This window comes from Calonectris borealis, chromosome 7 (assembly GCF_964195595.1).
Source record: "Calonectris borealis chromosome 7, bCalBor7.hap1.2, whole genome shotgun sequence".
Taxonomy (NCBI): Eukaryota; Metazoa; Chordata; class Aves; order Procellariiformes; family Procellariidae; genus Calonectris; species Calonectris borealis.
In genome coordinates this window covers 7,414,753-7,703,110 of record NC_134318.1, presented here as the reverse complement: position 1 = coordinate 7,703,110, position 288,358 = coordinate 7,414,753, and the positions used below count along the sequence as shown (strand labels likewise).

The 288,358-nt window shown below is 38.8% G+C and overlaps 7 protein-coding genes and 1 long non-coding RNA gene across 32 annotated transcripts; 4 read left to right on the top strand and 4 right to left on the bottom strand.

Moving 5' to 3' along the window:
- Positions 1–14,385: 14,385 nt before the first annotated feature.
- MYPN (myopalladin) lies at positions 14,386–62,687 on the top strand. The gene is made up of 19 exons (XM_075154235.1): positions 14,386–15,323; positions 25,246–25,421; positions 26,952–27,003; positions 29,153–29,300; positions 31,142–31,213; positions 31,428–31,569; positions 32,520–32,543; positions 34,597–34,713; positions 35,452–35,821; positions 37,912–38,496; positions 40,827–40,974; positions 52,669–52,890; positions 53,432–53,581; positions 54,516–54,595; positions 55,113–55,239; positions 56,787–56,994; positions 57,704–57,869; positions 60,128–60,261; positions 62,380–62,687. Exons 1-19 carry the CDS (start codon positions 14,386–14,388, stop codon positions 62,547–62,549), a joined length of 4,029 nt encoding a protein of 1,342 aa, XP_075010336.1. The 3' UTR covers positions 62,550–62,687.
- A 28,978-nt stretch (positions 62,688–91,665) lies between these two features.
- Positions 91,666–110,460, bottom strand: PBLD (phenazine biosynthesis like protein domain containing). Of its 2 annotated transcripts, none has more exons than XM_075154233.1 (9): positions 109,706–110,460; positions 107,308–107,407; positions 103,886–103,984; positions 103,252–103,361; positions 103,070–103,099; positions 102,458–102,546; positions 101,104–101,282; positions 99,223–99,285; positions 91,666–92,396 (listed from the first exon to the last, which is right to left on the bottom strand). In XM_075154233.1, exons 1-9 carry the CDS (start codon positions 109,787–109,789, stop codon positions 92,284–92,286), a joined length of 867 nt encoding a protein of 288 aa, XP_075010334.1. In that variant the 5' UTR covers positions 109,790–110,460; the 3' UTR covers positions 91,666–92,283. The 2 variants fall into 2 exon arrangements, with proteins under 2 accessions (XP_075010334.1, XP_075010335.1); XM_075154234.1 differs by lacking the exon at positions 109,706–110,460 and adding an exon at positions 109,543–109,602 and having other exon boundaries at positions 91,777–92,396; positions 103,873–103,984.
- Positions 110,461–110,554: 94 nt separating this feature from the next.
- On the top strand, positions 110,555–117,300 carry HNRNPH3 (heterogeneous nuclear ribonucleoprotein H3). 11 transcript variants are annotated; one of them, XM_075154211.1, is made up of 10 exons: positions 110,555–110,765; positions 112,115–112,251; positions 112,780–112,918; positions 113,467–113,654; positions 114,069–114,155; positions 114,502–114,620; positions 116,017–116,152; positions 116,420–116,500; positions 116,585–116,671; positions 117,000–117,300. In XM_075154211.1, exons 2-10 carry the CDS (start codon positions 112,134–112,136, stop codon positions 117,074–117,076), a joined length of 1,032 nt encoding a protein of 343 aa, XP_075010312.1. In that variant the 5' UTR covers positions 110,555–110,765; positions 112,115–112,133; the 3' UTR covers positions 117,077–117,300. The 11 variants fall into 11 exon arrangements, with proteins under 11 accessions (XP_075010312.1, XP_075010315.1, XP_075010319.1 ...); XM_075154214.1 differs by having other exon boundaries at positions 110,573–110,765; positions 113,467–113,609; XM_075154218.1 differs by having other exon boundaries at positions 110,573–110,765; positions 113,467–113,609; positions 116,965–117,300.
- A 2,242-nt stretch (positions 117,301–119,542) lies between these two features.
- RUFY2 (RUN and FYVE domain containing 2) lies at positions 119,543–148,415 on the bottom strand. Of its 2 annotated transcripts, XM_075154209.1 has the most exons (18): positions 147,264–148,415; positions 144,329–144,502; positions 143,720–143,837; positions 142,132–142,233; positions 140,812–140,935; positions 138,609–138,670; positions 137,938–138,003; positions 136,052–136,121; positions 134,721–134,822; positions 133,829–133,945; positions 133,046–133,213; positions 131,475–131,572; positions 127,314–127,433; positions 125,377–125,506; positions 124,686–124,780; positions 123,585–123,633; positions 122,563–122,640; positions 119,543–121,775 (listed from the first exon to the last, which is right to left on the bottom strand). In XM_075154209.1, the coding sequence occupies exons 1-18, from the start codon at positions 147,265–147,267 to the stop codon at positions 121,632–121,634; spliced, it is 1,821 nt and encodes a 606-aa protein (XP_075010310.1). In that variant the 5' UTR covers positions 147,268–148,415; the 3' UTR covers positions 119,543–121,631. The 2 variants fall into 2 exon arrangements, with proteins under 2 accessions (XP_075010310.1, XP_075010311.1); XM_075154210.1 differs by lacking the exons at positions 119,543–121,775; positions 122,563–122,640; positions 123,585–123,633; ... (1 more) ...; positions 125,377–125,506; positions 127,314–127,433 and adding an exon at positions 128,561–130,595.
- Positions 148,416–149,145: 730 nt separating this feature from the next.
- Positions 149,146–171,744, bottom strand: DNA2 (DNA replication helicase/nuclease 2). Its single transcript, XM_075154208.1, has 21 exons — positions 171,677–171,744; positions 170,575–170,754; positions 169,485–169,668; positions 167,922–168,067; positions 166,237–166,362; positions 165,133–165,352; positions 164,490–164,607; positions 164,019–164,184; positions 162,547–162,741; positions 161,327–161,557; positions 160,725–160,841; positions 160,523–160,632; positions 159,083–159,192; positions 157,849–158,073; positions 156,476–156,669; positions 156,279–156,368; positions 155,994–156,186; positions 152,077–152,166; positions 151,288–151,470; positions 151,009–151,155; positions 149,146–150,376 (listed from the first exon to the last, which is right to left on the bottom strand). Exons 1-21 carry the CDS (start codon positions 171,685–171,687, stop codon positions 150,320–150,322), a joined length of 3,093 nt encoding a protein of 1,030 aa, XP_075010309.1. The 5' UTR covers positions 171,688–171,744; the 3' UTR covers positions 149,146–150,319.
- A 1,562-nt stretch (positions 171,745–173,306) lies between these two features.
- SLC25A16 (solute carrier family 25 member 16) lies at positions 173,307–192,317 on the bottom strand. 11 transcript variants are annotated; one of them, XR_012674248.1, is made up of 10 exons: positions 192,195–192,317; positions 191,101–191,193; positions 188,694–188,827; positions 186,930–186,993; positions 180,960–181,081; positions 180,358–180,424; positions 179,389–179,551; positions 178,443–178,511; positions 176,425–176,639; positions 173,307–174,116 (listed from the first exon to the last, which is right to left on the bottom strand). XR_012674248.1 is itself a non-coding variant. In XM_075154224.1 (9 exons), exons 1-9 carry the CDS (start codon positions 192,286–192,288, stop codon positions 176,483–176,485), a joined length of 963 nt encoding a protein of 320 aa, XP_075010325.1. In that variant the 5' UTR covers positions 192,289–192,317; the 3' UTR covers positions 175,036–176,482. The 11 variants fall into 11 exon arrangements, 8 of the variants coding, with proteins under 8 accessions (XP_075010325.1, XP_075010327.1, XP_075010328.1 ...); XR_012674249.1 differs by lacking the exon at positions 173,307–174,116 and having other exon boundaries at positions 175,036–176,639; positions 178,443–178,813; XM_075154224.1 differs by lacking the exon at positions 173,307–174,116 and having other exon boundaries at positions 175,036–176,639.
- A 764-nt stretch (positions 192,318–193,081) lies between these two features.
- On the top strand, positions 193,082–195,797 carry LOC142084568 (uncharacterized). Its single transcript, XR_012674393.1, has 3 exons — positions 193,082–193,229; positions 194,529–194,607; positions 195,714–195,797. It is a non-coding gene; the product is annotated as an uncharacterized LOC142084568 (long non-coding RNA).
- Positions 195,798–203,689: 7,892 nt separating this feature from the next.
- On the top strand, positions 203,690–280,971 carry TET1 (tet methylcytosine dioxygenase 1). 3 transcript variants are annotated; one of them, XR_012674247.1, is made up of 12 exons: positions 203,690–207,083; positions 209,458–211,512; positions 218,850–218,900; positions 233,044–235,579; positions 236,819–236,909; positions 237,521–237,614; positions 250,609–250,817; positions 251,784–251,934; positions 255,478–255,567; positions 256,026–256,074; positions 264,569–264,908; positions 269,927–280,971. XR_012674247.1 is itself a non-coding variant. In XM_075154206.1 (12 exons), the coding sequence occupies exons 2-12, from the start codon at positions 209,581–209,583 to the stop codon at positions 271,069–271,071; spliced, it is 6,777 nt and encodes a 2,258-aa protein (XP_075010307.1). In that variant the 5' UTR covers positions 203,690–207,083; positions 209,458–209,580; the 3' UTR covers positions 271,072–280,971. The 3 variants fall into 3 exon arrangements, 2 of the variants coding, with proteins under 2 accessions (XP_075010307.1, XP_075010308.1); XM_075154206.1 differs by having other exon boundaries at positions 256,026–256,163; XM_075154207.1 differs by lacking the exon at positions 218,850–218,900 and having other exon boundaries at positions 256,026–256,163.
- The last annotated feature ends 7,387 nt before the right edge of the window (positions 280,972–288,358 follow it).

Below are 288,358 nucleotides of genomic sequence, written 5' to 3'. Positions count from 1 at the left end.
AGAGAAATAGGGCTTGCCACTGCTGTTCAAATTACTGGACCTTTAAACGTAACACCTCAAGCAGCAACTAGTCACCAAGCTTCAACAAAAGACATCATTGCTATTGTCCAAAGCTGCACAGACAGGGAGCAATTCACTGCCCTTGGATTAAGCTAGTATAACTAGGCTAGTATAACAAAAGACTAAGTGGGTACTTTATGAGTCAACATTCACATTCGACCAGCAAAATGGTTACAGGTCTGCTAAGCCTCTCTTCTGAAGTTACTCCTTCAGCCCATTAGTGCAAACTTGTCTAACTCGCTGTCTGTTTCGCACTCCACATAAGAAAGAAATGAGTTCAGCCTTGGTATGAGCAAGACCAGTGGTTGGTGGGATGCAAACCAAAAGTGGGTAGTAACCCAATTGTCATTGGGTAGTAACCCAATTACAAAGACAATATTAATATTTTTGGCAGTAATTTGGAATTGGATTACAATCACGGGCAAAAACTTGGTCTTGTAGGAAATCTTGCTTAGACATGGTGAGATTTTTTCCTCCTTTTCCAGTTTTCCCCATCTCTCCACATTTTCTGTTTGTGACATAGCTGTATAAACACCATCTTCCTGCTCTGTATAACTGAAGGTCACATGTGGTAGTCACAAGAACACAATGATTATTGCTGCTATTGAGCATATTTATGGGCAATAACAGAGTCTGCTGTTGTATTGTATCCTGGGTGTTTCCCAATCATCGCTCAGAAAAAATCCAATAAAACTGGTATGCAAAAGGTGGGTTTTGTATCTTTACTTAAAACTTTTTCTTATACATGAAAAGTGAAGACACGAGTGTAATTATTAGTATGATATCACTGTTTCTTTTGAATGTCTTTTCTTTTGTAGACTGGCTTTAATAAAGTCCATGTGAAATCTGTAATTATCTCTTATAGGCAGTAAGTATTTGATTTTCAAAAGCATGTACTGTGTTCCTCTAAATCAAGAGTAAATTTCTATTGCGTTGTATAGCACCTTCATCACCTTAATGGCAAGGATCACATACACTTTTGCGAACCCATTTGTGACAGCATAGTAAGAAGTTATTATGACGTATCTGATACCAGCTTTTCTTGCTATCAGCTGGAGCCCTTTGGATGTGAACCCCTTTGTCAGTCTTGGAGAGACAGGGGGACATGAGTTTGCTGACAATCCAAACACTGATTTGTCATTTCTACCATTTGTGTATCAGTTCCTGGTCTCCACACAAAGCTCCTGGAGGATCTTCATTTGTACATTCCCAGCTGTAATCCTCAGAATACGCAGACCTTCTTCACAATAATATATAGACGAGTTGTACTTAGGTGTCCTTTTAGAGCAAGGAACTTGCCCACTGTTGCGTGAATTACAGTCTCCTTGCTGTTTGCGATGTAGAAGCAGTACTGGACCATCATTTTCTTTTTTCTTTGTTATTTTTTTGCCAATGTGATATATAGAATATATCAACTCTCTCTGGACCTGCCTCAGCACTCTTGCCTGTCCCTTGCAGAGGCAGACATGGCAACAGCAATCTGTATTTGCCCATCAGCCAGCACTTTTAGTACAGAATCACAACCTGCACATCGATGTCCTTATCTTTAATCGTACTGCAAACTCCTTTTATTGCTTTAAAAATTAATCCAAGAGATTGATGAGCTGTAAAACAGAAAATTCTTTCTCCTGTAGACACTGGTGGCACTTTCTAACACCCCAGAATAAACACACTGAGTGCTGTTATGTTCTTCTGAAATAATGACAGAACAAAAGCAAGAGGACTTTAGAACGAGCTTTCATTACCAGAGACACTGCCACGTGAGGAAGTATTGCAAGCTATTCCTGTAGGCAAAGATACCCGAATATATCCGACCCTTTCAGATGATAGATGCTTATCTGAAACATGGGACAGGCTGATTCACAAGCTATTCTGACAATTTTATTTCATTTTACAAAAAGAGAGAGAAGCAAAAAAAAAACTACCTCCAATGCATCAGGAAATTTTTCATAAAAGAATTGCCTTTACCTCTGATTTTTCACACTGTTATGCCTCATAAAACATCTTTCTGAAGAACAACATCCCACAGTAGAACCTCTTTTTTAGCAAAGACACTCACGATGATAACATTTTGAGAGAACTGGGAGAAGGTCAAAAGGCCAGCTAATTACATCATTAGCTGTAGAAAGGGCTATATATCAATTCCCCATAATAAATGCATACCATTTTAATAATCTTTTAAAACTGGAATTGTGATGAGCATTTTTAATAAAATAATATATCAACAATCAAGCAGCATTTTTGGTAAGCTGAACTGTTTCACATTACAGATTTTTTTCTGTTGCTGGTGTCTAGGATGAGTAGAAAAGAAAATCTAGTCTCTACATTTTCCAAGTGATGTGGTAGATTTTAGTCACTCAAGGTAGTCACAACACACAGTAGTTCAGTTTTACAAAATGAAATTCTATATAGTAACAGGGTTTCTCTGTGTACTGCTTAAAATATTTGGAAATTATTCCACCTGTTTATATCTCAGTTTTACTTACAGCTAAGTTTCACTTGCCTCTTTTAATTACTTTTACCCCAACAGTTTATTTCTGTGCATTCAATAACAAGTTTAGAAGTTCTAGTTTTTTGAGGATTTGTAGTTACAGGCCATCCTTAAGGATTTCTGCATTGTTGCACTGTGTTTATTAAATCAAACACTTCAAAGAAGTCAGAAATATTTTACTATTGAATCACACGCGTTTGCTGAGTTTGCCTCTGGAGTTGCAAAACTTTTACATTGGTACCGGCTGATGGGTTTCCCAGTGACTGTAATCTTCAAGTTCTGATCAAAACATAAAGACAATAGCAATAACTAGTAATTTTCAAAGGCTGAAGTCTAAACCAGCTGACAAGAGTAATACAATGCCACTACAGTGCCTCTTGGATGAATCAGCAAAACCCGCATAAGCATCTATAGGGGACGTTTCATGAGTGAGGAGAAGGCACTCGGTGCCCATAGGTGCTGTCAGAGCAGTGGATTCCCTGTCCAATGAGGTGGAATGCTCCGCGGGCACATGGTTTACGCTGCTCAAAATAACTTGGGACCTGCAAACTGACAAATGCTATTGCTCCGGTGGTGACAGGTTGTCCAGCTTCTTACAGCCATCCTCATAATAACGAAGGTTCACTTCCTTCACTGTATGGACTCCTAGCTGTTTCTGTTCCTGAGGACTCGAAGAATTCCCTCACTTCCTTAACTTTAATCTCACACTTCTGGATAATTGTCATCGCTACCAACTGCCAGGGTTGGGCAGCAACATCTGGAGGAATTAAAAAAGGTAATCCCTCAACTTTAGATCGGTCTACATTTTGATTTTGCAGCACAGGTGCAGAAGGGTTTGATGAGCATGTATACTTGAATGCTAATTATTGCTGATAAGACATATACAGGGAACAAATCATTTTTAAATGGACTGACTTAAATTATGCTGAGGCATGTGTATTGCAGTGAAAGAGAAACAATGTTCTGCAGCATTATAAAGGGCTTGAATAGCATTGGTGGGCTTCTCAAAATCCCTCGGAGCCAGTCTGACTCCTCCAAAGAGTCAACAGAAGATTGTAACGACCTGAAAAGCTCCTTGCTGGGACTGTATCTTCTTCCCGCTTATTCTCCCTCCACGTTCTAAAATATTTACATTCTGCTATTCACCCTTAAACCAAGATGCCATAATTTGCATTTCCTTCTTAAGCAAAATCAAACCTAATTTAACGTGACCCCATAGTTAAATACTTTCTATTTATTTATTTATTTATTTTGTCGTGTAAAATGACCCCACTGGCTATATTTAGTGCTGGGAGATCTGCCCTCTGGATTAATGTACACAACAGCTGCAGAAACAGTCCTGCTAGAAGGGCATATCTCTCCCCCTTGAGCTCTCACTATCTCCCTTGCTCTCTTTCTCTCTCTCAGAAAAGTATTTGACTGTCAGTAGCAAATGTTTGGCCCAATATATTGCAACATTAAGCAGTAATCAGAAGCCCATCTTAAATTTTACAAAATAATATGTCAACAATTGACAAGAGAACAGAGTAGCTCTTGAGTTTATGTCAATAGAACATTATACAAATCATGCTAAAGACACTGATTACTTTATCAGTAGTTTTGTTTTGGTCATGAGGTTTACATTTGTGAAGATGCTCTAGAGTTCAAGAGTGGAAACAAAATCAGCACATGTTAATGGAACAATTTAATAAAATTCAACACTGCTCTTCTCCCTCTCCTACACCTCCTGAAGGTTCCTAAGGTCAGGATATTTCTTTCTGTCTGTCTTTTTTCTTTCAGGAAGGGCTAATAAAATTAAACAGCAATAGGAACTGTGTTAGTTCCTGTAGCTGAGCAGAATGGTATTTACATATCAGATATAATTTATAGTCAATTCAGGAGTTAGCTAGCTTTTTATGTGACAGACTATCAAAGACAAAGGAGAACTGCGTGCTCTGTGCTGGTTTGCTATTCCTGTGCATTCTTTAGAGATTTTACAGCAGGTCTTGCTGTGGTACTGAAGGAATGTTTCTCAACAACAGCTGCTAAGAATTAGCAGTCTAGGTATATTTGCACATAAATACAACATTAAGATGGTTTGTTAAAAATTTCCACAATATCATAACAGCAATTGGACAATGCAATCTAAATTGTAATCTAAATCACTGGCAGGAAAAAAAAAACATCAGTTTACTTTTCTGTTTAAAACTTAACAGGTTTAGTACTTGGTTTTCATAAACAGTAATATTCTACAGGGAGAGGCAAATTAATTCTGCCTAATACAAATCTCATTTAAACATCATAGTTTGAAAATATGATTCAACTGTGAAGGTTTTTATGTTACAATGTTCTTAGGGAAGACTGATGAAAAAGCATAAAAAAGACAGAACAGCAGACAAAGAAACAAATACAGTGGGAGTGTGAAAAAAGAAAGGCACAACTGGAAAAACCTTGGGGGAAAAAATGCAAGCCAGATTTCTTTTGTGTCTAATTTAAGGCTTGAGTTCCCTTTTTCACTACGAATCAGTATTTGTAGGAAAACTGAATCTCATTTTAAAAACAAAACAGCCCATAGATTTGAAATTACCAGACAAAAAGTTGTGCAAAGGCCATCTAGTTTGCATACCGCTGCTTTTCAGGGATTTTCTTTGTCCAGTTTGTGCTTGTTCAGTCTGGCTACACAAGCAGTCGGTTGTCTGGTCTTCGGATACACGTGCACAATTCCCTTGACATTGGTGCCACTTACATACACGGGTAAAATAAAGACATTTGCTCAGCGTTTTAAGTCATGCAAATTCTCATTACAGTACCTTATGCAGTGCTGTAATTTGTCAGTCTAGACTGGGCCCATGCAATACATAAATCACTTTTTAACACTGAGAGCTAAGCTGTAGCTTCAATCCCGAACTAAAACTTTATCTCAACCACATGCATTTGTGGATTTCTACACTGCCCACACATACTGTTAGCAGGAATAATAGAAATTACCTAGTTTAAATCATTTGGGGCACAGCCCATTGAAAGTGGGTTTGCAGTTTTAGCCATGAAAGGCTTGCAGAGTGGTACGCCTCTGTTTGGACCAGGAGGAATGAATATTGTTGCCTGTTAGTTACCTTTTCCATTGAGGACTTCTGTATGTACATTCATCACCAAATGGTGGACGTCTGCTGTATTTTTTTGGGCTTTTCATATGAACTCTTGCTCTTATGGGCAATCCTTGAAGGAAACTGGACTGCATACATTATTTGAGTCAATAAAAACTTGTCCTGCATTACGAGCATTTGAAGTACTACACTCGGAGCTTGCCCTGACATCTGAGGCCCAGCCTTCACAGGTCAATGGGAGAGGAGGATGGAGAAGCATCCCAGGCAGGTCTCAAAGACAGACGATGTCTGTTTTCCTTTTTGACCTTCTAATTTAAATATCAGATTAAATTTATTTCAGTTTCAATTTGACTTAAGATGGAGTTTCTTCAAGATATTGTTTACCTTGCAGATTCACTGAGGAGGCAAAGAGAACTTGAGACATGAGTAAGAAAGGGTCTCAGTTCTCACTTTGAGAACTACTAAGGGACAACATTAATTATGAAAAAATACAGACTTTTTGTGATCAGAGTAAAAAAAAAAGGTCTTTTCATTATATGATAGTATGAAGGAAATGTTGAAAAAGTTAGAGATCTTTGAATGTGCGTCTTCCTTGAAGAAGAGATGCGTATTTTATGCCGCTTAGGGTGCCCACTGCTGTGACGCTGAGGCCAGAGGCCAGGGCATGACTCCAGGTGCACACAGGCCTCTTCAGAGCCTTCTGCAGAATGACTTGGAGAGGGGGTTTATCCCATCCCATCCCATCCCATCCCATCCCATTCCTGAGATGATGAATTTCAACTTTTTCTTCTGTGTGGGCTGTGTGATTATACTGTCAGCAGGAAAGGGAAGAGACATTAGGGATGAAATACAGTGGTAATGAAGAACGCATTTCACCTCTCACATTTCTAGCACCAGAAGGACAAATATCACTATTTGCTTGCAAAACAGGTGTTCTTAAGGCTCATTAAAAGTTTCTTAAAGCAAAGTAGGTGCTTTTAAGGCTTTAACATTTGTACACATTCGCACTCAAATGCGTGTGGGTGAAATGGCGAACACCTCCAGAGAAGAGAAAAAGAGCTGTGTTAGAGGAGACCAATATCACTACAAAAAGCAGTATAGACAGATCCTCTGCTACGGAAATCTAGACTTTTAAATATTCCCAGCTTCAAATCACTTGCTTGTGGTTTGATATTATTTACCTAATGTTCATAAAATATTCACATTAAATTATATCTCTGTAATTCAAATTATTTATTACTCCAGCATAATATTTGTAACTAAATATAGATTATATATATAAATCTATGTATATAGATAATTCAATTTTATATTCCCCTTCTAATGAAAATCCAGATAACAATTTCGGTTTAAAACAAATTTAGAATTAGTTTTACCAGTTAAGGCCCCAATCCACTATCACAAGTATTCAAAAGATGAGGCATTGTTCAACTCCCAAGCCACTGAAGATTTATTAAAAATAATGAAATTTTCCCAAAATTCTAAACACTGGATGTTCTATATTTACCTTTTTTTTCCTTTTTTCTTCCCTTTTCCTTCCCTTTCTTCCCTTCCTTTCTCTCTTTTCCCTTCCTTTTAGAAAATTGTACATAGGGAACACTTTTCAAGGTTTAAGATTCAAGTTTGTAGAGGAAAACTTTGCATTTTACCTGAAAACTACTTAAAAAACTTAACTGTGTGGCATTTACAAATAGATGGGCTGCGAGGTGGGAGTTAGTAATCCTGTTCACAGCTAATTCAAGTAAATCCTGGGCAGTCTAAGTGAAGTTGCTCCAGATCTATACAGCAATGTACCTAACAGCAGAAGTTGGACTATTAGAGGTTTTATTTACAGAATAGGGCCTGATTCTACTTATTTTTCTAAAGAGAAGCAGTAATAGCCATACACCAGTTATAACAGCAATTAAAAAATCCCTTGAACAGCAGTAATTTACATTAAAGCAAAGAGCAGCAGTATGTGAAGATACTTAAAACACCTCCGCCACCAGTCTCTTCACTATTTACAAAATTATATAACAGCGAGCAAGAAGCAGCTACCAGCCTCTTTTAAACTTGCGATCAAATGAGAGTTTTAAGGCCTAGAATTTATAAAACAGATTAGAGACAGAAGAAAATGCAAAATATGCTTAGAACATTAAAAAGATTATATTGAAAAATATACATAAAGAAGTAGGATGTTTCCTAAATGTGGACATAACCTTTAGCCTACTTGTTCTTAGAAGGATTTTGTTTCCATCAGAAGCTGTTACACTCCTGGGCTTGGAGGCTCTCTCCCTGTTTTCCATTATTTAATCCCATTACTTGGAAATACTACTGAATTTCTTGATTCGCTACAAGGAATAGAATTCAAAGCTACTAATATGTCTAAAACAGGAAAGTAAACCACCTTCTTGTACATTGCTTTCTAAACACAATTATTAAAAATATCTTACATTCACACCCCCAAACACACTCAAGACCGCTAGCCTTAGTCCTCAGCTCCAGCCTAACCTTTCCTATGCCTGGGGTCTCAAAGACTGTCTTGCAGCAGCTACAGCTTGTCAACAGCCAGTAACAGAAACGGTGACAATGGCAACTGCTAAGTGAGAATTCCTGCAAGGATGTAAGAAGGTGATTGTGATCGTTAAACGTCTGGAAGACAGATCACTTGTGTCATCTCTTAGCTTGTTTTTCATAGCTGTAATCATACACTTGAAATACCCATATAACTGATAGTGTTCAACAGTGTACGGGTAAATGCAATCTATGTGCAATTAAATTAAATGGAAAAGGATATAGCCTCTAATATCTGCTAAACTTTCCAGTTTCCAAACAGAGGTGCTGGGCATACAGGTCCAGAGCCTTGCTGTGTAAAGGCCACAAAGGTGCCACTATGCAAGAAAGAAGCAGCAGTTTGCTAGCTGTCCCGATACCGACGTTTCATACAAAAGCAGTCTCCATTAAAGTAACAGTAGCTTGAAAAGCCAGACAGGAACAACACGTACTGACTAAAATTACTCATTTTTAAGTACAACTGAGGGCCAAAGAAGATGTTCAAATGCTTCTTGCATTAAATCTGCTATTTGCAGATAGCCTCTTTATTATGATAGAGAGGAGAAGTGTTTGAAAAAAACTTCTTTAGGGCATCAAACATTCAAAGCTGTCTCTCACCAAATAAAAGAGAGGATCTGCACTCAAATATATCCGGGATTCCGTTCAGTTTTGCTGAGATTTCACTACTGCTGTTTTCTTAGGAAAAGCTCAGATTCTTTCAGTGATGACTCAGCAATGAGTCTAACAAGCCTTAAACAAGAGGAAATGAAAGGGTTTGGTGTCACACTGCGCAAGCTTCCTGCGGTGCGATTTTCCTGCCTTCCATGCAAGGATTTTCAGGTCAAGTCACTGCCAAAACAAACTGTGGAAACTAATTCTACCTTTGTGAATATTTTATCCTACAGATCTCTTGCCTAGTAAGAGAACATTGCCATAAATATAGGCTCTTGGAAACTGAGAAAGCTTGTGCAATTAGTTGGCTAGCGGAAACTGAATTAGTAGACTAAAAAAGTTCATGCAGTCGGCTTTGTTCATGACATCCTCTGATGTCTCTCAAGATAATAGGTGCCCAAGATCACTGCTGTTAGTGTCCCGGGAAAGCAAAAAATGTTGCCCTCAAGGCACTTGTTTGGTGATGTAGGTAATGAACCAGTCAAGAGTAGAGAACTGCTGACTGATGGAGTCAGGCATCCCATTTTCAATCCTGAATAACACCAGTTTAGAGCTATCATTTGTAACTAGCATTGCAATTCCTCCCCTTGATACTGGTTCATTATAAGACAGGTTTTTACAGTCTGCAGAATTACTGGTGCTTTCATTGACACCACAGACTGCTGTCTACTGTGTTTTTACTGGAGTTTGTCCTTCTTACTGCTTACTCAACAGAGTTATCTGCAAAGTTATCTGCAGTTACCTGCTCAACAGAGATTTCTGCAATTATTGTATACATTTTGCTAGCCCCATGATATGGCAGCAGTGTGCCATGCACTGCCACTCGGTGCCAGCGTTCTGTGCCGCTGCACACTGGTGGACTGTGGGATGGTTTCTGTGCAGCCACAAAGACGCTTTTGTTCCGAAGTCCCAATCAGGAAAAATTAAAGGGAAGGCTCAAGGCATATCAAGGCCAATTCCACATCTCAGTCTAAACAATCCTGAAAGTCAGGCAAAGAGAAAGACTGAATTTTAAGACCAGATCTTAATTTTGGAGCTTAAATTCTAGTTTTATTATTATTAATTATCATTAATCAAACCTGTAATCGCATAATTGTTCCTCTGGTGGTATCTTTTCGCTCACTAAAAAGATGGTTTAATAGATATTTTAGAAAATACATTGAATTCAGCCTTATTGTTATCCAGCCCAGAGACCTTGTCAGGCTGTATGCTTGGTCTCATTTGAACCAAAGCTGTTCTCCCCTGACTGTGAAATCTGAATGGCTCAGCCTACCCAGTGCTTCCCTCAATCATCAGCCCTCTGGAGTCCCTGGAGAGTATAACTCCTTGTAGGAAAAAAAAAAAAAGAAACTGGACATCTCTCAAGGCATAAGCAAGGCATAATTAATAATTGTAACTGGATTGTCTGGTAGCCTCACAGCAACATTTGCTGAAACTCAACATTTTCCATTTAATTAGAAATACCACATAATTCAAAATATCTCAAAACTTCAGTAGCCAAACACTGCCTCAAAGTGCTACATTTGACTAGTACCCAACTTCTTCCTTACTAAAAATAGAATAAAAAGTTATCTTCTACACAGGCTGAAAATAGAGAAGAGTTAGATATAATATTCTGACCCTGGGTGAGCTTTAAAGGAAAGTGACGGCTCTCTAAGGATTAAGAATTTGGCATCAGATTCATTCTCATCAATATCTTGCTTCCCAACACCACAAGGAGCACTCTGCTCCCTTCTACCCCTTCTGCTCCGATGGGCAGAAGAAAGGAAGTTGTTCCAGCTCCTTTGCTGGGGAACTGTTTGTTTTCTCCCCTTCACCTGCTCAACTGCCCTCAGAGGGGCAGAGAAAGGGCTGAACCAGCGATTTCTCCATTTGTTTCCTGCACATTCACTCAGGACTGTGACAGACAAGTGGGTTTTGCTCTTCCATGTATGGCTGTGCTCTCTAGCCTGGTCATCTGAATGGAAGATGCTTTATACAACTGCAGTACAGGTAGCCAAAATGAACCATCAGTACAAGGAAGTTTTGATTTGACTACTTTAATTTCCTCTATAATTTCATATTTTCACCAGGTGTAGGCACCCCTGCTTTTGTTATTTTGCAGTAATTTGCATGTAATTTTCCTCCTTTTGCTATCAGACAGTGGCTTCTTCATTATACTTTTTTGCAAACTAGAATTATAAAGCTATTTTGCCAATCTAAATACATCCTTGAGAGCATCTCCTCATATTGCAGTAATACTCCTTAAGGGGATTAGCAGAAATTATTTCTTTCATGTTTCAATGCATTATTCAAAAAATGAATAGAAGATACACAAGTTCCAGAACAAAGTCTCAAATAACCGTACTGGACAAACAGTTGCTTTACTATAGCTATCTGCAGGAAAGCTGCACTGTGATTAACAACCTCAGTTGAAATAGACATAGTGCTTAAATGAGAAAATTGAGCGATAGCTATACAACAGAGCAAAATGAAACCCTGAATAGTCACAGGCAGATGATTTTCATATACCCTCTCAATAAAATTATTGCAGCAGTTCCTTAACTTCATTTGACTTCGGTAGGTTTTGATCACACAGTAGTATTTCCCTACTTGCATTTCCTCCTTAGAGTGTCCAGTGTTCTCTAAAGAACTGCATTGTCTTTTCTAAGCTCTGATGACATTTACAGACATTGAGATGAAATGAAGATGTGCCACTCTGAAATGTTTCAGAAAGAGCGGCCAAGAAATGTAGCAAGCTAAATTTTGCAACCGTGTAAAATACAGTCTTCCGCTGTAGCATCTAAAACTACACAAAGATACATACAGCTGGATGTTATAATTTAGCCATAGCCACATGTAGAGAGGTTAGCATGGAGCTGCATCCCTCCAGAGATATTCTGAGAGACTGTACCTTCTATAATATCCCAGTAAAAGCACACACTGCTCTTTCTGCAGGCTAAGCCAGCTGCACGGTGCAGAGAAAAGAGCTGGCTATGGCTCTGCTTCTTCCCTTCTGTTTCTAAGTAGATACAAGGCAGCACACAGGGAGGAGGTCTAAGGCAAACTTGCCCTATGTCACAGCTATATGCTAGGTCTGCAGTTCATTCATGTGCGAGGTTTGTCTTCCAGGCTGTAAACTCCTTATGTTAGAATGTATTTAAACTCTTCAGAGTTGAAACTGTAGCTTTAGCTGTGACCTTTACAGCACATGGTATGCTATCAGCACATAAACAAGATAATATAACTCCTTAAACACGTTCAGCTTCAGCAAGGTTGCACAGCTGTTTAAGAAGTAAAAGCTGAGCAAGCAAAAGTAGCATCCATAGAGCCGGAACTTTAAGCCTCAAGGAGACCCCTTCGTTCTCTTAAGAGGTTAAATTACATACTCTGTCCAGTCATGAAACAGCTTACAACATTATCTCATGTGGGCTTCCCAAATCAGTGTTCTCTTATGTGCCACAGCTTCACTGAAACACTGTGCCAGATAATTTAACGCCAAGTGTTCAATTAGTATTGCAGACCCTGGCTCAGTACAGGGACTAGACTGGGTGCTTAGAAGCGTATGATTTATATGGTATTTTGTTTGTCATTTTTCGTACAGGCACAAACTTATCAATATTTTGGTTGGGTGCCTTTGTTGTCTTACTGATTTTGCTTGTTTCATATTACCAAAATAAAACAATAAAATCAATAAATCTAAAATGCTAAACATTTACATAAGAAAAAGATATATAAAGATAAATATAACAAATTGTGCCTCAGGCAGAGGGATTAAGTTTCAAAACGCACATCAGAATATGATAGCTTTATGTTCATTCATTGAAGAAGAATATAAACAGTTTAAATTGAAGTTTTGCTTTTTGTAAATAAGGAAGAAGGGCTGCCATAGAATCATAGAATCATTAAGATTGGAAAAGACCTCTAAGATCATCGAGTCCAACTGTCAACCCAACACCACCATGCCCACTACACCGTGTCCCTAAGTGCCACATCTACACGTCTTTTAAATACTTCCAGGGATGGTGACTCCACCACTTCCCTGGGCAGCCTGTTCCAAGGCCTGACCACTCTTTCAGTAAAGAAATTTCTCCTAATGTCCAGCCTAAACCTCCCTTGGCACAACTTGAGGCCATTTCCTCTCGCCACTCACATTCCAGGGAGAAATACTGCAGCAATATGAGATATTACCACCTCATTTGCTTTTTACCAGCCCTTTTCCAGGGACAACTGTCCCACTGAGAGCAGAAAGCCTTTCACAGCAGAGGTACCTTTTTTACTTTTCTTCTCTTTCTTTGGCAACTTAAGCTGTTACATAGGGCTATGAATGGAAATGGCTGAGGCAAGGGCACGCATGTTCCCTTCTCTTGATGCCACGACAGGAACAGAGCCTTCTGCAGTGCGACAAATCAGACACCTTGGGGTAGGAATATTTGCAGCCATCACAGCAAGACTTGCCAGGCCATAAATGAAGTAGGAGAGAGGTACTGTGCACTGCGTATTCTGAGAGACAGATCCAGTAAGTAGTCATGCACCTGTTTCAGTTTCTGTGAGGCATCAGCTCTCTGAAAGGTTGTGAAGAATATTTGTCTTATTTGTTTTCATATTTAAGCCACCTTAAGATGAGTGTGTTAATAGGATGTCTGAATCCTTCTACATTCATATGGCTCTTTTGTAAATAAAAGGGAAAATATTATGCAGAAGTACTTATTTAAGTACCAAAAGGGATACTTTAGCTTTGCTCATCAGGCATGCAGGTTAAGTATGGGCTTTCTGTTATGGGCTTTTTCTTGTTATCTGTGGTACATTTTTTCAGAATCAGAATGACCTAAGAATGATTTTGAAAGACCTGTAGTACAAATAATGTTCGTATCGAATAATGACATAATTCTCTACTTACTTTAAATAGTTTATTAGAAATAATGCTTAATTTAAGAAGGTATAGTACATTTAGCACCATTATTGTTTCCTATAATGCAATACCTTTAAGAATTTTAAATGAAAAATTGTCATTATAGAATATTTTTGTTCTTCTCCCCCCTTCTCCTTCCTCCTCTCATCCCTCAAATGCTTTTTGAGGGTTCATTTACTTACTACATCAGTGTCTTTCAGGCTAAATTTACTTAATTTAAAAGTACCGTTATTCTCTCACAACTTTCAGTTCTTGAAATATCCAGCATTTAATCTATCTGATGAGGTTGTTTCTTAGCTAAGAAACACACATCAGCAATGATAAAGATTTGACATTGAAACTCAGTTAATAGCTCTGTATTTGAAGTTTTGCCTGGAACAAAGTATAAATTACCACACTTGCAGTTGCTTTAGCTATTTAAGGCTACCAACGGTAGAAAGTGATAAAAGATGGATTTTGCTGGGTAAAGGCAATAGTATCTGGCAGTATGTACAGAAGCAGGCGTTTAAAACAAGGCTATCCTTACAAGTTAATATTCAGCACACAGACGCACTTCGAAAATGTTGTGTTCTGCTTTTCAGAAGCCTGTAATTGTGTGCAATCAAAAAATTTGCTATTGATAAGGTGTGGTCCTATTTGTCCTTTTTGTTGGCAGCATGCAAGACGACAGTTTAGAATCCTCAACTTCAATATCTCAACTTCTAAGAGAAAGTTATTTAGCTGAAACTAAACATCAAGGGAAGAGTGAAAGAAGCAGATCAGAACCAGCTTCTCATAATTTCCATTATGGCAACACTTCTGGTGATTCAGATGAGGTAGCTGCCCAAGAAGACCTTCCAGATCTCTCTGCCTTTTTGAGCCAAGAAGAGTTAGATGAAAGTGTAAACCTGGCAAGACAAGCTATTGACCAGAATCCACTGGAAACTAAACAGGATGAGCTTCAGGCACATTCACAGCATCCCCCAGATCAGCTGAAAAACACAGGAAAACACAAACAAATGGCCCAGTCTCCAGCTTTGAAAACATCAGACAATGGCCTGCACTCAAACTTTTGTCAGGACCATGTCAGAAATACAAAGGGCTCCAAAGGGAGCTCTCAAGACCTAAAGAAACAACACCTTCCTTCTGAATCAGAATCAAAAAAGGAATTCCTAAACAAGGCAGCAGATTTTATTGAAGAGCTCTCATCACTTTTCAAAGCTCACAATTCTGAAAGAATAAGACCCCGAACATGCAAAAACTACAGGAGCAAAATTGATTCTAAGAATAAGTCTGCTCAAAAAGGTAGCTCTAGCCTATCTAGCACGTCAGAAAGCAGAGAAAGGCTTTCCATTCCAGTACCTCAAGACTTGGAAAACAAAGCAGAGAAAACATTTGAACAAACAGATGATCAACAACCAGCAAACTTGGAATCTATCAATCAGTTAACAAGTGCAGAGCTAAAAACAGAGTCAGAATCTGCATCCGTATATTCTGATGAGCCTATTGGACAACCACCACGCTTTACTCAGAAACTGAAGAGCAGGGAAGTTCCTGAAGGAACCAAAGTGCAATTGGACTGCATTGTGGTAGGAATCCCAGCACCTGAAGTCAGGTAAACATATTCTGCACTTGTCATTTTGTATTTCTGTAACAGTAGGTGTATGCCTTACTCTTTCCAGATATTTTGATGCGTATGTTTCAGTAATCTGAAGGGCAGAAGTCCCTTCATCTTGGTTATTAAAATTGACTAAGAAAAAAAATTGCTTTCTTTAAGTCATACAAAAGGTTGCTTATATTTTAAGACAACATATTTTGGGACACGTTATTTCCTTTGAATTTTAGAGAACTGTTTTTAAATACTGAACTTCCATAATTAAAAGAAAGTGCTAACTCCTTAGTGAGAAATGTTAGTTATCTTTATGGAAATCAAGACTGATTGTGTAAACCGGCTAAAAACACCAATGGCTGTGAGATCTCAGGCTGATGTCTGAAGGTATTTGAGATGAGTGAACATATAGGTTCCTATAAACCAAAACCACCCATACATGAACATGAACATGAAAGGAATTCATTTAACTTATTATACAAATAACCAGGAACAGCTCGGTCTAATTCAGATTCTAACAACGATTCTGCTGTGACCTTAGAAAAAACATCCCCATTTTATCAGTATAAGACACCCTTATTAATTGATACTTATTCATGTTGTGTGACTAGCACGCTAATTCTGATGCTTCAGTTTTCATCTATGGATATCTATGAGGATTTTGAAACTTAAACAAGTAATATTTGCAAAGATCACTGGAGATGAAAGGAAATGTGAAAAAGCTACACTTCATTTGTCAACGACATCAGTGGAATGAGAAACAGATTACTGTAACATTTAAATTTATCTTGAAAATTCTTAGATCTCATCAGCATTTCTAAACCTAAATTTGTTCATGTAGAGCTCATTAGCCAAATTCACTTCTCAATTACGGTGGGACTGTACCAATCCAATAGAAAGGAAAATTCTATCCATCTTCTAGAGATGTACTATACATATTTGCATCCTAATATCTGCAGTATCATAGATACCCTTAGTCTAGATGGTTGCCTATCCTTTTATAAGCATTTTAGAAATCTGTGTTGCTTTTCTAAATACTGAAAAGAACTGTTTGCATCTTCAGCATCTAACTAAAGGACTCTGAGCTTCACAGATGGTCCACTTTTTCCAATTGTCAGCTCACTGTCTTCCTTATATACTTAGCCAATGCTGGGTACAGCACTACTACCACTTCTACTGCAGTCAACACCTTTTATCATCTTTCTCACTCAACTAATAGGCACTATCATCAAATGAAAACTCTCTCAACGTCCAAAGACAGAAGCTCCAAATATTTTTGTGTTAAGGAATCTTTGTCTTCCACTCCCTTGGATTTCTGGCACACCAGCTGCCAATTTTTCAGAAGGAAGAAGCTTTTACGACACAATATTAAGTAATTAGGAGCAAGGATCTACACATGAATCCTCTTGTTTTGGCCTGTCTGCAGTTATGGACAACCTTGTCAGGAAGACAAGAAGTTACCCAGTTACTCTGAACTGTGACTGCCAGACTATTTTGCCCCACTACTGCCTTTAGTAGTAACATGTAGGTTCTCAGTCCCTAGCAAGACCTTGATCCATGGTGCCACACAGGATCTCTTGTCCACGACAGTAACGTGAACTTCCAAAGGACTAAATGATTTCTTTACAGAAGACAATCTGTTCTAAAGCTGGGGGAAATACCCTGTTTGGGAAGAATATGCTTTCTACTATGCTTCACGTCTAAACTCACTGCTTTAATTAACAATTTTGAGATACTCCCTTGGTGGAGCTTATGCCATTGTAAATGTTGTATTGTGTTCAGCCCTTAAATTCATAGAGGAGTCTGCTCAAAAGAGAAAACAGTGCCAGAAATTTGGGGTTTTTGACAGAAAACAGACAGGAAATACCATCATCACCTAGATATTAGCACCACTCTCTGAAGACTTCTCTTGCTTATAAAGACTTTGAGACTTACTTCTCCAGGCACTTGCCTTGATAAATCTTTTTGATGTTAAAAAAGTCAGTAGGATCCCTGGACATGAGAAATAATTTTTTTCTTCTCTCATCATTCATAGTTTATAATACAAAGAAAACAACTGAAGTAGTCTTTTCTTATGTATATAGACCTGTACACAAACTGAATCTGGCTTTCTTTGTATTCAGAAAAGGTGAACACTGAATTGCTTTTTTATAGACATATGCTCCGGCGCACAATGTTAATTTTATGTATTTCTCCAGAAGGACACACCACCATCCTTATAACAGCACATCATGCCCATGCCATTGACACATACATAAAACTGACATGGTATTCATGCCATCTAAGTTTAGGTGTTTAACAACTATCTGAATTAGAAGCTGACACTATAAAGTCACTGAAGCCTCTCAAGGGCAGATCGGAGAACCTAGGAACAATGACTCATGCCGTGGAGTATCCAGGGATGGCCAGGATGCCTATGCACCCAATTCAGGGACTGCTTGATTCCACAGAATTGGATGATGGGTATCTTTGTAACTTGGGTCTATTTTTGTCCCAACAAAACTGAAGCTTTTCCATTGAAATTTCTACCTCAACATTTGATTCTGTTTACTGTAAAGAATAAAATAAGCTACTTATGTGAATGACAGTCAATATAAGAGCAGTTACACTTTTATAGAATAAGCATCCATCAGACTTTTCCAATGATAATACACTGCTCCAAACAGAAATGCACACTTGGTTTACTGACTCATGCTTGTAGCCAGATCAGAGTCTTAGGGGAGCTAACACAGAAGTCCAGAACTCACATGCTGACGCCCCAAGGCCAAGAAAAGTAGGGACGGGTAGAAAGAAGCCCCATAGGGAAAATCAGTCCCAAGCAGTCAAGCTCAAGAAAAAGATCAGGCTCAGCTTTCAGTTTCACAATTTAAACTAACAAATAAAAGGTAAATCACAAGGCGGTAAGTTTGAACGAACTCTCCCTCTGTGTTGGGGTGTGGGTGTGTGTGGTGTGTGTGTGTGTATGTATGTACATGCTGTATTAAGCTTGGAATGTTAACTGCTTGAACAGAGTTTCCTGATCATAATTGTTTGTTAAGAAAACTTTTGTCCTGTTCATCCAAGATTCTTTCAACTCCACCAATGTGTAGGAGTAACACTAAGGGTGTAAAAAAATTCACTTGCCCGAGTGATAAATTTTCATGGGCTTCCAGTGATCATGGCCTTTTTAGTCACTGCTACAGCAAGAGGAAATCAGAAAATATAATGTACTTTGGGGTATGTGTTCCATTAACCATGGGGACCATGAGAATGAAGGTTTTTTCACTAAAAATAGTGCTTGTCTTTGATTTGTGTGGAAAGCTTCCAAAATAGTGACGGAAGCATCTTGTTGGCCATAGTTGTGGAACTGTGTCCAGAACTGGGCTCAGAACTGGCAACCGTCTTGCTTTGAGGGTAACAGTTTTCCGAGGGTTGTGGTGAGTTAGTTCAGTATCTGTGGAGCTGGGCAAGGAGAGAAGAATTCTAGTAGATAAGCAAGAGAGATACAAAAATCAGTAGTTCCAGGAAAGGACTAACTGGCAAGGTGGCAACTGATAAAAGGTTAATGCTGACTGGCTTTAAGGCATGATTTCTTCTTCCTTCAACTTAGCTGAATGACCACGCTCAGTAAACAAGCATCCTTTGGACACACGTGTGCTAATGCACGCTTGCCTGCATCCTTTGACTTAAAATGGACTCCCTAACCACAGAAAAAAATCCCAAGTTACTTATAATGCTTATAATATAAACACTTACAATGTAGAAGTGGTACTATGGGAACCCAGAGCATTGTGAAACAAGAACAAGATTCAACAAGCTCTGTAATGTAGTTTCTCAGTCAACACTAGGAGCAATCAGATGGTTAAAGTGATGTAATGGAGATTATAAGAGAGAAATTAGAGACAGGAATTTAGAAAGAAGCTGATCACAGGAATGGAAAGGACTGGAAAATATGATGGACAGATACCACGTTTGAAAGCAAGAGAGTACAAAACAAAATTGATGTTGTAAAAAATGGTATAAATGACATTCATGATGGATCAGGGTCAAAATATCATTGGCAATGATAAAGCAGTATAATTTACAGGCTGGGCAGGTAAATATCCGGTGTATACGAGGGCTCACTGAGGGACTGAAAATTGTATGGTGGAGCAAGAGAAGAAACTGGGAACTGATTTGAAGTATCAGTATATGGAAAGCTAAATCCTGCTTGGCTGAATACAGATAGACCTGTCCAACCGCTTTTTGAGATAACTCAGCCTTAATGCAACAAGCCCACATGTTAGAGGAAGCTTGTTAAACCTACTTATCTAGAAAGAAGTTTCAATGAAACGTTACCCGTTTTTCAGTATCATCAGCTGAATGCAGTGACATAGAAGAGAGGAACAAAGATTGATACTATAGTATATGGGCCTCTAGCTAGCCCAAACATTTGCAATTAAAGAGCACTACTACAATTATTGATTGATTACTTTACTCTGACTATACTGCAGGTTAGAAATAAGCATTTAAGAGAAGTGTGTAGCACACTTCCAAAGAGTTAAACGTTTTGATGACCTACTTCTCATGCTTCCTTCTACAGCTCTGTTTCTGTACGAGTAATGATAGGTGTGACATTCACTCCTCTCCGTGAGGAGAGCACTCCTTATTCCCTCAAGTTCGGAGGTGCCTACATTTTTCCAAACTGTTTGGCACATCACTCCTAGGTTAATTTTACTTATGAATCACATTGCATGGTTTGGCATACACAGCTATCCTGGAAGTGTCATGAGGATTTGATGTTCTAAAAACAGGCTGTATGTCATAAGGTTTCTGTGAAAACATTCTTTAACATAGGCATACAAAGCTTAAAAAGTGCATTTTAGTGCTGCTTTGTTTAAGGACACTAGATCTGCAACTAATCACAGATTTTTGGAGACTGAAGTCACTTAAGATTGATTAAGATTTTTTTTTCCTGGCTGCCAAATGAAAACATTTATCTGTTTTAGTGCTCAAAGCCTAGAGATCCAAACTTCTCTTACATGCAACTCCAGTCAAGTCAATGGATTAAGACCTAGGATGAATTTGGCACAGCGGATGACACTGCTTGTGCTTAATGTGAACCTGCCTTGTATGATGAAGCTATCATTACAATTCATGGCAGGAATGAAATGTCAGTGACAGAGAGTATTGCTACTTCAGTCATGCCACTTATCCCAATGTCAGAACTCCCCTTGGAACTGACATTTCATTGCTACCACGTACAACGTTTTGATGGTAAGAATAAAATAAAATGTTAATAAGCATGGAGTAGATATGGCCATACCAAAGATTTACGTAAAGCTTAATTTCACGAGAGAATTGTTTTTCGTTTGTAAGCATTGTGAAGAGATAACATACATGTAGCATGCTCTTTTTCTTGGCTTAATCTCAAAATACTTTAACATTATGGTGAAAATAGTGACTAGAGAACACACTGCATAGGAGAACTAAACACAGGTTTGAAACGGAAGTTTATTCCTGAAGTTTTAAACCACTTACGTTGCAAATTTTGGACTGGTCAAAGGAAAAAATAACTGCAAAGAAAAGAATTAACTCAATCCTGCTTTATTGTCTGTTTGAGTCTACGAAAGGAGTATACTACTCACATACTATTAAAATAACTGGAAGAAATAGCTTACATGGTGTATTTAATTTTGCTTATAGGCAATTAGAATTGTGCCTTACAAAGGCATGCAATACAGACTTATCTCTACACAAATACAACAGGTTAATTGGAAAAGCTGATCAGTAGGAACACAAAGAGTTCTTATGTCTTACTGGTGATTATATCGCAGCATTTTGTGTACTGTGTTTTGCTTTGTGTGTCACATAAAGCAGTGAGAAGTCACATTTGAGTGGACACAAAAATATAGTATCACTGTACTACATAAGTTATTTTAATGTTCTGAAAAGATCCTGCTGAAAATGAGATCAAATTCTAGAACATGGGTATTCTCTTTAATAGTTTTTCATATCTGCTAAAGCTAACATGCTAAAACAAGACTACGTTGTAAGGAAGAGGCATGAGGTAGGTATATAAAAAGACATGAGTAAGTGCCATGACTCAGCTCCCAAAGTACACAGTTGCCTACATGAATTACACACGTAAAAGGCAACTTGTACATTCATATACCCAATTTGTGCTTGTAGTCATACAACTGCGCATGAACCTTAGGTCTTCTCTCCTGAAAATGTGACCGTTGTCAATTATCACCAATTGCAAATCTTGAAAACAGAAGAATAAACCATATTGTACATAGAATAAAAAAATTCCCCCTTCGGGATCACAGGAATCCTATATAATTTCCTGGTCTGGAACTTAAAAACGGCACTAACTAATTTTAAAGGACCTTTTCAATCAACCCTGTAATGCACATTACCATACTTTTCCCTTGGGACTGCTAAATGTTTCCTCTACTTACTCGTGATAGAGTTGTTCCTTTATCCCAGGCACTAGATGTTTGTGTTCTGAATATCAAGGACCCCGCTACTAGCTATGGTGTCTTTATCTACATGTTTATAAGGACATCACTGAAAATGCAAATGTAACATGCACTTCTGGGGAGCCAATCAAAAAAACCCCACTGTATCTAATTATTAGTGGGGAAAATACCAGATTTGGGCAAGTCATTATGGGCAAAGTCTAGAATAGATGTAGCTTTTCCTTCTGTTTGAAGAGGTTTGTATTAGAAGATCTGAAGTCTCCTGACTGGACTATGATGGAATATGAACACTACAGCTCAATCAGAAGAAGCTAGAAAGATCATTATTTTTAAAGGAAATGTATTTTGAATGGAAGTGTAAACCAATTCTTTCAAAATAAAGATGACACAAATAAAAAGCAGAACTAAATGTTAGTAAAGAACCATACAATTTAATCTACTAGAAAATAACGGTAATGGTACCGTGATAGTGAAATCCTTTAAAAGAAAGGTAGTTTGTAAATAATCATTTTAAGACCAGTGATTTTGCCTTTTTAAAATTATTTTTAAGCGCTGCTTCACACCTTCTAAAAAAAATAAAGAGAATAGTAGATAAAGGATAAAGATAAAAGATAAAGATAAAAAGATAAAAAAGATAAAGAGAATGGTCAGGAACTCCAGAGAAATATAAGAACATACATACATATATATGTATATACTCGCTCTGTTCTTATACTCTTCCGTGAATGTCTGCTTTTGGCTGTTATCAAGGCAGCATGCTGGGTTAGGTGGACTTGCAGTCTGAGCCAGAACACCCAGTAAGTTTTTAGTTATCTTTTTACATGTGCTAGCTCACCTGGCAACCTAGGATATGTGCTGATGTTATTACTCCCTTTTGTATGATGACTGTCTCTTAAATTTCCAAAGGTGCTGCACGTTGTATGGGTTTGATTAATATCCAGAATACTGTTTACACTGTATTGTGAAGCACCTTAAACAAGTTCCATTGAGGTTTGAGAAGTAGCATGAACGGCTGCTGAAAGCTATCCTGGAGTAAAGTGTTGTCCTAGGCAGATTGATCACTGACAGAAAGTACCTTGGAGCATCTCATTTTGCCCACCAGATCAGTAGAAAACCTAGCAAATGAACTATGTCGAACTTCAGAGGGACAGAGGAATACTCCCGTAATGTTGTGGCTCACATTGAGTTCAAGCGAACACCTGTGGCAATTTCAGATGCAGCTGTAGCCTCCTGACTGCCCAGTCCCTTCTTTTATGGTCATTAACATTTACCAAAAGCGATATATAGGAGAATCTGTATGGTTCAGTTATCCTAGATCCACAGGTCTAGTGTCCTGGCACAAACCCATTTTCATTAGACCAGAACTGGGACAGCTGGGCCTGGGAACACGTTTGAACCTGCCGTCCTTACTTCAGAGCGAGAAACCTCCAGCAAAGAAGTCGGCATCAGGATTTTAACATTTTAAAGTACTGCTGCCAGATCTGCAAGAGTTTGTCTATCAGAGCCCTAAGGCTCAAATGGAAGAGAAATCAGTAACTTTCGTTAAAGTTTTCTGCATAAAGCAGTGCCAGTTTCTCATTGGTAAAACCCTCCAAGAAGGATGTGGATGTATTTTAGTGAAGCAAAGCTGTACTTCAGCTGTGAAATGTCAGGGAAGAGAGCTGGGACATTTTACACCCTACAGGCATCCTCTTTTAACATGATATTTACTACATGACTGTCCATTGCAATCAGAGATGTTAAATTCATAAACGTAATTTTCTTAGACCCATTTTCAATTCTTGTTACAATAGAGGCTTGTAAAAGAGGATAAGCAAGCAGATGTAGGCACGAACCAAGACTTTTAAGTTCTAGCTCTCTAGCTACAAAGGTTTGCCTTTCTAAAAGGGGAAATTGTGTTAAGCAGTATGATTCATTCTACAGTGCAGGAGCTTCCCTCCATGACAGGCAGACCTGTACGCTTTCCAAGCTGTACATTCAAGTCAGTTGACTGTACAGCTACAGATTACACTAGTGGGCAACTCAAAGTGGACTGGAGAATACCCTGTCTACTTCAAGAAAGCCATGTTGGATGGCTAGGACTGATGGTGCACAAATAGCACATGGTTTACTTCTTAGCTATGTAACCAGCATTTAAGTTCCAGATCTGTACTCCTTCATACCTCATAGTCCCTTGGAGGCTCCTTTTTCAATTCCACATTATACTTGTATTAAATTCTGGTTTTCCCTTGGTATGGACTGTCTTATATTTTGTTTTTTTTTCCAAGATATTAATTGGGGTTTTCTTGATGCTTAATTTGTAGCACAATTTGTAAAAACTTGTGCTTCCAAGAAGCGAATACAATTGAATGGTTAAACAAATTTACTCATTAATGTTTTTCTAAATTATCTGAGATGGAAATGTATCAAAGTGCTTTATAGTATGAGCCAGGAAATATGAATTATTACAATTTATTACTAAAAATCTATCCTTATCCTTTCCACAACTAATCTTATGCTGTAATATACAATAGTAAATGCATTTGCCATTGCTTTGATAGCATTTGTTTGCACTCAAAAGCCAGCAGGTACTTTTACCAAGTTACCACATAAGATGGATGAAACAATTATTAATTTTTAAAAATCAATTGAATAAAAAATATTACCAGTATGACAGCCCCCACCCACACATGCACAAGACGCATTAATCAACCATACCTAGTTAAGAAAGCAGCAGTAAACAGAAAATACAAGTATTTCTGTGAAGTTTTATATCTATCTATATTTAGGAGAAAAGTTACAGTGAAGATGAATACACCTCACTTTGGCTTTTCAAATTTAGCCAGTCATCTAAAAATACACGTATTTCTGAGTATTATCCCAAACATTTAGCTCTGTATCCTATACATAGTACTACACCTTTTCTGTAAAACCTAGACTGTCTTACTAAATTTGAATCTGGTTCTGCAAACCCACCTGCTTATTTCTCTTTCTGTTCTGTCTTAAATCTATGACAAAACAAAGAGTAACATTACAGTAAATTTTAGTCACATTCTGAATCAATATGAAATTTGTAATCACAAGTTTGAGGGAAATTTGTTTACTTAGGGAGGTTTTTTTGCTACAGTTTAAGCCACGACACGGATCTGAATGTACCTCAAGAGAAATTCAGAGCTGGATTGATAGCGTTCCAAATTCAGAGCTCTTCTACTCTATTATTGAAATGTGTATATTAAGAAAAATATGTGCTCGAGTCACTTACATAAACTAGTTTGTTAGTATGTTTAAATATTGCTAAGAAAGAAGCTCTACTCTTTGCTGTAATTGAATACTATGAAAATCATAAATATTTTACTCCTATGACTGTTGATTCAACACTTGCCTGCAGTACTCTGTCAGAATCTTCAGGCTAAAACCCACCCATTTTATCATCAGAAAGACTTCCAACATTGTCATTCTAGTTGTCAAGTTGTTTGCATTGATAAACAATATTTTTTGCCTTGCAGGTGGTACTGTGAAGGGAAGGAGCTTGAAAACTCACCAGACATTCAAATTATCCAGACAGGTGATCAACACTCATTGGTTATTGTTGAAGCTTTTGAGGAGGATACAGGACGTTACTCGTGCTTTGCTTCAAACATCTATGGAACAGACTCCACTTCTGCAGAGATTTACATAGAAGGTAATGTTAGAATTGTTGCGGAAATTGGTTGTTGAAATTAAGAGGATTAAGATACAATTATGTATTTTGTATGTTAACTGTGTAATAGATTTGTCACAAAAAATACATAGCAGGAAGTCAACACTTTTTGTCATTATTAACGTATTTATTATTTCTCTGTAAAATACCCTTCAGACAAGTGAGTGCCCTTTACATAAAATTGTATTGTGTTGCTTCCCAGAGATTCTGTGTATCTCACTGCAAGATCAAAGTCTAGACTGATGCCACCTTACATTTTTTGTCTGTGGTTACTCTACAGAAATATAAGAACCTAAATTTTGTGTCTAATTCTTATTAATCCCTTTTCTCTACAGTCATTATTACAAACTGAATGTAGGATAACTTCATCCTAACCCGTTATTTGGGACCTTGTAACCAAAATAAATATGCCAGCAATTTGATATTTTACTTGCACAATAGATGTTGTAAATAAAACAGAAGATTCATCTGCAGATTTAGGTGTCTCTTTTTTCTCCTTACGCTTAAGGTCTATTAATTATATTTCTGTTTAACACTTTTTTGGGTAAGGTTTTTGATTACATCCATCATTGTGCTAGCACGATTACAAATTTAAAAGAAACACAGAGAACCTTTTTTTTTCCTTTTCTCTTTTTTCCATTTCTCAGGCAGAGAAATATACTATGAGCACCATCACTGACAACAGCGGGACCATTCATAAATTAAAGCACCTACCCTACTTAATACAAGGTTAATTTTGCTCTACTGTTATTATTCTTTCACGTCTCTAATCTGACAGTGAAAGGACGAATCCTTTTTTAGTATCTGCACTGCCCCTGACATTAATGGGAGATGTCTGTGCTTGGCAGGGATTTACCAGTTCTCGAGACTGGGGCCAAGGCCTGCTTTTTCCTAACGCAGTGAATGTTGGGTGGAAGCCATGGCTGATGGAGATGCTCACTGGCAGGAACTGCAGAGAAAATGCAAATTCCAAATGCAATGAAGGCTGAATCAGAAGTGTAAAATGTCTCAGCAAGACAGCTGTTAGTAAACTGAGCTAGTATCTTCTCCAAACTGTGCTACAAGGCACTAGTTTAAGAATAATAGCTATGATTCCAGGTCTCTCTTCCCCCCCCCCCCTTTTTTTCTTTATAAAAACTGATAGTATCAGGTGTCTGAGAAAAAAAACCTCTTACTTGATTCACAACAGCAATTACAGACTAAACCGTACTAGTGGCATTTTAAAGAGAACCTGAGGAAGACCCAGGCACACATTCACTCTTGGATGCTGTTTTCCTCATTTCAATTGCACCTCATCCCAAATCTGCCTTATGTCAATAGCAGTTCTGCATCTTACACAGTATGCAACGTTGGTTCATTTCAACTGCAATGTGATCTTTTGTTTTGGCATAGCTTTATAATATATATCCTTAGAATGCTGTAGAGGAAATTTGAATAAAGGTTTGTATCATTCATAGATAAACTTCTCCAAAAACCCCTCCGCTAAGAGATTTTTTTTTTCTTTTTTCATAGGAGTCTCTTCTTCTGACTCGGAAGGTGAAATCATCAAAGACGAAATGGATCAGTAAGTTTAAAATCGATTACGTCTTCCATATTTCTTACAGTTAAAAAAACACACAAGTGTAGATATTTCAGTTTCCTTTAATATTTTGCAACTTCCAACACATTAGGCTTTTGGTTGGGATTTGTTTGGATTGGTTGGGTTGGGTTTTGTTTGTGTGTTTGTTTGTTTGCTTTACAAATAGTATGGAACAAATACACATTTGCTTGTGTGTCTTCAACTTTAGCTTAAGAATTGAAACTTTAATATTAAATATAAACATAAGAAGAAATATGTTATCTTAAAGATTAAACTACTAAAATTAATTTACTAAAACAGGTGCCATTTGACTAGACCCAACTTAAATGCTGATTTAAGTGTCTGACTTGGAAAAAGAGTGTAGTGAAATTTCCCACATGAAAATATGGTATGTCATGAAGTTTTTGGCAGAAGATGGCTATACATGGATTATTTAGATTTAAGACAGGGAAATTAATACATATGAACTAGAGTAAACTGAAATGATGGGTATAAAAGACTACTTAATTATAAAGAGAAAGAAAAGGTGTCAGATGTAATCTAAAACCTGGGAAATAATTTTATTTTTCCTAAATGAAATCCATTCCCTGTGCATTTAGAACCTGATCCAATGCTGTTAAAATCTGTAGTCTTTCAGAATCAAAGTCTTTCTATTAACTGGAAAAGGAGTCAGACTGGTTGAAAACTAAAATAATCAATCTTTTATTTTTAACTCCTTTGTATGCATTAATTCAACCCCAAAAGCAACCAGTGCTTTATAAAGAGGAAATTTTAATCAGACAGACTTATGTACCCTAGGTTTTTTCCATTATTTATCAAGAAGGGTTATACTCATTACAAATGTCATTTTGTTTTAAAATGCAAATACAAAACACTTCAGTGTGTTTGACTGAAGACCTCAGGCTGACAGCAAATCTTATCTTAGGTGATTTTTACTTCAAAGTCATAAAATACTCCAGATTGGATTGATTTGGACTTCGATAAATGTAAGAGTTTTATATTAAACTTAAGATCAAAAAGATCTGAAAGGTTTTGGAAAAAATTGCTAAGTTTTTCATAGTTCTACCGCAGATTTTTTCAAATGTCTCAGCCATAACGTTTTTTCTTATTCACTTCATTAGGTGTTAATGTAGTGTTGACCATGATCCTGATCACTTGATGGCACCTCTAAGTTGCTTATCTCATTAAATTGTGAAGTAATGTATTGCATTCTGTATTTCCTAGAAAAAAAAAGAATGCTGCTCTGACATTATAGCGGGATGTCCTCAAACGATAGAATTATGAAAGATCAGGTTTGGGTATAATCAGAGTGTCTTTATTTTTGCTTAGCTTTCAACTGTCACCACATGAATCTGAACACCTGTAATTAAAGGAAATTAATACGAGAACAGGTGCAAAAAAAACTTCACCATTTCAAAAGAGAAATCAGTGATCGTAACAACTGTACATTCACTCTGAGTAAGGCTTCCTCTGGTTTGAAGCCTAGCTTTCCTGGGGGGACCTGTGTTATGCTCCAGAGCAGCCAGTGCATACCTCAAACTGAATAAAAAGACCACCTCTTCATTGTCTGCATTATTTTACTTAGCAATAAAAATAAATAGGGTCAACTCTTTTACTTCCGTATAGAAACAATCTAGAACAAGTGAAGAGGTGCCAACCTGTACACTACTAAAATTGCATGATATGTTGGTCAGAAAGCATACCTCTCTTTTTTCATTTTTCAGCAGTAGATTATTGAATCTGTATCCAAGCAGACCATGGTATTTTCGTTACCTTATAGGCCCAAATCTTCATGCAAGCTAAGGGAGCAGTGCAAGAGAAACTACCATTGTCCTCTGAGAAACTAGCATTGCTCTCTCGTGCTGCTCAGAGCTGGTAACAGCAGCTTTCAAGCCACAGTTGGGTTGATCCAGGCCATTTATGACATTTGGTGTAACTGAACTAAGTATGAGAGATTAGAGTGGCAAGATATGCAGCCTGATTCTTATAAAATGCAGTTTACCTAGGATCAATCAGAATTCAACCCCAGAAGTGAGGCTGGGGTTGACATGTAACAGGGACAGACATAACTACGGGACACACACATAGCTCTAGCTTCTAGTTAGACAACTTGGTTTTGGTTAATATTTCACAGCAAACCAAAGCCAGCTGACACCTCCTTGAATGCAGCATCTCCTGCTGTTAGAACTGCAACCAAGCATCAAGAAACAGCCAAGGCACCATCTGCCGCGCTTCAGCCTGTGTCTGTACCTGTCCAGCCTGTGTCAACACCAGTTAATCAGGTAGGAGAGACAATACGTTGAATTTCAAGGACCAAAAGCAAGTTCTTAAAAAGGTGTTTCTTCTACAGTTTGTGACTCAGAATCCCCAAATTTTCTAGTTTGTGCTTTGCTGTTGAACGTCAGCTTTGAACCTTACAGCTACACAGTAGTTGCATACACAGGAGAGATGTCCTCCCTACTAGATAACCTTTAGCACCTGGCAAAGGGAAGGGAACCTTTCATCCCCAGGTTACAGGCATCTCTGCGGCAGTGAGCAGAAGGAGCAGCTGCCGCTCGCTCAGCCAGTGGTGGGAATCTGTGTGCTGCACTCCAGCGGGTCAGAGACTGCATGCCATGAAGGGCACTTGGATGTGTAAGTCAACTCACTGGCCTCTTCACATTGCAGACTCGTTCACTTTCAATAGCGGCAGCCTGTAACTTCTTCCTCTGCCTTTCTACAGAACTCACTCGAAATAATTTTCTTCCAATGAACCTTATTTTAAGCCAAATCATTTCACTACTATGTTTACTTTATATATAGATATGCTTATTTACCACATAACATTTTAATATCCATATCAAAGAGTTTCTAATTAAAGTTAGCATGCATTTCGAGTCCGTTTTGTTGCAAACTATCAGAATATTCATAACTGTGAATTCTTACCTAATAGGAAAGAAGAGCCTTATTTACTTAAAAATAAAACTGAAAAGTTAATGAGAAACTCGCTTTACACTGCCTTTTCAATGTTTACAGCCTAGAATTAGGTGGTAACCAATAAATAGATACTGAATAGGTGAAGTAATGCACGTTTACTTTTGACTACAAAGAGAACAGGACTAAGCCTTTGCGACATTTTGCCATTTTGACAGAGGTTGCCAAAGTCAAGAGTGATAGTTATCTCAAAAATTACCACTTTCAATCTTGTTGGCTTATAAGACACCATCCATAAAATTTGGCTATGTTTCCTGAGATACTGAACCACTAATTCTGCTGTTATGGGGCAGCTTCTATTTCACTAAAAGGAAAAACTTTTAATCAAGTTATATAAGGAAGTTTCCAGGAGGAGAATAATTTCATTCTGATTTCACTGAGTAGGATCAATAGGGTGATATTCCACCTCTGTAAATTGTTTGGTTTTGGCAAAGGAGAAGAATTACAGTGGCAGTCATACACATGACTTGATTTAACTTTTCCTTATTAACATCCGTAAGTATTTTGTAAGTAAGAATTTTTAAAAGGAGACTACCACCAAGTAGCCTACATAGATTTGCCTTAGCGAAGTATTAATGACAGATGTTATAATACACTGCAGTGAGTTTTCCTTGCCATGATTAACTCAGTAAGGCAATAAGGCAATAACAGCATTTTTGTTACTCAGGCAGTAACCTATCCAGGAAGATCGCTACCAGTTGTCTACAATAGAGCAACTTTTATTCATTGCATTAAATATTTTGCTTTGAACTTCACCCACCAAAATCTCTTTTGTGTCATTGCAAGAGGATGTTTCTCCTCTTGGAAAAATACCCTCTGTAGACCTAAACATCATCACAGAATCATAGAATGGTTTGGGTTGGAAGGGACCTTAAAGATCATCTAGTTCCAGCCCCCCTGGCATGGGCAGGGACACCTTCCATTAGACCAGGTTACTCAAAGCCCCATCCAACCTGGCCTTGAACACTTCCAGGGATGAGGCATCCACAACTTTTCTGGGCAACCTGTTCCAGTGCCTCACCACCCTTATAGTGAAGAATTTCTTCCTTATATCTAACCTAAATCTACCCTCTTTCAGGTTAAAGCCATTACCCCTTGTCCTATCACTACATGCCCTTGTAAAAATCATGTGATGTTTTGCAATCTACAGGCTCAAAGTCCCACTAATTATTTGCAAGGACTGGATGGGAGACCTATAATTGCTGCTCCTGTATTTACAAAGGTAATTTGTTCTATGACATATTTGAAGACTAAAGAGGTCAGTTAATTGTATGGAGAGATAATTAAAATTTTCTAGCTATCAAAGATAAAAAAAGGAATTAAGCATTTCTTAAGCCATTCAAGGATTTAAGTGGCTTTATGAAATCTTACTGAAATCAGTATTACTTCCGAGCCAATAAGACATTTACTGACTGTCTATTCATTTTCTCTATTAGATGTTACAGGATATTTCAGCTTCTGAGGGGCAGCTTGTTGTCTTTGAATGTCGGGTGAAAGGAGCTCCTTCCCCAAAGGTTGAATGGTATAGAGAAGGAACACTGATAGAAGATTCTCCAGATTTTAGGATATTACAGAAAAGTATGTTTCTTGTGTGGAATATTGTGTCTAATAGAATATGGGCAAGCAACAAAATTGCTAACATAGCAACACTTCGAATTTCTTATTACAATGGTAAGAACTATATAAGCCATATTTATGGCAATAAATCTGGGTTCCAGAAGTCAAAACTGTGGATGAATAGAACAGCATATTCACAGGTAGTATTTGTCTGAGATTCCCCAAACTATTGAACTGTTTTGCCTTCTGCTTTGATACCTTTACCACTTCAGTGTCCTTTTCTAATTCAGCCTTACTTCTGCTGTTTGTTTTTGGTTTTGCACCGTTTATGTAGAGTTCCATTGCCCGCAAATCCCTCATCTTTTAGTTAAGTGCTGTTATAATAGTTCTTATGGGCAGTGGATTGCTTATTTATCCACAAAGTAACCTGATGTACACGTTAGCATGCTTACACATACATGTGTGTGCACATGATACATGATAGATTGTAAACATATACTTCTACTTATATTTTCAAATGCAGTTGAAACATCTGCAGTTTCCTCATAAGTCGCTGGAATGCTAAAATTGCTAAGACTCAACTGAAATTCCTTAAATACCACACTAAATCAAACCTAAATGAAACGATGTTTTATTATAACTTGATTTCATGTGTGTAATAGTTTCAGAAATTGTCTTCAAGACACAATAAAGTAGTACTAAGATTGCAAAAAAATACTTCTTGGAGAATTTACTTCCTATTCATAAGTTCTCAAAAGTGTTCATAAGTGTTCATATTGTTCAGTGGATTTGACATACCATTGAGTACGAGGCCTGGCTGTCTTCACCACCCCTTAAACAGAAAATTGGATCAAAAGGAGTGTTCCGTCATACTGAGAAGAGCAAGCTTCATATTTAGCGCTTAAGAACAAAAAAATTATTGGCAAAAGTAAGTATATTCAATCTACTAATTCTGCTCTTCTTCCCTTTAGAACCACGATCTATGGCTGAACCAGGTGAGGATCATCAAAAGGCTCACACTTTTTTTTTTTTGATTATACAAATGTGGTGATTTAACCTCACAAAATATTAATTATTTAAACTCCATAATTTAATTACATAATTTCTTCTTTTCCCCATGTTCTATAGCTACTAGTGAGATGCATTTCACTGTAGACTGTTCCATAAACATATAATTTGAATTAATTCTATCACTTTTGAAGAAAATAATTTTTCCATTCTGATTTGACCCAGTTCTAACTTAGGACCTAAATGCTAGCACCTTATGAGCTGAAGATTAACAAAATTAATGTCTGGGCGTCCCCCGTATATCTGAGGTTCAGAAGTACACCAGATGATGTAGGACTGAGCTATTTTTATCTAGTTCACCAGTTGGGGAACATTGCATCAGATGTTTAGCCATGTCAGCCATTCCCTCTGCTCCCTACCAGCGTAATATGAGAGTATCACATCAGGTGTTCCACCCCTGATATCAGCAAATCCTATAAAAGTGGCTGGATTTGCTAATTTCAAGGGTCAGAGCAGAACGTAGGCTACTCTGCATGATTTGAGCAAAGGAGCCTTATAGATTTTGATTACTCCTCCATAAGACAATCACTCTCCCCGTTATGCATTTCACTATTAAAAATGTAAAGCTGCCCCTCTTAAGATAGAAAATTACCACAGGAGTATTAATTCTTACAGAATATAAACTCCTGTAACTCTTCTCCTTGCCCTATTAAAAGTTTTTTACCCCAAAAAGTGTCTTGAAAAAGACTCCCTCTCTTTGCAATATCTCTCGCTGAGACTTAGAAATGAATAAATGGAGCTTCTACCAGAACCCACCGATGCCGTTCCTTTACTGTCCAGTGGCATCACTGCTGAGTAATGTGAAGCAGTTTTTAGAGGGCAATCAGTTGGGTGCAGTTGTCACTGCCTCATCACCTGCTGCTCATTCAGAAGGAATCTGGATTTCCATGCATGCAGTGGTTGGCAAATCCAAGTACTATAAACTAGATACTATAATGCCTTAAACTAGTTCTATAATCCTAGTACTATAGTAAAATATTATTCTTTTATAGTTGTTAGCAAATAATCTCTTTGTTGCTACTAGATTTTCCTCAGTGACGACACGAAACAATCAAGTTTAAGTGTGGTATGGGCTTCTACAGAAATACTCATAAAATATTAATCCTGTCGGGTTTTAGGAAAGTTTCTTGCAAAATGGCAGCAAAACAGTCCCTGACTATTTGAAGAAATGCTATCAGCCCACATTTCAATACACTTTATATGTTACTCTCCCGCTGCATCCTAGCTACCTGGCCAGACGAAAGATTTAAAATCCCATCACCATAGGTATTTATTAGCTGGTACTGCTGCCCAGACATGTCAGATACTGCTCAAACAGGAATGTCATAATCCCAGATGGACTTTTCAAGATGGAATTTAACTTTTGCTAGTACAATTTTGCTAGCACATGTTTGGTGCCCATTAGTCTTCTTCACAAAGAAGTGAAAAGGCAACTTTCTATAAGCACAATTAGCACAATCCCCTCTATCTGCAAATCTGCACTGGTAATTTTGGAAAATGCCAGCCCATATGTATGTGTTTTGTATTTCTTCACCTTACAGAGTGACTCCACTTGAATTGTTCCCAGTTAATTATAACTAATGTTTCAGTCTACAAAGAGATAAACACACATATATTTTAGTGAGTTGTGAGTGTAGAGTACACTGTATTTCTCCAAACTAAAATTTAAGTTCTTCAGAGAGAAAGTCAATACTTCATGTGTTTAGGAAAACATTTTCTAATGTTTTCCAAACACTGCTGACACCTGTTCTTCACTTTTGTTGGGCATGCTGGAGCACAGAGGGTACCAGCTGCTGCAGACAATGCCGATAACAGCTGCTGCACACAAAGGCTGCCAAAATCGATAATACTGATGAAACTAAAATCAAACGGAGCAAGGTGAAAAATCTTAAGGAAATGTCCCCGAGGGTAGTCAAGGCTTTTTGTGTTTGTTCAATGCATGTTCACTTCAAGTAATAATACTGCTCTGATGCTTTGCAGAGGAAATTTGTACTCTCGTTATTGCTGAAGTATTTTCAGAAGATTCTGGCAGTTTCACCTGTACTGCAAGCAATAAATATGGCACAGTATCTAGTATAGCTCATCTAACTGTCAAAGGTAAGTGTTTTAGTCCTTTGCTTGCTAGTAAATACAAGCAGAGCAGGCTGTTGCACTGTACAATCCAAGCTGCTTATCGAACATACAGATTGCTATGTCTGTTTAAAGTGTCCTTCCCCAATTAGAAATGTGAAGGAACAAGCAACATTAGGGAATGAATCCCACACAGCCCTTCCAAAAACACAACTCTTGCTGAACACAAGATTTGGGCAATAGCCATTTTTGGAATCTCTATGGACTGCCTCGTTTGCTGTTTCAATATAAGCCTTTGATGCAGAGCCCAAAGGAGGAAACCTCAAAACAGATTCTTTCATACTGCCTACAGCAGATGTATGCTGCCAAGGCACTAAGCAGTTAGGTGAGCAAAGTACAGTACATAAAAGCATAGTGCACTGTCGACTCCAATTCAGCTCAAGTTCTGGCAGTGTTCATAACTAAAAAGTTAGTGAATTCTCTGAAAAGAAAGTTTGTATTTCAAAGGTGCTAGTGGAATTCACGGGGGACATGACTGAAGACCACTGTTGGATCTTCCAAACTAGAACTGTGTCTCTTTTTCCCTGCCTTTACAATATTCCTTTGTTAAGGGAATTTGTTGTTAAACAAATGAGGTCAAACAACTCCGTGCAACAGCTGGAAGGACATCAGAGTGAGTTCTTCCAACTGTAACTTTTGTGATTTCATTTCACTATAATTTATGGTATTTACATATCACCAAAGGTTTGATATTTGCTATTTCAGCATCTGAAGACAGTAATAATGCTGCTACCCTTCACACAATGAGCTCAATCAACTTAATTGCTGCTGAACATCAACCTCCCCCACGTACTCCTTCCCATCGTGTAGTAAATCAAACCCCCAAACCTAAACTTGAAGGTGTTCTTGTGAACCACAATGAACCCAGATCGAGTTCCAAGATAGGTCTCCGTGTGCACTTCAAGCTGCCTGAAGATGATAAAGGAAGTGAATCATCATCAGAGGATGGACCTGGCACTACAAACCAAATCAGACCCAACTATTTCCAAGAGAGGATAAATGGACAGCCAATGAAAATGCCAGAGCCAACATCGCCATCCAAGGAACCCCCCCCAGTACTGGCTAAACCAAAGCTGTAAGTAAAAGGGATTCTATGTCTCAGGAGCATCACTGATATTATTTACTATTCATAGACCAGGACACTATTGCACTAGAGCAGAAAACTCAAACACAGAACAAAGAGACAGTCAGTGTCACATGGTGCTGGTCTAATTAACCATACTCCTAGAAAACATATTCTACAGAGCTAGATATTTTTTTCTGTATATCCCTCTTGGGAAAAGTGTTCTCCAAATTTAAAAGGAAAATGTTTTCCCTTTGAAATTTTATTTAATTCCACAATGTTTTCTGCTGCAAACAGAAGGTGAAAAACACTGCTTTTATGCAGGCAAAATAAAAGCAGGTTCTTCAAATATATCTCACTCAATTCTGATTATGCAACTTTGCCAAAACCAGACATATTCAGTCTAATACATAGTATGTGCTAGCAACTAGCTAGCAACTGTAGTCCCAAAGGCTAAGCCTCATGACTTATGTCTCACAAATGTAATCTCCACCTAAAACAGATAAAGTACTTGGAAATATTTGATGATGTGAAACCACTTGAACTAAAAAAGCACCTGCATGATTAGTGCACTGTGAGCTCCAGGGGAATTTTAAGAAGTAGTGTAGTTTTCTTAGAGGACAATTTATGGAATTCACACTCCAGTTTATTAAGAAGGATCTTTTCAGCATTTTTGAAATCTCCCAAATCTAGTTTAACAAAAGCATGCAGAGTCCTTCATTTCATTTCTTAAATAGGCAGAAGCTTTAACTTAAGGCTCAGGAAGGACTTTATAAAGCAATTAATCGGTACTCTTAAGCAGGGATGTAATTTCATAGCATAAACATTACAAGTGAGAAGACAGAACTTAGATACCATGTAGCAGAGGAAGACCTCGGAGCAGTGTTTTTTAATTTGTTAAGCCCATATTCACAGCCTTATTTACTCTCAGAGCTGTAGTGTGTTTAAAGGGGGAGCAAAAGCAGTATTTAAGTTCTCCAATGCTTGCAGCGAGCAGACTTTCCCTCAACTTCCCCCCCCCCAAAAAAAAAAAACAAACTGTAACAAAGGAGTACATTATCATGCAGATGTATATATGAAGGACACAAAATCAGGACTGCACAGCTTCTAACTCTCTAACATTCTATTTTTTGAAAGTTTGAAATTGCTATCTTTATCTACCTTTAATGTGATTTTTGTTTAATACATTATAGAACCAATAATTCTTTTAAATAAAAAGAAGTTCTATTGACTTCATGTATTTGGTTTGTCAGTACCAGTTATGGTTGGTCTCTACTTCTACATTTTTCACTTTTTAACAATAGTTATTTAATACTCAACAATTTATTACATGATCATTTTCCATATCCTCTATGTCCTTTTCGTTTTCGGAAGGGGAAAAGTTAGCCTGTTTTCCATATGCTGTATTTCCATATACATAATAACTAAATAAACCACGTGACAAGGCAAAATAATTTTCCTTAATTGTAAAGTAAAAAACCCCCGAAGACATATACGGTAGATGGCACCTAGGAAACAACAATTCCATGAAATTCAAGTCCTCTCTGAATGATGCACTCCTGCCTGTCACCGAATGTCAACACCACCTAAACTATATTGGTAATATCTCTTTTGGTGGATTAATTCAAAGCTTTATTAGCCAAAACGCTGGTTTCAGAACCCACTTTAACAGGAGCTAAATAACTGCTATCTGGCTTACAAACGCTCATTTAAAATCTGATAAACCAAATCCTACTCTTAGTTGCACAAGCAGAGTGGTACTAAGGTGACATAGAGCAGAATTTGACAATGCTATCCCTTAAATATCTTCAAGTAAGATTTATATTTCCAATGTTAAAATGTAAAAATCATCTTCAGTCAAATAATTTTCAGACAAAAAGCTTTTGTTCCTCTGGCAAAGAAGGGGAGAGGAAGGAAAAGTTTATTTTAGTAGCAAACTAATATTATGCTCTTCTCATAATGTTAGAGAATATGTCATGTGTACAGCTGTTACTGTATCACAGGACATAGAATTTTTCTCTCGCAATTCACATATAGAAATGTAGTCAGCCAGCACGTTCAGGGCTCATGACCAATTTTGCTCATCTTTGTTTTATATGCAGTGATCAGACCCAGTTAAAACAGCTCCACAACCAGGTCTTGCTTGAACAACAGCAGGTGCATCAGACACCTACAAGAGAGTTGGCATTCAACACAGCTTTGTTGAATTCTGCTCCTTCACTCCAACAGTCCACCTCAACTATGTACAAACAAAGCAAAGCCTCTGCTTCTCAAGCATTCAGCTATACCAGACCTAAGCAGTTCCTACCATCACAAACCACGCCGCCCACCAGCTCCTCTTCTAGCTCCTCAGCTACAACATTCAGCAACATCCCTCAAGGAACTCAAAAAACAAATAACAAGGAAAATTTCACAGGAAATCCTCCACCTGCACAATCAAGGTCTTCAGGAGGGTTTACAAGCAAAAGTGAACAGTCTCTACCAAGCCCTAAGGAATCCATGGTGCTTCCATTAACAATTTCTACAGCTAGTGTAAAACAGTTTCAGCCGCAGAGTGTGACTCCTGCTCCCATCTCCCCAACTGGCCGGATTCACAATCCAGCAGCTTTCCTTAGTGCTGTTCTTCCCTCACTTCCTACTGTGCCATCAACCAATGCTATGGGACTGCCCAGAAGTACACCAGCCACGTAAGTAGCATAAACCATATGTGCAGAAGCAGGGGCAAAAAATACTCATAAAGGAAACTAAGATGTATTTCTGTTCAAGGGTTCAGTAGGGAGTTTACTGAAATGCAAGTAATTCGTAAAATAGAAAAGCGAGTTATTCATATATTCTGGTCATTTCATCTAACCTTTACATTCAGTTAAGAAAGGAAGGGATAGTCGCTTCTATAGTAAGATATATCAAGGGTACGATAAATTCAACATAGAGAAATGGGAATTTATAAACAGATATATGCAAGAATTTGGGGGCTCAGAGATTCATAACACTGTATGAGTGGGAGAAAAGAGATTTCATAAGCTTGCAGGATAAGTCACTCTAAAACCATTTGCCTATATGAGCTATAAAAACATTCTTACCTATTGTAAGCAACGAGTAAAGTTTTAAAAGGTACCTCATAATGTAAGTTATTTCTTAGTCCAGGTAAATCTAAGAAATAATTTATTTAAAGGTATTTTCCTGGTTGCAATACTTTCTACATTTAAAGTCCTCCAGAAAATCTCTCAGTAGAGTTAATGTTTGCACATAAGTATTTTAATTGACAGCCAGCATGATTTCTGTGACTACCACCACACAAGCAAATAAGGATGATGATGTACTGGAGAGGTTGTGGCCTTAAGAGTTCCTTCTTTACCAGTAGAATTGAAATTAATATCTCTTTTGTGGACTACGTGAACCCTATTTTAGCACAGCTAGCACCAGTAGATTGATACAACTTTTTATCCATAGAACTCCAAATTCTGCACAAAGTAAGGAATATTTCCCCCTTTTACCAATGGTACACTTCAAGGTGGTGATAGCCATCAGTAAGTCACAATCTCCTAACTATTTTGCTGATACTACATCAACCACTCTGTACTTATAACAGAAAAAAAGTGTCCCTGTATACATAACATTCACCACTGTGGGCCAAGAAATCCTGCCTTCAAACCGTTATTGCACTCCTACTCCCAGACTTCCTAGTTCCCCAGCACAGCCACATAATCGCCATCACCCTGTGGCACATGCCTGGAGGCCTTCACGGCCCTGGCATCATGGGCAGCCATACATAATAAAGTTACAAGGTTCACCGTGAAGGTTTTAACTATCCAACTCAAGCCTTCGGCCTGCTTTCACAACATTGCAACAGCCAGCAAAAATCAACTGCAACTACTCATCCACTCCCCTTCCTCCCCTTCACAGCGGGTGCACAAGTGCTCAAGCACTATTCTCTTTGCGTTAATGAGACTTAACCCTTGCAAAGTGCTTTCCTTTTTCTTACTGTTGTACAGCCTTTTCCAAATAAACCCTTACAATATGCCTACCAGGTGGAGTAGTTAAATACTGTTTTCTTCATTTCACCTTTCCTGGGTCCCAGCTCAGAGGTGAATTCCCAGCTCATCGTGCTGAGATTCAAATCTAGATCTCTACATGGGAGAGAGTCAAAGTGAGGGCACAAAAGATCAGGAAGGAATCTGAACAATATCTGTGCTAATCTGTGAATATCTATTGAAGTTTCAGCTTCCTTTTTTGGCATTATCAATTATAATAATTCTGGTTACAAAAGCAGTGAGAGATGACCATGTCTGCAGAACAACAAAAGGAAGATACCTTGCACAGCAATCATTAGTTATGCCTTTTACCTAGACCCCATTATTAAGATGCCAACTCCTGGTAAACTACTAGAACGCTGCACACTCTCCAGTAGTGTGCGGCTGCTGTGCTTCAGCAGTGCACTCTCACAGTCTCCCAACAGTCTTATTTAAGAACTCAACTATTTTCAAACCTTACTAAAATAAAACAGACTACATCTATAAAATAAAAATAAAAAGAACTGTTGATGTTAGGTGTCATAGAAGGGTGAGAGAAATGAAGGAAGTAGAAGTTCATGGAAAGAGTAAATGATCAATGAAGATGTGAGATAAAAATCAATGAGAAATTGTATTAACTTTTAAATTACTGCCTGATACAGTAAAATGTACAAATTGTGTACCTATGGTAACACCTATACACATTTCTTCAGCATTCATTGTGACATCATTATTCCAGGATAAACATTAATGGAACTTAGATGCTTATTATAGTATTATAATGTTTATTCTCTTTAAGATGTGTGTCCTTAATTCCTACTGCATGGGAATGGGATGCATCATTGAAATAGTGGCAAAAAAATCAATCTCGTATTGTGCTTTGGCTTCCATATAAATAAATAATAGGTTCCTCCAGACAACTGAAGTGTAACATATCATATCACACAGGTGACAAAAAAAATATATACTGGCTGCTGCATGTTAGTATCAGAATTTTCTTTTAATAGCCCGACCCAGGGATTAACAAAGAAAAATCTGAAGCCTCTGCCGTTAGCAACAGATGATTCTATTCGGGAAAATAAAGCTGCACTTGTAAAGGACCTGGAAAGAAAGCTGCATTTCAGAGAGGATGTTAATCAACAAAGTAGTCAGCAGGTAAGAAAATCCAGTGTTATTAAAATAAATTTCACTCATGAGCAAGATATGTATTATGACCTGTGAAACAAAAGGTGTTTCTGTGGTTGAGCTGCTATGCTACTTTGCAGAGTAAAGTTTTGTGGTAAGTACAGGTTTGGAATAGCAAACTGGAGCTTTAAATAGGAAGTATGAGGGGATGCAGTTGTAGAGGGTTTACTATGTGGCTGAGTAGCATTTTTAATTTCCGATCATCTCTATTAGAGACTGGTAAGAATGTAGAACTTTTCTTTTCATGGAAGCTTCTGTACATTGGATTTCATTTTTTCACTTCACAAGTTGCTCAACTCATTGCACACATACACATTCACACACTATATATTTTTAACACAAATTAAGGAGTAAAGTAATTAAACTGTTTAAGAACAGTTAATGGTTTCTTTGACTGTGGTTGAACTAAAATGCGGTATTCAATTTTTAGCATTAAACCTATTTTTCCAATCTCCCGACTTATATGAATTCTTGTTAGGAACTTAAAGTTTTTGGTAGCCGTTACTGGCATACACTGAACTTCAGGCCTAGCATTATTAGAGTTTAGCAAATAAGAAGTCTTTTACACAGTTCAAGGAACTAAATATCAATTCATTCTTAACTGGAATCAATCAATTCACCGGATCTGGGCAGTGTCTACAAAATTAAAGAAGAAATGAAAAATGAAATAATATTTTGGGGTTGAAATCACTGTAAATCAGGTTCAACCACCCTCAAATAACAGTAGGACACACTAAGGACTGCTAGATAGCTTTCTGTCTGTAGGCGATTATGCTACTCTCACCTTGGCCATGAACCCTTCAATAGCTGTCCCGTCAGCTCAGGCTTAATGCAGCAAATAATGGTTTACCCTGATCTGTCGTCAACAAGGAAGTTTTCACAAGGTCTGTTAGCCCTTCTAACAGAGAACATGCAAAGATAAGCAAAAAGCCATGGAGTCTCTGGAGTAAATTACCCTCTGTGGACAACTGCAGTGTTATCCCTGTTTTTTTAATTTTGCTGTTGACCTTTCTTTCTGACAGATGACGCTGCCAAAGCACTTTGAATAAAACAACTGGCAAGCAGTATGTTTTGCAGATGAATCACAAGTGTTACAATTTGTACTTGCCATGGTAGTAAGACAAATTATTTAGAGAGCTACTGTGAAATACCAATCAGTCTTTCGAGTTAACTGCATGATAACCCCTTTAGAAACAATGATCACTACTAGTGTCAAAGTTATCTGCTGACAGCAAAAGTTATTTATACACTTATTTGCTGTTCTGTATGAGACCAAACCAAAATCTTGATTCCCAAATCCCCCAAACACTGAAAAACTTCAAAGCTAGCACTTCTCTAAATTGTTATGGTAATTAGAATGCCAATGGTAATGAACTAGAAAACAATTTTAGGATTGCTCAATAAAAGTTCCCTCATTTTCCCCCCAGTTCCCACCTTTAATCACTTCTGATTTTATTCTTCCACATCCAGGAAAACCACTGCTCAGACTGACCTCAGCAAATTCAAGTCTGAGTTTTCTCCTCAGTGAAAACAGTGGTTATTTAAAGAGATGAGAGGATGCATAGTATTCTCCAAAATTCCTATTGCTTTGCCAGTTATAGAAGAAACAACGTCGTGAGAATAGTATGCTGGAGTGCTGGATTCACACCCATAGATTTTGTCCTGTTTTTTCCCTCTTGTAGTTAACACAGAATTAAAAAGGAGACATTTTCATCCTATATATAGCATATCTGCATTAAATTATTATAATAATGGTAAGGAAGGGCTTCTTATTCACTTTCTCATAAATATGAATGCAACTCTCCTCTATAAGAGATCACTGCATAACGGATGGAGTACAGCATCCAATAAGAATCTCAAAGTGTTGGCTTCCCTGTATTTTCTACATGCTATTTTAAGAATTCCTTCTTATAAAATGTGTCCTATAGCGTGTTTTTATTTAGAGAATTGTATTGTAACCTCGTATTTCAATAGCAGCATTTGGTCTCATTTACAATATCTGCAGAGCATGTAGGGATCATCCAGAATGAAAGCTGCAGATGACAAGTCTGTGTCTTAAAGTACTGGTATTGTCTTATATTACTATATAAGGTGCAGTAATGAACATGAATGATTTACACCTGGTGCTCTATTTATTATCTATCATTGACTTCCATATGAAAAGTGTTTAGCTTACAAGTCAAGATTTTCCTAAGTGTCAGCATAACACACTCAGCATGGTATCTAATAATCCAGATGTACTCCTTCTGTTTCATCCAGTACATCATTCATCACCAACGATAAAGAAATCCAGAATCAGAACATAGCTGGTAATTTTGCTGATGTTGCATGAGACAGAACAGATTTGTCTCTGGTCTTCTATAGCTACGATAATCACGCAGTGCTGACAGAAATACAAGTATGATTTTGCTAAGATTCTAGCTGCAACTTTGATCAAGTACATGCACTAACAAGCTGTCATTTTTACCAGAAAAAAACACCATACCTGTCATTTATGCAGATGGTAGTATGCTATGTTGCCAGGTGAAATTTCATCACAATTAGGAGTGTGAAAAAAAGAGGTTTGGTTATACCAAACATCTTCAATCTGATTTGCTCAGTTCTTTCAAACAGAAGATACACTAAATGAGGATTAGCTTTAGGCAACTGCAGGAAGAGGTTAGGAAAAATCCCAGTATATGGGAGACTTAACTCAGTTTCTTCCTTGGCCAGTTGAATTCATAACTCTTTACTCCCGTAAGAACAGCCTAACTCCTTGCCAATGGGTATGTGTACTGTTGGTGCTGTCCCAGGTTGCACAAATAATTAAGCATTCTTTGTCAGCAGGACAAAAATCTGGGAATTCTACCTTTCAGAACAGCTCCCTTAACAGGAAACCTGAACCTTTCTCTCACCTTCTCCAGCTCAATGAATAAAACTTAAGACTTTCAGACAGTGTGGAACTGGCCCTTGTTTAGCAGGACATTCAGAGTGCATTTCAGCTTAATGGTTGGGGTTGTTTGAGGAAGCTGCTAGAATCCTTTCTTCCAGTTTATGTTGGGGGGGGGGGGGGGGGGGGAGAGAGAGAGAGAGAGATTCACTCTTCTGCCTAGGAGCTAGGATAAACACCTGGATTCTTGCCCTTGCTGTAGTGGATGTTTCAGTATTTCTGCAAAGTGAAAGAGGACAAGAAGGACAAAGAACTTCCCTGTCCACTCATCTCCACCCCCATAATGTTTTATTAGCATGGAGCTCAGACCTTCCTCTTAGAGACTGAGGTTGAAATCCTGTGAGACAAAGCATCCAAGTCTCACAACCTCAGTGAGCATCTGGGCTACTGCACCACTTGATGAAAGGAGAGCACAGCCAGTGTTATCTCCACTTCCCAAAATCTGTCAATCTAGTCCATTGAGCCTTTTATCTTCCTTAGAAGTGAAATATCTTGGTAATGTTCAGTTAGCATACGTCATGTAGAAACAAAAAGACGTGTGGGGAGAAAAGGGCAGACGGAGAATTTGGGGGGATTTTGGCAAATAGAAAAAAATATAAATGTGTAATGCAAAGTGATTCTTTTACTCTGGTATTTGAAAACATTTACAGGCTTCACCAATGGGACTATAAATAGAGGAAATTCAGCTTTACAGGCAAAACTTAGAAATTAATGATATCTCCTCAAAACTTTGCTATACAGATAATATAAAATAGAAAAATGAGGTAATTAAATCTCAAAATCCTGTACAGTAATAAAAATAAAGGAATTAACTGTGCAATAATAAAGGAAAGGAGAGGTAAGTACCTGGGCCTGGTTTATACCTTATGGTTATAAGAACTACAAACTGTGCTCACATATCTGTGTCACTTACTATGAAGAATACCATGTGGCAATGCTGGTTGGTTGTGTCTTATGTAAGACCCAGAGAGCAGCATGGTCACCACCTTATTTTTAGGACAAAGAGTAAAGCTACAGCTGTTTAGAAAATTAGGCACAGCCCTCACATGAGTATTCTTTACTTTTGTTAGGGAATGCTTTATAAGAAATTTCAGGGCAGAAGAGATGCAGGGTTTATCCAAAAGCTTTTAGATCATTAAAAACCACGGCCTGTAAAGCCATATGCAGAACCCAACTCATCACGCAGGCCACAGCACCACCAACACCTCAACACTGATCAAACAGAATCATCTCCTCGCAGTTCCTACAAGCAGTCAGCCTCATAATGGTCGCAAGAATCACCAACAGCTCTCTTCCCCAGAGCACAAGAATTACACTTAATTCAATCATTCCAAAAATCTTGCTCAAAAACAAGCTTCACATTATCTGCCAAAGGTCAGCAAATGTAGGCAATTTTGGACTAAGGATGGGAATTAAACCCCAAGGAGTCCTCACGGAAGCTTGTTTGCTCTGTACTAGAAATGAGAAGAGATTTAAGAACCTGACCAAGACAAATTACCAGATCTTGACATCAATTGGTATAAACTCCCAATAATCATGGGAATGAATAGTTGAACAACCACTTGCAGCTGTCTTCTCAAGATCTGGATCTAATCAGTTATAAAGTACAGACAGGTTTTCCTGGTAAGGATCCTGGCTTGCAGAACTCATCACCTCGGAAAGGGAACTTGAGCTCCTCATGCTTCCGCACACACTCCTAAGCTGCTCACTCCAGCTGATAAGTCTGTGGGAGTTAGAGATGCAAACCTCATTTGCTTTCTCTTTTGTTCTCCTCTTGCTCTATCACTTTGAGCTGAACTGTATTTTGAATATTGGCTAGCTTTGTACCACAGATGACTTGCTAGACTCTTCAAGGGTTTGTGTTTACATTTGGATAGCATGATATTCATGCCTTGTGCCATGTTAAGAGGGCCCAACTGCAAGAAATAAGTCGCTTCAGTGATACCTCTCCATGGGACATAAGTGAAGAAAAGCATGCAGATTGGATCTGTTGTTTTTTGATTCCCACTGCTGAAAGAGAGAGGGAGGAGGGGAGAGGGATAATCCAAACTAAACAGAAGATTTCAGTCAGAGTAGCCTAGATTAGACGTTGAAGCCAAGGAGTGTTACAGCTTGGAAACAGACACTGAGATACAATACATGCCAGTTTCTTACATAAACTGTTAACTGGATTTAGAGTAACTCTGCCAAAAAGCCAATCTAATGAAAGTTACAAAACTGGGATTAAATTGGGAAATTTGTCTGGAGTTGGCAATGAGTGGCAAACAGAATTACGCTTTTATACAGTATATGAGAATCAACATTCAAATAAAGTTCTTCTAGCCTTTCTATTTGTGGTAATTTCCATGGGTTACTATGCTAACGTCAGAATATTTTGATGCTACAAGCTTCTACTAACTGTAAGCATGTATTTTTACCAAGATCTGAATCTGCTAAAGTCAACAGCAAGATGGGTTTTAACTTCAACTGATCCAGGATTTTAGAACTCATATTCACACACAAAGGTGCTTAAAAACTTACAGGAATTACTGCAGTCTATGCAATTCCCCTTTTTGCCAAAAAGGTTCACAGGTAGCAGAATGGCCCAGGAGCTAGACTACTTGACTCAAGATCTAGGAGAACATGATCCAACCACCTGCTCTGTCACAGACTTTCTATGTTACCTTAACAGCTCACTTAGCTTCTTTAGGCCTCAATTTCTCATATGTAAAATGCAGATAATAGCCCTGCCCTGAAGGATGCCTTGCTGTCAGGTGCTCAAAAAATGATGGTGATGGGGCCAAATAGATCGATCACAGGAACAAAATAATGTGAATCTAGACTTCCACTGAGAGAAGATTTTGTTTGCCATGCTGGTCAAATTACAACCATCCAGCAGCACCCTACAACAATATTGCCAAGGCAGTGCAAAGGCTAACAACTCCCCAGAAGAGAAGTTGCATTTTACTTCTCCACCTGCCCCAAATTCCCACCAGCACTTGTCTGACTTACTTTTTTTTTTCCTTTTGAGTTAACTTTCTTCTAGCTCACTCCGGTAGAACAGGTCACTGTGGGATTGGATGACTGCCAGTGGTGGCAGGAGGGTCGTGTGGGAGCATATGAATATAAGCAGGGAGAGAAGCAAGGGAATGCTGCTGCTAGCACAAGCTGGCAACTAAACTGGTTCAGCTACATTGTCAAATCATATACTGAATACACTACATGTCTCTGTGGTAATAACGCTGCACAGTTCACTTATGAGGTGCTACTAACGACTAGAGAAAAATGGTACAGAACTGCTTAAGACACATATTCACCAGCGCATTTCCTGGCTTTGCTCTGGCCAGTTTTAACAGTCTTTTCCCCTTCTACTTACAACTTGCCAATATTAATGCAGCCACCACTGCCTACTCCCCTTTTGCTAATGCATGTAAGTGAAATATCCAGGTTTCAAAAGTTGCAGTCTACTCAGCATATATAGATAATTATATACATGTATATTATGTATTATATATATTCTAATTTGTACAGAACATTTACACCTCTAGATAGGAGTTTGAATTTTACAGTTTTCTAGCTGGGAGATAGCACAATTTTAAACATCTGGCTACTATATTAAACAAATGTGTGAATTCCTGTCTGTAAAAATTTCATGTTCCAGGAAAGTTGCCAAAAAAGCAGCTGGAACCCTACATTTTTGACCCAAAACCACAGTTTGAACTTTCATACTCTTTCCCTTAGTCTCCTCAGTATGCTGAACTGCAGCCTAATTTTAACATTGTACCCAGTGATCACGTTGACTTGTTCTTTGTGTGATGCTTTACGAAATACTTGTCTGAACCACAACCACAAACACTTTGCCCTACTCCACTTATGTAAAGCTATTCAGAAATAGCTTTATGGCTTATGTGATAAAAACAGTTCTTCAGAAAGCCATATTAACAACTATTTTCTGTTCTTGCTAATCCTGGAAAAAAATCTACCAAACAAGCAAAAAACTCCAAGATTATATTCTCTATATGACTGTGTATTTCCACTTATTTCAGAGATTCCTGTTCTTTAAAAGAAGTTTGGTATAACACCTTCAGTCTATGTAGGATGGCGTTAAAATTTTCACAGCAATGTTAACTTAGTCTTGTTGGTTTGTGTGTAAATTTATATAGGCGTATATATGCACACTAAACAACACATTTAGAAAGACAAAGACTGAAATATGAGCACAACACACACGCAACACCTTGGGGCTGTGGGAACCCTAACTTCAATATTTTCTAATTTAAAATGTGTTTTTGAATATAACTCCTTAAAATGACCAGTCCAAACACATGCAGTCAGCCTGCACAGTTCCTAGCCAGAGACTGTTGCGTTAGCATGGAAACACAATGACTCTTGTGGCTTCCGTGGGCAGAGAAGGAGCCATCGGTAATGATAGCTCAGTGTTGATAGTGCAGCAATATGCATTTGTTCCAGCAAACTGCTACTTTCATTTTACACCTTATTCTGTGTGTGCACGTACATCCAGAGTCATGTGCACTCAAGAAGTGTCAAAGAAAACCTGTCCATGATCAACTTCAAAGTGGCCCCATAAAATACATTGCTTCCTCTATCATATTTTCTACTGCAAGCAGACGTACACAAAAGAACTGCCCATATTTCTTAATGAAGTAAAGTTTGTAAGAAGTTAGTATCTTCAGCACATCAATCATGAAAAAAATTATACACTGTGTTCACAGAAAACTTTTTCAGATCTAAAACAAAGGCAAGAAACATTAGCTTAATTACAGTTTGAAAATAATTGCTCTAAGTTTAATTTATGTTACGTTGGTTAGACAACTTAAGACAAACCTGTACCTTTGGAGTAGAGGTAATAAAAGATGTTAACTGTCTCCAGCAGCATTGTTTGGTTTCATCTGTAGGCCATCGTGGCTACAGCAACCCTATACTATTAATTTCTTATTACATACTACAACTTCTTTTGGACAGCAATGAATCTGAAAAAGAAATCAGTATGAAAAATCGCTGACTAAACTCAACTATCTATAAACAATACTGGACTCTCCCATTAGCTTGCAGTATTTCCATTGCCTCTTAACTCCACTCTGTAGCATTTTGTTCTGGAGTCAATACCTTAGTCATTAACATCATGCCTTGGAAGTGTGATGGTAATGCCTTCCTAGCCCCATTACTTCCCTCTGCTAGAGAACACCATATGATGAAAAACTCACTTCAGGGACCAAGCAATGATTCCCCAATCTTCACCTATACAGTTGAGGATGTATTAAAAGTATAAGAGTACAGTACTGCCTTTTTAATTTGAAACATTATTCTTGTCATTAGCAATTTTCATTTCCAAAACCTGCTTTTGACACAGTCACCAGAAAACTGAACTAAAGAAAAATTTCCTCTAGGGATTAGTTACATCTTTCTGAAAAAAGTCATCCCATTCACACTTTGTAGGTCTAATGAAACATGCATGTAGCTCAATAAAGTTGAAGACTGTATACAACTAAGATAGTCCAGGGGCAGCTTTATGTACTGCCATAAAAGAGTGATGTTAACTATTGGTAAGGTTCACAGGGCGGTAAATAATTGATCTGCTGACTTTCAGACTAACAGATTGAATGGTTTTGTATGAGGGAGCAGATGCAGGCCCCGTACTTTTTCTTCCCTTTTCTTTATTACGTTGCTTTTCACAAATAAAAGGTATTGGCTCTTCCAAAAGCCCTCTTCCAATTTCTAGTCTTCTAGACTACTGCTTTCGGTTGCTATCCGACTCTGAGAAGTCTTAACACTCTTCAACCCCGCTCATTTTATTCTAATCTGAGTTCAGAGTTGCCCTCTCAGAGTAAAAATTCTTCACGGACTTACTGTGTCTAGCTTCTGAGATAACCGATCTGTGAGTCACTTTGCCTACTCCGTCCATCAGCCCTGTTGCCCTCTAAACATACATAACACTTGAAAAATGGCTTATCTTTACAAAGGGAATAATAGTGCTTAAAAGTGATAGTGCTCACACATGATAAATGAGAAACATGTATGCAAAACAGTGTAATTAGCTTTATAATTATGCTGTCATATAACCAATATCAAGAAATAATTACATAATTTTTGAGAGAGTCATTACACAATAAACAGTAACGTGTTTAAACAGGCAGAAATTAGATTCTCTGTACCATATTTGCCATATTGCCCTGGCCTTTATTCATGTGACAAATCATTAGATGATAGAAAGGAAAGGAGGGAAAGAGATTACCCCTAGCTTAATTAATCCTTAATTAGCCTCCACATTTCCAAAAGTCACACAGCATGTGAAATCCCTGAAAGCAATTTCATTCTTAGAAGTTACGCATAGTATCTTCAGGTCCTACTGGAAAATTCAGAGACTCAAGGTAATCCTTTCTCAGTAGGTGCAATTTTTTTGCCACAGATTTTGTTCTCTGCTGTCAAGAGCTAACTAAACAACATGATGGAAACTATTAAAGCTCTCAAAGAAACAGAAGAAAAACAAAACTTCAAATATGTTCTTAGTACATTGCTGGCAACAAAGTATTCAGGTCTGAATTCCTTAATTTATGGGAGACTCTAGAACCAAAATACGACTGCAGCCCATTTTGGTGACACGGCTACTGCTTAAAACACAGTAGTCGCTCCCTGATTTTTACTTGATTATTCGTTCCTAAAAACACACAGTCTTTTTGTCAGTATCAAGGGTGCAAGACTGACTGCTTAACTTTCCCTCAGAACACTATACTCTGCTCTCGCCATCTAAAGAGAAAAATTGTAGCTTTGGTTGGTCGGAAATCAGAGAATCTCCAGTTTTACACTGGCTTAACTGAGATTAGAATTTGATCTATTAAAGTGATTTGTTGAGACACGCTGTGTGAAAGAAAAAAAGCTCAACAAGATGAAACTTTATAAGGCTGGCTGCTGATCACCAGCTGTTGGCCAGCCCACCGAGCAAACAAAGCCAACCAAGAAAGTGGATGGTACCATCTAGTGGCTGACTCCCACCTTTTGGCGCATGTCTCGCACCCTTTTACAGACCTGCAAGCTCAAAAACTCTGGCTTGGCAAAGCTGTACTCGCAGTGGTACATATGAGGAAAGTATCAGAGAGCAAACTGTCCCTGTCAGAGTGGAGGGAGAGTGTTAAAGGCAAGGAAGGTATCTTGAAGGGGGGACCCGGCATTCTAAGTTCCCTGTGAACACTCCTGTTACCCTGTAATTACCGGCACTGCTCCAGAGCTGTGTGGAAGGAACAGCCCTGCAGCATCAGAGAAGAAGGGAGAACTCAGTTTCCAGTAAAGAGAGTTTATTCATCAAGGTTTTTTCCTCCCTACTCTGAGCTATCTGCCTTTTCCTACCATAGCTAATCTTTACCAGACCTGACCTTACAGCAATGCCCCCCAAAAAAGATTTTAGATGAAGAGACCGATATACAACATCTACCATTACAGTACCAAAATCAGATATTACCAGGGCATTTATTCCACCATGGCAATTTCTAGCTTTTTTCACTTCGTGGCCGCCACGCTTTCCTCCTCTCATCCCCAAGCCTCACAGACCCCTGTCTCCTCAGAACTCCCCTGTAACCTCTCAACCTTTGGCCACTTCTGTCTCCTTGGTCTCCTGAAGAAATCAGAAGACTTTGTCAGCTAAAATTTTGTGCTGCCTCTCCATCTTTGCTCCTTACTATTTGGGAACTACTGGTCAAGAGCATAATCAGTAGTATGATGGAATGGCTAAATGATCAGGGATGTAAGTCCCAGTGATTTGGGATCTTTGCTGTTCTTTAATTAACTTTCCATAAGATTTCAGACGATGCATTTCCTGAACTTTGTTTTTTCAGCAAATGGAATATATCTAAGGATAGGCTATGTTCTTATTTACTATTCACGAGTTTCTAAAATTCTATTTTGCACTTTTGAGAATTGCGCTTTTGGAATTGCTCAAGTATTTCTCTTCCAAGCCACAGATCATTTCCTTCCTGTAACAAAGCAACAAAACCCGTTGTAATAGCACTCTCTGACAGATTAAAGTGAGATTCTGAAGATCCAAGCTTGCCACAGAGACATCCTCATGCAAAACAGCTAAGTAACGAGAGGTTTCTAATTGACTTCAGGGGATTAGGAGGAGGCTCATAATCACATCAAACTATCTGGAAATGGTCATTTATGTAGGAATATACTGGTTTTCTTGCATCATCTGTTTAAGCTTCTAAGGATTTAAATGTGATATGTTTTGCTTTCTCAATTACACCAGCCAGAAATCTGGTCGGGGTTTAACCTGCAGGTAAATTACTCTGAAGATATTTCACTTTCTTCCTAGCTTTCTCTTTTACTAGGTATAGTTTTCCTTATTTAATTCTGAATTGAAATATATAGCAGTATTCATTTCCATAATTAGCAGGTGACTAATATTTGAACACAAAATCCTCAAAAATTTAGTATATTTTAATGATCTTTTTTGATCAACAATGTGCAAGAGTATAGTTTTTTCATAGGGACTTAGAGGAATTACATGTTTGATTTTTCAGCTGCCTTTGAAAAAACTCAGTTTCATTAGTTACATTCTGCAAACTTAAGATGCAGTGAGAATCTGTGTCTGCAGACCAAATTCAGACTGTTTCGATATGTCCTAGTTTACGTAGGCTTTTTTATTTTTGCTCATTTTAGAATTAGTCTAAAAGCGCAAATGACTGCAAATACCACAGGAAACAACTCGTCTTGTTCAGAAACATGCCTCTCTCACTCTGCAGGAATACAGGATTTCAAGCTTTGAGCAGAGGCTGATGAATGAAATAGAATTTCGCCTTGAACGTACCCCAGTGGATGAATCAGACGATGAAGTCCAACACGAGGAAATCCCTACAGGCAAATACATAGCACCGATCTTTGATAAGAGACTCAAGCATTTTCGGGTAATGGAAGGATCTCCCATTACATTCACTTGCAAAATAGTTGGAATACCTGTTCCCAAGGTAGGTCATTCTCACTGTTAGCGGTAAAGGAATAAAAATCAACTACCCGCTATTTTCTATATATCCCTCTGGAAAGTCTCACTCCTAAAAACATGGCTCTGTGGAGAGAGCTCTAAAACAAATTATTTCCCCCCCGCTTTCTAAAATAACAGTATCGGCTCCTGAGCATGTATCAGGCCTTGATGTACTGTATGGACTGCCTCACAACCACCTGACTCCAAGAGAAACAGACATGCATAAACCCCCAAAAAATTAACTTCTCAAAAAGATGAGAACTGATCTGAGATAACCAGTAATGTGTCTATAGCCAAGAAAAGAGAACCTGACAGGCCCAGCTATGTAAAGAAGATAAGCAGCTTTCTGAGTTCAATCTGGAATCATTCTATTTCACATTGTAACTGATCTGCAAATCTTATAATATTCTAAAATTTTTACTAGCAATTGGTCAACTTATGTCATGTTCTTATCTACATTTTTTCTAGTCACTATTCCACTATAGAGCAAGTGTTAAATCACTGGGGGGGGTGTCTGATCCCTACAGGTATACTGGTTCAAGGATGGCAAGCAGATTTCAAAGAAAAACACGCATTTCAAAATGAACAGACAAGAAGATGGAACATGTTCTTTACATATTGAAGCTTCTACTAATGATGATGATGGCAACTATACGATTATGGCTGCAAACCCACAAGTAAGGTGTTTTATCTTCCTCTACAAAAATGCTTGTTTCATCTTTTTCTAATATATGTTAAGAGGAATACAGATTGGGCCACCTAGTCTGACATCGGGTGGTGACTGTATCAAAAATCAGAAGTTTCAGAGGATAGAAGAGGAAACCATGTAATGCAGAATGATGAAACTATTCCCCCATTCTTACACATCCCAGTCACAATCATTAAGGACATTTTTTCACATTAATAACTCCTGCTCTATCTTCTGACCATCCCCACTGTTGCTGATAGATACTTTTTGAGATGTGGTGACAAGACAGACATGATATTTCAGGCAGAAAGAATACAGCAAGGGGAAACAACATCAAATTTGGAAGTATTACCAAAGACAATTATTCTTTATTTAGGATGCAAAGATGTGGATCTGCAAATAATCTCATCCCCTAATACCATTCTCCTTCACCCTATGTGCTAGCTTAGCTGTTTATTTAGCAGTACAGTCAAGTAGATCAGGCAACTTTTTCCAGTTTAAATTTTTCCTTTTTTCTGAATTATACTTAAGCCCAACAACTTTTCAGTTTCTGTGTGGCTGCGTAAACAAGTATGCTAGTACAAAGGTACTAGCAGACAGTACCCGCGGAGACACAGTGGCAGGAATCAACAAGCAGGGACAGACACTGCTTAAGCTGGTTTACATAGCACCACTGCTAAATGCATTGCCACAGCCTTGAAAAGTCTGAGAAACAAATTGCTCTAGACACACAAAAAAAACCCTGCCTCAACTGCACTCCACCGCATGCTAACAGCATTTGCTTTGAAAAAGTAATATTTACACTATAGTTCAGTTACTTTATAAAAATAAATCCTAATGCATTGTAGATGTTAAATATTTATACTTCAAAATGAAATGAGCTATTAACCAACTAATAATTCTGTTTCCATTGTGATTTGCAGGGGAGAATCAGTTGTTCAGGGCACCTGATGGTTCAGAGTATCCCTGTTCGGGGCCAAATATCAACAATTCAGCCTCACAGGTAAATGGAAAGACAAGTCCTTCAGACCCTCTTTATGCTTCCTACTGAAGGCATTCAAAATAACTAGCTACTGTACTTCAATGCACTCTGTACTTCAGTTCTCAACCACAAAATGGAAATAACAGCAGCAGTTCCCTCCCAATAGGTCACTTCTAGCATGTAATATTTTTGAAGGTCATCTTCAAATACAGGGAAGTTTAAGTGTAAAGTATTATTTCATTTACCTGTTGCAGTGGAGTTAAAGGCAAGGGATGGATTAGCAAGATGAAATTCAGCCAAAAAAGCAAAAAGACGCGAAGTACAGCTTGGGAGTCCAACGACACTACATGATATAGTTAATTTTATAATCTCTCTAAATGGAAAATATGCAAGTATTAAATACAATCAGTCCATTTCTTTCTGCCCTTTTATTTAACTCAAACTATCTGTTCATCCTTTTCCACAATTTCTTCCTTTTTTAAGCATTAGGAAAAAAAGTTTGACTTCCAAACATATACATGCAATTTTTGTGTTGCAGAACACGACCCCGGGTGCCAGAAGGAGACAAAGAGGCAGTTCAAGAACGCTTTTTCAGGCCATACTTTCTACAGGCTCCAGGTGACATGGTAGCACATGAAGGTCGACTTTGTAGGTTGGATTGTAAGGTATTAACTGTCTCCTCTGTTCATTCTCACCTTCCCTACCTCTGTAAACGTATTGCTAGGTTTTCATGTTCTTTATTGCACGCATGAACACTTTCTGTTAAAGTTTTAATGCTTCATTTTTAAAAATTATTTCTTATTGCCATTGTCTCTGAGCTGATTCAAGGGATTTCTTTTCAAATACATGCTATATGGAATGAAGAACACAGAAAACACACTCACAGAAATAGAAGGCTCACTTACAAGGTTGTTCAAATTACTAGATATGTTTACCATGTCCTTTACCAGTCCGAACTCCAGAAGTTCATCTGGGAATGACAGGTCCTTCTGCTCCATTATCAGATTCTTGAATATAATCCAGAATAGCACAAAACCATGAGAAAGAGAGGATTCAGCATGTTGTATTCTGTTCAAACAAATGTTCCCATTGTATTGGACTGAATTACTGAAGATTAATACTCCCTGAAAAGAGGGAACAGAGCCCAGTTCATTTCATGCTTCCTCAGCATGCACAGATGCAGAAACATCCCCATTTACAGATTCAAAACCCCACGAGAGAGTTCTCAGAGGTTAGAGTACACGCAGTGAACATCCCGTTATTGAACAGCTTTAAGAAACTCATCTGCTCCAACATATTTTGGTAGTCCCTCTATGTCCCTCTATGCTGTGCAGTAGCACAGCAAAGGTTGTAGTGCTGACACTGACCTCTTCCATGCTCCAGAATGTCTCCTACCCTGAAGAGGGTAGAAGCTCTGAAGCAGAAGTTAATGCCCTGAAGATGAACAAGGTTCATTACTACTTAATTTACGATGTAAAGTTTACTAGGGACCATGCCAAAGAATTTGGTTATTCTTAGCTCTGCTACCCTGGCAGAGCTTGTGAAGCCTTAAAGCATGTCTGGTATTGCACAAACCTGGAAGACAGCAGTCCTCGTTCAGGCAAGTTCCACTTCCCCCTTTCTCTGGTTTGTAGAATATTGTTTGGAAAGCAATATTTTAGATATGAGTAAGCACTTCTATCTATTGGAAAGGTCTTTAAGACTATAATACAGTCTAATAATCTTTCTAAAAAATAACCTATAGTGTTCTAAAGCCTGTAATTTTAACAGCTACAAAGAACTATATAATTCTTCATCAAATTTTACAAAATACAAAGTCATTTGTATAGAACTTTTTTTCATCTCTATAGTCGCTTAGAGCCAGGGTTTTGATTTATACTCAGCACTAAAAAAAAAGAAAACTAGCAGATTATTAGGAGTCTTTTGTGAATCTGATATATAACCAAGTTTCTTCCTTTCTGACTAAGAAAAATGTAGGCATTTCATGTAGTTCTCTTAGGATTTTGTTGCTTGTTTGTTTCCTGTTTTTCTCCCTTCTAGAACTAATCAGCAAAAAAAGAGAAACTGAGAAATAATAATAAGGAAAAAAACATCTTTCTGTTCTAGATTCTGACATCATTCAGACGATATCTGAAAAAAGGCTTACCTATGAATTTACTAATATCTGTCTGTCAGTTTGACATTTGTCTCTAGCTGTTTCACTGTCTGCTAGGTGAGTGGGTTACCAACTCCAGACCTGACGTGGCTTCTGAACGGCAAACCTGTGCTACCAGATGGCACCCACAAGATGCTGGTCAGAGAGACCGGAGTTCACTCTCTGCTTATTGATCCTCTCTCACAAAATGATGCTGGAACTTATACTTGCCTTGCCACTAATAAAACAGGACAAAATTCATTTAGTCTGGAGCTCACGGTTGTAGGTAAGAATCATTGAAAAACTAGTCACAATGATGAAGTTATTTGTACGCACTTCTTCAAACTTACCTTACTTAGTTTCCCTACAGACAAGTATAAATAAATAGTTAATCCACTGATAGTAGGAGAGTTCAACAGCAGTAAAACTCACCTGATGGAGGGAAATGGACTTGGTGCTCAGCCAATAGGTGCACTCCTGTTATTAACAGAGGGCTGTAAGAATTCTGTCTCATCATCACTTTACCTCTCTTGTCTTGGCAAAGTGACATTCTTAATTTTCTCCCCAGAAAATGCTTAGGGTTTGAATTCATAATATACGTTGAGGTCTCGTAGACGTCAGTCCCAATTTTATTAGTTCAAAAATGTTTTTAAATAGAAAAATACAAATCTCAATACTGTTCTTTAATAAAGCCTTACAAGATGTGAGATACTGAAATTCATAGATCTGGCATTAATTTCCTGCAATGGTAGTATGTTTAGACCCATTAGATATGCATACAATCTTTTTTGAACATCAGTTCTGCCTATTATTTTCTTTATGTTCCCTTACAGAGGCTATGTCATGGTATTTCACTTCCCTTCCAATATCCCATTAAAAATTCACAACCTATTTTGATATCACAAGAATAATTTTTGGTCCTGTTCTTCCATACTGTTCAAAGCGAAACAAAGAATATAATACCTGTTGTTCAGTAATTCTTTTTCTTTCTCCAGCAAAGGAAGTAAAAAAAGCCCCCATGTTTTTGGAGAAGCTTCAGAACTGCGGTGTTCCTGAAGGGTACCCCGTCAGATTAGAGTGCAGAGTTGTGGGAATGCCACCCCCCATATTTTACTGGAAGAAGGATAATGAGACCATCCCATCAAACAGAGAGAGGATGAGGTACTGTACCATTGTACCCATGTTTGGAGTTTCTTGTGGCTGGACAATTGTTTCCATAAAATAAGTAGAGGTGACGTTCATCTTAAAACAACTTCTTCACCCACATAAAGTTTTAAAAAGCTGGCTTCACTGTGAGGTGAACAATAGCTATTTCCTTGGTTCAGAATAAAGGCATGCAGCATAATATGCCACTGCTTCAGAGAGTGGTCATAGACCTTTCAGGCCATAGACCTGATGCAGCATATGCATCTTCTTATCAAGGATGCTATGATATGGTGGTTTAATGCATTTTAGCACCTTATTCTCTCTCTAAACTATTTTTTCCTCAGTTTAGTTCTGACTATGGATGAATTCAAACTCAGATCAGTTAGAACATGGTTTGGAATGCCCCAAAGCACAGGATAATAGAGAGTTTAGCATATCAGATACAGAGGCTGATAACAAAGTTTGGTCACAAACATAGGCAAAGACTTTGATCCATGCTTACAAAATACAACAATTTTCAAGTTCAGCTCTTGCATTCAAACACATCACTATTTTTTAGGTTTTGCAAAAGAAAAGCTGATGAAATAATGTGCCTGGCTGTAACTAATGAGAAATTAATTGCTTTCATTTATTTTTTAAAGATTTCTACTTCAGCATAAATCTGATTTTTAATATTTTATTTCCCTTGGCTCCAGCTAATGATTTGATCATTGGATCTCTGAGGTCAACTTCAAGAAGTACTACATTTTCACATGCATACCCTGCAGACTATCTGTAAAGAAAGCTGGCTCTGCAGCAACACTTGTTATGAACGCACACCTATCATGAGGGAAAGCTTACTTGAAAAAAATCTTTCAGTGGTCTCCCTGTCCCCACTCAGAGACTGCTGTCCCTCTCCAAAAAAGCCCACCTGACTCTGATCTTCTATAGCCTGTAGTCTTTATTCCTCTGCCTCTAGGCAGATTACTCAAGGATTTATTTCAAGTACGGGTACTTTCACAGGAGTTACGGTTATACACATGCAAACACTGTAGTTAATGTAAAATGAACAGCTGTCCTAAAATGCTTCATTTCCAGCTGTTTCACAGAAGCTTAGAAAACGAGTTTTTGCTTCAGCTCAGCAGAGGAATGACTAAGGGAAACCTCCCACACCTCACAATGTCAGGAGCTAACATCAGTCTTGTAACACCTCTGCTATTTCAGCCAGTCATGACCAGACTGCCTGCCCCCAAGGCTTCAAGTGGTTCTGCACAGATCCACAAGGCATGGGCAGCTTTGTCCTTGTTTGTCCCTATCTTGCCTCACTATTATCCTCCTGCCTGAAGCCAACAGACCTTTTTTGTATCATGATATGGACATGAGTGAGCTTCTATACTACTGCACCCCCAGCATAAGGCACATTATGTAGTGCAGGGAGCAAAGGGAGAATGTTCCCTTTTTTATTACAGCTGTCAGAAGCACAAAATGTCCTCTTGATCTGAAATTCTGTGGTTTGATGTTTCATTCCAGTTCATAAGGAAACAAAATCTCAGATTTCAGAACTTCCTGCAACTTCAAGTATTCTGATGTGCTCATCTCCCACCTCTTCCTTTATAATGAGGGAAACACTGGGGTTGATAAAAAGGACCAACCACAGCCTAGAGAACAGGGGAGCCTCAGTTCTCGGATATACTACTGAATAGTTTTTCCTGGAAGTTGCAGCCAGAAAGTCTTGGACCACTGAAGAGCAAAGGAAGAGGAGGGAATAATGAAGCAGGTTTCTTTTAGAGCGTTGGCCAAACAAATCTTTTAGATTTTGCCACTCAGGCATTTTCTTATGGAAAAGGGTGCCATAAGAAAGTTTCTCACTCACTCTGGTTAATGTTGTGAAAAATATCACAACTTTGTACAAATGTTCTTGGTATTTTGTTATGTTATTCTTCCAGCTTCTGAACTAGGGAAAAATACAATATGACCATGCAGCAGCTTTGCATGGGTTTAGTTCATTGGAATTCAATAAACAATTCCAATATTAACACTTACAGAGCAATAATTCAGCTCACGCTGTCACACCATGGCTTTGCACAGCTGAGAGCAGCAAGAACAGATTTCAGCTACTCTGATTATTGGTTGAAGCCATACTGAAAGCAAATCTATTGACCATAAATGTCTTGGACTGCTACCTCTTTGAGAATAAGTTACAACTTATCTATTTCATATTTAATGTACATATTGTAAAATCAAAGTTGATACACACTTGAGAAATACTAATTCCAAAACACTTGTTTTCCCAGCATGCATCAAGATACCACAGGATATGTCTGCCTCCTGATTCAACCTGCCAAGAAAGCAGATGCTGGCTGGTATACCTTGTCTGCAAAAAACGAAGCTGGTATTGTCTCTTGTACTGCTAGACTTGACATATACGGTAGGTATTGGCTAGCAAATAAAACGAATCAGAATTTATTTTCTTTGACTGGTCTCAGCCCTCACCTAGTTCTTAGTCCATAATTACTGGTTTTGACGTGGATTAGAAATTAGTGTCACCGCATGGCCACAGCTTCATATGGCCACCAGGAGGAGGTATAATGATATAGCTAAATGGCCAAATTAGCTCTCCTGCATCAGTTTAAAGGCAGGTAAAGAGAAAAAACAGAGGAGGAGTTTCGCACAGTATTCTTTACTCCCATTTTCCACCTTCCAAATTCCCTAGACACATAAGCATAAAATAAAATGTATTCAAGTTGAACCTTAACTCTGTTCCCTCTGACACATGCCTGTGGTACAGCCCTGACCTGAGATGGAACAACAAATTGCACACAAGAAAGTAGACCCCTCCTTCTATGGAGCATGTATGATGCAAACTATGCCGAAATAATGGAGGCTAGTTGGCATCTAATATGTTTGTCTAGGACTCGGAAAGCCCCAGCCCAGTTCAAGAACTACAGCACATCATTTAATTACTCTGTATCTATGCAAGATGTAATAGTTAAGACAAATTACCTAGAGCAAGGGAGTAGTTCGATCACTTAAGCAGCATAATAAACCAGAAAACACATTCCACAAACTATTGGATTATAGCCATACCCTCAAAAGAAAAAAAAAACAACACGTTTTCAACCTTGTATTTCTCATTTAAAAAAAAAAAAAAACAACACTTAATCATCAGGGATAACCACAAGTCACCAGTGCATCTCTGTCAGTTTTCCGCCACCTTGTGGTGATAGAGACAATAGTAATGTAACGGTCAGGAGAGGGCTGGTGAGAGTCTGATTCAAAAATGTCACATAAAATGAAAAATAATTCCTTGGGTATCTAAATGTTGCAAGACATAAATTAAATTTTCACATAAAGGATTCAAGGTACAAACAGAAAAAAGATGGAAAGTGAGAAATGTTTCCTGATTCCAGCCATATTTTCTAAAGACTTTGCAAGTCTTATACACTAAAGGGAGTGTCAGAAATAATTTCTCTTTGCGCTATTTTGAATGGATAGATTTGGGGGATTGAAAGTGTGGTCTAATATTTGCAATTCCATGTGCAAAGAAAGAAGTACAGTAAATAATGTGTGTATTGTTCAAATAGAAACAAATTGAGGGCTGCAAGAAAAAAGGAGGCTCTTTTTCAAATATTTCCAGATAGACAGGGCCAAAATTCAGCATGGAAAGATAATGAACATTTCCTATCAATGCTTAACATGTAGACTGTAGGTCTCCCATACCAAGCTATTCTCGGAGTATTGTAGCCTGAACTTCTACCCTTTCATTTTAATTTATGACAGATATGTTTGTCCAGTTTGGGTGAAGACCTGGAGGTTTTGTATAGATAAATCAGCAAAGATAACATCAATTTCCCCTTTCTAAAGTGTTTTAAGAATGACAACTGATAAGTATTAAACAATAGCTAAATATTCTTACAAAACTGTAACAGTATTTGTTCATATGGGAACGTGTTGAATGTTACTTTTAAACTCACAAATACGTGTCTTTGGATTACATTTCTTTCATATCTTTAAAAAAAATCTAGGAAATGTGTCTTACTAGTTGTAAGTAGTAGAGGGAAATAAAAATTGTAATCACGTCTTTAAAAAAATTCCCTATGTTATTACCTTGAAATTAAATACCACAAAAAAAAAAAATCGGGAAGAAAAGTCCCCCAGAGGATGGAGTAGTACAAAACCAGAGCCACGTCCAGTTTGTTCATCTCTGTTCATTCTATGGTATGTTTTCAGGTTTGATTGCAAGAGCTTTGGAGAAGGCTCCAAAGATTAAGTGATTAAATTTTGTACTTAGTGAAATCCATGTAAACGTTGCCATTGAATTGAACAGGGATGAAATTCCATCTGTAGACTTCAATAAAAATACTCAACATATAAACGACGTAAATGATAATATTTGAAGGAACAGACCCTAAAACAGGGAACAACAATGCTGTGCTCTCTTCAAGGATGTTGGAAGCAACTTTTCAGTTGTGTGCATTGATTTCTGTTGTTTCATTGCTAACTTAATTAGAGGTTTATACAGCCTATTCTGTTTCTGTTGCTTCAGCTCAGTGGCACCGTCAAATTCCACAACCAATAAAGCTTCGACCTGGTAGCAGCCGGTATGCAAACCTTACTGGTCAAGGACTCGACATTTTTTCTGCCTTCCCAACTACTGAAAGCCCTATGATGTTTTCATCCCCAACCCAAAAAATGGTGGAGAGTGAAGAACTTTGAAAAACAAACAACTGTTCCAGTTACACCTGCAGAGACACTAGAACTGTGAAAAAAAAAAAAAAGAGGTACAAGTCAAGATGCTCAAGGTTTACAAGCAATTTGTTTGTAATTAAGTGTACTGCTGCTGCAAATGTTGCAAGTAACATATCATACAAGACTTTTGCATATTATTTTACTGCAGGATAATTGTGGTATGGAGTGTTGTGCAATAAATTCAGTACTGTGTAGTTTGCTAAGAATTACATAGTAAACATAGTTTTCAGCACTTAAAAGCCAATACCACTTTTACTCCTTGAATTAAAGCTACTGTACTGTAGCAAGCCGTGTTAAGGATTGATGATGTTTAGCTGGAATACTGCCAGTGAAAACACTGACATTACAATACCAACAATCCTGAATGAGGGTAAACAACATGACTTTGAATGTAATTCTAAAAAAACATGCCAGATAATCACAAAGCACAAGTTAAAAGGAAAAGATGTAACTCATTTTTATATATTATTATGCCAGATAATCTTAGAATTTTTGAACTCAAGACTAGATAAATATAGTGTTTCATGTAGGTACAGCCTTATACCCTATATATTTATATTTGTGTGTGTGTGTACTCCATGAACTGTGTACTCATGGTGTAAGGATTAAAAAAGTAAGGTTCAGAGCACGTGCATAGGACGCTAACAAAGGAAACCAAAATTCCTGTTTTCTGAAGCATGTTCTCTAGAGCCCACAGCTGAAATTATTTTCCAGATGTGCTTCATATTTTTTTCTTTACAATGATAGTGATTCTCTGCCTTTAAATACAGATGATATCAAGCTTGTAACTTCACCATTTTTAAATATCAGTCTCTTTTTCCTAATTCTTAACGCAACTAAAAGAAAAGTGCATCTACCATCTAGCTCATTTTTTAACTAACTGAAAAGGAATTACGATCTGGTGGAATTTAAATTTTTCACCATCTGTCCTGGTTTCGGCTGGGATAGAGCCAGGACACCATCATTTAGGAAGTAAGTGTCTACTATAAAGACAGAGAAAATTCTGTTAATATATAAAAGTTATGAAGTTAAGCAACAGTTAGGTGCAAAAAGCTAAAAAACCTACTGTAACTAATAGTAGTAATAAATAAGGCAATTTAACGAAAGTGCAACAGGAGGTGTTAAATGACAATACTTAATGATTGATTTAAATATATTTAGCATCTATACAATTGTATTAATACCTCCCAGCACTCAGAATCTGTGAATATCTAAGATTATTTCCTGCATCTTTGAATTATTGCTATCCCTCTCATTTGGACATTGTTTTCAAGCAGTTCTTTCTTCCTGCTTTCAACATGGATGGAGAATGCAACAAAGTCCTGATCAAAGTCACAGAGATGAAAAGAAATATTAACAGATACTTTCATTTTAGACCTTATTTTGATTTTTTCAAAGTTAAAAAAGTAACTTAAAAAAATTACATATGCAAAGAAAACAACGAGGAGTTATCTTAAGAGCAAAAGGATACTGGATACAGCCAGAGACTGAGAAAAAGAGAGCCTTTCACTGGGTTTCCTACAAATACAGCTTATGTTGTCTCTAACTGTTGGTTCCCTAAGGGTTTAGAGGAAGTGAATTTCTTGTATTTTTCCACTTCCCACCTAAGTGAAGACCATAAAACAAAACCATCATTATAATTTTCATGCTTTTGTAAGAAATCCCAGGCAATTCACCCCTGAACAGACCTGGAAGCTAAAATACATCCTCATCCTGAGAGACAAAAGAAGGTGCAGATATTTCAGTGGGAAAGCAGAAATACCAGTTGTTGCCCATGTTGTACCTCCTCCCTGGCAAACAAAATAGAACTAATAGCTATTAAAAGTGATGCATTGATTTAGGTGACTTTAGTTATGGGGTACCCAACTTAAGACACATTGTGGGTCTGATTTTCCGGGGCAGAGCACCTACTGCTCCTCTTATCTTCACTTGTTTTCAGGATGGCTTAGGGATTCCAAAACTAAACCTAGACTGAGTCAGAGTTGGGCAACCCAAAATTTAAAGTTTCCCATATTAGTAACTGCTCTTGGGAGAATAATCGAAGGACAGTTATTGGATTTTGCTTATTTAATCCAGTGCTGTTGGGAAGTGGGAAGAGAGGAAATTAAGACACAAAAGATCAAATTCTCCCATCTACAGCCCTGGCCTTCCCATTATTTCATGCCAGAACTGAAGAGTAGATTTTGATCCAAAGTGTTCCAAGTTGTACATGGGCCATCAGGCTTTATACCTAGCACACGCTTAGTCAAGCAATTGTCTGCTTAGAATTCCCCTGTGGTCCCCTGGCCTGGCTTTCAATGGGGGATGGACCAGATGACCTCCTGAGGTTCCTTCAGACCTAAATCACTCTATACTTCCTAAATTATTTTACTTTCTGCTGCCTGTCTGAATACCCAGGATCAGCAAAATCTGTCAACTGAACTATAACATTCTCTCCTTGACAGTATTTACTAGGAAAAGGATCAAAACTTTACCCATCACATCTCCCTACACAACGCTGAAGTCAGGAATTTCAATTACTTTCAGTGCATCTGATACAAACAAAATCAGAATCTGATCCTAAATATTCTGTAGTCATTAAATTTTGCTCATTAACTGCTACAGGACATTTCTCCTCTGCATATACTGAGCCCATAAAACGAGTATGTACAGGAAGTTTAAGTGAATGGATGTAAATGCTGTTAATTAGTGGTATTGATGTGCTCATCACAAAGAAGACTTGCTAGAAAAAGACACAAAGATTATGTTTGTGTTGCTAACTGATGGAAAAGCCAAGGGAAAAAGGCTTGTGTAAGCAGCAGAGACAACACTGAGCTGTCACAAAACCTGTGATGCTGTTTGAGTTCATGTCCTGTGAAGGATGGCACTATCTAATCATACTGTGTCAAGATGCACTACAGACTATGCAACTGTGCTTCCTTCCTGAACAGCTTGGCTGTTCATTGTTTTTGTTTAATTGAATAACCACTTTGACTTCACACTAGCATGGTATTTTATTCTCTTATTCAGGGCAAGCTACTGCAACAACAAAAATCAATGTTAGAACTTCCACTGAAGTCAGTGTTAGCTATTATCTTCCAAAAGTTCATTAAATCACCACAATGTAGAGCATAACATTGTATCAGTGAGATACAGAATTGCTCAGTTTTGTAACCTCTCAATGTTTTCTGATTCAGGATCTTGTAGGTTTATTTAGTTTCCTGTTTCCTTCTAGTCCTGGTTTTGTATACAGTCAAACAGAGGCACAGTATATTTCAAAGAGCAGAAACGACAATGTTTGTATTGCAATTCTAGAAAGCAAAAGTATTATCTTTGCTTTAAAATTTTGGTCCAGCTTGGTGCAAACCCAGTCCTCAGAAGCATCACATAGCAGTTTGCGTTGATGTTGTTGGACTTCTTGCCTTAAAACAGCTGGATTGAGTTCCTTTGCCTCCATATGGAAGGTGGAGCGTACCTTCTGAATGCCTCACGTCTGCTAACGTGAGGAGATGAGAGCACGCACTTCAAACACAAAAAGCCGAGTCTGCAGTCTTTATCTTACTATGTAAACAATTGCCAATCCCAACTGTTTACAGCAATCAGAGGTACTTCAAAGCAACAAATCTGGAATAAGAATTCCTTTAAGAACGGTGTTCTTAATGCTGCCAGGTTTAAGAGCGTTAGTTTCTGGAAAATGTCTTCATATAAAGTGATTAGCAAGACCTAATGAAATATTTTAACTGTTAAATATTGGAGAAGTGATTCATTGTTAATTGCCTTACTATTTCCAACACAAAGATGTTCACTTTGAGCCTTAAAATTCTATTTTATAATTTTTTCTTGATTAAAGTTGATATTTTTTATTTTTTGATCCAAAGTCATTCTCACTGGGAAGAAAAATGTTAATGTCAGTTTTAAAGTATATTTTAAGTGCATATGCAAGGAAAAAACAAACACCTGCCTGTTCAGTAATGTATTTCCCTTCGTCTCACCTAAACTTAAATAAATGCTTCAGAGTTGCGTGTCCTGTTCAAATAATTGTGAAAGTGTGCAACAAGACCAGAGGTTTCCTCAGAACTTTGCTGTGACAGTTGATTAATGGAATCAGACCTTACATTATTTAGAAGAAAATCAAAAAATACTGCCAAGTTATATACTAGCCATGCTCCCAGCAGGTAGTTGTGAAATACAGTTGTTGCTTTTTTAAACCATTCTTAGTATCAATTTGCTTTGGTTTTAAATTATGGTTTCTTTTTCTGATAACCTCAGCCCCTTCACCAAAGTTTGAAAGAACAAGTTTTCTCAGGGGTACCAGAGCAGAAGCCAAGGACTCTTTAGCGCAATTTGCATGTTTTAAAGGTCAATGGATTTGCCAAATTCTCAGCATCTTGGAGAATTAGTCTCCAAAGCCTATGCTCAAGCATATACTTCTACCTAAGACTGTCATAGCTGAACTCCATCATGTCTCAAAAATTCATGCAGAAGCTTTCTACTACATTGGTCACCTAGCCCACATACTACCCCTGAAATACCTGTTTACTGGGTCTGTGCTCCTAGAAGTCTCTCTGTGCAGTGGGGCACTAGAGGACTTATTTTTTCAATCCTTAGCTGTGTATCCAGCACTTGAACAAGCAAAAATTGAATGAGGGCCAAACACATAAATCACACTGAATTTCACTCTTCCCTATACAAGTCTTTAACTTGAATGATTTAGCATATTCTTTGTATAAGGGTCCATTAGTAGCCTTCGGAATGAATTTTAAACGAGCAGCAGATGCAAAGCCAACACTTCAAGGAAGCTGGATCTTATAGCTCAGATACAGAAGAGAAAGGGAAAGAAAAGGATGCGCCCCATTACATTTGCCGGTACTGATCTTGCTTTCCCATGTAACCATAACCATGTTTCTCCATTTCTACCTGGCTTGATTTCCATGTACTTCTGTGCCTGCCAAGTCAGAGACAATGTTCTTAAGACCATTTTAGCTCAGCTACAGTTCCATGAGCTAAAGTAGTTCCTACACATTTTATTATTTCCTCTGAGCAACACAAGCTGCTTTTATTAATGCCTTTATACTTCAAGTTCACTATAGATATAAAGAACCATTTATTGCACAATACAAAGAAATCTTGGGCCATATGTGCTGTGAATTTAAGCGGAGTTCTCCATTTATATCAATGGGAAATTCTGTTCAGAAACTGACCATCCTTTAGGATCATACAATCCATTAGTAGCAGGCAACACGGTTTTGTAAAGAAATGGCAAGATACTGAAGACATTCTGAAATTTTGAAGAAAAAAAAAAAAAACAACTATGCACCCCAGGCTGCAGGAAGCCACTCAAAAATGAACTTCTTTTTCCTTGGAGTTACATATGCAGACATTTTAAACAAATTCTGTGTAAGATATATTTTGCATGCTAATTTCTGCACAAATGAAAACTGAATTACAAATTAGAAAAAAAATCAGTAGACAATATTAAAATATACTCTTTGGTAGAAAATATATTTAAATATTATACATGGGGTTGCTTTGGGTTTTTTAAAGCCATGTTTTCTTGAAATGTAATTAAAGTTAAAAACATAAAGCATTTTTTAAAAAGTGCCTAAGTACCAGGTGAAATTAATGTTTGTTACAAGGTATCTGTGCAGAGACAACACTGGACTGCTTCTTCAATGAATAAACATGTCTTTATGCTCAATGCATTTGTTTTTTCCCTGGATATTTTGTAGAGATAGAACAGCTGAACATATTTAGAGCAAAAAGAAGCTGTTCTGTAAATTCTTATTGAATTTTAAAAATCTAGATAAATTTCACTCCTAAATTACAGAAAACTGCATCCATATTGCTTAGCCCAAATAGCTGGAAACTATCTGGAAGTGTAAGGGTACCCATCTTAAGGCAAATGTTTATTTTGAAAAGTCAAAAATTTGACTGGAAATCATATTTTTTTAAATTTGTGCCTAGTGAATCACATCACAGTAAGGACTTCCATAAAGATTTCACCAGGCAAGTTCTACTTAACATGGTATGGGAAGCTTAGCTAAATATTAAAAAAATCTAATGATAGTCATGCTTCCCCACATGAAGAAGTTGTAATATCACTGACTTTACAAGACTGTAACTAAGGTTAGCAACATTTTTACTTTTCAGAATTTGTACTGCAGCACCATCTAGAAATTCCAGCCAAGAACTCAGCTTTGCCCTGTATGTGTGTATAGCACAAGATGGACTGTGCCCTAAATACCTTATAAATGGTGAGATGGAAAATAGAAGCCTAAAAAATTGGAATGAATTAAAGTTGTAAAACATGCTAATACATATCCACTGATGACCTCAATACTTAGACAGGAAGAAATCACTGACTTTTCCTTACTAACATATTTTGGGAACGCGCTACCCTAGTTCTGCTTTCAGCCACTGAAAAGTCACTGCAGTTAAAAATGTCACTCCAGTTCTGAGTTCAAAAATAACTCTGGTCACCTTGTCAAAACAGGGTGACATGATTCAAAGAATCATAGAAGCAGAGTATCTATAGCTACTTCAAATAGAAAACCCTGCAGTCTGAACCTTTTAGAAGAAGAAAGGTTAATTTCCCACAAATAGTTCATTGGAATTTCACACTGAATTTCAATAGTGAAACATGTATGTGTGTAGCATGCAACAAATATTTAATGAAGCAAGCATTTATCATCCCCAATGTTTTCACAATAACGTGGTTCTAGAATTACAATGTACTGATACTACAAACAGAAGTATTTCAGGTTTGCACTGCTGTTCAGTGGGACAAAAATTTATGAGCAGAGAAAACTCAGTCACTAAGAACACACCAAGCTCTGAGCATATAAGCTTTTGCTTCATTTGGAGGCCCACTGGAACCAATAATTATTTAAGGGGAGGAGGCTTCAAATGCCCATACCAGTAAAGTCCAGCACAGAAGAAGGGTCACAGCTATTATCTGAAAAGCATCAAACAGCCAGTGGGGAAACAACATTTGGGAGCAATAATCAAACCCAAGTTAAACAGTCAAGTTTATATTTCACGAAGTGTCACTAAAGCATTTGTAAAGGAAAGCTATGAAAAGAAACGAATGACTTCCTCAATAGTTGTTGAGTTTGAGAAGCCCAAACCAGCATGGATCGTATCTACTTTTCAGACTGCCTTCAGACAGAATTTTTAATGATTAAACTTCCCCCTCACCGCAATTCACTCCTCAAAAAGCTTTGACAGATCATCAATAGACAGACAGCTGTCTATACACTACAAAGAACACTCTGCTGCCTTCTGTGCTATAGTAAATTGGAAATCCCAACTTCCAGCTCAACACTGCACCCTCCCAAGAAACAAAAATACTACAGCATAATACAAAATCACAATTTTTCCACTAGTAATATTACTAATTATTATCAATAGATAAAGAGGTCAATAAAACATTCACCTCCCACTAGCACAACCAAATCTAAGAGAAGGGGATTATAATATTATCATATTGTTCAACATCAGACATTGATGCAATGACCTGATTTACAAAGTGTTCACAAGCTATGTACTGCACTAAAGGGCTTTTTAGGACTTCTGTTTCAATTCTTAATAATTTTTGGTAACATGACCACAGATATTTTATGTTTTGTGTTGGTTTGTTCCTCTTTATGTGAGCTTACTATCATTTAATCATTCACTGCATACTAATCCATTATTTTTATAATTATATCTATCATCATATGCAGTAGATAGTAAATTACAACCCTGCATGGAAGAAACAAAATCGGAAGAGAAATGGATGTTAAGTACTTTTACGTAAATTACATATAAACTGCAACGTCATGTCCCATAAAATCAAAAGATATGCCAGTAGTGCAGAAACACATCAGTACTGTTTTGCACGCTACTCTGGTATTTATAGTTTTGGATTGCATTACCCTTCCCACCTAAGGTTTAGAAGGTTACATTTCACAGTTTTCCACGTCATATAATTGCACGATTTATTTGCATCATATTCCGGTTTCAGGATGGAAAACCCACTACTGTGCTAGTAGTGCAGGTGAGACAATGTCTGCCTAAAGTTTACAGCTAATAAATTAGTGTAAGATGGCACATCATTTAATTATTTAAGGATTGTACTGATTGTTATTACATACATAAACTTGCCACTTAATGATGAGTAATATTCAAACAGTATTAACTTGGCTATATGATGGACAACAATTAATTCTATTCTCTCTATATAAACTTCTGCAAAGAAATCGGTGAGTAACATGACTTCATATTTCCAGAAGGTTGAATCCACTTTCTGTTTGCTGATAAAGATCTAATGTAATGCATAAGAAGGAAAAGCTCACATTTTAATAATTATCACTATTCATTACCTTTAGAGAGGCTAAAATATACATTAAAAAACATTCCTGAATGCCAGTGTTTAAAGGAGAGAGTTGCTCAGACTATACAGTGCCTTTTCGATGTGTTTAACCTAGCCTGAAAGTCTGTCCCAGAAGCTTTCACTCCAGGAACAGTCCAACTCCCGCCTCAGGAAACGTACTAGTCTGCACTACGATGACCAAGGGCAAAACGTCAATAAGGGTTCTGAGAGGAGACAGACATTAAGGTCAGGTCTTTGTATGTCACTGTTCCTGCAGCAGAGTCCCTCCCCCCCAAAACAGGGCTTAGTTCCTATCGATGCTTTTGTTTTTCACTGAAAGCTGCTTCATTGTTGAAAATAACTCCTATCACAGCTATTCATTTGTCATTTGAAAGAATTCTAAAATATGGCAGCAGCCAGCAGGGAACCCGTCAGCCTTCCCTGCTGGAAACCCACCAACAGCTGTTCTGGGACAGCACCTCCTTTTCTCCTTCTCCCTCATGGCTAAGACTAGCAAGGAGATTGTTTCAGGAAACAAGCACCAGCAGAAGTACCCTTCATCTTCATAGTCTGCTGCCATCACAACAGACATCGGCAGTCGAGCTTTTGCGGACTCTACATCCTGCTACAAACACAACTGCTTCTCCAGCTGTCCTGCTCCTACTCATTTTTCAACCTTCCCAACCTCCTTTCCTCTTCTGCCTTTTCTACCCAGATCCCTCTATCCTCCACAAGTGAAAGAAGTGAACAAACAAAAGTCAATTCAGGGCATCAGCAGGGTTGAAATGAACTCAACTGCTTTGCAAGAATGCTCTATAACTTTGTACCAAACTCTTATCTTTAAAGGCTGTTTTTTTCAGAGGGTACATAAAACACACTTCTTTCTTTAACTGGGAAGCAAGCAAGCATCATTTGCTAGTTGATTCTCCTGCAGACTAAACTGCCAAGACTGTGATGGAAGTAGTGTAATATTTGGGCTGGGAAAGCCATGAGTACGTGATTCCTAGAGTAGGAATTTCAGGTAGTTGGTGAGGGCATATCATAGAAAAGACTTTATTTATGATTTACAAAATCTGTTATTGTTTCCAGGTAACATAAAATTAAAGAATAAAATCCAAACATTTAAAGTCTACAAAAATCTAGAAGTTTGCTCACATGAAAATAGTCTATTCTCATTCATGGTATATAATCACATGTGCTTTTACAGCCGTTGAAAATAAAAACATTCCTTCCATGACTTGAAACTAGCTCTTTTTCGAGCATACAAGAGACACCATAAATTGGATTAAAGCGAACCTACACAACCTTGGAACCCATACGTCAAACTTACAAAGTTTAAGAAAGTTAGTTCTCTGAGGACTAGAACTCCAATACATTATAAAACTTTTTCCATGGGAGCCATTTATGTGAAAACAAACCAAAGAATAACTTTAAAGCTGACATAAAAATAAAAACACGGACTGAAGTTAATTTCTGGTGTTATTCCATTCAGTTACACCATGGATCAATTTGGCCTGTGATCTGTAGAAAATACTGTCATGATTCATCACAGAAAAAAAACCCACCAAAAACTTATTTAATAAAAGAAAGAACCAAGTAAACTAGGTGAACTAGGAAGCAATTGTCAGAAAGATTTCAAATTCCCAGTATGCTTTCCACCAGCATAAAATAAATTAAATCTTCTTAAATGCATATTGATTTAAAGTTCTCAAAGCAAATTTATTTTGTCAAATTACTATAAGATGCAAACAAGAATGAGCTATTATAATGCCAATATTACCTTATTCAAGCAGATTAACTCTTGCTAATTATTAAATTACACATCTGGCCTGCTGTATATTCTTAGTTCGTACAAAGTTCTAATTAGCTATTTGAAAGTGTTCAGGGTGATAGCTCAATAGTCGCTGTGCATAAGGATCACTGTCCGTTGCCATCTTTTGTCCCGTGTAATGGTGGTAGCTCTCCGGATGGAAGTGCTCACAGTGAAGGCTAATCCATTCTCTTTCAGTACTGTATCTTTCTGCTTCGGCAAGTATTCTAGTGAGAGCCATGATATAACTCAAAGCCATCTGAAGGGTCTCATACTTGGACAGCTTCTTATCTTGACCCCACTGTGGAACCACCTTTCTCAAACGATCAAAGGCTGTGTTCAGTCCTTGCATCCGTCTTCTCTCCCTGGCATTGGCAGCCAGTCTTCTCTTTGCAGCATTCTCCATCCTTTCTGAACTGCACTTCACAACACAGCTGGGTCCACTTCTGCACTGGATGTCTGATTCTACGCCTGAATCCAAATGACTGGATTTACAGGTTTTCATATTCGATGCAGCTTCAGTTTCACACACACAAAGATTACTTTTTAAAAATTAGGTATCTAAAAAGTGGTAGGGAAAGCACTCATGTGAGTAGCCTGTGTACCTCTTGAAACTGTTTCCAGATATCAACGATGGGATATTTTTCTTAGCATTTTTCTTTAAAAAAAAAAAAAAAAGATAAAATAAAAGGTCTTCTGGTTCTTCTGGAAATGTCTGGAAATTGCTTCTTATTGTTTAAAGACAGAATGAAGAATTTTTAATGTCTTATGCTTTCATTCTTTTAATTTCTTTAAACTCAAAGAGATAGAAAACAATGAAATCTCCATTCTCAAAATGTATGCTACTGAAGAAAATGGTCCATTTTATCCAAAAAGGATCTTAATGGATTAAAAACACATCAATTCCAAATGACCATTTCAAAAGAAAGAAGTTCTGATTCAGTTTAGGAGAGTATTTTGAAACGATGAACTGTTGCGATCTGAAGACATAACTTCGTAACAGAAATCTCTCCTTTCTTGACTCCTGCCGGCAAGCAATGTCTGTGTCTTACAGACAAGATGAGGCTTTATAGAAACTGCAAAAGCTAAACAGGTGGTAGCAGGTGGGCGGGCGGCACTCTGCTTCCATCCCAGTACCTTCCCACCCTGGGAACTACAGGGGAAAAAAAAACAAAACAGCAAAATCTGAACATTACAGCCTTCATCTGTTGAGAAGTCTTCCAAAGCCATTCTGTCCAGCCCTAACAACTTGCCATCTGGAGTACTGGCTGGCTGGCCCCACAAGACTCTGGGCAGTTAAGCAAAAGATCCTTTCAATGGGTAATCTGTTGCAACTCAGGAAAAAAAAAAATCTCTGTGCATTGTACTATTTGTACGTTAAAACGTGTGAAAATTCTGGTTAGATAGTAGTAAGGGTAGAAAAAATAACTGTTCTAATGAAACAGAGAATTCGCTTAATGGTATATGGCCGAGAATATACTGGTTTGTATTATACGTACCAAAATAAGTAGACTCAAATTATTAGAAGCCCTTCAGGACTCACAATTTTAATATTGTATAAAGTACACAACATTGCAGAGAGAGTAGTACCTTGAGAAAAATGGGGATTATGTATTCGCATGTCAGCAAATCCAATGTCATTACAGTAATTTAAAATATATTTAAACAGTTAAAATGTAGCTATGGATTTATCTAATAAAGATTGTAAAAATATTTGCATAGGTTGGGACATAGACATACACAAAAACATGTAAGTATACAAATAGTCTGAAAACTGCCCTTTTTAATACAGCATATTAAAGTATATATGTGTATTTTACATGAATTTAAAAAAAAAAAAGTGTCTTTTTAGTAATATCCCTAAATAGGTAAAGAGAATAAAAGAGGATGTGAAAAAAAGAAATCTGCTTGCTGGCAGTAAGGGATCATTTCTGCTACCAATTGTAATGATAGAGAAGCCGTCATACACACACCCATACCCCATAATCAAAATTTGTTTTACTGCACTTGTATTATTAAAACCATTATCTACATAAACCTACAAGGAAATACCGTAAGATCATTTTATGATATATACAAAAGGTAAAAAAAAAAAACCCTGCCACACAATGATTTATTATCTGTATTGATTTCAAACTTAATTAAATTGTTACCAGGATTCATAAATTAGTAAATTTTTTCATTAGAGACTGAATACTGTATATTTATTTAGAACTATAGCTCAATTGTTTTCATTATGACTCCAAAACTTGGTGTAGTTGTAAACAGCTGATTAATCCCTAGCAGAAGCAATGACAATGAAATGAGGTTGAATAATCCAAAAACAATAGGATGCAATTGAACACTAATGGACTCCAGCATGACAGATGTTGAACGTAGGCTGTTACGCCCAGTTGCTCTGCTCTTAATATTCTGAATCCTAATGGTCTTGAACAGAGATGATAGTTGGGGTAGGGAGTTTCCATTATTCCATTACCAATATGCCATATCTTCAATTTTTAAAGACGTACAATTGCATCACGTTTCATTATAAATGTTCAACATTCCTATCTGTGTGCATTGACCTATTCTCCCAAATATAAAGAACTATACCACACATTAAAATGCTACTTTCTGAACGACAATTTCTGATTATTTGTGTGTGTGAGAGAGTTGAGAACAGCACCTTTCAGAAAAACCACATAACTATATGTCTTTCACAGAAGTATCAGCAATTAGAACTTGTGAGGTATTTCTTTTTCTGAAGACACTTCATGGGAAGTATTGCATGTGCAGTAGAAAAAAAAAATATACTTCTGATCTTCATGCTCTTGCTAGAGCATATTTTAGTGCTACAGCCTTCTATGCCCAAATAAGTTTGTTAGTTAAATCCTTTGTCTCTTAAAACAAATCTCAAGGGATTTTTAATGTAAAATAACACAATAAAATTAAGATGTTTTGTAAGTTAATAAGTATTGTGCATTCTCATGAGATAGCTATTACTCAATTCCGACAATTAATCACTCTTAGTGTTAACTTCATACCAGAAATAAGCACCCCTTCAAAATATCATACAGTATAATGCCGTATTTTTTCATTTGTCAGCAGTTTTTCCTTTTTTTAACTTAGTATGTCCTGCCAGTATGAATTACAATGAAGACTTCAAATATATTGAAAATCACAGTTCTTAAAAACTTTGTATTTTACTGCACTAATGCATAGTAACATAGTATCTGACAGTGCTGTTAATTTTCCCGTTCCTAATTGATTCACCACCATTATCATGTTTTTGACTAATACATTGATATAATCTCAAGGGAGCAGCTGTGATTTATCTCTCTTACTGAACAAACTGTAACTTTACCTTAAATGATTTACTATCAAATCACAAGACAAGGGCCCAAATCCATCTGGATTAATAATGAACCCCTAAGGATTTTATAGCTTATAGGCAAGGCTAAAAATTGTTCTTTGGCAGATCAAAATGCCTGCTTTTCATCACCTACAATTTTTTTAAGTTTCTGCTTTATGAAAGAGAAATAAGAAAAGTAAGTATTAAGATCTTATCCACACCAATTAATTTAGTTCATTTGCGTAGCCCACCAGCCATATGAAAATACGTTATCTCAAGCTAGAAAATAAATTGCTTTATTGCTCAGTCAATAACAGAAAGGGGATCAGTGAAATTTTCCCACGTTTCCTTCACCTGGTTTGATTTCCTCTATATTTCAGCTTGTCTCAGTTATTACTTATATAATTCTATTCCCTCCTCCATTTATTTTTAATCATTTCTCAGAGTTCTTATTCTTTGAAATAATTTTTCAAATTATTCTCAAGATTTTTATGATATAAGTTTTCAAAAAGCTATTAATATATTCTGATGTGATACACTGCTGTGGCACTAAAAACTTTTCTAGATCCCTACTTATATTAGTCTCATCTTTATTGTACACCAATCATTTCTCAAGAATTTCCCTTTTACTGTGATTTTATTGTCATAACATAATCTCAAGCCAGAAGAAAATCAGAATCACCAGAAAGAAGTTCTGTGTCTACTCAATTACTCAGATTTCAATCTTTGAATCTCTAACTATGCAGGTACAAATTCAGTGCTACTCCATGATCCTAAATAGCATTATTCTTGATTCATATTTTAATTCTAAAACAGTATCTTTAATCAAAATATTATGTTTTTCTCAGATAAAAACAAGAGAGACAGGTAAGAATGCTATTTCAGTCATAAACCGAATTATTTTATCCTCTTTAAGTCACCACTGATATTAGTAAAACAAGGGATAGCTTCAGTCCATTAAAGAAATTAACTGGTTTCAGGATTTATGACTACATACAGAAATACATCAAAAATAGTCTGCTACATATATAAGTTAATAACTCAGATGCGATTATCACAGCACCCACTAGTAAGAGCTGCATATCTTCCACCTGTACTACTATGGAAAACACAATCTAACTACTTTTGTTGTGGAACGACTGTGGCCAAATACTAATTTTAAAAGGAAGTGAAAGTAACATTTCTAATTAAAGTCTAATTCCTCAATACTTTCTCTTCTCTAGTTGTACTAAAAATAACATATTCAAGCAATATATCAAAGCAAAAATCTTACCTCATCCTTCTAGCCAGAACTCACTATTTCATCACAGGTAGATCCTTTCTAAAAGCCTGATCAAGACTTCTTACCACTGTAGTTTATACTAAGCAAAGCTCAAAGACTGGCATGCTGTATGCTGCTTAATTAAGAGCAGGTGGGTAACTACCAAAATATGACCATCCTTAAGGGCCCAATTTCTAGTAATGTTTGACTCAGCTCACAAGACAGGCTAGAAATCCATGGTGTGCAGAATAATCTATTTTCCCTCCTTGGTTATTTACATTGTTTTCCTTATTACGGCTATAGGACAATCAGAAAACAGAACAATTCACAAGTGAATGTTGTTTCCTGAACTGAAAGGAAATTTATACACTAACTCATACTGGGAAATTGAATAGCAATCTACAGCAGTAAGATGAGCTTACAATCATTTCACCTAGTGCTTCCCAACCTCATACCAGACACCCTTTTCTACAGAGTGCTTGGAACATTTTATTTTCCTTTTAAGTCTCTCTGGGGTGAGCTTTTCTTTCTAATAGTTCGGTAAGTAAGTCTCCCAACCACACTTGAGGCTCTACTTGCCATATCACACTCCAGCTATCGCTTTTTCTCAATTTACCCATTTCTCCTTGCCAGTCATTCTTTTCTGTTCCACATTATCTTTCTTAAGTAGCTTTCCCTCAGGTAAGGCTCAAAAAGCATAGCTTTCCCCAGTGATCCTGCAGAGAACACCCTTTCAACATAACTTTGTTTTAAAGCATGCTTCTACAACAGGAGGTCTACAACCTCATAGAAAAAAACAAAAATGAGAAAGCATTCATTTTATTATGGTACCAGAGGAACATGTTTTGAACCTTTGTCTAAAATGTGTTTCACCTACATTATGTATTGAATATGATTACTATTACATGCATATATATACACACATACATATACACAAGTCAGCTCATGAAAAGAAAGAAGTTTCCACTTAGAATACTGCAACCCATTGCACCACTAAAGAAGCAAAAAAAGCTGTGACATATCATTACAAAGCTAGCAAATTTTCTGAGTACTTCACATCATATAGATTCTCATGTGCTTAAAAATATAGTCATCTATCAATGTCAATTCCACCTGTGCATGCTCAGCAATCTGCAAAAGCTAGCCTGAAGTTTTTCACAAAGGGACCTATAGGCAACACACAATAGGGGACACACAGTTACCTGGCACAATGTTCACCATTCAACCAGCATTGTGCAAAGAAGCTTGGATAATGAAGTAGTGCAGCTGTGTAAGTTCTGCTCTACAGCTGAACTAACTAGCCTGGGCAAACGCTGATCCTCTGTTCATCTTTCAACCACGAATTAACTCATTCGGCACTAGCTTCAGTAGCACTGGGCAGTACAAATATGCCCACAGCAACTACTTCAAAAAAATTAAGATGGTTTCCTACTTGTTATGTATTACAGAGGCATTCTGGCACAGGCAAGAGCAGAATCCATCTATTTAAGATGTAATTCAGTTTTTTTAACCATCTTTTCTTTTCCTATATACCCAATTCCAATGAGGCAAGAGTCTTCCAGAGAAGACCTTCCTTTACTATATAAAGGACTATATATCCTTTACTATAAGCTTGAGACTTACTAAAAGCACTATCTATGCTATCTATGCACCGAGAAACAGATGAGGGAAGGGATCTAGTTTACCCTCCTGACTCCAGACAGGAATTACTGTTTTTATGATCTCTAACAGATGTTTTTCTAACCTGTTCTGAAAAACCTCTAACAGGGTAACTAGCAGCACAAGAAATAAATTATTATCTTTTAGTGTACCAGGTACCTCAGAATTAGAAAGATGAAGTAGGTGGTTGGGACATATTTCATCAGCTGATTTGACCGTATTTGCTCACAGCAGAAGGAAGTATAAACTCAGAACTCTTGGGTCCAACTCCAGATTCTGGAGGCAGCACCACTCCAGGAGTTATTTATCTCTTGGTCCTGACTTCCCTCTGCTGTGGCCCCTACTATTTCTAACTTTTTCAGATGTCTCTCATCCAGTTGTCACCCTGCCCATTCCTGTGCATCACAAGCACCTCTAAATATAAGGGGATCTTTGAGATTACAGGGAGATAAATTCCCATGTTTCACCTCCTGTGCCCACCGCCCTCCAAATACAATGAGGCAGAATCCATTTGGAAAAAACATGGTTAAAACCTCAAACCAGAGATGTTTTTTCCAAATGGATTCTGCAGAGATAGTAACAGCCAAAGCCCAACAATTTATGAACCAGCATGTGTGAATTAGGATTCATGCGTTTATTTTTAAAAGTTTATAAATGTAACTAAATTTAATGACATCCCTGACACTGAAGCAATACCAGCACTACAAACAAAACAAAACCAAAAAATCCCAAGCTTGTTACAAAGAATGGATGAACTAAACTTCTCAATAGGAAAATCAGCTCAGTGTTCTTCCTTAATCAAAAGATATGGTTAGACAATCTCAAGCAACAAAGGTTGCAGTTTAGGATGTCATCATCTTAGCAGAGGGTGTGATTTGTGATCACATCTTATTCGCTGAAACTTCAGGCTTTTGCTGAAACAGGTGGTCTTACTCCCTTCCCACCCCAACAGGTGCTTGCTTCCCCCCAAGCACTGTCAAGTAGGCCATAATGCAGCCATAGGGTGAGTCAGTTCCCCAAGCTGACTTAGTGAAAAAAACATTTTCTTACCTTGTAGTAAGTAACTCTTAAATTATCTACTTGCTATGCCATCTGAAGCATAAGAAACAAATTAATGTTATTGCAACCAATCACTGTTTAAAAACCCCCCATCATTTTAGTTGTTCTATGTTCAAAAGAACTTTTTCTTTTTTTTTAATTAGACAAAAAATACCAAGATCATTCAGAAGCTAGCCTTTAAAATTGATTTTTAATTTGGAATTCAGAACAAAACCCACAAAAATTCCTAAACATAGAAACTGAACAGGTAATTATGCTGAGAGACAGTTCTGAATTTCATCCTGGAATGAAATTACTTCCCTAGAAGTATCTATACCTTTTTTTTCAGCGCAAGTATTACATTTACCAAAATTCCTCCTAAGAATATGTCTAATCCTATACCTGAAATGACAAATACTATAATTTCCAATTCAATTATGCCTGTATCCAACCTCCTTGCTAATCAGTAACTACATATTTTATTTGGGCTTTGTTGAGAGCAGTGGTTTCCAGCTTTCACAAGACCACAGGCAACAATGCTAACTATATGTTGCAGACATCATAGCAGGTTCTTACAGCTGTGGGGTGTTAGGGCTCTCCCCAGCTAGCTGTTGAAGATCATTAATTATCGATGTGTGAAAAGACAACTCCTTTTTATTTTCTCATAAACCTTTTTGTCTTAATATGTGGGGATTGTCTTGCTGATACACAGGAGAAAACTAAAGCTGTTCATACAGTAGTAGAGACTCCCTTGTATTGGCAATGAACTTATTTTATTACAGCTTAGGGAAGAGACAGCTGTTACAGTAGTGGAGTTTTCTGTTTACTACTGAGGGGAGAAAGAGTAGAGAAAGGGAGATATAGAAGGTGCTTCATGGTATCAAAGGAGAGGAATGTAAGAATGTGCTCCCACTGAGTTTCCCAGATACATCAGCAGAAAAAACTTATTTAAAAATGAACAAACAAACAAACAATCTGCTTGCACATGCAGATGTTGGTCAAGCAAGTAGCTTGACACATTTCAAAATCAGAACACCCCCCCCCCCAATTTGCATCATTTTACCTATTGTATTAAAACTTTTCTGTATAATTTGTAATTGTCAAAAATTTGCATTCTCTGAGTAGAAGCATCATTTCTCTCCCTGGACACCAACAGCTAGTCAACTTCACTCCTAGTGAGTTCTTTTTCCTCATACGGCAACCCTCCATAGGACAGAACCAATAACAGACTCTACGAACATTCAGGTTTCTGTTCCTTCCACCAAAGTGCTGGAACATTCATTTTCTCAATTTTTTCCTACAGTGAAAAGTCACTGTCTATAGTCTATTCTTTTCCCTATCAAGAGGCATGAAGACTGTCAGGCTGAAGCTGACATCCTCCCAGCACCACAGAAAACGAAGGAAACATGTAAGTGGGTGCTTCAAGGTAGTCAATCTATTTATGAAACACTATTACTTGTGTATAATTTCTATATCATAAAGACTTTGCAATCTGCAACCTGCAACATGTTTCACTCAAAGTACAAAAAGAATTAATGTGCAGGAAAATACAAGGTAGTTTAAGTATGAAAATGACTGTTGAAATTGTTGTAAATACAAATACTTCTTGACAAGCAGACAAAAACCAAAACCATAGAGAATGGTCCCTGTTTTGAGAAGCAGAAAAGTGCACGAGAAAGAAGCTCTGTACAGGATAAAATATGGTGTCTAACGACTTGTAAAGACTTGAGTGTGTTTAATATTAAACCCTGAGTAATCGCACTGAATTCAATGGCAGCCAGCTTACAATACTTAAGATAAACACTAGCACTTGGAATTTAAGGGAAAAGAGAAAAAGCTAAGAAAGACAATGGGGAAAAAGAAAGGCCACAAGATGAGATATAAGCAGAGATACAGGCAGGAACAGAAGGTGAGAATAAAAGGAAGATGAAAAACAAGGGAAAGTTTCAAGTGGGCTGAGCTGCAACAGTTTACAGTGGCTGGAGTCTAGAGTCTATAATATTAGGAAGTGTCTTTTTTTTTTCTTCTCAAACCCTTTGACTCATTGTTGTAACATGAAGAAGAGAATGTAACGCACTTTGGAAATGAATTACAGTTATACATCTGGTTCCTAACCAATCAGGAAGAAAACTCTCAAAACTCCTTATCTCCCAAAACACAATTAATGCTACAATTAATGTTGCTTGCCCAAAACAAAATTGTGTATAGGTTGTGCCACATAGTTTATTGACTGAAATAAAAATATATGACGCAACAATGGAGAAGCTGATGCTAAAGGATTCTGTAAGCTTTTTATAAAGTAATTTTTCAGTTCAGAAGGAGTTATTTTCTTGTGCAAACAGGCATAAAATTACTACCCACTGCCCTGCTTCTCATTGATTTCTACTTGGCACAGTTTGCCAGATGCTGTTTGGTCTAAGTGTTGCCTTGACCTCCACTGGTGACGCTGGCCCCTTTTTGCTTTGTTGCGCAGTATTTTCCCAGCAGGGAGGACCCACCCCTCTAATAGTTCAGTTGCAACTTTTGCTAAAGGCTTATAGGTTACCCATATGTTGTACTGGAGGGGCCAGCCTGACTGGAATTAACTCAGAAGTGGCGTCCAGCATTGTGGCTGGAGCTGGCCCAGAGGAGATTATAAATGCCCCAAAACTAATTAAATATTTTGTCTCCTGCTGGTAAACAAAAGCGAATGAGGGCAAAAATATGAAATGCCTGATTTAACTAGGATCTGTAAGTAGCTTGACAACGGCAACCCTGAAGTCAGTGATGCATGATTTAAAAGCCCCTAATGGGTCAAAGCTGTTACACAAATGAGACTTTTGTCGATTATCCTTCACTTTATGTACTTGCAAAACTGTTACATAAATGTACTTACTATCAGTTTTCAGAGTATTTCACAACAGTTTTTCTGGGGTAAGAGCCGTGCAGTCCAGATATTTATTTGGAAGCATTCTTAACTTTCACTTTTGCACTAAAAAATACAGAAAATAAGTATGACCACCCAAAGAAATATGGACAAATAAGAAGTGACAGTATTTTCAGTAACATTTTCAAGGATCTGAACTGTCAAATGGTGCTTCATAAAAATGAGATAGAAGGATTCTTTTATTTAATAACATATTTAGTAACATTTTTTAAAAACTGTTAGCTAAGTGCCTTTTTCAAGGCACTTCTATTTAAAGAAATATATAGAATACATATAGAAGAATATATATAAAGAAATCAATTAAATTATTTAAATACAGAATAATATATATTTAAAGAAATCAGCTGAATTATTTAAATAATGGATCAAATGCTTTTGATATATATCATTCAGATTTAATGTATTCAGTTTTGTAAATTAAAAATCCTCTCTCATGGCATTTTAAATATTGTATGTCCACAAGGGTATAGTATATTTTAAAATACACTATTGCAGACTTAACTTCTTTTCTTTTAGTAATGAATAATAGTTATCACGTAAATATTCCATGAATATGATTTAGAATGTTAAGTGAAGAAATGTCCTACAAAAATCCCATTAGTAAAGAAAATGAGAATTCTAATTAGATGTTCTATATACTAATTTTACATACATGCCTAACTTCACATGTTTATGTAATACTACTGCAGTTAATGGGACTAATCAAGTGTCCAAACTCAAAAATAGCTGTAAGTTTTGGTTGTCTAGAACCTCAGTTCATAATGCTGTTAGTGTGAACTAGAAAGTGACTTGTTTAATGAAAGCATAGCATTCACCTTTTTTGGGAGGGCCTGTGTTAAATCTTCATGTTTTCCATAAGCGCATTTTCACTTACTTTTTAAAAAAAAGTTTGCAATAAAGTTTCTTTACTTGCTGAAATTTGAAACTTACTGAAAAATGGCAAGGATCAAATATATGGGTAAAAGAAAAGGAAATCTTCAAACAAATTGATAGATACATATATATACATACATACACAAAAAATATATATACATCTCACTTCATTTTTATAGTACTTTCCCATTAGATTTTTGCTTTATAATTAAACTGTTGTGCAAATTAAGCCACACTCAGTTTAAGTTTACACTATTAACTGTAAGGGCTGATGTTGTAATTAATTCTTTCCAAATTAACTAGGAACTTTTGTAGTTATATTGGTTTGCATACTGCCATAGACAGATGAGCGCACATGCACACATGCATATAACACATCTGCTCTTTTGTCCAAATGGACAGCAGGACGCCACAGAGGTTTTCCATCAAAAGAAATGCAATTCTAAAAGATTAAGATGTTCTAGTTAGGCACATGGTAACATTCAATGTTTCAGATTTTCAAATCTCCCAAGTGCCACATTTCCAAACTATAATGAATTAGATGTGACGGGTATATTCTAAAAGCTACTAGTAAAGCTGGTTGTGAATAAAGAAACACTTAATGTAGTGATTGCTAATATATAATGCTGGATTTAGAATGCACAAAGGACAATGTTTCCCATTAGGTAAATGAGAATAAAAAGTGATAAACCATGACTAGAAGAGCAAAAAACTCACTTCATACAATGTGTATAGAAAAAGGACTGAATATTTGGTATCAAAAAGCTTGTTGTTTGTTTTTTCTCCCATGAAGCTAGTTCTTTCTTTTCATTCCTTATTATTTCAGAGATTTCAGGAATCTTGAATGACAGCATTCTATCAGATTTTAGTGGAGTTTTCTCTTGAATTATCCAAACTTGAGGATGGGGAAGTTTTCTCAGACTTAATTAATATCACAGTGGAAATTTTAAATGAAAAGCTTTTTACAGCAATGTATTCAGCCACTTCTGTTAAATAGGTTTCCTTTTAGATATACAAAATAAATGAGACAATCTTGCTTAATTAATTCCATACTTGGTGCTTTATGTCATTTACCACTCACAGACCTTAATTCCTAATGCAAAAAATGCAATAAGGCAGCTATATTTCTGTTGCAGCTGGTCTTCTTCATATACGATTGAGAAGCAAAAAGGTGTGTATTACTTTGTTTTTCCTTACAGCTTAAAAAAAAGTGTCTGAACATAGTAATAACTATATTTTTGTAATTCAGACTGACTGAAAAATGTGCATTGAATAAAAGTGCTATCAGATTAAAGAATTAGGGATGCTTTCAGAGTCAAACACCAGGAAAATTTCCCGCCCAAGTTCTACAGCATCAAAAAGTCAAGAATGCAAGCTTTACAGCAATGGCTATTTAATCTAACAGACAAACCCATAAAAAGATCCACTAGCTAGAAGACAAAGTTTGAAAACCATGAACTGGACACACAGAATATATTTTCAACAGAAAATTCCTAGATATTTTACCAAGGAATGTGATAGATTCTTCATAAGCTTACATTTTTATATTAAATTTGGTTTTTTTTCTACTATACCGAAATCACGAAGTATTGGCTTCAGTGCACAGATTGCTTTGTGGACTATTACTGTCTGCGATATGCATTCAGGTCATCAGATTAGATGACGGCCTTAGATATATGCATCTATGAAACGCAGAAAAGACTATCAAAGTTACCTAATAATCCAAGACAGCGACCCAATAAGAGTCTGAAACTACAAAGAATTCTGGCAAACTGCATGCAGATTAATTTCCCTTACTCTCTAATCTTTTTCTTTAGGGAAAGCACGTATCTTCTTTAAGGTGAGTGGAAGCCATTTAATGTATCTCAGGCATTCAGAGAAAAAAGAAGCTGTAAAATTCAAAGTGCTCAATGAAGAGGAAACAAACCCAAATATGTTACTGGTATCACTGAAGCACAAAATGTACCACGGTATCACACTGTCTTCCTCTGAATTTTGAGGAGTATGGGTGACAAAATAGGAATATGTAAGACTGGACAGGGAACACAAGCTTGCATCTATTTTTTTCAAAAGGGTTGTTTTCTAGAAAGGGTGTTAATGTATTCTTCCACAAAGAAAAAGGATGTATTGATTACACTGGTCTCAATACATTGTACAAGGCCTTTGCATAGGTACACATTGGAAGAAGCACGTGAGAAAATTTGTCCCAGTTAAGAAAAGACCAGCATAACCAGTCTCAGGTCTCAATAAGAGAAGTAAGATGCCTGAAAACAGCTGAGGAGGAAAAATGAACATACAGAACTTACTATCTCTCTTCTACTTTTTCTTGGCAGGCAGGGAAGGCTAACTGAAGTGATTAATGCAAATTGTACCATTTTAAGAATCAAGATTCCACCTTCTTTTTGTCCACCTCAAAATCCTAGGGCATAGCACAGCTTAATCCACGCTCCCAGTCAGCAGGGAAATCTAGCAAAGATTACACCTCCTGACGTACAATCCCCCTTAGAGCTCTTCCTGAAACTGTCTGACTGTATCACCTTTTAGTCAGTGCTAGTGCTTGATGAGACAATTGAATCCTTTGTTAAGAACTTCCAAAATGAAACAAAAGTACTCCTTAATTGGTATTCTGACTGGGACTAATTCAAAGGTGTCTCCTACTACCTTGGGATACGGTGTGTTCTAATTTGGAGAGAATCAATCAGTCAGAGATTGATGAAGGGGTGGTGAGGTCAGGTTTGCAAATACAGAACCATCTGCAAAGTCTCCTGGGTTGCTACCTGCAACATAGTAATTTACAGGAGCAGGTGTTTCCTTTTAATCTACATCTTTTTTCTGCTGAAATTGTAACTTTATTGAGAAAGTGCCTGCAGTTTGTTAAGAGGGTACTTTGTTTATTGTTCCTATTAACTGCAGAAAGGTTTCTGAAAGTTGTAGTAACCATATTCCTTAAAAACACAGGTAAGAACAGAGGCTTATGTAAGTTAATTAGACACATCTTCAAAAAGCGGCTATGCATAAATATATTAAAGTCCAAAAGGCTGTTTTTAAAACAGAATTATTTTGTTCAGAAAGGAGCCATTTCTTCCTGCATATGGGTGACTGAAATTGTCATAGCCGTTAAGATTATAATTTACTTCTGTTTACAGCCACAAATATTTATGGAGAAAGGTGGCTTTCTGAAACAAAAGAAAAATTCAAGCATTCCAGACAGAATTTCCCACCTGAATTGAGCTTGGTGGGATGGGCACTCTGGTAAGTCCCCTTTGGTTTGGATCCGAAGCATAGCAAAAAGTCAGCAGAGAACATATTTGAATTCAAATTCAGGTTCCTGGCTTTGCTGCACCTCATACTCTGCTCCAGCTCTACTATAATCTACATAATCTCTATCCTAAAATCTCTCAACCTGACTCCCAGATGATACAAACTGTCTTTGCATCATTAACTTCAACTAGTGGCAAAAGCTGAGGGCATGCCCTTAAGTGTTTTAACTATGCTCACATATTACAGTCTCTACACAGGCATTACACCTCCTTCGCCTCTTCCTGCTCCTCACAAACCCACTTCATCTTCTTCAAACTCCTTCCTCTTCACAATTCTAGAAACGTTCTTGAGAATTTTTCTCGGGTTTGCTTAATGTATGTTATCTACCCTGTAATTCTTAACAGGACAAAAATTACGTATGGGAAAGGGGTTTCTTGGTTTGGGTGTATCACCATCACGGAACACTGGCAAGTGGATAAAACTTAGGCTTATATGATTCATGACATTAAAAACCAGGGAATGTCCTCTTTTCCCAATCAGTGAGGCAAAAACACAAGTCAAAGTGAACCTCTCTCTAAAGAAACCAACAGAGTTAGAAATGTTTATTTTTTTCACATTCTGCTTTAGCCATTAAGTCTAAACTAAAGATCTTAGTCTAAAACTGACCTGTAGTAAAAAAAATTTCACACTTTTCGACTATCTAGTAATATATTGGGTTTTGTTATTACACTTCCCCATTCTTTTCAAAATTTTTAATTATGGTTTGTAGTAAATTTTAGGAAATAAAAGAAGGACAGTGACTCAGCAATTGAGAAAAATCCTTTGTTCTGTCTTTTTGTTTAAGTCTGGTAATTACTTTAAAGACAAATCTACTCGCAGGGGGGGATTTAGAAGTCAGAATCAAACTGTTTAATTAGCAGATTTTTCAGTTTTTAATTGAACTAATTTAATTTTTACCTGATCTGGCATCACCCTTACTTTTCATTTAGTTTTCTTTTTTTACTTCTGGGAAGGTTCCCTCTGTTCCTGCCATGTTTCCCTGTGACTGTGATGAATACTGAGACAAAGAAATCTTTCCTTTCCCAGAAAGAACTGCCTCATCTGTTGCTAATTTGCCTTCCTATCCCTTTTGGAACACATGGCTTCCTTCTATGACCTCTTGCTGTGCACGCATTCGTGAGATCTTTTATTCCCACCTTTTGCAAAATTTTCTGGTTTTGGTAACAACTTTTCAATATATGTTTTCTGTCTATCCTCATCTAGATAACACAAAAAAAAAGCAAAATATTTTCATGAATCCTTTAAGCAAATCTGTTAAATGACTTATTGAATAAAAAAATGGCTTCCCATTTTCTTTTCATCCGTTTTAGCTGTACATTAATTTCCATAGCAACAAACTTATATGGTTTCTGTTGCTCAGAACTTTTTTTTCTTATTTTGCTTTCTTCCTGGCCCCTACGATGCCTCTGCAGAGGCACACCCCAAAGAAGTAAAATGAGCAAACATGCATTTAAATTTTCAAGTTTTGGCTGTTGGATCTAGCCAGGGATTTACTCAAAACGTACAGTGCCTGTAACTTAATGACCTTCTGTTGGACACTCTCATGATAAATAACTCTCAAGCACACAGGAATTTTTGGAATTGTATTTTCCCTTTACATAATTTGCTCTTGGGTCAACACATCCCTATGCTACAGTCTTAATTAAGAGAGCAGCACAAATCAGTTCTGCAAATCCTCTGCACCAGAAACACTATACAGAGACACTGCATTTTTCCAACCTTCCACTTAGTATCTTCATTTAACTTTTGATTCAACATTTTAATTTAGTAAGAACAATGCAAGTTAACGATTTTCTTAGAGAAACATTAAATTCAAAACTTCTATGTTAATAATCGTAATATTATACAGGCAGTTCCAGCAAATTCTCCCTTAAACAAAGTTTTATTTAATTAATGAGAAGCCCTAGCAACTTGCATTAAAAAAGAGTCCATAGAAAGTCCATGATGATGAAGTCTGCATGAAATTCTATAGCACTCAAAGACTGTATTTAGCATTATAAGGACTTAAAAATTGTGCTGCATAGGTTGAAGATCACATGGCACTAATGTTCATTTAAATTATAATACTCTCTTCACAGAAATCTACCTTTAAGTACTGTTTCCTTTCTGCATTTTCCATGCTGACTTTGGCTTTTGGAAATTAACTTAGTTAAACGTCAGTGTGTTCCTCTTTTTCTTGATGTGAAACTCATGCGATTTTGAGTCTGAATTCTCATTTCAAGTGTAATCAGACACTTAATTTGGTGCTAAGGTACCTTAGCATTCAGGATCTTGCTCGAAGTTAAGATAGTTAAGTTAGATTAACTAACTATATATAGCTAATAAAACCAACAGGTAAATCCTTCGCATGAAAATGTGAAGCACAAATTCTAAATAATTTTATTGCAAGTTTGCACAACCTATTTTTTGCACTAGGAAAAATGGACAGAATTTGCCACAACAATTAATTCCCTTTACTGTTGACTGAAAATGTGCAACATATTAAAATAAGTCTTAGTGAGTAATTAGGATCAGCAGGTCAACCACACGATATTTCATGAGAATAAAGCTGCTACTCAGAAAATGAGTGCTCTTTTTCTTGCCACTCTCAGCAGCCTTGCTTGTTTTGCATATGGTTGCATGTTTAATTAGCAATCCTTCTATAAGTGTCTGCAATTAGCACAATGATGATTAATAAAATAACTCCTTTAAAGCTCCATTTAGGCACCAGAACTGCACTATCAGGTATAATTAAGTCATCATTAATAAATCATGGCTGATTAACTAATCTGTTGATTACAAACACATTACTGCATAGTCTCCCACCTGAGCTCTGGTGATTTTTCTATCCTGAACAGAAATAGAGACAAAGTAGTAGTGAACTATAAAAAAAATGCCTTAAGTAGCAAAGATATTGGTTTGGTCAGGAAATTTAGATAGCAAGTATATTTAAAATTTACTGGGCTTTGTTCATCATTAGTCCCCTGGAGGAAAAAAATTAATTGTACTGTCTATTTGTTAAATGTGGATGGGTGAACAATAATTGCTTCTTTGGTTCATTTATATTCTTAAGGAGGGTTGTTTTTTTCCAAAGCATCTCAGATTATGGGCCAGATTCACTCTTTGCGTAAGCCAGCAGGAAGTAGCAAATGCAGCAAAACAAGCTTGCAGTATTCCTCCTCAAGAAGATCCAGCTCACTAGCCAGAAAGTGATCGATTTGCTTTGTGAGAAGGTAAGGTCAAGGTGGCTGCTAAATATGATAGTTAATTTTCTTCATAATAGCTAGTATGGGGCTATGTTTTGGATTTGTGCTGAACGCAGTGTTGATAATACAGAGATGTTTTAGTTATTGAAGAGCAGAGCTTACTCAGAGTCAAGGCCTTTTCTGCCTCTCACCCCGTCCCACCAGCGAGTAGGCTGGGGGTGCACAAGAAGTTGGGAGGGGACACAGCTGGGACAGCTGACCCCAACTGACCAAATGACATCATGCTCAGCATATAAAGCTGGGGGAAGAAGAAGGAAGGGGGGGGACATTCAGAGTGATGGCGTTTGTCTTCCCAAGTAACTGTTAAGCGTGATGGAGCCCTGCTTTCCTGGAGACGGCTGAACACCTGCCTGCCGATGGGAAGCAGTGAACGAATTCTTTGTTTTGCTTTGCTTGCGTATGCGGCCTTTGCTTTACCTATTAAACTGTCTTTATCTCAACTCGTGAGTTTTCTCACTTTTACTCTTCTGATTCTCTCCCCCATCCCACCGTGGGGGAGTGAGCAAGCAGCTGTGTGGTGCTTAGTTGCCGGCTGGGGTTAAACCACAACATGCCATTACAACATTGCTGTTAAACTGCCTCTGTAGCTGTGTCTTGCATCTGATGATGAGCCCAGGTTTATAAACCACATTTTAGCTCCATGAGCTTCAGCAAGATTGAATACGGAAGAAGAACATGCATTTCCATTTGGCAATTCCTTTTGCTTGCCACCTAGTTCGAGCTTTGTAGTGTACTTAAATCATATTTTTGGTATGTTCTATTTATGGTATGTTCTAGCAGGAGCTAGAAACTTTTATTTCAAATGAATCCTAAGATTCTTATGCTGTTACTTGCCTTCAGCTACTCAGGCTTAATTAAGTTACAAGTTATGATAAAATTCAAAATAACTGGAAATAGGGGAACTTGGCACAACTAAGTTCCTCATCATTTATAAAGGGCTGACGTCCAGCTGTTCCCGCAGTATGAAAATGTCTTTGAGTTCAAAATACTTCATCCTGAAATACTGCAAAGAAAAAGAACTAAAGCAAAGCTTAGGACAAAAGTGATTTGAAAGGGAAAACAAGAGTTTTAGCTGCAGCAACTGAAACACTTCAATATTCCTAATAAATCCACTAAAGGAAAAAGTGACAAAATCTGAAGCAGTACATTTCATGAAGAAAATTACAGAAGAAACTTTTAATTTAGGAGCAAATCTTCAGTCTTTGAAAAGTAAATTATATTATTGTAACCAATAAAGTTTTCTTTCGGATTTTAACCAGTTCTATGTGCATCACTGTCAATCTCTTAAATCTTTCTGCTAAAACTTTAATTAAAAATATTGAGTAAGCAGCAGTACTACACCACTGCAGTACCACTCATCTTTGAAAAATACTGTTCATAACAGGGAACCATAAAGCACATTTGTAAACCATTTATATTTTTTTTCATATTTTAATTCAAATAAATTCATGAACATATGAGCATCATTTCAATATATGGCAGAGAAAAGATTTTTTTTTTTAAAAGAACTGTAGTCAGATTTCATGGAGAATGACTGAATATGGAAAAATTTGGATTATTTTATCAATCAGAAAAGTTTAAAATTCAATCCAGGAAGCAGGAATGGCTTTTAACATGGAACCTGGAAATAAAGAAAAGAATCATTTAAAAGCAGAAAAACAAGATAGCTGTCCTTGGACATTTTCTGAGGTCAGTGTTCATATGAAGTGGCAAGATGACAGTGAAGAAAATACCAAGGATCTTGAAGATTAGAAGTGAGCATTTTCAAGCAATTTTTAAAAATGGACAGTAAGTAATCAAAGACTTTTGAGGACAGTGGTGATTCACTGCCTAGAGCTAAGATATAATCAGCATAAGATGAATAATTTGAAGGTATGGAAGATGAAATTGTTAGTGTCAGTTTCTTCAGAAAGTCAGGTTTCCTTTTAATACAATAGCAATTTGCCCCGCAATGTCAACTCTTCCATCATTACGCAGTGAAATCTTCAACTCTCCTCCACGGCGGGAACATTGAAAAGCTAAATGGAAACAAGAATCTGTAGTTAAAAAACTAGTATCAATCACAAATTATTTAAAAATCCATGAAAACTCAGGGAAATGAGGCCTCTGCCTCCAGAAAGCAAGCGGCACCAGGGCAAGCACTGTACCAGGGTGTCCTGGTTTTGGCTGGGATGGAGTTGATTTTCTTCCTATTAACTGGTATAGTGCTGTGTTTTGGATGTAGTATGAGAATAATGTTGATGACACACTGATGTTTGGTAGTTGCTAGGTAATGTTTACGCTAGTTAAGGACTTTTCATCTTCCTATGCCCTGCCAGATGTGTAGGGGGCTGGGAGGGAGTGTGGCCAGGACAGCTGGCCCAGCTGGCCAATGAGCTATTCCATAGCATATGACGTCATGCTCAGCATATAAGGCTGGGTGAAGAAGAAGGAGGGGGGGCGTTCGGAGTGATGGCGTGTGTCTTCCCAAGTAACCGTTACGCGTGATGGAGCCCTGCTTTCCTGGCGATGGCTGAACATCTGCCTGCCGATGGGAAGTAGTGAATGAATTCCTTGTTCTGCTTTGCTTGTGTGCGCGGCTTTTGCTTTCCCTATTAAACTGTCTTTATCTCAGCCCACGAGTTTTTCTCACTTTTACCCTTCTGATTCTCTCCCCCATCCCACCTGGCGGGGGGGGAGGGGGGTGAGCGAGCGGCTGTGTGGTATTTGGCTGCTGCCAGGTTAAACCATGACACAGGGACACCCTGGATGATCTGTCTTTACGGATGAAGACTAGCTGAGGGTGTATCTCAGACTAGAACTTGTCTATTGAGTCTGACAAAGATGCTAGTTAATACAAGTAGTGAAGGATAAGTTTGCTGTGATGCAGCCAACCAAGTTTCCTTTGTATATCTAAAGAAGTCTTGAATTCTCCCATTCATGGGATAGACAGTTTCTGTAGGTAAGAAGGAAGAACAGCGAGTATTATCTGCCTAAGAATGCAGATTACCGGTATTGAACATCTGATGTAGATGCTAGGTTCAAAGAACGTGTTTACCTAATGGGTTAAGTAAAACTCAAGCAGCCAGTGGAAAAGTCTATAAAGAAACATAGATACTGCTTCAGCTGTCACAAAGTGAGACCAAATTCTTACATAGACAGGAACAGTTACTGATTTATATAATCCTGAATATATCACTTAATACAGCTGGATAAAGTTTAAGTAGAAATAGCCTTCCACTTGTAAATAATTACAAAACTAAACTTTTGCCTAAACTGTTTAGTCATATACAGGTGGGACAATAATGCTCACTTAGCATGTTGAGACTGTACACTTGTCCAATTTTAGCAGCACAACTACTTGACCAGAAAATGGTCTGGTTCAGATGGTATTTAGCAAAGGTTTGAGTTTCATATAGTGTTGTTTTTCTGAAAGGCTGTAATGGATGACAAGGCATTAACGTTCACCCTCTCCTTACTCAATGAATATCCAACTACTAGAAAAGTTGTTCAAAGCCAAAGGGCATGTTTTTCCTCACAAACTCACAATTTGTAAATTGGGTTGAGATTGTATTCAGATCCCGACATAGCATAGGATCTCTAACAGATGGCATATACTGTACGCTTTAAAACAATTTCTCAGCCACCACTGACATGAAACATTTTCCTTATAGCAGGATATTAGATTGTCACACAAAGCAAGCACTCCAAAACAGTGGAAACAGGAGCTATAGAAAGACTGATATTGATATTTCTGTTCTTTTCCATTCATAGAACTATTGGTTATTGTTTTTAACTTGTCAGAACTCTATGTATGGAGTAATGCCTTCAACTGGAATATTCTGGACACTTAAAGATCCAGACCATGCTAAATTTGATCAGTTATTACTGCCAAGTGGGGATACACAGCTAAACTCTCCCCACTCCCTCATAATAGCAGATTTAAATAAAAGAGATTAATTATTTCAAATCTTCAGAGGTTGGCTGGGGTTTTCTTTCTTTCTCTAAATGTGGAACCAGTGCTGTCTGTTTCATGGCAGGATTACTGAGACTGTTTTGATACTGATCCATTTTATTTTATTTTTAAAGAAACCTTCAAAGGAGAAGAAAAGAAGGGAAAAAAAAAACCCACAAAAGAAAATTTTACCCAAGCTTATATGAAAATAATACTTGATCTTTTCTTTCTCTCACACAAAAGCATTGGTATTTCACACTATGTCTGAAAGTAAACAGACCTGCATGGAACATTTCAATAACTAGAGGATTTCATTAAACAGCAAAGTCTCCAGAGACATTCAAGCATCTCTGATGTGCACGTGCCTTTTGGATCACAAAGTTGTTGGACGTCCATTCCATGCCTGTATTTACTAGGAGTATCTCATACTACATATACATTTTATACATGTTTTGTATAAAAACAAATATGTACATTCTGATCTGTAGAAATAATACATAACATCTGAATTCCCAGTGCCCTGAATTCCTCTGTGATTAACCTGAGACAGAGGAAAGTTTAATAGTAGGTACAAGGACTGTGAGATTGAGCATGCTGCTATCACAGAACCATAGAATCATGCACCGCTGCATTCACAAGGCAGCCAGTGGCGTTGTACTAATACTATCCTGTTGTTTTGAGGAGCTTATCAGCCTAGATGTATCTAAATAACGATTGCTTACAGAATTCAAGGAGTAATGGATTTTCTTCATGACATCATCATAATGACATCAACTCAGGAGCAAGTGCCACTCTTGTAAAAATACCTATTTTTAGAAATCACCATTATTTTGGTCGGATTTCTAAACCCTATAAAAGAACTGATAAAAGAAGTACTTGTTCCTTAACTTAAGTGAAGTTAAAATCTCCAAGACTTTTTCTTATTCTAAGAAAGAAGGTAGATAAATCTGGTGATTGACAGAGGGAAACCCCTCTCCTTTGGCAGAAACATTACACTTGTGTAAAAATCTGATGTGGTCAATCTGTATGCTAAGACTACCTGGGAAAGATGAAAGCTGCAATTCCAACTCTGCAACACTCTTCACTTCATGAGAATTCAAATTAGCAAAAACTTAAATACAGGTAGATTTATTCTACCTGAATAAAGCAATTTCTTCACAAAAAAAAAAGTGAGGAGACTGAAAAGTTAGAAGATGGGACAGACTTTGTGTTGAAATAAATCCTGGCAAATTTGTGAAAATATGATCTTACAGTTATCAAAGTAAAGTTTTTGGTTGGGTTCCCCACCACCACAGAAAAAAAAAAAAAACAACCACCAACCCTCAAATGCTATAAACCTGTTCTGTACTGGGAAGGAATCAGAGAAGTTAAAGGCATTAACAAGAACCAAAATTTCCCCACAAATTAATACAGTTTTCTGAAGTAAACAGGTACAGAAAAACTCTTCTAGCTTCACGTGAGATTAAAATTGTCCTGGATAAAGCCCCTTCTCTTCACAATAATTTGGAAAGTCCTCTATAATCTGTTTGGTTATATTGAATTCCTTATGCATGTCTATAAATGCTATCTTAGAAATGTGAAAACTATGTGAAGGGCTGAATACAGAGTTGCTAAATACTGCATTCATGCAATTACGAAAGTCTATACATCTGATATCAGAGATTGTAATTTTTTAAATATTGCAGAGACTCGTCAAATGAAAAAAAGGCAAGGACTGATACTGAACTCTGATTTAACACAGCTTAAGTTCAAGGATATGTACATAGTTTCAAGAAGGATCATAAAGTATTTCATCTTGTAAAAAAACTAGAAAATTCTTTGTAGTTGATGGGGGTGGTGGTTGTTTGACAATTTGGTCTAATAAAAGTAGGATGAGAACCCAAACACAGGAAATTATGTCTGATACTTCAGCAGAGATGCAGCTGACCTCCTCCTAGAGGTCACAATACCAAAAGATCTGACAACAGATTTAACTTTCCTCATATGTATATTATTTCATATCTGATCTATTTTTGAACTAACAGATCTTTCATTTTATGGAAGAAAATCTTCCTTTATTCTTGCAATAAAAGGTATCAGATATTACAGAAGCTACCTGTGCTGGTTTTGGCTGGGGTAGATTTTCTTCGTAGTAGCTAGTATGGGGCTATGTTTTGGATTTGTGCTGAACACAGTGTTGATAATACAGAGATGTTTTAGTTATTGAAGAGCAGAGCTTACTCAGAGTCAAGGCCTTTTCTGCCTCTCATCCCACTCCACCAGCGAGTAGGCTGGGGGTGCACAAGAAGTTGGGAGGGGACACAGCTGGGACAGCTCACCCCAGCTGACCAAAGGGATATCCCATACCATATGACCTCATGCTCAGCATATAAAGCTGGGGGAAGAAGAAAGGGGGGAACGTTTGGAGTGATGACGTTTATCTTCCCAAGTAACCACTATACATGATGGAGCCCTGCTTTTCTGGAGACGGCTGAACACCTGCCTGCTGATGGGAAGTGGTGAATGAATTCGTCGTTTTGCTTTGCTTGTGCATACGTAGCTTTTGCTTTACCTATTAAACTGTCTTTACCTCAAGCCACGAGTTTTCTCGCTTTTACTCTTCTGATTCTCTCCCCCATCCCACCGGGAGGGGAAGCGGTGTGTGGTGCTTAGTTGCTAGCTGGGGTTAAACCACGACACTACCGCAAAGATTTCTAGAAAGTCAAAAGATGCTCTTATTAATCTTCGGTGGTATGGAATCTTCTTGATTGCCAGCATCTTTTCCAAATAATCTCTTAGTAATAGAATTCGCCCCACTACTACCTGATACCCCGTCAGTCACGTGCATGTAAGGAAAAGTTATTTCTCATAAACACGCGTAGAGACCACATGTTGATCAGATGTCAAATGAACTTGTTCTCTTTAAATCTGTTTTGTATGATTGCTACCACAAAAGAAGTTTGAGGACATATATGCATGAAATATGGAAGAAAGGGAAGGGGGGGGGGCGGGGGGAAATATCTATCTTGTGGGAAGATAGGACTTTTTTTGGGCTAAACACATCAGAGAAGCTGATTATAGTATCAGTTGCCTTTGCTGCTGGAGATATTTTCTCTAAAAGAGGACATGGCACAGTACATACAAAATACATGAAAATGCAAAACAGGTATAAAGTATCATCTAAGAATACAGACAGAATTCCTGTCTGTTTGATGACTTAAAGAAGCAGTGTCTATAGATGGCATGGAAGAGTTTTAAATTCCACATTAACATCCAAAAATGTCAAAATCTTCTGAAAAACAGCCAGTCCATAAGGATGCATTACCAAAGACAGTTTCTCCTCTTCAGAAAATATGTTGGGATTTTCCCCCCAACATTATGGAAACTATCACAGACTTGTGCGATATAAATGCAAATATGAGATCTTCAGAACAGAATGTTAAACCTTTCCTTCAGTTCACAATGGAGAAGGTCTCAGTCATTGTGGATTACCATACTGAGCTATGGAGCGCAGAGATCCTTTAAAGAGCTTGTCATTCTCAAGAAAATCCATTTTGAGATTCATCTGATCAAATATAGGAAGGCTTATATTCAAGGTAGCTGTTTGTTTGGAAAACTGTTTACTTTTATGGACAAGGAACCTTATTAGATCAAAGATCCAATCTCTGTTCTAAACTAAACGTTACCAAAGACTTAATTGTTGTCAGGTGCACAAAAAAACGGTAATCCCCTGCCCCCTCTTAGGGAGCCAGATAGGGACTAGGGTATTTTGCATTGCTTCTGTTGTTGTTCTGTTCTCCGGCAAAGCACTAGAAACATGAGAAGCAGAGACACCCAATGCCTCTTTATCTAGTGTTGTCATGTATTAACAGTTTCTCTGTTTTTCCCACCAAGTTGTTCAGTTTCTTGCTTAACAAGTATGTGATCTAATAAGCATCTCTCATTGATTGAAAGAATACCAATAAATCTCTTCTTTGACTTCAGAGGTCCAGTCACCTCAGACTCCTTTAAGGCTTAATCATTTAAAAGTAAGACTGCAAATAAAATCACAAACAAATACAATCTGCCAATGCCCATGTATCTTGTCCCCACATTCTTACATATTTAAGGCCAGTCACATTCTTTCTGTTCTTGTAACATAAGTGACTATTCTTTCTTATATTCTTCCTTGCTACCATGTAAAAGATCATCATCCTGAGGAAAACTGATCTTCATATCTAAATACACAGATGTATCAGAAAACAGAAAAAAAACTATACCATAAAGCACATTCTGTAAGTAGAATTTGAATGTTAAAAATACATCTCTTCTATCTACCCGTAGTAACACTAGCTATTCTAAACCCTAAGTTTCCTAAAGAAGTCACTGAAGGGATTAATCTAGAGTAATTCTCAAGAAAATTCCAAAATTAGGCAGAAACCATATGACTTTTTTCAGTCTCATCTTAATATACCTGAGGGGAAAGGAAAACACTGTTCAAATTGTACTGAAAAGTACACATCATTAACGAAAATACTGATACCTGTTCCCAATACCCAAAAAGCAAGTCATAAAGACCAAGAAGTAAAGTGAAATTCAATCAAAACACATAAACAACATCATTTGAAGTTCACCAAGCTTCAGTTATGATGAAAGGTCATGAGAACTAAAATCCAAAAGCTAAGATAAAAATTAACTGCAGAGAGTTACGATCCAGAAACTGACACTTCAAACTCCCTGCACGCATGATGTGTCATGTTGGTGGGTAGGAAAGAAAGCAATTTTTTAAAGATTACCTCACACACAAAATATTACATAATATTCTATTCATATTGAGAAAATGGATAGGAGTTATTGCTACAGTTTGGATTGTAGTAATAATACAACTTTTTATTTTCTAGTAAGTAGCTTATACATAAATGGACAGCTTTGCAAGAAAACAGTTCTCTTACCGAGCATTTCTTTCTTCCCGAGCTGCTCTGACCAGTAGCTGCTTAAAACAGCATGGGCAGATCCTTAAGAGAAATTGGAAAAGAAAGTACAGAATTAAATTAGAATCACTACTTTATAGACCAAGCACATTCAAAATGTAAATATAAACAAATCAAGTGCCACATGAGTGTTTAGGGCAAAAACATCTAAAAGTTTGCACAGCAGACAGAACTTAAGGCTTCATCATTTCATTTGTTTACAATAAAGCAGTATTACTTCCTCATCCTCTGGCTTCAATGGAAATTTTGCCTAGTTGAGGGCTTCGTGATTAGCCACAATTGGTAGGAATAACAAATAGTACCGATTACAATACTTGAGCCAAAGTACTGATTTGTGTACCAAAAGTGAAGCTTCCTAACAACAGAATCTCAAAATATTAAATTCAAAATATTATTCATCTAAACATGATGTTACTCAATGAAACATGAACAGTTACCAATCAAAAACTTGAATAAGCTGTTGAATATTTTTTAAGAATAGGAACCGGTGGATAGAAGTCACTGTGTAAAACGAAACTATTTCCTCTCCTATCAGCCTTCACAACAAAACCTTCAGGTTTTTTTTTCAGTCTTGAATGCTGATAAGTACCAGGATGTAACTCAAGGAGATCTTTACGGTCTCACTACAGCTTCTGAAAACTAGAAGACCAATTTTTTGTTTCCTGACCGGCAGATGGCTTAAAAACTTAGGATGACTTCTCAGATTCATAGCTGAAAATGCTGCTTCAGTCTACATTAGCAGCTAGGGGCAAAGACACTCTGCCTGGAAACCCTACTGTGAAGTAACGATAATTATCAGGGCTCAAGGACACCAGGACACATAGCATTATTAAGAAATCATTACAAAAGAAATATAATACAAAACTGTTAAAAGTATACTTCAGCAATACAATAAAAAGATCTGTTTCTATAAAAGAAAGGACTCTTAAAGATGGAAGACAAGCAACAGTGAGCTATAACAAGCCTAGAAGAATCTCAAGAGATTCAGGAAACTTCTAGCTTCTCCTACATATCAATACTAGTCTTCCCAGAAATCCTAAGGAATGAGCTCTGGGAGCAGATACATCTACCAGACTCTGTCCCCGGCTTTATCAAGAATGCAGGACTGAAAGCTTAAGAAATAACTGAAATACATGGCTTATATTATATACATAAGCCATAAATACATGGCTCCTTTCTTTCTGCTAGGAGTGTTGAATAACTAGCATTATTTCAACAAAGAATGTTTTATCTTTATTTAGCAATACATTTAATGTGCATTTTTGACCAAGTTCTCAGCTGACTAATAATTAACCTGCAATTAACTGGTACCTAAGCAAATAACATCATTCTGCAGCAATCATCATCATACCTACTGAGTGCAACATCAAAGGAACACGCAGAGAACTAGCCTTCCTGACCCTAAATATACAACTAGTTCGTGTTATTCATAGGCCTGAGAATATCCACAATAAGTGTCATGAAACTAGAGGAGATCTCAGCTGAAGCACAAGCAAAAAAAAAAATACAGAACACCAACAGAAGTGGATATGAACTTATACTGCAATACTCATTCAAACCAAACTAGTCTCTTGCTTTTCTCTAATTGGAATACTTCAGGGGAAAGATCTGAAAAAGACATAGGAATATCTGGCCTGATGACAGCAAGAAGCTGATTTTTTCTGAATGAGTTGGCACCAGTCATGCAAGTTTTCAGTTTAATAAGCACACTCCTGGTATCCATATAAAACAGTAATTTATAAGAGAGACTCCAAAGAACAAAACCAGATCCATGAAGTTTAATAAGAATCTTTTAATTGAACTGAAACAAGAGTAAGAGTCACTTATCACACAAACACATACCTGTAACAGGGTCTTCCAGAATTCCATACCAAGGTGCAAAATATCTGGAGTAAAAATCATGGCCTTTATGCTTTCCATTGGAATTTCCCTTAAGAGTGAGTATGAGTCCCTTCACCTTTCCCGTCTTTTCAGCTGACAAGAAGTGTTGTGCGCTCACTTGCAGTTCTTCCAACACAGATCTTGGATATAATTATAGAATTTTAATAGCCCATATTCTTCATTTTACATTAATTTAAGTATTGAAAAGAAAAGAAAACTACAAGATCATCTTCTCTACAATCCCAAAACAGCCATGGTAAAATGTTGGAGGAGACAAGACTCCTAGCATTGTCCTCCAAATGTCATTTGACAGAACACTACCCTGAATATAACACATTCCAAGTGAGCAGAGAAAAAAGTTCAAGCCATGCATTTCCTACTTATTTCTCAAAACAGAGCATCCTGGAATATTAGCTACAAAAATGCACACTCTTGTTTCAACATTTTAATCATTGAAAGAAATCCTTCATCTTTACAGAATGGAAAGAGTAAGCACTCCACCTCCTTTCAGAGCCAGCAAACAACTAACACCATTCAGATCTTCACAGGATTCTAAAGCACTCTACAACAGTCTCAAGTCTGTGAAGTTGCAGATACCTCCCTATAAAATAAAGTCTGAAAGAGTAAAAATAATAACTACTCAGCTGAGAATATTTCTATCTCCCCATTAGCCCAATCTTTAAACATTAGTTAGGCCAAATTTCATATGAAAATAATAGTAATTTGGCCTGATTAAAGAATTTGTGTTTCAGCAATATACATCCAGATCATACTTGACTTAACAATGACATTCAGCTGTCTGAGATTAACAAATGCTTTGAGATCATTTGAATTGGAATTTCCTCTATAAAGCTACTTATGATGCTGTTAAGTATGTGTAAGCAGATTACAGTCAAATGGGAAGAAGAATCCATGGTACGCTGCCAATGTGCCCTGTCTCACTAAGCAGACCTCTATAGCTATGCAACTTTTACTTCTTCATTTGAGAAGCAAGACTTCTAATTTCCTGCTAGGTTACTGGATCTTTTTTTTTTTTTTTTTACTCAGATGGATGGGGAAAATACACTATCGTTAAAACTGTTTCCTACACCTCCTTTTCTTGGAGGATTTCAGATTGATCTTACTCAGCTTTGCAGGTTCAACAAGTTCACATGAGAAGATAAAATAACTATTTAACACAGGAATTTAAATTAGAGTTTTTAATATCCAACTTTTTAAAAACTAGATAAAAGAGCATAGTATGTAAGGAATAGAGGTTAAACAAGCAGACTCTATTTCTGAACACTTGATTATTTAAAAAAGAAATGTAAGACACCTTTCATAAGCATCACTGAGGCGGACTAAGAGTTTCTTTGTGTCAGGAGAATAACGGAGATCTTGAACAATCATGTCACCAACAGCTGCCTGGTAGAAAAGTTAAAGGAGACAAAGAAAAACATCGTCATATGAATATGAAATATTACTTCCCTAACATTTTCGTCGAACAAATTCCCTGCTAGAACAGGGCTTATGCAAGGTCTTTCACACAGCCCTCAAGTACATGCAAGCAAGAAAAGTAAATGCACTAAGTGCATGAATGGATAGGGGTAGCTGCTAAGAGCTCTGTATATGTCAACTTGGAAAGAAATTCAAGGACCTAGAAGAGGGCAAGGACACCAGATTGCCCTCATGTGCATACAATAGGCTGAAAATGCCACTGAAATAAATACCAACACTCCAGTCAAAGGTAGTGGGAGACAAAAGTTCAACTGCAGCATTTTGGAGAACTCCATTTCCTGAGCTGCATGACTCAGATCTTTAAAGTTTAGTGTTAAAAGTTCAGGAGTACATCAAGCAATGCCATATTGCCACTTTTCAGCCATTTTAATATACAAAAATAAGCTATTATAAATGTGCTTCTAAGATCACATATAGATTCTTTTTTTACCTTTATTAACTCTTCTACTTCCTGAAGTACCTGAAGCAAAAAAAAAACCCCACACTGTGAAAAATAGAAAATATATATGTATGTATCTATCCAACTATAGATAGACAGATATACATACATACACATACAAACATAAACACATACTTTCCCTGAAAGCCTTTAATGAATAAAATTTGACTGACCTGCGGGTAGGTTAAGTAAAGTGGTAAGTCCAGGACAATATGACCTTCCGCTCGTCTGGCTTTTAATTCCCCACTCAGCGTCACAAATGTGAGAACTGAATTTGTGTTCTCTAGAGAGAGAACATTGCAACATTATCAAACATAAGAATTTGAATCTAAAATATTATAGCTCAGTATATTCAGAAAAGGTTATTCAGCTAAAATATAATGACTACAGGAAACCTGTATTCTGAGACAAAATTCCCAACTGACTCAATAAATAATCTGCTGAGGCTAATAAACACAGCAATTGCCCGTGAATCTTTCCTGCACGTTCCTACAATGAATGGGAATTTCCTTTTAACAGAAAGAGCAATATTCCCTATTCATCGAATTCTACTGTACCTCTCCCAGATGACATGTGCATATTTAGCACTTTTCTTAACAGTAACAGCAAGGCATCGGAATCCCAGTGTAGGCATCAGACTACAACCTTATAATTACAGAGTAGTTGTAAAAGACAATACCTAAGGTATCTCCATATGTGTTCTCTAAATGTTCTGAATATTTAATTGCCTTTGTTGTAGAAAATTGAGATCTTAATTACAAGTAAATTTTCTAAAAAGTTATAGTAACAAATACCTTGTAAACATACTTTGTATGTGAAACAACACAGCAGCTGCTGCGAGTGTAGCATGACCACAGAGAGGAACTTCATTGGCTGGGGTGAACCATCTGAGTCCAAAGCAGGAACCTCAAAAATAAAGTTTATTTAACGTTATTAAGTGGAAGAAGTCTATTTTTTCAATTTATCTCAAAACTTTATACAGAGTGATGACATTTCCGTTAATCAAAATGCATGTTATAATCAGTCTTGGTCTTAAACACAATTTTAGGAACCTACTTTGTACTCATTTTTGGAATAGCTATTGCTTTTCAGTCAGGCCAACAAGAGGAGTCTACTACTAACAGAGGAAAGCTACTTTGCTGCAAGAGCAAAGGAGCTGCAGAGTAGAAATGCCTGCCGGCCTGGGAACTAGGCCTGTGCACCAGAAGCATCCTTGAGAGGCGCAGCTGGCACCTTTGAAGTGCTGCTCGGTAGCTAGAAACCAGAGACATGCCGAGATATCGTCGGTAAGCACAAAACCAACAAACTGTAATAGCAACTTACCACCTGAAAAGGTGAAAAATAGTCTGAAAAAAGGGGAAAACATCCTGAGGAAGTAAGAATCAGTAACTGCCACTGGCTGTTCTAACCGAAAGAACAGGAAAACAGTCTGGAAAAATAAAAACTGGTCTGGGAGAATAGAAAACATCATCATCTATTGGCTATTCCAGGTGAAAAATAGAAATTAACAGCATCTATTGGCTTCTTGAAGTGGTGGTGTCCTACGTTCTCTTATGTCTCTATGATTTAAAAATTACTTCATTTTTACTCAAAATGGAGCTTCTCTCTCCAAGAACTTTCTGTGCTGCATATATTTTTCCCTTTCCTAAACAGGTCTGCACGAACTTTCTACGAGATCACGGACCCTTGCCGGGGACACATGGCTGACTCCAAACTCTGTGACACAGATCATCTTTGAAATGAAACACTGTTATTTTACTGGTCCCACTTCTGGGCTTAGTTTGGTTTGTCCTCCCACTTCTGTGATGGCTGCGTCCCTTTCTGGGATCTGTTTGTCCTCCCCTCTGGAATCTATTTAATGTGCTTGTTAACATATATATACACATATAATCAATCTATCATAAGTAGATCTACTGTTATATTATTGATAAGTTTGATTATTGACTAACGGTAAGTTTGTAGTAACCTGTAATATTATATATACTTCCTGCTGCTATTATTGATTCCTGCTATACTACTGATCACTGATAATAATTTGTAATAGCTTGAGATATATATATATTCACTTTATTAATCATAGGTATACTTGCTACTGGTGATTTTTGTGGTATTTGTGGTAATCTGTAATAAAGTAAAGAATTTAGAAGATAAAGCCTCCATCTTCTTGTATATTATGGAATCCTACAAAGTCATGGTTGCAATCCCTATACACCTGCAGGCTGGGTTACCCTTTAGGGGTATCTTTAAAGATAGTTTTGTTGGTATAATGGAACCTGTATCGGAGCCAGGTCAGTTATGAATTATTTTGCTTAAACCACCAGTCAAGTCTGGTAAAAGCCTCTAATGTATATTAGCCCTTCATTTCACTAGAAATCATATTTCTATTTCTTGTTTAAAAAAATTGGAATCCAAGTGCACTATATTTGGTTTCCTGTAGCTTTTGCAGAGTTCTTGCACCATGGCATTTAAGGTAATGCTTATGAAAATATATTTCAAGTGAATAACTACCATACAAACACAACTAAAAGGTGCAAAAGAAACAAACGATATTTAAAAAAAAAACCCCAAACAAGTCTTGTCATTGCCCCTGTGAAAAATTAGTGCATTAAAGTCAGTCCCCTATCTCATGAAAACAGAATCCCAATAAAACCTAGTGGATGAAACTAATGGACATGGCAGAGAAGTGCTCCAAGACAGGGCGGACACAGAACCCAGCTGTGAGCCTGCCCCGTGGTGTTAATGCACTCCCCCAAGTGGAAATTGTGGCTGAAAGCAGGAGGAAATGGCGTCAGCCATGACCGACCGGAGACAGACAATTAATGTTCCAGAAGCACATGACAGTCTCGTAAATGACATTCTGATGTTCCTGGTCTCCTCTCGCTCCCACCATCCCTTAATACACGCATTCTCAGGTGTAGCTCAGTGACTAAATTCCTTCGAAAAAATTGTGCACTTCTTCAGCAGCTGTGTGGGTCTGATGTCACAAACTCTGCTCCCATTAATATCAAAAGCACTTTAATGACAAAGAAGCTGGCATTTTATATGACTTGAAAATAAATAAATGTATTAAACATATTGGCACAGTGTTAACATGAAAAATGAAAAGTATTATCCCTTCTTGATTCAAGCAATTAGTCTAACCCTAAAACAAATCCCAATTTATTAACAATAGGAGTAAGCGATGATAGTTACTACTTTAAGAAAATCCTCTTTAATTACCGAGACTGTACAAAATCTTACTCCCTGAAAAATCAATCAGGTGATAAAGAACAGTTTCTTTGCATACTGTTCTAGGGCCTCTTTCAGACAGCCGATAACCTCAAAGCTCTTCATCTCTCTCTGCCACTATGTTGTATCAAAGCGAGGGCATGCCAACATGATACCTTAACCTGGAATCTAACTCCAGACTAGTGAGGTTCCAGCCCCTTGGCTCATGCCACCACACAACTGCAAAGTGAGCAGAGTCAGCAAACTGATTCAGCTGAAAACTAATCCACAAACCGATTCTGACCAGACTCTCTATTTGTCTGATATTTTCTATCTTGTCTAGTGTCTCTCCATTTCCTCTCCCATCATACACACATGCCCTACCAAAGAACACCAGTGAAGTCCCTCCACTCAAACCAATCAGATGAGCAGCCTAATGTGCTTGATTTGGGCAACTTCAGATTTCCCAGTTTTGTTGGAAACCCGTATTTACCAGTATTGGCTCCACAGACAGCTTATGAGATCTTCTGACAACCTCAAATAATAGCTTACAGTTACCCCAGCGATGATTTCCTGAACAGCCAAGCCAGATTCTACTCACTTTGCAGTCTTGTGCATATGGAATAAGCACGTTCCATCTCTATTCTTCTGCTTGTATGATAAGAAATTATCTTAGGATATTATTAGTAGTAATGGAAGTATTAATTAAAGGATCTTTGCATAGCATTTTTAGGAGATTTTCTATATACAACTTGCTTATTTAGTAAAAGGCACTAAAACAAATGGTCTAATTTATGAATAATAAACGTTTGTATATTGTAAAATCAATTTGATATGCAGCACAAATACTTTAAAGAATCCATGTGCAATAGGTTTATTATTATTATCTTAGGTAAGATACATCACAACTCCAAGATTTTGCTTTGGCTGTCTTACAAATTAGCACCATTCCTTACGAACACACCCATGGTGTCTTCCTATTCCCTTGTAAGAGATTTTGGTGCGTAAACAGAACTACTCACTTTTGGTAAAGTCATCTCCAGGGTGCAGTTTTCTGATGAAAGCAGTTTCTGAAAGGTTCATTTCTGTTGCGATTTTTTGGTGCAAATCTTCACCCAAGTCCTAATGATGAAAGAACAAATCCAATTAAAAGCAGGCCAAAAAATGGAGAATCGAACTTTCTGTCAAATAAATACAGTCATTTCATTTTATGTTACAATAAAACACAGATTCATTTTTAGTTCAAAATACTTTCTGAGAGTAAAAAAAAACTTTAAGCATAAAATGGGATAACCAGTTCAATCATTGTGATACATGATTGTAGGGCATTTCTAATATCTGTCCTATTAGTTTACAAATTCTTGGAATACACAGAAAATAAAATCACCAAAAAAACTAAGCTCGGTCTTTCCATGAACACAAATTTTTTTTTAAAGTCATTATTAAAGTCACACTGAGAAGGCATTATTAACATAATCTAAAAATAACTACAACTCTTTTTATAACTCTGAAAAATCCATGCCACCAAGAGGTACGTAGTAATGGCTAGGGCAACGGCCAAGATGGCTGATCAGCACTTAAGGCTGTACCCTTGATACTACTCTTTGAACAATGGGAACAATATACTAAGTCAGTAGAACTGAGAGGAGATAAACCAAAAAACAAAAACACTGCAGCTCACTACATTCTGCTCTAACTGCCTGCAGATTTAAACCAGCGAACACTGATCGCAGGATACATAAGCTGCAGCGATTGTATGAAATTCTACTTCACCCTTGTTCCACTGCTCTTTCCCCACAATTATGCTGTCTGGCCAGGTTTGAGAATCTGGTCTTTAAAATATTGAAACACAAATTAAACAAAGTACCTGGTCAGGTTCAACCTCTGACAGATAAAAATTTGCCCTGCTAAGTTTACTTATTTCCCTTAATAACTTTAATCCTTTTCAGCCAATGATCCCATACTACAGATATGAAAAGATTACTGATGCGTATCACAGACCTGTATTTGCAGAGTGCATTCTTTATAATGAAACAACATTCTAACTTTTTATAGTAACAAGCGCCTCTCCTCAGGAAAATAGTTCTGACTGTCAATAAAATACTAAAAAGATACTAAACCAGAACAAAGACCAACCAAAATGTTATTAAAAATAACAGAACTTCATTGAAATACTGCCATCCTGTGGCATTTCTGAAACATAGAAAGGGCTTGCTTTGCCAACCTTGTAAAGCATCTGCTGAGCCTCCGAAGGGAATAGAGAACAGAAATATTGCTGCTAGCTGCACCATACTTTCTCAGGGCTTAGAATAAAATTATGAATTAGAATCTCAGCTTTAACTTTGTCACTGAAGCCTCTAGCCCCAGGTAGAAAAAGCTTTAAAATCTCAACACTCCAAAGGCAACATGCAAATAAGTTGCCCTCAATATATTAATGTAATAAAGTAAAATTAATATAAAAATGCAATTAGAAGCTCATAGTTTTAAAGCCAGTTCATTCTGAGAGGGAGTATTTAGATTTTAGGGGGCCAAAACCACCTCTGAAGTGAGATGTTCTCAGTCATAACTAGCTGATCTGGTAAGTAGGCTACATTGTATGAGATATAGGTAGGCTTATGAACATCTAGTAAGGATTCATATTGCCAGTACAAGTTACTGCCATTGACTGCTTTACATATACTTCCATACTTAAAATTTTCATCAAGTGTTACTATACCAATAATATAAGGTCTATAAATTTCTAATCCAGTTTAATAGTTAGTTTTTGGTAGAAATGGTCAACAGTGTAGCAATCAATACCAACTGTTCAGAACACCTTGATGAGGAGGATGACTACTGTCAATTGCATTAAAACTACCATGCAACTTTGAAGCAATAAAAACTGGCTGTTTAAACTTGGCTAAAGCTGAACCTGACACAGCAGCAGTGAAAGAGTTAGATGCAGGTCTATACTCCCCCCCTTTCCTTCCATAGAAAGAGAAAAAAAGAAAGAAAAAAAAAAAGGGGGGGAAAAACCCACAAAAAAACACACCAAAAACACTCTAACACTTCATTCAAAAACTATTGAGTACTGAGTCTATGTGATTGCATTTCCTTTCAGAGATTTCATTCTGAATCCATTGGCTTAAGAAATTAAGCCATTTCTTTTTGACTTAACTCAGTTAGAATAAAACCAGTATAGTCCTTAAAAAAAAAACAAACCCCACAAAAAAATACAAAGCATGTCTTGTATGAAATCGTTCTGAGGGAAAGAGTACCCCTGTGCTGATTTCTCTGTATTCTGGAGTGACACCAAACAACACTTGCAAGCAGAACTCCTGAGTAAAGGAAGCAAAGTCTAATGCAGTGCTGAGTGCTCAGGTCAAGAACAGAATGGAAAATGCCATTGCAGTGCCTCATAAACTAGTTTTTTTAACTTACATTTTCAAGCAGACAAACTGCCGCAGGATTTCCACAAAATGGCCGGTTTGTAAATGCATCAACCGTAAAAATAGGAATCTGCATTGCCGTTTACACCTATTTAGTCTTGAGCTGTTTTCTGCAAGGTACTTTCTAACCTCTTTTATCCCCAAATGATAGCAGAACTCTAAGTTAATATTTCCCCTAACGGCAGGAGGAGCCAGCGGCCCCCCATCCCGTCACTTCCGAGCACGCACACGGACCCAAGCCTCCTTCCACACCCCCAGCGCTCAGCACCGATTGTTTTTTAATTCTTTAAAACAGATTTTAACCTCCCTCTTGCATCGCTTGCTACCAGCTCCAGAGCGCTCTAACGGGCCCCTCCACCACAGCGCCCGGCCCAGCCCGTCCCGCGGTGAGGCATTTACGAAGGCAGGAGCTGTGCGAGGCTCCCCCTGCGTCCGGCCTGCCGCAGCTTTACCGCAGCTGCAAAGCCGAGGGGACGCGGGCAGCCATTGCGTGCGCCCATACCGGACAACCTTCCCCACCCTCCCTCCCAAGCCTACGCCGGGAGAGCCGGACACCCTGAGCGCCACACACTCGAGGGCGCGATCGGCCGCCGACGCCTGTGTGAGGCGACCCCCGGCAGCCGTTATGGGCACGCGCTGCGGCCAGCGCCCGCTGAAGCGCTCGCGCAACCCGCCCCTGCCGCGCGCGCTCACAGCTCAGAGCCCGCTTGGCGCCAAGCGAACACAGAGCCCGCGTGACCGCGGGTCTAGGGCGCATGCGCCGCGGCGCCCCTCAGCCGGAGTCGTGAAAAGAATAGGCGGGAACTGCCCGTCCGCCCCGCCGCGCATGCGCCGTCGCTGCTTCTGCCCGGAGGCGCGCATGTGCCGGTGCCGCCCAGCCGGGGCTGAGGAGCGCGGCGTGGCTATCGCGATACTTGCGCGGCTGGGACGCCATCCTGCCCATCTTCGTTGCGTAGGTTTCGAGCCCGCCGGCCGGTTGGAAGTGAGGAGGAGCTTCCCGCCCGGCAGAAGCTCCTGCCGGGGCACGTCGAGGGGTGTGCGAGGGTCTCCTGGTGAGTGGAGAGGGAGAGCGGGCTAAGCGAGCCCCGGCTGGGCCCGCCCGGGGCGCTTGCAGGCAGGGTGGCGATAGCAGCGGGAGCTCGGGCCCTGAGGCGGGCGGGCCTTTCCGCCCCTCGGCGCGGTGTCGGGGCCGGCGCCCGCCAGCGGGAGCCGTGGGCAGCGGCGCTCCTGGAGGAGGGCGTGGGGGAGGGGGCGGCGCGGCGCCTCTCCGCGGAGCCTCGTTCCCGAGCGCGGCCGCCATTTTGAGTGGTGGAGCTGAGGGCGGCGACGGCCCCAGGAGAGCGGCGTGCGGCGGCGAGGAGCTCCCGGGGGGCTGAGGTTGCACGGTCGGACGCCGGGCAACTCCTCCGAGGCGGAGAGGTGGCAGCGGGGCGCGGCGGGGAGCTGGGCGGGAGCGGGGAAGGCGGGAGGGGGGCGGCCCTGCGGAGGCGCGGTAAATGGCGCCGGGGAGCGGGCGGTGGGTCAGGGCCGCGATTTCGGCGGTAGTCGGCGTCGCGGGTGGGAAGGACGGCGGGGGGGGTGGGGCGTGGGGGTCGCTCGGCGCCTGATGAGGGCGGCGATCGTGGTTCCCTCGCTGTTGCGGCTCGTCGGCCGCGCGGCTCATTGTGGGGTGCTCCCGGTACCCTCCCCCACCCCACACACCGGCTGAGGGCGGCGCGCGCGCACCTGCCGCCGCGCGGGAGCCGAGGCGCCGGCGCGAGCCGCCCCCGCCGCGCGGGTCCGACCTCCCCTTCCCCGTCGGGATCCCGGTGCGCGGCGCCCGCCTTGCAGCCCGGGCGGGACCGACCCCGCTGCCCCTCAAGGTGATCCTGCGTTTCCTTTGCCTTGTCTCAGGCCCTTGTAATTCGAGGTAACGCATCGCCGGTGTTTCCGGAAGGGGGGGGGGGGGGGGGCAAACCAAAAACAACTGGGAGCGTGGCCCGTGGCGCTTTGTTTGCAGACAAAGGAAGGCCTTGTGTTTCCACGCAGGAACCGCTGCGTGGTTCCTACCCCTTCTTCAGCTTTAAAAAAAAAAAAAACAAAAACCAAAAATAACAAAAAAAAACCACAAAATCTTATAGGACGGATGTTGAATGTACTCTGAGTAAATGCTGAGCTTTATGTGTCGTGCCTACCCACGTGCTGCCCTCCCTGCACGCAGCGTTCTCTGTCAGAGTTTGGGGTGGTTTTAGATCTGTGTGTGCTGTAGATGTGATAAAGTACAATTTTGAACACATAACAGAAATAAAACTCGTTATTAATACTAGTTACCTGAAGAAAAACTACCAGATTTCTTTTAAGGAGAGGGACTCAGGCATATATGGAATCTCAAAATTATTCCTTTTTTTTTTTTTTTTTGTAGGGCTTGATTTAACTAAAAGATGGACTGGAGTGGAAAACATAATGGGCCAAATGATACAACTAATGATGGAACAGTGGTACGACTTCGAGGCCTGCCATTTGGTTGCAGCAAAGAAGAGATTGTTCAGTTTTTCCAAGGTACCTCTAGTATAGTCGAAGTATAGTGACTGAGTTTTCTTGTATCTTTTACACAATGTTTTGCACATTCTAATTTGTAGTAGCTGTTAATGGGGTGGATGGGAGGGATTGTGTTAAATTAGTTTATCTTAAGTAAGAATTATGCCCTGTAAATGAAATACAAATAACCATAGATGTAGTAAAACACAGTATGTATCTAATTTTGTCGAGGTGGTAAACATACTATGCATATTGGGATAACGTGAATGTTAGCATTTGGATCAGTTAAATTGCTTGATCGGTAGCTATATTTTTTTCATGTTTAGGTGGTTGTATTTTTGCATAGTTTAAACAGAAAAGAAGTATGGCTAAATCCATAAATGTTTAATGAAAGATGATTGGCTTGTATTGTTGGGTGATGGGGGAAACAAGGTGGTTTTCTTTTTCGTTGTTGTTGTTTAGATATGCTTTAAGTATTTGCTACAGATGGGAATGTTTCAGCCTTTAACACTGTTCCCCTTGATGGGGTTATTTGTCCTTGGGTTAAAGGGTTGGAAATCGTGCCAAATGGGATAACATTGACGCTGGACTACCAGGGGAGAAGCACAGGGGAGGCCTTCGTGCAGTTTGCTTCAAAGGAGATAGCAGAAAATGCTCTGGGGAAACACAAGGAAAGAATAGGGCACAGGTGGGGATGGAGAGTTTGGGATGGTGTTAAATCTTTATTTTTGGGGGTTGTGGGTCAGTAATGCTTTTGGGGGGGTTGGGGACCATTATATGGAACTGGCTGTTTTTAAGAATTTTTATAACTGATCCTAAGTTAACTTGGGAAATACAGTAGATTTGGGGGGGTGGGGGAGACAGTATTGCTCTGGGTAGTTTGCTAAACTCAGAAAATTGTTTCAATCGTTCTTGTGTAGGGTAATTTGTGATAAATGCTACTATAGCTAGACACCGTTTTTCAACAGTATGTTTCTCATACTGGAAAGACGTGTTTTATGCTTAATTTGTACAGCTAGAATTTTCACATAGTAATTTTTGCCACTGTAAAGTGTTTTGTTTTTTATACACTTAAGATTCGTATGGTTTTGAGGAGAAACTTAAGTTGTATGGTATCTCTAGTCACTTCTATTGGATTGTACATTTAGTTGTAGAAAACGTAGTATGGCCTTTTATAATATTCAGACAGCTTATGCATGTATTCTTATTGGTACCTTGAAAATCCTCTTTTATTAGATATATTGAAATCTTCAAAAGTAGTAAGAGCGAAATCAGAGGATTCTGTGACATGCCAAGAAGAATGATGGGACAACAACGACCCGGACCATATGATAGACCATTAGGAGGAAGAGGGGGTTATTATGGAGCTGGGCGTGGAAGTATGTATGACAGAATGCGTCGAGGAGGTGGTGGATATGACGGTGGTATGTTTATCTAATGAACGGAGGTTCTGTTGTCAGTTTCATGTTTCTGACATCTTTGTCAAGAAATAAAGAAATGGCAGTAGCTGCAGTACCCGTTAGGTTTGACACACTTCTCTCAAAAAAATTTTTACTTGTAATAAATCAAAAAATGTGGCTTAGTATTTAAGATTAAAGGAAATAATAGGGAAACTGTATTTTCAGCAGAATTTGATCTCTCACTTGCATGTTTGAGTCTTTTTACTATATAAAAGGAATTTTACATTTGCATTCCGTTCAGAAATCCAGGTTTAACAGTCTGTAGAGGCTGTTCGCAAACTTCTGAGTGCCCAAAGACTGAAAAATTGACTCTTGTGCATCACTTGGTGAATTTTAAGTAATAATGTAATCATTCCTTTCTTTCTTTCCATTGCGCAGGATATGGTGGCTTTGATGATTATGGTGGCTATAATAACTATGGCTATGGAAATGATGGCTATGATGACAGAATGAGAGATGGGAGAGGTAAAAAAAATATTTAATGGTTTGTTTAGAAAGATTTTTATATTATTTGAGTTGTAAGACATAGTATTTCCAAGACAGAAATAATCACTTCCTTCATTAGATTATTTTGTAATGAAAGAAGGTTGTTTAAAAAAGGGGGGGGAATTGGGGAATCTCAGGAAAATGTGAATATATTGCCTACGGTATCTTCTGGTTAAGTGTTTGGGTTGATAGACGGGAAGCGTAAACATCTTGCATTCAGTAGCATAGAGTGAGTGCTTTCAGAAAAACAGTAGCAGTGACTTTTCTGGCTTTTCGTGATGATCTTACAGGTGTGTGGTTTTGTTTGGTTTGGGTTTTTTAATAGGCATGGGAGGACATGGCTATGGTGGAGCTGGAGATGCAGGCTCGGCTTTCCATGGTGGCGGTCATTTTGTTCACATGAGAGGACTGCCTTTTCGAGCAACAGAAAATGATATTGCTAACGTAAGTACAATGGGAAATAGGGCTTTCTAATGCCAAGAGTTTGCATATTCTTGTCTTTCCTATTCCAAACCCGGTTAAAGTTCTCAAACAAGCGATTGGTAGCTCTAATACATGTGCTAACTAAAGTCACGGCCCTTTATGTGAGCTTTACAAAGCTTAATAGTAAATGAGCTTTTATAAAGGTAATTTCTGAGCTAAGATTACTGAAGAAGTCAGCCAAATTATATCTAATATTAATCTCTGTACTCTTTGGTTGTTCATTTCCATAAAAGGTGTATTGGAGAGAGAACAGTTGTTGTAATCAGTATCCTCGTTTTAAGGCTTTCAGAAGTTTGTTTAAGCTTATCTGAAGATTTGTAATTTTGTACAAGAGCGATAGCAGATGTGAAACTTTGAGTGCAGTTTGTGTATTTGTTGACCTGCGACTGACTTCAGGAGGGACAGGGCGGGAAGGCTGTAGGGAGCTGTGTTCAGCTGGAGGGGGCAGTATCCCATTACTCAGAAGAGATCGGGGTGGCAGATAAAAGCACATCTGCAAGATTTTGGGAAGACATTGTTGTGTCAGTGCAGATGTGTTGTTCATAGGGGAGAATGTTTTCCTGGGATATAAGGCCTGGTTTAAACATAGCCTCTCTACAGGGGGGCTCCATCTTTATTAGTTGCACCTATATATTATATATGCAGAGCTCCATTTTTAAGCTTGTGCTCGTTTTCTTTTTTTGTTGTTTGTTTGGTTTTTTACAATTGAGCTATATTGTCTTCTATCAGTTTAATTGTTTTCTTTAGTCTAAAGACGCTCTGAGAACAAGGGCCGAACTTCAGGCTGTGATTCAGAGCATGTTACTGCAAGTTGATGAGTAGCTCGTCAGTAGTATACCAAAGGTTTGTTGGCACGTGCTGTTTGGTAAAACGGCTGTTAGGCAGAAATACCACTGTATCTCTGAGTTCTGTAGCAAGGAGGAGCAGTCTGATTGACAGTCGGCTTTTTTGAATTCCATAACTATGTCCTTGCTTTGAGAAATTCATTTGGCTCTGCTTCTTCAAAAACAAAGTAATTATTTTCCGTTTCCAGGATGACATCATATTAGAACTTCTTGCTTAAAGCAACGTGTGTGGGCAGGAATTTTTGTTTGTATCTCTGCTTTTAAAGAAAGTTCCTCAAGCTCTGTAGCTGGAGCTCTTCAAGTTGTGTAACAATAATAGATTACAAGTGTAGGTTGACCTTATGTTGAAGGTCCACTATCACAAAGTAATACTTTGGAAATTAGTAATTAAATTGATGTGGTAGGATGAGATGAAATTAGTGCAGTGCTCCACTAACCCCTGGGAGGAAAAAAAGTACCTGACTTGAATTCTGCATTAATGTGAGCTTTTTTGTTGTTGTTTTTATTCTTAGTTTTTCTCACCATTGAATCCTATAAGAGTTCACATTGATATTGGGGCGGATGGAAGAGCCACAGGAGAGGCAGATGTGGAATTCGTAACACACGAGGATGCAGTAGCTGCCATGTCTAAGGATAAAAATCACATGCGTGAGTGTCTGTTCACCTGAAGCTTTCATTGACCAGGCTTTAGCAGGGCGTATAAGGGTAAACTGAATATAAGGGTTTAAACTGCATTTAACTTAAGTTGCTATGCAGTAAATATACAAATCATAAGACTTTTTGCCATTTATCACGTTTCAAACTCGCTTTTTGTGGGCTTCTGTTACTTGTAAGGTGGGGTTTTTTTGCTTTGTATCTCTTGTGCTTCTGGTTTCTGAAACAAATTACAAAGGCAGGCTTTTGTGTTTCCTACAGAGCATCGATATATTGAACTATTCCTGAATTCAACTGCTGGAGGTGGTTCTGGAATGGGAGGCTACGGCAGAGATGGAATGGGTACGCATCGATTCCAGATTTAGCTGACATTTTGCCAAGTCTAACGAGTCCCCAGCTTGTAACGATGCGCTTTCTGCGTTTCAGATCAAGGTTACGGCTCCGTTGGTAGAATGGGAATGGGTAGCAATTACAGTGGCGGATACGGAACTCCTGATGGCTTGGGCGGATACAGTAAGTAAACGTTCTGTTTTATATCTAGTTTGTGAAAATGGTGCTACGTCCGTCTCCCGATGGACGATGGGGAAGGGTGGGGGCTCCGTGTGCTGTGGGGTGTTTGTGCTGGGGGAGAGGGGAGGAGGGTGGTGGTTCAATGTAAACTGTAAATCACGTGGGGTTTTATGCATTTTGCTGCTGCAGCAAATGCTTGTTTAGAAAAATGGGGCTGAAGTATTGTTATTTTAGTAGAAGTTAAGTCATCTTCAACCAACTTCTGTATTACCCATCACATTTTTTCTTTTTTTAAGGTATGTATGCGTGACCTTGTGTCAATTGTTTGCAGGTCGTGGCAGTGGAAATAGTGGAGGATACTATGGGCAAGGCAGTATGGGTGGAGGAGGATGGCGTGGAATGTATTGAAGGATAGCCTTGCTTCTACAAAACATCCTGGAAGAAACAGTCTCTGGTCTACTAGACTTTCTTACAAAATTTAATTTCTTTTGTATTTTAAGAACTTTATAATGACTGAAGGAATGTGTTTTCACAATATTATTTGGTAAGCAACAGATTGTGATGGGAAAATCTGTTTTCTGTAGGTTTTATTTGTTGCATACTCTGACTTTAAATAAATTTTTATATTCAAACCACTGATGTTGATACTTTTTATACTAGTTACTCCTAAGGATGTATTACATATTCAAGACTACAGTCGGTTTAAGATGTTGTACTATGGTTCAATAAAGGTGGTTGTACTGTAACTCCTATGAACACTGATTCAGTTCTATGTAATCTTGGTGTAGTGAATGAGTTTGGAAAATTCACTTGTTTTAAGGGGAAAAAGGTAGATGAATAGATTAGTTTATTTGGTAACAATCTTTCCTAAACCCTTTTGATAAGCTGTATGTAATAATTTCTCATCACGGCGTAAAGCTGTGGAGGCTAAAAGTCATCGTTCTGGCTTTCTTGTGCTGCCGAACCCTCCATCACCTTCAGCTGCACCCGAGCCGTGCCCAGGGTTCGTGCCTCCGCAACACCAAGCAGCAGCGTTTATTTCCACGCTTTGCTGTAGCACCCTAGATCCTGCATTTCACACCTGTAACTTGCAAAGCCAGCTAAAACACTAGCACAGCTTGTAGCTAAGGTGAAATAGGTCAAATACTAGTTAATCGGAAGCTAGCTACATAGTATTTTTTTTCACAAACACTGCTTTTGGGCAGAGAGGGGGATTTGGAAGCAAGTTAGACCTTTTTTCTTTCATGAAATTGTATTTAAACACAATTCAGCCTTTTTTTGCTGCACAGAGCTGATTCGTCTGTATTTGTTCAAAACCTGACAAGCCATTATATGGATGAGCCGCTTAGAAGCAAAGTATCTCTAAACAAACGATAAGCCCCATACTTGTTAAATAGCACACCACAACCCAAACACGTCGAGAAAACTTTTTGTGCATTTGTGACATGTAAGATATGTAAGAAACTATTGTTTGAAGACACTTAACATACCTGATGTGTAATGAAAAAAGGTATTTAATCTTCTGAGCCAGTGTGATCTCCCAAATTAACTGCTTTGTCCTCAATGCCTCCCTTAAAATGTCAAATGTGATCTTGGGTATTGAAAGTCTGTCACCTGTTTTGCTAGTACTGTGTTATATATGTAATAAATGTCTTCTTGTGGGAGAGGAGAATGGAGTTTATTTCACTAGAGAGTGTGTTCTTGTGTCAAAGTGCCTGGAAATCGTAGCCGGAAGGGTAATTGGCATAGGGAGCTTTCCAAGTACTGGGGTATCTTTGGACAGGAAGGGGAGGGAAGATGAGATCTTAACACCAGCGATCTCGCAGGGCTTTGTTTTAACTCGGTGCTCTTAAAAACTAGCGGGTTCTTGGTCTGTTGCTGAAAAAGCTTGTGTGTTTCATAAAACTAAGACAGCAAAGGTCAGGACAAGAGTGAGTCCAGTTGCAGGAAAAATACCCTACGGTAAGGTAGGGGACACCTACACTTGATGGAAGCATGTTTTTTCTGTAAAATACTGTCAGGTCTGTACCATTTCCTGACTCGGGTGTACTTGGCGTTCCGTTTTACGCGAAGGAACACCTGTTTGAGAGCAGGTTGGAGGTCTGCTCTGAGCTATTGCATAACCAAGCAATTGCAAAAAGTAACCGAGCTTGAGTCTTGACAAACAAAATTCCCCCGTTGTGGACAGTGAATCCCTTCAGACGGCCCTGTCCCGTCCGCAGTGACGCTGCACCCTGTCACAAGAGCAGCACTCAGCGTTGAACCTTCCAAGTCACCTAAGCAGCGTTTACATGGCAGAGGAATTGTTTTTAGAAGAAAACCTATGAGAAAAGGTTGCAGTCAGTCAGGAAGTTCCAGTCGCTGTACACAAAGTTACGCTTTGGCCTCCGCTGTGAAGAGCGCTCGGAGCTGGAGCGCGTTTGCCTGCTGAGCACGGCCGAGGCAGGCAGCTGCGTGGGGAACGCTGGGAGTCCGCCGGGTCTCCCCTTCGCTGCCAGAGGCAGACGCAAGTACAGTAAGTGAGCCCCCTTGCAGGAGGGTGGGCGCAGCTCGCGTGAACCCCGTGTGGGGAGGAGGAGGAGCGAATGTGACTCTTGATGCCCGCAGGTCATGAAGTCAGAAGTCATGTCCCAAGCAGGATACAAGCCACGCTGCTCCGATTCTGTGCGAACCGTTACGGTTTCTTTTGATGAATGGGGTAGGCAGCCCACAGATCTTCTACGCTCAGTGTGAGGATGATTTAGAATCACAATCTGTCAAAGAACAGGGTTTTACAGAAAGACAAAGATGCAGGATTAATAATAGTGTGGTCCAAAAAACTGGTAAAAGCAGGCCAGCTACGTAGTTCGATGCTAAGGGAAATAAAACCGCATAGACCATACAGTATTCACCATTTTGTTCAAGGCAGTTTTACTTAGAATAAGTAAAAGCAATCTGAATAATTATACTCTACTTCAGTGACATTTTCCCATGCAAATAGGGCAACACAGAGGAGAGGAAAAGATTGCAGTTAAGTAATAGAAATCTGATTTATTGCATGTTACAGAAATGCACTACATTCTTATTTTAAAAGATTGCCTATTTTAAAATTAATTTTGTTTAGTTGCATATTTTTTGAAAAGTTACTTATTAAGGCAGTACAGATGAACATCATCTATATCCTAGATCAAACCCTGCTGCCTCCACACCGGCCCCACATAGAGCCCACCAGAAAACACTCTGGGAATGCTTTCAGGAGGCACGTGAGCAGCACTTGGTTTGTGGTCTCATCAGCGGGGTAGCTCCCCACTCCCCAACGTACGCAAAGGCTTCCTAAGCAACTTGAACCAGTCATCATAAAATACGCAAAATACTCTGAATTACGAATTTAAATAAAGGGACGTTATTCCCATAGTTAAGTTGCAGATCAATTAAATTTATTTTTTTCCAAAAGCTATTTACAGATTTACAGGTGTTTGGTTTGTATTTTACAAAAAGTTACATCAGGTAATTTTAAAAACATTTTTCTTTACAAAAGCTACATAAGCAACTACACTGAGGTGTTAAAAAGAACAGCTGTATTAGCTTTCAGAATATTAACTAAATACCTATCCTCAAAAGACAAAGCGAAGCTAAACAAAGTGCAAGAACAATTAAAAGACCTGTTTCAAAGCCTCCCTTTTCCTGTCAGTAAAAATATTCCAAGCCCGTGGCTGAAGGAACTACCGGACCAATAACTCTGCTGACGAATCGTCAGTGCTGACCAGAGCACGGAGGTTCCACGGCTGGACCCCATCGCGCGAGCGGCTGAAGGGAAGAGGGTAGATTGGTTCTAGTGCAGTCAGGTGGAAGTGAGGACAATTTATCAAAAAAATTTATCAGAAATTTGTGTTTGCCTATCGGAAGAATAAGGATTTACATTCCAGCAGAAGTTACCATCGGCGTGAAGAGTGGTCAGACCTAGAGGTACTCAAAAGCGCTCTGGAAAAAAATGAAGCTTAGGAACAAACTCTGAAAGTTTGAGAAAGATGATGACAAAATAAGGAAGAACCTTCCTGTCCAACACAGAAAGGACGTGGTCCCCAGTACTTAATCCTAGTCTTTCTTGGCGGCAGATTCACTCTACTTCTAGAGCTATACAGTGACTACGTGTACAAGCTGGAAAGCATGACTTGCATGAAAATAATGCAAAGATACTTGTTCCAGGTTATGATGTCAGGCAAAAATTCTGTGATGGACATCTCTTTTAATGGAAACACAGATATGTCAATTTAATAGTTAATTTTAAAAAATAATTCAGCAAAATGCACCTTCCTTCATGAACTGCCCAGAAGCACTGCTAGTTATCTGTCTGACAAAACCTCCCCTGACACCTGTGACTACAAAGAACAGAGTTGTCAGTGCAGTATTCTTGGATGTATCAAATCTTGATAATTGAGGGGAAGTAAACAAATACGGTATTTGGCAATAACTTTTTGGACCGCTACATTAATTGCATTACTTTTTAAAATGCAATTTAAAACTAGCTACCGTGCAGTTTTGCTCCACAACAGCGTATCACAGGCTCATTCTGCAGCAGAATTAGGTTGGACTTGTTGCAGCCTAGCCTGTGAAAGCAGGTAGGTATATCACCTTTTTCAAGATCATCATAACAACTAAGATACTCATCAAATACCTGTTAGCACTGAGTCTCCCCTATAAACTGCCCTGCTTCCTCCAAGAGAGCTTCTGAGCCATTTGTTACACTAACGTTGTCATCTGTATTTGTAACACATGCATTTTCTGCGATTGGGTCCCATTTCTCTATTTGTCTCAACTGGAAGCAGACAAGTAACTCCTCCATGGTACCTTGAAAATGCAACTCTAAACGGCTTACCTGAAATTCTGGAAATACTGCTGTACATTCTTTAGTTGGTACTCTTTTTTTTTTTTTTTACAGGATTAGCTAAATACCAAAGGGTAATAAATATCTTGTAAAATAATCTTATGGCACATTAGAAGAGCACCTCTGTATAAGTATTGCGTGGCAGGAATCACAGACCCGAACAGGCTTTGGTGAAGAAGGCAGAGGCAGTTCATTGTCAGAACAGGCATTACAGAAGATCTCGCCACAGTTTCTACAGTGATGCTAAATAACAGGGAGAAGATTAAAAATTAAAACTTACGATGGGATATACTTGGTAATTGGATACCAGTAAACAATATACACAGAGCAATCCGAAAAGGGATTCCTTCCGCTTCTTTGGTCTGAGCATGGAATCAGTTTCCAAAAGGCAATTCACCTAAATCCCAATCTATGATGCAATCCATAGATAGATAGATAGATAGATAGATGGTCTGTCTAGGAGACCATATGTAGTTTTTTTATATATATATATTCTCTGCAGATTTCGTTCAATCCCTGGATTAAGAACATACTCTGCTATATAAAAATATAATATAAGCAATGATATTCAAGACAGTGGATGATTCTGTCAGGTAGGTAATTGAGATTTAACATAAAAAGGTAAAATAAAAATTCCTGCACACATTAATAAAGCACGGAAATTAACATCACATTTCACTTTAAAACAACAATAAACTCATAATTTCTTAGTCTATTATATAAAAAATGCCATAAAAGACTTCCACACGTGTCAAATTGTAACAGTACCAGAGCTGACAAGCATTTGAGATGATGATTCCACAAAGTAGGTTGAATAACTTTAAGTATGCCCCTTTGTGGCACTTCACCAAAAGGCAATGTTTCTTCTGAAATTAGGGCCCGGCTGCATTGTACATATCAAAGAACTAGAAAGACATCTCAGAAATAACTATGCATTCAACTGAGCATTGACATTTCATGCCACACCTCTACGACAATTAATTTTTTTTTACATGCAAACAAGTTGGAAGAAATGTCATTAAAGTTTTACCTTTCTTTTGGAAAGAGAAAATTCCTTTTCACATAACTTGCAATGTGTGGCCTCTTTGTCCTTCAACCAAACCTGGCCCTGGAGAAAAAATGATCATAACTATATGTATCTGATGAAGTTAAACTTTGGGTTCCAGGGGAGAAGACAAATCAATAGCAGTACATTTACTGCCCCAATTGCTTAATGCCCTGAGACCAGTAGAATGTCACAAAGACACTCTAAAGCAGTACAAGACTGCTCCAAAACCTTCTGAGACAAGACAGAGCAGGAATAGGTGCAAAGAGAACATGCTCGAGGTAGTAAAGCTGCTCAATGGCTGAGCTGGGAAAAGCAGAAAGGTATCCAAGTCTCAGAGCTGAATCCTATTTCCCTCCCCATCACATAGGAACAGTCCCCAAGATGCAGGGAAGCAAAAAAAACAGGACAGTGTCACGAACTGTTAACTTCCTTCTGTCTAAACCAATTAATAAAACCAGGAATCTGCTCAACAAAACCACTTCAGACACCTTTACTTGGACTGAAATAATACGCAAGGTGACATACCACGTGATCGAACATGTGCAGATAAAAATCTCTGCTCTCAAGTGCTCCCTGCATATCTTTAAGAAAGTTCCAAACCTCTCGACATTACAGATCATATTTTATCAGCTTTGGTACTACAAGTTTACTTAATTGTTAGGATGATCAAATATTTATTGATCACTGAGAAGCAGCATATAATTTAAGCTCAGTTGGCTACATATTTTGTCCCAGATACACTCTGTAAAATATAGTAGGGCGTACCATTGCAAGAAAAGTGTCAAAATGCACAGCTGTACATCAAACAAGAAAAATCAAAAGCAACTGACTATCTTTTTCCCATGAGGCTACAGGGAGTCTGTGGTTCTCTCCCACTGGAGGAAGTCATATGATGAGTCTCTTCTGAATAGTTGCTGTCAGAGAGAAGTCTTCTCATGCTTGCAAAGTATTTCAGAGGGAACAGTCAAAAAAAAAAGTTTCTCTTTCCTCCAAATACTACTAACCTGCAATGCTTTGTTTGCTTCTTTTATATCTTCGATTTTCAGCTTTGATCTAAAGAATAAGATAAAACGATTTCAAACTTCTATATCATCAGTTATGGTCTAACAACTTTAAAAGTTGTAGGTATTTAAAAAATTATAAGCAAAGTACTCTGAACTCTTAAGTTAGTATTTTATATTACAGCAGCACCCAGGAGATGCAAGCAGTATCACGCCCTGCTGTACTAAGCACTACACAAAGACAAGCTCTCTCCAAAGAGCTCAGAATCCTTTGAATGGCTGTAGATTTGCTTGGGGTTATGTGGGTAAGAGAAATGTGTACCAGCATAGCTCTGTGCAAATACCTAAAGCTAGCACACAGCATTGGTACAAAACCAGAATTTAAACTTCGGGACTTGTACAAGACCACATTATGTCATTACGGAGAAACCAGCCTCCCCACAGCCATCCAGTGCCAACCCACACAGAACTGACTGGGTCACAGTATATATACTAAGTTATTCTATAGGGCATGAAAGTCCACACTAGTCACGGCAAAATTACTTAGAAGACAGAGATCATTAAATGAAACTTTAACACCACCTAACAATAACGAGAGCTGTGCTCAGAGCTTATTGCTCGCTATAGTCTGAAGGGGTTTGATAACAGACTTAGCAACAGCAATCATCATCTGTATGATGATTGTCCTACAGAGAATCTTCATCATGTCAACGAAAGGAATCCATGAGCATGCATCCTCACAAAAAGATAAGCACTGCCCTGCTGAAGCCAGAGCTGTTATCTTCTACTTGGGTTCCTCTTTAGGAATGCCACAACATGCAAACTAGCCAACCGTTTTCAACGCAAAACAACTCTTAATGTCCCCAGGCCCCTTTAAACTAGGATTTTCTATTCAGAGCACTATAATTACCCATGAGTTCACAGCTAGTCCACCAGCCAAAAATAAAAATAAACAGCCCTGACCTAACTAGACATATTTCTTTTTGATAATTGGCTAGGTAATATTGTCGTATACAGTCTAATTCACATGACCACCATCCTATTATTTTTCTTAATTCAAGTTTATATAACAAAAATAATCATTATCATGAATAACGAAATTACTCGCTCAGCTTGGATGCCAGTTCTTGGAGAGCAGCTTCTTGGTCTTGACATATCCTTTTCAGTTGCTTGTTCTTTTCCTGAAGTTTAAGGAACTCCTTAAAACAAAAAAGAAAACAAACAAACAAAAAACCAAAAAAAACCCCAATTATTCTCAAAATTGTATTTGCCTACTGCCTAGAAAATTGCTACTACCCAAAGCTGATCTTACTGAGAAAGCCAAGTGAATGAATGATCCATCTATTAAAGATTCCCAAATCCAACTCGAACAGCAACAACTCAGGATTAAACACTTAGACCCCAAGAGATGAAGCATTTTTGCTTCTGCAGTCCTCTCCAGGAAGAAAAAAAAAACGATTGATTGCAGAGATCAACAACACTATATAGCCATGTATACCAAGTCAGAGAGAAGCTGAAGCACTTTCTGGCCTACGATGAGAAGAGAGAGTCTTCAATACAACTGAGAAGGGAAAATGAGGATTTCATTTTTCCTTATTCAAAGCACTGAGTTCTGATCTGAGGACTAAACAGGGAGTAAAAAACCAATTTTTTCTCCTTAATTGATTTGTGAGAATACATTCATCTAATCTTTCTCATCTACTTGCAGAAATTCTTAAAGACACCATGTCTGAGTCCATAATTAACTTTGCAGTCAATATCTAAATTACTAGTCAAGTTTTACTGCACAATTTACTTTTTTAAGGTTAATTATTTCTTGGGTCTCTATTCTCAGATGAGATACAGTTTCCTTTTCCTTTTGAAGATCATCCTCTAAGGTTTGCCGCCACTCTTTTTCTATCTTCAAATCTGTTTCCAGCTGAAGCCTAGAACAAGCAAAACAAAAAAAAGATCACTGTGCACAACAGTATCATTTTTAAAAACTAAAAATGAGTTTACTTCTGGGTGCAATATACTATTATCACAATAAACAATTGATCAACTTACACGTTTTCTAAAACAGAAATAATGTATCAATATCATAATATTTTAGACATCGGTGTAATAAATACAACAAAACCCTGTCACTTAGAAAATGCTTTTAAAAAGGAATGTATTTAAAGGACCAAGAATATGGCATCATTTTGAAGAGTTAACCTTTGTAATAAATGACCAAGAGAAGATTAACCACAAAATTCTAAAGTATTTTTAAAACATGCATAAGAAAAAGCCCCCTTAACCTTACATAGCTTGTTCCTAAAATAACACCAACAAACCAACCAACCACACTGCCATTGGTGATGCAGACAATGACTGCATATCTCTCTGGTGCTCATAAGAGTTATTTAATATTACACCCTTAGATGTGAATCTTCTATTTTAGACTAAGGCTTATGGCATTTTGAACAGAATTGAAAATAAAGGAGGAAGGACTTTAAATTACTATTTTTATTGAGCTTCCTACATAGCTGAGGTTCAACATAAAGAAGGATCTAAATTCTATTAGTTTAACTGGAATCCAGTTAAAGGAACTAGGGCTACTCTGATGGAAGATCCACTCTAGCTGGAATTTCACTATCAGTTTCATGGAAGAGTTGGTGTTTAGAATATTACGGAGAAACCAAAGGATGGAAGCACACTGCTCAACCTTCTAGATCTAAATTGTGCCAACACAATAAAAGAGGAAAAAATCTGAGAGTAGTCATGCAAGGTTTTTTTGATGGAAAACCTGTATCCACATTAATTTTCCTGTTTTAATACCAAAACCATTTTTAAAGGAAAGACTTACATTTTGGGACACTACCTCAGCATCTGGCTGGAAAAGATCAGAAGTGAACATGACCTTGAGGTTTCAGAATTGCAGAATTCTAAAGCTGGGGTCTGAACTGTTCTTTTGCCAAAATCTGCAAAGATGACTGTGGTAGTAAAGTGAACATTTGTCATGACAGTTAAACAAGTTTATTAACATTCAGAGTTGTAGAAGAGGTAGGGTGGGCTAATAATTGGATTGGAAATCACTGATTTTTAAGCCCCAATCCTTGCTGTGCCACAGATTTGTACTGCCTTAAATAATTTACTTGTTATCTTTCCAAACAGGGAAAACACCTGCCCTTCCAGGGAGCTTTTTACATTACATATTTATTTAAATCAGTACTGAAGGATTTAACAGGAGAAAGAGTAGAGGGTTGGCTTTTATACTACTTTTTAATATTTATGATTCCAGTGGATTTTTATTTTTTATTTCCTGCACAGTGGTAAGTTAAATCACTTCTACCTTATCCATAAGCCTGATCAATTAAGCTATTCTTATGCCATTTCTGTTTAAGTTTATACTAGTACGTACTTGTGGGTTTTGTTAAAAGTGTGTATTACTACTACTACTACACTACGTATTTTCCCCCTACTTAGAATAATTTCCTCGTGAATTAAGCTGGCACTTTTAGACAAAAAATAATGCTGTTCTTCCCCCTCCTTTCTAGCTTCACACCATTTTAGAGGCGCCCAAAGGTAGCTTGACTTTCTTGGAATGGCATATTTTCTTCCACTTTGCCAGTACCTAACATGAAGATCTTTAGTATTTACATTCTGTTCAAAACCATTTATCAACAACCAACCTGTATTAAGACACAGGACATACTGCAATGTAGAATGGATACTGCTGCATATTTTTCCAAACAGGAAAGATATACTTACAGCTGCTTCTCCTTCTGAGAGAACTCTTTCTGCAGACTTTCAGATTTATTCACATATTCCTGTTTAAGTTTCTCATCCTCGGCCTCAGCCTCCATTTGAGCCTTCTCTGCTTGCTGTAATCTGGTGTAATTCAAATCAACTTTGGGTAAAACTGAAGCTAGAACTAGGGTGTAGAGGGTGAAGAAGACAAATAAAAGAAAAATGGGGAAATAGAAACATTTCTAAATAAAAACAAAGTTTGGGGGAAACTCACAAACTCAAACGAGAAATCCATACAATGCCTAGAGAACTAGCTCCTGTTTTTTCATACAGTAAGAGAGTAATCACTGTAAGTAATCACTGTTTTATTTTATGCTCATGAATAACAGAGGCCAAAGCATGATGATACATATTTTTAGAATTGAAGCATATACCTTAATGCTTTTTTTTTCCCTTTAACATATGTTCATTTGTTATTTTTGGAAGGTTTGTTTTTTTTGGTTTTGGTTTTTTTGGGGTTTTTTTTTGGTTTTTTTGTTTTTTTTTAAATAAATCCTGTAAAAGTACTTGGCTTGTACTAATCACCCATTAAGACAGGGCAGAGCATGTTTTGTGCAAAAGCAGCTCAAAACAATTCAGGCATAAGGCTGAATACAGAGCACTGCAATCAGACAGCAAAAAAAATTAACTAGCCTAATACAAGAAGACACACCCTGACAGGTCCCACTACATTTATAGAACTACCTCAACTACATCATATTATGAAATTAATTTAAATAATCTGTATTAAAAATAATGCATTCTTACATTGGTTAAAATAACTCCATACTAGAGACAAAATAAATTAAACCGATTAATCAAGAAGTGAGGGATTTTTTTTTTAATTTAATCTTCCTTTCTGGATTCCAGGGGTTTGTTTCTGCTTCAGCTAGCACTCCCCTTAGAATCCATTAGTTCACTGTGGTTCTTCTCTGGTTGGTCACTTCTTCAGCCCAAAAAAAGATGGATGTAATGTTACAAAAGTGAAGGTACTAAAGTGGAACTTGTGCCGTATCATGGCTACATGTGTCTTGATGAGAAGAGTAAAAGAGCCTGTAAAATACCACTGAATGTCCCCACCTGCTGCGTCTTGTTTAACAAAACTGTTTCAAGGGCCTCTCAGGTAAGTGGTAGGAGAAATCTGTGATACTCTCTGTGCTTGATTTCTCACTTCCCAGCAGCTAGCTGAATGCAGAGTAACTCACAACTCCCAATGTCAGCTAAAAAGAAATTAAGTCAGCAATATGTCTACATTTGTGCTTCTACTGATGAAATTGCACCAGCAGGAGTTTCCAAAAGCTGCCACTAAACAAGTGGAAAAAAGACTCGAATTAAACTACTTTATAAAGTGTGTACTACCTCATTCAACTATACCAGTTTTTTTAAGAATGTTCCCAGTCACATTTGCAACGGTAGTGCACAGAGGGCCAAAACATGTATGGAAAGGAGAATACTGGGAAAAAGCAGGGTCAATTCACTGGGCAAAAGCAGCTGGATGAAGCTACACAAGACAGGAACACAAAAAGCAAGTTAAAACCCTCCCTGAATCACAAATTAAACTGCAGTGTAGTTTCGACAACCAAGGTAGAAAGGGAGCTTGCTACCCAAGAAACACGCTAGGCAACCCAGGCTACAGCACCATCCTCTAGACTAGCACCAAGGCTAACTGCACCCCTGTGATTCAGACAAATGCTGAGCTGGACCCAGTTCGCAGCAGGATTTGTGATTCACATGATACTGAGGCCGATGCTTGTTTGCATAGATGACCGTGAGATGGTTAACGCTCCCATTTCTGCTATGGTCTACTCGTTGTTTTATTCAGTGTTTCTGGTTTGGGTTTTCTTTGAGGATGGGAGATACGTATTCTTCTTTTTTAGTAGCCAACCCATGTTAAAGGCTCTTTCTGATACCAAACCAAGGAATAAGGTAATATATAATCATGGAGAAGAAAACCTTTCTGTATTATTGCGTCCTGCCCCCACTTTTGCGAACACATCCCCTTCTGATTAAAGGCCCTAAGATTCTTTTCCCAGTCAACACTTTCCCCTCTTTCCCACTTTCTTTTCCCCTCCACACTTCAGAGCAGAGTGGGAAGCGCATCAAGGGCAGTCAGCAGCTAAAACTCTCTTATTTCTGCAGTGCAGGCAAGCAGCAACTCGAAGCAGAAATACAAGTTGTTAAGATTGCCTAATGATGGGAGGAGGGAGGGAAAAGGGGTCGGGCAAAACCATGGGTTATGATTACAGTGTAGACAAAGCCACAGACAGGCAAGATCCCTTGCTGACAAACAAGTTAGACAAGTTCAGGGTCTGGGCCCTGAATGTAAATCCTATTTCTACAACTTCCACTGTAGCTGCCATGGTGCAGCTGTTCTAGGCAGGAGTCACAGCTACAAAATTTGCTAGAGCGCGCTGCCCTCCCTGTCTGGAGCCCCATCAAGTCCAGGCTCCAAACACATTTTAACCCTGTGAAAATACTTTACCCCACGTCACATCAGCAAAATGGAATTGTGCTTTAGCTGTTTTATCCCCAAACCCTAATTCTTTCATTGTACATACTGAACATGTACGTTGACACCACCCTCCTTTTTTAAATATTGTTCTGATATAGAACCCCCCCTTCCCCCAAACTCCTGTCACGCTGTTTAAGAAAACAGTGCTAGTTACGACTAAAAAACCCAACAGAGAGCATGCTTTTGCGATAAATACAGCCTAAAAGTGAATGAAATAAGCAGGGGAGAAGGGAAATACTAGTCAGAAGGGCTACTTTTTAAATCTATTAGTACCGAAAAGAATAGGAAAAATCACTAGATTAGAAACAAATGTCATAAAAATGTACAGTCAAAGTAAAGATAGCTAACCTTTTAAAATAAACTTTGTTTGACAATTAAGAAGATTAAATAGCATTAGAAAACTAGCTTACATTTGCTTAATAATAGTGCAATAATTTACTTTTTTTTCTTTTTTTTTTTTTTTTTTAAGAGGGGTAAAGTGAGATCGGAGATGATGTTCTTTCAGAAAACAAAATAGAACCCAGCTACGATCAGTTACAGTGCAGGATTTCTAATACCACTTTGTATTTAAAATTGTAATTTTAAAATTCTTAAGGTGTATTTTATCAGTAATTATTTAAACACAACAGATCTGGAGGAGCTTTCAGAATGATATATCTTTGACAAGTTTATACTGGTGCTGAGCTTCATTGCTGGCACATTTGATGAATGACATTGCAATAGTCCTAGTTTGAGTTAACAGATCTTTGTCACTTCATGAATGCAGTGGACAAAAATCAAAGACAGATGAAGGCAGCAAAATAGTAAAAACAAAAATTGGGATAAAGGATAAAAAGAAAAAGAAAAAAGAGGAAAAAAGGATGTCAATAAAAGAATATTCATGTCACTATTTTTTAATACATAACTATGTTTTTCATAATCAGATTTAAATGAAAAAAAAAAAGACATGTCAAACACCAACATGACAGGGCTTATGAATATGTTATATTTTACAATTAAAAAGATCAATGTTGCACATAGGCCACTAAATTAAAACAAATGAATCACATTTTTAATATTATGTAATACATGCAGTCTAACCATAATGTAAATTCACGTACTGGAATTTTAGTCTTTCACTTTTCAACCTTTCAGTGTAAAAACTCATTACAGCATTGAAAATAATGGTACTTCCAAAGCAACGGATAACAATTTTAAGAGCTTCAGCAAATACAGCAGTAATCCATGAAGGCATTAAATGTTTATATTAAGCACATGCTTAAGTATAAGCAAGATTAATGCTCTGGCTTCTATTGCATTTCATTCAGGTGGGGAAAAAAAAAAAAAGAGGTAATAATGAATCAGAATTTTGAAACAGCTGAAAAAACAACTTTTGATATCAGTACAAAAACCTAGGACCGGAAGAAAGATGGTGAAGGAAGAAAAATGAAAGATTAAGTTTGTATTTAAAATAAGTGCGTTTGTTAAAAAGAAAAAAAAAAATCAAACAGTAAACCACTAGTTAAAGTTTCAGAAAGGTTCTTTTTAAATTTTCTAGTTGAAAGTTACGTTTCAATGGCAACTGTGTAGGAATGCAGTACAATGTAAAGGGATGGAGAAATGAATGAAGGAAAACAAAGATGGGCCTGTACCTTTGTTCTAGTTGTTTCATAGCTGCATTAATTTGATTGGTCTTATCCTCTAATCGACCAATTATTTCATTCTTTTCTTTCATAGCATCTTCAGAAACCTGTGTTACAAAAAAAGTTAAAACTGAAGTAGGTATACATTACACTGTTACCTCATGGGGGTTTTTTTTTCCGTATCTGAAGGGAAAAATGTTAAAATGGCTTCAGGTTTTGATTCTTTTTAAACATTCCCATCTAAAAAATGTAGTTAACAACACTTAAAATTTTATGCCTAGCAAATTTGTAGTTTTGTACTTTGCAAGCGTAGATGCTATTTAGTAAGTATACAGCTTTCATTTTGGTTTCCTTTCTCAGTTAATCATTTTACAAGTCAACTTAAATTCACTGATCATCTTTTTAAGTAGCCCATCAGAACCTTACCAATAAAGAACTGAGATGGTTAGTCCTAGAAAGGTTCTCCAACTCTTATCAAACTACCATATGTGCCTAAAAATCTTTTAAGAATTTTACCAACACATTTCAGAGTTTTGATTGCTTGCAGAGCTGTTACAATCGCAAGCTTGAAGATCTAAACAAAAGGTAGAGCATTATCCTTGTTATACAGACCAACACTATCAACTGGTCCCTAAACAGCAGAGATTGGGCATGACTAAACCATTTTACTCTGCCCAGGAAGTGGGTCTGAACATCATTAAGTGGAATCAGTGTTACCCACAGTTCCCAGAAGTACAGCTTTAAAAGAAAAACAAAACCCTACAGATCCTAACATACTGAAGAACATTCTCTTCTTATTTTTCTTTCCAGCTCTATTTATATTTCTCTTCCTCTGGTCCAGTTTCCTCACAGTTGCACTTGGAAAAGTAGCATCCTTTGTCCATCATCTCAATTATCTCTCTGCAGCAACCTAATTTTTTTCCCCTCATTCTGCCACAGATTTGACTGGTTTCTTGTGCTGTTTTTGATAATTTATTCCATAAATCAAATTTATGTTCTGCATAAATAATTCACTGCTAAACTTCCCTGGTGTTTGGTCATTTGTTAACTGCATGTTGAGTCTCCGAGATCCATATTCTCCCAAAGAAGCACTGCATTGCTACAGATTTTCTTAATTTGTTAACAGATTAAAAAAGACCAAACCTGTAATTAGCTTATTCCATTTAACACAACCTTGTTTTCCAAATGCCTTTCCTTACTTTGAAAGTTCAGATCTCCTCTTTAACTCCTCACTACGTGCCTACATTCTCTTGGCTTTTCATACAACGCAGGCCAAAAAGTGTCATTATCACTAGATCCGCTATTTCTCTCCCTATTCCACACAGCATGTTATTAGGCCATGATCTTATTCTCATGCTCTTTTCTTCTATAAGCGCACTAACATTAAGTGACTGCCTTAACAGCTGCTTTGTGTGAAATCATGCTTGCATCAGTAATGTTCCAAAATGACAAGCGGACCTAAGAAGCGGAAAGAAACCAAAAATTAAGGAAACAGCAGTATTTAACTAAACAAAATGGTAATGCATCTCTCACTCCAATCAAAGTCGTTTCATCAGTTTAACAGCAGACTGTTCCTTTACCTGCAGCTTTTGGTACATTTCCATGTTAATTGCTTTAACTTCATCAAGCTGCTGTCGAAGGCCTATGAGGGTATCCTGCTTCTCATGGATGTCCTTCTCCAGCAACTTCATGGCAAGTTCTATCTCATGTTTCATGCTAACTTGAACCACTAGCTCATTCTCCATATCCTATAAAACACAAACACAATGCAACACAATATTTAAATATAACTATGCAACATTTTATCTGTTTTGAAAAAAACAAAAACTAACTCTAACAGAGCTGCAGCACTACCTGTTTCACCTCTTCAGGAATTCTGCCCCTCTTTAACTTTGCAAATTATCCACGACATAAACATGACACTCTCATTTACTTAGCGACCGATGTTTTTGTTTAACTGTGGGAGAAGACAACTGACATAATAAGAAATTACCCTGCCAGTGTTGCATAGAGTTGCCCAAGTATTAATGACAAAAATAGAACTAAAGAATTTCTATTTTTACAAGAAAGATTTAGCATACATACAGAGCATACAGTATTGCTAACAACTTACCTAAAAATTTCTCAAGGAAAATGTATTTTCTTTACTATGCTTTAGCAACACTGTTACAGAAATATCGATTTACTGATTGCTCCGTTAAAAAACCCTTTTTATTACAAGCAGTTAGAGAAAAGGCAATCAAAGTCGATTAAAGCCAGCATCTAGGCTCAGCAAAAGCAAAATTAGAAATATTTATATACTGACTCTTACCAAGCATAATCTTTTCTAGAAGTGCTGTGTAATCCTAGAAAAGAACACTTACTTGTCGAAGTTGCGATTCTTCTCGAAGCTGTCTACGTGCTTCATTGTACATTTCATCTAAGCCCTGCCTGGAGTGTTTGTATGTCTGAAGTTCTGCTTCAACATCCACTTTAGTTGCCTACAAAGGCATAGAGAATCTATCTTTCTTCATCACAAGTTTAGCAGTTAATAGCACAAATTTAACACTTGTGGGGGGGAAAAAAAAGCTTAAAAATACATTCTCCAAGCACAGTACAAACGTGGAAAGAGCTGTTTCTGCTATGTGGTCATCAGTTTTATAATGAGAATTAAGTAAACCTAGCAAAATAAACATCTGTACTGCAGTACAGTCCTCCTTCAGTAAGTCACTCTAATACACAACTGTTTCAGTACTGAGCAATCCAAACATCTGCTTAACCTGTGCTTTTACCAATTATCCTGTAAAACACATACAAGAAGTTACATAAGGAGCTAAAAATCACAGCTTAAAAAAAACTTCAGCAGGTGTACACAGGATTACTCCAAATGACATTGCATATAATGAGACAGGTCAGAATAGACAGTTTGCCAACTAAAACATGCACTAATTTGATAGTATTTTCAGATAATGTTGCCTTAAATGCTCTTAGATATAGCTTACAGTCTAAGAAAGAAGGAAGAAGGGAAGAAAAATAGAAAGAATACAAGGAAAAATGCTACAAAATTTGCATATGGTTATAAAACAATTTAGCGTCCTATAATTTCGATATATTTATGCCATTATAAAGCTTCCCAGATTTAACAGGTCCTTTCCCTAATATAAGTTGTTTTAGATTTGGCCCAGCTACTGTTTACTTCAAGTTGCGATGTAAGAACATTTGAATGACAATGAACCACGCGACATTACTACATTAAATGTGGTAAAACTAACATACCTCTAGATGATGCTGTGTTTTCATTAAAATAAGAGTATTTTCACTCCTTAATTGATGGTTTTCTTCCTGAAGTTTAATTATATTGTTTTTGGCTATCGCTAACTGAAAAGAAGGGGGGGGGGGGGGGGAAGGAAAAAGCAGTGTGACAACTTTTGAGAGTAGAAATAAAGAAAAAAATGTGCTGATGAATGCAAGACCAAGACATTCTCTGCTCTATTCTCGCAGTCTACCAAACAGAGGTTTAATTGTTTTTAAAGAAAACATAAAGCTCCTGGTTTTAGTAATGAGTCACTTTCATTACACAACAGCATGTATATTCAAGATACTTAATTATTTCATGTCTGGTAAAGAATATGCTTTCTTTTCATTGCTTCTTTATGACTTAATGACCCTCAATTCCCTTTCCTCATCCTAAATTTTTTCTTTCCATTTGGATTCAAATATATCCAGTTTTGTTCTTTTTTGGACATCTTAACATATCATATGGAGCAATTTACATAAGAAAACCTCTCCCAGGTGAAAAGAGAACATATTTACAAAAGAGGAAACATTATAACTGGGCCGTACAGTATATACCTTAATGTCAGAATTATAAGCCAGCTGATCAAAATAGGCGGACAGGTGGGCTGAAGGCTTGTAAAGGAACCAGAATACTCTGAGAATTAACACACAGAAAAAATGTTTCCCCTCCATCTGGATACATTAATACTCAGAGTGAGCCAGCGATCCCTTCAACAGCTGAATATAGACATTTCAATTTTCCACTTCATTAACTATTTCTCAAGCAGCTCAGGTTGAAAAAAAATTGTGTTCTCTCTTATAAAGCTAAAAATACTGGAATCTAGTCAAGCATCAAAGATAACCGGAAATATAGGATATAAATACAAAACCAGAGTTAGACAAGTCTAAAAACTGTATATAAGCATATGGTAAATAAGCAAGAAACAATCCTTTGGCTAAAGCTGAGAACGGTAACAGAAATCGCTTGGTGAACTACTGTCTGTCTCTTTGTAGCAACTGGCGTCATCCATTACGGACTAGTCAACTGCACAAAATCAGACTGGCAGCTAGCATTAAGAAAGGCTTCTCTTCTGGTTTTGTCCGAAGTGGGAAATTGCAATGTTCTACAGAATTAATTTACTGATGCTGCAGGCTACCTAGGCAAGCTGACTTCAAATGCCTGCAGCTACTGCCTTTTCTTCAAGCCAAAATAAAGGTATCTGAACATATTATACAGAACTTACGTAGATTAAAACAACATAAGTGTATTTAGAAAAATAGTGTTTGAGAGTAAACAATATCTATTATACATTACTAAAAGAAAATAATACCTCTTCGATCAGTTTAGTGTTTGATTTCTCTAGTGAATCAACTCTTGCATGTAGACTGTTAACTGTGCTACTGAAAGAGAAAAAGAAAAAACGTTATTCAAAATTACATCAAAACTCATTCAACCAAGCTCAAAAGCTTTAATGTGAGGTACAATGATTAATGGTTAAGTGCTAAAAGGTCTGCTCCCGTTATTTGAGGTTTTCCTAAATATAAGAAAATTAGTTTCCTTTGTTGAACATTTATATATTTCTTTCTAACTCCCAATGTCATCCCTGTCACTTAAACTCCTGGTTGGGGGTGACCTTACATGTATTCTCCCTTTCCTTTACCCTAACAACTATATTGTATCCAAACATTTAATGAATTCCCTTAAAAGACAGTTTACAATCTTCTTGGGTTTTTTCCCCCCATATAACAAAACCATTCTCCAGGTTCTCTTCCTCCAAAACCCATTTTTTTTATAAAATTATTTGTTTCTCCCCATTTTTTGAGATTTATCCTCAGGCTACCTCTTTCTTGATGCTTCTTGACTTCATTTATAAGTCTCAGCAGAATTTTAATCTCTTTTATTACTCCATGTTTTTTTATCGTATCAAACTAGATCTAGGCCTTCTCCATTACCTGATTGCCTATTTCTGCAGTAAGCACATTTTTTCAGGCTGCACTTCACACACAGGAAAAAAACCCTATTCTGTAACACTGTTTACTTTTCCACATATTTCTACTGTGGTGTCCTCAGAAGTTATCAGTTCATTAAGAACGGCAAGGTAAAGGAGATTAATGCATTTTAGGATGTGTGGAAAGGAATAGCTGACCTGAAATAAAATAGGAGAGTTGTTGAACCACTGGCTTGCGAGTAATTCTATGCATAAACCAGTACAAGAATATACTCAATACACAGGGGCTCACCTGAATGATGACAGCTATCATCACACAAACACCTCTATCCTTAATTGTGATAGTTCTTTTCTCTTCCATAACTTACTTTCACTTTGCTCATATTTGACCACTCAGTTATTCTGTCCTGTTGAAGGTTTCTGCTCAGTGACCGACACAATTTCAAATTAGAATATCTTTACCCCAACAGTAGCCATATAGTAACTAATGATCAAGATTACCAGCATTAAAAATGAAAAAATATGATTACATTTCAAAGAGGGATCACGAAGATCAACTATACTACAGATTCTACAGTTCTTTAGGTGTTTATTTTTTGGTTTTGTTTTTTTTTTTTCTTTTTTAGCTCCTTGCACTGTTTAATTTTGTACAATACTCCTCAGAGAATTACAATCACTCTTTCTCTGTTTGTACAGTAACAAACACAGTGGTGGACTAGGTTTGCTCCATCCAGCAAAGTAAGGGGGAAAGGCCGCTTTCCTGAAAACTGTTTTTACAGGAACCACAATTTACAATGTATAAGTAGTTTCCAGCAAGCAATGAACCTATTCAGTTTTGGTCCTAAGCATTAAAGCTACAAACTAAAATATTATGAAAGGCAAAGAAACAAAAACATGTGAATTCACCCAGAACACTCAATAATACTTTCTGAAAACTGTTCAACAGAGTGCAGTTAAAATCCAGATCAATCTTTTCATTCCTGTGAAGTTATGAATCGTGACAACCTTGATCAGTTTTGGCCTGCTGTTTTTCATTTCTTTGAAGAATAAAGGTTCTGACTGTCAAAAACAAAGCATGAAAACTGAGACTTCCTGAGCCTCTCCAGAAGAGAGTATCCTTTCCAACTTCACTACATTCTCACTCTAAACATGACGAATTTGTACCCCTTTCTCTGAAGTTCTCTCTCACAAAGCTGCAGTACAAAAGGAATTAGAGGTGTTTTACCAGTAAACCTGGACTGAAACGCATACTTCAAAGTAATACTTACTTCAGTTGTCTGTTTAGTTCTTCAACATAATTCTTTTGGTCCAAAATTGCAGCAATCTGTACATTTCTAAAGCAAGCACATAATAAAATTGGCTTTAACAAAATGATGTAGTAAACTATGTACTGAAAATATACATATCTATCATATGCAAATGTCCATCTTAATTGTGCTTTTTAAAAAGAAAGGAAGCAACTTCATCTCACAATCATGAAGTCAATAACTTACATGTCGTGACATCAGTGAGAGGCAAAAAACCCCAATGCTTTAACTGCAAACAATTTCTCTACATGAAACATAAGAACATATACAGTCTCAAAAGAAAAAGGATGTTTATTTACTCTGACATAACTCTGGTTCTTCGAAATACAGACTAAATCCCAAGCTGAGGGCTTAAAGGTTAGCAGGTTCTTTTTCACTGCCGCCTTGCAATCCTCCAATACTGCCCAGAAGGTAAAGGAAGTAGGTGATGTTGCTGAGGCTTGCTGCAGAGTGCAAATATTCATCCAGCTAACTAGTAATACAGAACAACGTACCATACAATTTTTCTCAACACTGTGAGATCAGAAAAATTCCATCTTTAGGGAACCTGACTTATTTCTACAAAGAACAAGGCACCACTCAAGAAATCATTTGTTAACATGCAAAATCTGAGGTATTTGGTGAGGACATACCTTTCCTTACCCCCAATGTCATCATCACTCTTTAAATACATAGAGAAATCGATCACCCCAACCTAGGAGAAAGCAAATGTACACAGTTTCATATCATAAAAGTAACTGCTGTTGATATTCACCGTCTTGTATCTACACAATTACTAAAACCTCAGTTACATCAGCTTTTTCAAGATTGGTCCAGTTTCAGCCAGAGGCTCAAAAAACTGAACCGTAACATTTTAAACAAGATTCTTTTTTTTTTTAAAGTGTAGTCTCACATATTTTTTAAGAATTATGTTACCTTTGAACAAAACTAACAACATGCCAGGTACCAAATCCCAAAGAAAAGATGCTTTATTACCTCTGACTGAGGTTCTTAGCCAAGAACTTACAGGAAGACTTTCCTTTGGGGAATTATCAAATACTACTCAACTCTATCACTGATTGAGCAGACTTGTGATAATTTGTCTGTAGTGTTTCACATGATTTCCTATCACAGCGCATCTCCCAAACTGATGTTTCCCCCATGTTTAGCTTTCAATATTCCTTGCCAAATAATGCTACCTCTCCACACTTGCTGATTCCCAGGTGTGCCAACTCAACTGCATTCATTTTTTTAAAATCTGAATCCAATTAATTTCTTTTCTATTCAATTGTAATTTAATCATATATACTACAAATAACATTACCATGAGTTCTGCTTCCAACTCTATTCATGAACCTCTAACAAACGTATTTAACCACGTTTGCTTAACCAAAAGCCTTCCTTTTTGGTCTCCAGCAGCCTCTTCATGAAAGTGTTTCAATTTCTCTGATCTACTGCTTCCTTCTTGACCTCCCTTTAGCTTTGGAATATAAGTAACTTGCTAAGTCTAACATTTCCTTGGTTTGTACAATGCTCTCCTGTCAGTTTCCTATGATGGTCTTCTACTTGCTCTTTCCGTATCTTTTCTAAAAAGTCTCGCCTCCAAAAGCTTTTTAAAGTAAAAAAGCTCTCTATAAAAAAGTAAAACGTTATCTCTCTAAAAGTTACTTTGTTTTAATTCTCCCTGTGTGCATACACACATTTCACCATTGAATAGCATTCTTCTAAACGTACCAAAACTATGCCCCCGGATGCGACTTCCATCATCCTTCCGAAGTTTCTCTTTGTGCCCAATACAATTTGCTTCTTCTGGCTTCTCCGAGAAGGTGCCTTATTTATACTACTCTTCACAAACAGAATTACTGTAAAATCTCATCTGGACAGCCACTGCTACCTTCTCAAATCAAGTTTTATGTCCCCTCGTATAGCAAAGACACCAAGTGACCTAGATAACAAATGTGTAGCTAGCAATAGATTTTGTGATTTATAATACACACATGTAATTCTCAATACTAAGAAGAGCACGTTGACAAGTTTTCTGTAATTACAGGCCTTTTAATATTATGTCTTCTGGTATGCAAGATCAGTGCCTAAAACATTAAATAGTAACTAGAATGAACAATTGAAGACAAGTTAACCCTATGATTCACATTCTTTGCCATAGAAATTGCTTTTTCATCAAATATATACTGAAATACAGTAAATAATCACTTAAACTATTACAATTTTTTTCCACAAAGAAGCTGGACAAAAACAATCAGGACTGAACACAGCCTATTTATTTATAAATACTTGTGCATCTGCCTTTAAAAAGAAGCCGTCAAGGTTTTCTCGGAAAAGATCAAAGTTCAAAGTCAAAGCACTTTGCAAAGGAGGAAGAATTCTAAGTCTTGTTTTGCAGATTGAAAGCAGTCACCCTCTTATAAGGCCTTTTATTACATTATGCAAAGCAAGTTTTTGTTTCAGGTCCTTGAAACGTTCCTATTATGTTCCAGAACAACAATAAATTAACTGAATGGGATAAACTGATCATGGAACTATACTTCTTCCGCAAAGGAAAAGGATGAGTTATGCAATTAAGATGGAAAGAACTCTGCATTGCAGAGATACTATTCACCCATTTGATGACGAAGCATAAAACTTCACCTTTGCGCTCTGACAATTATCACCGTCTAAAGGTCTGACCCAACTGATACTGAGGTTAATGCAGCAGCCCCCACTGATCCAGGAGCTGGATCACACCCTAACTAGTCTCTGGTAAGATATCTAACAAGTCATAACTCCATAGCAACAAAATTCACTGTACATAAAAATCTTATGGATTGCATGTACATTACTTTACCTGCATTGACTTACTTGTGAATCTAGGTCTTCTCCCTTCACACACAGGTTAGCGTCTATCACATTTAACCCAACTAATAGCCCAACAATAACTGCTCCTTCTTCCTCCATCATTAGTGCATGATATTCATAAAATTCACTGTTAAAGAAGAAAATTGCATCTCATTGTTATATTCAGTATACTTACATGCAATAAATTCATAATAAGTGACATCTAAATCTGAATTGTTTCTCTTATTTTAGCCTTACTCCAACATCCTTAAAGATGAACTGGGTCAGCCCATACTTGCACCTCATAAATATTTAAAAACTGAAAGTGCACGGTTTGTCTCAGAGGCTATTACAAAGATACTACCTTTGGCTCCAGAAATCTGAGCCACAAGCTGCTGGAGGGCTGGGAAATCTGGAGGGCAAGACTTAGTTTGCCTTTTTTTAAAAAAAAAGGGAAAAAAAAAAGGGAAAAAAAAAAGGCTCTTCACTTGCTATTAGCCACTTTTGAATAGAATACTGCAAAAGATGGATGTTTGGCCACGTTCAGTCAGACAAATCTTATGTTGTTAAGAAACACTAGAGAATGCAAAAGAAGAATGGTAAAAAATTTACCTTGTGTGAAAAAAGGTCTGGACTTCAATGAACACATGCTTGAAATTAAAGAAGCCAAGGAAGAGATCAAATAGATACAAGAAACGGAAAGGGCTGAAATGCTAAAAAGGTTTTTAAAAGAAAAACACTCCACTAAACAACAGAATACCAACATTCTGTTCATCCTGCTTGCATTTTTTAAAGAAAGTTTTAGTCTCTATGAAACAAACTGTGCTTTCAATGGAAAAGTCCATAGCTGTTGAACACCAATGTCATCCTGACATACCAGCATTATCTAGGCATACAAGAAAAGTCTTAGAAATATGTATAGGTTATAGAACTGAAACTAATGCAATGGTAGCTCAGTAGGAAACCACGCATATCGTAAGGGGTGAATTCATCTCCTCTCCAGAGGATTCTAGTCCATATTCTGCACAGCGGAGCAATGCAGCGGGAGCCCTTTCGCTTCACCCTTATCTATGAAAAAAGAGCCAGGCATGTTGCAGAAGGCCCCCCTACATGATGGGGAGGAAACATCTCTTCACCCATCAGCTGCCCCTCAGTCTTGATGAGGCAGCAGTGTTTGGTCCCTCCAGCCTGAGGACTGGAAAAAATCAGCCCACAGGCCAGAAGCTACACATTGCTACACTAAGGATACGTTAAAAAGTAGCAAAGAGAAAATAATGATTTTTTTTTTTCAGGAGACTAAACCTCTAAAAATAAATTATAAACAAAATCTACTTAATTGTTTACCTGAGAAGATCTCTCTGAATGATTAAACAGCGAAGATAGTCGGCCATTTTCTTCTGCATTAGTGCTAACCGTAACCAGGCCCGGGCACGGCCCAGCGGTGTTCTGAAAAAAAGGGCATGAAGACAAACAGTCCCAAATCAACAATATATCAATTAATTCACTGTCTTAAACATCTTATCAGTCTATTGGTACAGCAATTGGTATTTCTGAAAGGGTATTTTAAATTATTAGTTGAGCAACACAGTCTGGGAAGCCATAATGTCTAGGCTTTGACTCCAAGCTTTGGGATAATCAGAAAAATTCTCATCAACTCAGCTGGGCTTGGGAGCAGACCCTGGAAAGAACAGGAATAGAGAAAGCACAAGAGCCTGACAGTAAAATTAACTGTTTTGCTCAGAGAGTGAAAACATGCAACTTTCTGCACTCTGTTGTATTTCAACGTGCTTTGTTCTCACACAGTGCACGGCTAGCAGCATGGAAAGAAGTTTTAAGAGTGGTGCTGTTTTCCTCTAAGTACCTTCTTCTTAACCGGACAGTGCCTGTACAGATAATCTTGGAAGTCCTGTTTCTAGCTGAAGTAAAATGTCTGCAACAATTCAGACTCCTTTCTGCAACTTGCTTATGAAGTCTTCAGCGGACTTGTGAGAAAAGTAACCGAATGTCCATTACAACTCATCACGCAAGCTTGCCTTCCCAATCCTATTCTCTGGGTCTACACAACATGTATTGAATTCTAGCTTTAACTCATACTTCTGTACAAATTCAGTGGTATCTTAGAAAGACAATTCAAGAAAGATGAAAATGTAGGTAACTGGCAAACGTTAATATCCAACAAATTAAACCTGGACCTTTAGATCCTCCTCTTCTAGTGCTTGCACACTTAGAAGCGATAAGCACATAAATGCAAAAAAAAAAAAAAAACACAAAAACCCGCATGCTATATCAGGGTAGGAAGAGTGTAACACACTTGGCAAAGGGTATTATTTCATCTGGCCTGATACAAGAGTAAATAATACTTTATATACCTATGTGCTTTAGATAAGGTCTAAAGCTATAAATCATAATCCTTATGCTGCCATATACCAATCCTTTTGGAATTTAATGTATGGCCAGTTATAAAGCTAAATACAAGAGCGGAGTGCAGAAGAATAGGAGAAGATTGTAGTTCACAGCATAAGTTTACCTTTGAGAAGGACCCTACACCCAAGAATCTGAAAAGCTGCCTAATCCTTTCCTCTTCGGTATGTTACCTTTTGTTTTTATAGAGCCTTTGCTGACTTGACTCACGTGTTTGCTGCAGCTCTAGACTGCAGACTGTTTGATACACAATCTGTTCCTTTTTGCACCATTTTTGTCCACCGATCAGAAAACTTTTCTCCCAGGAACATCAGAAAAGAACATAAAAGTACTACTTTTTCAGCTGTTTTGCGCAGAACATGAAAAGCTAGCAAGATTTACCTCTGCTGTCTCCCAATATGATGTGCTAGCTGTTCAAAAGCTTGATTAAAGCCAAATGAAATCATGAGACATCTGTAGATTCTCAATCAGATCCTTTATTTTCTTGCTGTATTTTACCAACACTACTTACTTAAGGCCAGGCAAATCTCTGACACTTGCTGCTATTTCCTCAGCTTCTGGATATAATTTCTCCACAAGTTCCAGAGGACCCCAGATGGTTTTATTGTAACTTAGAAAGGATTTTCTTACTAGGAAAAGAAAAATTAAGTAACTGAATTAATTTAAATTACTGGAGTAGCTTCCTTCGAAATAGCTGGTGTGACAAAAGGGTTAACTGCTGAGCCTAGAATTCCAGACAACAGATGACTGTGACACTGGTCAGTTCACCAGTATCCAAAGCCATCTTCCAAACTACTTCGCTGTGAACATAAAATTGCTGTGCTAGAACAAAATAATATAAAAAGGATGACTAGCTAAAAATATAAGCTACATACATACATGCAGTTGTGGTAATCCCTGGACCACTTACAACAAATGGTATACAAAAGAAAAAGTTGGTAAATGTGGAAATATATGTTGTGAAGTAATAATAATGACACTATTAATTATAAAAGGTGACAATTTATATATTTTCTTCACTTCTTAAAGCAACATAACACACTTTATCTCATTCAAGAAAGGAAGGAAAAAAAATGGCATGTTTGGGATGAGAAATATGCAGCTAGAGCAATTACCACACCTTTAAGACCATGCTTCAGGCAGTGCTCCATGACAACAAAAAACTGCTGCAAAGGTGGGTAGTCAGAATCCAGAGTGCGGCCAAAGCTCAAAGCTGATTCGATGAGTCCTTTGATACTCAATTTAGCCATGTTCAGTAAATTTGCTCTTTCTACGGCTGTAGGGTCCTTTACAGCTAAGAAAACAAAGAAAAAAAAAAGTTATGGTTCAAGTTTCAGAAGAGATGCAAAATAATAAAATGCTTCATGGCCACCTTGTTCAAAGAAAAACTTATCTTAATCTAGATAAAGGAGTAATTTAGCAAGCACTATAAACCATGTAATACAAAAGCATCGACTCCAACAAACACCCTTACATTGTTTTAATAGGTGAATGAAAAAACAGGGTGGGAAATGTCAGTTCTCAGGTACTGTGTTGTCTCAGTACATCTTGGAAGCAGTCAGTAACTGCAAATTAACACAGGCATCAATGCTGTGCTCAAAAGCTCTGCTGCATAACAGCAATCAGTGCCCTTACCATGATATCAAAGCAGCATTCCTATTAATATAAGTATCTATTTGGTGTATTATAGTCTACCTACAGAAACAGACATCATACTTTTTATATATAATCACTTTCCGCTGCAGTCTTAATTTCAGAGTGACATAAACACATGCTTGCTTTCTTAGGCTGTACACAGTCTCAGCCATTAAGCTGGGAGCAAGCTTCAAGACAATATTACATATTACATACTGAATTTCAGTTTCTCGTATAGCTAAAAATGTTTTCTACACAGGAAAGTTTAAGAACTAAAGGTTTTGCTTTAACTTAAAAATGTTTTTGGTAAACTTTACAAAACTACAAAAACACATTTGGGGATTAAATCTAGTCAGTAAAAAACCCATAGCTTTTTAAAATCATCTTAATCTGACAGAACGGTTCTCTTCTTAGAGCTCCTGCTACTGAAACCAGAGTGTTCAGGAGATTCTTAGTTTATTTTCATTTGTAATGAAGCAGTTCAAACATTCAGGCCATCCTCTATTCCGCCAAACTGAAACAGAGACAAAACAACCCTCTGTTTATTCACCATGATCAAAGTAACTTGGAAAGAAGCAAAAAAAGTTGATGAGTTACTGTTTTCTGCAATTAAATCTAACAAATGAAGTAAAAACCAAACAAATGAAGAACACAGATCATCTTTTTTAAGACACTAAGACACAGATGTCAACATATCTATACAGATTTGTGTCTGAAAAAAAAAAAGTGAGCCTCTTCCTCTGCAAATCTGAGTATTGGTATATGACCTTATCTCTTTGCACATCAGAAAGCATAAAGAACTGTATACATTAAAACCAAAAAAACCAAATTATTGTAACAGATGGATACTTTCTCAGTTCCTCAAACAGCAATAAAATTATTTGTCTCATTTCTTGCATACCACAGCTTTAGTTATTTAGACATTAGATATTAAAAACTTAGAAAATCACTTTCTAATTGTATTTCTAACTGCCTGTCAAATAGCAAATTACCATATTACTATACAACCTAATCTCTCAGTTTTCCAGAAAAAAAAAGGCCTGAGATGATGTACCTGAGATAACCTTAGAAACTACTTTTATAGTCTCTCAATTTATGAGTACGTCAACAGAAAACACTAAAAGATGTTAGAAGACACAGCAGACAATTAGCAACAGTGCCTTGACAAAAATTTACCCAGCTAGCAGCTCTCTAGTTTGTCTCTTGACTTCCTGCCCGCTCAGCTGCCAACCCTACCCTGAACCCTACCAAGAGCAGCATCAGTACCCCTCTCTGGAACAGATGGAGGCTTGCAACAACGGGAACATTTCTGCTGGTAAAGCTCATGTCAGATTTCCTGCTTTTTATTAGGTTTGCTATTAGCAGTACTAAATATGAATGTTACTGTACAAAAAGCCTTGTTCGATTCAGACTTCAGGTGGATAGCTCTCCCTTGCTACACATTCCAGTCTATTTCCCCAAAGGCATCTCACAAATTCCTATTTCAGGTGACCTCATTTTGACTTCTGGAGCTGATCCTCCCAACAGACAGACTTCCACGTCTACTGTCCTTTTTAATTGTCAGCCCTCTTGCCTGGTCTTCGTGAGACAGAAAAGCATTTTAGGTCTGTTTTAAAGCGTGGTCTACCTGCATATAGCTATTTTTCTTCACCTGCTTCTTAAAAAAAGATCAAGATTTAGAATTTCACATGGCATGTTTTCTAGTAACTGCTGGTCAGGGATTGTGCGGGGCAGACTGTACATACATGGAGCAAAATGAGCTACCAAGGGCCCTGAGGGGTTCATCTCACCCCACAGCAGCAGCCCCCGAAGGGACTATTTGCAGGTGGCACTGATGTCGCCAGCCTCACCAGTCTGACCGGCAGGTCTTGGCCCAAGAGACACTATTCCTCTCCCAGTTTGGATGGGCAGCCAAACCCCTACTGCAAACAGTATTTGTGCAAAAAACCACCCAAGCGTGTAGTCGCTACGGCTACAGGCGGAACAAGGTCTCCCTGTGTCACCCGACAGCTAGCAGAAAACAAGCATTTTCCTCCACTAACGCGTGCTCGCCGGCACGAACCCCCTCAGCCTTCCCGAAGCCCATGGGCGCCGGCCGCACCTCCCAGCGGCAGAGAGGGAGGGAAGGAGACCCGCCAGCGCCCGGGCCCCCGCACCGGCTGACAGACCGCGGGGCCGGAGGCGCCCCCCCGACGCCGGGCCGGCACCGCCACCGCCCCCCGAGGCCGCGGGCCGCCCCCAGCCCCGCTCCCGCCGCAGCGGACATTTTCTGCCTGTGCGGGCGCCGCCGCTCGCGGCCGTTACCCCCCGCGGCTGAGGGGCGGCGGCGGCCCCCGCAGGCCCCCTTCTCCCCTGCCGCTGGCCCCGGAGCCCCCCGTCCAGCCCGGCCCCGCTCCCCGGGCGCCGCAGCCGCTGCTCACCCATGGCTGGAGAGGAGGAGCCGCCGCCTCAGCCGCTCCCTGCGGGCCCTGCGGCTCCTCCCGTCCCGCCGCTGCGTGGGCCCGGCCCCTCCGCCCGCACCCAACGGCGCCCCCGGCGGCGGGAGGACCCGCCCCCGGCCCGGACCCGCCAGGGGGCTGCGGCCCTGCCAGGACCTATCGCGACAGCCCGCATCCCGACAGCCGAGGTTTACCTGTGCTACGGCACTGTTCATATATCCCTTGCCCTGAGCATGGAGGGCATCAAGCTGCCCGCCTTGGAGAGGGAGCAGCACGGCCAAGAGTGTCAGGGCGGTTCTCCTCTCTTGAAGGCTTCGTGTGCCTGATGCGAGATAAGCACAGCCGAGCAGCACAAACCCTCTCTCTTCTGCCTAAAAGCCTCAACACCGATTTTTCTTCCAAATCATAATTCTCTAAAGCTGGATAAGGTGTGTCAGAACAAACGTTATTATTCTTAAATTCAAACACCCAGAAAAAGCTCTGAACTCAGCACCTTAAAAAATAGTGTGCTGGGAATAGAAGTCGGTACTTTCAAAAAACACAGATATCTCAATTACTTACAAGTTTTTGATTTTAAATTTAAAAAAAAAAAAAAAATGGAATTTGAATCTCACCAGAAAACCAAAAACCACTGTGGCCCCAGGAGTCTGAGGCGTTTAACATCAAGCATTTTTGTCATACAGAGGTGGGATCTCCGTTTATGCTTGCTGCATCTTAAGCACTATAATTTACTTTGCTTTAGTAATTATTCTAAGTCATCCTCTTTCCTCTCCTTAAGAAAGGCTAACCAGCAAGCTGTAGAAAAAAAAACCATGTGCTTCACCTTACCCAATTTCAGAGACTACACACAAAACAGGACGGAGAGAAAGGATCTCCTTGCCTTGGCCTGCACAGAAGGACTGAAGGACAGGGGCAGCACAGGGACAGAACACAGCCCATGGCGACAGGGCTGCTTCTTATATCCATGATTCCCACCTCTTAAAAGAATAAAAGGAACCTATATATTTAAACATTGAACAGTCCTAATAGTCAGGCTCAGATCCTACTAGCCTGGCATAAAACAACTTCCTTGTTTTTCTTGGGTTTTGTTTGTTTGTTTGGGGGTTTGTTTGTTTGTTTGTTTTTTAAGAATCCCAGCAACACACAACGCAGTAAGGCAGTGCTCAACCTGTGTCTGTATGTTTTCCCGCAGTATCAATGACTGTATCTGCATTAGAAAGCCATTTTAAAGGCAGCAAACAGAAGTGATTTTTTTTTACTTTTACAAGATATTCCTTTGATATATTATATCAATATATATATTCATTAGAGTCCAAGAGTGTTTCAGGGAATCATGTCTGATTTTGTTTGAGACTACCAGATCAAAACATTGTTTATTCTGTAGATCTCTGCTCAATCCAATTTTTACCATGCAACAAGAAGAAAGGGCACATTTTAGAAGTAGATAAGGAAATATGGGATCTGTTTTTCACACAGCTTTGTGGAGGGATGGCAATATCTCCAATTTATTTATTTATTAACTTCATAATAGCATGCAGATCATTTCCTGGATAAGCATAATTTGGTGTAAGAAAATAGATAAGCTAAATCTTAAGACTTTGTACACAGAGATCCTAAACATAGAAAGAAAAACTTTTCTATACAAGGATATGTTATTATGAAATCACTACTGTAATAAGAGTATATTTTATCCTAACTTTTTATCTTTTGAAAGACCCAGAGCACATACACAGTTGATGAAGCAGCATGTATTTTCATCTGAAAAAGAGGATATCCTGTCAACTATTCAAATTATTTTTGTACTGTTCAAAATATTTGTATTATATAAAGCAAAGTATTACACAAAGCAAAGTGTAAACAACTATAACAAAACCAACATAAAATTTTTATTATTTCAAACATTACAAAAGTTAGGGAATAGTTTAAAGAAGAGTGAAAATGCCCACATTTTGTCTGCAACTATATGCACACAACTACTTGATATTGATCCAAGAGAAAACAAATAGTAATGACTTTGAAGAATCAAAAAAATTGATGTTTCCACCAGCAATCTTGGAAAGAAACTTCTCAGTAATAGCCTAGAGTATGAGGTAGTATGAAGAAACTAAAACAGATCTGTCAAGTAAAGGATATTTTATATTGTACTTATGCTATTATCTTTACAAAAAATAGAACCTGAGCATGTAAACTTCTTAGTCTGCATCTCTAGTTTTGTTTCTTGGGAATTTTTTTTGAAGAAAAGACTACAGATCAGATAAACTGAAACCAGAGTTTTACTAGGATCTTCAACTGGGCAGCATTTCACTTTGGCAAATTTATCTGCTAAATATGTTAGTTCATAAAAGGGAATGAAGTGAATCAACATCACATTTCTCAGAAGTATGCAAAAACACGGGATTAGAAAAGTCATCAAGAGCTCTTCATATGAGAGATTAATTACATTATGTATATAAATATAAAAGGCTTCAGTATTTAAAAAAGCAGAAGTACACTTTAAAGAACATGAGGCTTTGAAGGAGAGAAAGAAGTTTTTCCTAATTTTTTTCCAAACAGCACAATACAGCATCTTAATTAGGAATTCTAATAAATGGAATTACTGTATGTAAACTACATTTTAAAGTCTTTAAAACCAAATTGAGCTCAGAAAACTATGACTCAATGCAGCATTCATTTAGCCATCCCCCCCTCCCCGCCTCAAGTGTTTCCCCATTCACTTATGCAGAGAACTGCTTATCAAGATAAAAGTGAATATTGAAGTAGCTATCCAGTATCTGAAGGAACACAACACTTTGTATTTCTGGTTTGTTACAAGTACACCGGTACTAAAACGAGCAGCTTAACAATCGGCTTAAAGAAAGAAGTGTGTACTGTTATTTTACTGAAGGAAAACCTTTAAAATAATTGAATGTGATTTCTGTTTTGGCTTCATTCAGATTAACCAGCGCACATCAGGACTCGCACCTCACTAACAAGTTATTTACATTCAGCAGCACCAGAAGAAAATGCACAAATGCCTGTAAAACCCTCCATCTTCACAATCATAAAATGTTACACTTGTGGATACTTTCATGAGCCCCTGCTGGAAGATTGAAGATGTAGCAAGTTAAGGAAGTAGTTCTCAAGCACAACACACCGCTTTCACAAAAACACAAAACCTGTTTGAATATGTATTGGTGTTTGCAAAGAAAGTAGAAAACGAGGCCTTTCCTATTTAAATAGGAGATGGAAACGCCATAACTAGATCAAACTCTATACCATGCCAGAGAGAAAGAAAAAATGAACAAGTCATCTGAAAGTTACACCATTTTCTATTCTAACAACATTATTCACGAACCATTCTCTCACCAGATGTGTTTAAATGCACGGTATTTCTGAGGAAAACAATCACACTGACATCGAGATGCCAAGAAACTAGGATGATCACAGGAAAAAAAAGCAAAAGCATTAAGCATTAAAAATTCAGGCCTCAAAATTAAAAAAAAAAAGTTGACCTGCAAATCAGCATGGACTTTTTCTAGTTTTGAAGACAGTGAAGATTCTAAACCCATCTATTAGCTTAATCTCAAGTATATTTTGGCCTGTTTAATTAGGACGTTTTGCACTGTGTTGCCAATCAGTGTTAAAAGTACAACCTAAATAATTAAAGATCCTCCCATCCTTCTCTCAAATCTCAGTAAGTCAATCTTACCTTTCCCCTTTCACAAAACAGGGTGGAGAAAAAGGATATCATTGCCTCAGACTGCAAATGGCAGAGCAGTTTCTCTAAAGGAGGATAGCGGCACAGGGTTGGAACACAGCCCACCATGATCAGTTTGTGCTTGGCTCTTGTGATAGCAACATTAAGACGTCGCCAGTCCTTCAAGAGGGCGCCAAGCTGTTAAATAAACATAACTTGCTTTTATTTTTCCTCCTTAAATTTCAGAATTTAATGTAGATAGATGCATTTTGAAAATGAGTGTTTTAACTATTAGAATTGACTGAAACAAAGTTAACATGACCAACTTACATTTTCATCATTACTGTTCCTGACAAAAGATACAATTATGATACTTTTGTCTCTTCCTTGGTATTTGTCTACTGTGTTGACTTCCACTCTGTTCTCCTTCAATTTTGCCATCAAATCAGTGATTGTTTTTAATTGATGTCTGTACGGTGATATAATGCCAATGTCTGAAGGTTTACAGCCAGCCTGAATGAAGAAGAAAAAAAAGAATTGTCACTGCAGTTAGCTTGGGATACTCATCACTGTCAGAAGACCCTCAAGGATTTATTTTTTTTCTAAACAGTGCGTAAGATATTTTATCTACTCTAAGTCTTCAATGGAACTCTAGGTATAACTAGTATTAACTAAAGAAAATAGAAAATATTAGTTACTGCAGGCTCACAAGCTTTGTCTTAACCTAGCACAAAGACAGATATCCTTGAAATCCTCATTTTTCTTTCTCAAACTGTGAGGTGAACATTCAGAACTCCTAGTCTGTACTACTCCTGAAGTTGACGGGTGAAATAAGGAAGAAAGGAAAATCCTCTCCCCTCCCTCACAAGAAAGTCCTCATCTCTTAAAAGATTTGGCATCCAGCTTTTTTTGCATCCCAAATCCAATCAGGCAAAGGACAGGGAACTGAATACAGACCTCAAGCTCCTCACTATACTGACATGTAGCCAACCTTCAATTTATCCTTAAGGTTATCCCGCAAAGAATAACCCAATACATATAGTTGCCATTACTATAGCAATGTAAAAGTGATTAATTATAAAGCTGTCCTTCCGAACAAAGTAAGAAAGTAAAAGATACCTTAATAAATAAGGATGTGAGGAAGAGTACTAGTTTAGCTTCTGTCACATTACTTACACCACCTTTTTCTGCATGTTCTGGTGCTGGGACCTTTAAAAATATAAATGGAAAATAATGACTTTTGCTGTTTACAGTGGCATACTATAATATGATTCCTAACTCACTGTACTGTATGTGTTTTTATAGTAACAGTTTTAATAAAAAAAGGCTAAATGCTAAATTTTACAGAGTATAAGAGCCTATACTGTAAAGAATATTCAGAATATTGCATTTGCAAAACAAGTTGAAACCATCTGCTGAAATGAGTTTCTAGTACTAGCAAGTCACCTTAAGAAACTGCCAGAGCTTGATCATCTGACTTTACAGTTCACACAATATACATAATATGAAAAAACGGACATTTCCCAGCCTGAAAAGGTAAAAGAGCAAACTATATTTTACATGGGATTTTTGTTTTAAGGCTTTCCTTACAGTGATGTTTACAGTGAATTTTCCTTATTTCCATGGCAGAAAGGATTACTTTTTTTTTAATGTTTGAAAGCCTACATTTAAAACTACAGGAAGAACTATCCAAAATGGTAGTACTATATTTAACTTCCAAATTTTTTTTAAAAAGTATTCACTGAATTTACCATTTCTTAACTATTAACTCCCTTTCCCTGCATCATGTATGAATGAGACCAGAAAGCCAGGAACAAGCTTAGAATGGAAACTCTTGTCATTTCAGTATCACAGTTTTACAATTTATTCTCTTTGCTTAGCTCTTGCCTTCTCTAAAGTTTAAGTAGTATCATTAGCAATGAACATGTCCCTGATGTTATCCTTCCAGTAAACTGGCAGGCAGCTAAACATCTGGGGTCAAGTAACAAACCTCTTTAATCAAAAACAGTCTAAAACTGAGCATACATTAAACCGCTTTCCAGCTCTGAATTCCATGAACTACCTTACTCGTTTACTGCCATTTACTACTTCATCCATTCCACTATTTGCCTCTAATACTAGTTACATACATCAACTTTGTTTTCTTAGATGCCACTTTGTTCAGATTTCGTTCTAAATTTTTATGACAGCATTGCCACTTAAAATGGGAGGTGGTATAGTCTGACTTAAAGCAATACTCTCAGAATCCTATTACAACCAGTTTTACTTCTCTGAACAACCACCCCAATATCATCTGAATGGCTGAATCTGGAGATAACTATAATGTTTAACATGTGGGTAAAGTAATACATAGTTAATACTTGTAAGAGTATTCCAGGTAAGTGGTATCTGCTTGCTAGAGCAGTACCACTGCACATGTATAGAACCTGACAGTGTACAATATGCATCAAAAGCTTCACAAATCCAGGAATTCAACTGACTGGGTAGCTCATTAAGTGTAATCTATGTTCAATGCCTAGCACACCAATGCACTGCAAATGAAAAAAAACAAATCTAGTAGAGCTTGACAAACCCATACGCGACCTCGCTGCAACTCTATACAGCGGTCTTCTCAAGGCAGCACGTATGTATATTAAGAGTAGGCTACTGCATCCACAAGTTTATTTTCGGATTCCAGCTACATGCAAAAAAAGTAGTCTATATTGTGCTGCTTAAGTAGGGTAATACATACTTCAGCAAGAATCATATTTTTCTGCAACATGTCCTCCAAGCTTCTTTTGCACGACATAGTGTGTTTTCAGTACGTTGTGTGGATTACAGAAGCAGAAAATATTTTCCTTCATATTAGAAGATTCCATTGCCTTTTCCAAAAAAGCAGTTTCTCCATAGCTTGCGCCTCAACAGCTACACAGCTTAATACTTACTGTAAGCTAACTTGTTTTTACACTGCCATCATACACTCAATCTAACTGTTGTTATGGCCTGTCATATCACAACTGAACTAAGAGCTATACTGTTATAGCTGTGCTGTTTGGTTTTTTGTTGTTGGATTTGGGTTTGGGGGGGGGGGAGTTGGTTTTTTTGTGTTGTGGTTTTTTTTTTTTTAATTCACTATTCTGAAAACATCACACCTAAGAAGGCTCCAAACTTGCATGCACTCAAGTTTTCTTCAAGCAGAAAAGCATTGTTTTAATGAACAGTTGGTTTCTATTCACACTAGCATTAGTGCAGCCAAAAACTATACAAAAACTATTTTAGAGGAAAAAAGTTCTAAAAGCTAGGTCATGTTTATGATAACACATGCTTACATTTATATTTATTATGTTTGCATAGTATACCAAAAAAAAAAACCCAACAAAAATAACTTTAGCCTAGAATTACTTAGAAGACTAGCATTAAATTAAGGATACAGTTTTTCAACATTCAGACCCAAGCTGTCAGAGGAAGTGCAGACTGACACAGGGTTTGGCAGAAAAGGAACAAATAGATTTCCAATGACTGTCACAAACATGTCACATTATTAAACAGAAAACAATAGAGGCTTTTTTCTTTTTTTAAAAAGTGAGCATAATAAATGCAAGCTTCCTAGTGGTGTCGTATGATATTTTTTCCTCTCCTTTCTCCCCTTTTGCATCCCCCCCCAAATATGTTTCTTCAGAAGCTTTTCTTGGTTACACTACGAACAACAGTATACAGGGAAAAAACACTATAAAGTCAAAGAAAATAAAATAAATGCTGGTTTTGTTTGATTTTGTGTTTGGTGGGGGGTTTTGGGTTGGGTCCCCCCCACACTTTTCCCCCCTCCCCCTCTATGACTACCACAATACACAGAGTTTTGACAGGAAGTCCAAAAAGAGATATGACATTATTGCCTAATGTCTCAATAAAACCAAGACTATTTTGGAAAGTGAAACTTTCCTGCTGGTTCTACAAACAGAACAGCTGTCTTATACTCCAGATGGGCTTTCTAGGGAAGAAAAAAATTAAAATGGAACAGAAACTCTAGCTTTCACATTACCAATTTTGGGCTGATTAATAGATGAACAGTGTATCAGCCAGTTTCCTGTTGGAACAAACATCTTCCCTGTTGTCTGACCAGTTGTCTGCTTTTCTGTGAAAGGGACAGCAGCTATTGAGGCATGCCTGGAAAAGGTCCCCCTGTTTAGTTTATGTATTGTTAGAAGCTTCTCTAAGTCACTAAAGTAAACACTGTGTTTCTTTTTAGATCATTGAAGAGATTCTATCAGAATTGCTATAAAAAAAAAAATTAATCCTGTAGAATGTCCTGGAGAGCGCAGATTGGGGAGTTCTTTCCAGGGTCAGCATAAAAGATCATCAGTTGATACAATTATTGGCAAAACACAGTATTAATAGGAATCAACACAAAACCTGTTAGAGAGGAAGATAAACTCAAATCTTCATAATCCAGTCACTAACTACAGTGACAGCAAGTTCTACAGACCACAAATACGTACTAATTTATTAATCTTTTTCCACGTGCATTTAAACTCCTCTTCATTTTAACCTAGAAGTCAGTTCTTATCCATTCCAGAGTTTCTTTTTCCTGGCAAAAATTAGAGTCTCTATCTAAGCCAACTTACTCCTCCCTCACACTGTAAAATTCAATTGAGAATTACAATTATTCCTGCCACTGGCACACAGCTTAGACACCACTGACCCTCAGCCGCTGGAAATGAGGTCATTCTACAGTTGCAAGGGCATCCAATATGGCTACACATTGAGCTACATTCTGTACATGAGAACAAAGTTTATAGTACATTCAATATTTTTCTGAAATATTATCTGAATTAAACTTTTCAGCTGCTCTTAGATGCAATGTTTCCAGCAGTAGCTGTACCCCCCAATTGATCAGCTATACTAACAACATTTTTGCACATTTTACATGTAACTACAAAACCATTTTTTAAAGTTACATATTTTACCCTACCTAAGATATATGAAATTTTACATGTTGACTGTATTGAGAACTTGCATCAAAAATACAATTTTGAAAGGAGAAACTTAACAAATTTTACCTTCTCTGTGTTCAGAAAACACACAGGTGTGTCTGGATCAAGTACTTCTTTCAACCATGTTCTTGAAGCATCTGCAAGCTCCAGTTTCATTTTTTTTAGGTTGGGCAAGTTAACAGTAGCATTTGACACCTTCTCTGAGCCACATTCCAGTTTGCCTTCATACACTAACATGTTACTCAGTGACATAATTTTACTAAAGATTTAAAAAACAAGAAAAGGCATCAAATCTTGCAGTTTCAATCCCACATTAAAAATCTCAATGTAATAAATAAAAGTTTAAAATACCTATTCATTCTGTATTGCACAGTTAATTGGACAACAGCATTTTGGTTTTGTTCCAGCCTTTTAAATAAGCTTTCACTCATGCCAAGATCTCTGTTACAAAACAAACGAGGAAAAAAAAAAAAGTGTCAAGCAAAATATTGCAAGAGCCTTGCCAGAATTCATGTTACTAATAATTGTCCAGCAGCATTTTATCTTACCTTGCTTCTGCGTTCAGTACAAGTGGAGGCAGCTGCTGATGATCCCCTACCAGCACAAACCTTTTGGAGCAGAAGAGCGGGCCCAGACAGATGAGCTGGCTTATTTGGGAAGCTTCATCAACTATACAGAAATCAAATTGCTTCTGAACAAAGATGGGGTGATTTACTCCCATGCAAGACGTTGCTACCACTGGCTGAAAATTGAGACACACTTTAAGGATAAGATACACCTTATATCTTTTAGCACTACATTTTCAAAGTTAAGAGAAAAAATAATCTTTCCCATTAAACTAAACTAAAATGTAAGATAAAATAAATCAAATTATTAATCCTTGAAATCAGACCAGCACACCTTGCATACATATTGGCCTCACATATTCTTGCATCAATTGCAAATGACAAAGAAAAAACAGCTCTAGAACAGACTGTAGTAAATAACTCGCTCCTGCCATGTGTTCAGAGCGATATCAGGTTCTATGCATATACAATTCATGGAGTGTGCTGAAGCAACCACCTTAGAAAACTATGTGTTTTGCTTTGGTTTTTTTAATTCCAAAAAGATAAATCAACAGCAGCACAGTTCTTCCCATCTTTGTGCTTCCACTACAATCTGAAATGACTAAAATATGAAACGTTAAGTCACTTCCCTTATGACTTCAATCATTTCCCTGCAATGCCCATGAACAAAAAAGTAAATGGTGGCTTTTGCAATGTTGGCATTTACTCCAACTACCATGAAGATTCGTTCTTTCAACGAATTTAATTTGAACCTGCTACTGACTCAGTTTACCCAGCTCCCATTACAGTCCTTTGCATTTACATTCACGCAGGCAGCACTAATCTTTCAATCAGAAATTAGTGTTTGACTAGATCAGCTCCACAGCACACCACTCTTCCTCTTCCCCACCCTCTGATTGTACAAATGGCACAACTAGCACAAGTGGGAGGGGAAAAGGGACAAACAGGAACAATATGTCAATAAAGATAAAGGAGGTTGCAGCAGTTAATCACCTCCCCCTTAATGGATAAATCTGTCAAGGAACCACAGTTTAGGAGAGCATATATATGTAAACAATCCAACACAAGATCTCAGATAAAAGCACTGGAGCCTTTGGGAATTATTACTTACAATGATTAGTTATTTTATGTAGACATAAAAAATTATTTTCAACTTTCAGACTGTTAATATTGGTCATTATTGGCTATAAAGAAATTGAAGTGATGCAGAAATCGAGTATCTTTTTCAGCTCAGATTTCTCACACCAGTAACACATCCCTGGGATGAGTTCCTTCTCTGCAGCATCTGAACAACCAGAATACTAATTGTAATTATCCTTAATATTTTGCAGGGCTAGCAAAAACACTTTTCTTACCTGACTGCTATAGACCTCTTCCAAATCCGATACAGATTTAATTGATTTGGACCTGCAAATTTCTTCCTCTGTAAATTTCTGTATATCTGGATGAACTTTCTGAGCTCGCCCCAAGCGCAAGAAACCAACTTTGAATTTGGCTAGCTTTAGCAGGATATTGTCTACAGCAGTGTGTGTAAAACTAGTCAGAAGAACACTGAAGCCACAAGCAGAAAGAATTCTCACCTAATGAGTGGAAAAGGGAAAGAAAAGAGAAAAAAATATTAGTTTACACACAAGAATCAGCAATCCCATGTTTGACTGGGTAAAAAAACCCAAGAAGTTTCAGAGGAAGCCAAGAACAAGTATGACTTCATTTATATCAGTCTTGCTGGTCAGATCTGCCAGTTAGCTATTGTCAATGCAATTTGGGCAACAGACCTGATGGTTCTCAAACAGCAGGCTTACTGTGCATGCTGCAAACAGCGAGAGCTAAGAACATCCATGCACACTCACAAACTGCACTGAAAAGAAGGAACTGCACTCTAAAGATCCCCACTGTAAGAAGAAGTCATGCAGCCCATTCCCACAAACTGTTCTCCATGACAATTTAGCCACAACAAATTCCGTGGAATGAGCTGATCTGATAATAGCAGCAGCTACTTGCTCTCCAGCCTCCTCTTTCCCCACGAGTTGATGACAACTGGAAGTGAGATGACATTGCTATGTCACGAAAAACTCACTCAGCCCACCGCCTGAATCCAGTATGCTCCTGCGGCCCATTCCTGGGGAAGGAGAACCACCAACTAGAGGAGATGGCTACCAGGCTGCACATAGCTTCAGCACCGTGGGTTTATACAATTTGCAATGGACAAGTTACTGACTTCCCCAAGGAGTCCCTATTTTTGAGCTGTAACTCAGAATTTGAGGACTTGCTGACATTTGGGGTCAAAGAATTTTAACATTAAAGTGTCACAGAAGTGATTAAATATCACACTTCAATCTCCTCCCTCCCACATATATTCCTACACAAGCAAAAGAGAATCCTCCACAAACTCCACAAAATACATTTTTAGTTCTACCAAATATAAGTTCTTAAGTAAAAGGAAATGTTTTCTTCTTTGAAATTATGCAGACACCAGTAAAGTAAGTTATGACAATTAATTTTGGACAGTATGCTTTATACACAGTTTGTTTAATGCTCTCCTCCAAATCTCACCAAAAAAAATTTAAACATCAAGGTACATGATCTTACTAGAGCACATATTGTAGTAGTTTTTCCTGTTCCAGGCATACCCACAATAAGCGTGTAGTCTTTTGAAAGTAGCACTTGTTTCATTGCCTGTTTCTGAGGCTTATTCAGACCTTTAAACAAGAAAAATAAAAATTAAATGTCTATACTTCATAATCATTATAATGATTGCTAAAGTTAATAAAATGAAACTATAGTTTCCTCCTCCACTAAAGCCCTTAAAGAAAAGAATTGAGCAGAGTAAGTCTGTAGGTTCTAATGAAGTAATGATATTAAACATAATATACAGACAAGTAGTACAGGGTCTGCACTACAGTCCTAGAAATAAATCACTGAAGACATCTTTATTCTTAGATCTTTTGTGACTTTTTTCTAATACCCTAAATGACCACCTCCACATGATATCTTGTACGCACATTTCTATTTTACCGTACCCACTTCCATGTTCAAACACATGGCTCACAGCAAAGGGAAATGTACTGCACATATAGCATCATCTTGATTAGAAGAAATGTTACATCAGAGCTGTTTTTCCCTAGTCTGATGCAAATAGGCAGCACGTTCCAGCTATTTGGACTAGGCAAAGCTCAAGTAAAAAAATTAGAAACATCTAGGTTTATTGCTGCCTTTCTGTAAACAAAATATATGGCTTGCAAGTACGGGAAGACAGAGTTCTCCCTGTCTTCCACTATTTCTTAATCAATCGTTCTTGAGTTTCAGAATAACTGCCTTCCTCTCATTTTCTATCCTTTCAGCAGTTTTCCAGGAAGCTGGGCGAAATTCTTATTTGAAGTAGTCCTCAAAGCAACAAGACATCTTTCAGTCTTCAGACTGAGTTTTTATAAAAAGTTCTACTTGCTCTAAGAGAATTCCGTTAAGTTTGTGTTTTCACAGACAACTCTGACAGAGAACAATGAAGTTTTTTCATCGAATGAGACATTGCCAAATACCTAAACAAATTTTAGTTTGGTTTTTTTTTTTAATAAGGAAAAAAAAAAAAAGAGTGCCACAAAGCATCCCACGCTACAGAGTAGCCAACAGTCAGCAAGAGTGATTATACAAGTGAATGCTCACACCAAAGCCCATCTCCTTCCACTCCCTCAAAGTCTGCCTCCTCTATGCCAAGAGCCTTCCCTGCTCCCTGTTCCTTCCTTTTGTAAAGGTTAGAGAGGTAGTCATATGGCACTTTATTTGAAACTGCAAGCTGCAGCAACTAATAAAAGTAAAATAAAGTTCTAATCACATATCTGGTCATGTCTTCCAACTAGTTTATGACTAATTTAATCACAGGAAGACATGCAAGGTAAGAATTTGGTTTTAATTTTTAAGCCGAAAACTATCACTGGACCCCAAAGTAGGAAAATACCCTTATATTTACTGTCATAAATGCTTTGGCTATAGATATGTACTAAACAGAGGACTGTGGGGAAAACCACTTTGTACCCTTTAAAATATTTGCAACAGTTTCCTTTGCTTCTGGAGGAAGGACAGAGCTCAAATGCTGAATAAAACGTGGTTTGTGGAAGTCAATTATCAAGTTGCGGAGCCTTTCACTGTGGATAAAAAAAATAAGAATCAAAAGTTACCAGTTGAGAAACTTTATCTGAAAATACTGAAAGTGTGAAATTAATTTGATTTTTCATACCTGACTGGGGAATCTTTCATCAATTTAGAAAGGTTTTCAAAGGGAACTCCTATACCAAAATCTCCTTCTTCGTGATCCAACCTAAATATGGTGTTCTTGGGGAGGTTTGACAAATTCCTGAAGGATGACAGTAACATGGAAAAAATAATTCTGTTTACAAGCAGCATGTTGATGATTAAAGACTTATTACCAAGTGTTAAGTGATACCCCCTATCAGAATGAAGCAATAGCTAGAACACACACTACTAACCGATCTAAATAAAACATGATCAGAGCCCAATTTAAAGATAATATAGTCTGAATAATGAAAGTTACTATTAACATAGTAATCACAGTATCTATATAGTTCTCATGCTGGAGACATAAGTAAATGGAGTTTGCAAGCATGCTTTTACTCGAACAACCTAGTTAAATAGACAGGTATGTACACTGACCAAGTATTGACATTTTCAATCAAGATACAAGAATTTCCAAAGGGTACTTCCCCAAGCCCAGCAAGAAGAGTCAGACCATGTCAGAGCTTTTTGGACACCTAGAAGTACCCTTCCTGAAGCCAGTATCATAGTGTCTTCAAACAGATATTTTTCCTTTTGTTCTATTACCTGCCCAACAAACAGGAGACTTTCGTCACACTGACTTCTCTAACATATCCAGTAGCCAAACCAAGTAAACCATTTTCCTCTCCACTCACAACCACTCTGTCACCAACCAAGAGGTTTGTTCCAGGTATGGCACCATTTTTACGTTGGAAAAAATGTAGATACTGTCCCTCGGAAATTTCCTGCACTTGATCAATTCTGATCATGTTTCCAACACAATCTCCAGCCTTCTCTCTGTGAAGATATTAGAAAAAGAAATATATTTGAATATTAAGATCCTCTCAGTAAGAGCAATATTAAAAAAAAAACCACACAAATAAAAAAACCACACCACCCACAACCAACCACCAAAACCAAAACACAAAAACAAAACAAAAAAAATCCCCAAACCAACAAAAAAACAACAACCCAAACACACACAACAAGAACCAGGAAGATTAAACAGTCACTTTACAACAGCCACTTTGACCAGAAAGTGATTGTAAAAATACGTAGAACCCATGTACTTTTTCCAAGAACAGACTCTGATATTTAGGCTAAAGTTATCTATAATTTCCTGTTAAAAAAACAAATACTGAAATGTATGGATCCACTTCACTAAGATGTTCCATATTTGTTTATGGAGTTGCTTGTTTTACTTAAAACAACTCAGCTACATTTCACTTCTACAGATGCCTTGAAATGGGCCTACAAACCATCAACTGTTTTTTCCACAGCTGCTGGACTAGGTGATATATAATAACATGCTACTTCAGCCAACAAGAGCCTTTAGTCTGCTTTCACCCACGTTCATAGCCACACCTAGAAGTATGGTCCAAAAATGCATCTTTCTTTGTCAAGTAAACCCTCAGGAAACCAGCGCAATGAGCTGGGCTCACAGTCAGCACCCAGCCTCAGCCCCCAGAGACACAAACGAAACAGAATTATATCACTTTTGCTTCTGAAGACTGAGGCTGCAGTTTGCTACTTCCTATGTGTGACTTCACAACAACAAAAAACAAAATATCATATTGCAAACACAAAACCAATAAATCTAGTAGGCTAATGTCTCCGTTAGGTCACATGTCACAAAAAACCTACCTAGGCAAGCAGCATATTTGACTACTTGTACAAGCGCTAGAAAACACCTAGTTTTCCTTGTATTGAAAACACAAGTTGACAATGCCTCATTTGCAGTTACCGAAGGGAGCATCATTTGTACCAGGTTAGAAATTGCATCTTACCTTTCCAAAGAAGGTATCATCCATATATTTTTGTATCCCTTCTTATCCTCTCCATTTTGCAGCTCCAAGGTTAACATTAGATACCACAGCCTGAAATACTCTAAGTGGGAGGGCTTCAGGTGCTGGGTCTCTCTTTCAATAATGGGTACCATAGCAGGAGGAAAAGTCACGCTGGCCATCTTTTGTTCTACAGCTCTAAGAGTAGAACCAAATACAGTAAAGAGTCAACTTGTATCTTTTTTCCTTGCAAGTCTATATGTACATAATGCCAATCTAAATATATACTGTAACATAGCAGATAGATTAATCTATCATCACCGAAATAAAGTTAAATCTGTATCCTTTGTTCATATGAACAATCTCATATTAGTAACTTTACATCACCTCTATGATTTTGAATTAATAAGGACAGTAAGTTAGTCAAAGGCCAATTAAAGACATTTCAAGGATAGTACTGTATACATTTAGATAGTTGATTTTTTTATCCCTTTTTTGTAACATATGAATACTATATTGAGATTTAGCTAAGTGAAGGGGATTTAATAGTTAATACACAAGCAGACTTCAAGCCAATTTATCTCAAAACTAAGTATCAATAGACATTATACCTAATCACGTATACAAAATGCGACCAAAGAGAAAAGTTAGTTCAGAAGTGAATAGCTACCCAGTTAGTAATAATCCTGTTGCTGTAACAACTGAATATTAGAAGTACTATTTCACAAAAACTAGTTTACAGAAACATATCATGTATGCCCAAAAAGCTAGCTCCCTCAACATACACTTTTACCCCTACAATTTTAAAAACAATGAGGCATTATATTTACACAAGACCACCCCAAAAGCTCTCCTGTTCTAACATATCTCATGTGATCTCTTCAGCATACAATTTTGGTTCCGTTTTTTGTGCAGCATAAAGACAAGACTAAAACTTATAACAGTTTTTAAAACAATTCAATAACTTTATGTGAAAATTTATCAAATATTTTCTCATGACTTCTCTTTAACAGGAGATGCAATAACACTTCAGCAGAGTAATACCACTGTATCATTACTTGTGTGATACCCTACAGGGAAACAATCTTCTACAGAGTCAAAGTGAAAGAGATGTTATCCAGCCATAACTAAGCCTCAAAAGACTGCCCATTTCAAAGAGTTGCAAGAATATAGCTTTTTAAAATCATAATTATTATCAACTTAGATAAAACAGAAATCTGTTATCATCATCAAGTACTTTGTTGAGACTTATCTCAGATTTTGTCTCGCAGAAAGTGTATCTGAGCGAACACATTAAGTCTCTGCGAGATCAGGGACTTGCACTATAAAAGCTGCAGTGGGGTCTACGGAACATTCTTTTGGGGTGCAAGAGTCCTCAATAAAGTAAGAAACTGTCAAACACAAAAATGAAATCACAGTATCAAAAGCGACAGTTATTCAAGCTTATGTAAAAACAGGAGTCAAACTTTTTTTACCTGCTGTATAGAAAGCAATTGTGTATTTGGGAGCAATATTTACAGGCTTGACCGTCATCAATTACAGGAGGCAAAGCAGCAAGCTGTGACTGCTGTCTTCCCACGGCAGATTTATACGTACTGTGCGTTAAGTAGAAGGCCACATGGTTTCTTAACTTCATTAATTCTGTCAAGAAAAGAACAACTTAAGCTGATGTTCTTTTTGGGTTTGTTGGTAATAATTTCTAACTTAAAACTAGCCATCAACTTTTTAGTCAGCTAAGAAGTGAGTATTCATATAGCAAAGTCCTAGTGGAGTATTAATAAAACAATTAAGTTTTTAACATAAGTTTATTGGAATTAGTAACATTATAGCAAGTGATACATCTCCAAGTACAGATATGTTCCTGAGAGTAAACTTTATAACTATTACTAAAATGTTGCATTTTAATTAAAATAATTATGGTTTCTGGGGAAGGGGAACAACTTTACCTCTTCGGTCCATGCGAGCTCCAGAAACAGGGTACATAGTACCAGTTTTAAGATAAAGAAGAAATCCAGCTTCAGGATCTACTCTCCGTTCTAAATTCAACAGTGTATACAGAATAACCTGCAAACATTATATATAAACTTATTACAATGTATTAAAAACAAAATAGGTTATAAGCTGTATTTAGCTTTTCCATAATTTATATGGTTAAGCAGCCATTGCTACCACAATGCAGAATGGTGGTAGAATCTAGAAGCCGTAAGTAGTAAGCACCTAACTAATGATTTCGATTAAAATGCATCTTCCTCAACAAAAGCTTAGAACAAGGCTACTACCTCTAGATCAGGCCAGCTATCTGGAAAGATGTACGACACTAATTCCTGAAGCAGTCTGCCTCAACCTAATACTTGAATATAGTAGGAAGAGAACATAAATGTGTTTGAAAGCGGTAAATGTATATACATCTCACTCCCCAGTTCACTTTCATTTTGTATCAGCAGCTTTGGACGTGCCAGGATCTGCCATCCATAAATCTAGATTACACCACATAAAAACAAAGTGTTTCACATTAATAAGACAAAATAGGTCATCTCATAAAATAAAAAAGTATACATGATAGTGAAATTAGACATTTGGTTTTTGTACCTGACTTCTGTGCTCTATGGAGTTAGATTCCTTGCCAGACTTGAGCTCTAATGGCATTATCCTAGACTGTACTCCGGACTGGCGATGGATTTTCACCCTGGCTGTAACATCAATCTTTCCCTTCAACCCAAACCTGGGAGACCAGATATTCTCTTCAATGTCTAAGATATCTACAATCTCTACCTTAGAAGAGAAATCTTCTGGTTTTTCACCACTTGACCTAGGACGAAAATTAAATCAGAAGTTAAAAATTTCCCTTAATTCTTAATATTTAAATATTAAAATGTGTTGTAATTAAATATTTACTATTTGTGCATTATAAGCACTCTTTAGGCACTAATTTTACAAATAAAATGCATTGAGTCTCACTCAGACTATCTTCCCATTACAGAGGAGCATCATAACAGAAAGTTACCTTAAACTGCACATTGGCATGTGGTTTTGCTATTCACCTAAGTTTCAAAGTTAAAAAAGAATCTTAAACTGGTTTTAATAGTTTTTGGCCTTTTCTGAATAACCACACTCTAAAACACTTCGTTTCTTCAAAGTTTAATGATACACACTGGAAAGTAGCATATAGATTTTACTCAGACCTGCCGTTTCACTGAAACTTTAACACCCTATGGCTATTACCATTAACAGCAAGAAGCCACAGACAAGAAGAGCTCAGCAGCAGTTGAGTAAAATCACCATTTCACTGATAAACTGTTATCTTAGCGAAGAATCACATTTGATTAACAAGTAGTTCCACATTCTGATTTGTAGTCTTGCACATATTTACAGTAACTTCTAGCTTAGTCAGTAGACCAAATATGCTTGCTTTTCTAATTACTAAAATGTCTACTTCGTACCACACTGTTTACAAGGATTTTAAAACCAATAAGACTTTTTATGTCAGTTCACCCTCAGTCTTAATGTCTTCCCCAGTACTCAAAATGGCAGCTAAAAATGCAGCTCAAGATTAGCTATTTTGGCAGCGAAGCCATGAATTAGCTCCATATCACTGAACAGATTTGCATTCAAAGTGTTGTTCTAAAAATTAAAAGTGAACCAAACAAGATATACAACTTAAAAGAGTTTTAACTTTTAATTCTGGCTTCTTACAGTTTTAGTTGCATTTTATTTTGGTTAGCTGGATTGTGCATGAAGTCTTCCGCCCATTTAAAAAATGATGGCAAATATTCTTCCACCTCCTGCATTATTTCTGTTTGTTTCAGATTTAAGTGATACCTGAAAAATAAAGCCATGCACATTAAGGAGACTGAAGTATTAGATTTGCTGCTGGTATTAATAAGATTTTGTCTCAAGTAGCAACAAGATTAATGGAAATAACTGTCAAGTTTTAATAAACACCTATAAATTGTAGATAATGACAGATTTATTAAGGTTTAACTCGATTAATTCATAAAACTATAACTGAACATCCATTACAAAAGATGGAACACACTACGTTTGTTTCTGATGTAACTTTTGAAACAACAGGTGTAGCACAATGAAAGCACCAGCACAGTAGATGTGATGAAACAAAACTAATAGCTAGACTGCAAGAAAGAAATACCAGACTCACGCATTTAAAAATGGGTATTCCTAAGCTTTATGCAAAATTGAAAACATTAAAAAAAAATTTAAAAAGACCATTTGCTTTTTGTCTGAATACACTGATCTGCTACTTGGTCTTCACATACATTTTGACAGGCGTCAGACCATTTTAATTGGAAAGGAATCATGATCCTCTGCAGTTGCTACAGTTACAAATACACAAGAAAGCAGAAGTCTTATTAAACAGAACCTAATCATGTGGCATTAGATAATTCAGTGCTGGCATTCACTGGAAATAATGTCATTATTCTACAGCAACAGAGAAATACAAGTGGGTTTTGCACAAAAAGGTTGATACAAGTGCAAATGACCACAGCCAGACTTACGTAACTTACTTTTCAGTCCCAACAAATAGTAGCCTACATAGACAAAGAGGAATTGCAAATCAACAGTTTCAGAGAGAGAGGCCCAGAGTAACACAAAAGCCTTTAAGCAATCTTAGCAGTCACAATTCAAAATACCTACGTTCATAACAGAACTAGAGTAATAAATCTTATTACAATTTTAACTTCCAACTCGTCTGGGGCTAACAGATACTGACATTGCCCAACACATAATTTATAATATTCTATATATAATTTTTTTACATGACTTGAATTAGTTTTTCATCAAGTCTGCAGTATAATCTTAAAACTGACAGCCATTCATCTTGCCATTTTCTGACGGAAATATGAAGACTATTAATTTGGCTAGCGTTTCTATCAGCTTTGCAGAGAAAATAAATTAAAGATCCTCTAACAACTGAGCCATTACGTAACCTGATACAGAACATGAAAATATCAGACATCTCAATGCTTGGTCAGTCACAAGTTTCTAGTTCTTCTCCTGAGGATCAAAATTAATTATGCTCGTCACATTTAACTCAGCTTTGGGAGATGCCTGGAAATCTAAGGTTACAGGCACAAACACTCCAACCTGTTTGGTCTGAAAGAAAAAAAACCCATAAATATAGTTACTCCAGAAGCATAGTTCAGATTATAGAAGTAGCTCAACAGGGAAGGCAAATTAAATTACATTATGAAACAGAGAATTATCTTACTAAAAGATACCCAAGTTTCACTAAGCAAGGTCATTTGGCAGAATATACTCCCAATGCTAGTGCTACATTTTTTAAATTAGAACTTTATCTGCTAGTTCAAGTGTTCCTACCCTGTCTTCCAAACATAAAAGACACCTGCAATGCTACTTACATTTCTTTGAGATACTTTTGTCCATACACAATCTTATTTGCGAGTTCTTCTACTTTTTCTCGTGCCAAGTTATTTGTTACCGATTGCTGGAAAATTTCATGAAGAATTGTACCAATGAGTGTTTGGCGCGAAGCAGACTCAGAGCCCTGCAACAGATGTTATAGAACACACACACACACATATATATATATACACACACACGAAGATTTACGCCCACTTCATGCCAACTTTTCTACAAAATGTCTGGTTTTTATTTGCTGCACACAATGGACTGCACTTATTTAATTGCAAGATCATAAGAGCTTTCAACTCACTAATTAATATCTATTCAAACCTCACTGTGAAAACAGCCAAATTGAAATGGGTCTCTCCTATTGCTTTATCTTATTTTTATCCCAACCCTGATAATGTTAGGATACAACCCTTTTGTGATTGACGGGTGAGAAACAAAGGCACAGATTAAAATGAATTTTGAGCAAGTTCTCCCTGTGGGCAGTATTAACAGCAGTATTTCCTAATGCAAATATTTACCTTTACTATCTTACAGATTTTTTTGCACGTAGCAGTTTCCTGTGTGTTACCAACTCACACAAAATGATTCCAAGTATCACCAAAATGGCTCAGAAACCCATCTAAGCATCACCAGATCTCTGTAGACTCATAAGAATTGAAAGTGGTAGTAAGTTATGACCTCTGCATGAGCCACCACCAAACAACTGGAAATCTAATCACTGTGGTTTCAGTACTTACTGGTATCTTTTACAGACCTGGGACTTGTGGGTTGCACTCAACTGGTGGATGGTGTTATCCCAGAGTCAGGACCCTCTGCATTGTCCCTTCCAAACGATTAATTTATTCCCATTACTCCTCTAATGAAGGGCTGACACCATTTCACAGTCTTAATCTCCAATACTTAATTTTCATGTTTCAGTCACAGGCTCCCAGCCAGCCTGTTTACCACTCCATTACAATTCCCTTGCCCGTTGGATTTATATTCCTACCATGTCTGGAAGTTTTCCTCAGCTGAAACTGGCAGCTGTTGCTTCTCTGCCTTTCACATATCAGCAAGGTCACTACCACAAGAAACTTTTCCTCTTTCCAAGTTCCAGCAGCTGGATTCAGATTCCAGAGTTTGCCCACACCAATTCTTAACTGAATTGGCTGGGTTTTGCAGAGGCTTTTAACTTGGCCAAGTGTGGTTATGTTTTCATATGGTTGACAAGAGGCACATCCCTCACAAAGGATTCATATCCACACAAAACGTGGCAAGAGATTATCAAAAAAGTTGCCAGAATTTTAAGTGGGAAGACTGTTTCTTTGTCCCATTAACTGTATTAAGAATACAGGATTATTTCAGCCGCAATTCTCAAAAAACACAGGAATTTCAACCAGAGACAGACAGTTTCCATTCTAAAGTATTCTATGTTGTAAACATTATGAATAGCTAATAACAACATTTTGCAATACAGCATCTCAGCCAGTTTTAGTATATTGAGCTAAACCACCAGTCTCAATGGAACAGTAACCCATTAATAGGCTTGATGCTCTACAATTAACACTTACCCTAAACCTTTCACTCAGCACTGCTCTTCTCATACATCGAATACTATTTGATATTGTAGTGCCAGAAAGCAGCAGATCTGGGTAAAGAACCAGGTATCCAGACTGTTCATTTATGACCCAGGTACCGGAGCTACACTCCCCTTCTAAATGAATGATGTCTCCTGGGACAACCGGAACAGACTCCCTATAACGTAATACATTTGAACAACCATTTGCAAACTATGGACACAACATATTAGAAATTATACATTAATATATCAGATTCAACACACTTTGAAACAGGAGGTTATTGTGATTCTTTTTTAAGAAGTTGACCTAAATAAGTTCTGAAAGTAAATAAAGGAATTTTTACTGACAAAACTTTGATAATTCTGAGTACTGGGTCATGCATCAGGACAGCCTGAATGTAGGGAAATCCTGCTGACTTCAAGTCATTCCAGATCCATTTCAGTATCATTATGTTTTAAATTGGCATACTACTTTTTCATTACATGAGATCTACCTTTTTACTTAACAATTCTACTTGTTTCAGAAGCACAAAAGTTCAGAAGCAGTGTTTCAAAAGACTAAGCTTGTCTTTTCTTCTGTGACACACTATGCAATGCAAACACCTAAATTAGAATCCTATCCTCACTTGAAAAAGCTTTTGCAGTAAAGCTCAAGCTAAGGTGATTTTAACAGACTGTATAAAACCTCATGTTTTACAGACATAGCTTTGTACATTTATATGTACAATGAGGGTACATAATTTAGAAGAACACTTCCAATTGTCCAGACAAAAGTGTTGTTAAGACAACACTTAAACAAAATAGCCTGCTTAGAGTTTATTGTCTTGCTGTTTGTTAGTACAAAGACAAATTAAAACTTTAAGGTAGCAATATCCACTCAACACAAGTTACATGACATCAGTTCTCTCAAGATGAATATCCATTACACTAATATACTGATAATATTACATTAGATGATATTTCAGGATTTCGTATCACTTTGAAGACAGTGAAACTCATCTCACAGGCAACACAAAGAAAATTGACTTAATAATCCGGTATTTCATGCTCTTTTCAGACATCTACATTTCTGTATGGATTACCAGCCACTCCTAAGAATGCACAGTTCTGTATCTTCCAGGGACTGAGACGCTGTAATTGTCAAGTGTTTCTCAGGGTCGCTTCCGTTTCTCTGTATTACGCTGACTTCCAACACACGGTATCTGTTGTTCAACCCATTCCTATGTATTGGGTCAGGGGAGGCAGTCACTTTCTTCTGAAAACTGAAGTAACAATTCATTAATGTAAAGACATGATGCTATTTGAAAAGAAAACAGCCAACCCATATACAAGAAGAGGGAAAGTTTCAAGTATAAACCCAACTTTAACCCTCTTCAATTTTTATATACATCTAGTGTGGTTTTTTTAGTTCTATACAGGTAGACTGTAGGAAATCTTCTCTCTGGTAATGTTTCCACATTGTTTCTTTGGATGACAGGGATGAAAACCAAGCATTTGAATATATGAGACATAAGGAAGGAGACATAAATATTAAGTAAGTTGTATTTATTACAGCTACTGCTTCCTTTTGGTGTCCATATATTCGTATTCATTTAGAAGTTAATTATAACTGCACTGCACCCCTGTGCTTGTGAGAAAGCTTGTATCTCTTTGAACACTGTAAAGCACATAAGAATTCCCACAATCACCCAAGCACATCAGACACAGAGAACTAACTTTTCCCCCCCTTAACCTCAACGTAAAGATAATTAGAAAACTGATATTCAAGGTTCATTTTTCATCTGGCCAATGGCCAAAATTTCAGACAGCGCGGTCAGGCCAGCCACTCTCCTGACACCGAACGCTGCCCGCTAGAGCTCCCGGGCGCAGGCAAGGACCGAGCTCACACAGGTAGGCTGCCCTGCCCAGCGCAAATACCAGTTACCCGCTAAGCAGCGGCGAGTTCCTTTCACCGATTATTCCAGGCAGTCCCGAGCGCTTCCCACCTCTCCCCCACCCCCGAGGAAGGCCTGTGCCGCCCCGTCCCCGCTCCGGCGGCCCTCAGGACTCCTTTCCGCCTTCCCATACCCGGAGCCGGAGGGGCCGGGAGAGGCAGAGAGGGGCGCGAGAGCTTTAAATTTCAAAACCCCCGCGCTCGCGGCCGTCTCCGCCCCCTTCTTCTTCCCCCCCGACTCGGCCGCTAACCTCTCCGCCATGAGCAGGTCCTCTGCCGCGCACGGCTCGTCCCGCCTCAGCTCCACGGCCCAGCCCGCACCCCGGCCCCGACGCGAACAGACAGGTAAATGCGGGTCCCCCCAGTCCCGCGCCTCACAAAACCCCGCCCCCCGCCAGGGCGCAGGCGCAGTACAGTACAGTACAGTACAGCCGCATTCCCTGCCCGCCTCCGGAGAAGCCCCGCCCCTGGTCCCTCCCAGCTCGGCCACTGGCGGGGAGAGAGCTAGCACAGCCAATGGGAGGTGCCAGGAGGGCGGTTCTCCGCCGGGGCGGGGCGCGCGCTTCCCGCGCGCGGGCAAAGGGTTGAAGGCGCGAAGCGGCGCGCGGCTCCTGCAGCTGCTGCCGGCGGGGGGGGGCGGGGCCCGCGCCGTGAGGGAGCCTAACGGTCTCCCGGGGCCTCTGGCGGCCACGTCTGTGCTGGAGAGGGTAGTTCTCAGCCCTGCTTGTCCTCTATTTCCACAGCGTCAAGTGCCGTTACAACCGCGGCCCTTCTTCTAATACCAGTGCAGTAGTATGAGGTAAAATTAGGTGTGCCTTTTGCTCCCAACGGCTTATGGGGGAATCTCAGCCTGAGAGTCGAACTTTTTCTCTGACAAGAACTTCTTGTTACATTCGGCGCTGTTCACTGACAGAGAGAGGCTTTCTGAGATGATGTGGAAGATTCAGATACACAGATTTATTTTCTTCACTTTATTTTGGCCACAAAACCACTACTTCAGCAAAGCATTCTGGATCCAAGACCATCACTTTTAGCAAAGATTGAAGGACACAGGTATTAAATCTATTTTTAATACATCAGTGTGACTATTCTGTAGTTTAAATGTCAGGAAAATGATGTACTAAGAGTTTGGTCTTGTCTCTCTTTAATGTAGCCAAACATTGGGAAACTATGAGGCTCTAATCCTGCAAAGACGACAGTTATGGCCAGTGGTTAGACATCTCAATAGAAGGATCAAAGCTTGAATTTTAAAAGGTGAGAACATACTTAAATTAGAACCTTTACTTTTCTTTGGAATAGTCCTGAAATACATGCAGTAAACTACATTAATGTCGCTTTTCATTGCAGAACCTCTAATATAAGCTTACTTGTAAATTAATAGGTATGTGTCGATACTATCAAATGCACAATCACATAGTTTGGTTTGGTGTTAAAAGAGATTACATAAATACTTCTACTTTGTATGCTTGATAACTTGTGGTCTGTAGTCTCTTTCATGTTGCCTATACATCTCTCATACACTAAAAAAAGAAGTATCTTAACAGAATATGGTTATAGAAGTACAAAATATGCTTTAAATATTTTTTGGAAGTTAGCTAAAATCCAAGCAGTCTGGGGAACCTCTACAGAGAGTCTGTGAAATCCAGAAAAATACCAAATCTTACTTTAGTACCAGAAGTTGCATTAAAGTGTTCAGACTATGGCTCTTTTAATTCTTTCTGGCATCAGTGGTTGAGAAAAATGGTGCATTCTCCATCAAGTTTGAACTGTGTACATGGAGGAATTTATTGTCAAAAATTTGTTATCACAAGATAATGAAATTTGTCCTTCCAATCCTGTGGCAAACAGGGAGTTAGCTCTCTATACTTATAAAAAGCTAACATGCTTTATATGCCCTCATTTTTTAGGCCACAGATTTAATTTAATCAGGGAAATATATGAGGGGAACCTACAGTTGTGTCTTCCCCAGCAACTGACTCAGTAATATATACTTGCCTGCTGCCACCCCTGGTAGCAAGTTTATTCCTAAAGCTAAATCTAAGATTAAGTTTACCTTGCATCTGATCTAGCAAGTGTGCTGCCACAGTGTGAGCTGGTTCGGTAAGGTGACACCAGTAAAATTCATTCATTTCTTTTGGTGAGTTAACCTTTCCTCAGATCAGTGGAAGCACCATGGTATCTAGTCCATCTACCCTCGATGAAGCAAAATGTCAAACAGCACCCAAAGGTGCAGTTATATAGCAGAATAAAACAGTATAAACTAGCTGCAAGGAAAGCCATCAGCTTCCTGAACTGATGTACTATGCAAGCGTGCTAGCGCTGTGGTAAGACAACAGGTCAGATCCTGCCAACGGGAGTGGAAAAGAGAGCAAGAGTAACTCAGACCAGCCTGAAGCATCCTGGGATCCACTCTGAGGATGCTCCAGGGGCAGTCTGTCACTCACGTCACTGAAGCAGAGATGTGAGCTGAACAGACTCGCTCACACCAATTGCACAGAATAAAAACACAGTTAAGGACCAAGCACAGAGATCTTTTCTTTTATACCTGCTTGAATGGAATAAATACAGTTGTTTTGAGTTGCAAACATAAAAGAAGGCTTTAACAAGTGCCTTGCACGCTCCTTTTTCAGCTAAGGAGGGGAAGAATTTGAAGAGTGTCAATAGAATTTGTCCACCTTGAGGTATCAGCTCCTTTAAACGAGCACCAAACAAGATCTGGACAATATTAGTAATGAAGTAAATAAATAGAGACATTGGAATTAATCAGTGTAAAAAAAATGGTTCAAATACATGAAACTTTTCTGTGTAATCACTGAAAACTGCAATATTGGCGATAGCTAAATGCCTTAGTTACAGCAGGCAAAATTTTCAATTGTAAGAATGTGGAGATGAAGTATGGGGTTTATTTTAAAGACACAATATTTAATGACTGGAAACAAACCCCCCGAGACCGAGATTTTTCAAGACATATCATGGATAAGCCTGTATCAGACTGTCTCTCCTGAAGGAGTCCTAAAATGGTGAGGCTTTCTTTTCTACTTTTATGTCACAGAGTATTGGAAATAAGAGTTTAAAAATATTATCCAAGGCTACATAACCAGTTCTTCACGAAAATAATTACGTTCACTGGATAATAATCTCTCAAGAGTGGATATGCTGGCTTCTGCTTTATTCTGCGTAAGAACTGCTTAACTTTTCATGACACAAACCTATTTGAGTTCCTCAAATATACCACTTTTACTAAAATTAAGATGTAAAACTCTAAAAAGCATCCTTAACAGTATTAACATGGCAAAGAACTGGCACTTGAGAAAACGCTTATTTGCTCACACAGTAAAACACTACAGGAAAGAAAAATGGTACATCTCTTTTTTTTTTAAATACAGTGGATTTGGCTCTATTGAAAGGACTTTAAAAGATAAAAATTCACTGTGATACTGGTTAGTTTTCCTTTAAGTGAAACTAAAGATCAGATGAAAAATCTTACTTGTTGTCTCTTAATTAAAAATTACAATGTTATGCAGATTCACCTACAAGGGCAAACACATACAGATAATTCCAGAAATACGCATTCTTTCTGGCTGCAACACATACAAATCACACAAAGACATTATTTCAAAATTTTTAATAAAATAAATTCAAATACATCTCATTCTCTGTCCATAGCTACATTGTTAAATATCAAAGAAATACATACTTTTAAGAAACTGGAAAAAAAAAATTGAGCCACAAAAGTTGGTATTGAATATATAACTCCAAATCCAGTTTGTCAAATTTGTCAAAATTAAGCAAATTGATCTTACCATCCACCACTTAATGTAACCATTACCAATTCTTAAAAGACACTGCTAAAATATTTACAATAAATAAATAACTTACATCACTTAAAGTAAATGCTTTACAGTTTCCTGAATCAAGTGAGTAAAATCAAGAGTACCAATGCAAATCATGTATAAACAAGTCTGGAAAATAATTCCCTCTACAAAAGGAATTGTAGAAGGAGGAAAACATGTAATAGTCTATTGCATACCATACTTCAGAAACAGTACATACACACATCTACAGACTCCAATACAATCTTCATTTTCTTCTCTTGTGTGAGAGGTTGAATATGGTCCATATGCTAAATAAGTAAATGCAGCAGCATGCAGTCTTGTTTGTCACCACGTTTTAAGGTGGGGACAAACCTGTTTACACAAGCTAGTACTGGAAAGTACATAAAATACTCAGCCTTCAATAAACTGAATCGAGAACATTCAGCTCCACAGAAAAGGTACAGAAACGCCTTGTAAGATTAGGTCCATGCTAACTGCCTTAAGGAGATCTTTTCTAGCACTTGTCACTGTGAAAGTTCTCCCTGGTTTTATTTGTGTAGATACAGCATTTTTTAGAATAGAATGTATGCCAAGAAACTGGTTTCCAAATTGCAAGATTTCTAGTAATGTTAAATACATCTTGTCATTTTTTATTGAAATGGTTGAAGAGACTTTCATGTGTACCAATCTGAAGATATATGCATTGTTCTTGCATACAGCAAACTTGTACAAAAAAAGAATGAAAAGAGGCTTAAGTTGTGGTCTACTGAGTTCAGCTTCTACAGAGCTAGCAAGTAGCTGAATATGAAAATCATTGCATTTTGTTCAAATCAGTTTATTCAATTTAATTTTTAAAGAAGAACAGATGTCTAACTACTAGCTTAAGAAGCAATATAACCAGTGTGTAACTCCTGGAATGGTGATAAAGCTAAATAACTAACAGCTTGAAACCCATGTAAAATGTGGGTGTAATTTTAAAACTGTGTAATTCTTAACATTAATCTAATGAAGCCTAGAAGATCAAGTGCAAAAAAAATGTTTATAGCTAACTAATGTTTATTTTGATCTGTATCCTGGTTTGACTCCAGGAAATTAACCACATTTTGGCAAATAAAAATGTCAGCCAACAGCAGTTCCACAGTAACAAATAGCTTTTTTTTTTAAACTTCAAGTAATTTACTCACCAAGATAATTTGAGGACTGATAGTGTAGTTTTACAGGAAAGTCTTCTAAAAAAAAAAATTAGTTGAGGTGCAAGAATTGTTTCATAAGTTCATATGTGGTAAAAGCCACAGCCTGGGAAGGAATACAACGAATATAATTTAGAGATAAACCACGGTATAATCCTCTTCGTATTCCATGTTGTCGATACACATATTTCAATGTCTGCACCATTGTACTGGAAAAATAAGAACTCAGATCATTATTGGATACACAGATTCAATAGTCACAATCACTTTCTTTAAATACAAGACACTTGTTTTACATGGTTATTAAGAGATCTATGGAGAAAAACCCACAGGACTCCGTATAGCAAAGCATTATAGGTTTTTTAGGGTTCAGAATACAGTCTGAGCTTCTGCAAGAAATTTGGGCACAAGGGCTGGGAATTGGAAAGAGGACACTGCAATTCCATCTAAAGAAGTTTCAGTCTGAAAACACCTGCCCTAAAAGACATATTAAGACATTTTACACCAGAAAGGTAACAGAATATGCATAGCCAATCTGGCAGGAAGGAGTTGAGAAGCATCAGTTCTTCTTACAAAAGTTATACAGAGTAACAGAAACATAATTTGCCCAATGTAGCACACACTTCTTGCATTAAAGCTCAGTATTTAGGCTTGTATCCCATTCTCTTTCTTCGAGCACTCAATCACACTAACCGTCCTTCTAAAGCTCTGCATATAAAATTTATGTTTAGCTCTTTATTCTACATCTTGCATGTGTATGGCTTCCTCCACTGTGACAAAGACCTCGTATTTTCTTTCAAATGAGAAATACTAGGATTTATGTTAAGTATATAATATTTGACGTTATCAAAAGCAGAATTTGCAGTGTATGTGCAAGGAGAATGATTTTCCTCACATACTTATATCGAAACGGAGCAAATGGACGTTAAATGCAAAGCAATGTAAAAATCTGTAAGGCGCTCAGTATTTCCAAAATATTAAAAACATTGCTCTTTGAGAACATCTTCCATATGCCTCAAAGCTTAAGATTTCCTACTTGTTTTATCCCCTCATCCTCTAAAGACATGTATGTCTACTCTCCTTCAAGGCACAGCTCTCTCCAAATACGGTCGCAACAATATTGTTAAATTGGGAAGCCTAATGTCTGTAAAAGTAGTTCTCACAAATGCAGAAAGTAAAACCCCAAGAACAATTAACATATTTTTATTTTAGAAGTATCTGGAGTGGAAAATAGCCAAGCAAAAAAAAAAAGTTAAGGCTGCTAAGAAAAATAGAACAGCAACTTTCACAGTACGCAACATCTAGGTTGTTTATGAAAGGTCACCAAGAGAGACTACTGTTAGTGAGATCCAATTCGCCAAGCAGGTGGTTCACACGGAATCACGCTGGATTCAGACATACACAGTTCCACAAGGTTGAAAATAACCAAGATAAAACTGTCCTGGAATTGAATTTGGTTGATGAAATTTGAAATTCAGAAAGTTTTTCAAGATGAGAGGTGATTTAATACTATGATTTTAAGGATATTCCTCCACTTCTACTGGAGGAATCCCAACTACGTGTGGGGTATGGGACATCACTGTAAATGCAAGAAAGGTCAAATAAAACAGTATTATGCAAAATCATCTTATGGAACAGATTCTGCACCATTAAAAAACACTTCGAAACATTTCATTTCAGTAGAAGCACGCAGTCTCTCTCTTAGGGATCCTGCTGATACTAGAGAAAGACATTGCAAGTTGAGTGAAAATACGAAAAAAAAGTTACTAATACAAAAGCAATATTACTAACAAAAGTGCCATTGTGATTTCAGTTACTTTTTTTAACCCCAGAGTGATAATGGCAGCTTTTGTCTGTGTGGAAACTTATTCATTAAGAGAATGAAGAAATCAACAACATAGTAGTTCGCGGGTTGTTTTGTTTCATTTTGTTTTAAAACTTTAAAACTAAGAATTTAACTTTGCTCAGACATCTAAGAATTCAGTTACTACAGATGAAAAGAAAATACTTACAGGCACTTTTCAGAGTCTGGGAGAACCGCTCCTAACTGCATTCGCCTACGAGTTACATCAAGGGGATATCTACAGAGGAGATATTTGAACAGCAGTTCAACCAGATGTGTGATGACTATATGAATATTGTTTAAAAAAAAGAATACAAAGAAGTCCATGTGCAACCTCCAAGTTCCCTTTTCAGTGAGTCAGGAATCCGGCTCAGATTCTCAACACAGCTGAAAGTTCTCCAAAAAGGGAGACTTCCCCTATACAACCAAAACCAGCAAATCAGATCTCTTAATATATTCCATTTGGCACGAGTAAGGAAGACACATGAAGATCAGATGAGAGTATAAAACAGTCTGTAAAACGCTGGAGGGAGAAGACACCTGAATCGAAAATAAAATTAACAGTTTAAGGATTAATAGAAAATGACATTTGTAATGCAGTGATTTAGTGAAAAATTGATGCCATATAAGTCCATTAAATTAATATATTTTATGGACAAAATAAAATATGACAAGGACAGCAAGAGAATGGAGAAAGCAAGCAAAGTAATAAAAAAAATTAATGCCAAATACAATATCTAAGACTTGTTTTTTCTTTTTTTTCTTTTTAATTCTATGGCTTCACAGGTTACGTTGTTTTGAAAATAAATTGGAATAATAGAATTCTGCAAATTATGTTCATGGTCAAAATTTCATAGCTTACCAAACAAGATTCCACCTGATTTTAAGAGATTTGTCTGAATATGTTTAATTGACTCAATGCATGTTATCTTTAAAGACCCTGAAGATTAAATAGATATTTAGTAAATGAAACAATAGGAAATAACTGAATTCCAGTGTCTGATTTAAAAACCTTACTAATAACTAGACTTACATAAAATCATATTCTCAGATAAAAGTTTCTTTAGAGTGAACAGCTATATAGAAAAAAAAACCCAAACAATACCCAAACTTACGATATCGTCTGAGCTATTGCTCCAGCTATGCCACCACACAGCAGATTTACATGTGTTTTCAAAACTAAGACATCGGGATTATCTAATGAAGGCCGTCCAAGCAAGTTAGGTGCTTGAGCAAGTCCAATGCTCTTTAAGGTACCAAAGGTAAAAAATGAAAAACCTAAAAGGAAATTTAATTTTATATACTTTCATAAAAAAGCAAACTATTTGTTGATTCATCATCATCATAAACAAAAAGCTGCAATTACAAAATGAAACTATTTTCCAATTCTTTTAGAAGTTTTTTTTAAGCAGAAGGAAAGAGACAAATAATATTTTGAACTTCTACAGTAACTTCTGTCCAAATGAATTAGTGTTTATAATTAACATTAAAAGAATGCTTTAAATAAGCTAGACTGTGGGTTTTAAATCACCGGATTGCTGTTAAGAGTAACTCCTAAGATCTTTTTAACTGAAGAACATCTCTCATCTTTTAAATATGAGTGTAGTTTAGCTGCGCAGTTCTGATGTTCCTCCATCCCACGTCACCCACTGCTTTAGCTTGTGTAAGTATTTACATAAAAGTCACCAGGAGATGGAGCCAGTACAGAGGCTCTAAGCATCCATCTATAGAGCACTCCGCTCTCTCATGGATCTACCTGTCTGAGAGAAATATCCTACACGCTTTCTTGTGGGAAAACTGGGGAGCAGAAGAGAAAAGAACCACTACTTTACCTCTATCCCTCTCAACTCCAAGTTTCAGAAAAGCGAGGCTTCGCCCATTGAAGATGCTTTAACACGCATTGATCAATTCTAGATTAAGATTGAAGAGTTGCAAATGCTTCTCCTGACCTCCCCTCTCCATTCAGTAAAAAACAAAATCCTTGATTTTAACAGAAGCTAATTAACTAGGCGTGCAACTATATTATGTAAATTTAGTAGCGCACATAACTGCTGAAGGACTGCCACATTCTGTTTTTAACTTACCCGCATACGGCGCCATTCCTACAACAGTTGGCATCAGCCCTCTGTAGAACCCACTAAAACCACCTTCCTTTGAAAGAAAAATACAAGTACATTTGTGGCAAGAAGTACAACAAGTCTTAACAAATTATACAACTGTTCATACATATTCACATGACAGCAATCTGACTAGCATCATCTAGCACCAAGGAGCTAACATCAAGTTCCATTTCTTGTGCCTGAAGAATTGAGGGACAACTGCCTGGCTCCACAGGAGATAAAGTAGTGAAAACAAAGGAGGAAGATCTACATCCAACATCATAATCTAGGAGACATTTCTGCATTATACATATCCCTCCTCCCCAATTTTTTTTGTATCATTACTACTTGTTCTTAAGAAGCAACTTCTCTCTGCTGTTTTTGACCTCCCACTTATGTGAGTCTTAGCTACGTCTTAGCAGCCTAAGTAGAAGGAAGCATCCAGATATTTTTTTACATTAAAAAATTCAATGTGCACCCAATGAAGTCATGTTATTTTCCACCAAGCCACTATTTTCAATGCAGTGCAACATTCTTTAAAGAGCATATTTTGCTTTGACAGGACTGAAGATTAAAAGAAAAAATACCTTTGTGTAAATCATCTTGAATGCATGGATAATTCCCATGTACTTGTGTTCCCCTTTTACTTGGAACGCCAGACGAACTCTAACCATATCAAGAGGGTAAGTACAAATCACTGCTGTAATACCTTTATTAAAAACAAAAACAAAACAAGCAAACAAAACTCACCTACACCTTATCTGATTCTAGGATTATTTTGAAAATTAGAATTTCCTTTGTGGCAGTGAATATAATAGCACATACAAGTTATTTTGTTAAAAAAACACTTAAAGTCACTTATAATCAGCAAATAGGAACACTAACTTCAGCAACACACAAAGGATTTATGTTTATACTTGGTGCTCACTGAAGCTGCATACCTAGGCCTTGATTTTCCAAAGATTTATGGGCCTAACTGTATTCACATGAGCAATCTTATTTAAGTCCATGGCTTGTAAGCATCAGGCTAGTCAAGTCCATCAGCTTTACTAGATTGTAACCATGAAACCTAATCCTACCAATCTTTTAAAAAAAAAAAAAAAAACAAACAAAAAACCCCCACCAAATTTACACGTTTAATTTCAATAAAGTTGTGTCAGAATTTGATGCTATTACTGGATATAGATTACATGTATCTATCTACTGCATCTGAAAATACTAAATATATTCTAAGGACATTTAAAATAAAGTCAGGATCATACTGAAGAAGAGTACTTAACTGTGTTGTATTACTGCATTTTAATAGTTCATGTTACACCAGCACTTCTGTTTTAAAACTGTGACCAAAAAAGCTATTTCTAGACTTAAGATGCCAAAAAAATAAAATCTTAGGATTCATCCAGCTATGAACTGCTTAAAAACTGATTAGATGCTGACCAACTTGTAATTCTGGAAACAGAACTCCAGTACAGAGAACAACTCCTCTAACAGGTACCTGAATAACAAATTCTTTCCTACTGCTAGTTTTTGAGGTAAGCCACTCAATTGCTGACAAACGATTTGGAGGGAATAGTTAAAACTGTTTACTAAAAACAGAGGTCATTTTCTGGTGGTATACAGCTGTCACTAAAAAAGAAAAAAATACTGGGAAAAGGAGAAAAAGAAAGCAAAAACCTTCATGATTGATACTGTTTTCTAGCAACTGCTCTGATCTAAACATCCCTACCCTTAAAAATTGGTCCTACAGAAGATAAGCACACTTTTTATGCTGGCAGGAAATTGCCACTTCCTCTTAAGTTTTAATAGTCTCTTAATGATATCTTTTTGTGGGTGTATCATTTCCCCTCCCTTCTACGAGGTCAAGAGAAAACCACAACAGGGAGGGGAAAAAAAACAAACCAACAACAAAACCCAAACACAACACAACAAACCCAGCAAACAAACTCCTCATAACTTTTATGTGTGGAGAGAAAAAAAGCAACTTTAGTAAGCTGAATGAGCTGACAGAAGATATCAGGATTAGATGGGGAGAAAAAAAAAAAATTAACACCATAAGTGAGCTATCCAAAAAGCTGACACTGGTCAACTGTCAATTGAGAGTAAAGTTTGTGGCCTTCTGGAGTATCCTACCAGTAATTTATTTTTAGAAGACAAACACATCTCTTTCAGAGATTTTGGATGATTCCTCTGAACAAAAAGCAGACATCTGCAGTTGATTTCTGATGTTGTCTCACCCATAGGGTTCAAAAGTTGGAAGCTGCAAAACGCCAAAGCAACTTTAGGACTGTTTCCACTGACCTACATTATTAAATGCAATCCCTCAGACTACAGCCTTTTCCTAATGGATTGCCTGAGTTGTCCAGAAATATTGTAAAATGGATGAAGTCAAGCAGTTTTAAAAAAAGTAAAATAAAAAAGAGAAAAAAAGCTTTTGCAGAGCTTAGGAGTTCACAGGAAAGTCATCCCACTTCAGAAAACAGACAACTTTATCCTCCTTCTCTTTCCAATCATGCACTGATACGTATCCAGGAACATTCTGTGAACAAAGACTAGCAAACAGACCAGTTAAGAGCTTGGTGAATGCACTAACTAGTGAACACAGTCCAAAAATAGTACAACTGAAAAAAAAAAAATCAGATGGAACTGAAAGAAACCATATGTAGTAAGTATTTAAATAGGATCTTTTTTTTTTTTTTGGTTACTTTTTCTCAAAATCCTCTAGCCATGAATTCTGAAAAAAATGGGCCACAAAATATGTTTCTTGAAGCAACTGAGAGAGGCATGTTACTGCTTACTAGTCATATAAGCAAAATGTACATACAAGGGATCAAGATTTCCTTTGGGGCTCAGAAGAGACACTATCCTTTTCGGGAGGAACAGCGGCCAGCTTTGGGACACAAAGTCATTGTGGTGAAGTCTACCAAATTACTAATCTTATCTCTACTTCCTAAATACTGTGAGTTATCAGAAGTCAGACCACAGCATCTTAAGGCTGATTCCCTGTCTGGACGAAGCAAAGTCTATCCCAAATAATGACAGCTGAGCCAAAAATCTCTCCCATGGTTGGTTCAACAGGACAGAATTGGAAGTATCTCAACAGTTAAGAGATACATACCGCAATTCCCGTGTCTGATCTGAAATAATCGTAATAGGGCAATGTAGCTCCTCCCTCCTTTAAGGAACCACTTCTTCAACAAGGACAGACTTTTTCATTGCAAATGCTGACTCAGAAGTCAAGGAAGTCAGGGAAAGACCATTCTTCACTTACATTATTGTCCTCAAGCACCTTTGACCACTCTTGGAGACAAGATACTGGGTCACACCGACCTTTACTGAGACTTAGCGTCAATGAAGCACAACAGAATTAGACTGTCCTTGATTTGCTTCCCAGGCTTTGGGAGTTAACAATGAGATTAGCTGTATAGGGATTTATCTCTGTCTCCCAATTTCCCTACTATTCCTCCATTCTTAGTGATTTTCTTTCTTTGAAAATAAAAATAAAAAACTATCTGGAGCAAGAAAAAAAACAGGTGAAATACATTTACAAAGATCAGGTACTGCAAACATATCTGATACACAAGTTTTTTGATTTTTGTATCATGCTCTTTGTACTTTATTGATAACTACATAGATCAAATCAAGTACTAACAGGTGATTCAGAGGTATACAGTTCAAAAAGTGATAAGCACAAATCACAGCCTTGAACTGCAGAAGATATGCTCCTTAACTAGTATAAAGATTAATTTATGAAGGAGGCATCTTCTGAACAAAACAAAGCTTCAGGAACTATACATACAGAGAAGTAGCTGATGACAAAGAATATTTATCAGACAGGTTAAAGAACTGCCTAATTTACAAGTCCTAGTATTTCTAGACTTCCAGTATATAATTCTGTTTCTTTCTGAATTGCACCTGAAGGAATAAACAGCACAGATTCTTTTAAAATGTTGACTCAAATAGGTAACCGTTAATTACATACTACTTAAAATTGAGACAGTCAGTATCCTCCTAGATCAGTACTATTTTCCAATCGCTTTTACTAAAAGAAAAAGATAAAAACAAAAACATGCTTTCTGTATTAGTTTCATGGAACTTGAGTTTATTCTAGATAACATCTAGTCTTTTTTGGCTTTTTTTATTTTTAAGTTAATCAAATGCAGGGGAGGAAATACACATTTCTGTGTTTTAATTAAGATTTTTTCAATTAGAAAACTAAAAAAAGATTTAGATTTGCAAAATCATTCTGTGATACAGGTGTTATTTGATCATTTTATTTCCTAAACCTCACTAACCTCTATGATTTCTCTGTCTTCTCCCCAGCTCTGTCTTTCCTTAAAAGAAGTTATACACCATTTATCTGTTAATGAGGTGTTACAGCTGAAATTTGAATCACACAAGACTCAGGAAATTCAGAGTTAAAGTTTCCACAGTAACTTTAACTTGGCCTCCTTAAATATATGCATTACAATAGGTTTTTCTTTTTTCTCACTCCACTACCCCCATCCTCATTGCCTTGTTTTTCCCTTTGGATATGCTTTTGATCCTGTTTATCAGTTACAGAAGATACTCAAATGTTTCCCACTACTTTGAAGCTGATTCAGGTCTGTTGACTGCTAGTAATGTCAGAAACACTGACATAAGCAAGATTTAAGTATCAGTAGCATACACAGAACTGAAAGCAGACAGCTGTGGGGCTAGATGGTGTAGAGGGGACAAAAAGGATAACAAGGGTTATCCATTTTCAACGGCCTAATATTGGGTTCCAGGAAACTGTGAAGACCCCTCTCCACCAACATTGGGGTGCATGCAGCACACTGTCTCCTTTAGTCATTTAAACTTGGAAGAAACAGAATAATATCCCTTACTGGAGCCAGCAAAAGACTAAGTCACAGGAGTTAAAGCAAGAAATACTACCAATTGCTTTTAAAAGTCTTTTCTTATTTTGTTTGCAAATCTAGAGAACTTCTGTATCAGATTTCAAACTCTACGCTCTTCTTAGCGCCTCCTTCCTCCTCTGTATCTTCTTGGCATACTCAATATAAACCTTCCCCTCTTATTTATCTAATTAATATCGCAAAAAACAGTTAATGCCACCTAGTAAACAAATAGTAAGACACTCACATGTGATACTATACCTGACTGCTATATTCATTTCACTACACACTTAAGCCTAGCTCATCTACTCAGTTTTGAGGTTCTCAATACCAGACTATTGAGTATATTGTACTTAAATGCAGCACACAAAGCATTTCATTTGATCATGGTTTCCAGATAGTACTGTATATTAATTTTATTTCTGTTACTCTAACCACACAAAACAGATTTAATCAGTAAGGTGCTTAAAACGATGCCAGATGCTATTAATTTATCTACGCAAAGAATTCCAGCATGTCCAACACTGACAGAGTTAAGCTGATTATTCAATGTTTCCACAGTGCCTCACAAGTCAGGTTCCAGGTCTCTGATAAGGCTCCTGAAAAAGCTAATAATAAGCTTTTTTTTTTTTTTTCTTTTGGGGGGGGGGGTGGGTGTTCTTTAGTACAGTTAAAGCCAGGAGGGAAACAAAGAAAAAAAGGGGAAAAAAAACTTTGTGTATTTTTTACACTTCTTTCAGATAGAAAGCCAGCCAAGTTCTGGAACATATCTTGCCAAATGGGTTTTGCTAGTTTTTAGGATCTTTGAATTGTTTCATTTCATTCTCATTCCTTTTTCTCTGATGGCATGCAAAGCCAAAATACTTTCTTGACGTCTTCCTAGTTTAACTAAAGGTAGTATTAACAAACCCCAGTATTTTTAATCCAAAAGAAGCTAAATAGTAATCATGTCATAACTATTTAAGGACTGTCCCTAGATAGTATTAAACCTGTTTTACAAAGTAGAAGCACATGAAGAACCACCTCGATTAAAAATCAGTCCACTATTACTTACCTTTCCCTGTTTTTTCTTAGCTACCTTTTGGCTGAATGACTAGCAAGAGGAAAACAGAAATGTATAATCATAATATATAGCGGCAGTTTACAAATGGGTTTTTCTACTGCTATTGCACTAATTGATAAATGATGGTTTCTAACACATACGATCTAAAGAGTATCATGACAGTTCTGTGTTGGATGTTGAAAAGTATAGACGTTTCTGGCAAATCCAAAGAATACACTCATTTAAGGAGCTGCGGTTCTCTCTATTTCTCTGGGCTTATATTCAACCTAGTAACAATGGCAGGCAGGCTGATGAGCCAATTCTACTAAAACCTGCATATTTATAATTCACCTTGATGACACCGGATTTTTCATTTTTTTTAAAAAGCCATAATAAACACTATACAAACTGTGCTTTACAACATAGCACAGAATTCAATGCTTGAACAAATATATTTTAAAGAATACTCTTAGACAAACAGTTTTCAATTAGGCAACTATTTGTTACATTAACCATTTACTAGTATTTTTGCTTAATACAAATTTGCAACAGTTTGACCTGAAGACACATCAAATCATCCTCTAAACAAATATTAACTTTTCAGGAAAAGGGATGTCTGAAATCCAAGTACAAAACTATACCTGCCATGGATCCAGCCATTAATCGATGCACATGTCCTGAAATCCCAAGTTGCTTCTTTATTACCTACAAAATATGGAACATTTACAGTAGTGGTATATCAGAAAATACAGGGAAGTACATCACACAGTTTATTAGCACATTAATGCAAACTCTGTAGCTGTTTCCAAGAAGTTTACAACACTACAAATTCAAACCAGAGCACTTAATTACTGTTAAAAGAATTTTCTGAACATTGCTGCTGTTACCAATTTCTTATTAAAAACATGAAAGTGCGAAAATTCTACTAACAAGGCAGAACGATTAGTTGAATGAATTTGTACTGTTTACTTCAGAAACTAGATTAATTGTTTATTTAGTTATCTTTCATGTGTGTCAAACAAGGCAAACCGAATACTATCCTTGTTGCATGATAGAGAGCAAAGGACACTGAGCAAAGTTGAAAAGTGACACATTTGAGAAAAGTAAATTCTTCTTCCATGCACAGCATGTGAAACGTACTCCTATAAAGATATTTCTAAAACTTTAACTGAATTTAAAAAAAAAAACAAAAAAAAGAAAAAGAGAGGAATCAGACAAGCATTGAGAGCAAGAACTTCCTAAGTTACATTACGTCCTGGAAGGACATTAGAAATTAGTTTCCAGGCTTTTATCAAACAACTGAGACTATTTAAGCAGCATGCTATAAAGAAGATCATTTCATATTTCCCATCTTTAAGAATTGGGGTTTTTTTTCCTTTTACACATTCCTGCAAAACATCTTGAATGTTTGTTGTCAATTAATAGATAAAAGAAACTGCTATGATGCTAAATGGTTTCTTGAAATTTGCAGATTCATAAATCATTTCATTATGAAGCATGGCATGCAGTCTTTTATTCAACACAACATAAAACAAGCATAGATCAACAGCATCTATGATTACACAACAAAAAAGAACATATTAAACTCATTACAGTTACTTCTTTGTATCAGCCTTCTGAAATTTGCTCTTTAGGGAAGGGAATCACAATTTCAGTCTCACTGTCTTCAGTAAAGATCGTGCAATTTACGTCACTGGGTACTAACTCTGACCTTTCATACACGGAATTCCTCATCACTAACAGTAAAATGGTATTTTTACCACATATAAGCAATGTTTAAAAACATGTTCACACTAACACCTGACCTCCAAAAGATGTTGCAGGGATTCATTATGTATTTATTACAAAAGAGTAAAGCACAAGAGCAGAAGGGAATCCACAAATCTTGCAGGACCCCGAAATAAGCATTTTCTCTTCCAGGTCATTTTTACCTAGAGCCTGACATAGTCATTTGTCAGGTCAATATAACAGTTATATCCAGACAGACTTTCAAGTTTAAGTTATTCCATCCATCAAGTACTAAGAATCCCAAGACAATATAATAAAGAGGTTCCATTTTACATTTTGTTCCTACATTATTCTCAAAGGGCTATCTTATAGCAATACAAATAGCAGCAGACTTTAGATTACCTTTTTCTTTCTTTAAAAAAAAAAAAGTATTATTCTCAACACTACAAAGGTACAAAAATCAGGGGGAATTTTTTTCTTAAGCAACACTGCAAAACGTTTCACTGTTGCCCTGACATTTTTAATGGTAGATTCAGATAAAATTAGGCAACTTTAGAAAAGATGTGCAGCTAATTAATAAGACACAAAAGTTTCAGTGCTAGTTTCAATCACTTAAAGAATCTGTATTCATTGCAGGCAGAAAAAAAAGAAAAGGAAAACAAAATAAATTCAACTACCTTTTTATATTGGTCAAATGCCATAAACTGAATTGCGCCATATGGAAAGATTCTAATCATCATTGCCCCGTTTCCTTTATACAGCCCAAGGTAACCTTCCTTTTTGGGGACAGCACACAATGTAGAAAACACTCCTGCCAGCAATACAAAAAGAGGTATTTAACAATTACTCTGGGGGAAGGGGGGGGGGAAATCAAGCAAATATTACTGACAATAAGAAAAGTATGCGTAGAACTAAGGCCAGATCATGTTGCTCATGTAACTATGGAGAGTGGAAAATCCACTTTCAATGCCCAAACATTGCCAGAAGGAGGAGGTTTAAGGTTATCAGCTTTCTCACCTCCCAGACTCAGTGGACCTCTTTCTGAACTCATGCTTTCAGGCCCCATGACTTGCCTGGACTGCAAGCAATCCTATCGCAGATGATACTATCCACCCACCGAAGCTAACACTAGCAACAGAAGGAAGGAAACTGGTTGACTTGCAATTCAGTCAATTCAAAATAAATAAATACTTAAAAACCTAAAACCATGGGAAAACAATCTAATATTGCTACGTGCTAAATTACAGATTAAATGCCATCACTGAGGAAATGAAGTAAACAAGTTTAACACACTCATTACTTACAACTTAAACATCTCACACTTCCTGTCCCAGAGTTGTTGCAACAAGAAGCAATCCTATTCCCTTTTAATAGGTGGGAAATAATGCAAGATCACACAAAGTTTGGGCAAAACCTACAGTTTATTATAAACATGTTATTAGTTATGCACAATTGCTACCACAATGACTTTTAATTTTTTCTTTTTTAAAGGAATAAACTGTAAATTAAACAGTTTTCATTCACATGCAACTACTTAATAATATAAGAGCTGAACATGAAAAAGGCTTACACATTTATCTTACTTTCAGGCAGGAAAAAAAAAGTAGTTGACAAACTTTCGTTTGAAGTTTAAATAAAACAAGTGTTAATTAGTTTCTGGAGTTCTAAGAATACAATATTAAATGTATTTTTAAGATGTAACGCTTATTGCACGCCTCTGAACATACTTATGCCATGGTAAGAATTTCTCTACCCTGCAATGATGAGTTACTGTTCTTATTTCTTAAAACACATGCTGCGAGATCCATGTGGCACAAACTCCACAGAGAAAGGGCAGTAAAAACATTTAGTGAGGACTTTGATGAACTAATCCATCGTGCTTCTGCACTTACAGGTATCCCAGCCACAGAATTTTCTTTTTTGCCTACATTTAACAAGGACATGCATTCAAGTCAGACACATTTCAAATAATCAGCATCATATCTAACACCCTAAATAGGTAAGAATATAAGATTTTACTTGCCAATTATGGCATAATACAAAGCAAACAGAAAATAAGGATTTAAAATATCAGCCAAACCAAGTATTTCAGCCTTCAATTCTTAGACTGTAGATTTGAGTGCATACTTTTGTGACTCTGTTACCAAAATGCCATATTACTTGTGTTTCCCTTTTTGGTACAGTGAAGTGAATATATAGCCCTTGAACTTTGTTTCAGGATTTTTTTTTCCAGCCTTCAAAAAAAAAAAAATTCTCTTTACTCTCTAAGTTAAAAATTCTACAGTTTCATTACATGTAAACTTAACCAACTCAAAATTATTATTTTTTTCTTGACAACTGTAACACACTTAAATTTCGGAACATAAGTTATGACATATTTCAAGAACATATGACATGAAATACCTCAAATACTATGCACAAGAGGGCACTGTTACAGCCCCACAGAGAATGGTTTTGAACGTGCTGACAACTGTGAGTTTTTTCTCTCCCCATGATGCAACACAGATGCCGGATACAGATCACCCACACCTTACGCCAAGCACAAATCCACTTCTATCTTCAATTCATATCAACCATGCTGCTGTCTGCGAGCGTAAGTGCACATGAGTCTTGCGGGATTGTGTGGCCACTGTCTTGTAATCACCAGCCCCCGTGAGGGCTACCAAGCTCTGAAAAGCACCGATTCCCACAGCCCCAGGAAACTGGCAATCACTGTAGCAGACTGCAGCAGTTACCAGCGGTGACAGTGTTTACACAAATGATCCAAGTGTTGAACCTGTGGTTACCAATCTCCTGCTGGCTTCAGTAGGAGGAAGATCAAGCCTAGCTCTTACATGCCGTATTGAGGATTATTCTGACACCTCAACCTCTAACACAGAAACCAATACCGCAACTTACTCGCACAGGGCTTAGTTTTTCTTTTTAAACACTAACAGAACATGGCACAGAGACTGACCAGACGGATACCACCTTCTGTCTGATTAGCACCTTTTTTTATCAGCCCCATCGTTGAATAAATCAACATACCCAAACCACACACATTGCATTTAAAACCAAAAATTATACGCACAGCAGCCATCTTACCTAGATGTTTGTAATGGTGGTTATGAGCTTGCAGCAAAATCTTTACTCGATCCAGTGGTGCAGTAGTTGTTTTGGCACAACATCCTGCAACACCTTTCCAAGAGGGGAAAAAGAAAAGTGACGGGATGCAAGAGTTCTTTATGTCAGCAGATAAATAAGGGACTTTTCTAATGTATTTTTAAATGGAGTAGGGGAGGAGAAACTCAGTTAGGCACTGGAAGAAGCCCCGATGACAAGTAAACAGCCTGTATTGGAAGTACGTTACAAAACCCTTAAAGCCTTAATGAAATGTATAAGCTACTTTTCCTGATTACAAAAACCCAGGCCACTGTCGCTCTCAGCTGCTGAAGTCACAGCAGCAGCTTTCAGAGAAAGTTACTCAAGAGTTTTCCGCCCTGCTTCCTCCTTCCCTCCTGCGGAGAACAGCCGCAGCTGCCCTCCCCAAAGGAGCGGGCTACGTGTCCGCCGTGTGCCCTGCGCTACTTCAGAGCCAGATCCAACAGCCAGCGCAGCCTGACGTAAAAACTAAATAAGCAAAACATCTTCCTGCCCCCTTGCAAACCAGACAGCCGGGACAACACCCCATCGGAAGAACAAACAGGCTTTTTCTCTCGAGGTTGCGTTTGCTAGGCTGCCCCTCCCTTCACACCACCTTAACCTTCGCCACAGCAGCCGCAACAGCTTCGGGACAGGGATAACCCGCCTTCCCCGAGTGCCCTAAACCCGGGTTTGGGCTCTTTGAGCATTTAATTGGCGACTACTCGGGGCTCTTCGCTGGTTCTGACGGACATGCCAGTCACTCGCGTGTGCCGAACCACCTGCATTAGCCCATTAGGGGAATAAAGGGGGGAAAAGAGAGCCCGCTGCTTCCCCAGGGGACGGTGCCCCCAACAGCACCTCTGCCGGGGTTACTGACTCGGAAGTGACCTCCGCCTGCCCGCCGCGCCGCCCCCGGACCCCTGCCCGGCCGCCGGGCGGGGGCCTCGGCTCGGCTCCCCTGCTCTCCCCCAGCAAAGCCCGGCCTCCCGCCCCCGGCAGCCCGCGGAGAGCGGGCACCGCACGCTGCCGGGCAGGGGCCCGCCCTGGGCACCCACCTCCGGCGATGAAGGAGCGCAGCCAGTAGAAGTCGCGGCGCGCCGCGCCCGGGGGCAGCGCGGCGCCGGGCCCCGCCGCCGCCGGGGAAGCCATGGGGCAGGGCAGGGCTGGGCGCGGGCGGCGGCGGCTCCCTCAGGCGGCGAGCGGGCGGCGCGTGGTGCCGCGCGGCGCCCCCGCCGCGGCGCAGGGGCGGAGCTCGAGGCGGCCCCCGCCGTCACTGCGGTCCCGGCCGCGCCGAGCCATGGCCGGAGCCGCCGGGCCGCGCCGCGGCGCCTGCGGATCGCGTCAGAGGCGGCGGTCGCGCCGGGGCCCGCCCCTCCGCCGCCTCCCTCGGAGGCCTCGGATGGCCCGGGTAGGGCCCGAGTTAACCCGCCGGCGCCGCCGCGGGGGCCCGTTCTCACCGCTTATTTGGTCCAGAGCAGACCGGCCCCTGCGACGCAGCGGGGAGGACGGCTGAGCGGGGAGCCGGCTTCTCGGCTGGCGGTGTAAATTGTTAGTGCCCCCGGGGATCGCCCGCTGCTGCTGCTTAGAAAGGGTCGTCGATGCCCTGTCCCAACAAATACCTGGTTTTAGACACGTAGGTGCATGCAACCAAAACCTAAATAGCTTTAATTAGGCTATACAATAAAGTACTTCGATTTTTTTAAGCATTTAAATAGCTACTTAAACTTCGTCCTAGAACTTCAATATTTCTTTTGTCTGCAATTATAATTTCATATCTGGCAAAAAATACTCAGTATTTTTATTCATATTCAAGTTTCAGAATGCATCAGAAAGGGAAGTAGATATTACCAAAAAAAAAGTTCAGCTTTTTTAGAATCAGGAAGGTCAAACGCAGTATCATCGCTGCAGCTGCCAACATTTTTCTGCAATTTTTTAGGTTTTCTGCAATGTCTCTGTTGAATACAGTGTAGAGGGCTTTCCAGGAGGCATTTAGTTAAACTTTTGTCCTCAACTTTGGAAAAAAACCCACACGCTCTCTGAATGCTGGTGCAGGGTATAGGGAAGGAGAGTATACCTGATGCCGGACACTGGTGAGGAAGTTAATGCTGTCAAGCTTTTCTCTCACTTTTCTGCAGTTATTCATATATTTCTCATATGCTTTTTGCCCCATACAGCTTTACCTGAATTTCAAGTATTTCACATACCAAAATCCCTTTTTTAAAAGTCAGGCTTTTAACATGAAGAAAAAGTGTCACACAGATCTCGGTGCTTGCACAAGTAAAATGAACCCATTTCCAAACAAATTTGCTGGAACATTTTTTCTTCCTGCTTCTGTCAAACTGCCTTCAACAGAAATTACTCATTTTTTCCTTTAATAGGTTACATTCCTTAATTTTAAGTTTGCTTCAGCATTGGGAAAACTTTATTTTGCTCTGTTTGATCATTATGTCACTTATTTATTTGGGAAATGGCTGTTACAATACGCATTTTTTCCAATAATAAAAAAATACATAGCAAAGGTGGACAGATTTCTTCCAGAAAATACGGAATAAGTCCTTTATAGCAGAAAACTCTCAAGCCTTTTTACATTTTTTTAATATACCTGGGAAATTCATAATTTTTGTTGAAGTCACTCTGATGTTTAAGTCACTAATGGAAAAGCAACTGTTCTGTGAGTTATTGAAGCAAGCTTTATAGTCCCTGTTGATGTGGTTTTCCCCAGCCAATTTGTATTCTTTTGGGATTCTGCTCAGGAAAAGCCTCCCCCCAGCCAGAACAATCATACTGCTTTAGCAGCTCCAACTGTAGAAACTTAATTTATTTACTGAGTTCACACAGGAAAGTGTTGCAACTACACTAACAGCTGAAAGTCATCTCATTTCTAGAGTTTCACCAGTGACTAGAAAAATCGGATAACTGCATAAATGGGCTGTTACTTCTTTTGGATACAGGCAAGATATTTCAGGAAGGTTCTTTGTCAACCCTTGTAATTTAGGGAAGCGTGCACCACAACTGAATACTATTTAGGAAAGCAATAAGAAACTTGCATTGCAAAATTAAACAGAACATCTTCATAGAGATACACTAACACAAAGGAATTCAGCAATGAGCTTTATGTCTTTAGCTTTTTTTTTTTTAAAAACTTACCAGTATAAAATGCTCTGGACTTCTGTTTTCTTTACTAGCTTCGATAGTAGTTCATTATTTGCACCTTCAAATCTTAACATTCTCACTGCTGTCACTTCATCTTTTTACCTCAAAGTGTTTATGCCCTTTACAGAATTTCTCTGGTGACTTCTCTTTTATGACCCTTTCTTACAAGTCATCAGCATTTTTAATGTCACTCAGGTTACACTCACGCCTGACCCTATGTCATCCTTCCCTGGCAGATTGATGATAAACAGGGGAAGACATTAAAGTCAAGATACTCAGGAGCAGAGCTGCTAACTTGAAGAAAAATTCAAGCAGGTAGGTAGTTTTATCTATAACTGTAATTTGTTTCTGAATTTTTTGTTGTTGAGGATCTTGGTTTTGTAAAGATGTTTCAAATATTTATCAATTGAAATAAATTATCAAGCCTAAAGTTAGGTAAGCTATTCTCATGGCAGTTGTTGCTGAAAAGATTATTTTTAGTGCTCTTAAAATATTGATGTACATCCATCTCTGTTTTAAGACAGTTGTACAAATTATCCTCAAGTGCCACACCTCTGGGCTATAGGGATCAGAAAGATTTTCTTCCACTTTATACTTGCTTGTGGTCTTCACTGGTTAGTGATCTGAAGTAACATCTATCTAGTTGTCTATTCATTTGCCCCAAACCATATCCAAAACCACTAGAAGTACAGAACTTTCCCCACATGAGACTCAGGAATTTGAGGATTTTTTTTTTCCTTCTGCAACAGGCATTATGGCTTGCAGATTGGAAATACCTGAGCAAATCTCCATTCCTTTCCAGTGTGGCATCCTGAGCTCTCTTTATCTCTGTCAGCAAGCAGACAGGCCAGTGCTACTTCCTAAGGTGAGGTGAGCTAGGAACCAAGGGTGACCACAGCACGGGTAGTATCCTCACCGACAGGGTGCAGTCCTGCAGCAGGGCAGGCAGAGCTGGGTGCTGGGAGCAGCCTCTATCAACAGTCACAGCAAGGGCACAAACCAGGTCCAGGGTCCACCCAAAGAGACAAGTCAGCAACAGCAGAAGATAAGGCCCAAAACAAGACCGGAGACAAGTCTGAGGTTCATCTAGGAGCCAGGTCTAGACAAGAAACAAGGCCAGAGCCAGGACTCAGAACAAACACACCTATAACATAGCTCAGACAAGGAGTGATTGCTTGGCCAGGCCTGAGCTTAAATGGAGCTCCTGCGCCCATGGACCAGGTGTGTGGGTGGAGGCCCCAGGTGAGGCTGGTCAGGGCCATTAGTGCCTGTTGGCACCCTCAGGACCCTGACAGTCCCTACCGTAGTCTGTCAGTGAGGTCTTTAAGGAACAGAAGTATTTGACTCTCTGAAGTCATCGAGTCTGCAAATAGAGTGGTGCCAAATTTCTCTAGCTAAGCAGGCCTCTTCCTTTCTTTCAGGTGCAGGGGAGAGGTGTGCACTTCATGTCCTCCGGTATCACATGGCTTACTGCAAAAGTGGAGTAGACTTGAAGCATCCGAAAATGCCAGGTCAGTGCATGCAAAATTAGCCGTGTTTTCCCAGATGTCGTGTTTACCAGCCAGGCACAGCACAATCATTCTGCACTCATGCACATTCATGCAGTGACGTGAGGGCCAAGATTTCCAATAAAAATGGAAACTGGTCAGGAACATCAGATAGGAAATATTTAGAATAAATGCAATGGGCCTGTATAATGGGCATCAGAAGATGAAATCGTAGTCCCTTCTGGTCTTACTTTATGTAAAATGGTATTAACACTTAAACTATCTGGGTTCAGCATGCTTACAAATGTTAACTTATTTTCAGTGCCAATCAAGCAGGTAGATACTATCTACAGAACCAGGGCCAAGAAAGACTAAATGAGGAAGTCGGTGTCAAAACCACAATTAGAATTCCAGAGTTTCTGCATTAAACTCATGTTCTTCAAGACTTTTCTCTTTCAGATGCTGCCAACTAACAATGCTGTGGGTGATTTATCTGATCATCTGTATTAAAAATACAAAGGCACTAGCAGTGGTTGGCTTGTGTTCAGCTGGGTTCGCAAGCACAGCACCACATCAGTGCAGCATATAGCTTCCTAGGTCATGTCTGGTCTGGGAGCAGGCTGGTCACTTTGTCACACTGGAGTCCGAGCTAATAAATGGGAGGGAGGCTTTGCAAGGTAGATGCTTTAATCCATGCTTTGTAATTGCACAAGGAGCCAGCTCTGATGTCTCGACATCACATTTCCATTATGAGGGAGGCAGGACTAGCCAAGATAGGCCTAGTTAGATCCAATCTTTCCCTTACAAAGCAGCATAGGTGTCTTTGCAGTGTAATTCTTAGAGCTTTTGCTTTGTGGAGGGCTTAACTCAAGTTCAGCATCAGTGACATGTCTAACCTTCCAGAGCCTGAAGCCTACTTCGGAGGTCTGATCCAGATTCTCTGGAGGACTGATTTAGGGCCAACATACTTGGATAGTTCTGTTTCCAGGGTCAGGGCCCTGAGGGCACTAATAGGCCTTAATGGACCTGACCAGCTGCACCCGGGGCCTCCACCCACATCCTCTGCCCATGGGGCCAGGAACTCTATTTAAGCTCAGTCCTGGGTGAGTTGTTTTTTCAAAGTATTGATATGCATTTTGGGCCCTGTTTGGCCACTATGCACCCTGCTCAGTATCTACCTGGATTGTGTCTATCCATGCTTACCTACTGGCTCACCAGACCTGCTTCTGACCTGCAGATTGCCTTTTCGGTTCAACCTCAGACCTGCACCATCACCTGGAAGCTGACTGATTGTCTGGACTCCTGGCTGGATCTGGATGCTACCCCCAGGCCTGTCCTGTTTGCTGTGTGTGGGTACAGTGCGGCTGGGTGCTGGCCAGTGAGGTCCTTGTCCTGCTGGCTGTTACTGTGTGGGGCTCTGTCCCTCAGGGAGCAGCTGCCCCTCACAGCTCCCTGATACTCACCACAGACTCAAATTTTGCTAGAGACGCCTGCAGTGTGGAACTACTTACAGGTTTATGCACTGTATTCTTTGTACTGTGTTGTCCAATTTTATTCATTCTTCAGGTATGTACCAATTCGCATGTTATTCTGGAAAAAAACAGAGGGATGGTAGCACTGTGTCAGACCAAAGGTCCACCAGCTTAAAACTTTACCTCTAGCCGTAGCCAGTAGCACATACACAGGGAAGAAGGCTCGAGTAGCATACAAGGCTATTTTCTCAGCACGCTCTTCCAGCTTCGAGTAATGTATAGCTAAAATAGTACTTTTGTGTTAAGTAGCTTTTGATTTAACTTTCTTCCACTAATTTTGCTCTTAAAAAAACTTAACCTGTAAGTTTTTTTGCATCTACAATGTGCTGTAGCAGTAAGTTCCATGATTTGACAACACATTGCATGAAAAAGTAGCTGTCTTTTGTAGCTTGATAAATTGACTTGATATCCTCTACTTCTGAGAAACAGTGAACGGTCACTCTCTGATAACACTTTCCATGTGCTCTTGTTTTTATAATATATTGGTTGGCACTTCACCCAGATTGCCTTCTTTCCGGGGTGAAAGTAATTCAGCTGCTCCTTGTACTTTTGGTCACCCTTACTACCTTTCTCTGTGGCTTTTTAGGTCCTGCTTTGTGCCTTTTAAGCAGACCTGAACTGCATGTTATATTCAAGATGTAAGCAAATGATAGATCTGGACTAAATAATGATTGGCGTACTCATGTTTCCAGTTCATGTTTCATGTTCTCCCCTCCTTTTGTAATGGTTCCTAACACTCCGCTTGAGCAACACAGAACAGTTTCACAGAAGTATCTGTTGTAGTACCAGGATCTCTATTTTGAATGTTAGTAGGTAATTCAGAGGCCATGATTTCCATGTTCCCCTCCATGTGCTTCACTTTGTGTTTCAGTGAAAGGATTTCATCCACCATTTTGTTGCCTGGCCAATCATTACTGTGAGCTCTCTCTCCAAACACTTAGGCTCAGCTTTAGTTTTGGTAGGCTGAGTATCTTAGTGTTGCCAGGAAAGATTGGCACCTGGTGCTACTTGCTTTCTAGGATATTTATTAGTGTTGAAGAAGACAGATCACAAGCTTATATGTCTGTGGCTTTGAAAATGAACAACTGTTAATTCTTGTTTGTTTTCTAGCTTTTAGCAGAGTTTTTAATGGAGCAGCGATCATACATGTTGGTGTTTAGGTGTTCATATTACCCAGCTTATTCTAACCAATTGTTAGCCCTCCTGCTTGTTTTTCTTCCAAGTTACTAAATTCTTGCTCTGCATTTTGTTCAAGCCTATAACTTCCAACTTACCATGTTCTCAAGAAACACATTCGGCTTATGTGGGGCTCTGTCATTAAGTTCCAGTTCCTTCTACTTTTGCTGTGTGCAGCACTTGGAGAGCAATAGTTCTTTTACTACTTAAATCATCTTTTATCTTACAAAAATAGCTTGTTACCTCTTCTTTTAGTAGGGTAGGTCTTTGGAATGACAGATGACTTGATATCCAGCCCTCTAGAAAAGCAGTCTTTTCAGCGAACTGTCAGATTGAGGAGGAGATGGTATGGTTACACCCAGCAAAGAGCTCGTGTGCATTGCCAACATTACCTGCCACGGAGAGCCGATCAGGGAAATGTTCAGAATTCAGGTGTATGTGTTGTTGGTTTCGCCTTGTTGCATCTGAAATGTGTCTGTGAGCTTGGCTAAAATTCCCACATTATATTCCTTTTCCACTGCAAGGAAATAAAGGGGAGGAGAGAAGAGGATGGAGATACAAATTGGTGATGGGGTACTTACCCACTGGCACTGAACTGCAACAGCAGTAACAATAAGCTGTTAAGATCTGTGCCACTGCTTCTCCTTTCCTGTGTGTCAATTAAAATAGTTAGCAAAACACCGGCCTTTCAAGCATCTTTATAGGAATGGATGTGGACAGTACTGCTCTCTTGTATGCAGTAGAAAAGCCCCTCTGTAGGCTTGCGTTTGAATGGGTTGGTTCACATTTGAAGTGCTTTATACTACAACAGCTAGAGACATCATAATAATGAAGCATTTTAAAAAAAGTACTGCTAGGGTATATTGTTTCATAGATCCCATTTCCAACATCTGTTTTCCAGTCTGAAGAGACGTTAGACTCGGTGGCCTGCTTTCCACTCTGACAAAAGGCTGTAGTGATAATGAGTCGTGTCAGAAGGCTGGACCGACTCTTCCTCTTATTATAACACTTTGCTCACCCGCTTCCCTCTGGGAAGGAGCAGCAAATATCATCAGCGGCTCTTAATGGATGAGGTGGGGGATGGGGAGAGCAAGACTCATTATTTTTTTTCCGCCTTGCGGGAGGGAGAGGGCAGCTCGGCAGCTCTTCCTCTCAGCCAGCATCTCCCCACGCGTCCGGGCGTGTTCGCTCCGCTTATGGGACGGCCGGGCCCGGGTGGACGCCGGCGTTTGGGGGTCCTCCTGGGTGGCACGTGTAAGGAGAAGGGGGTTTGGCTCCCTGGAGGAGCCCTTGCCCGTCACCGCTGACCAGACTTCCCCGCTTCCAGCCTAAAAAAAGGGATGATTTCAGAGGGTGTCACCTCCATTGCTGGTCGGGAGGCATGCGGCGTCAAACCGCAGCCTCCGCAAGTAACGGAATAATTTGCTTTTTCTCTTATTATCGTCATTTTATTTATTTTTTGTTGTTGTTGTTAAATAATCCCCGGCGTTGCCAGCCTGGCACGCCGGCTGCGGCTCTCGGGGGGCAGCCTGGGAGGGACTGCCGCCACCCTCGCAGCTCTTCGCTCTCGCTTATCCCCGCGGCCGTGCCGGGCCAGCCCCGCCGCTGCCGCCCCCGCCGCCGGGTCGCCCCGCAGCGCGGGGGCGTAGGGGGCGGCGAATCCCGCTCCAGCCGCGGGGATCCAGGGCGCGTTTTGCCGCCTGCCGGGAGGGCTCGGTGCGGCGAGCGCCCCGCCGAGCCGCCCCCTCCCCGCTCCCTCCCGGAGGGTCCGGCCAGGGGCGACGCGCGCCGCCGCCGCCGAGAGCACGTTTCGCGGCCCGGGGCTCCCTCTCCCGCGCCTGGGCTCGTCGCGCCATGGGAGCCGCCCGCCCGCGGGGGCCCGGGCCGTGAACCGCGCCTCGCCCCCCTCCGAGCGCGGACCGCCAAGCCATGCCAGCATCGCCCCTTCCTGCGAGCTGCGGGCTGGCCGTGCCGCAGCCCTGGTACGTGTGTGGGACGGGTCCGGGGGGGCGGGGGGGGCGACGGAGACCTATGCTTTCGGACCCCGCTCCTTTTTTTTTTTCCCTTCTCACTCCCCCATTTCTCCCCCCTTCCCCTCTCGCGTAGCCGCTTGGCTCATTGCAAAGTTGAGCTAGGGTGGAGCGGGAAGGGGGAGGCAGGGGCACCCCCGCGGCCGGGCGCGGAGCCCCGCGGGTCGGGCCGTTTCCAGGCGGGGAGGAAGGCGGGCAGGCGGGCGGGCAGGCTGGGGGTTATTCAAATGCAAAACGCAGTTTGTTGGCCGAAAGAGCGAAAAAGTCCGGTCTCCCTGGCTGTGCTGGAGCGTGTTTGCGCTGCAGCGGCCAGAGCCTGCCTGGAAAAACCCGCCAGGCGAGAGAAACTGCCTGCAGCCTCCGCGGACGGCAGGGAACAATTAAAGGGACCCTGCCCGGCAGCCGGGGCCCCCGGCCAGCCGGAAAACCCCCGCCCAGAAAAACAGGCGGGCGAGGGCCGCGCAGCAGCATCACCCGCTGGAGGTGCCGCTGGTGTGCGGGGCCGGGGGGGCATCCCCGGGGGCGGCTCCCCGCCTCCCCCGCCGGAGCAGCCGGGCGCCTCCGGATGGGCGCTGCGGGTCCCCAGCGCTCCCGCTGGGGCCGGGCCCATTGTCTGCAGCCCCGGGGAGGGCTCCTGGGGTTGGGGGGGCACGGCCAGCGGCAGGGCCAGACCACGAGGAGCCGCTGCCTCCCCCCTAGGCGGGCCCTGCCTGCCCCTTCCCTTCCCCCCCACGGGGTCCGCTTGCCTGCACTAAAGGAAGCAGAGCCCGGCGGGGCTGCAGCCCCCGAGGTGCTCCTGGGCGCCCAGTGCCCATCCAGCTGCCCTTGGAGCTGGGGGAGAAGAGGTGGTGGCCTTGTCGTGACTGGAGGTTTGATGCTGGCGGGGATGGTCCCTGCCGGGCTCGCCGTGGAGCTAGGGGAGAAGGATGCGTTTCGCTGAATGGGATGTGTAAGGAAGAAGGACCGGGCGGCCTGCTGGGAGGCAGGACCAGTTAACCTTACAAAGGTACGGCTGCTAATGCCCGAGGAGCGAGCGGTGGAGCGTGCTGGATTTGCAAAGGGACCAGGCACAGCGGTAGTCAAAGGAGTCGCGCCAATCGTGTGCCTAGCCTGTCCTACACCCAGCCCGCCTATCCTGCACCCCAAAGATATTTAAAGAGCGAGGTAGTCCGCATCACTTGCGTCTCGGCCTACTAGCAGCAGCCCAGAGTGGTGAGATGCTACTCCTTTAAGGAGGAGAGGGGAGCGTGCAAGTAAGCACCTAGAGCAGAGCACCAGCACGCCAATGTCAGTGCGCACCCGTGCGTGGGGCGGTGAGAGTCGGCCCCTGTAGACAAGCTGGCCAGGGCAGAGGGACCAGCGTGGATCTGGCCAAAGAGCTCTCTTTCTAAAAGCGTTAAAGCAGTAATGGCAAAACTGGGCAAAGATGCACTTGCAGCGTTAGGTATTTAAATGTGACCGAGCAGACTTTTAGGGCAAAGGTGTCTCTTTAAAATTTAAAGCCAATGGAGAAACCTGTGAAAATAATTCTAAAAATAATCTTCCAAATAGTAGCTCTTCCCAGCTGTGCTCAGTACTATTTTTAAGGTACTCCTGTGGAGAGGCAGAAGGCTGTTCTGTGCAGTAATCACCTTGTTTTCATTAATGTCAGTCAACACAAATTAGGAGTAGAGATTGAATCCAGAAAACGTAGCATTTATTCTTGGTCTGGGCAAAATTGGGCAGGTAGCCTGGTCAACCCTGTTTGTAAAGGAAGAGAAGGCCGGTTTATGCTTTTCAGAAGCAGTTTCTCCGGCGGCACAAGGGCGGGTGGTGGTTGCTCTCGGGATGAGGCTCAGCCCTTCTGGACAGGAGGGCTTGGTTGTGCCTGGAGGAGACAAGGAGGGGCTGGGTTGCACAAAGCAGGTATTCGGGGAAGGATTCAAGGTGGGATGTACCAAGGAACTTTCTGATATTTATGGTGTCTGTAAGACCCAAGTCTTCACTGTGTAATAATTCAAAACCCTGACTGATAGCGTTTTATTACGGCTGGCGTGCTACCCGTGGTCGTTAAAGCTGGCGTAAGCATTTCCATCCTGCTTTCTGTTTTCAGTTACTTACATTTCAAAACACCTTTCAGGCTGAAATTTTCCAGGCTTAATCTTTGCCTGAAGGTTCTTCCCTCCACCTCCCCCTTCTTTTAATTGAGTTTGAGATAAGGTGATTCAGTTAGTGGGTTTTTTCTTTTTTTTGTTAAGAAAAGGAAAATCCCCTGAAGAATGGAGTCAAATATTATAAAGAAGAAATTTAGTGTTTAAAACAGCATAAATGCAGAATTAGAGGGGCGTATGATTAGCTGAGGGGTTTTGTTTGGTTTGCTTGCTTTTTTTTTTTATTCAAAAGTACCTGTAGTGTTCTGGTGGAATGGGCTTTCATTTGGTGAACCCTTAGAAATTACTTGGTATCTTTTTACTTTTTAGCATTCCCCCTGTTAAGGTCAGTGTTTGCCGGCACTGAACAGAGGTTAAAGCAAGCCTGTGCTCCTGCCTGGGCAGGAGGGAGGATATTTGCACATGCGGTGTGAGTCTTCACAGTGGATTTTTGGTGCCAGTTGTTTGTCTGAGGCTTAATCTGGTTTTGTGGTTTAAGCATGTGTGGTTCCTTGCCACGCTTTTTTTATTGTTCTAATAGAGCTTTCCCTAAACCAGGAGGAGTTTTTTTTGTGTTTTTTTTTTCTGTTTCACTCACTGTACAGGCTCGAAGGTGCATGCTGAAGTCATAGAATCATTAAGGTTGGAAAAGACCTCTAAGATCATCAAGTCCAACCGTCAACCCAACACCACCATACTCACTAAACAGTGTCCTTAAGCGCCACATCTACACGTCTTTTGAATACTTGCAGGGATTCCAGGGATCAACCACTTCCCTGGGCAGCCTGTTCCAATGCTTGACCACTCTTTCAGTAAAGAAATTTTTCCTAATGTCCAATCTAAACTTCCCTTGGCACAACTTGAGGACATTTCCTTTCGTCCTAGTCATGACATTGCAAAATGCTAAACATCGACATCTCTTGCTGAATTCATTGTGAGTGTGTATTTCGCAGCTGTCTTCAGCTCCCCACGCAGCAGAGGGAAGTAGGACGTGGTGGCAGTCCTGTCTTATCCAGACTTATCCTTCAAGCACGGAGGTGGCCTTCCAGGTCCAGCGAGGACAAAAATTTAGGATGAAGGCCTTGGTGCTTGATCTGCTCAACATCACCTGGTGTTACTGATGTCAGTGGGAAAAGGATTACGCATTAAGTGTATGCCTTTGTCTGTGAGAAACTGAGGTGGCATCTTGCAGTGCCTGTCCCAGAGTTGCAGTTACGCTACTGGAAAGTGTTGACTTAAGTCAAGGTTTAACACATGTGGATAAAATATGCCTTGAGTGGCATAATCCTGGCAAGTAAAGCAGAAAACCTATGCGTAGTAAAATGGAAAACAGTACTTGTGAATGGCGTGTGAGATTATAGAACCACCACTTGAAACAGGCCTGCAGGAGGAGAGGTCTGGGGGGATGCGGGGTGGCAAGTGAGGGGGGACCTTGGGGTGCCTCTGCAGAGGGAGCTCGGGGAAATCCCACCGCCTGCCCTGGGAAGGGGGAGAGGCCTCTTTACAAGACTGTCTGTGAAATAACTCATGGTACTGAGGAGGCAGATGAGAAGTTTCATTTTTATTTCTTAACCAAAACCAAACGGGTACTCAAGGATTAAAGAAGGAGGGAAAGGGAAAATTAAAGCTAATTCCCTCCTCCTAACCCATTTCCCTTCTTTACATATACAAAGTGTTGTACAGAGCAATCAGTAGACGCAGGGAATTATGCAAGATTGAAAAGCAGGTTGGCATTGGTGCAGCTGGGAAGAATACGCAGATGATATGACATAATCCTGAAAAGGCTGTGAAAAAAGCTTTTGCACCTAACACGAGGGTCAGATTTTCTAATGTCTGTCTTCTCTGGTGTCTCTTACATCTTCCTCTGGAGCATTTGCTGCCGGAAGATGAGATGTTTTTCAATTCAAAGTTTTAGATCTGAGTCAAATTGTGACCCTTATTGCTGGGGACCTGCGTATCATTAAGAGGCTTTTTATGAAAGCTTCCAGGTCTTGTTTCCCCACTGGGCCAATCTCAAGTGACTTTTAAAAAGATACCTAAACACTGAAACAGAATATATTTAATTTGTGCATCTGACTGTAGTGAAACCAGGCTCAACTAGTCCTAGCTGTGTCATTTTTTTTCCCCATGCAGCTGTGTTTGTTCAGGGGTCACTTGCTCTCTTTCATGATACCATAAAAAAGCTGCCACCATTTTATGAGAACACATCTTTTAATCTCTTCCCCCCCCCCGCCATCTTCCAACAAGAATCAAGTTATGAAACAGAGTCTTGATGGACACTACCTCTAAAAGGAAAACTTACTTTATTTTTTTTTTATCCTTTTGTGTAAAGGGAAAGTAAATAAGAAAAGCAGGTTTTTTTGGAGGGTTGGGTTTTTTCTTTTTTTCTGGATGCATTCCAGCAGTATGGGGTTAAATCCCCAAATTACTTTGTAGGCAAAATTCTCGTTATACTTGTTCGGAATTTTGACCAAGATGGGACTAAAAGATTTAGCCCTTGATTAGCTTTTTAGCAGTATTTGTTGAGGATTATAGCAGTCAGTGGGATTGTTCCAGATTTATTACTGTGAATGAGCAAAACTTAAGCAACTGGCCTTAAAACCAGCTTTCAGCTTTGCACATGAATTAGAAGAGATAAGTCAGCTCAAGTAACAAACAGCTTCGGGATGCACTGTTATTATCTAGGGCAGTGTCCTGCAATCCCTCCTGTACCTATTACCCGCTTTACTTCATAGAGACGCCTGTCCTCTGCTCTCGGGGAGGGTGACGTAGGTCCCACCTGATGTGGCTTTTGGAAGAGAGCACTGAAGTAAGTTTGTTTCCTCTCCAGGATGATGGAAAACTGCCAAGTTGTTATATTGCCCCATGAGGTTTATGTTTGATAATCCTGCTAAGTCCACATGAATATTTTGGAAATATAATTCATTTCTTGCGATGAAATGTGACCGATGCCATACAGCCATTTGTTGTCCTTAAGAAGTGACATGAGGCAATTTGCAACTGCTGCAGGCATCGGCAGAGTCATTACCAATGCTTTAAATGGAAAAGGGAAGGTAAAATATTTCCTAGTGTTACAGAAAACAAAACTTGAATACTGAGCTTGTAGCTACCTAATGTTTTGGTCCTAAATGTGGAAGAGTAAACAAAGAAATAACAATGTAATTTAGTTTTATTAGACACTCTATTTAAAAAATGTTAGCCAGTTTTTATCTTGTGGTTAAGGTTATTGTGGCGGACTAGTGTTCATCAAGAGTATGGGCTATGGGAAGCAAAGATCTCTTGCTGACAGGCGTTTCTCCCAAGAGCTTACAGTCACCTTGGGGTTCAGGTGCTCAGAGTCCCAGAGAACTATAACTGAAGTCAAGTATTAATTGGGGAAAAAAAAAAAATTAAAATTTTCCTTTAGGGGTCTATCGCCCAGATCCTTTCTGAAAAACCTAAATTCACTCCAGTGACAAATTTGAAACAAAATGGGTAAAACTGTTGCTGTTCTTGTGCCCCTGTATTGTCATCTCTGAGCAAGGCAAATACTAGCAGCCTTTGCCATCTTCTTTAACGCAGTATTTAAATGCCAGTCCATTTCCTACAAATATCAGCATTCTTTGTTTACCAACAAAAAGGGAAGTCTTCAACCATTGGATGTTCATAGCCTCTAAGTTTGGCCCTGCAAAGAAGCAACACTTTGGCTTTGATACTTTTCTACATTCTTGCCAGACAGGTATGTTTTTCTGTATTAAAAAAAACAACCAAACAAAACAAAGAAACAAACCCAAACAAAAAACCAGGATGGTCTTCCTTCTTCAGTCCTGAAGCAACGATGTTGCAATTTCCAAATGCAGGTAAAGACATATTATAATGATGATTTAAAAAAAAAAAATTACAGGATTGTTATAAATGAAGCTTCTAATTGCTAATTTTGATGATCCTTCTTCCCAGACTTCCACAACAGCAGTGGCAACTGCTTATGTAGAGAAGTAATACGAGCAAAGCATTATACACATTTGGTATCTTCAGAAATCCAGTCTGTTTCCACTCCAGATCTCCTGTTTTCTCTTGTCATTCTGCTGCTGTTTCAGGGCTGATAAAGAGAAAAAACTTTATCTCTTCAGTTCCCCTCCTGATTCACACATTCCCATGTTGCCTGGCCCTTCTTGTTTGCTTGCTTTCTTCCTTGCTCTCCTGGCTATAGTCTCTGAAAGTAGCTCGCATTTCCTCTCCTGCCACTGTTATGTAGCGCGGCCGCTAATGGCTACAGATACGCTGCCTGCTGCTTGCTTCCAACTGGTTTTGCAGCCCTCCAGGCTATCCTTTGGAATGAGGAGCCCAGTCTCTGTCAAAACCACGAGAAACTGGGGAAGCTTTTTGCAGGCTGCCGACAAGTATTTCATGGACCTGCTGACGTGATGCCGATGCCCTCTTTGACACTCAGTTCATGGAGTGAGTAGTAATGGCCATGTCCCCCTTCCCCCACACGTCGTCCAGAGAAGGGTAGCGGGAGGAAAGCACTCAGATTACCTTCATCGCAGCTTTGTATTTATTTTGCTATTTCAGTGTCTGACCCAACTTATAGAGTGCTTCTGCGGGAGCTGTTCAGGTCTCCTCTGTGGCCTTTGAAGCATTACCCGCAATTATAAACAGCCACACGTGTCTATTTAGTCTCCCCAGGTTGGATGTTTTGCTGTGATGGAGCAGGGATGCTGTTAGCTTGTTTATTGTGTGTGTGCTGGGCATTATTTTCTGATCTGACCTTACAAATGTGTTTATCCTTGTCTTGCACTGCAATGCTGGCTCTAAAATGGTATTTGAGTGTGTGGAAAAACTCCTGTCTGAGTAATAATGTTCGTCTGAAAAGTAATATGAAGATACGATACAGAATAATCACAGCATGTTTAGGTAAGATACGTGGTTTATAATTGTAGTACACAGGATCAGTCAGCTTACTACTGCTGAACAAACAAGAGCTAGGCTTCCAAATGCTTTAAATAAGCTATTTGAAAGGAGTTTGAGGAGTTACTGTTAGCCTTGGTAGGTACTGTGGCCGCTGGGCAGGCTGCTCAGGGCTGAGACAGTCAGAAACAAGGTCGCTGCCAGCGTGCTGGTTTGGGGAGCGGCAGGAGCTGGTGGTCGCACACAGAGGCCGTGCGTGTTGGCTGTGCTAGACCATCCCCTCAGCGGGCTAATGAGCTTATCTCGGCGCAGTGCAGCGCTGTTTGGTGCGGATGATTGTAAGCTTTCTGCACCCCTTGTGCTGTAGATACGTTTTTGTGGTCTGGGGGTCTGTTCTGCTCGTGGAACCTGCTCTTCATGTGCCCTGTGCCTTTTCATTAGCCCTACACCAGCCAAACATGGCTAATCTAGTACCATTAAACATTTTTGGGGTGTTAAGTAGACTGGGCGGCACTAGCGTAGCTCTCCTCACCTTCAGCAGAGCTCAGACCAGACTGTGGGTAAGTGCAGCCTCCGTAAGATCACTTTGCTGCCTTCAAGGTGGAGTTGAGGTCGTAGGAAGGAGTGGTGGTGTCAGGAGGCTGGTAGCACTCTTCTTCCCTTTTCCACTTCTGTAGAAGCCAGGATTCCCTTTTTTTTTACTTCCTTTAGAGGTCAGGATTTTCGACATCATCCCATGCTTCTTGTTCTTCCTTTTTTTTCCCTCTTCCCATCAGTGAGGTGCAGGTGGCCTGTAGGTGACTTGATTTGGGCTTAAGGAATTCAAGGAACAATGACAAAGGGAAGGCCCCCTCCTGCCTGAGACTACAGAGCCTCTTGCTCTGGCTCTGCCTGCTCCCATTTTTAGGCTGCCCTTGTCTACCCATGATCTATTCAAATAGCTAAACAAAGCTTTAAAAGCTTCCACAGGTATTTAAAAGCACCGTGTGCTTAAAAACTATGTACTTGTGAGAATTGCTTTACATTGAAAAAACCCCAACCCACCTTGAAGGAAATTGATTTGGAGCATGAAGAATCTGTTTTATCTTCTGAGATGACTGAATTGTATTTGGGGAGTTGAGAGACTTCTGCATCGCAGTTGTGTTTCGGGACAAAAGCTTAGGACAAATGTGTGGTATTTCGTTGAAGGTAAATATGTTAGTAGTCATAATGACGAAGCAGAGATGGCTGCCTGCATAATACATGCGATATAGCTAGACAGGGCAGAATCAAGGCTTGCAATGTAATACAGCGCGCCAGTATGTTATCCTGGGAGATAACACTGGGAAAGGCAATTCTTCCCTGGTCCAGTTCCCCTGTGAGTAACACCACAAGTTAGACATCTTCAGGGAGCTAGTTATTTCTCCCATTTTACCTGGAATTGCACCATGGTGGGCAGCTGATGGATGGTAAAAGAGTGAGAGATGCCCTGGTGATGGTGTATGAGTGCGCACACTATAAACTCGCTTTGTTCTTTTTTCCTGAATGTCCTTGCAGTGATAGATGCGCTGTTGAGCATAAAGCTATGGATGTAAACTTTACCTGTTCTTTCTCAAGGGAAGGAAGGTGTGGTTAATGAACTGTTAATAAGGTTGAGAAAATCCAAACTTCTTAGAACTGACATAAAACAGTAAACGTGTGATGTTGCCTGGTCATTTGAGCTGTTTGCTTCTTCATTCGTGTTATAGGCACTTAGGCAAGCTTTCCATTTTGCAGTACACTAATATTTTCAAAGCTTTTGTGTTAATTGAACATAATGTCCAATACCAGTATTTCTAATTCTACCTGTATATTTTTAAATATTAAAAAAGGTCAGTTTAATATATGTGCACCCCTCATTAATTAGAATTATATTAATGCTGTTTTATATCTTTTCCTGTTTCAGAGTTAACGCTGTATCAGCACAGAGAGCAGCAATGGGAGTACGCAGTTTTCTATTGAAAAGTTCTCTCAAGAGCTCATGATTTTTTTCCATCTCTCCTCTTAACATTTCTACTACTCCGCAGACATGGCTCACCACGCGAGGCCTTCCAGATTAGTCAAAAAGGAAGAGTTAGGCAAAAGGAAAACTAACCAGGGCAAAAAGAAATCTAGCCAAGTGAGAAAGAAAACCGCAAAGACTTCCACAAAAGCTGTTAGTTCTGGAAAAGGCAAAAAGCCAGCACAAGAAAAAGATGTTAAGAAAAAACAGCAAGAAAAGAAACCAATCATGAGCTCTTCAGGTAGACTTCTCAGGAGCAGTGTAACCAGAGCCTTGTCTGGAGCATCTTGGGTGAGTTTGGAGAAAGCTGACAATATCCTCTTTCATAACCAGGATTCTTTCAACATCAATGGCTTTACAATGTCTCTCCGTAACCGATCGTTCTCCCGTAGATTGTCCCAAACTCCAACAATTGCAAAACCCAGGAAGGCTGCAGCACAAAAAAGGCTAGAAACAAAGGAAAAACATGAACAAGAAGCCCTGGCAGTAGTAGAAGAAAAAAACATTGAAGGAGGCGAAAGCGTTTTGAAACAAGATTTAGCACAAAATGAGTTAGCTCCTCTGCCTGTAGAAGATACTCCATGTAGGGTGGGCGAAGAGCCTGCTACCACATGTGCCAGTCAAGACAAAGAGGTAGAAATACCTGAAACAAATGACTCCATTCCAAGCAGTCGGGTAACTGATGAAGATACAGAAGCGTCAGAGGTGAAATACAAGCATGAAGACCTGCCCTGTGAGCAGACACCCAGCGATCTCGATACGGGTAGTTCGGCTGAAGCATTTGTTGAAGATGCTGCACTTGTGCTTCCGTCTTCTCCTTCTGACTCTGTAATCACCTCTGAATCAAACTCGAAGGTGTGTGCAGAGACTCCCTTCGATCTGGTGCCTAACAGTGAAGAACCTGACTCCAGTTCTGTTGATACCTCAGACCTCAGCTCAGCAGTACTGTTAGAAGAGTCGGTCCCACTTGCCAAATCGCACATTGAAGCAGAGTCGGACCTGGTGCTACCTAGTGAAGAACAAGACTCGAATTCTGCACCTATAGTTACCTCTGAGTTTAACTCACAAGAACATTTATTAGAAGATGCAAGCTCACTTGCAGAGTCCTGCTTGAAGGCAGGCTGGGATTTAGAGTCTGAGAATAAAAACGTTGGTTCGAATTCCAGCTCTGTAGCTGCCACTGAATCAAATTCACTTTTACATTTTGAAGGTGCAAGCTCACTTGCAGAATCCCACATGAAACTGGTTGTGGATTTTGTACCTGTTCACAAAGAACTTGACTCAAATTTGGATTTGAGCTGTACAAGAGAGAATTCAGAATCTGACTCAAAAAAAGCATTTACAGTATGTGAACCGGTTTCCGATACCTCTTTAAACAATTTTGCAGTGGAGGACATTGAACAGCTTGTTAAATGTATTGATGCAGAGACATTAATTTTGAATTCAGGTTATGTCCCCGCTTTATCTCCAGATTTAGAAAAAAGCACAGTCGATAAAATCTCTGGTGAAAGCTCTGGACAATTCTCTGAAGGTTTTGTTTCGGAGTTGCCTTCAAGCACGGAAATCTCTGCTCTTGCCTCAGAAAAAGCCATAAATGCAGATTTGCCAGCTGACTCAAGACTGCAGCATAATGATTATTCATCACAGCTGGGAAGAGTCAGAGTAAGCTTGAATTTGGTTCAGGACAACGTGAGCAACAGCACTGAAGCAGTTGAGGCCTCAGGGCCATCCTCTCTTAAAAATCCAGCTGGTGATTACCCTGTTCCATATTCATCTCTGCTCCCTATGCTAGAGAAAAAGAAACGAAGGCGTTGTGGAGTCTGTGAGCCCTGTCTGCGGAAAACAAATTGTGAAGAATGCAGCTGTTGCAGGAAACGCAAAACTAGTCACCGGATATGTAAAAAGAGAAAATGTGAAGAACTGAAAAAGCCACCACCACCAATCACGCTACCTTTTGAGGTAAGCCAAAGAAGTTGCAAATTAAGTCACTCTTTTGAGGCTTGAGGTACATCTTGAAGATTCTGCAAAGGGAAATGCTGGTCACTGTACAGCTTTAGAGAGCTTAGGGTTCCTGTTGGAGCTAACAGGTTGTATAGTAACTTTCTCTTGTCATCTATAGAGGTGTAGATTAAAGTGAGCTGGAGATATTCTTGTTCCTGCTGTGTAAATGCATAAAATCAGAGGTAAGTGTGGCTTTAACTCTGTGTTCCAGATACTGGCATATTGGCCAAAACAATGAATTAATTGAGGGTATGAAGAGATGATAAAGATTTAAGTGCAAAATGTGGGGTGGGGGGGAATGAGGGTAGTCTTAGGAGACTCTAAATTATTAGGGAGAGGGTCTGTATTTCAAAATACTTAAGGTTAAAAAGCAAAGGAAGGTAGTCTGTTTGCTCTTTAATTCGGATAAAATAATTTGCTGGTGATGACAGATTTAGCGGAAATAAAGTTAAAAACTTCAGGATCAAATTGTAGCTGCATTTCCCCTTTCACATCTCTCTGCCTTTCTAATTGTCTATTCTTCTGTTTCTCTCATTTCATTTCTCTTGCCTGTCTCCCTTTGTCTTCTACCACATCCCCAATACATACTTCCTTTTTCTGTGTTTCTTACTCATTTTTCTGATCCATCAGCCTTTTATAACCCAGGTCATTACTTTTGGAACAAAGAGGAGGGGAAAAGACAATCTGTATGCCCCTGTGATAACAGCACTGACCTTCTGAGAGATATCAGTTCAAGATCAGGCTTTAAATCAGGTAAGTAGGGAGTTGAACGTAGATTTCCCACATCCCAACTGAATTCCCTGACCTCTGAACGGCAGAGTTAGCCTCTGCACCTCCACGTCCTGCTGGAAGCTTTCTGCTTCGTCTGATCCGGTGGTACCTGAGGGGAGACGCTGCCTCGGTAGTTAAGTCACTGGGACATTTGCCTTGGGATGTGGGAAACTGAGGTTCAAGTCTCTGCACCAGCTTGTATTCCGAGTGGAACAGTTCCCACTGGGGAGAATGCACCTGCAAAACCTTTCTCGATAGCAGTTTCATTACAACGGCGTGTTCTTACAGCAGGTAGGAATTCCCGTCAGCTGTAGAGATCTCAGGAGACCTCCTGTTTTCACCACTCTCTGTCCTCTGCTTATCAGAGTTTGCAGAGAAGTCTGTTCTGTTTTTAAGGTAGGCAAGCAGAAAGAAAAGCCCTGTAGCAGTGAGGGGATATGATATATTCCCCTTTGTGGGGGAAGTATATTTTGAGTTATAATGTGTAGGGAAATAGGTTTAAACAGCTTGGCTCAGAGTTCATTCAAAAACATCTTTGTGTCTCAACTGCTCCTAAATGCTCTTTAAAAAAAAGAAGTGAGGAGAGGGACAGCTGTAATGTGAGTTAATATATATATCAAAACAAAAACGATTAAAACAATTAAAGGTGATAAAGACTGATCCTGACTTTTTACAGCAAAAGAGTAGTAACATTACATCCTTTTGTATATTTAGTCAGTGGGATTGAAGAAGCTCATGGGAGAGAACTGGTGGAGTTGAGGTAGGAAGTGATCTAAAAGCCATGTTTTTAAAAAGGGTTTTGGCAGGGTCGGTGAAAGGAAGCACTCCAGCTTTTCTGTCAACCTTTGTTTTCCAGGCTAAACATACTTCTTTTCTTGTTGCTCAGGCTGACCTTCTCCTTGCAGATTAGCTTTGCCCTCTCAACCCTTGTCCTCTTTGGGCGCTCCTTTTGCTGTCTTTATGAGAGATTCCTTGTTTTTATTCTCTGGCAGCTTCTTTTTGGTGTGCTTTTATTTTATTAAACTGGTCGCATTTTGTACAATGCATTTGGAGCTGCACCAGAGGCCTCCTTCATTTCTCGTTAAATTTCGTATGAAGTTTCAGAGTACTGCATGGAGGAAATGAAGTATTCCTGACATTTAAGAACATGTCAGGTATTTTCTTATAAAGTTGTATTTGAATGAAACCTGGTGCCTTTTCAGATATTCCTAGAAGCAAGCCTTGCCTCATTTGTAATCTCTAGAAACCATGCTCTGAGAAAATGAAAGAGGAAAGTATTTCTACAATGTAGATATGTTACAAGAGCTCTTTAAAGATGTTGAGATACAGGGGAAGGTGTTGGGGGATGGGGAACGCTATATCACCCTGTTCAGCAGCTATCCTTTAGATAAGATTGTAGCACTCCGGAAGGGAATCCCATTGTGTTGTCCCAAACTGGTAGGGCTGGGACTGCAACAGCTGAGACTTCTATGACAGTAATGTGTTTCAAATACAGGGCAGCTGGGGAAAAACCAAAACTGTAGGTCTCTGTCCATGGTATAGAGAGCAAACATAATAATTAAGAGAAATGAGGTTGGCTTCAGTGCATTCCTTGTTCGGAAGAGTCATGCATCTCTCTCTCATGTTGGTGGAATGTAAGCATTTTTTGGAGGTGATTCACTGGGAGGAGGGTGTAGGGGATAGACATGCTCTGCATGAGCATAGTTTAAACATCGATGTTTTGCCTTAAAGGGAATGATCTCTTCTCATTCTAACTAAACAATGCAAAAGTCACAATGAAGTCAATGAGAGCTCTGTACATTAAGTGGCTACAGGATAGCAAGTGCAGGGGTTGGCAGTCCATGCGTACTGTTTAAAAAACCAAAAGTGCTGTTTTTCCTTAAGAACTTATGTGGATTCACAGTTACAGGGAGTAAGGCCTGGCTGGTAGAAGCCGTGAATTTAGACTGAAGTGCGTATTCCAACATACATGCCCATGTGTGCACAAGCATTCAACCCTCAGAGAGTATCGGTTGCATGTTTGGAGCTGGTATTAGTTACGTTACTGTTATTTTCATTAATTCACACATAATCTAGATAAAGATTTGAAAACTATATTGGACTTGAAAAATATCACTTAAAAATAACATCCACATGAACCTTCAGTGATACTTTACCTTGCTGAATGTAATGGGTTTTGCAGGGACATGACATCATGAAAGTCTGGATAAAGCATTGTGGGCTCTGGTTCACAGCCCCTCTGCGTAGCAATATTGTTATATGTAATGCCCCTCTTCCTGAGGGATTCACGCTGTGGCTGCTTGGCTAGGAGCTGGTAAAGAAAAAATTCTAAAATATATAGGGGAAAAATTTTTTTTGCGTACTGAATTTTTTGAAAGAGCAGCCCGGTAAATAAAAAATGTAAGCAAGCTTTGAAAAGAAGAGGAAAAAGGCTTTTTATTGGGTTACTGTCCCTCTCGGAATGAATAATGCGGGAACGCATCACGGTGAAAAGAGGGTTTGACAAGTTTACGAACACGAGTGTGTGATGCTTCCACATTTTTGTCTTGTCTTTCCAAAACTGCTGTTTTCTGAAATAGTATAGCTGTTACTGAAGGCTATTTCAAGCTATTTTCTACCAAAAAGCATATTTAATTTCAAGAAGCGGTTTGCTTTGCTGCCATTGCATCATTACGCGTGTCGAGGCTGTCTGGATGCATTGCAGGGTGGGGCAAGGATTTCGTAGGCTTCAAAACCAGCACGTAGATGGGAAGGGGGTCCTTCATTTACTTCATTTTCTCCTTGGAAAAAGGATTCCCGTTTTGCACAGGCAGGTGTTGCAGATGTAGCAGCACACGCTTGGGATGAAAACGCTACCTTCTGGGCGCTCGCAGTTATCGATCGAGCTGACTATGGTGCGCGGTAGTTGCACTTGGTGGTGTGCTGGGCTCTGGCTGGGCGGGCGGACTCGGATCTCATCTGGCTCCCAGCTGGCCAGCGCTCTCCTGGGTGTAGCTGTCACCCCAGCTCTGGCCCAGGAGGGTGCCAAGCTGAGCAGCTCCAGTTACCGAGGTGAACTGGCAGGGCTTCATAACATGCCACCGGAGCTCCTCTTGCCCAAAAGGCCGTAAACATGCGGGGCTGCTGTAGAGCCGCTGCGAAACCAGCGGCTGCGGGGAGCCCTCATCTCCGAAGGCTGCTTTCTGCAAGGCTCGCCAAGGCGCCGACGTTCTAGGGTCCTTGCCGGGGAGGGGGCCCTCTTGGGCTGGAAGCATCTGGCGGGGAGAGCTTTGGTTCGTGTTGGGGAAGGGGCCACTAATGGTTTAGTGGGACCTGGAGTCAACAAACTGAAAAAAATCAGGTCACTGAGCGTAAGTTCACTGGGTTGACCAAGGTGTCTCGAGACGTCTTATTTAATAGCTGTAATCTGAGTAACATGAAATATTAAATAACAATAAGGGCCTGCTTGCTTGTGGGTTTTTAACATGCTGCCGAAAACCCAGACATATTTAAAAAGGATGCTGCAATTAGAGTTGGTTGGGAACTTTCCAGTAAGCCATTCCTTGAATGGAAAATGCTGATTTAACAGAAAGCTTTCACAGCCACTATCTGTCTCGATGCAACTATTTTTGGGGGAAAGTTTCTCAAGGTTCCAAATGAAATTTCTGCTTAAAACTTAAAAAGGGGGAGAATTATTAGAGCAGCTCGGTGGTTAGGGCGTTTTGCCTGGTGCAGACCAGGGGCTTGAACTTTGGTCTCCCACATCCCATCTGTCTCCTCTTGAATTTTTGAAAGGTTTGCTCTGCTTTTGGAACGCAACCAAATGTCGAAATCTCAAAAAAAATAAAAGCAAAATGGAATTCTTGATTTCTAGCCAGACCCTAGTTATAATCAAGAAATTTAGACTTTGTGGTATTTATTTTACAATAGACTCCAGAAATATTTAAGCCAGTTAAATTTTAAAATGAGTGCGCAGAGAAACACTCCTCTTGAATACGATACTTGAGAGTTTTGTAAGGGGACAGCGCATGGGCTAGAGGAGTTTGGTAACATGTGCGGCAAAGATGAGGAAAGCTGTGTACAGTCTACTCCGTGGATGCAGGGCAGGGAGTTGGAGTAGTGCAGTTTACTCTTATTTTATGCACACATGCTCCGCAGGTGTGTAAAATAATGACAACTCGCACTTCTTTGCCATTCTCCGTAATCCTGGGTGCGGACTGTAATGCAGCCTAAATTACAGGGAAATGGGTTAGTTTGGGGTCTAGTTATTTTCAGAAGATGCGTTTAAAAAGTTGCCTCTTCGCTGCTCCTTATTTTCCGTGCCAGTTCTTGCAGCATTTACGGAGAAATTTTTGTTTGAAGAGGTTTCTTTCCTTCCTTGTGTATGAGGACCCATCCTAACAGGAGGGGAAACTGCCTGACTAACAAGGAAACCTGAAACGACCGCCTAAGTGCTGTCCAGTGCACACAACAAATTGGGGACTAAATCAGAATACTGGGTCTTAGGTTTCTAAGCAAACAAAGTAAATAATTTTTAAATATTTTTTTTTTCTGGACCGTAAAGCATCTTAAGTAGCCAAAACTGCAAAGAAGAATCAGATCACTGAGTGTATGTACTTCTCTTGTTTTTATTATGCTTAAAGACCCTTGCAGACTTGTGGTATTTTAGGAAAACATTACAAATCTGTACTTTAATTTTACCTGATCCTAACTCCTATTTAATACAGTATTCTGGTGCAACAAATAAGGAGCTTAAATACAAGGTAGCATCAGACAACAAAAATGAGCAACAGCTTTCTCTTGATTGATGCGCTGCAGAATGAGTTGTGTGTCCACATCTGAGCATTTGCACTACTTAACTGATTTGCACCAATAACGGGACAGGAATTACACTTGTAATCTAGCAGTAGATAAAGAAAACGGTTTTAAATTGCAGTCCGTAGCTGCTGAAAAGATGTTCTTACAGTTTTTCATGTGTGGTGCATAAATCCATGGCCAACTTTTGGGTTTAGATGTCAACTGCAACTTGTTTCAGTAAATGCTTGGGTGACGAGCGGTGTGTTAGATAAGTTGTTACTTGTTTGTTGTCCAGGTTAGCAAGTGTCTGTGCGATACGTTAGGGCTTGGCGTGAAAACTGGTGGTAGCGCCGTGACCCCTCCGTCCTTCTTCCATCTGGATGAACGTTTTAAGCAGGTGGAGACATGGGGAAATAATTGCATTTCATGTTTGTATGGTGGCCTTTCATGTCGTACTTTACTAGGTGCTGTAGGAATAGATGAAGACGGAGCCGTATCTTGCAGCGGGGCTGTGAGAGTCGCATGCAGCAGGCTATGGCGGGCGGGCAGGGTCCGTGTGAGCCTGCTGGCTTTTGGGTTCGGTGGGTGCTGGGCTCCACGTTCCCGGCGGAGTTTTTGGAGGGGGCTGGTGCTGCGCAGCGGTTCCCTTGGCTGGGGGCAGCGGGTGAAGGCAGGTCCTCGGCTGCACGCAGCAAGAAAGGTGCAGCTCCTCCAGTTGGGCGGCAATTTCCACTCCTTCCAGGACGAGCCGGGGTGCGAGGGGGAGCATCACCAGTGGAGCCCCCCGGGCGCTCGGCCCCACGCTCGCTCCGTGCCCGCTGCCGCTGTCCCACGATGCCCCCGGGGGGGCCCTGTCGCTTGCACGGAGGGCGTCTGGCCCTGTCCGGCGCTTCGCTGCCCGGTGCCCGCCTGCGTGCGCACATGCGTGTGTGCAGGCGCGCACATGAGCGTGCCGGTGCGCGCGCGCGTGCATCTCTGCGGGTGCATGGAGGCACGCGTGCGGGTGCACGGGGGCTGTGTCCTCGCCTGACCCCGCGTGCAGCAGCCCTTGCAGAGCCGAGAGACCCCGGGACCGCAGCCCGGGTGGGTGCCCCGCACCCACCACACACCCCCCCCCCCCGCCAGCCGCCCGGGCCGCGCACGCGCCTGTGCGCGCGCGCGCGGGGCCGGGGGCGCGCGGCGGCGCCGGCTCCGCATCCGCACGCGCGGGGAGTCCGTGCCGCCTCTTGCGGGCGGCCGCTGCGGCGCCCGCACAGGAGACCCTTTGTTTGGGCAGGGCCGGCGCGAGCGCGGGAGGAGGCCGGGGGGGGCGCTGCGGGCCGCGGCCGCCCCATTGGCTGGGGCCGGCCCGCGGCTCCTCGCGCCGGCGGCGCGCGCGGGGCAGGCGGGGGCGGGGCGCGGCGCGCGCCGCGGAGCCGCACGAGGCTCGCGCCCGCGACGCCGCCTGGAGGAGGGCGCCGCTGCGGCAGGAAGCAAGATGGCCGCCTCGTGGGCGCCGCTGTGAGGAATGCGGGGCACCAGCGAGGCCGGCTCCAGGGGGGCGGCGGCGGGGCCTCTCCCCTCGGCCGTCTCCGGCGTCGCCGTGTGTCGGGGTGGCGGTGGAGGGGCCGCGTAGAGCCGCCGTCAGCCCTCTAAAGTGCCGCATGTAAAGCATTCTGGGTATTTAAGAAATATTGCAGTTTGGTAATAAAATCGGAGGTGTCTGCCTTTGTGACCACAACTTATTCTGCAATTTGATGTTTTTTTAGGTTCTAACTGAAAACAAAAGGCCTCAGAGGAGGAAGCAAAGAGTTTTAAAGGTAACCGATGATTGCTTTAATATTTATCCCCTCCCATTTTAAGCAGCATTTTCTTGTCATATAGATTAGGAAACCAAAGGGTTAACTTCTGGGAAGCGGCGCTTTCCAGCTATTCAGGAGATTAGCTAATTTTAAAAGCAGAGAACATGTTCTTTTTTTCCTCTTTCTCTCCAGCATGTTGTATACATATTTGAATCTTTCTGCACAAGTCTGCAGACCAAAAAGTTTGCTTTCCATTGCACTGAAGATTCACTTTAATTTCCTCTATTCCTAGTTTCATACTTCCAAAGGTAACAGTTGAATGTTGGTGGGGTTTTTAGTACACAGATCATGGCATCTGAAATTTAATGCAAGAAGTCAATGTTACAATGCAAACCAGATGAACAAAAGTGGAAATTTTATGCATTCGTTACTGTAGTTTTGATTTCCTTTTTTCTTTAAACTTTAGAACACCTCAAGTGAAACTGAAAATTCTGTAAACTTACAACAGCCTTCAGTTTCACAGGGTAACACGTTTCTTCAAGATTTTTAAGATGGCTATCTTTCATGGTAACAAAAGATTGGTGTTTCAACTGGAAATGTTTTAGTTTTTATGACAAAATACAGACTCGCTAAACTCATGGCTAATGTTTTTTTTAAAAAGTAACAGGTAGCACATTGATATTGCATCTTTCAGTTAGTCTTTACAATATTTTGAATAGAAATAGTCATTAATTCTGTTGTTTCAAACTAACATGTTGGAGGATGGATGGTGCAAGTAAGATGGATGGTACACATAAAGTGAAGCTAAGGAGAATGAGAAAAAATGCATGTTGTTAAACTTACTTTGTAGAACTATTCTCTTATACCAGCTAAACGTAATACAAGAGAGTTTAGTATTGTTTCAGTACATTAAAATTTCAGGAATTATTGGGACATTGGATTTGATAAATGCTGAATGTCTGTAGTGTAATTTTATTTGAAAACGTCCCAATTTCTTATCAGTTTTGTCTTCACTGTTGCACGTTACAGAAACTTGCTTAAATAAGGGAGTTACAATTTTGTAAGACAAATCAAAGTTAAAAGTTAAGATTAAGCAAGGAGCGGATAACCTTATCTGACTGGCAAGTATGTCCAGCCTCAAGGGTGTCTATCTTTTCACGTGGGAGTAGTTGTGCAAACCACCTCCCTGTATGCTAACAGTAATAGTGATTGTACAACACTAGCAAGTGCTTTTTTTTCTTTCATTAAATAAATTAATCCATTAAAAAATTAGCATTTTTCATTAAGTCATGGGTGTGCTTTTAATTACTCATTTTAATTACTGCCGCTCTTGTAACGTAGCGCATAGGTGTAGTTAAAACTTTAGCATTTGTTCATTCTATGTTTTGTGCGGTTAAGTTGATAGTAGTGTGCAAAGTAAGGACTGTTTGTAAATTAGTCATTCGGCTTTGTAACGTGTAATTCATATGACACCTGTTCTGTCAAAGTGTGAAAAATCTTTTTTTTTTGATGATAGGCAGATATGGTGTATTAGGCATTTGTCTACAATAGGGGTTCATAGTGGGTCTTCAGATTTTTCTCTTTGAGTTCATTTTACCACTGTTTCTGATTTGATGGTAGGGCAGGTTGCTATGTAACATGATGCTGTCATTCCTCCCCTTTCCAAAAAGCCTTCTGAAGAGTTTTTTTTCTTGGCTCTTAAATGGAAAGGCTTCTCTGTTTTTGTGTGTGTGTAGTATCATATGTTAGTCATTGGACTTGTGTTTATTTCTGGTTTGACTTTTCCTTTGCTGAATTGATTCTGCAGTGTTTCCTCTTTGGTTTTAGGTGCTGTTCTTTGTGTTTTCTAGTATTTGTCTTTGTTTTGTGGTGCTGAAGTGTATTTCATAAGAGTTTATTCACTTGCATGCACCAAGTAAGGCATGGTACCCCTGAAGGCATCTCATGAAACGTCTAGGTTGCGGTTGGTGGGGTTTTCCTTTGTTTTTTGGAGGGGAGGAAGGAGGTTGGTTGTCTTAAATTAGGTTTCATATTTCTGTCAGCTGCAGTAAACTTAGAAAAAGCTACATAATTTGCAGACTTCTTTACAAGGGCATTTTTAGAAATATGACATTCTGGTATTTGACTCTCTCTAACCTGGCTTCTGTTGTTGTTGGGACTGCCGTGTAAGGTGGTATTGTCGTATCTATTGAATTATAACTTCAGCCTTTAATTTAATGATCGGTAGTGATTGAGGGCATCTGACCAGTGACACTTTCAAAATTTTAACAGGATATTTCCTTTTTTTTTTTTTTCTTCTTTGTATTTTGCTTCAAATAGTATTGTAAACTTTCATAAAGGAGGATTTGTAGTACTCTCTTCCAAGTAATACAACCAGTAATACAATACAGGTCGGACAGATAGAAACATTAAGGCTAAAAGTGATACATACTATTATACTGTACCTTTAATTTGCTCTTTGTCATTTTCCACATTTATGTTTTAGTGCTTTTTTCTGGTTCTTGTGGGAGGAGTCATTTAGGAAATTCTTCTGTGCCATAAATACTGTATTAGGTTCTCCATGTTTATTTTGAAAGAACATCTGAAATATTCATCACTTCTAGCAAGCAAATGCTCATTGAAGAAAGAGTCTTTGTGAGTTCATGGTAATGGATGCTAAGGAAGGAATATACTCATGGTTTTTCTTACCGTTTACATTGTGTGTTTTCCCTAGTTAGGCAGACAATTCTTTAATTTTATTCCTGGTAATGGAAAGTCTATATAGAAGGGATTCATACTTAAAAATTAATTTGCCTGCACTCCAAAAGGCATATTATACACCCTGCTTCACTTACTATGATTTTCCTTTTAGCCACTTAGCGGTGTTCTCACTCAATTTGGGCAGTGCAATGCACCTCTCCTTAACAGTGGGGAAATGTTTGTGATCACATGCAAGTTTATTAACACAGAGCTCAGAAGAATGGGACAGTTGAACATGGCATCATATTGTCAGGGAAATCTACAGTTATCAAGTATAGACAGCAGTGGCACCAGTAAGGAAACCTCCCACAGGTCAAGATACAGCTGATGAAGAAGTACAGTCCGTGGTCTTTCTACTAGGTTCTGTGGAGCCAAGGCTACCATTTGGATGGCTGCAGATGTTTGCTGCGTTGACGGAGAGTAAAAAAAAAAAGAAGAAAAAAAAAAAAGGAAAAAAAAAAAAGGGAAGAGACTGTGGGAGAGATCCAGAATAATATATGCAGTGCTAAGTGAGTATTATAACTGCATGCACATTCTTTGTTCTCTGACTGATTCTGTTTGCGTGTTTATGCATAAACACTATAATGGTAATCGTGTGCGCCAGAAAAGTGCGAACGATGCCTGCTAAACTCTGTAAAATCCGTTCAGTTTAAGCCAAGCCAAAAGCCGGAGATGACTCAGTATCTAGAACTTTTGGTTTGTTTATAAACATCATATTAGGAACCAGTAAAAGTTTCATTTCCATCAAAGCTACAAATGCATACTTGAGCACTCTTAATTTTTCTCCTCCGCACATAGAAAGCATAGTCTTTCTTATCAAAAACAACTTTAAAAGATAAAGTTGGTTTGGCTGACCTGCTGTTGCCCTTTTTACGATGCAGTTTTAGTTTTGCTGCTTAAATAAATTAAAAATATGCTTTTTTGTCAAGCTCATATATGTGTTAACAAGAGTTAAGGAAAGTAACTGCTAATGTTCACGATAATGCTTTGAGTGAGCATGGATTGAACTGATTTTGAACATTTATTCTAAATTATGGTGTATGTTTTTAGTGCAAAATATCTGCCAGAATATTTAGCTGGAAGAAGTTAAATTTTATTACTTTTTTTCCCCTTTAAAATAAGATACGAGCAAGTCAATGGATGGAATTGTATTGCTGTGGAATTTTACAGAGGAAGAAAACAGAATGGTGTAATACAAGTTGGAAAGGATGTTGTCCAGAAAATACTTACCTTATTCTTTGTGTTTTTTTAAAGGGACATTATCACCTTGGAACGTGTTCCTTCAGTAAATACCAATTAAAATTGCTTTGAGTACTAGTTGAAAGTGTCTGCCTATTTCTTACGTCCCTTTTTGCTCCCTTTTTTTGATGGGGAGAGCTTACTTCTGGTATGTGAGTGACCTACACAAATTAGTTAACTTTTATTTTTAAAAATAAGGTAAATAAGTAACTTAGCTGTTACCTAGATTTTTTAAACGAAGTTATCATTTTTTGAATGAAATGTTCTTCTAATTTTGACTGTTTTCAAGCTGGATGGGTGTCTATCTAAATGGGATTAAATTTTTTTTTGCTCTTGATAGGCTCATGCACCTCACTTGATGTGCGCAGGCATGATTATGGTTGTAATTTCGTAGCGCACTTCCACGTGCAGCCTTTCCAGCGCTTCCCAGGTGAATGCACTCGTGTGAACATACGGAGCACTTCCATATTTTGTTTGTACAGTACTGCTAAGATTACTCATGTCTGTAAACATTTTTTGAATGGAGTCCTAACAAAGAAGGCCTTTGTAAATGGTCTGTAAATTATTAATCTCACTCTAGTAATTTTCTAATTGTTAGTTTTTCCAGCCAGTTTCTGGGGGAGTTGAAGCCTGTCCCTTGCGGACTTTTTCCCGTGGTGCAGAGTGGGCTGGATAGGATGCAGAGACGCTCTCCTTTCCTTGCTCCGCGTTCCTGCAGAGCTCCCTTGCGTCAGCGCTGCTCCCTCTCCCACCCACCTCCTTCTCAGGACCCCTGCGCTGCTCGCCCGGCAGCACTATCATGCTACGCTTTGCCCCCACAACCCAACTCCCCAAAATGTCGAAGGAGAAAGGGACGCTGTCCTTTGAGAGGAGGACAGGGAGGAGTAGGGTTTTCTGTTTTAACTCACTTGTTGCTTAGCAGAGCAGTTGTGAGGATAGCGCTGCTCCTCTTCTTCTCAGGGAATGGTGGAGGCAGGGGCACAACGAGGCTGGGAAGTGTTGAGTAAGGCCAGGCTGAACCTCGTGATTACGGTGGTTTTGGAGGGTTTTTGCACATCTTGAATCACCATTTATTTGTAGATCTTGACTGTCACTGTGTGTTTTAGTGCAGCGCTGGGTCTTCCACTTTAGTGGATTTAGAGGTGGAGCTTCTTAAAAAGGTAGAAAATGTGTTTGTGATCAAAAATGTTATAAAACAATCAGTAAAAGTAACATAGTTTGTGGGAAGGAAGGAAAATGTACATGTGTAGATGAGGGTCAGATGCATAGGTATATTGATACCTTGTATATTGATACATTGTTCAGGTGTTCTTAATGAAGTTACAGCATTATGAAATAAACACTGGTTTCCTATGCCAGGTATGTAGTTTTGTTGGTATTATTTGTATTTACTACTGAATTGTGAGCTTTATTGAATACTTGTACTTGCTGTATGTAATGTAGGCACTGAAATAATTGAGATGGCTTTGCAAATTCCGGAAATCTATTGTCAGTGTTTGCTGTTTGTCCATACATTTATAGATAGTAATATCTAGAAAATGGGCACTACTTGTTTAGACTCCGATACCATATTGCTAAGCAAATTTATTGCTTTTAGTAACTGATGTGGGAGAAAACCAGTGAGAAGCCCCAAACTTACTTGAGTGGCACTAGATTTTCACTTCTGTGGTTTTTTCTTTCTGCGATGTTATACTAAGATTTTTATATTTAGTGTTACTGAGTATGAGAAAGTTAATTTAGCAGATACTACTGCAGCAAACTTTCTCCTTGGCATTAGTAGGAGCCTTGCCTATGTAGAGATCAAAAGATTTAATTCCTACTATTAAATGTCAAATACATGAAACTTAACCAATATAAAGAAAAAAGAAAACAAGAATTACAGATAAGGAACTAACAACAATCACTTTTCATTAACTTGTGTAGAATTAGTATATAGAATATATTTCGCTGCCCTTATTGTCCTAGCAGCTTTAATATTAAGCCTTTTGGAATATTAGGATTTTTCAAGGCTGGCTTAAAATTGAGTGGTTTTGTGTCTTGACACTTGACTGTGAATTCTTTTCTCAATAAGTGTTTCGTCGGTGTTGTCTGTATTGTATTATAATGTAATTGATGCTCTGTAGTAAAATTTGGCTCTTCGTTTAATCTTCCTAAAATAAAGGTTTTGCTGAACTTGTGAATAAGAGGAAAAATTTGTGTGTTTAAAAACATAAAGCATTTATTTTTGTGACAGATGATCACTGTCTGAATTCTGCAATGCAAACACCACTGTTGTTGCAGTGCTGCCCCTGAACAACATTGCTGTTATTCCAGTTTGCGAGTGAAAGTTGGTACTCCTGTAAAAAGAAAGTGGAAGCTACATACAGTGTAAATTCCATTTTGAGCTTTATTTAAAACCATAGGTGTGCTAGCTCTGAAGAGAAACATCATTTGACATTTTTTAGGCTTTTTCTTGTCATGACGATAAGCAAAACATAGATGCAAAATCCTGAATAGTGCTGCAGCCTTGTAGCTTGGTGGCTTAAGTGATCAGCATGACTATTTTTCTTTCTTTTATCTGAATTACCTCTGACATACCTGCCACCAACTTTTCTATTGATAAAGAGTATTAGTTATTCCTTTTAGTCTTGTGGCCCCTCATCGGCTTTAAAACCAGGCTAGAATATACCCATAATGTAGATGTTTAAATTTGGAGGAGGCTTCTATGTGACTTGTTGCAATGTGTATTTGGGACCTGTGCTGATATTTCAGAGTGAGGGGAAAACAGGGTGTATGTGTGTGAGGTCTGATTAGCGTTGTTAACTTACGGTGTTGTGTGTCCTTAGCAGATCTGGGCTGAGAGCAGCTACCAGCATGTAGCAACTTGTAAATAATGTAATTGGTTGTACAACAGATGGTTAGGCACTTAAACTGGGTCCTAAATTAAGGAGCTGAGTATCTTCCTGGTTAGATTATAGGAACTGAAAAATTATGTTACCTTAGCAGTTCAGATCTTTACTGAACTGAAACTTGAAGGAAAATTATTAACTTGTATCAGTTTGGTTCACATATGGTAATGCCAGGCAAGATCATGGTGATCAATTGGTTCTTGTTCTGAGAGGTTGTGAGACTGTATCAATTTATTTGGATTAAGCATCATGTTTTAAAAACACCTCAAAGAACTTGAATTTGAAAATCCCCATGGATGAAAAGTGCATCAAAACACCTAACAAGATGCTTAATAGATTCTTTACTCTTTCTCTGTCCTGCTGCAAAAATGTGCCCCGTAGTTCCAGTCCAGACTTCTCTGTCCTTAACTTGAAGTCATTGAGTCTTGCTATACTTTTGTCTGCTGGAACAAGGAGCCTTCTGTTATCAGCTTTCTTTTCCACATAGACTTAGCCCCAGTTTGTGGCTTTTCAATTTTCTTTGGTAAATTGCGGAGTAGTGAACTTGAGGCTTTCACTTCAAGATGTTTCAATCCTTTTGTCACTCTCGTGGTCCTCCAAGCCCCCTCCAGCATAGCAATGTCTTGTTTGAATTGGGTATGCCGGAACTGGATGCTTTATTCCACTAGCAGGTGCAAAAGTGCCAAGTACAGGATAGAAAGTAACCCGTCTTTTCCTAATTATATTGTTATTTATGCACCCAAGAATCTCCCTAACCCTTTTGGCTATAAAGTTGCAATAGGAGTTTCTATAGTTACTGTGCAGTTGATTATTGACTATGTTAATGTCCTCCTTAAAGCCGTTGCTTTCTAAGATGGAAACCTGCATTTTGTAAATATAGTCCCATACCTTTGTTGCTAGATACATAACTTCATCTTTAGCTGTATTGAAATGTGTGCTTGCAGCTGGCTTGCCAGTTAATTTAGGAAGCGTCATGTCTGATCTTTTCATTATTTGTTATTTTTCTATCAATATTAATTTCACTGTTCTTTCAGGTCGTTGCTAAAAATTATATATAGCTGTGATCTCTTCCCTGAAGACCCCATTATAAACACGGTGATGATTCTCCATTTACAGTTAAGGGCCAGGCAGTAGTTTCTTAATGCTACAGTGATGGTTTCATAAATGAGTAGACCACAAGAGACATTAGCTAGGATGGATAAATTCAAAGACTGAATTTCTTTCATCTCTGCATTTGAGTTAAAGCACATTAGGGAAAGGTTGTATTAGGGAATACATATTGCTGCTGACTGTATCATTTGTCTTTTGTGGCTTAATTGAGTGCTATATTTTCCAGAGCTGCCAGTGTCTCTTTGAGTGTCCAGTTTCAATACTGAAGACAAATGATTGAATAATTCAAAACACCAGTAAAAAACAAACCAAACCCAAAAAACAAACAAAACAAAAACCACCAAGCAAGATGCTTGTTTATGTGTGCTTCTGTGGCAGCAAATGTACTGTAATGTTTGGGTTTTTTTTTCTTTCTTAACACATCCACTTCTTGGGTGCCTGGGTAGCAGAATGGGGCATCCTTCACTTGGTATTTTTTCTTGCTCCTGTTTGTAGCTTTCACAACCTAGAGCTCAGGGTTGATGGAAACAATAATTTGAGTTTGTGGGTGAGAGAGCCTATTTCCAAGTAGTAATCGAATAAATACACTTCTCTGGGGGTCACCATTTGAAACCTATAGAGCCAGAATTAGTATCCTGTAGTTTCTGATTTTGTTAGTAAGTGCATCCTTTAGGGGTTAATAGTGTAGATCTTCTTTGTAAGTGGTCTCACTGAAGTTGTCACAGAAGGTGGGCAGGAGGACTGTAGTGATGGTGTAGGAGAGAAAATGAAGAGAATAAAGATGTAAAGACTTTAAGGCCATAAGGTACTAATTCCTCATGGAAAGACAAGATAAGGAACTTTTCTGATGGGAAAGCTGCCTGGTGTTTGAAGAACATGGCAAAGAGGATATAAATGTAGATAAAATGGAGGTGAAACTGAGAAGGAGAGAGCTAAGCTGTAGCTTTGAGAATGTTCTTTGCTGTTGTGGCTACAGATACCAAAAAAAAAAACCCCACCATCAACTAGAGCAGACTTTCCAGCTGTTCTAAGATCCAGTGTGAAATGGTACCTGCTGTGATAGTCAAGTTGGTGGTACCGGATGGGTTTGATACTCAGAGGCAGAGGAGTTGGGAGTGAGGGCAATCCCTCCAGGAAAGCCCGGGCATCCTGAGCGATCTCTGCCATGTGTCCCACGTAGGGTCGCTTTCTCCAGATTTGCAGAAGCTCTTGTTCCCCTGAGTTTCCGTATAAACTAGCCTCCGTGCTAAAACTTGTCTACATCATTTTGCCAAGAGTAGAGGTTATTTGCTTTGATTGCAGTAGCTTCTAAAATGCAGAATTATTACCTTTCCTGTCCCTCAGTGCCATCTGTGAACGTTGTTCTCTTGAGGAACAAAACATCTTGTATATGCAGGCTGTGTTACATTAATAAAGGGTCCCAGTCTGTTTCTCTGCACAAAGACCTATAGAAAATGTGCCTTACCTGAGCTGCTGTAGAAGTGCAGTATACTAAGAGACTGTTTCATGTCCATGGTTGTTACGCAAGTGTGGTGGTAATTGCTTTGTGCCTCTGGTGAGGTTCATGGGAATATGCCCCAGCTTGCAGCTTGGCCCCTACTCAGCTGTTCTCCTCTCCCTGCTGGTAGCCTGCGCGGAACCCTGCTCGGGCTTCGGCCTTAGGCAGCAACTTAGAGCACGTTGCTCTTGTCTGCATTACGGTAGTCAAATATGTGTGGTCTTAAATAGAAGTTTTTCCTTAAATGTATTATTGTATCTGCATTTATTTTGGAATGCAAAAAACCTTGGCTGTACTTAGAAGGGGGCCTATACTTTCCACAGCATCCCGCCTTACGTTCCTCTCTGTTCTAAGCAGTGCACGGCTTTCTACATAGCACTCGACATAAGCAACTGTTTCTCCACACCTGTGCTCTTCGTCTCCCTATCCCCCGTCCTGTCCATATCTTCTCTCCTTACCCCTGTATGTTGGTCCTGTACAGTGCAGGTCCTGGATTCCACTGAATTTCTGCGTCCTGGAGAGCAGACGCTAGAGAGCAGGAATAAATTGCATAGGAGTAAATTGCTGCTGGTGGGCTGGCTGGTGCTTTTTTACCTCTTGGTGAAGCAGCGACATCTGACAGTTGGACCATGAATAAAACACCCTGTTCGATGTTAGATGAAGTATGTTTGGGGTTTTTTCCAAACAGTTTTTCTGAAAGAAAACTTTTGTTGTGGTATTTGAGCTCTGAGGAGCTGCCAGCTCTGTGCCAGCGTGGAAGGGCATGTGGGGCTGGCTGTGTGGCTGCAGACACTGCGGCAGGTTCCAAACTTACCCATTGCACTGCAATAGAAAAGAGATGCAAAGTGCAAGTGCTTCTCACCCACTTGTCTTTTTAGGTTGATGAATGTTGTGACCTTGGAAGAACTGCCTTTCGGGTCATCCTGGTTATTGGCACAAGCTAGGAGGTGCAAGTATTTTTTTGATCTGTTGGGTACTGTATTCTTGTGGGGACCTCAGCAGAATCCTATAGAGAGGGGTGGTTAGGGGGATTTGGCATTGGTTGTTGTGTAACTTGTCACAACTTGCTCGTAGAGCCATTTTATCGGTAGTTGATCTGGGCATCATCTGTTACCTCTGGTTTATAGGGCAATTGTTTCAGGTTGTTTCCTTTAGTACAATATGTGTTGTTACCACCTATATAGGTTTGAAACAAGAGACATAAACCTATGGCCTGCCCTCGGTTGTACAGAAGATGTGGAAATATCTTTAGGGTAGCTTTAGCATTGTATTTTGATTGTGAATTGGTGAACTCTTAGCATTACCTTAGAAGCATCTTGTGTTAAAAGAAAAGTTTAATATTAAAGTCCGACCCTTTTCAGAATGGTGAAATGATTTGCTGTAACTGGCTTTTCATGTGTGCTGGAAGCATTAGCTCATGGAGTGAATTTTTTGTGTGTGTGTATATGTGTGTGTGTGTGTATGTAAGCGAGAATGTCTGTTCGAAGTTTAAGTAATACAGCAATGGCTACAGCAGACTGTATTCTATGGTCCCTGTCCTAATAGCACTATTTACGGCAGAGTCTAAGCTTGAGCATGATTTGTTAGTGTTTTATGCCTCCAGATAGAGTAGTGTTCTCCTTAATGAGGAAGATAGGAAATTACTTTTATTGATCCAGTTTATTTTTCAGCTTTTCATTACACTTGTGTACAAGATTAGAAATCAATCAGATCAGGTTTATGTGCTTAACTTCCATGAACTTTAAGACTGTTGCTTGGAACTGTGATATCCTTGTCTGTAGTTTTCACTACATTTTTTTTGAATCCTGATTTAGGACTTGAAGATAGATTGCTCTTAAGTTGTTCAGCTGCAAAAGGTTTTTGCTGAGCTATTACTTTTGGTCTGCTAGACTTATGTTGAGGAGACGAATCAAATGAGCTCTGCCCCTGGTAGTGTGTCTGCATTTCTTTTTATATTGGGAAACAATAACTTCGCATATTAAACAGAAAAGGCCACTGGAAAGTCTGGTAAGAGAGGAAGGAAAAAGGTATTTTTTAGAATTCATTGCAGTTCAGTAACAGAAGAGAAAAAGCAACATAGTGCTCAAAAGGAAAAGAGTTTGTTTAAAAAATAAAATATCCGATTTTATAATAATATTTATTCTTTGTGTGGAAAAATAAAATATGAACTAAATCATGCCAATGATATGATTCATCTGGTTCTTTTTTCTTCCTCATTTCATGTGGGCAGCTTCCAGTAATGTTAGTGGAAATTATGATGTATGAGGAATAATTTTACTTTAAAAGTAATCCCACTTTACTGCTGGGATCACTGGGGTCTTATGGGGACACAGCACTGCACCTATGCACTACTAGCAGATTAGGGAATATCCTATTTTTGAACGTAGCAGTGCTTTTTGGTCAGATGAAAGTATTTTATTGAGGAACAACATAGTTAAGAGGGAAGTGTGGTGGCATTTTTGCACTTTGAGTGCCGTCAGTGGGCTCTGTGTCAGATCTTCTTACCTCTGCTGATCATGGATGGACCCTCCTCCTTCCCCCCACTTCTCATTGCTCTCAGTTTACCAGACTTAGATTTTTTTTTTTTTAAATGTAGTGAGTGACACCTCCTAAAAATGAAGGGAATACAAAAATGTGTTGTCGTGTTGAAAACGTACAAATGCTGAGGAATTATTTTAATCTATTTGCTTCTATCTCCTCAGCCTCCTAATTGTCTAGTTAGATAATTTTTAATAACAATTTTGCATCGTTGAGACAACTTTTGGACTGATAGAGATCTTAGATACGCTTTTGCTGAAGAAAAAACAGCAATTTCATATCCTAGTTCTTTCTGAAGTTAAATTAAGGTAATTGAAATTCAGCTTTTGCACAGGTATAGAATTACGGGTTTTTACTTTTCCATGGTGGACCCTTAAAATATTTTCTGGGACGGTTGCAGAGGCATGTGTAATGCATTTACCCCTGCTAACAACAGAGCTGCTTAACTGCTTTTGTGGATCTCTTAGAAATTGCTCAGTGATCCCCTGGGTCTGTGGATCAGTGATTGAAAATCCCCAGGATCCAGAGGAGTTCGGGCTCACAGACCATTAGTCAGCATCTGTGTGTAATGAAAAAGCATTAAATAAGGTATCTTTCTTTCTTAATGTAATTTCCATAGGTTTGACTTAGCTGCATAGGTGCTGGATGTGTTTTTACATAGCATTTCCATGAGAATTTATGGTGCCTCTCATAATATCTAGGGCACGCTATGGATTCCCAGTTTTGTTTTTTATCAGTCGGGAATCAGTTGAGAGGTGAACACTGGGCTCCAGATGGAGCTGGGTCCATATGCCTTGTTTTGCCTGGGGGGTTCTGGCAATTCCATCTCGATGGTTACGATTAATCATAACTCTATTTTGCATTTGTTCTTCTGAGTTATTTTCTCAGAGAAGTCCATGTGCTTTAGTTGGTGTGACCACAAAGCCATGCCTGATTTATCTGAATGTTTTATATTAAAGTGGGTGCTATTTTCTGTGAACTGCTAAGAAGTACTGTGCCAACATATGGTTAATTAACCAGTTGTATTGCTTATATCTGATTTAAAAATCAGTACTGGTTTTCTTGTTAAGTAGGGCTTATGGCTACAGATTATTTAAATAACTCTTAGATGTTACAATAAGATTAAGTATCAGCACTGTCTGTTGTGGCTTAAAATTATTTTTTTAAAGAAAATTTAATATAAATAGAAATAAAATTTGATAACGTAATAAAAATTGGATTCCTGCCTTTATTGCTGTTTCTGCCCGAGTTCCTGCCTTAATTTTTTTTTTTTTTAAACTTAAATTGCATAACTCCTTACTTCATATCCATAATGCTATCTTAAGGCCTGTATACATACTCTTTCCAGGACACAATATTCTGACTCTATGTAGATTTCGTCATTGCTTCAACCACGTGAATTGTTTAATTTCAGTGTAGATCAAGAATATATTTAACCAGATATTAGAATTTAGAGTTTACTAAAATACTGTTAAGGGTAGCTTACATGAGAGACTGTTCAGAAACCTGGAAGCTGCCATCTAAATACAGAAGCTAAACACAGTGTTTAGAGGGTAACTTTCAGGTAAGCTAATGTTAATTGGCTTTACTATCCATTTCAGCGTAGGTTTTGTCATTTTTTTTTTATAAGGACTTGAAACTAAGCCTGAAAACCAGCTATTCTTGCTAGACTGTCCAGCCAAGTGTTGTATCAGTTTATTGGTCTAGCCAAATTGGTATAATTATACCGAATTACTACTAAACTTTCTGTGGTACAAGCCTTTCGATTTCAGTCCTGCTTTGAACTCAAGAGAGGCTTTCATCTGCTTATGCAAATTCATTAAAAATTGAATCCTTAGATCTGATTCTAAATGCTAACATCCTTTCTCTGTTCATTCATTTCTTAGTCTCCCACCACCACCACATGCAACACTTTCTTCCTCTGGCCCCCGCAACAGTGGGGGAAAATAGCTATAAATATGGATAGGGTCTTTAGGCTTCAGGGTTTTTTATGACTCCCTGGGTTTTTTCCCAATGTCTGTGCCTGTGGTTAATTAGGATATTCCTCATATCTGTCAAAGTAGGGTTTAATTGCTGTAAATCTTATGCTTCTTATTTTTAACGTTTTTGAACAGCTGTTACAACAAATTTTTTTATTATTATTTTATAGGCAAATTTAGAAAACAAACCAGTAAATGGCCGCAGACCAGAACTCATGGAATGCAGTATATGTGGTCATGGTGAAAAATACAGGGTGAAAACAAATCAAACAGTACCCATTGAAAATGTGCAGTCTAAGGAGAAAGAAAGAATGACAGGCTTAGAAGCAGAGAAGTGGGCACATAACGAGAAGCCATCTTTTGGTGTCTATGTCAACGGAGATATCCATGGAACTGTGACAGGCAACGAACACTTGAAAAATGCTGAAGACCGTGAAAGAACAGTCTCTCCCAGTCAGTTAGCTGAGCCCAAAAAATCATTTGCACAGACCATCAAAAATGGCATAAAAACCCTACATTATTCACCACCGGAAGCAGTTGCTTCGCTGAAAAAAGTATCCGTAGAGGAAAGGACAGATTTGACAAGCAACTCCCATATGCAATGGATGAAGGGTACCAATCTGAATAACATAGTAAACACTCTGACGACTGGCGTTGGCTGTGTTCACCCAGAAAAACAAGGAAGTGTTTTAATGAAAGAGGAAAACTGCACTTGCAGCATCTTTGAGGATTCTGATAAGTCAGTTTTGCAGACGGGTTCTGTTTCAGATCTGCAAGAAAACTTGTGTTGTCCTCCACTGCCTCAAGAGGAAGTGCATGTAGGGAAGGATGGCTTTAAAGTACCTAACGCAGAGACACAGCGTGAGGATTCTTCACTCCAGCCAACTTTCTTGTCCCTGATTAAAAACAGAAATTTAACTGTAGAGCAGGTTGTAGCTATTGAAGCTTTAACACAGTTATCTGAAGCCCCTTTAGAAACCACTTCACCAGCTAAAACTGAAAGTACTGAATGTATGGAAGAAACAACTTCCAACTTGCTCTATAGTTATAAAAGGGATATCTCACCCTCCTTCACATCTTCTGCATTAAAAGAAATCAAAGACACTTACTTACAGAATGAGCAACAGCTCTTGGCTTACTGCGCTCACTCGCAGAAGCAGCTCCCTAATAAGGCAGTGTTATACAATGGCCAAAGTTCAATTTCTGAATTGCGCGATAAACCTGCCAATCTGGCTGGTGAGATGTATAAATTACAGTTATCCTCAAGAGATACCAAAACTTTATCTGACTTAACATCTAATGCAAAATCGTTTTCGGGATATTCTACCAAGAAAAATTATAGTCATGATCCAGTCACCGTTGCACGGTATTGCAATGCTTCACGTAATGTCCAGCAAACAAGTAACAACTTGGAAACTCTTGCCCAGTTAGAGCAAAAGCCAACCTGTAATGATTTGAACTTGGAAGCTAGTTCTTTGATTAAAGAAGGAGGAATTCACAGCCAGGATGAAGAGGATGTAGCTACACAACTAACTCAACTTGCAGCGCTAATTGAATCAAACCAGGCAAATCCAGAGCAGAAGGATGACATAAAGGCATCACTGCTTAATCTAATATCACACGAGAGGCAGCCAAAATATAACCAAGATGTATTGCAGAAAAAAGAATCTGTATTTTTTAGGCATAATTATAGTTCCTTACTGTTAAAGCAAAAACAACCAACAAATAAAAAAGGAAATGCTGTACCATGGAAACCAAGACACAAAAAGAAGCCTCAAGAAGCACGCTATCAACAAAATAATCAAAACCAGCTAGAGCTGTTGTCATGCCAGCATAGCGAGTTACAGGACATTTGGATATCATCAAAACTGCACAAGCTTGGTCAAACCATGCCACAGGACTCCAGAATAGCTCCGTCTGAAAAAAAATCTCCAAGAACCAAAGTACAGAGAGCCCTGAATCAAAATACTTTAGCATCACAAGAAAAAACTAGATTATTTCTCCCTCAAACGCAGATAAAATTCCATAGATGTTTACCTGAGGTACCGCAAGAGAAAAAAAAAGACAGGTTGTTTGGCTGTGAAGTGGTGAATGAGCAAATGAAAACTGCAGGCTCCGGTGACCCACTAGGCATTGATCCACTGAAAAATGAAGTTGTTGCACGTAACCAATATAGCGACCTGTCCTCCCGTAATCCTCTGGCTGTTTCACAGTTGAAAACAGCATCCTTATTGAACAGACCAAGTGAAAACCTACAGATGTTTACAGAAAAATGTAATTCTCAGGTACAGCAAACAGCGAATGTCAGTCAGACGCATCCTTTGCCTCAAACTTTTAATCAGTCTAACCTGAGAGCTAACGAAATGCGAAGTGAAGACAAAACCTATATTCAGCAGGGTGCTGTCGAACAACAAGTAGATCCGAAGTCGCAGGTGCTGCCTGTTCCCTGTGGTGGGGCCCAGGTACCAGGTTCTGTTGAAGCTCTCAGGAATATGGAGTGTGCGGGCGAAGTGACCGTTCTGACGTCAACCAGTTTGGGTACTGACCACCCACAGAGCACAGGCGACTCAGGGTGTTCTCCAGCAAAAAACACGCTCAGCAGTTTCCTTGAATCACCTATGAAGTTTCTTGATACCCCTACAAAAAATTTAATAGATACACCTACAAAAAAAGGACAATCTGAATTGCCAACTTGTGACTGTGTTGGTAAGTCATTTTGCTAACTTTTGCCTGTACCTTTCAGGTGGAGCTGTGTTCATGTTGCTTCCTTTAACGTGAGGAAGTGCACTTGATATACTTAGCTGTTGCAAAAGGATCAGTGTTTCGACATTAGGAAATGGGAGGAAATTATTTTTTCCCTTTCTGTAACTTTTGCCTGGTGTTCTTTGGGCTTGCAGAGCACAGCAGAATTGAGTATTTTTGGTATTGCAACTGGCAGGTTTAAATTCTCTACTTAAATTTAAACCCAGGAGGAAAAGGAGTTTTTCTATTTGTTGTTTTCTCATTGCTCACTTGTGCTCTATGTGAATTTATCTGCAGTATATCAGATTCTGATTTTTGTGGTCTAGAACTGGTTTTTGCCTGAGATGGGCTGGGCAAAAATTTCCCAGTATATTGTCATTGTTGCCTAAATGCTGTTGGGTAAGTGGCAGGGCATAGTTGTGGGCGGGTCTTGTTACTGTCCCTGTTAGCCCTGATGACCAATGTCAGTTTGCCTTGAAGAGTCCGTGCCAAAGGCTACTAGACGCCTCTCATCGCAGAGAGGAGAAGTGAGGTGGAGTTCAGGTGAGAAGGCCACATACGTAATAATTCGCGTTGCAGGATGGGATGTCAGACCGAACTTAGTATTGAGGATTTTGCAAATACAGCTTGATTGATGGTGTTAGACATGCTGTGTTTTCAGACTATCAGAGCGCACAGATGGAAAAACAAGTCAGAGGCTTAACAACAAATTGTACACAGGCAGCTTGTTTCATCTTTGCTTTAATGTTCTGAATCAACAGAGTGCTAGTTAAGAGGCCTGGATTATGTTTTCTGTTCTGTAGTATATGACTATCAGTTACTTTTTTTTTTCCCCTCAGTTCTCCTTTGTCTAAAATGAATTAATAATGTTTTCCTACCAACAAGGATATTAGGAATCTTACTTAGTCAATACATGCCAGCTTCTGTAATGAAAATTTGTAAAGAATGCAAAATATTACTGTAATTAGGATACTTTAAAACATAAAAAAAAATACTAGCAGATTAATAGGGGGAAACAAGTACAAAATAATTTTGATGCCTCAGGAGAAAAATCTGTTATACTTTTTATTCATTACATTTCAGGGACAAATTTTATGTATTGTAATTTAATTTGGAAGATGTTTCTGTAAACCATTTCCAAGCTTACTTGTAATGGTGCAAATAAATTTCTTATGTGCCAACTTGCTTTTCTCAACCTTACAGAGCAAATTATAGAGAAGGATGAAGGCCCATATTACACGCACCTCGGGACAGGACCAAGTGTTGCTGCTGTGAGAGAAATAATGGAGAACAGGTGAGGAAAATTCAGCATTTAATGCTCACAGTATTTTTGACTGTCTAAACAGGAAAGAAGAGCTATGAGAAATCAGGTGCTATGTTTAGCTTTGTTTTTCTAAACTTTTTGCAGTACTCATTTGTAAAGTGTTTTCCTGTTCAGATGTGCATGAGGTGAGCAGTAGCATTTCAGTTCCAAACTCGTGTCTTTTCTGAGCTCTTTGCAACTTCAGGGTTGAATTTCAAGTGCAGTGTGCTCTTAGGTGCCATTGAAGTCAATAGGAGTGGCAGAGATCAGCAGCTGTCAGGATTAGGTTTTCTAGCATCCTACATATGAAGAAGCTGTGGCAAACTGGACAGAAAGGTCACATTAGCGACTAAGTGCACTAGAATTTACATGCAGATAACATTTTCTTCCCCAAATAATGCTTCCTCAGAAGCTTGTTATCAGAAGAGAGATGTTAAAAATCACTCTTGCAAATAGGATTTTAAATTTAAAAGTATTTTTTAGTTTTCTTCTGTTCTTAGTAAAGTAAAAGTAAATTTGTTACTCTTGTTTTATTGAAAACGTTTCCTGTTTTAAAGTGGTCTACAGCAGTTTGTTTTACTCATGAACTTTTTTTAATGCAGGTATGGAGCAAAAGGAAGCGCTGTAAGAATAGAGGTAGTGGTTTATACAGGAAAGGAAGGAAAAAGCTCTCAGGGGTGTCCAATTGCCAAGTGGGTAAGTTTTTATGTTACAGCAGTAAAATTGTTTTGTGTGGCTTTTAAATATCAAATGATGTGTAGTCCTTGAGCTTAAATGTAATCTGATCTTTAACGAAGGTCTGGTTCTTCATTTAATTGGTCTACAAGTCTGCCTGAATGATGAAGCTAAGGAAAACAATTTTTTTTTTAATCTATTTACGATGTGGTGCTATATGTTACGCTGTGGTTTGAATGAGTGTGAAAGAGAGGTGCTTAATAGAGCTAGCAGAGATGACCAAATCAAGAGTAAGAAGACCCTGACAGTGTCTGAAAGTTGGAGTGTCTAGTGAAATATGTTATTGGGAAGTGTGAAAGAGAGACAAGGAGGAATGGTTGCTTGGGAGAGTTGGAAAACTGTCCAGTAACATTTTTTTTAAAACCTTTCTCAGTTGTATGAACACCTGAAGACAAGAGAGTGTGATGGATGAGGAAGTTCAATCTCATATGCCATAGAGTTCATTACTATTTTTGAGGAATTGAACTCAGGTTTTGGAAATGTAAATGTTGTGGTGATAGTTTTCACCAAAGTCTTGTCTCACATTGCTTCATAGGAACCAGGAAATGAGGTAATAGACACAAGCTCCAGGAGAGAGCTTGGAAAGAATTGATTATCCTTAATCTTTGCTGAAACCACCAACGGAGGCAAAAAGTAGGCTGGAAATCTTGTAAACTGAGTTTTGGAAAATAATAAAAGAACTCGGTTGTTAAAAGAAAAAAATTTTATAGCTGTATTTAGGAATTTCAGACTTGATTGAAAAAACGATGAAGATAACTGTACAGTTGGTAGAGTAGCGTTTGTAACTACATTACAAAAATAAGGTTATTACATATTGTATGTGAATGGTATTGCATGCTAAACATCTACTGCTTATGTTTGGAACAGTCAAAATGTGTTTTTCATACTCACTACATAAACAATTTTTCAGAAAGGAATACCGTATGTGCATGTTGCTTCAGATAATATTTAATAACAAATCAGCATCCAAGAAAAAAAGATGGTAAAACTAATTTCATAAACAACTGACCCAAAAAGAATGGAATGATTTTTCTTAGTGTTTCAACTAAATAAAACATTCAGTTTTAACAGAGGAGAGGAGTTAAAAATCTTACCTTAGAAATAGTTGTGAACAGTTGAAAGGAGGAAGGTGTTTAAAACTAACTCTTAACCTTGATTTTTCTGTTGCCAGTATCAACATACTGTCTTGTGTAAAACAGAAATGACAGATTTTATTGTATATCTGCATGGCTATAGGTGTCCAACATGTGTGTACAATATGACAGTCAGAAAGCACTTGGATGCATACAGAAAAGGCTGTTTTAAGGTATGGGGACCTGCTCTCCAGTTAGTTAGATTTTCACATTTCTATATGTAAAGTGTTTGTGAGAGTAAGCTTTAATGTTCATTTAACTTAAGTTCCAATCTTGTTTTATGCAGCAGTGACTTTTTTTGTGTGCGAGTTCAGACCTAAAGAGAATGAATGCTTTTCCAAGTCTGCTGTCTGTTACTGGGTGACTGTTCAATACAAGAGAGGGAAGGAAATCACTGAAATCTCCTCTGTAGAACTGTTTCATCCTGTGTAAAATCCACATTTTGGGATTGGTGTTCTTAATGTGTTGCATTAACTTCTCATTGGCAATGCTAATTTTAATCCTTATAATAGAGCATATTTGATTTTTGGCTATGTCCAAGGAAACATAATTGTGAAATCTGTTTGAAAGCATATGGAAAAAGTTTGCTGTGCTCTCTGATAATTGCTGTCACAAGGTTCTGCCAGCTGCACAGAGACTTTCACTTACTCATTTTCTTACTCATTCCACTTACACTGTAATGAGTCTTGGGCCAGACTCATTTCTGCTTTGCAGATGGACAAGCTATTGCCCTTAGGGCTCCTGAGAGACTTGCTGGTGAGAGCACCACCATGGAGCTCTGCTGAAGCAAATATGATAAGAAAAAATTGAAAGTATCTGTTGATCATATTGAACTATTTTTCCCAATTGATCTTCCCTATTTCCACTAGATAATTTTGTCCTATTAGTTCATTAGAAACATTTTAAGATTAAAGGAGGCTTTCTAAAATACCTGTGTCCATACATTCTTCTGTTAGTGACTGCATTTCATAATACCGATTCCCTCCTAAATTGTTTTCACTTAAGTGGCTCCAAACATGTGCCTGGTGTGTTAAACATTTAGTGAGATAGAATCCTTTCCTCAAATGGAGCTGATGTTTTCTTCCTTTGATTTCAGGTTACCATAAGCTTGCAGAATCTTTTCTCTTTCAGTCTTCTTTTGAGAAGAAATAAACATCTGTCTCTTCTGTATTTTTTTCATGTATTATATTTTAGGGTGATTCTTTGTTCCTCTGGATGTGGACAAGAATGCCCCTATTAGTTGTACCTAAATATTATTATTTATTATTTTTTATTTATTTATTTATTATATAAATAATAGCTAGGGTTTGAAACCTTACGATAGTTGTATGTGTAAGCATTAGACTGACACCCACATGAGCTAAACTGTGTGCAGTGAAGATGAGCTTGCTGTTGTTTTCACTACATGCGGTGGCAAGGAGACAGCTTGACCTCTGATTTTTTTTGCATCAGAAATTGTATTGTTTCATTTTTATGTCAAAATAGAATTAATAGAGATTTCAAATGTGTGGATATCTGTGTAGGTGATAACTGTGTGATTAGAAAATAATTTCCCATTCTGTGATGTATGCTGGGATAAATGTCGTCTTCTTTTTTTTTCTGTTTGGATTTCTTTTGCTTTTTTGCTTTGTCCAAGTTCATCATGCTACTTCATAATAAGTTAAAGAAAAAAAACCTTTGAAGTACTGAAATTACTAGCCTGTCATTCTTAGTAACCCAATCATATAATAAAAAGTTTCATGTTACTGTTCATGCCCTATAACCAGCCAGTGATAAGTGACTTGACTCGTATCAGTCCCATTGTTTTATCAGTGCTTTAGCTGATAACGGATGTGTTGTGGGTTTTTTTTTCCTGCTGTCAGTATGTCTGATGGTAAATTACAATTACCTCAATTTACGTGAAATGGTTTATGAATTTGTTAGTTGTTCATGAGTAACTCACTGTAGGCATCATCCTGCTGCACTGAAGTCAAAGATACATGTCACTGACCTCAGAGGAGGTCAGCTTCGGGTCCTAATGTGTTCTGGATTAAACCCATTTCCTATGGGTTCTTTCTCCTGGACGTTGACTTGGGTCAACTAAGCTATCATTGCTATCTGTTGTTTTTATTCAGAGTTGCAATGTCATTTTTAAGGCTCCATCTCTGAATAAGACGAGAGATAAGAAGCGATAAAAATGGCCAGGTCAGGGCGGAGGTCCTTCTTGCCGATATCCTGTCTCCAGCGCTGACCGATAGCAGAAAGGTGTAAGAGCAGGGCAGTTGCCTCCCAGAAGACTCGCCTAGTTTCCAGCAATTCATAGCTGTGTGGTTCCCTGAGCTGGAGGCTGTGTCTTTGTGTTCAGTTGCCTTTTGTAAGTGTTGTCATCTTTATTTCTCCTTTTCCTTCCTGTTCTCTTATGCTAGGAGTTAAAATGCTGGCATAATGTTTTCAGCCTTGTGCTCTATTCCTAGTAATTCCTAGCAGTTGTTTTTGCTTTTTCTCTGTTGCAGAGCAGTGATTTGGCGTTTTCATAGGGCTTTCTATCATTATGCCAGATTCTCATTCCTGCATGGTAATGGCCAACTCAGAGTCCATCTCTATCTAAAAATAGAATTGTTTTCACCATGTGCATTAAATATGCACATCTACAGTGAATTTTATCTGCCATTTTACTGCCCGCACAGCAGTATGAACTCCTCCTTCATTTGTTTGCAGATTGTGCTTGTCTTCACTACTCTGAATTGCTTAGTGTCATCAACAAATGTTGTCATCCTTTTATTTACCCTTAACAAACATGCTGAAGAGCACAAGCTTGAACAGAGTTCTGCAGAGCTCCCATTGGAGACATACCAGCCTTTGTTTCTTGTCTTTTCACCAATTATTCATGTGTGGTCTTTTGATTTGTCCCAAGACGCATTAGGGGTTTTTTTAAGAGCCTTTACTAAGGGACCTTACTGAATGGCTTTTAGAAATCTAGAAAGACCTGCAGTATGACTGAGCTGTGACTTCACTTCAGAAAAGTTTACTTGACTTCTCCCCGTGCATCACGCTTTCATGTGCGATCACTGCTTTGCCCCACACAGATAGCAGGCTAATGTGATCACTGAATCAACATTTCTTCTAGCTTCTTTTTGCAAAGTGATATCCTCTTGGTAATCTTCAAGCCCTCTGGTACTAATGTATTATAAATCAAGACAACGCACATCACATTTAATACTTCATTTGTTTCATCCTTGAGTTTCTTTGGTGGGTATCATCTGAACTTGGCAAATTGCTACAGTTTGGTGGGGGGGATGGTTGTTTGGTTTGGGGTTTTTTGTCTCTGTTGTCTGATAACCACTTTTGTAAGGGCTTTAGCTTCAGAAAAAAATCCTTGGCTGTCCCCTGTGAAGGTTTCTGACATCAGAATCTTCCCAAACTTTCGGTTTGTGAACACAGAAGAAGTGGGTTTTGCATCTTGAGCCTTTTTTTTTTTTTTTTTAACCACTTGGATGATCTGTTGACCCTTCAGATTCTGTTAGCCTAATTTGTTTGAAAATGCAGTATTATGGGGCTTTTATGCTTTTTGCAAGTAGTTTCTCAAACTCTTTCACTTCTGTACTGTCTGCCCTTTTGGGGTTTTACATTTATAACTTTACAGATCTTTATTATCTTTTCTCTGGTGTTGGTTGTATATTAGTAGGATATATAAATAATAAAAAAAAAGGGGGGGGATAAAAAAACCAATTACAAATACTTCTAAAATACAGTTAAATTTGAAATTACAAATCTGAAATTACAGTCTTGTACAGACCTGAACCTAGTATTAGCCACTGAAGTTAATCAATTTTTTAAAAGTAATGCTTAGATAACCCACTGTTATAACCAAGATTTTATAGATCATTGAACTGATAGGAATTCGTAGCTAAATGCCAGAAACTACAATTTGTTGAGTGCTGAATGAGCCTTAATATCAATAGATTCTTCTGCAGATGCAGAGAAGATGATTTTTTTCAGTTTGCTAGTTTAGCTTGAGTTGAGAAAGTGATTGAAATTGGGAATTAAAAAAGCAAAAAAACTGAGAAGTTACTCCAGCTTCTAGGCTCTCTGCGTGTAAGTTATTGTTAGTATTAGAAGAGATGTGTAATTTATTAAAGAAAATGAACGGACGAATGAGCAAGCTACTTTGCTCTGCAGTGGATGGTCATTATTAATCAACGGAGCTGTCGGAGGACCACTTTATCAGGAAGTCAGGCACCTGTAGGCAGACTCTCCAGTGCTTATTTATTGTATCCCGCTTGGCAGAGATGGTCAGAAGGTCTGGTGTGGCACTGCATCAGGGGGTGGTGAAGCTGTCGTGCTATTTGGAGCATTATAGAGTGGGGAATTTTTGAAATAAGTTTGAAAAGGGCTTTGAAGTAAGTTCTCCTGGACTGATTGTCCCCTGGCCACAGGTTTAAGTAGAATGTGCAGTTCCATTCTGCTTTAAACAGCTTACTGTACTTCAAGCTTTTATTTCATTTATTAAACCATCTTTATGATTAAATTATGTTCTCCATAGGAAAAGTCTGGAAGGAAATTAATTTTGGCACGTGGAGAGGGTGGTTGGTGGGGGTTTTGTTCACCTTTTTGGACAACGTTGTATTAGAGCATCGCTTTCTTGCCATAATGTTGTAATACATTAAGTTAGTGTATGCAGCAGGTACTGTAGCTGTGCAGGCACTGTTTTCACTGTTTGCTAGGAAGCGTACCTGCTAAATACAGAATTAGAGGAGTTTATTTTGGATGAAAACGTTTGTAACGTTATCCAAAGTAAAGCCGTTTTTTGTTAAGTGCTGCAATGCTTTGACATTCAAAATTACTAGAAACTTTTACGTGGTTTCTGGAGTAAACAAAAGTGTTTTAATATTGTTCATTATGAAGAACTACTCAAATATTTTAATGGAGTAAACATAAAACAACTATGTTAAGGTAAACAAAATTAAGTAAGCATTTAAGTTGCTATTATCACTACTTTAACTAAAACAAATAGGATATCTGAACAAACTGAGAGAATAGACTCTTATTGTCATCCATATCATACAAAGTGCAGTTTACCATTGCCTGCAATATAACAGAAAGGGAAGTTTGAGGGAGTAAGGGGGGTAAGAGGGCACTGGGAATTGAGACTTGAATTTTGTCCTCATTTCTGCAGTATTGTTGCACGATTATAGAAGAATCACTTAACCTATATGTACTACGTGTTTGCTCATTTGTAAACAGTACCATACCGCTTCCAGTAGCAACTTGAAAAAGGTGTTTGCGGATAATTGCAGATATCACTCTTCAGTGATATTCCTGTAAAAATAGCCAAGTAACTTCATAGTATTGTGATTGATGGTAAGTGTTCTGTGCTGACTCTTTTGATGTAGTCTGCTAGTACTTCAGAAGAGAGATTTTAGGGAAGTGGAACTTACTTCCATTTTAATATCTCTTAGACATGCTGAGAATAAAAGGATATAACATTCTCCAGTAAGAAGAGTGTTTAATGTAGTTTAATGTGTGTGTGGGTGAATTAGGAAGAAGGAGGGCAGGCTCACTTCTGTGGCAAACAAGAACATTTCTCCTGCTGTCTGTTACACAGCATCACCTGCTAGAACAGCAGCAGGTTTTAACAGCACCGTGCTCTCACTTTGCGCTGGTGTAGATTATTATGGAATTGTAGCTTCGCAGAGAATCTTGTCCTGTGTGGAGAGGACTCCATACACGGACTCTGCGCAGAGGCAGAATCTGCAGGTTGGAAAACATGGAGCCAAACTGTTCTAAATGCGTCGCCTATTTCAGGAAATTACAGTGAACAGTTAAGCTATGCTCTCACTTTAAAATCAACTACTGATATCCTGCAAAGGAGACATAGCTATTTTACTGAAGAAATTCAGAATGGGCTGGAGGGAGTATTGCAGTGGAACCACATGGAGATAAAATAAACCTAAAAAGGACATTTTTGTTGGTTCCATTATTTTTTTCATCCAGTAATTTACAGCAGTGTATTTAACTCGCAATTAAAATTTTGTACTATTTGCTAGTGGTGTCTGGCTTATATCATGTTAAAGTTAATACAACTATTCTGGTGATCCTAAAGTGGAACGTAATTTCTCATCCATGTGGTAATTCAGCATCTGGTATGCTGAGCTTCTGCAGTCTGACTCTTAGCTACTTACATAAGTCATGTACATGCTAATTTAGATAGACTGGCTTATGTTTAAGGAGATAAGTAATTTTTATTCACAGTGTACTTATTCCTTGTTCTAGAGCTCCTGCCAAGGGTTGAGACAGTTGCTTCAACAATCTAAAAGAAATAATTCAAGTAAGTAGAACTCACGCATTTGGACAGCTGAAGCAGGTTTTATTGATAGCGTGACTTTACTGATGCTGTTCAATACATTCAGAAATGATTTGAAAAAAGTGGGAGACACTGAGGTGACAAACTGCTGGTGATACAAAGTAGTTCAGGATAATGAAGAGGAGGACAGATACCATGAAGAGCAGGAAGGACTTGTGATCCAGAACGAATGGCCACTAAAACGATAGATAAAATTCACTTGATAAGTACAAAGTTACACAAAAAGCAGTGTTGTAGTTTCATATACACAGATGGACACCCTATCTTGAATACTGTCTACAGTTCCAGTCCCCCAATGCAAGAAACTGCAGCAGAACCGGGAAGGACAAGTAGAGGTACAGACTCATCAGCCTGGCGGAGAGGGCAGGGGAGAAAGCAGGGCTCTCTGAAGTCTTTGGTGGCATGGAGAACTGAACAGATAAATCTGTTATTGGCAGTCTCATCCTGTATCAAAAGTAGAGGGCGCTAGCGGGGGGCGAGCTCAGCACGAAGAAAAGGTAAAGCTTTTTCTTTAACGTAGTCTGGAATTAAGCTTTGCCCAGGAATGTAGTGGATGGTAAAATGCTGCATACATTTCAAAGTGAGAGGACAAATGCACAGAAGGAAATCCTTCAAAAGCTGGGAGAGAGCACGTCCCCCAAGCTGCTGGCAGGTGGCTGGAAGGTGCCTGGCAGTTGCTGGGAAGCGTCTCTGCATCCCAGTGCCTTTCTTACTCATCCCTGGGCAACTCCTCTTAGTCGCTGTCAGGACCAGGGTAAGGCTGGACAGTCCACTCCTCTGACCTGGTCCTGCTCTTGTATTCTTCAGTTCTTTAATTCTTAGAATCCCTTTCTGTCTCTTCGCTATCCTTGTATGTGAGGGAGTGAAAAACGAACTTTTCCTCTTGTTTATCCCATAACTTGTTGCTAAATGCTGGAGCAAATTCCGCTGCCTACGGTACCTCTTCAGTAAATACACTCTAGTTTTTGGCTCACACTTTCTGTTAAGAAAATTGTGTAAACTTCTACCTTTGTGACTTGTAGAAACAGAGGTTTAGCTGTGGTATCATGCCATATGATACTGATTGTATTTCTGTCCTAGCTGTCAGGCTGTGGCTCACCTTGAGGGCTTGCTCATATTCTCAGATTCTGCCATTTGAGAATATCTGGGCTGGAATCGCTGTCTTCCTGTAGATGCACACATAAACCAGAACACATGGATAGCCGTAGTAACGCAGAACAGGCGTGGTACAGAAAGCAGTAGGGCTGGGTGCCCGACTACAGTACAGGAGGGAGGTACAAAACTTGGTTTTGAAAATGACCAAATCAGCAACCTACAAGGATGATACTTGTGGTATTGTGTGTCCAAATATGTGTGTGCGTAAGCAAGCTATTTGGAAGGAGGTGTGTCCCATTTCGGTTTTTCATTTTGTCCTAGACATGGTTACGTTAGCAAACAGGTGAGGGAGTGGGTGGCGTGTAACTTCATGCCCAGTTATTGTGAGTGCAGGACAGGGCTGATAGGTATCGGTCAAGCATTGGGGGGGGTTTGTCAGGTCTGTTGCTTTCCAGAAGAGCTGCGTTGCAGCTGAAGCAGATTATTCGTTGTAAACGTGGGAATCTTTCGATGGATACTCAGTCCTGATAATGGTTATTGCTTGCTAAAATGAGTTCAGGGATAACCTGTCCCTACATACCTGCAAAAAGATGACCGTATGACATTTAAGTGTTACATAATACTTTACAAACTTATTACAAGTCTGTTTTGTTGATTATATTATTTTTCTATGTGAGTCACTAAGAAAGTGTGGTTATTTTGTGTGGAAAAGTAATTGCAGGGGAAAACTTTTTACTCTTCCATTTTAAAAAGCTAGCTTTAAAGTTCCACCACTTAACAAATGTTTATTTTCTCATTCCTTTTAAATGCTTTAGGGACCAAAATTAAAGAAACTGAAGTATTAAATTATTTACTTTATCACTGTTGTTAACTACATCACAGAAAGCATGAGTCGTACCAACAACTTTTGGACACAAGATTTGCCGGCTGATTTGTGCATTGTTCATAGTCTGAGGAAACATTCGGGGACTTGCTCTATTTGTTGCATATTTAACTCAATATTTGGCATCTCAGTGTTTCATAGGTAAACAATAAGTACACTGGGAATTATGTTTGCAAACTTTCAATAGCAATTAAATACACATTTTAAATTATTGCCTGAAGAATTGATTAATAAATTGCATTATTATCATATTCTCTGTGGCTGTAACAGTATACTAATTCCGTTTGCCTTACTGAGGCGAACACTGTGTCAAATGCATGCTGAAAAGAAAAGAATAAAGTGAACTAAAGTGTAGGCTGAGATTTTGTATATGCTACTTTCCTGATGACATCATTAAGATGGTGTTGCTGTTGCTTGAATTCAACAAGCGTGATGTTTCCATAAAGTAAATGGGGGGTTGGGGGGGCAGCTAGTTAAAACACTGTATGGTTTGGGTATGTGTAAGGGTGAAAAGATCTTGGAACCATCCCCAGTAATTTCAAGCTGCAGAAACTGGAATAGAAATAAAGAAATAAACTGGAGACAGCTAAAGAGTAATTCAAGAAATGATTGGTCAACTAAAGCCTTACTAGGTCCATTACTTAGAAAAACAGTAAGAAATCTGATATGTAAGCACATCAGGCAAAATCTTGATAAGCAGTACACAGCTTGTAGTCGTATTTTGGATAGCACCAATTACTCAGATAATCACAAGTTTAGTAACAAAAGCAAATGCAGTCAGTTTTACTTTTGCTTAATACATATACGCACTTATAATACAATATACATATAAATTATTGGAGAGTTCAAAAATTCATTTGATGTAGTCAGGCACTGGAAAACAAATGACAAGTTGGAAATTAACGGAGTTACCTCAGTGTTAATGTAACTAAGAAGTCACCAAGTCAAACTGGCACAACTGCAGTGGCAGTTTCCACCACTAGAAGAAATGTTAAGTCGCCAAGAATGACATGATGTTCCTGTTGGCTGGATTTATTCCATAGTTTTCGGTTGCTCTGTTCAAATGTGCTTTTCTGTACATTGAATGTGGTATTGCTGTGGATTTATTATTGTTACAAAAGAGAGGGTCTGTTTATTACTGCTTTGAGAATGTCAGCCACAGCACTGAAGGGGCATCATCAGGTTATACGGGAAAAGCAACACGGCTCCAGCTCTGTCTGCGCTGTCACTGGGCGCGGGCCCGGAGGAGCCGTGATTGTTTCTGTGCAAGTTGTGCTCTTCTAAGACCATAGCAGTCAGGTGAGAAAAGTGCCTGATCTCTGGTAACAAAAGGACAGGAGCGCTCCAGCTGTAGTAGTCAGACCGTGTAAGCTCTTAAAAGCCACAGAAGTTAAATTCAGACAACTAATAAATCCATTAGCTACCTTTGTGGCCTGAAAAATGATGGATTGTAGAATGTTTTTGGGTCCAGTAAGAGTATTGCATTCTCTACTGCATGCATAATGAAGCAAATTCCAGGGAAGTGTGGTGTTAATTTCAAGGAAACTATAAATTTCCTTCTTGTCCATTTGTCATTTTTCTTGGACTTTCCAGTTTAGAACTATATGAGAACTCAAAAAGGGCAACCTGTTGTACTGAGAAACTAAGAGGTACCAGATTTCTTTATTGAAGTTACAAAGTCTAGAAACCAAAAAAAAAAGAGAGTAAAAGTATCACCCTTCATGCCGAGTAACACAATTGAATTCTTCTCCTTCTGACGTGAAGGAACTGTGCTGCCTCAGGAATGTAAAACTCACACTGACATGAATAACCTGTATTGTATATCAGCCATAATAGATTTTCTGTAAACCTCACTCAAATGTAAATGAGTTGCATTATTTTATTTTCTTTATAAAAAATACTGTACTGGTTGGTCAGTCACAACCAAGACTCCTTTTGAGGAATGGTCTCTTGGACACATTTGCTTGTTTTCTCATTAAGTGTAAGGCTGATTGTAAGACTGTATGATTAACTTTAGAAGGGTGATACTTTCTCTCTTGACACAATTAACTTTAAGCTTGCTTCTTCCTGCTAAGCCTGCACAGATTCCCTCTGAAACTGTTTGTCTATTGAAAACCTTTTAATTTGCAGATTAATTGCAAGCGTGCTTTGGTCCCCGCTTTTAATGAGTTCAAATAATTTAGATATTCACAGCTGATCGGGCTAGGTGTCACATACGAATGACGGCTGCATGTCTGGCAACAAAGAAGCTTTGACATCAGTCCAATAGGGAATCTGAGTGAAAACTCAGATATTTGGAGGTATTCAAAGAGTGAGTGAAACTGTGTTGCCTTCCTGCTTTTATAGTCTGTGACTAGTAACACGTCTCTGGGAGTTCTGGTGGAGAGGGGGTGTCGGGTGGAACGCCAGGTCTCCGACTGCTTGCCCTGAGCAAGCGTATTGCTGCGGAGCTGGCAGAGAATATCCGCAAGGTAAGGGCTCGCCGTCAGCACGCAGCGAGGAAGAGAGACTTGCTCGTCCCCATCCTACGTACGACAGAGCCGAGGAAGAGGATTTAGCCTCTAGGGCCTGAGGGAGGTCCAGGCCTAATATGTTTGAAGCTTAACGCTGAGGTCTGGACACCTTTGTTGGAGGCCTCGTACAGGCTGTGCTGGCCAAAACACGTGTGAAGAATAGATTTATGTTCTGGTATTACCTAGCTTTAATGCATTTTTTTTGTCTTCTTACAATGCAACTCCGTTTCAGATTGTGATAAAAACCTAAATATGTGAGAGTAGGACTGTCTAGCTTTTTTCTTTTTTTTTTAGTTCAGTGGTATATTGTACTGTTCCATATTGTGTTCGTCTTTGTGCTTTATGGATAAGGTTGACAAAGATTGCTTTGTATATCATACAGCTTAGTAAAAACTTCAGCGTTCTGCTAAGAACTTTAACGTAGGTTGTCTAGGGATACGTTCTGAAAAATCTCATTGCTTCCTGCGCTAAGAACACAGTTTATTTTCATCGCTTTCTTCTAATCTTACTTTGCGAGGTGGGAACCGTTTTATGTACTGACACGTAACTGTGGTAACCATCTAACCCAGGTATACGTGTGCTTTTGTGATGTGCTTTTGTGTACCTGCATTCCGGGTTTTGGCAATACGTTTTCAGTATTATTTTCAAGGTAACTGTTAGGTTTGCAGTGGATCTGTTGTCTCAGGGTTACGATTTCCTACTAGTGGTTATTTTCCTCTTAATCCATCTTTAATGTTTGTGTAGAACACCTAAAATATTCCTCCTGCTGTAAAAATGTACTGCTATTTCTTCTACAGGTAAAAAGGCAACACAAAATCACGTTCTACACCAGAGATCAGTGTGTGATGCTGTTCCAGTCCCGCTTGCTGATGGACACTCCCTGGGCAGCAGTATTTCTCACTCTTCCAGGCCTTATGTGTCCCAGAGAAGAGTTACGCGTTACGTGTTTCCTACGCTTATCTAAGAATAAACAACATTATTCTTCCAGGTGATACGCAGAAGTAGCGATGAGGAAAAGTTGCTGTGCTTGGTACGTCAGCGTGCAGGACACCACTGCCAAACTGCCGTCATAGTGATTCTCATACTGGCCTGGGAAGGGATCCCTCATCTCCTGGCTGATACGCTGTACAAAGAACTGACGCAGAGTCTTAGAAAATACGGCTGTCCCACCAGCCGTAGATGTGCGTTAAATGAAGAGTAAGTTACTTTAGTAGTAAATGATTGTTGTGTTGCCTTTTGAATGTTCTGCAATAAATAACTTGAGAATTCAATGGTTCGACCAATAAATATACCAAAGCTCATTTAAAACTACAAACCACTAGGTGTCATTTCAGTATAAAACTTAGTTCCTGGCTTTTCCTAGAGACCAGGCTCTAAGTGATAGTTGTAGATGGTACACCCAGGGAGGGGGTGGTTCCTGGCTTTGCACACCCACCCAAGGACAGTCAGCGTGCCCTTTGCAGACATGGCCATGCTAAAGAGCTGCTAAGAAGGTGATATGTGACTTTAAATAAGCGAGAGATTGAACACTCAAAATTAGGATCTCCCTCTTTATGCCTCTGAGAGGAATTTAGTTTAATTGACTAGATGATATATTGAACTGAGGCTCTGGAGCAGTGCTGCCTTTGTGCTGATTTTTGTGCAGCCACATCTAACAGACTCTCAAAGCTGTACAGTGACCTGAATCTAATGCTTGTGTTCTTAAAGGGTTGGGCTGAGTAGAGCTGTTCCACTTTGAAAGTTAGATCAGTTTGGAGCTCATGGTATTGCCGCACTTAACAAAATAATGATTGGATTTAGAGGTAACCTTTAGTAGCAGTGGTATTTTCTCGGATAAAAATTTTATCCAACTGGAGAAGTCAAAATAAAAGTAGAATGGGTATATTTATGTAGCTGTAACTGAGTGTTACACTGTTAGTGTTTCCCAAAAGTGGGACTTTGGGGAGTTGAGACTGTCTTTATCGGGGGAAAAAGTCAGTCCACATGAATATTTCCTTAACAGAAAAGATCTGGTTAAATCATATATTTTATGAATTCCTGTGTTGTTATGCTGTGTATTATAAAAGAAATAGCAAATAGCACTGACCTAAAAAAAAAAAGAGGGTGGGGGGGGGGGAAGCTGCATTGTCAGCTGACTTGATGTGTCTTTATTTCCTTTCATAGTCGTACTTGTGCATGTCAAGGACTTGATCCAGAAACTTGTGGAGCGTCATTCTCATTTGGCTGTTCATGGAGTATGTATTTCAATGGCTGTAAGTTTGCCAGAAGCAAAAACCCCAGGAAATTCAGGCTTCTCACTGATGACCCTAAACAAGTAAGATTTTATTTATTTTATTGTTTTGTTTTTCTCCGAATACTTATTCAGATGATTTTCAGAACTAGAAATGAAATCTATGGATATCCACCCCTTCTCTCTCACACATGTATGCATAGCTTATCACACAGGCACCCGACTAAATGTTTTGAAACTGTAGTATTTATAATTTTTCCACTGTATGAAAACTCAGTGTCGTTTACTATGTCTTTAAATACCCTAAAATTATCCTTAAATGCTTCTCTGTATGCATATTTAGCTCCACTGTGTAACTCTGTATGAAATGTTAATTCTTTGTAAGTATAAAATACAGCTAAAGGTTTTTCTAAGCACCAAGGCTGCACCTCAGAGATTCCGTCCTTTTGCCTTGTCACGGAAAATTTTGTACCTTGGGTTGCACTGCTTTCACACTGCTGTCTGACCACTGACAACCTGGTCTTCTGTCTGCCACCTAGAATAAACTGTTTTTTCTGTGGACAGCATGTTTGTCAAACACTCTTGAAGGAATGAATACACTAAAATATGATGCAGTGAAATGATACTGTTTATGAGTGTTAGTGTTGCTGTTTATGAGTGTTAGTGATGACACAAAGCTGAGATAACGCAGAAAATACGGTGATGGATTATGTGAAGTAATGAACCTCTAAAAAAAACCAATCAAATTCCGTTTTTACATTGGAAATATTTCCATGAAGAAGGAATAAAGGTGGTGTAAACTGATAGCTGCTGCCTGATGAGCATGCATTCCTCGGGGATAACTCGGAAGTGCCTTTTGTTCTGACTGTAGATGTCTCTTCCCTGTGGAACTCCTAGATAAAAGTATCACGTCTTTACTAGCACCTCTGGCGTGCTTTAAGAGACATATGCTGTAGGGCAGTCCGTTACCTAGTTCTCCGTCTGGGTTACCCTGCCGGTAATCTTTCTCGGCTCCTGAACTCCACTGCTGCCAGTACAGAAAAGATCTAGCTGGCTGAAGTCAGGAAATAGCAGGGGTATTCGTGCATTTTTTAATGTGTGGTGTACACATGCGTATGTACACGCAATGTGAAACAGTAACTGTTTCTTGGAAGAGAGAGATGTCAGTTGATTGACTGGAGCTAGATACTCCTCCCAAATCCTAACTTTTTCTGAAAGAGTTGATGAAGCATCTTTTATGCCTATGTGCATGAATGCAAAACCCTCAAATCCCCTTTGAGTTGCGCTGCCCGCTCGCATTGTGGGTATTCACAAACTTCGTTAGCGCTTAAAGTGGGGAACTTCTGCCTCAGCAGAATAGAGCACACATGGCCCTTCTGCCCTTCTTCTCACTGAATACATGACTAAGGCAGTACAAGCTGAAAATAGCCCTGCTTGTCTCAAGAGGGAATTTGTTTTATAAATTTTCAGTTTATAGAAACACGTATTTATTGGGCATTCTTTCATTTTAGGACTCCTGTTCCTTCTCCTTTGTCCTTTTCTGTTCTCTGTGATCCTGTGTTTTTAGGTTCTCCCCCTGTGTAATGCTGTGCATGGAACGTTCTATGCACGTGTTTTCTCTGTAGGTTTCTGATGTTTTTAATAACATTAGCTGGGGAATCAACAAAGGCAGCAACCTTCATACGTCCTGTCTAATAAAATACCAGACTGTGCCAGATCTCTTATGAGAGAGCTCAAATAGATCTTCGATCAGAATACGCGCTGTGCGACTGCAAGCTCTGTTGGTGGCATCACATCCTCTGAGTCTGTGAAGTGGCCACCCTGAGCTCCATTCAGACCCTTAGTCAAGCACAACGGCGTTCACAGCAGCGTCTAGAAATGATGCCCCGCTCCTGAGAGCTGTCTGGCATTGCCTGTTCACTTGGCAGGTAACCTGTACATTTTTGGAGGAGAACGCCTTCTACCACAGTGTAAAAGCAGTTGCCTAGAAGAGGAGATGACTTAACCAGGACATTTCTGAAAGTGCATTCCCTTATTTCTCCTCTTCCGTGGAAGTTGTTTTAAAGCCTCCTTGGATTCTGCAGCTGAGGGGGGATGAGGGTTGCACAGCACGCCGGTGCTCCATAACCGTGTGTGCCTGCGAGGGAAGCACGTGCACCCTTAGCCTACCGCTGTGCAAAGAGCCTCCAGCTGCGGGCGACAGCGGTGCTCGGGCACTTGCAGTGTGCGTGCAGGTTGTCAGTGCATCTCAAGTGACATTACTGGTAAATAATTTTTCTCTGCATTTGGTTTTTTCATTAATTTTTCTAGCAGATACTTCTTTTAGCTAAATACTGGATATTGATGATTTTGCAGATGACATAAAGCTAGGAGGTATAGCAAATTAAGAAGAAGATAGTTCGAAGTCCAGAAAGATTTGGATCATTTGAGGCACTGGATGGAGTGAGATGAGGTTAAGGGTGTAATATACCTAGGTAAGAATAGTACGTAGGATAGATAATTAAGGATGCATTACCTTCAATGCAGTTCAGAAAAACTTGCGGTAGCAATCAACAGTTGATAAACTGGCTGTAGTATGAGTTAAGAATACAGTATAATTTTGTAATGTAACATCACATTGAAAAATGTGAATGTATCCTTATATGTTTATATACATTGGTGTTTACAATATATGGTGATAAGTGGTTTGTGGCTTTTTTTTTTTTTCAACAAAATAAAATAAGCTGTTATTTTTTGCCACTCTACAGTATGCAAAACTGAAGCTGCGGTTGTCTCTCAAAGCCTGGCCCTTGGAGGAAAACAAAGTAGGGAGTATGTCACCACCCTTTTCTTCCCCAGTTGGTTGGTGATTTTTCCTGGAAAAGCAAAAATTTAGGAAAAGAATTTAGGGATTGTTTCTATAAGTAAGAGCTTAAATGTTACACTGCCATAGAAGCCCACCTAGCTAGTTCCATGTTTATATGGCATACCCCAAGGAAAGGAGTATTACTTCCTAATCTAGTAGATATCTCCATAAAGTCCTGAGTTTTGCACCTTTAAAGAACAGAATATTTATCAAATGTTCCTCATAAGAGTTCTGTTGCAACGTTAGAAATATACCTCTTCCCCTAAGAGCTGAAATTAATGTTAAGTGCTAGTGGGAGTTACTCATACGATTAAAAGAAAAAGAAGGTGGAAACCTAGGATTCTTTTAGCAGGGCTGTATCGACATAAATTAAGGCCCCATAAGCAAGACACTAAAAGACGACCTGGGGTTCCATCTCCACTCAGCATGTGGTGTAATTATTCTCTCCTAGGTGTTACTTCTCTATTTTGTGTGGAACGTACCTCATTCCTTGACTGTCTATGTATCAGAAGGGGGAAATGATGCAGAAATTCGTTCCTCGTGTGTTGGGTTTCTTTGCCCTAGCAGATATCCTCCAGTGTTATTTGGTTGACTTATATTTAACTATTGTGGTATTTTAGTCATGCAAAAGCAGGCTTATTTATGGTTGATGACAAAGGGGAGCAGAACAGAAGTCAGATTAATAAAATATAAGATAGAGGCTGACTTGTCAGGCATCTCTAAACTGGATTAGATTCTTTTAAAGGAAATTACAGTGCTCTAAATCTTGCCTTTCTCTGCAGGAGGAACTTCTTGAAAATAATCTGCAAACTTTAGCTACTGATGTGGCTCCGGTTTATAAAAAGCTTGCTCCTGAGGCTTTCCAGAACCAGGTAGGTCTGTGACATTCGGCTAGTGTAGCTGTAGCCTTGAACAGGCGGCGTCGCTTGAAGACAAGATGAAATCCCAAAGTATGTTCAGGGGTAGGAGCTGCAGAGCTCACAGATGTGGTGAATCCCCTTGCTAACTTACACGGTTGCTTTATTTGGTTAGTTTTAAAATACTGCACCTTTCGTATTTCAGCTGATGGTTAAGTTATGCCCTGAGCTGTGCATATGTAAAAGGCTTACAGATAATACTGTAAATAAAATGGTTTTATTATTTTGACTCTGGCTGAGCTGATGTTCTCGTTGGCATCCAGTCCTAAGTGTTGCATGTTTCGTAGGAAAACACATGCTTTCCGATCATTCTTACTGGCTGCGTTTATTCTGTCACAAGTGCAGTTGTGCCTCATGGGGTTCCCAGTCGCTCACTTTCAGTCCCAAGTACCTGTAGTTTATTTTACTTTTAGGTGGAGAATGAACACATGGGCCCAGACTGTCGGCTTGGATCCAAGGACGGTAGGCCTTTCTCTGGTGTAACAGCTTGCATAGATTTCTGTGCCCATGCCCATAAGGACACACATAACATGCACAATGGAAGCACTGTGGTATGTACATAGGATTTTCTCATTTGTACTCCTTACTGTTGTGATTACTGTGTGTTTTAAAATGCTGCCTGATTTAGCGGGTACATTTGCATGAAGTTTTTGAAGATATTATGACATTAACTGCATGTTCCTATTTATAAATTCCCATGTTATTTGCATCTATTCATTACTGGTCTACAGAGGACATAAGTGCATCGTATTACAGAACAGATCAAGAAAGGTATGGGAGTGATCCTTCCTACAGAATACCTTAATTCTTTTAAGATGTCCAAGCCCCTTGGAGAGGACTGGCCATAGGACAGATAAGCTATTCACAGTAGAGGTTTGACGTTCAAAGGTAAATAATGGTCTAACCGAGGAGTTGTATGGACTTCTGCAGAGGAAGAGCTAAAACAAACTCATCATTAATTTACTTCCCCCAGGCTCAGTTCTCATCAATTCACTTTTTCTTGCACTGTGCACTTACCAGGCTTCACGTTCACATAGTTACTCGTCAGAAAGTAGAGAGTATGATAGCACGGGGTGGGAGGCGGAGTCAGGTGATTATGATGATCTTTAAGTCTCAGTATGAAAGGAAAACCCACAGATGTGATTTTTTAGATGTGGTCATTGTATCAAATACCTTGCTGGATTGCTAGTGAGAAAATCAGTTGGGAATTACTCAGTTAAGTGATCGTTTAGCAATTGAGACCATAGTTGTGAAGAAATGAGAAAAGATAAAATAAAACTGACAATATGGGTTTTTTTAGTAGTTAGAGCATTGTAATGCTCTAAATAGCTAGGATGACTTCTTGTACATCAGTGGAGGTAATATTCATGGTAACACTCATCTTTATCGAAGGACGCATATCTGGAAAAAAGAAATCCATCCAAAAATCTCTGCTTAGAAACAGTCTTTTTTTAAATTTGGAAATGAAAATTGAATTATTATGTTGCTGTGATTGAATAAAACGTTGCATTTACACATATACTTTACATTTAGCATTTGTATGTAACAGCAATCAAATGACTGGAACAATTGCTTAATATTAATTGTGTGCTTGTATGTTGGGCAAATGTCCGTTGCTTTAAAGTATGGAAGCAGGTCTCAGAATTCACCAGGAATGCCAGTCCTGAATAGATCAATATTTTTTCCAGCATTGGATGCCACTTATATGCAGATACTTTATAAGAAAATGCTGGAAGCGTACTTTGCAAAATATTAGTAAGAGGCTATGAGCAAGCTCATGTTTAAGTACAGTCACTTCAAAGCTTCTGAAGCGTCGGGATTCAAACCTCGGAAAGATCCCAAATCTGAAAACAAACTCCCTTTTCGTGACAAACTGCATGGTATACTTTTTAATGAAATTTCATTTAGGCATTCCGAAAATAGTAGTATTTTGTTAAGTGCTGCATTGCCTCTTAACTTAAAGACAAAATGAAATGGAAACTTGAGTCTGCTACTCATTCTGCCATATTGCATCCCAGGAAAGTCGTAACTTATGGCCAGAAGTGGCTGGAGGGACAATTAGCCCCCTTTTATGAGGAATTTATTGGGGAACAGTTCTATGAACTTGTATTTATCTGTAATCATCTGATGTTATTTCAGCTTCAGATTACGCTTGCTAGTGTTGATATTTTCTTTCTATGGATTGTACGTGGTACGTTTGCAAGTAATTCCAAATCTAAGCAGCATGGAAAATTATGACCTGTGTAAGGTACCTCGTTATGTAGGCCAGAACTTAAAACTGTCTTTCTGTCAAGTTCTGCCAAATTTTGTAAGTCTTGCAGAACGTTATCAAATCATTGTAACTGCTGAAAACTATACCCTGGAATCTGATTTTCATCAGATAGCTCCCTCATACAAATAACTATTGCATACCTGATATTCTCTTTATTTAGATTTGATATGTCTTTATTTTAATATACTTGCAACAAAGGGCTATATATAAATAGGAAATAGTTGCAAGTATTAACACTTAATTTATATACTTGAATTGGGGCATTTGGAAGGTGAATTAGAGTTCAGAATTACCTAATGATCTATATACGGCCTTCACAGTGAGACGATGTGGGTGTGATTCATAGGACACGCAGAGTTAGCTGTCTATTAGTCTGTCTAGGTGTGTAGGTACAGTGGTACGTGTTGGAAGCCTCAAGCAAAGAATCTTCTTGTTTTGCAAAGGACGTGCTGGGCTTCCTTCAATCTAGATCAGTTTGATGATGGTCAAAATTAGTGTTGTTAATTTTGTTAAGCTTACAACCAAATCTGGTAATAAAATAAGAAAACTAGTGGTAAGAACACAAAAATAAATTACTGCGTGTGATTCCAGCATCTGTCTGGTCACCACCTGCATTCCCATCTAGTTCCAGAAGCTGCTTTGGCTACCTACTCTAGTTTAAAATACACTATGGTTTCTTACAGGTCACTGGTCATAATGATGGAGGAGTCATTTACATCTTAACTATGACATATTTTGTCTGTAAAATGTACTATGTGCAAGTAATACATCTAACTGAGGTGACAGCTTTCATATAGATGATTGTTTTCTGATAATGTGGTAATAAACAGAATGAGAATGATTTGCACTGCCTTACGAACCCCAAACATCCATAACTTTATTTACTATATTTCTCTTGTATTTTGTTTATTTGATTTTTTTAAAATGGTAGTCACACCTTACAGTTTAAAGTCTGTATAAAGTGTACTTGTCATCTTGCACCTCGTTAGTGTTGGTAAGATTTCTTCCCTTCCTTCTTATTCTGACACGAAATCTTCATTTGTAAAACCTAAAGTTCCTCTAGGCTAAAAAGGTTAAAAGAAATACTTTATCGGATGGTATTTGCGAATGCTGCCAGCTCTATCACCACTACTTAGGACATAAGTCACACCTTCTCATTTTCTCCCTTCAGTTGTCGGTGAATCACTCTTACCACAGATATGAAAGGAATGCTGCACAGTGCACTGAAAGTAAAGGAAAAGCAGAATCTATTTAAATTATTTAAACCAGACACAGACATGAGATCAGCGAAGCACTTAAATGAGGGTAATGATGAGCATGGAGTTTACTGTATACTTAAAAGAGTATATTATCTAATGAGCTGCCAATAACAATTTCCTTGCTCTCTCTGCCAGAATTTCAGAAAAGAATTCTTGTGTTTTTCTCGGTATATGTGTTTGGATGATCAGCTGCATTATTTGTATGTGACCCTGAAAACAAATGAGGCTGTCGTTTTTGTTAGCAGTGGGGGAAAAAAGTCTTGGAAATGTCTTCTGTAGATGCAAGATGGCGTAGTACACCTTAACTCACAAAAATTGAGGATTACTATGGGTGATGTGATTTGCTGAACATCTTTCCTGGCTAGCAAAATCACGCCCTGAATTTAGCAGAGCTGCTTTTTGGTAGAAGAGCTAAAACCAAAAATGAATATTCCCTGTTTGCTCTGTAGTAGAATGAAAACACTTGGCAATTCTACAGAGGTGTAAACTAACATGTTTATCTGAAAGAAGCAGAAGTAATTTCTGCCTATGAACTGAGTTTTTTAAGAACCTTTAAGTCAATAACTATAGCATCCATTTTTACTCAGACTCTTTCGTCATCTTTTAACGTTCTCCTAAGGGCCACTGATGTACGTTACAACTGCAGTGTTAGGGTGCAGTGTTCCTTGTGGATACGAAGCTAGACTGTAAATGAGCAACACGCAAATAAAAGCTTTACAGTTACTAATGGAGTCTGTGAAATGTAAGCATTTTTGTTTCTTTATTGGATTAGCTGCAAAGGATCACATTCTTCATACCTGTGTGAATCCATTTAAATCACTGACATACGGGGTTTTACAGTGACTAGAACGAAATGGTTTAATGAAGGCTTCGCGAGTTCTGTAGCATGTATATGGGTTTCCTCATCCTATGGGGCACGTTGCCCTTTTTGCTGGGGTTGAGGAAGGAGGGAGACCAGCTGCAGTTCTGTGTAATCACTGGTGCCACAGAGTCTGTAGCAGGCACTGTGGAAGAAGGGGAGGAAGATAAATCTATGCTCCAAGGGCAGCTACAATATAAAATTTATTACTGGCGGCAGAACTAAGTAGTGTCAATCAGCAATCCATCAACACACTGTTGTTTATTAAAAAAAAAAAATCCTCTGCTTTTCCAATAACTTACTGTATTTCTGTAGTTATAGCTCATCAAGTCATCACATATAGGTCCAGGCCTTTGCAATAAACGAGAGAATGTCTCTGAATGGTTAGACTACACTCTGGACCATGTCCACACCTCGCTTTGTGAGCTACAGAAGTACTAGATGCTTAAATTGGTGGTTCAGATCATAACAAACAGAAAAGATAAACCCCACAGGGCTGTAAAGGAAGGATTTTTGTTACTATTCTTTCTATTGTGAAAATGGAGAAACAGTAGAAGTTCACTCTACTAACCTGCGAGCTCCCAGACAGTGGTTTGTGCGCCATACCCATGCTACAGCATACAGTACAGGAATGCTGTCTGAGGACACTTCCTATGTGTGTATACAGGAGTCAAAAGGAAAACGCGTCTGGGGTTCCCTTCTCTGACTCTCAGACTTACGCACGCTTACTCAGGGTATAGCAGGCCAATAAAACGACACCATTTGTCTCAGCTGTAAAGAAAAGCAGTTGTTCGTATCTGTAATGGAGACCGATGGTGATGCAGCAGCACCTCAGAGTCCCAAATGGCACCCACTGCTTTCCATCTGCCAAGGGAAGATGAGTATAGGAAACTTGGTTCCATCTTCCAAGTTTAGAAAGGCTGTTTGAGTGCTTTGCTGAAACTTGAATTTAAAACATCTGTTCTTACAACATAGTGGGGAAGGCTACATCATTTCTACATGTGAAGCTCAAGAGGACAAAGGCAGATCAAAGAGTCCCAGAATAATGCATTGGGAGCTGTGTGGCTACAGATGTTTCTTTGGAGATTTGTGGAGGGAATTAATACATTGAGTTCATGGGTGCATTTTAGTTGGTTTTTTTAAAAAAAAAAAAAAGTGTTACGAATATGCAAGATTTATCATGACATCATTAAACCCAGAATAGGTAATGGTTGTGATCACCAAGCACACTGGAAACCTAAACAAACCACTTGGCCAACATTTTCTTTGGCTTTTGAGCATCCTGGGTGATTTAGCTGCATGTTCTGGAAAAAGTATTTAGAGTAGCAGGAAATGCAGCTTCACTGTGTAAATGTAACTTTAACAGAGTCCATGATTTTCTCATGTCCAGGTTTAATTTTGGTCAGTTTGCAGCACAGTATCAGTACCAATGGAAAATGTTGCTTTTAACTTCTCAGCAATAGCTTCTCTTTAAGTTTCTTATTTTGCACAGATTTAAATGTTAGAGTGGCTTTTGAAACGGATATTTCTCATTGGTGGATTACTCTACTTCAGCTGTAAATTGCTAGCTTACCTCTAGGGCCTTAATTTATAGCTGTTTTCCCCATAACATTAACTTTGCAATTAACCACTTGCCATTGTGTCCTTCCTTTTATATTAAAATATATTATGCAGAACACTGACCTTGAAATTTTACATACATTGAATTTGCTGTCATGGTATTTAGGCTGTAGGTGTACTGGTCTTCAAGTTTTTAACATAATTTTTAATATACATGGATGTCTTAATTTTATGTATTCTAACCCAGTATTTAATATATTGTGTGTGTTGAAGTTGACTGTACTTTCAACATAGTTCTGCCAATATACTGCAGTCATCATCTTCTTTAGTTCCTCAAAACAGTTCTTTAGTTTTCTTGTTCTAAAGAGGGTGTTGGCTTTGTGATAGTGACAAATACTCATTTTTGCGTAAAACAGGTTTTCCTTCAACCAATACGAGCTTTGATTTTTGTCTCTGAGTGTATGCTCTCCCCTGGGCCAAGCACTGTGAAACTGTAGAGCTAATCTACCTTTGCCTAATTGTAAGTCAGATGAAAGATGATTAATACATTTTTAAGAGTAAATCTTTTTATGGAAAAGAATAAATCTAATACATGTACAAGATCAGTTTTCCATGAAGGTGTCTGGTGAAATGCAGGAAAACTTAGAACTGTAAATTGGATGAGGGCCTCAATTTTCAAAATAAGCAAGATTGTGGATTGAATCTTCAAGATTTGGACATTTTTCAGACTAGTGCATGGGTCCAGACACAGGTTGGACAGCATATTTTAAAAGACAAGTGAGAATCACGCAGTTTCTCATGAGAGCAAGTGGGAGCTAGGCCCCTCCGTGCTTATTTTATTACTGCTTTTGTTTCTAATTTGGAAGGGGAGGATGTGCTGGGCTTTCTGAGAACATGAGTCACATGTAATTGTGCTCTCTGTATGTCCTACCCTCTTTTACCCTTCCTGAAGAACTTGGAATCTGCTGGCAAATTTCAACCAGATTTCACTGAACTTTGCAGAAACTTAATTGTCTTTGGAGATTTTTAACTCTTGTATCAAGTTGTGAAATTTCACTGCTGAGCGGGGGAGACAGATCCAGGTTAGCTCCTCCGTTGAGGAGGCGGCAGGGTCCTCGCAGCCGCGGCCCCAGGTTAATCCACGTGCACCTGCTGGCCCGGTAGCCGGGAGGCCCCGGGCTTCAGCCGGGCCCTGCTTCCGCTGGCTGGTGCCCAGCGGAGGTGGTAGCGGGGCACGAACGGGAGCAGGGATAACGGTGCTGGGGTTGGGCGCGTGGGCGCGCGGGGACGGAGAAGTCCGTAGGGAACCAGGCGTCATTCGCTGCTCATGGAACAACTTGTTGTTTTTTCTAAATCTTCCTCGTAGTCCAAAGGCTGCCCGGTGGAGGTAAGTACGCATGGAGCAAGCACATCAGTAAACGCTACTCATCAGCTTCTAATTGCCCCTTCACTTCACCTTCTTAAGAGCCCTTCTCTCGATCCTTTCAAAATGCCACCTGAAAAGCTCCTCTCCTTTGTCTGTGCCCCTCAAATTTTCTCCTTTTGCTGCTCTGCAACTGTCAAGCTTTGCATATAGCTATTTATAAAGCCCTAACCACCACCTTATTGATTTAGGATTTTTAGTTTGTGATTCTGTAATTTTATTATTCTGGAAATAATTGTGTGATGCCTTTATGTGAAAGCTGTGCTATAAAAAAATGTTTGGTTTTTTCCCCCTAAATAGTATTATTATTCTTCTCCCCTGGAATGTTAGGCACGGTGACAAGATTCTGGGAAATTGGATTAACTGTTTATGATAGGCATCACATTCAGCCTACACAATGATGGAATGATAACGTTTCCATTTAGGGAGCATCATCTCATCCTTGGATGGTGCTCAAATTCCTGTATGTGTGTAGTTAGTAACTCCCTGTGAAATAGCAGCTTAACTAAGGTGTGATATTAATGCATGGCTTTCTAGTAATGTAGTATATTGTTGTGAAAAACAGTAGTCTCTTATGAATGTAATCAATAAAACTATAAATGGCGTGACTGTTCGTACGCTTGCTCATACGTGTAAAACTGTCACTGTCCTTTGGAAAGCGCAGAGTGAACCCATCAAGCACACTGCTGGTTTTAGCGCTTCTTTTAAGGTGAAGGGTTAATGTTAATAATGGCCAGAACTCTAGAAGTGCTGAAAATTGTAAGTACTGCAAAGGTTCAGCAGTGATCTGGAAAAATTGTAGCAAGAAAACTGTTGCAATAAGTTTGAATATTTATCCACATTTCTGATGTGCCCTTATCAAACTGGATCTAACCAGCATTCTCCTCTCGGCTCCAGTATCTCACAACATGTAATTTAATGAGAGAAAGGAGGTCAGTGACCTAAGAGAAACCAAACATTTGCTGGGTCTCGTGGCTTCATTACGGCAGCAGGCAGAGTTGGGGAAGGGTGTTAATTTAAGACAGTGTGTATAAAGAGAGAGGGAGGGAGTTAGAACTGAGATTTGCTAAAAATACAGAGCAGTATGAGTAACTGTTTGTGGGGTTTTTTCATTTGCCAGCCGAAACAAAAAACCAAACCAGTCCCATGTCATAGAAACTTCTTGTTCAATCCAAAAATAATACTTTCTTTTTTCATATTTTTTTTGTCCTTAAAAATGAATCTGAACATCAAATATGCATAAAAAACAAAAAAATTGAATGCTTAGGAATTTACAGTATATTTACAGCTCAGATTATTTACCAAGGTTGGCATGTATTTGTGGGTAGTGTGAGTTGAGCCAAAGTTTCATTTTTCCTGTCCAGGACATGTGCCTTGGTCTTACTCTTCAAGTACCAATAATTTATCTGCCTTATCATAAATCAAATAAAAAATTTGTCAGAAGTTTCCATTTGAAAGACCCATAGCATTGAGGCCATCAAATATGAGAAAACAATGAAGTCTAGGATGACTGCTTAAATATTTAAATAACTTTTGTATTTTATGTGTCTGGTTGTATTTGTAAATGTTTCTGTTCTTGCCAGGTCTGTACGTTAACGAAGGAAGATAACCGGAGAGTGGGGGTGATTCCAAGTGATGAACAGCTCCATGTGTTACCTCTGTATAAAATTTCACAAACAGATGAATTCGGCACGGAAGAGGGACTGGAAGCTAAGATAAAAGCCGGAGCCATACAGGTGCTCACAGCTTTTCCCAGAGAAGTACGAATGTTGGCCGAGCCTCTCAGAGCTACAAAGAAAAAGAAACCAGACACAAGGAGGACCCCGACTGAAAAGCAGCCATTAATAGATAAAAAATATTCAACACCAGTAAAGCTGAAAACTGAAGCCCCAGAAAACCTTGGCAACGCTTTGCATTGTTTAGGTGAGTGGTGCTTATTAAATTCTGCCAGTCTCCTCTGATACTGTGTTGCCTCTTACCCATCTGAGGGGAAGGAAAAGCTCCTTAATACTCAGTTTTATAAAATACTTGTATATTCTGCATTTTAGGGGCTAACGAGCAAGTCATTGTAGTCAATATTCTCTCTTGGCACAGGAAAAAACCCAGGTGATCACCCAAAAATAAGTTGGTGGGTGTGAAATATTTCCAAGTTCCCTTATTCTAATAAGGAATGGCAGTAGGATCATCTTGAAATGCTGTTGTAGGAATGTTTATCTAAATAACCGACATGAATTTCTGTCGTTTGAAAGTACAAGAACTCTGTTATCCGCTTCCTGTGAAAGACAGTGGCTTTCTCAGAGTCTGAGTTGATGATAATTTACTATCAAGGGCATGGATATGCTGCAAAGCAAGAGATTTGCAAAAAAAACCCCAGGTTTTATCAAATAAGACAGCGCTTCTCAAATTGTTCCTTGAGGTATTATTAGCAGGGGCCAGAGAGGTGGAATCTGCCAGCAGCCAGGTAGAAGGCGTGCCATGTTTGTTCTGTTACAAGGAGGTTACTATGGCCGGAGTCTGCCGCTACAGTAGGTGTTTGTGCAGCACAGAACTGTGACTTGACCGAGCTGTGCGGAGGCGCCTTTGGTTTATGCTGTTGAGCCTGGGGTCAGACTTTGGACCAGTACATCAGAGGATGGAACTCTTCTGTGGGACTTTGCAGTAATGAGGAGCAGAAAAGAAGGAAGAGGTGGAGGAAGCCATGGACTTAGATTCTGTGATTGGGGCGTGGGGGGGGAAGTAAAAGGAATTAAAGCATAGCCTATCTACCTTTTAGGAAGAAGAGAGGAAAATTAGCCAACCTGCTATAATTTTGAATTTTATTTCATGAGAGACATCCAGATCTATGTAGTAGATTTAAGGGGAGGAGTAATAGTTAAATGTATTTAGAGGAACGTCTGCATTTTGGGGGGATAAAATTTAAAAAAAAAAATATCCATTTAACACATTTTTTAATTTCTGCTCAGCACCCTGCTTTGTCTCAGTAGAGGAGTCAGGGCAACCAATAAACTTTGCATATAGCAAGATGGAATAAGAACAAGAAAAGCAGTATTACTGGCACCCCTTGGAAACTAGACAGACAGTTAATCTACACACAAGTTTGGGAGACACAGTCCAGGCTTTGAAACAAATTTAAAAGGACCCCTCAGGCCGAGCACGATGTCCAACAATAACTCCGAAGCAATGATTAATAACTTCCATCGTGCTCGGGGTGGACTGGAAGTCCTGGAAGCATTAGAGGACTCTGGTTTGGGAAGGAATTCTGAAATTGTCTGATCTCACTGGAACGTTGTTTTGAAACAGTGAAATAGAGTTATGAACCGCCTACCTGCCCGTGACATTGTAGTTACAAACAGGCATGGCTTCGATATCTGAAAACCATGCCTTTAACAAATGGTACAATATCCAGAGTTGTGTCACGTGCTTTGGGAAGATAGAACTTTATTCCTTGAACATGCAAAAATAATAAAATAACTCTGTAAAAAAGCCAACTTATGTAATTTGTTTGGACTTGGAAGTATTTTGGTAAAGTAATTTAAAAGGGCTGCTGATAAAAATAAGTCACAGAGCGAGGAAGAAATACTTCTATGAGTGAGAAAATTGTTCAGAGATGGAAAAATAAGAACGTGAATAGAAATATTTGGTTTCTATGATAAAAGTGCAGTTTTTGTCATGGAAGTTTTGACAGCAGAATCCCTCAAAATAGGCGTCAACACTGTAATCCCCGAATCTGCTGATGGCACATATTGCTGCGGTTGGCCACGTGAACAATTTCAAAGAGGCTTCGGTAACTGGGCAGCAGCGGCAGAGGAAGTTCAGGTTTGCCAAGGGCAAGGTGTTGTGCTCTGCATGATACAAATAACTTGAAGCATTTATGCACATCGTTTATGTGTTTATTCGTCGTCATACAGGACGATGGCTGGGTAAAAACCTCAGCACACCACTGCTGCCCTGCCCCTAACCACAGTAAAATGCAAAGGTCTGTCCATTATGGATTTAGAACACCACCGTATTGTACTTGTACATACAGGTTTCTGCAGCTATAGGGGATCAGTCATTGATTGGTTCTTTCCATTCTGCCAGTGCCAGTCATTTTAGTCCTGAGGAATGGAAAATTTTTGTCTAGCTGAGATTGTTAGGCTTAATATGAAAACAAAATCAAAGGGCCTGTGAGACAAGAGGAGTTGAAACTAGACTATCCAGTAGTCACTCCTGATGGTAAACTAGAGGAAACAATTATTTAAATCAGGATCCCTTCATATTAGTAGTGGCATTCAATTCTGGTCACACCATTTAAACATAAAACAAAGGATTGAAAAATAGTAAAAAATGATAGAAAAGCTTACTAGGGGAAGAAAAAATATACTGACTATAGTTCTAGGTAAGCAGTGAATAAAGTACTGCTAAAGGTATGTTAAGCAAGTCAGATATTACTATTAAAATTTCTCCTAATGTAAGAACAAAAGAATACTTAGCCACACTTCAGCTGTAAAGGAAAAGGTATTGATACATGGTGTATGTAGTGTATCGTACTCGATTTACTGATGAGGACAAGAGTTTAGAATATTGGTTTGGCTTATTAGGTATTAAAAAGAATACGGAGAAGGTGCAATTAAATGAGATGAGAGAACTGTGGTATATACTGTCAGTCATGTTTTCGGCCATGTGAGGCTATCGCTCTTTGGAGTAGCCTGGAGGATCCTGGAGGAGCCACAGGGCCGGCTATGCCATACTGCCCATGATGCAGATGTAGTATGTTCTTTTGAAAGAGACCTGACCATCGTTTCAGAGCCATTGCAGTATCCCCCAGCTGGAAAGCCTGGAAAGCTGGAGAGACTCCTCTAACCTGCACGTTTTCACCACGTGGAGAACTGGAAATTAAAAAGGGATAGGAGAGGACTCTCTTGTCCTCTTTACTGTCTTTACCTGGCAGCAGAGAATGGTGGTGAGCAGGACCTTCTGAGTGCTGAAGACAAACTAAGTTGGCTTGGTAGAGCGTGCGTATGTGAAGACTTGGTTTGAATCTCGACGGTGCCAAGTCCTTTGTAGAAACTCTGTGTATTAAATAGGGTGCACTTGTCACACACCTTTTGCCAGGAGCACGCAGCACAACTGTTAATTTTTACATTTGTGCTAATGCTGAGAGCCTTTGAAATCTTAAATTGTTATGAAATGCGTATTAAAGATAGAGGCCTTACATCCTTCCTTGTATAGTCCTGTCATTTAGCCACATTATTCTGGACAAATAAACTTTACAGACAGAAAGGTTTTTTTTGTCTCCATAAATACCAGCAATTCTTCTCGGTCTGTATTGGATAGAGCAGGAGATGAACCACCAACTTAGAGACAGTTTCCCAGCTGGCCACAGCAGAGTAGTACTTCAGCCAACAGTTCCCAGTGGAGACACACCAGACTCCTGGGGAGCAGTGCCACCTTACCTGAACCATTACTGATTTCCCTCTACCCATATATTTGAATTAACTTCTCTTAATCGCTGCTACTTTGCCCCACAGAGCAAGGAGCTTCTGGCAAGGCATGGGGAATTTGCTGGAGCCACGGCCGTTTTGAGAGTGCTGTGGGTTGTTAAAACTTATTTTCAGAGAATGTAGGTCTCTTCAGAGATGATGGAAAGTGCAATTCTCAAATGCTGTGTTTCAAATCTTTTGGAGGAAGGCCTTGGTCTGGGGGGTGTTCTTAATTAAATTAAATGCTTTGAGTTTGATTTCATAAAAAAGGTTTTTGAAGAGTTGATGTGGTTTCCTTATGTCCCTCCACAACTTCAGTATTTGCATACTAACTATTGGGTCTGTAATTTACCCCACTTTGCCTTTTTTGCATTCCTATTGAAAGAATCTTTTTAATCCATCACTTTATAAATTATTAGAAGACAGAACAGAAGAAAGAATAGTTCTTCTATATTCGGTAAAGCAATTAAACGTTCTGTGTATTTATGGAACAAAGGAGAAACACTGACAGAGACGGTCTTTTATGAGAATATGTGAGAGCTCTCTGTGGGGTGCCAGTTTGCCAGCAAAACACATGTAAAGCAATTTCAGGGCATGATGCAAAGCCCATCAAAGTCCATGGAATTCCTTCCCATTACTCCAGAGGACACTGGATTGAACTTATGCATGACGAAAACGAGTCATTTGAGGAGACCGTTCCACAAACAGGCACGACTGCAGGCTGCCATGACTGGAAATTGATTAGGGAGCTGACATAAATTGAATAAGTATGTCTCCACAAAGGGCTGAAATAATTAATGTGTGGCAATTAGACGGAAGACAACCAAATCACATGATGCAGCTTTGTAAGGATGGATTTACCTGGAGTATATTGCCAGATACTTTTTTTTTTTAAAGAAAATTTCTGAGTAGTTACTTGCTAATGCATGAATCATTGTAATTCAGGAACTTTTTTGCTGCGATGGGCAAGATCTATAAACACACTTTCTCCTTTGATTATAATATGGGGTTAAGGCAGCCAAGAATTTTTATTGTTTCACAGGCTTAATTTCAGACAGACTAAATTTCATCAATTATGTAAAAACTTCTACATAGTGCTTCCTGCTAGCCTGGGCAGTGCTGAAGGCCAGCAGCCAGCTGCTGGGAAGCTCTTGTGTAGAATTGGGCTGTGTGAATCGGGACTGAGTGGTTATTTCATTTTATCCATTTATTTTATTCATCCCTCTGTGAAACACCTTTCTATTTTATATACTGACAGTCTGACTGGAAAAGGTTAAGGCGTTAATTCAGCAAGGTTATTATATATGTACTTACGGTCATAGAGATATTCCTAAAAAGCTAAAAATAACCATTTTGAAAAATCTGTAGTCATCACGTATATCTTCCATATCAGAAAGCAAGTATGAAAATATTATAAAAGATATATCTTATTAACTAAGTGAGGAAAAGTACTTACACTTTGGTGTGCATTTTTTTTAGGGAACAAAACAGATGCTTTAAAACCTGGAATAAAAACGGAGACTTCCGATCACCTCTATGCCATGAAACATACTTCAAACACTACTAAAAATTGCTCTTTATTGAAACAGTACACGGCTTCCTCCCCTTTTAAGGTGGATAGTTTACATCCTTATTCATCTTTAGCACATAAGCCTGGCATAACAGCAGTGACTAATATTCAACAAGATTTTTCAGTTCCCTACGGGTATTTTGAATGCAGTAGTAAGCAACCTCACGTGACACCTTACGTTAATTGTAAGAACTTTGATGTGTCGGTCAAAGATTATACTGGAATTTTGCTGAATGATAAGATGAATGGTGTGCCACCGATTCTTCCAGAGGTCACTGCTCCAGGCCCCCCAGCCCATAAAGACCCCCTGCCCACTATACTTGAACATCATCAGCCAGACAAACAGAATTGTCAGCTTCAGTTAGACAATTCTCCTTCTTCACAGATGATCAGCTCTTGTGATTTGTCAGTACCGCTAAGCTCTCCGGCAAAGGATGCAGTCGGAAACGAAGCTGACTGTTCCCATGGATGCCCAATGGAAAAGGGCACCTCCCATCGAGAGCAGATGTGTGATTTTGACTGTGTTGACGAAAAGCAAAACAGTGCACTGGGACAACCGACTGATTCTGAAGAAAAAGCTGAGGAAATGTGGTCAGACAGCGAGCACAATTTTTTGGATGATGACATTGGCGGGGTTGCTGTGGCACCTTCTCACGGTTCTATCTTAATTGAATGTGCAAGACGTGAACTCCATGCTACCACACCTATTAAAAAACCCAACCGCAATCATCCCACAAGAATTTCTTTAGTTTTCTACCAACACAAAAATTTAAATGAGCCAAAACATGGATTAGCCATGTGGGAAGCAAAGATGGCTGAGAGGGCGAAAGAAAAAGAAAAAGAAGCCGAAAGATTAGGAACGGAGAATACTGAACTAAACTCTAACAGCAGGAAAACAAAGCAAACAAGTGAAAACAGAGATATTTTTTATGAAGACAATGAGTTCAACCAAATTCCATCACGCAGAGCATTAACAGTAACTAAGGATAACGTAATAACGGTATCTTCTTATGCCCTTACACGAGTTGCAGGGCCTTACAACCATTGGGCATAGGTTTTAGTATCAAATGCCTCCTCTTGGTGCAGTGTTACACAGTGTTTCTTTAAGGTGCTGTTAAAGAACAAGTCTCGTGTCGTTTACTATTTGCTCATCTCAACCATTTTAAGGCTGAGGTAAAAAAAGGGGGGGGATTTCTTCTTAAACTGTGACTTTAACATTTGGTGGTGCTCAAGCACATTTTAAGCAAAAAAAAAAAAAGTTGTATAGTTTTAATACATTCTAAAAAAGATTTTGTTTAGGTTATTAACCTTGATTGAATCATTCAGTTTATTACCTTTAGAAATTTATATTTCGGTGCTTTAAATCAAGTCTGTTTACTACAAAAATCATTTATAGGGATTTTAACAGGTTCACATTTTATGGTGTTAAATCAAGTTATACAGTAATAGCTCTACACAGCTCTTGGTGCTTAACCACATCAAACAGTTAAAAATAAATAAGCTGAATTATTACTTCATGGTGCCATTGCTTTAACAACTTCCAACCATTGCTATATAGTCCAAATTACAGATAAATCTTTTAGAAAACCAATGAATTTTTTTCTCTAGATTTGTCGTTATGTATGAAATGAAGTTATTGGTAATGATGGCTGGAAGTTGTTTTTAAGCTGTAAATATATATTTTAAAAGCACTTTCTATTTTTAAAATTAACTTGAAATAGTATAGTATAAGGATCATATTGTCTAAGGTTTGTGCATACTCTACAGAAGAAATCATTTTATTCTTGCTGTGTAGAGTTCCATATTGTTACAGCTGCAGTATGTATGCTTAATAGCATATGTGATTGTTCTTAGACCTGCCCTTTTTCATCGAAGATTTTATGTTGCATATAAACAACAGTTATAAAATACAGAAACATTTTATTATTTTCAAGAGAGTGTACAAACATGAAATTAGGAGACATCTTGTCAATACGTGTGTTGCTATTGGGAGTTACGAATATTACTTGGTTTTCTAAAGGCAGCATTTGTTATGATTTGAGCAATAAGTGCATAAGTCTCATTCGTTTGGAGCATTATAAGTTAACATGACAACCAAATGTTCCTAATGCCTCAGGGGTAGGATTGTTTTGGGATAAAAAAATACCCCCTAGAGTTGCCTTACTCTATTCTGGGAAAAAAAGAAATTAATTTGGGGAAAATACAAAGGAAGTGTTGGAAAAGTATGAAATTTCTAATATTTAACAGCAAATTTTTCATTAAGAATAACCCACCTGTAATATTCACCAGCTTTCTAAGTTCATTTTTTTTACAAAAATGTTTTGTAAATTTTTTAAGTGATTTATACATTTCATTTAGAGAAAGGGTTGTATTCTTCCTTCCAAACATATGAAATTTATGTTCCTCCATTTCTGTTGAAAAAGTGACATATCATGAAATGAGTATTTGCTAAACCAGAGGAAAAACAGACACTCCATTGCTTTTAAATACTGTAGCATCCCACTCTTCTTTCTGATTCTCCTCTCCTATGTATTTCTTTTTTAAACTTATTTATTTAAACAAATTACCAAATGACAATGTTAGCTAAGGACCGACCTCATCCTGCAACTTCTTCCATGAGAACAGCTCTGCGTAGCCATACCTGCCCAGTCAGAGCCAGGAGGACCGCTCAAGCCAGGACTCCTCTCGTGACTGAGAGCTGCAGGATCAGGCCCCAGAGACGAAGCTGTACCTTAATTCTGCCTCGGAGTCCTCCCCGGCTGGGTAACCTGTAGGTGTAACGAGGTCAGAGTTTTCCAGTGCGAAAATATACTAATAATATACTTGATAATATTATAATGTAGTGGTGCTGTAACAGAGGAATATGAACTATCTAGATCTGCTTTATTTAAAACCTAGACAAGGTGCTTTTTCCTTGAAAAGTTGAACTGTAAGCGCTATCTATATTTACAGTTTCGGTACGAAAAGTACATAAATGGTATTTTTAACACATAGTGCCAGTTAGGACCTTGGTGCTACAAATACTTAAATGCGGCTGTAGATCAATGAGACTATTCTCCTGTATAAATGTATACACGTCTAGTGTTTGCAGGAGCAAGGTCTGAAGTAGCAATCACTATGTAACGACCTTGGGTTCAATTCTACAGATTCCTGTCGAAATTAACAAAAATGTTGATGGCAGAGGATGGCCGAATTGAACCCATTCTTTGTATCTTACCTATTTTAAGTAAAATTTGTAAAAACTGGGTATGCTGCAAATTTTAGCTCAAAGGTCAATATTAGTTCAAATAGAGGATATGAAGGGATTGTAAATAATAATAAAACAAAAACAATATTATGCCATCGTTTTGTACCAGCAGTTTTATGCTTCTTGACTATGTAATATACAGTATACATCAAATCATTATGGTATTTTGTGTGCCTTAGATTTCCATTTTAAAACTTGTATATTTTTGGTGAGCCGAAGATTAGTAAAAATTCCAGCTGTCCATACAGTAAGTAGTACTGTACGTTCTCTAGCTGTTCCATTCATGTATTTGCTATCTGAAAACCCTTGTCCGACACCACAATCGATCATTTACGGAAAAGATTAGTTTATTGGTCTCACTGATAGTGCTGATAGCTTTAGTTTCTATAATGCAAATTGAAAAAATCATCTATCATTCAGCGTTCCCATGTGAATCACAATTTTTGTATACAAAATTAGTAAGTTACAGAGCCATCTCTTTACCTTTTAAAATGTTCAGATCATTGAAGTGGATCATTTTTACTTGAATCTTCCCCTATAAATGCCCGTGTTTAACTTATGTATGATTGGAAACCTCAAGATAAAAATGTTCCATTGAAAAACCAGCAGCTTCCCTCAAAGAAGTGAGAAACTGAAAGGTGGCTCTGAAAGGATACCTCCAAACATAGCCCCTGGCAAGGCACTGCTCCAGTGACTGCACCAGTAGACTTTCAGGAAGTCCAGGTCTACCTTTTCTGAAATGGCAATTTTAACAGAGAAAAGTATATCTTAACATAATAGTTAATGCTATTAACTGATAGGTGCTAAAACTCACAGTTACTACTTCATTAAGATTACTTACATGAGAAAAATGTATCATCCATACAGTAACATATCATTCGCAGTGCTCTTTCCTTGACTGTCTATCACGTAACTACTTTTTCCACGTGTACCTAACAGGCAGGTTAGCTGGCCACTGTTATTTCCTGCTGTGGCACATAGCAGGTTGTCATTTGAGAAGCTAGTATTTTCTGTTGCTGTACTGCGGTATAGAAAATGCAACTATTTACTTTTTTTTTACAACTGTGTGCTATTTATTTTAACATTTCAGAATATTTATCAGTCTTGTACACAAATTATGTGGTTTTGAGTAAGGTTATAATTTTATAACAGTATTTGTCTCTTAAAATTTGCAAATATGTGGGTCTATTGCTTTCCTTTGCAGCCCACACAACCACTTGTAATTTGCTCTCACCCCTTAACAAAGTCCTTCTAGGATGGCCAGATCAGGAGCTGGATCTAAAATTAAGGTAGCTGGCTAGGTCAGACCTGTGTATTTTATTTGGTTTCCAACAGCTAGCACTATGCTCTGGGTGAATAACCAGAAAATGGATTCAGGGGTGGGTGGGTGGTGGGGTGTGGTTGTCTGTTGATCCTTTTTCACAGTACACTAGCAAAAACTGTCGTGATCCAACGTTGGACACCTCTGACTTCCCAGAAGCAGTGTCTCTCACCCGTTCTCCACTGGGTCCAGTACCACCACTCCGCCTTCACTCGGAGGGAAGGAGTAGTGCTTTCTGCAGGAGCCGGTTCTGTTTGACCCACTGAGTCTCTGCTGGAGTTACTGCAGTCGTGCCCAATTAAATAGTGAATTTTACTGGTGCAGTTTCTCTGCGCTTACTGATTTGTAACATGCTATTGTATTACAGAAAATAGAAATAATTATTTCTATAAAGATTTAGTCACAAGATCCAAAAAGCTTTTTAAGAACTTACAAATACTTGTGACTTTCTAGCTGTAACAGTTGTATTCAGATTTTTTTTTTTTAAAGGACTTTCTAAGCTAACTTTTACTTAGGAATAACTGCTGTTAAAAGTCCTTATCTTACCTATGACAGTGCTTCTCTATACTTAGAACAGGAAAGAACTGTAGTATCTTAAGGAACATTTTATGTTAAGCATGGGTGAATGACAACTTCTTTTAGTACTTAAGATTATTTGTAACATACAACTGTTTGGGGTTTCTTAAAGACCTTTTTAATATCATTGCAGTATTATGCAAAATTTGGTGGGTTAAATTTGGGTCCTGTTTACGTTGCTGCAGCCCCATTGACTGCAATGTGCTCATTCATCAAGCTTTCGTGCAATTTTCATATTTAACTGGATGGATATGGATATAGTTGACCAAAGTTTGTGCCGACTCAGACCCTTGCAACCCTACCACAATTAGTAGGTTTTGCCAGGGCAGATGGAGAGAGATTTGGAGTAACTGTTGTACTTCTGGTTAAACACAGAGGTTATATTGCTTGTAGCATGAGAAACTGATCCAAGGTCTGTAGAGAGACTTAATACCTTCACCTCAAGTTTCGGGCACGCAGGCAGGTCTATTTCAGACCACCTTCAGGCTTATGCTCTTGAGAGCTTTCTTGATTTTTCTTATCTCATAGGTTGTTCAATGAGAGAGAGATGTTATGGAAGCATGCTAACAAAACTGCATCTTCATGTTTTTATAATGCAAGGTCAATCTTGCTCTTTCACTTCCCATGAAATTTCTCTTACGTTGAAATTAGCTCCTTTTATCAAGCAGTCATCAGCTTTGTAATCCATTTATATATATATGATTTTTCTCTTCTTCTCCACAGAAATCCTGTAATTTCTAGGTTAACAGGAGGAAATAACTGTGCCCTCAGATGTATGTGAAACTAAATTGCATGTCCACTTCCACACTTTTTATACATAACAGCAGTTACACTCAGGCAGTGTTGAACAAACTCTCTTTCAGGTCTATTGTGGTCGCTAAAATTCAGATTAGGCTCTTTGTGACATATCTGCCATAAAATTGTGTTTTATTCCTCCTGTGAAAGATGTCTGCCCAACTGCGACCCGTGATGCTGTCTATGATCTGATCTTAAGTAACACAATTAGAGATGAGGAACAATCCAATCACATTTGGAAATTCTGGGTTTCTTCTTAATTTTATCAGGTGTTGATCTGACTTTCAGGAGGAAGTGTAGAGGGAATATCTTTCTGTAAAATGAAACTGTAAGAAAGTCGCCATTGATTATTCTGACACCACAGTACTGCACTGCAATGTCTGTGTTACAGCATTGTTTCTAACCAGTAAAGATGTGTCGTCGTGTCACACAGCTGTGGATATATGTACAAATTAATCTTTTTCCCCAGTTCCTCTGGAGACAGTAACCTCTTCTTTGTTCTCTGCCTGCGCGTACTGGTTTAAGAAAAAAACAAAACAAAAAACAAAGAGGAGGGAGAGATCTGGTCACCCTTCCTTTAATGTGTAGACGAACAAGGTAGCGAGCACTGCTGTCACCACCAGTCTGCTGCTCCTTCCCACGATCAAGTTGGAGAATGCAGAAAGCTGATGGGATGCACAGGGTACTTCTTTATATTGACACTTTTTTTGGTACATCTAACTTTAAATTCATAAGCTTTTTTATTTAGTCTGTGACACATTTGTGTTCTCCTTTTATCTTAAATAGAGTGGCCAGTGTCAAAAATCCCGAGGAGGTGGCTACTTAGTGGAACAGTACAGAAACGGGCTTAGTCGTCTTCTGGAATTATCTGATGTTTAGTTAAGACAGTTTTCACAAGTTGTCTACGTGCTGCTCCAGTATGTTGCTGCAGTATTATAATTACATAAAGGAAAGAGTTTTATACTTGCAGTTTTCTCAGAGACCAAGGATTTCTAATAGTAGTATCTAATCAGGCACCAGTATACATAGGGACTGCTTCTTCTAAAGAGTGGTTGAAAATGTATTTTGTATTTACTTTATTACTTCCCTTTTAAAAACATCTTTGGCTATTTCAGAGGAGTGAGCAAAACTTTCTGTTTAATACTGTCATTTACATACTTGACTAAATTATGAAGACTTAATTCTACATAATGCTCTGTTGTTTCCCTGAAGAACACTTAATTTGACTAGTGTTGATTAGTAGGTATTGCTTTCTACTCTGTACAGATGACATCGAATACTACAGCCACCTTTCTCACTCCATGGTCTCTAGATCGTCTGCTGTGGTTAGCTGTTGTCACGGTCAGCACTAGATCATATTATAACCTGCTGCTGAATGCTTTAAAAGCTTGTAACTACTCCAGAAGTTCTTCCTATCCCCCTGCAGATCTGCTTCAGTACTCAGCATTAGCCATATAGCTGTCAGCCTGCTCGTGAATTCCCCACGCACACTGTCTCTGCTTTGTATGTAAATCAGCCAGCCTTCATCTCAGGAATATCGTAAGAATTTATTCTCCTTACGACTCTTCCAAAATTGATTTCTTTCAGCCATCTTTTGTTCTATATATGACAGTTCTAGGGGTTTTTTTATTTCATGTTCTCTCGTAGGGAGCCTAGAATATTGCAGTTGGATATTTTTTTCATTCCAAGAAAGAGGGACAATTCGTTATCTGTCACAATCAGTGTTTTCTTACTTTTTAAATCGAACAATGAATTTTCCAGTTAATTTTCATATTTCTTGATGTAATTGTTACACTCTGCTCTTATATCTGCAAGTACAAACAAAAGAGCCACTGCAAGACTAGAAAACTGCTCACCCCGAGAAGGGAAAGTCATCTCTTTTCAGAGTACAAGATTTTTGCTTCTGTTGCTAGCATCTCTGTGGAATGCCCTCTTTTCTTTTGAGTTACGCTACTAGCTCTGCTCAAACCTTGACCTAAAACAGATGCTGCAGACCCTGCACAATTACAAGAGCAGGAGTATTTCTTTACATCTTCTGATTGTATCCCTGTGCAGAGATCAGTCATAGTCCTTGTGAGGAATCCAAGTATTGCGTAAGTTAAATGCCTTAACATAGGACTGCTTGGAAAAGAGAGTGGAACAATGGATTTTTTTTTTTTTTGTTCTTCCTCTGTAGCAGCAAGTGGAATTGATTGAGCTTGAGCAGAAAATAATTAAGTAGTTACTGCCTTTTATTAAAGGGTATAGGGATGTCAGCATCGCTGTTTTCCTCTTTCTGAGACATAAAGACTTTAGGATCCTTTTTTCAGTCCAGTTCCCCAGTTCATCATCCCAACGTTGTTTGCAGTGTTTAACCACATACTCGTAATTTCAGTTTTAAAAGATATGAGATGCTTCTTGATGCTGTATCCTCAGTCCTTCCCAGTATCTTTTTCTCTTTTCTTCTACTGGACCATTATATATGTAATTTTTCCACACATACTTACATTAAAATGCTAGAATCTTCCAACAGCATACTTGCAGTGAATGCAAGACTGGGGTGCTAAATAACTTAACGTGAAGGTGACTCGCTCTGTTTGGTGTGACTGATTAACAATGCTGTTTTCAACACTTTGCACACCTTACCAGCATTCCTCATAAAGTCAGTGGACGCAGGTGTAGACCTCAAAAAACTACATATGTAAGAAGGAGGACAGATTTGGCAGTTAATCTACAGAGAGAGTTACCAGTTACAGCAGATGAACTGTATTCCAAAGAAGTGCTGTTGCAATGGAGCAAGGGAACTGCTAGTTTGATGTTCAGTATTGCAGTTGTTGCCTCAGAACATTTTAATACTGTTGTGGAAAGTTTTGTGACCTGGTCAATATTTTACATGTATATCTGTATTTTTATTATAATATTGTAATGGAAAAGGGTCTAGGGTTTGAGAGTCGTCTTAAGAATGAAGGCCCTGATTCTCATTTATACTACTGTCCTTTGCATCACATTAAAAGAATAAAGGGGCCTTAAATGGATGTCTATTTAGCTTACATCCTTCAGAATATCCCATTACACTGATAATGGTATAAAAGGTCAGCAGTATAAATCAAAACTGTTACCAAATGACTTATTTGTACAATCATCTGAAATCAATTTCATGATATCCCTATTGTGCACATACTGGCCAGTAACATCCAGATTGTTCTTAGTTTAGAAATACCGGTTGAAGAGAAACTGGCTTGGTTTTTATCAGGTTTTAAGTATTCACTTATATTGGCTGTGCTTATCCCAAGATTGTCTACAAAGAGAATGTGGTAAAAGATTTGTACCTCTAGGTAATGGTCTGGCCAGAAATCTCACAGAATTGTCAACAATACTATTTCTAAGCTTTGGTAGTTTCTTTTAATCCTAATACTTGCTTCTCTTTATCATAACTTGATCCCTTTTACTTGATCATATAAAATGGGGTTGTGACAATCTACTGAATTCCGTTCTTTTCTGACTTAAGACCCAACAGGGTGTGCAGTGTTGTGTGTTGTTGTCACACCGGGGTGAGTTCTGAGAAACAAAGCTAAAAGCCAACATTTTCTGACTGCCCTAACTGTGGTGATACTCGACAGTGAAACTGTTGGCACTGCCCTGCGTGCTTGAGTCACGCAGAGCTTCCCTTGCTGCCGATGGAAGCTTTATGTAAGTAAGCATCATGCCCCACTACATTGCAGTTATGAAATGCAACGCAATGCAAACTTCTCTTTCAAAAAAAGTTTGAGGAAAAGGAAATAGATTTTCATTCTTAAATTTCTAAACTGCAGTGATACTGCAGAGCCTAATGAGAACAGATTTCATGCTAACTTTGTGAATGCCAGTCTAATCCATGCAACTCAAAAGGCAGTGTCTGAACTTCATGTCCTCTTGTCCTCAAAATGAAAAAATAACTGTAGGCAAGAAAAACAAATGTGATATCCCAATACCACTAAAAGGCAGCCAGTTCTAACCAACACAAACATTCAGATATTTCAGTCTTTAACAATTAATTTTTCTATGATTATTTTTTCAGTTTGGAAGAGACAGCTCTTCATAATGTGACAATATTATACCAGGTCATAAATACTGTTCAGAATTTGCTGTCATAAGAAAGAACATTAATATGTAAGGACACACTGTACTGAAATGCTATGGCTAATGAACTCTTTCCTGCCTTGCAAAATTAAAAGATTAACAGTATGCCAAAGCAAAAAAAAAAAAGTCAGCATTTTCTTTCTTCTCTCTTTCTTCTTTTCTCTCTTTCTTTTTCTTTCTTTCTTTGGGATGCATTTGATATTTATTTGTCAACTTTGAGGCTTTGGATTATTTCCAGTTACCAACCTACTGTATTTAGATCTGGAACATAAAATTAACTTTTTTAAACAAAAGATGATGTACAGGGAGAAAAAAATCAGAAAGAAAAAGCACTTCATTATGTCACAGTATTTACAGGAGAAAGCATAAAAATTACTTCTTTTCTCAAAAAACATTTGGGGCCTGATTCTTTCCTAGTCTAACTGAGCATAGCTTCATGAGGCTGGTGGAGCTGTGAAGAGTTACGCTAGCTGAGAAACTGAACCTTAAAATCTTCTTTGCAGACAAGGGAACCCTTACCAGCAGTACTTGAAGACTTGTGAGTTGTGACTGCATGTTACTTGAAAGATCTAATTAAGCTATGTTTTTTGGTGCAAGCAGTTGTTGTACATGATTTCATGTTTATGTAGCAAGATGCATTGAAATGTTGATACTAGTATTGAAACATACATGTAAAAATTGTTGTTGTGGAAATTGTCTGTTCTGTTCTATTTTTCTTGTGTGTCTCATCTGTTTAGAACGTAAACTTTCTTTTTTTTTTATTGTCCTAACTGAATAAGGCTAAATGAATACTGTAATTGAAAATATATTTTAAATCTTGTCATGAGTTTTTAAAAAGACTATTACAAATTGTATCATTCCTGATTACACAGAACTTTGTGGGTGGTTTTAAATAAATTTTATACTTCTATTTTGCACTTAGTCGTCTAATTTTTCTTTCCTGCATTTTTCATGCATTTCTTCTTGTAAATGCTTTGAGAAATAAAGTTGTTTTCCCAATACAAACCAAAACAAAGTCATGCTGAAGTACGTAAAGACTAAAAATTTAGGCCAGGAGAGCCTGTACCATACAACTTACAGCGAAGTTAATGCCCTGCTTCATAATGCAGCGTATAATGCTACATATATGGCCCATTTAAAACCATTACATGGCTTGAAATTTGAGACAAGGAATTAAAAAATTACTGATTCTAAAGCTAGAAATAGACTAGTCTTGCAGCATATCTGAGCGTGCTGAGAACCTCGTCAAAGATGTTCTGACAATAGCAAGGAGTTACTCTAATAGATTATTAAATACTAGTCTTTAGATTCTGTATGTGTTTGTAATTTACCCTATAGTCAGTAGAACAAAAGTCAGTAAAACATCTTTTTAAGGGAGGAGTAAGAAAATAATTGCTAATAAAAGTATTTTCATTTTATGAGCCATTTTCCCTGCAGAAATTTTGCTCTCATCACTAATAACCATTGTTAAACATAGAAATATATTTATGAATTAACTCAGCCCTGTAGGACTACAGTAGGTTCACCCAGGTCAGTGGGGTTTCTGCATTGGAAAGGGATGGGCATAAATCATTCAGCTATCTGGTCCCTGTCATCAGTCTGCCTTTGCTTCATGCAGGACTGACCTGTCCCAGGCAGAGCCGTACAGCAAGCGAAGCAGCCAGAAAATTCTGAACTTCCTCGTCTTCTGACTAAAAAGGACAAAATGGTTTGTAAACACATCTACACAGTGTCTCTTTTTTCTACCAGCCCTGCCTGGCAGAGCAAGGTTATAGGGATCATTTACTGTGGCTTTTAATTCCCATCCAGTGGACACAGTCCAGGTTTTATTTGCTTCAAACCAGAGGGTACTTTTTGTTTTCCCTCAAGACAAAACTGACCTCAGCGCTAGTCCGCTTTATTATGTGACATTTGAGTGCAGAACAACAATAGACAGAATTCCTGTTGTTTTAGATTTGAAGAAAAGGAGGAATACAATTCTGAATGTTCATATTTGCTTCTTTTCCTTCTCCGGTAAGTGCAGTAACAAAAGCTGCTGTTAAAATAATCTTCCAGATAACTGGAATCTCCCAGAGGGCAGAAAAATGCTGCTATCCTCAGGCTTCAGCAATTCCCTAGTAATAAACTATATTATATGATATGGTGCATCTAGTTCCTGGGAGTTGAATGCGGTAATCCAACAGGAAGGCCTTTACCCTCCTCTGTAATTTGCTGTTCTTTTAGAGGATAATCATTACTGGGTTTTTATAGCAACATCTCCCAACTTGCCCCAGGCCTTTTCTAAACTGTACCATCAAATCTTTCAACAGAGCTACGCATTCCACAGTTTGATATTAGAGCCTGTAACCTATAGCGCAGGTGTCTAAGGAAGCATATGGATTTTGAACGACACTTAAAGACTTGGGAGCAGACACAAAAACATCATTATCAAGGGAGACACGTTGATGAGAAACAACATTTTTCAGCTCCCTTTCAGGAACTGCCAGCCATCTGCATATTGCCTCCCTGGCATTCCCACTGCCTAGTGTGTTCCCAGTCAGAGCTACATTTGTTCATACGTTATGGAGCATATTACATACGGAGATTCTAAAACACGGCTTCACCCGTAGCTTGTGGGAACAAAACCAAACCAAATTTACCTGCCATGACATCCCTGAAAGGTTGCCAAACATGAGTTTATCTTGTAGAGCTCAACACCTAGAGGTGGCTTCAGTGCTTTCTCGTATTTCAGATTTCTTATATAAATTATACAGGTAATAGAATATTGATGTAGTACAGTTGGTTTCTTTTAAATTTTTAAGATGCTATAGCCTTAAATTATGATACCTATTAAAATGGTATTAATTGTTAACAATAGTTTAAACTGCAAGATAAACTTTTTTGCTAGTGCTACAGTTACGCATTTCTGCAGTACTCTAATACCTGATAAAGATCATAGAACAGCAGGGTTTGACTGCTGTTGGATAAGGCTAATGCTGATTACTGTTGTCATATATTATTATATAATATTAGTTTACATCTTCAAAAGGGGTATTCACTGAAATACAGGACTTTCTGTGAATTTTCTACATCAGAACAAGCGTCATATTCAAATGTAATTTAAACACAAGATAGTGCTTCAATTAGTAGTGTTTTGGTTCAAGAAATGTCCTAGATAGTCTAAAATAAAATAATTACCACCAATACCCATCTGTGTTTTCAATCTAAGACACACTGGAAAAATATTTAAAATGTGGAAATTTAAGCCCAGCTATTTCAATAACCATTGGATGGAGTATAATTCCTAAGATGGGCCTCTTAATTCCCTGTCCAGTCTGCTTACTTGTGGATACTCTTGCTTTTATGATATATACCAGTTACACAAAATTCTTAGCAGTTGAATTCTTGAAAATGTCAATGTCTTTTTACACAAGGCCAAAAATTACTTAAAATCCCTACTGTATCACGTGTACACCTCCATTCATTCATAACATAACTCGGTAACACTTCGCTGTTTGATCCTGAAGTAGCCCTGAATTGCTGCTGGAGGCATCATGACTTAGCCTTATTTTTCAGTTCAGAACAGTAAAACTTTTGCCTCCTGTGGCATAACAAGTCAGCAGTTCAGTTTCTTGTGACCACTTTGTTTTACACGTAGACTTCTGGGTTTGCATGCTGATGACTGACTCTCTTCATTTGAGGAATCCCTTCAGGGAAATGAAGTACTAATCCTGTGCTTCATCAAGCAAACACTTCTATCCACAATAGCAGAAAGCCTTGTAAGGATTCATCTGCGTTACAGCTGCTACAAATTTTAAGGGTAAGATTTGTTGGGCTGTTGCAAATTATCCTGTTCTGTAAAGGTAAGAAGCTGTAAGTGGCTCAGGTGTGCTGCTGCTTAACACCCTCCTTAGGCTGTAGCTCTTCCTAGATCTGACTAGCTATGTAGTCCAAAAAAAAAAAGAAAAAAAGAAGAATGTTTTACCCCCCAAGCCCTTCAAGTAATAGAGGCTCTGGATCACCCCAAAGAGTACAGGCAAGTATTCCCTTTATATGTAATTTCTATTGCATCTGAGCAAATATTAGAGTTTTAGTCTTTCTCCTTTGCCCTCACACTGAAAGAGGCATTACTTGGGGCTGTTACTGCACATAGAAGTTCTCAAGATATTCCCTGCTCTTCCTGTAAATCACAGCCTGCATGGGCCACAGCAAATTAAATCTCTGAATCTCTACACTCAGCTGTGCTGCACTGGGAGTTATGCCTGCCTGTCCTTCAGATCAGAGGCCTGTGCTCTGCTACGCGAAGAGGCTAAACATTGCGGGCAGTAGTGGAAGGGAAACAGGTTCTCAGCTCTCAATCTCCTGCTTTTCCAGCAGTGGAGCTAAGACTTTAGAGGTGGTCAGGATTCTTCTTCTGATGTCTCTTCTTTATTGCCTGTCTGTAGAAGTGCGTTAACTCCGTCTTTCATATAGCTTGGTTACCCCAAGATTATAAGGAGATCGATGAGAAATCCTTTCTCGTATACACAGTCAAATCTGATACACTTAGGAAAACAGGGCCTTCATAAAGGCACTTTCCTTAAGAACTTTCCTTAAGCACTTGAATACATGTCAGCTTGGTTAAGAAGAAACGAATCCTTAAAACCTCTGTGCTTATGCAAGGCAGCTATTCCTGTGCTCCCTGGTCAACATGAATTACGCCTCTTTATCTTCCATGAATCATGAGGAATGATCCAAACATTATAAGTTCTCCATAACAGTTCTCCCTAGACAGGAAGCCTCACATTAAACTAACATTCATAATATTTTCTCCTTCAATCAACATTAGTTAAGAGCTATCCTGTACTCCCCTAACAACTATAAGACTCAGGTAAGTACTTCTGATTAAAGTCAAATGTTAAATGGTTAAGCAAAACTGAAAGTCATAAAATTTGAAACCAAATCTGTCTGATTTTAGCTCAGAAATTACTTTGCTCTTGAAAAATAGTTACATTTTCCGAAAGATTTCCCCCTTTTGCAAGAAACGCGTTTCTCTGAAATTTCACATTAACTATGATAATCCAAAACAATTTTCAAAAGTGTTTCCTTCTAATATGTCTTTTCAATTGTAAGAATGTATTTTTTTTTTATTTTGAAGTACCAAATGGCAGTATTCAAAAGAGAAAATGTATTTTATACTCGGTTAGGAAAAGATGTTTAGTTGCTTACTGTGCCCAAGCATCACTTCAACTGAATGAAAGCCAAGCTTTCATGGGATTGGCAGAAGAATAGCTGTAAACAACACAGACCCTGCAGGCCTCTGTGCAGGGATCTGAGTTCAGAACTGAAATAGAAGTGGTTTTAGTAGTTACCTCACTAGTGGTGAGTAGCCCCATTAACAGGGCACCGAGACGGTATTTAGGTTACATTTCATCTCGGCAGACTGACAATCTGTTCACTCTTCTATTTACCTCAGAATATCCTTGAAGTTATTAAAAGAAACATGGTAAGAGTTTCTTTTTCTCATTTTTACAGAAATACGTCTATTTCTTGAATCTAGTCTCTATTCCAAATTTTTTAGCTGAAGATTTTTATGTATCACTTCAGCTTTTTTTTTTTTTTTTAATGTAACCACAGAGGCTGTGGAAGGCTTTATGCCATAACTGCAGCCAACAACTGGAGTTCAGGTAACAGCAAGGCTACATTTAATAGCACGCATCTCTTCTGTACTGCCACTACCACTGCCTGCACTAAAGCAGTTCTATAAGAAAAGACCTTCATCACTTTCATCTAAAGAGCCCTCTCCTTTCCAGTCCAGCTGTCACTGTGGGCAGCACTATCCTATTAACAGACTAATTTTTCTACATAATTTTTTACCTCATTTCAAATCTTTTTCTAAAAATGGTATTGTTTCTCTAAATATTTTTATTTGTTCATCAATTAACTTCAACTTTGGACATGACTGTATTAAGATGGGAGTTGCTTCAGTTCTCTGTCAGAACCTCTTTGGAACTAAGCCAGCCTTGTTATATATCCTTTGTCATATCCCCCTTAGCCATCACAGTGACAATTAAAAACCTTTTTGTGAAATATATTGGGATGTATTTCCAAATTGTATCATACACAATGCAGCTGTGGAGTATATTTATTGTATCATACACAATGCAGCTGTAGAGTATTGAGAAGTGCGTTCTACCTTTTATATCATTGTGTAAACCTCTAAAGACCTTTAAAGCTTATCTAAAAGTTAATTCTTGGTACTTCCGATGGAGTTCACTGGGGTTTCTCAGTGAAAGTATGCCTTAGCCTCCCTGTACTACCATCTGTCAGCACCAGGAGTAGTGCTAGATATTCAGCTAAGGCTAAATTATAGCTATGAACACCTACCAACCTTAATATCCTATGCCTGGGAAAGATATTAATTCCATTTATCTTCTAAATTCAGTGTAAATAAACATTGTACCACTTACTGAGATCACAGTGGGATTAAATGCTGTATTAAATCTGTATAAACTACAGCAAAATACAGAAACCGTTATTCTTGAGTTAGAGATGTGAATGGCATGAATATGAGAGGTAGTAAAATGTGCTATATCAAGACCAATCCCCTAATAATTTCACTGGGTCAAACCTCTGGGTCAAACCAATGCAAACAGCTGTGTGATGCTCTGTAAAATATCCTAAGATTCAGCTCTCTAGGACATAGGGTCAAACTTGAATTTAGGAAGGACCAACCTCTTGTCAAATACATGTATTTTTAATTTAAATTTAAGGAAATAGTTACAAATGCATCCAGTCTCACAAACATATTTGACAGACTAGAGATGTGACAGAAATTCAGTATTCAGGGGACATACAGACTTTACTGCCCTTTCTCTGTTCTGTAAGACTGCAATTTTTTAACTCAGGACAGTAAATGTTCTGATTAAAATCTACAAACAACACATTCAGTAAAAGTCCTTACATAAAAATTCTAGAAATGGGACCTTTTTCAGACTAGGATCTCCAACTACTTTTGCAATATCAATAAATGCTAACAGCTTTCACCAAGGGGTAAGATTCTCCTCTCTCAGCTCTCTGAAAGCATGATCTTAAGTCATTTTACTGAATCACTACCAATTCCCTTAGACAGCAAACTTTACCAGTTAAATATATTGTATGTGATATTCATAGATCACAGAACACCCCAGGTTGGAGGGGACCTCCAAAGATCATCTGGTCCAACCTTTTGTGGAAAAGGGAGGCTAGATGTGATTATCTAGCACCCTGTCCAGTTGCATCTGGAAAACCTCCAGTGATAGGGACTCCATCATGTCCCTGGGGAGGTTCTTCCAGGGATTGATTGTTCTTACTGTAAAAAATTTTTCTTATATCAAGATGAAAAATTTTCCCTGTGCTCTTGGTGTGTATTACCTTCAAAATAATTAAAAATTGTTTTATTTATGCTAGAGCATTTATACTAATTCAAACTTTGTCAGAAGTCCATTCTCAACCCATTTAATTTTGTCCCAATATAGTAGACCATAAAAGCCTTTCCCTCCTTACCCTGGGACTCTTAAAAACAAACAAACAAATAAATGAATGTTATTTGCAATCTGCTAAGCCTGATCAGGTTGATTTAAGTCTATAATGTCCCTCCGATGCTCTTGAGGGGTCTGGCCAGTTCAGAAACACTTTTGTCAAATACTTTGTATAGCAGTCTGTAATAAACTTACAGTACTGAATGTATCGTGTGTTTGGGAAAGTGTAAAGCTGCAGTACATATGACTACAGTCATAAAAACTACAACAGAATTTTTTGTGCAAGAAAAAAACTACGGTAATTTGCTCAGAAGGTTATATGCTGCACCTGGCTCCTACAACTTAAGTGTCAAAAAAGCCATTAACTGAACTGTTGTTATCATCAGGTATTCCTGGATATCTAGAGAGGTAAAAACGTGTTTGAATCTCTGAATGATCTTTTCTGATCTTCTGAAGAGAATACATAAATAAACCCATCAACAGCAACAAAAAGCAGATTGCAGTAATAACATGTATAGATCTGAAAGTTAATTCATGAATTAAGCAGGATGCATAGAAATGTATTTCCAACAAGAATATTAAAAAACCATAATGTAATGACCTTTCCTCTTCAAACTTGTTACATTATCAAAATTGAGTGAAATTACCATCTCCCTCTAATTGGCAAAGGTCTTATATTTATCTGGACAGTTACAATATGACCAGTTACTTATCCTTATTAGTTTTCTGTCCAGTAGCTTTATGTTTGGTATGAAACACTAATTTCTGTGTCTTCTCAATTGTACAGATTGTCAAAACTATGTTTATTAGAAGATTATAATTTCTC

Bases quoted from the DNA above. Each gene is read 5' to 3' on its own strand.
- MYPN (XM_075154235.1), top strand. From the start codon at position 14,386: ATGCAAGACGACAGTTTAGAATCCTCAACTTCAATATCTCAACTTCTA. The intron at 31,570-32,519 runs GTATGTTTCTTG...TCTTCCCTTTAG, and splicing joins TTTTAGGATATTACAGAAAA to AACCACGATCTATGGCTGAA. The intron at 38,497-40,826 runs GTAAGTAGCATA...TTCTTTTAATAG, and splicing joins CCCAGAAGTACACCAGCCAC to CCCGACCCAGGGATTAACAA.
- PBLD (XM_075154233.1), bottom strand. From the start codon at position 109,789: ATGCAGATTCCTATTTTTACGGTTGATGCATTTACAAACCGGCCATTT. The intron at 103,985-107,307 runs GTGAGTAGTTCT...TTTATTTTTGAG, and splicing joins TGGAGATGACTTTACCAAAA to GTTCCTGCTTTGGACTCAGA. The intron at 103,100-103,251 runs GTCAGTCAAATT...TTTTTGCTTCAG, and splicing joins TTTACTTAACCTACCCGCAG to GTACTTCAGGAAGTAGAAGA.
- HNRNPH3 (XM_075154211.1), top strand. From the start codon at position 112,134: ATGGACTGGAGTGGAAAACATAATGGGCCAAATGATACAACTAATGAT. The intron at 112,252-112,779 runs GTACCTCTAGTA...CTTGGGTTAAAG, and splicing joins GATTGTTCAGTTTTTCCAAG to GGTTGGAAATCGTGCCAAAT. The intron at 112,919-113,466 runs GTGGGGATGGAG...CTCTTTTATTAG, and splicing joins AAGGAAAGAATAGGGCACAG to ATATATTGAAATCTTCAAAA.
- RUFY2 (XM_075154209.1), bottom strand. The intron at 136,122-137,937 runs GTAAGTATTACT...TTTCTCTTTCAG, and splicing joins GAACTAAACAGACAACTGAA to TAGCACAGTTAACAGTCTAC. The intron at 133,214-133,828 runs GTAAGTGTTCTT...TGTGTTTTATAG, and splicing joins AAGAATCGCAACTTCGACAA to GATATGGAGAATGAGCTAGT.
- DNA2 (XM_075154208.1), bottom strand. The intron at 159,193-160,522 runs GTACAAAGTGGT...TCTTGTTTAAAG, and splicing joins TGTTGCAAATATTTTAAAGG to GTCTGAATAAGCCTCAGAAA. The intron at 158,074-159,082 runs GTAAGATCATGT...TCCACTCATTAG, and splicing joins CTACTACAATATGTGCTCTA to GTGAGAATTCTTTCTGCTTG.
- SLC25A16 (XM_075154224.1), bottom strand. From the start codon at position 192,288: ATGGCTTCCCCGGCGGCGGCGGGGCCCGGCGCCGCGCTGCCCCCGGGC. The intron at 191,194-192,194 runs GTGGGTGCCCAG...CCTCTTGGAAAG, and splicing joins GCGCTCCTTCATCGCCGGAG to GTGTTGCAGGATGTTGTGCC. The intron at 180,425-180,959 runs GTATTTTTTCTT...TTTCTTTCAAAG, and splicing joins TCAAGATGATTTACACAAAG to GAAGGTGGTTTTAGTGGGTT.
- TET1 (XM_075154206.1), top strand. From the start codon at position 209,581: ATGGCTCACCACGCGAGGCCTTCCAGATTAGTCAAAAAGGAAGAGTTA. The intron at 235,580-236,818 runs GTAAGTCATTTT...TCAACCTTACAG, and splicing joins GCCAACTTGTGACTGTGTTG to AGCAAATTATAGAGAAGGAT. The intron at 256,164-264,568 runs GTATGTACATAG...TGTTCTTGCCAG, and splicing joins TGCACAATGGAAGCACTGTG to GTCTGTACGTTAACGAAGGA.